This window comes from Vipera berus (assembly GCF_964194415.1).
Source record: "Vipera berus genome assembly, chromosome: 4".
NCBI lineage: Eukaryota > Metazoa > Chordata > Lepidosauria > Squamata > Viperidae > Vipera > Vipera berus.
In genome coordinates, this window is record NC_138206.1 from 52,666,894 (window position 1) to 52,955,251 (window position 288,358).

General features: G+C 38.4%; 8 protein-coding genes across 17 annotated transcripts; 2 read left to right on the forward strand and 6 right to left on the reverse strand.

Moving 5' to 3' along the window:
• Nucleotides 1-13,194: 13,194 nt before the first annotated feature.
• Nucleotides 13,195-19,192, reverse strand: MIS18A (MIS18 kinetochore protein A). The gene is made up of 5 exons (XM_081326267.1): nucleotides 18,964-19,192; nucleotides 17,892-17,958; nucleotides 17,364-17,486; nucleotides 14,660-14,753; nucleotides 13,195-14,232 (listed from the first exon to the last, which is right to left on the reverse strand). The coding sequence occupies exons 1-5, from the start codon at nucleotides 19,157-19,159 to the stop codon at nucleotides 14,152-14,154; spliced, it is 561 nt and encodes a 186-aa protein (XP_081182393.1). The 5' UTR covers nucleotides 19,160-19,192; the 3' UTR covers nucleotides 13,195-14,151.
• A 1,168-nt stretch (nucleotides 19,193-20,360) lies between these two features.
• MRAP (melanocortin 2 receptor accessory protein) lies at nucleotides 20,361-22,800 on the forward strand (the record flags this gene model as incomplete). Its single annotated transcript, XM_081326324.1, has 3 exons — nucleotides 20,361-20,497; nucleotides 21,196-21,295; nucleotides 22,635-22,800. Exons 1-3 carry the CDS (start codon nucleotides 20,401-20,403, stop codon nucleotides 22,798-22,800), a joined length of 363 nt encoding a protein of 120 aa, XP_081182450.1. The 5' UTR covers nucleotides 20,361-20,400.
• A 2,460-nt stretch (nucleotides 22,801-25,260) lies between these two features.
• On the reverse strand, nucleotides 25,261-81,905 carry URB1 (URB1 ribosome biogenesis homolog; the record flags this gene model as incomplete). Its single annotated transcript, XM_081326323.1, has 39 exons — nucleotides 81,709-81,905; nucleotides 80,840-80,979; nucleotides 79,256-79,407; nucleotides 77,433-77,565; nucleotides 75,679-75,775; nucleotides 75,073-75,158; nucleotides 74,641-74,766; nucleotides 74,081-74,211; nucleotides 72,747-72,942; nucleotides 68,850-68,987; nucleotides 67,221-67,394; nucleotides 65,591-65,729; nucleotides 64,237-64,359; nucleotides 63,713-63,825; nucleotides 61,657-61,767; nucleotides 56,169-56,285; nucleotides 54,651-54,789; nucleotides 53,606-53,770; nucleotides 53,057-53,241; nucleotides 49,587-49,811; nucleotides 49,030-49,206; nucleotides 47,484-48,330; nucleotides 46,886-47,078; nucleotides 45,978-46,161; nucleotides 45,125-45,183; nucleotides 43,002-43,195; nucleotides 42,124-42,234; nucleotides 41,389-41,452; nucleotides 39,769-39,940; nucleotides 38,428-38,530; nucleotides 34,920-35,080; nucleotides 34,280-34,391; nucleotides 33,789-33,895; nucleotides 32,367-32,510; nucleotides 30,581-30,690; nucleotides 29,851-30,042; nucleotides 28,571-28,812; nucleotides 27,173-27,745; nucleotides 25,261-25,517 (listed from the first exon to the last, which is right to left on the reverse strand). Exons 1-39 carry the CDS (start codon nucleotides 81,848-81,850, stop codon nucleotides 25,261-25,263), a joined length of 6,834 nt encoding a protein of 2,277 aa, XP_081182449.1. The 5' UTR covers nucleotides 81,851-81,905.
• A 20,462-nt stretch (nucleotides 81,906-102,367) lies between these two features.
• Nucleotides 102,368-137,316, forward strand: EVA1C (eva-1 homolog C). 2 transcript variants are annotated; one of them, XM_081327426.1, is made up of 8 exons: nucleotides 102,368-103,204; nucleotides 120,103-120,299; nucleotides 126,260-126,383; nucleotides 128,935-129,087; nucleotides 132,507-132,650; nucleotides 135,117-135,197; nucleotides 136,024-136,113; nucleotides 136,804-137,316. In XM_081327426.1, the coding sequence occupies exons 1-8, from the start codon at nucleotides 103,075-103,077 to the stop codon at nucleotides 137,223-137,225; spliced, it is 1,341 nt and encodes a 446-aa protein (XP_081183552.1). In that variant the 5' UTR covers nucleotides 102,368-103,074; the 3' UTR covers nucleotides 137,226-137,316. The 2 variants fall into 2 exon arrangements, with proteins under 2 accessions (XP_081183552.1, XP_081183553.1); XM_081327427.1 differs by lacking the exon at nucleotides 102,368-103,204 and adding an exon at nucleotides 115,756-115,836.
• Nucleotides 137,317-151,873: 14,557 nt separating this feature from the next.
• On the reverse strand, nucleotides 151,874-165,576 carry LOC308667411 (cilia- and flagella-associated protein 298-like). 3 transcript variants are annotated; one of them, XR_014026279.1, is made up of 8 exons: nucleotides 165,416-165,576; nucleotides 160,640-160,780; nucleotides 159,818-159,985; nucleotides 157,627-157,694; nucleotides 153,938-154,096; nucleotides 152,867-152,998; nucleotides 152,235-152,743; nucleotides 151,874-152,139 (listed from the first exon to the last, which is right to left on the reverse strand). XR_014026279.1 is itself a non-coding variant. In XM_081326621.1 (8 exons), exons 2-8 carry the CDS (start codon nucleotides 160,776-160,778, stop codon nucleotides 152,029-152,031), a joined length of 873 nt encoding a protein of 290 aa, XP_081182747.1. In that variant the 5' UTR covers nucleotides 160,779-160,780; nucleotides 165,416-165,576; the 3' UTR covers nucleotides 151,874-152,028. The 3 variants fall into 3 exon arrangements, 2 of the variants coding, with proteins under 2 accessions (XP_081182747.1, XP_081182748.1); XM_081326621.1 differs by having other exon boundaries at nucleotides 152,235-152,330; XM_081326622.1 differs by having other exon boundaries at nucleotides 152,235-152,330; nucleotides 165,430-165,541.
• Nucleotides 165,577-169,066: 3,490 nt separating this feature from the next.
• SYNJ1 (synaptojanin 1) lies at nucleotides 169,067-225,403 on the reverse strand. 7 transcript variants are annotated; one of them, XM_081326440.1, is made up of 31 exons: nucleotides 225,355-225,382; nucleotides 222,138-222,191; nucleotides 221,857-222,002; nucleotides 215,331-215,417; nucleotides 214,771-215,038; nucleotides 213,772-213,997; nucleotides 212,324-212,407; nucleotides 211,172-211,233; nucleotides 210,631-210,727; nucleotides 209,764-209,933; nucleotides 209,434-209,515; nucleotides 206,205-206,357; nucleotides 202,304-202,469; nucleotides 201,238-201,261; nucleotides 199,884-200,075; nucleotides 199,699-199,783; nucleotides 197,679-197,819; nucleotides 195,583-195,775; nucleotides 194,144-194,302; nucleotides 190,947-191,103; nucleotides 190,408-190,525; nucleotides 187,749-187,964; nucleotides 186,002-186,080; nucleotides 184,694-184,856; nucleotides 183,701-183,913; nucleotides 181,449-181,586; nucleotides 177,509-177,553; nucleotides 176,740-176,807; nucleotides 175,952-176,069; nucleotides 175,114-175,322; nucleotides 169,067-171,857 (listed from the first exon to the last, which is right to left on the reverse strand). In XM_081326440.1, the coding sequence occupies exons 3-31, from the start codon at nucleotides 221,978-221,980 to the stop codon at nucleotides 171,033-171,035; spliced, it is 4,662 nt and encodes a 1,553-aa protein (XP_081182566.1). In that variant the 5' UTR covers nucleotides 221,981-222,002; nucleotides 222,138-222,191; nucleotides 225,355-225,382; the 3' UTR covers nucleotides 169,067-171,032. The 7 variants fall into 7 exon arrangements, with proteins under 7 accessions (XP_081182566.1, XP_081182568.1, XP_081182565.1 ...); XM_081326445.1 differs by lacking the exon at nucleotides 222,138-222,191 and adding an exon at nucleotides 173,877-173,897 and having other exon boundaries at nucleotides 171,624-171,857; nucleotides 225,355-225,403; XM_081326442.1 differs by lacking the exon at nucleotides 222,138-222,191 and having other exon boundaries at nucleotides 202,304-202,460; nucleotides 225,355-225,403.
• A 9,620-nt stretch (nucleotides 225,404-235,023) lies between these two features.
• PAXBP1 (PAX3 and PAX7 binding protein 1) lies at nucleotides 235,024-269,437 on the reverse strand. Its single transcript, XM_081326932.1, has 18 exons — nucleotides 268,716-269,437; nucleotides 262,837-262,962; nucleotides 260,809-260,985; nucleotides 259,016-259,237; nucleotides 256,637-256,740; nucleotides 255,291-255,508; nucleotides 253,693-253,882; nucleotides 248,658-248,781; nucleotides 247,506-247,605; nucleotides 246,494-246,609; nucleotides 245,389-245,588; nucleotides 244,417-244,561; nucleotides 244,210-244,331; nucleotides 243,191-243,267; nucleotides 243,013-243,079; nucleotides 241,820-241,966; nucleotides 240,107-240,261; nucleotides 235,024-236,037 (listed from the first exon to the last, which is right to left on the reverse strand). The coding sequence occupies exons 1-18, from the start codon at nucleotides 269,224-269,226 to the stop codon at nucleotides 235,935-235,937; spliced, it is 2,904 nt and encodes a 967-aa protein (XP_081183058.1). The 5' UTR covers nucleotides 269,227-269,437; the 3' UTR covers nucleotides 235,024-235,934.
• A 6,860-nt stretch (nucleotides 269,438-276,297) lies between these two features.
• EPCIP (exosomal polycystin 1 interacting protein) lies at nucleotides 276,298-277,473 on the reverse strand (the record flags this gene model as incomplete). Its single annotated transcript, XM_081326493.1, has 1 exon — nucleotides 276,298-277,473. One exon carries the CDS (start codon nucleotides 277,471-277,473, stop codon nucleotides 276,823-276,825), a length of 651 nt encoding a protein of 216 aa, XP_081182619.1. The 3' UTR covers nucleotides 276,298-276,822.
• Between the last annotated feature and the right edge of the window lie 10,885 nt (nucleotides 277,474-288,358).

The window sequence follows — 288,358 nt, forward strand, 5'->3', positions numbered from 1 at the left end:
ATACCAACCACCAGCAATGACTTAGAATGGGGGAAATGGGATCACTAAAATACATGGAATGGTTTGCAAGCCTTTCATTAAGAGGAATTTACCACCTGTCAAATTCTTATCTTAGCTCAGGTCAGTTGATCAGTTTTGCACAATACATGGCATGAATGAGATACAGAAAATAGCATGGGAATGTCCTTAAATAATCTTATACCAAAACATTATACAGCATTATATTGCTCATATAATAGCATACAAGTCATATTATCAATCACCAAGCCACATTTAATCAATTGGAACATTGAGATACTTGTGAATTCCAAGCATCTGATTTTCCATCTCTTACAAAAATTTTCACTGAAATCTATACAGTTGTCCATTCACAGTGGCAGATACAAAGATGAAAACTGGAATTTTGTTTTCTTTGTAGCAAGGCTACTTATACCACTTCTATTTACAAATACTCATAAGATAGAATTTCTTTCTATTCATTTCTGTTCTATTTCAACTCATGAAAACTTCATGGAAAGACTGATGTAGCTCTCTTGGCAAAAGTATAGAAATGATTGCCATTGCTTTCTTTTCTTTTCTTTTAAAAAATCCCAGCTTATCCTACAGCATTGACATTCTCTGAAGATTCCCACCAAGTTCTAACCAGGTCTTGACCCTGTGTAGTTTAAGAGCTAAGACAAAATTTGTTAAGGTCTCCCAACTTGCCAAGACACAGACATCCATACTTCTATAAAATATATTGGAATTGTATGTAGCTTTCATTTTGATTTGTATGCTTTCATTCCAATTTATGGAGACATTTACACATTGTTAATTAGGATAAGAATGAAAATATACATTCACATTTTCCTATTTGCCTAACATAAAAGTATGTTTTTCGATATACAATCATACACATTAAAAATGACCTCAGTTTGCAAAGTGATTATCCTGGTCAAAAAATGACATCACACAAAAGAAGCACTATTTAAGAGAACTAATTGCAAAAATCATGTACATTAGACAAGCTTCACCCAAAACTCATTTTTAGAGAACTGTGCTTCAAACTATACACAACTGATTTAAACATTCTCATTAAGCAGACTTCTCAAAAAAGAGAAACAGAACGAAACCTCCTTCCTCTCCCCAATTTGATAGATTAATGAAAAACAGAAAAGCCAAAATGGTCATTTTCTTTCATTTCTAATGGGGAGTAAGATTAGCAGAGTTTCATTGTTGTATCAAATATGTAAGTAAAAACTGGGAGGTGTGTCCTGTGGTACGAGAGACAAACAAATGAAAGCATGCTTTATTTTCAGCATTTTGACACTATGTGAAGTAAGAAAAACAGGAGTCACTTATCCAAACTCAACTAACTGAGCTTTCATCGGATCAGCCCTCCACAAATCATTTGGTTTACAATCATCACCAAATGCATATTCCTTCATCTCCCTCTGCTTGGCAGGGATTTCTAACTTTTTCCATATGAGTGCTATTTATTTAGCTTATTGGTTCACCCAGCTGCTTCAGTATGTGTATACACACATAGTATGTATATATATATTAAGGTAAAGGTTCCCCCGCACATGCATGCTAGTCGTTTCCGACTCTAGCTGAAGAGCCAGCGCTTGTCCAAGGACGACTCCGTGGTCATGTGGCTGGCATGACTAGACGCCAAAGGTGCATGGAACGCTGCTACCTTCCCACTGTAGTGGTCCCTATTTTTCTACTTGCATTTTTACGTGCTTTCGAACTGCTAGGTTGGCAGAAGCTGGGATGAGTAACAGGCGCTCACTCTGTTACGCGGCACTCGGGATTCGACCCACCAAACTGCCGACCATCTGATCAACAAGCTCAGCGTCCTAACCCACTGATCCACTGCGTCCCTGATATATATACTGTATGTATATATATATATATATATATATATATATATATATATATATATATATATATATATATATATATATATATATATATATATATATATATGTGTGTGTGTGTGTGTGTGTGTGTGTGTGTGTGTGTGTGTGTGTGTGTGTATACTGTGTGTGTATATATATATATATATATATATACTGTATATATATATACTGTATATATACATACATACATACATACATACACACACACACACATATGGAATTATTACCTATTGTGGGGGGGAAATAACAGATAGGCTATTATTGGTTCACTAGCCATATTTGTTTGGGGAAAATATAAAATTTGTAGAAAGAAGTGCAAATTATATACTATATTGATGGCTGACCATCCTTTGTAACAATTTTGGAAGAATATATCTTCCCAAAGAACTTCACATTTATAATTTTTAAAAAATTGCATAAGAATTCCAATTGTATGCATAGATAATACGCAGAGATAGAGGCAGCCCTTACCCCCCCCCAAAAAAAAACCAGACCAAGCAATGGATGCTCTTTATCAGCTCAATACAGATCAACCTGGATACCATCAGCAGGCATCAAGATGAGGAGTCTGTGATGGAAACCGATTCAGAAATAACTTTAGATGACTCAAGTAATAACCCAAACCACACAGTAGAAAAAAAATAATTGTAAATCACAGGGCAAATGTTACCATATTGATCAGAACACTTAAATACAGTCTAATGAGAGAGACAATGCCTTCAGAGATGGTTATGATTATAAAATTCACCAAAGTGAAGGGTTCCCATGCTCAAAAGAGACAGAACTGCATCTCCACAGGGTAAAAGACAGTTGAGAAATTTATGATAGGACATTATTCTGATTCTTAGATGTGTTTTTAAAGCAGAGCAAATGTAACTTTGGTCAGAATGGAAATCGGCGTTGGAGAAATGATGTAAAGAAAATAAGGTCAAAGCCTCCTCTTTCAATTAGCAATGTACAGTACTCTCAGGAGTTGGATATCTTTTATGTTATGTAGTTTGAGCCTAACCCTGTAGGTTTTCTTTTATAATTTGCTATTTTGAATATTCTATTTACGAACCGAGGATCCCTTGCCAGGATCTTTCCTGAATTATCACATTTAAATTTGATTTGACACCCATGTTCCTTATTATCTATTTGATACGGATGTGAGGGCGATCTGGCTGCGACATCTGTCACCCCGTTAATCGCCAGGATTGATTCGGCTGATCTGGCTGGCTAGGTGGGTGTCCCTTTCCTCCCTCACCGCTCCATGTGTGTCCCTCCCGAAGCTGCGAGCTCGGTGGAAGAGGACGACCATCCCAGATAGAAGGAGTGTACCGATCTTCGGTCAAGGGTATTTGATTTGTATTTGGTATTAATAATTTATTTATTCCTTCACCTAAGCTTTTCAATTGTTTGTATAAACAATGGATTTGAAATGTTTAGGTCAGGAATTCCTTTCTAGCACTGTTCACTCCTACTAGCAATAGCACTTAGACTTATATACCACTTCATAGTGCTTTACAGCCCCTGGCTTGCATCACGGAGACTTGGTTGGGCCCAGAGGGCGGTATTCCTCTGGTTGATCTTTGCCCACCAGGTTTCCGGGTGCTACACCGGCCTCGGGCTCAGGGTAGGGGTGGGGGAGTGGCTGTTGTTATGAGGGAGACCTTGTGCCTGCGGGAGGCCACCGTTCCTCAGATAGTCGGGTGTGAGTCTCTCTTTTTGAGATGCGGCCCTGGTGCGCAGTTGGGCTTGCTGCTGGTGTACCTTTCGCCTAGTCACGCAGCAGCAGCCCTGCCCGAGCTTCTCGATGTCCTCTCTGGGTTGGTGATTGAGTTCCCGAAACTTATAGTTTTGGGGGACTTCAATCTACCATCTCTGGGAGGATCATCTGAGTTGGCTCGGGAGTTCATGGCTTCCATGACGGCCATGGACCTGACGCAAGTAATTTCAGGACCGACTCATGAGGGAGGCCACACCCTTGACCTAGTTTTCTTATCTGGACGGTGGTTAGATGATCTTGGTGGGGGCTCTCCAATTATTATGCCCCTGTCATGGACCGATCATCATCTCCTGCGGCTGGTCTTCCGTTTTGCTACCCCCCGCCGTGGGTGTGTGGAACCAGTTAGATGGTACCGCCCCAGACGCTTAATGGATTCCGAGAGGTTCCAGGCAGCGCTGGGGTCCCCACCTGCCTCCCCCACTCACAGCTCGGCAGATGCCTTAGTGGAAGCCTGGGAAAGGGCGGCCACTGAGGCTCTTGACCGAGTTGTACCCTTGCGGCCCCTGACCCGATGCAGATCCCGTCGAGCTCCATGGTTCTCCGCGGAGCTCCGGGAGATGAAGCGTCGGAGACGGGGCCTAGAGAGCGGTTGGAGGTCCAGCCGATCCGAATCCGACCGATTGCGACTAAGAACCTACATTAGGTCTTATCTCGCTGCGATAAGGGTGGCGAGGTCTAATCACTTCGCTACCCTTATCGCGTCCGCAGATAATCGCCCGGCCGCTCTGTTTAGGGTGACTCGCTCCCTCCTTAATCAGGAGGTGAGGGAGGAACCCTTGCAGGGTCGTGCCGAGGAGTTTAACAATTATCTGTCGGACAAAATCGCTCGGATTCGGATCGGTCTGGACTCTGACTGGGCAGAGTCTGGCGATCAGGACACGGGCGGTCTTGTCGATATCACCTGGGAGGAGTTTGATTCTGTGACTCCGGAGGAAGTGGACAGGATTATGGGGAGACTGAGCTCCACCACATGTTTATTGGACCCGTGCCCTTCCTGGCTGGTTTATGCAGCCCGGGAGAGGACACGCAGCTGGTTCCAAGCAGTTATATCAGCTTCTTTGAGTGAGGGTAGCTTCCCTGCCGTCTTGAAAGAGGCGGTGGTGAGGCCTCTCCTCAAGAAGCCTGCCTTGGACCCAGCTGTATTGAACAACTTTCGTCCGGTCTCCAACCTTCGCTTTCTTGCGAAGGTTGTTGAGAGTGTGGTGGCGCATCAGCTCCCTTTGGTCCTGGATGAAGCGGATTATCTAGACCCGTACCAATCGGGTTTCAGGCCCGGGCACAGCACGGAGACGGCATTGGTCGCGCTGGTGAATGATCTCTGGAGGGCTCGGGACAGGGGTCATTCCTCTGTTCTAGTCCTATTAGACCTATCAGCGGCTTTCGATACCATCGACCATGGTATCCTGCTGCGGCGTCTCAGGGGATTGGGAGTGGGAGGCACGGTCTTACAGTGGTTCTCCTCCTATCTCCAGGGACGCTCGCAGTCGGTGTTGACAGGAGGGCAGAGGTCGACCGCGAGGTCTCTCATTTGTGGAGTTCCTCAGGGGTCGGTCCTCTCGCCTCTCCTGTTCAACATCTACATGAAACCGCTGGGTGAGATCATTCGTGGCTTTGGAGTTGGGTATCATCAGTATGCTGATGATACCCAGCTTTTTCTTTCGACCCCAAACCACCCCAGTGATGCCCTCAACGTGATGTCCCGTTGCCTGGAGGCGGTTCGGGTCTGGATGGGGAGGAACAGACTTCAACTCAACCCCGACAAGACCGAGTGGCTTTGCATACCTTCATCCCGGGTTTATTCGGATATTCCATCTCTTTCTATGGGGGGTGAATTATTACCCCCCGTAGATAGGGCTCGCAACTTGGGAGTCCTCCTAGATTCACGGCTCACCTTGGAAGATCACATGGTGGCTGTGACTAGGGGGGCTTTTGCCCAGGTTCGCCTGGTGCGCCAGTTGCGGCCCTATCTAACCCGGGATGATTTATGCACGGTCACTCATGCGCTCGTGACCTCTCGTCTGGACTACTGCAACGCTCTCTACATGGGGCTTCCCTTGAGGACCACCCGGAGGCTCCAACTGGTACAGAATGCAGCCGCGAGAGTTGTGTTGGGAGTCTCCCGATGCTCCCACGTTACACCTCTGCTCCGTGAGCTGCATTGGTTGCCAGTAGTCTTCCGGGTGAGATTCAAGGTACTAGTAATGGTGTTTAAAGCCCTACATGGCAGGGGTCCGGAGTACCTTAGGGAACACCTGCTGCCGGCATCAACTTCCCTCCGCCCTGTGCGTTCCCACAGAGAGGGCCTCCTCAGGGTGCCACCAGTCAGAGAATGTAGATTGGTGGCCCCCAGGGGGAGATCTTTCTCTGTGGGCGCCCCAGAATTATGGAACCAGCTACCAGTTGAGCTCCGGACGGCGCCCGATCTCCGCTCCTTCCGCCGCGACCTAAAAACATACTTGTTCGAACAAGCCGGCCTGGCCTGAGGGGGGATTGGGGTGGGTTATTATTATTTTATTGGGGTTATTTATTATGTATTAATTGTTCTTTTAACGGGCATATATTTAATTACTTTTAACTTTTGTAATTTTGTATTTTACTCTTGCCCTGTACACCGCCCTGAGTCCTTCGGGAGAAGGGCGGTATAGAAATATTAATAAATTAAATTAAATTTAAGCAGTTTATTGAGTCAGCATATTGCCCCCAATAATCTGGGTCCTCATTTTACCGACCTTGGAAGGATGGACGGCTGAATCCTCTATTTTGTTTTTGAATCTAGATTCCACCTTTGAACAATAAAAAAATATAATACCACTTTTCCTAAGCTTCTGAATGTGAAGTAAATATGTTTCTTTTACTCGGCACCAGAAAACAGTTTTCTGAGCTACTAACCACTAGGCAGATACATATGAAAGCTAACTCTCATTTAACAGGACAAAATTAAATTGTAACTTTTCTCATTTTTAAAAAACTGGAAAATTCATTCAGTGATAGATTAAGCTGTAAAGCTTGTAACACACTGGATTACCCAATAACTGATAACAGAGGTTTACTCTTAGAAATAATGGATCAATTTTTTTTCTCAATCAGAGCATCTGGTAGTTCTAAAATAAATGTGGCCTGTATCTAACCCTTTTGAAAGAAGGTTGGTTTCTTTCCTAACTTTGAAGTCAAGATCACAATGAATTGTCTGGAATGTTGATTGAAGTTCTTACTTTAGCAGTCATTTGGGGTACCCAGCCTTTATCTGGGTAGATAAAGAACAGTTGAATAGTGAAACTAATTAGAATTCAGCAGGATATTTTTAAAATGTATACCAATGCCATCAAATATAGCACCTTCATTATTAAAAGGAATGTACCGAGGCAGAAGACCAAAACTGTATATATATGCCAGGGATTGCTACCACTCCTCTTTATAATGTAGCATCTTTTAAAAGTGACATAATACAAGTTTTAATTGTTTTTAACATATATTTTAATAAACGTGCATGGTTAATTTCTGCTTGCAGAAAAGTTATTTACACTTTGATTTAGAACCTATGGAAAGTTTACAAAATTTCAAAATTAAAAAAGTACATATTGAAAAGAATGGTTAGTTTGGGAGGATTAATCTACAGCCATAAATACACATATATTATTCACACCTATAAGTAGTTTTGCATCTGAACTAAAGATAGAGGTCATAAGAGCAATGCTTATAATCAACTTGTTACACTGCTCTCTACGTTGAGAGTGGTAAGCAGAAATAGATACAAAGCTTCAAAAATTTATTCAGTTATTTTTACATGATACAAACAGAATATTTTTCTAAGGCAAATATATACTTCTGTAACATTAGTTATCTTGTAGGGGTTGATGTGGATTTTCAATTTCATTGTTCTGTATGGGACAATGACAATAAAGATTATTGTATCGTATCGTATCGTATCATAAGATGGGTGGGCAACAAATTTAATAAAGAAAAAATGAATGAATGAATGAATGAATGAATGAATGAATGAATGAATATTACATTAGGGTTACATTTTGTAACTTGGTATCATCTGGAGGCATTGAATGATAGCTGCAGCCCATTTTGTCAGCAGCTTTGCTGATCAGGAATTCAACATATCTACAGAGCACTAGTTTGCATTAGATCAAGGGTGTCAAACTCGCAACGTCACGTGACGTGTCGCGCCATATCATGACTTTTTTTCCATTGCTGGCAATGGGGTGGGTGGTACGATGCATCCAGCCCGCGGGCCAGCAGTCTGACACCCCTGCATTTGATGGACTTGGTTAAGCTAAATGGAATACTTTATCAAGCTGTACAATTTCTGATCATTTTAATATAAGGGCTTCCAAGTGAAACATGTGTCACATGAGGGTGGATTTGTTGTAGGAATCAACATGAACTTCCAGTTGTAAACTGAAGTTGAGAGTGTGCAGATTTACTGATTCAGCTGCTATTTTTAAGAACTAGCCCACAATCCTGGTTAGTAGTGTTTGTACTATATGTCTTTAGTAACCAGCAATATATTAACCAGCATTCTTCCCCAAATAAACTGGCATAATATCATTAAAATCTAAAAAGGGGAATATAGAAAATAAATTGACTAGTAAAACACATTTTTATTGTGTGGAAAAAAAATGAATACAACTGAATTGAACAGAAATGACTCGCACAACATTTCCAGTTAAGTAATGGGTTGTTAGAAAGACCCAATGCTTCCTATTTTGATTTGTAAATTTGAGGAACTAATGATAAATTAATGGACCATGTAACAGACCTGAAATAATGAAGCAATAACAAAATTGAAAGGCCAAAAAGAACAGCTAGAGGGCAAACATGCCATCTTGTGGTAGAATAGAATACACAATAAACAAATATGAAATTGCTGTTTTAGTGACCATATCAATGAAGATAAATCTAATATTTTATTTATTATTATTTATTAATGGGACTTATATCCCGCCCTATCTCCCGAAGGACTCAGGGCGGCTAACAACAATAGCATCTAACAGAAATTAAGATAAAATTAAAATTAAAGTCATCTGTGCAATAAATTAAAATTAAAAATTAAAAATAAATTAAAAATTGTAAACATAATTAAAATGCCTGTCAGTCCAGGTCAGCCAGGTGGAAAAGGAGTGTTTTGAGGCCGCGGTGAAAGGACCGGAGATCTTGGGCCATCCTAAGCTCAGGGGGGAGCTGATTCCCAATCAGTCACACTAAAATCATTACCTTCTTTCCTGTTCCAGAATATGAATCTATATGTCCTCCAGACAGTGAGGACAATTAACCAGTGGAACAGCTTGCCCCCAGAAATCGTGGCCGCTCCAGCACTGGAGATTTTTAAAAAGAGGCTAGACAGTCACTTGTCTGAGATGGTATAGGTTCTCCTGCTTGAGCAGGAGGCTGGACTAGAAGACCTCCAAGGTCCCTTCCAGATTCTATTCTATTCTATTCTATTCTATTCTATTCTATTCTATTCTATTCTATTCTATTCTATTCTATTCTATTCTATTCTATTCTCTCGATATTTTTCTTTTTAAAAGCTAAGACATGGAGTAGTCTTCTCCAGCCTGGGTGTCTTTAGATATGTTAGAATTATATTCTGCATAAATCCATGTGTACAGAGAGACACTTTAATTATGCTACCATATTTGGGCTGCAATCCCATTAGCATGTACCTTGAAGACAGTTCTGCTAAACCTAAAAGGTTTGAAATGTTAAGGACATGGACAATATTGACCAAAAAATAATACATACAGTATCTATAGGCTAACTACAATAATTCTGAGAATCCATAAATTGGATTTGACAGCCAATGTGTTCTTTACCATACAGGGATGGTAAAGTTCATCTCATACTATTATTCATAGGGGAACCTAAATTTGTAGAACCAATGTTGCTTTCAGGCATTACATTTGTGTATTATTACTGTAGCTTATTGGTTAGTTTTGAGATAGCATCGCTGAAATGAAGTCTATATTGAAATCCTATGCATCCATTGTTGTTGTTAGTTGCGAAATTTGGGAATAAAATCCTTAGTGTACAGAGCTTCCTTTGAACACAAGATTGGGTAGCAAAGCATCTAACAGGATACCTGCGTCCAGTACAGTTCCTCTCTCTCCTTAGATCTGCTATGATATTGGCCGATCATCCCGTAGTATTCAACGTAAGGTATTCTGCTCCTGAACCAACATTTCCTCTTGCAAATTCACAACCTTGGCTCTTTTATGACTCGTGGACTTCAACTCCCAGAATTCCTGAGCCAGGAGTTGAAGTCCACGAGTCATAAACGAGCCAAGGTTGCCTACCTCTGAGCTACACCTTTGAACCAAGTAATGACTGGATATCTCCTTAGTCTATATTTCCTTGATTTTTGTATAACATTTTGCAATAAGCTAAATATTAGTAGTTTTAGGAACAGTTCTCTTACAGCATTGTTTTCATCTCATTATTTGACTAATTCTATTTTTCTTTTAAATCAGCTTTTCTCTAACTAGTGTTTCATTAGAAGTACAGGTAATCCCCGAGTTACGACAGTTCATTTAGTGACCGTTCAAAGTTATGACCTAACACCCCTCCCCCAAGTCCCAAAATTACGAATGTTGCAGCACCACAGCAGTCACTCACACTTACGAATGACTGCAGAGGCTCTGCAAAATTCGCCCTGCCTATTGCCACTCATCTTGCCTGATCTCACAGTACTTTAGGCCTCTGTTCTCTGCAAATGGAGGCCTGGACAAGAACTGCAGCAAAAAGCTTTGCAAGCAGAGGGAAGGCCTGAAGCACTGAGTGTATCTGGTATTTTTAATGCCTAAGTATGGTACAGAAGCTGAAGCATAGCCTTGGCCACTAATACCTTATATTGGTCATCCAACTCCAGTGGACACTGGGCAGCATACAAAATAAGGAGAAACATAAAACACAGCTAAAAACATTGAATAGTTCTGAAACTAGCCTTAACACCATTAGCCTAGTAGAAAAGATGTGCATTCCAAGATAAGATTGCTGTCCGGCAGCACTCCAAGCTATTGATGCTCAATTGGGAGTCCCGTTAATTGTCACCTGTGCCATTTTATGGTGGTGCCAAGCAAATGCTAGAACTCTTTGTTTTTTGTTCCTTAATAATCTTCTAGGCAGAAAAAAAAGTGTCCTTATTCCTATCTGAGAAATGGACACGAGAACCATATAATCTGCATATAAAAGTGCCAAAACTCACTGGTTCCGTCAAAACAGGAAAATGATGAGCAGGGACCATGAGCAGCTGCAGGGCTTTTTTTGTCATAGAACGCTCAGAACGGAGTTCCGGCACCTTTTTTGGATGGAACCTTGTAGGGTACGCAGGGAGGGTTGTATGACATGTGTGAGTTCCGGCACCTTTCTCTTTTACAAAAAAAGCACTGAGCAGCTGTATTATTGGATTAATGTAGAAAGTGAAAAGGGGGATAGTATACCGCCTTGCCTTTCCCCTCTTTTGGTTGGAATAGCTTCAGAGAGATGACCTTGAGGAAAGATCTAATTCTCAGGTAAAAACTAGTAACTTTAAAGAGACCAAAGTTTGAACATGCTATCTTGCTTGGATATTAAGGAAAGCATGCAGCAAAATGGACTTCCTAATAAAATGTCAATCTAATTCTATCAGAACAAATACTGCAGCTATTTTGTTATCTGTGCAGGACATCTGAATGCACTCTTATGTCTTCCTAAGAAACCTTTTACAATGATTGCTGTTTATGGTGGGAACAAATAGCAAATCATTTACCACCTTTCAAAACTTGGCTGTTATCATCTCACATTAGGGATAAAAATATTATCACTCCTGTGTACATTTTAAAAAGCTTCCAGCAGTCAGTACAAGTATATCCTAACACAGGGGTCTTCAAACTTGGCACTTTTATGGCTTGTGGACTTCAACTCCCAGAATTCCTCAGCCAGGCATGCTAGCTGAGGAATTCTGGGAGTTGAAGTCCACAAGTCATAAAAGGGCCAAGTTTGAAGACCCCTGTCCTAACATTTGGCACAGATTTAGTTAATCTCTGGGATGAAAAGGGGGAACAAAAACTAACACGAACCACCCTCTAAAACAGGGCTTTTCAACAAGTGGTACGGGTAACCCCTGTGGTACATTGGCACCTGGCAGGTGGTACGTAACCATCCTAGAAAAGTGGTAGCGGGGGAGGGGAATGAGCTGAAACAGTGGCAGCATCGCACAAGCCTGAGCGAGAGACGGCTGGAGCTGCAGGGCTATCAGGGCTCAGCGGAAGTGCCAGGATCAGTGCTTTTTCGGGGCTGTCAGGGCTCAGGGGAAGCGCCAGGATCAGCGCCAGGCTCCAGCTGGAGCTCAGTGCTGATCCCGGCGCTTCTGAGCCCAGAAGTGCCGATCAGCTGGAATGTTGCAGCATCTCCAGGGTCTTGTGATTTACATTCAGATGCTTGGCAACTGATTCATATTTATGATGGTCAGTGTCCCAGGGTCATGGGAAATGACCAAAACCTGCTGCAACCACCCAGCAGACGGGGCGAATAAAAACCAAACACCCCCACTGCCAATCCTCAACAGAAATGCTCACAACAATGAAAACCTCGGACAGGAGGAAGAATGCTGCCAGGCGGGCAGGCGTCTTGCTTGGCTGTGGCTTGGGGGGCACTTTTTTCAGTGCCATTGTAACTTCGAACAGTCACTAAGCAAACTGTTGTAAGTCGAGGACTACTTGTTCTTCATCACTTTTTTCTTTTTTGGGTTTTTTTGGGTGGTACTTGGATGTTGCCATATCCTAAAAGTGGTACAATGGGTGAAAAAGATGAAAACAATCCATGAAAACAATTAAAATTCATGCATGGTTACCCTTGACGATTTCTGCCCACACATCTTGGAATTTATATTAACATATTTAAAAATGCATGTCTCTCTATATCTATTTTTAAGCTGAACTGATATATTCCAATCATTAGATTTATGATTCAGTGCATGCTAATTATTACAATTTACTCAGTGCAATCAGGGTCATTCCAATGGAGCAGTAAGAATGCACTTCTAATTTAACAGGTAGAAGAGTAACAATAGGAAACATGGTTAAAATTTCAAACTCCTGCTATTAACAGGCTTATAAGGTACCAAGCTTTTGCTGCCTTTAAAAAAAATGTAATTGATTTTATAGGTTATCCCTTTGTATTGTTCCCAGACGCTGTTAGACTCTCTCTAATAACAAAAAAGATCAGGAATGTTAGCCTAGTTATAAATTTCATGTTTCTAAATAAAGACACCAGCATAATGCATTTTTGTAACTGATTCGGATCCGAAACAAAATGCTTGTACAAAGAGCTTCATCTCTGCCAACATTTCAAACAGCAGTTAAATCTTAGCTTTTCTATAGATTTTGGAAATAGAATTTATGTAAATTTACCTGTTCTGGAAGTATTAGATGGTTTGTTATTCCTGTACGATATTCTACAGTTTTAAACCTAATTGGCAATGGTTAGCCATTTTTTTTTGTATTGAAGCAGCAAAGCGGTGTAAAACATCATGTCAATACAGATTTTGTTTTATTCAACATACCCTATTCTATCCATACATAATATACAAGCACATGTACATACTTTATGTATCAAATTATAGCTTGATGAATAGTAGCTGCTTTTTCCATTTCTAAAGAAGAAAAATAAAGACAAACCAGCATGATGTGTTCTATTTAGATGAACAAAATGTGCTACAACATAATGAGAAATCTGTGATGACTAATCCCTAGATTTATTTGGAACATAAAAGGCATTTCAGTGTGGCAAACTACATGTAGCTTCTATTCTATTCTTCATTACAGAATAAAGTAATAAATAAGCACAAAGACTTACAATAAAACTTAACTGAATTTTAAATTCCAGTTCAACTATATTTTTTTTTACTGAAACATTTACATCACTGCATTCACGTATTTTGATTTTTAAAGAACATTCCTGATATTAAAAAACAATTCTAAACAATTAAAAAACACTGTATTAAAATACAATGACAAACCTTTAAATTATATAACTTTTGACACTTTATTTTGTAAAGTATCTAATACAGCCAATTTATTTCTATGTTTTCTTTTTAGTTAAGAATTTCTTGCCATGTTAGTTTGAATTTTCTGGAAGAGTTTTTTATTCTTGAATATTTCAAAGTATGTACATTCAATCTAAGCCGCCAACCAAAGTAAGAAAGTGAATGTTGTATACAAAACAGAAAGGTCAAAAATACAGACAAGATTATTGGTATTTCAATTATTTAGAATATCTGAGATTAAAAATATTGTAAATGACCAACGTGGGCGTATTTACAAGATTTCCTAGAAATTTCTTCAACTTCTCAAAGATTTTCTTTTTGGTTCTCAAGTGTCTATATTCTTAACTAGAAGACTGAGTAGTTTTATAATTTGTGACTAGACTCTTGCAGTAATCCAACAATTTTACAAGAGTTTACAATTTTACGAATGTGTCAGCAAGTCATATTTTTCAGCCAATATTGTGAAGCACTGCAAAACTTGATTCCACTGCAGATAACCGTTGTTCTAATGCTTTCAGTATTGTTTCTGCCTGTTAAAAATACAATTTTAAAAATCAATTTAATATATCACTTTTCTCCTACTTCATCAGTACAATCTGAGGACACTCAGAGTGGACACTACCTTTCATTCCCATATCTTGTAATTGATATAACAGGGATTTGGAACTGCATGATACATTGGTCTAAAACGAGCATTGTGCAAAAAGTTTAAACAGTTGCATGAACATATAAAACTAGTGCTAATATATGTTTAATCAGAAAAACAATTATATTTTCATTCAAAGTACACAGGAAAGAATAAAGAAATGTATTTCTTTTTCACCCAAATTTTCCCTTAGCTGCTATTGACAGAATGATTTTACTTATGTATGAATAAAAGATTTTAAGAATCCATCATAATACATCTAAATAAATAAGGATACAAGGCAAAATATAAATACAGAATAATTATCTTACCCTTCCTAACGATTCTTCTAAACTAGCTCGACTTTCAAGCGTGAGAGGTTCCTCATCAATGTCAGCTTTTTGTTCTGATGACCCTAAGGTATAACTTAGACATTTATAGTTATAAGTAGCATAACAATCATTTATGGGAACAATCATGACTATAGTACTTACTGCAATAAAATCCGTCAATGACAGTGATTAAGGAAAAAAAACAGTTCTCATTTTTCTGTAGTAGTAATAATTAATACTAATATACTAATGAATCTTATGAATTCAAAACATAAGTAAATGATCAATCAATTCAATGTCATTTTTAAAAGAATGTTCAGAAGACCCTTGTAACATTGTTTTAACCTGTTCACTAAGAATATTTATTGGCCAAGTGTTTCTGAAAATACAGAGGACTGATTCCCACCCAAGTATGGAGATTTGCAGGACAGTTGTGTTAATCTATGGTAGCAAAAAATCACAAAGAATGTAGAAGCATCTTTCCAACATATTTTGATTAACATTTATTACATTTTTATTAAAAGGCATAAGATTCTGTGAGCTGTGTTTTAATGACATTAGTGGAAAAATGTACTATTAAACTTATTTTTTTTTCATTTGAAGATGACTCTTATTTTAGTCCCACACTGAGATTTAGAACCAACAACTTTAAAAAGGAAAAACTATTGTGATTAGAATGATGCAAACACCAGAATTCTAAGTAAATAATATATACACAGTGTCAACAATGTTGAAGAACTAATATAAAAATTAACTCCTTATCTCTGGAACTTATATAGACATATTTTTTCATAAAGAGATGGATATATTTGAGGGAGAAAGAAGAAATGAAAGAATCTCAACACTTGAAATCAAACAAAAATGAGGGCCATTTCTGATGTACAGGTGAAACTCGAAAAATTAGAATATTGTGCAAAAGTTCATTTATTTCAGTAATGCAACTTAAAAGGGGAAACTAATATATGAGATAGACTCATTACATGCAAAGCAAGATAGTTCAAGCCGTAATTTGTCATAATTGTGATGATTATGGCGTACAGCTCATGAAAACCCCAAATCCACAATCTCAGAAAATTAGAATATTACATGCAATCAATAAAACAAGGAGTGTACATAGAACAATATCGGACCTCTGAAAAGTATAAGCATGCATATGTACTCAATACTTGGCTTGGGCCCCTTTTGCAGCAATTACTGCCTCAATGCGGTGTGGCATGGAAGCTATTAGCCTGTGGCACTGCTGAGGTGTTATGGAAGACCAGGATGCTTCAATAGCGGCCTTCAGCTCTTCTGCATTGTTCGGTCTCATGTCTCTCATCTTTCTCTTGGCAATGCCCCATAGATTCTCTATGGGGTTCAGGTCAGGCGAGTTTGCTGGCCAATCAAGCACAGTAATCCCACGGTCATGGAACCAGGTTTTGGTGCTTTTGGCAGTGTGGGCAGGTACCAAGTCCCGCTGGAAAATGAAGTCAGCATCCCCATAAAGCTCGTCTGCGGAAGGAAGCATGAAGTGCTCCAAAATCTCCTGGTAGACAGCTGCGTTGACCCTGGACTTAATGAAGCATAGTGGACCAACACCAGCAGATGACATGGCTCCCCAAATCAACACAGACTGTGGAAACTTCACACTGGACTTCAAGCATCTTGCAGTGTGTGCCTCTCCATTCTTCCTCCAGACTCTGGGTCCTTGGCTTCCAAATGAGATGCAAAAGTTGCTCTCATCAGAAAAGAGGACTTTGGACCACTGAGCAACAGACCAGGTCTGTTTTTCTTTAGCCCAGGTAAGACGCTTCTGACGTTGTTTGTTGTTCAGGAGCGGCTTGACAAGAGGAATGCAACATTTGAAGCCCATGTCCAGGGTCCGTCTGTGTGTGGTGGCTCTTGATGCACTGACTCCAGCCTCAGTCCACTCCTTGTGAAAGTCCCCAACACTTTTGAATGGCCTTTTCCTGACCATCCTCTCCAGGCTGCGGTCATCCCTGCTGCTTGTGCACCTTTTTCTTCCACATTTTCCCTTCCACATAACTTTCTATTAATGTGCTTTGATACAGCACTTCGGGAACATCCAACTTCTTTTGCAATTACCTTTTGAGGCTTTCCCTCCTAATGGAAGGTGTGAATGATGGTTTTCTGCACAACTGTCAGGTCAGCAGTCTTCCCCATGATTGTGATTCCTACTGAACCAGACTGGCAGACCATTTAAAGGCTCAGGAACCCTTTGCAGGTGTTACGGCTTAATTAACCGATTAGAGTGGGACACTTTGAGCCTAGAATATTGCACCTTTTCACAATATTCTAATTTTCTGAGATTGTGGATTTGGGGTTTTCATGAGCTGTAAGCCATAATCATCACAATTATGACAAATCACAGCTTGAACTACCTTGCTTTGCATGTAATGAGTCTATCTCATATATTAGTTTCCCCTTTTAAGTTGCATTACTGAAATAAATGAACTTTTGCATGAAATTTTTTGAGTTTTACCTGTACTTTTCTTCTTCCACAAGGCAGTAGCACAAAAAAATGATGCTTCATAAATTTAAAGCAATAGGTAATAAATATTCCATTAGACCTAAAACATTCCATTTGCCTTTGAAGCAAAATAAAAATCTGTAATTGAAGAAGTTAAATTTCCAAAGTAACCAAGTCTACTTAAGAGAATATAAGGAAAATGTGATTAGCAAGTTTCACTGTAGGTTCACTTACCTTTCTAGAGAGTCTATGTTTAAGCAAAACAAATCTCGTTTATAGTCAAGATGTCTTGGGGTACATCTATAAATGTTTCCAAGGTTCATCTTGCAGCCAGAGCAAAACAACGTTTCAAGAATACTGTAAAGCAAAACATCAGATTTTTAATAATGTGCTCTAATTTAGATTTCCTGCAAATGAAGCAAATAATACTGAAAGTTCCTGAAGAAACAGACATAATCTTACAGATTTTATCCTCACATTCAGGGTCTGATCTCCCATTTTCCTTCCTCTTGCCTCATTTCAAAAAAAATGAAAAAAATGTACTATGTTGTGATACTGAATTGGTCTAACACAAATATTACTATTAGTTTGCTGGATTCAGATAAATTAAACAGTAGCGCATCTAAATATGGTTACTATTAAACTACATGGGCATGTCAAACAAAAAAACCCACTTTGATCAAAAGTAATCAGCTACACCAACATGAAGTTTTGCTGTAGGTCAATTATAACTTTCATTCTGAAGTTCTAATCATAACTTACCAGCCAGTTTCACCTGCCTGGCTTGAAAGTTTTTGCTCTTTGTGTACTGAGACATTGAGCGTAACACCTGAAATGTGAAAGGTACACATCAAAGCAGCAGAAACAAAATGTTCTCTTAAAAAGGCAGGCCACTTTAATAAACCAAAGAATACAGAAAGCAATGTCAAGATTGTATGATAGTCTTCGAGCCAAGAAAGACAATAAAGCTTTTGTTTTAACAATTAAAGCATTTATATTCCATTCAAATGAATATGTAACATAGAAAACTAAAGGTGAGTAAAAAAAAAAACAATACAATGCAGTGAAACAGCATATGCAACCTAAGCAACAGATAAACCAGCTCTGTTGAACATGAAATTTGTGGCAGATCACAAATTCAATAGCAGCAACAAACTGCAACTTAACTTGGTTTTGGGATTCCGCAACTGAAGTTCAACAATCAACAAACATTATCAAGTTCTTAGAAAAAAAAGAAACCTAAATAATCTGAGGGAGAGGAGTTTAGCCTAGAAGAGACTGTTGCTGACTACAGGTAGTCCTCAACTTACAACCACAACTGAGCTCAAAAACATGTTGTTAACTGAGACATTTGTTAAGTGAATTTTGCCCCATTTTACGACCTTTCTTGCCAGGGTTGTTGAATGAATCACTGCAGTTGACAAGTTGGTAACTGTGGCTGTTAAGTGAATCTGGCTTCCCCATTGATTTGGCTTGTCCAAACAAAGGTTTGCAAAAGGCAACCCACCAGATGACCTTGGGCAACAGCAACCGTCGTAAGTACGAACCAGTTGCGAAGCGTCTGGATTTTGATCAGACAACGATCACGGGGAGGCTACAAAGGTTGTAAGGGTGATAATGGACGTAAGTCACTTTTTTTTTCCAGAACGGTCACTCAGTGAACTGCTGTAAGTCGACGACTACCTGTACTACGTTGTTAACACAGAAACGCAACCCGAGAAAGACGTTAATGGCGGGAAGCCTTTGGCCGCTGCGCGCGGGAAAAGCATTTCCACCAACGGCGCGCGGCGTTGCTAGGTAGCCGCGCGCGTTTCTCCCCCCCGCCCCCACTGACTCTTAAGCAGGATGCAATTGGTGTCTTCGTCGTTAGTCTCCCAGCTGAGCGTGTCTCCTACAGGCCGTTTGCACCCGGCGCAGAGGAATACCATAGGCAGGTCCTCTGCACCCGGCCCTTCCTGGTTTTCGGGCCCTACTTTGTCACAGAACGTTTCCACCGGCAGAGAGCTTTCTTCAAATGGGAAGGCCGCCATTTTTTCCCCCAAGCCGCTCGCGCCGAACTCCGCCTCCTCTCTTGCCTCAATACCGGAAAATAATGGGCGGCCCCTCGCCACGAGGTTGTTTCGTTTTCTTTCCCAAGGAGAGGAGGCAGAAACAGTCGTGGGGCGAGAGAAGGGCGGGAGGATTTGCGCGCGTGCGCACTAACTCACGCACGCACACACACCCCCCCACACACCTAGAAAGGCCTCCGTTGATGGATTCGCGGTGGAAGCTCTTTGAACGCGAACGGCTTAAGCGCTGAGCTTGGTGGTTTGCGAGCGTGTTTCGCCTGAAGAACGGGAAATACGGACGCCAGTTTCATTTAGTTCTGAATCGCGGCTAGCATTTAGACTGTACTGTTCTATAAATAAATAAATAAATAAACCTTTATTGTCAAAGTACAACATGTGTACATTGAGATTAGCTGAGCCTTCCCCCGTGCTCTCTCCCCCCAACACACAGTGACAACAAACCCTCCATCCTACCACACCATGTGAACCAACTACACCACACACCGGCCTCCCAAGTCAATTCTGCATAAGATTATGTCCCATTTAAAAGCCTAACAGCCCACGGATAAAAGCTATTTTTCAGCCTGTTGGTACGGCTGGCTATATTCCTATATCTCCTACCAGATGGTAGGAGAGTAAAGAGGTACCCTACTGTACTCTTAAAAAACCCCACGTAAATGTATAAAAAAACAAAAGAAAAGAAACCTGTGATAAAGCCTAAACGTGTGTTACAGGTAGTCGTGGGGACCCTGCTGGGCCTCTCAGACGTTTATACTTACTGGGATTCGGGTAGCAGAATCGCCCAAACCCTACCCCCAAAATGGAAGATTTTAACTAAAATCTATTATGTAACCCTTGTCCTTTCCTGTCAAATTTCTATCAAGAGACTTGACAAGCAGCATCTGATACTCTAAAATGAGTTGAAACAGTTGTTTTAACAATCTGGATGCAAAAAGTTTTGTACTGTTGGCATTAGATTCTAGCACAAACAATAACAGTGGGCCATGGCTCATACTTAAAAGCAAGAGGCATTCAGTGTCATTCTAGCATTTGGCAGCTGTTACAGCAGAAATGAAGGTCAGCCTGAATAGTTCTGCTATCTCAAGGTAATTAAGGATGTCAGATGAAAAATTATTCACACATTTACAGCGTGACATTATGGAAACACTAGTTTTGTGCTGGATCTATTAAGAGTCCAAAGCTACCTTGGTTGTACTGCTGAAATGACTAATGCAACAAATTATACTGTGCCTTATGAATATTACCTGGATTACTTTGATTTACCTCCAGTTGATGCAAGTAATCTGAAAGCCAACAGATGTAAGTACTGCTGTTCTTTCCACTATGTAGGAATAAATGTTTTATCCAGTGCTTTTTTTGTAAAAGAAAAGGTGCCGGAACTCACACGTCATACAACCCGCCTTGCCTACCCAAAAAAGGTGCCGGACCTCCGTTCTGAGCGTTCTATGAGAAAAAAAGCCCTGGTTTTATCTCCCCTTAAATGAAAGGGTGATCATTCAGATAGAAATATCTTAGACAGGGTAGGAGAAATCTAGTTCAGGGATCCTTGAATTCTAGGGATGGAGATAAATGTAATGGTCCCTGCCTTCATGGAAGCAGATTTTTGATGGCCAGCGTTACACCTGGAATACAAAGGAAATAGATCCTAAGCATGTTTTATTTAAATAAAAATGTATTTAATTTTAATGGGTTGAACTAGAAAAATATCTCTTGAATGTAGCTGGGCATGCACCTGCAACTTTAGTTATATTTAAGACTATCAAAATCAACATTTCACTTTCACTACTACTGCACCTTAATACTTACTGATCTCAGTAAATCTCAGCCAAACTGCGGATGATAGTTTCCATTTGTAGTGGAAATGTTGCATACATTTTAAATATAGCACTGAAGACAACCTCTTGAATAATTAAACAATAAAGGCCATGTATATTACATGTATATAAATATGCTGATATTTATATTTATTTGAAGAGTTCTAATTTATTTTTCAACAGATTCAATTGTCATAGGCTTTTGGATTGGACTTGTTTCTTTTGTGGCATTTCTCTTCTTTATTTTGTTCTACATGTCTCGATCTGGTACAACATCCATGAAGTGAGTGAAATATCTTTTATTCTACAAATGGTTTTGTAGTTATAAAGTTTGTACAGCTTTAGAAAAAATGGTATACACTGAAAATAGAAGCTGGAAGGGACCTTGGAGGTCTTCTAGTCCAGCCCCCTGCTCAAACAGAATACCATCTCAGACAAAGTGACTGTCTAGCCTCTTCTTAAAAATCTTGTGATGGAGCGCCCATGATTTTTGGAGGCAAGCTGTTCCACTGGTTAATTGTCCTCACAGGAAGTTTCTCCTTAATTCCAGGTTGCTTCTCTCTTTTGATCAGTTTCGAACCATTGTTTCTTGTCCTGCCCTCTGGAGCTTTGGTGAATAACGTGACCCCCTCTTCTTGGTAGCAGCCCCTCAAGTACTGGAATATTGCTATGTCTCCCCAACTTACATATGATTTAATAAACCACTGGTTTTAAACGGTGGTGGGATTCAGCCAGTTCGCACCAGTCCGGCAGAACTGGTAGCTAATTTTTTGTTGCCCAAGCCCAGAATGGACTTCCAGAAACGTATCTGCACAGATCCGGTTGTTCACATATTTGAATCCCACCACTGGATTTCAGTTTTTCTGAAAAGACTTTTTCAGCACCTCTTAATGATGGTAAAATCCTTGCGATGCTTAAGAGTATTTCAAGATGCAAACAAATAAACCCAAGCAATTTGTATATTTATCACATGCATTTGGTATCGGAAATGTGGCCAATAACCAAAGAAATTTGTTTGAACCTCAAGAAAAGATATTGAAGGGTATCTACTGAATACTGCAGACCTATCAGATGCCTATAAGCTTCCTCACTTCCTACCTTCTACAAAATTGGCAGGTTAGATCCAAATTTATTCATGTCAATTTACTTCAGTTAGAAGATTAGTTTTAACTAAAGTAAACTGAAATAAATTTGGATCTAATCTGCCAAATTTAGTGCTGTTGTTTTAAAGATTATGTTTTACAAAACTTCTAAAAATGAGTTTTTACATCATTTTTTGTGGGAAGAATGCATATGTACTTGCAATTTATACATCTTTGAGGTAGTGTTTTATAATTTACAGAATACATTGATTTTATAACCTATCTCACATAGACAACCTCTCAGAAAATGAGCAATAGTTCCATACAGATAAATATTGTATTGCTGGGCACTGACCAAAGAAATATTATTGGGACTAAACATTATAGAGACATTGTTATTAAAAACTTGCAGTTGAAATCCCCAGTTTGAGCCAATAAATTTATTACATGAAATTTGATTATCGGTTATTATTGATCTCCCATATGACCTGACAATACTTTAAAGACAGTCAAATTTAATTTAGCCAATTTTGTTCCCAGGTCTGGAGGATCCAAGAAGTTTCCATGGAGTTATTCAGAAACTATTCATCAAAATCTTGTTAATAATGACACTGTACGAACATCTATTGATAACCAAGGAGAAGAAATTGAAGGGCTATGTTCAAATAATAGGTTACCATGTCACCATATGGACAATTCAGTGTAAAACCTTCTCACAAGTGAAATATGAAACCTGCTACATATTAAAATAATACAATGTGCTAGGAGGAATACCTTTGTAAAAAAACATTTAATCATTCTTTTTTAAAAAAATACTTTGGCTTTTTTGTTATATAACAATCATTGTAGTATCTAATACAAAAGAGTAGATTTAACAGAAAATAAATATGAAATCCACAATTTAATTTCAAAAAAAATATCAAATGATTTATATACATAGATGAGACAAACTTTTGTTAACTTTACGTATACAGTTTAGTACCTCAAAATCATGCTTCAAATAATTTAGGAAATTGAACAAAACCAAAATCAGGTGCTCTACTCTACTGAATTACTACTAGAAATATTACATTACTTGTATTTTTACACGATACACAATGATTGTTGTAAAAAAACCCTGGCTGAATCTGCAGATTGACTTTTGTCCTAATTGAAAATAAATCGTGATTGAACAATATTTAAGACTAATTAAAAAGTAGTTATGTCTGAGATTCAGTGAAACAAAATATAGTGGTTCTATATTATAAATTACTCACTTTCTAAAATACAAACATGGAACATTAAAGTTGCACAGCCTTTTATCTGCATAGAATATATCATCTATTAGAAGCAGCATTATTATAAAAATTTAAAAACATTTTTTCTGTTTCTGTAATGCAATGTATACAATAGTGTTGGGCAAAATTTTCCAATGACAGGTATAGTTCATTTTCTAAGAATTACTGGAAATATAATAATCAGGTTGAATCATTTTTCCATATTTGGTAGCAATGCTGCAAAACTCAACAACACTGAAAAACAATCTCTAATGGATTGAAACAATTTATAAAAGGTTAGTTTCCTTTCCAACCAATTTAATTAAATATTATCGAGGTTTATATCCCCACAAAATACACTGGAGCAGCTTTGTACATGTTAATTGCTGCAAGGACTCTTTACACTTCTGATAGAAAAGTACACAGAATTCATTCTCAGAATAATGGCTAATTAAGCTGTAGGAGTATACCTCTATGTCCAAAATAACTTTCATATTTCTAAAGTAAATCTGACGCAGAATGTACTTCAACTTGGAAATCATATGTGAGTTTGTACCACATCCAAAATTTCAGTTCTTTTAGCAGTGATAATATTCCAAATTTTAGTGATTTGTTTCAACAGAAATTGCTATTATTCATTATATTTTCTGATTTATAATATGCTCATTTTACTGTGTATATATTACTTGGATTTTAAATATAACCATGTAGGATACTCAATTATATAAAACGAATATTGAAAATGTTTATCTTAATAAATTTAATATTAGTCAATTTGATTTGTTTGTAAATTTCTTATGATTCACTTCATTTTTTCCCTTTTTTGGCCCCCCTTTTTTTCTTCTGTTTTTTTCTCAAAAATCCTAATATATATTAATAAATATAACAATAAATTAATTCATAACATAAGTCAGACTTCATTACACCCTTATGGAAAATAGCTAAGCAATTTTGTAAAACGATGTGGCAGATAATTCCTTGTAAATAGATATGACAGACTAGCCTGGTAACATGACAAAGCCAACATAAAACAAAGTATAATCTTGACACTACTATGGTTTTGTCTTCTTTCAGCCTTTTCTGGATCCAGATATGGGATTGTACGAAGCTTGTGCATTGTGTATTTTTGAATTAAAGGAATGGCTTCTGTTAGTGCAGCTGAGAAATCATATTTAGCCGAAGCAATTTCTGTAAAACCTCAATTATTTTAGGGTTTTATGGACACAGTTATAAGCTTTCTAAAACAGGACAGATTTCTGACAAGAAATGAATACTCAACAGTAGTTACAGTATTTACACATGAAATTATGTAGTGATATGATTAAAGAAAACTATTTCAACATTGGTTACTGTTCTTATGGACATTTTAGAAGCTTCAGAGAAGGAAAAATTCCTTTGGAGTATAGAAGTACACATACTAGGGCTGTATATGCTTCAAAAATAATTCAGAATGTTTTTTCTCAGAATTCTACATGATGAACCTGATACTTAGTGCTCTTAAAAGATCACCCCATTAAAACACTGTCACCTTTTAATGTGATTAAAACAGAACCTTGAAAAGAAATGCAGTTGATTTAAAATGAGGTTGTTTCTCTATTCTTGCATATAACAAAACACTATTTCTAAAACCATTTTCAAAGCATATGCAGTTCTAATGGACATCTTTATTTCATACAGCAGTAAATATTACTCTGTTTACTGCAAAATTATTAACTTCAATGTTTTGTTCATTATTTTTCCAGCAGTGTAAAACATACAAAAATAGCATCTGATACCAGCTTTGCCAAATTCTGAAAAAAATATGAGTTTATTTGAAATCATGCCTATTATAACATACAATTGTAGTACTATTAGTAGGAAAATAGACATTGTTTTTAAAACAATTTCTGTAGGATTTTACACAATGGTTTTTATTTTTTTAATTTCAAGATAGGAAAGTTGACAAATGTTTGAGTTGAAGACTGAAAGTGAGGATGAAGATTTAGAGATGAGTATATGTCTTTGCAGAGAGAAACCATCGAGTCTTCAAATTCCAACCTTTTTTTGTCATTTCCTTCGGCATCAGTTGCTCCACATATTAGTTTAATGTGTCTCATAAACATGTCTGGTTGCCTTGCTCCTAGCCAAATGTCTCCAATATAAATTGAAGTAAGGAAAAGGCTTGCAGCTAGGAAAAAGAAAATGAAAAGTTACAAAAGGGGTATGCATAATGTGGGAAAACAACTTTGTTTCAAACTTGAAAGAACCTATCCTACTGCAGAGATTCTGTCAGGGTATGTCAGGCCAAAACCCATAAAACTTTGATTCTTCCAAGTTTCATGCAAAGCAAAATTTAGATGAGTGAGACAAGGCTTATATATGCTATCTCCCATCCTCTCACTTCTTAGAAAATCCCAACAGCTTATCTCTCTGGTCTGCTCCTCAATTTTCTCAGTGCCTTCCCTCACGAATTGTCCCCATCAGTTTCCCTCCCCTCAGCTACTGATGTCTTGGCTTTTCATGTGCTTCTCCCAGCATACTTCTGCCTTGATTGAAATTGACCCTTTTTATTTTGTACTGAGAATGGCTTGCACTGAGAATGATTTAGATCCTGGATATCCAACATTTTGGCTTACCTGGGCCACACTGTGTGAAGAGGAATTGTCTTGGGCCACATATAAAATATATAATATAGTTAATTTTATTTTTTATTTTATTTTAATTCCATTTATATCCCACCCTTCTCCGAAGACTCAGGGCGGCTTACAAGCTTAGCAGTAGCCTTCATTCTATGTATATGCCTGCTTATTAGGGCTTTCACACACACCCCAAGCGGCATTATTACAAAGTCAGCTTATTGCCCCCAACAATCTGGGTCCTCATTTTACCTACCTCGGAAGGATGGAAGGCTGAGTCAACCTTGAGCCTGGTGGGATGCGAACCTGCACTTAATTGCAGGCAGCTGGTGTTACTTAAGGAGGCATTAGCCCACTGCTCCACCAAGGCTCTTATTTAATATTAAATGTGTATAAACCACACGAAGTTTATGGTCTTGTGGGCCTGCGTTACTAGCTGTCCAGGGCTACATGTGGTTTGCATCTGGCAGGTTGGACATGCCTAATTTAGATATTCCTAGTTATTAGTATTTGAGCATCTCTCTTGTAGATTCAATTTAGTCTGCAAAAGATCTGACATGGAATATCTCATCTTCCAGTAGAATCCACCCACTCCAGTTATAACTTCAACCACCCAATTAATATTTGAATAGCTACTAGTATTGCCTTGACTTTAAAGTAGCAGAAAAACTAGTACCTGAAGACTCAAACTTTTATATATTACTGTACATTGTAGTTTTAAAGATATTAAAGATATCTATGGAGATTCTTAGTCATCCAGGTCACAGTTGTCCCAAAGATGCATTTTTAAAAGACAGCTGGACTTTCTTGTTTTTCCTTGAAGATGTTTCACTTCTCATCCAAGAAGCTTCTTTATTTTTGAAGTTCTTGGATGAGAAGCGAAGTGTCTTCAAGGAAAAACAAAGTCCAGTTGCCTTTTGAAAAAGCACCTTTGGGATACTAAACCATATAATTTAGCATATAATTATGCTAAAACCCAATGTTCTGAACTGTTATTTGCCCTTGACTGTAACTCATCTTCTAGAAATGTTAACTTGTACTATGATATATAGCAAATTCCAAGGTTTCATAAGCAGAACAGCCTTTTTCAGTTTGATGATTTCTATTCATAGCTATAAGTTAATAGACCTGAAGTTTAGCATATGTCAAAGATAACATGTAGGGAAAGGAGAGAGTATTTTTGTGGGGGGGGGGGGAAACAAATTACCTTTGTTCACTTCTGTCATTTCAGTGAGGCAGAATTTTTTCACTGTCCCATGAAAATTATTTTCTGTCAGGCCCTGAGATTCTAGTAGATGGAGCATGATTCCATTAAGCACAGAGAGATCACTCAGATTCACAACTTCAGAGGCATTACAGATACTGCTATAAAGCTTAAATATAGCCCTTTTCAGTGATCCATCTTTAAGAATATAATCCAATGTAAAGTTGTTTTCAAAAGCACATTTTTTAAACCACCAGAAAGTCAGGAGTACATTCTGAATGTTCAAGTTGCCATCAAGGAGGGATGTCACAAGCCATCTAAATACTAAATAAGCAATCTTGCATGTAAGCTCTGGATTACTATATCCTTTCTGCTCTGTTGGAGATTTTGTGGATATTTTCAGTAAAATGGGTTCCCAGTGGATAAAAACAGATCTCAGAAGAGTTTTGCATTCATTTAAATAGACTTCTTTCCATACAGAGATTGAAGGTGCCTCTATTTCAGTTCTGTTCTTTCTCTGAGCTAGTCGGATTGATGCTTGCGAATGTAACCGTGGTTTGTTCCTGTCTGTATTTTCTGAATTAGATAAAAGCAAAGAGCCTTTTATAAGCAATGGCATAAGGGTAATCAATAAGTAATTGATTATGAGTACTAAGGCAGAGATGAATCGACAGATATTGTCGTGCAGAATAACTTTCTACTGAGTATGCTAATTACCTCAAAAAGTAGCAGATTTCATATTAAATAAATACCAGCAAGTTAAGTATTGCCCCTTAATTATTAAAAAAGCAAATGTTAATTAATATCTAACAAGATCTCTGGAACAGCACCTGTTTTGTGCAGCAAAAATATTTGTATCAAATGCATCAAAGGTTTATACGCTTTGCCTTTAAAATCAACGGTAGTAATTTAGCTAAATAGAATCAGATACATGTTCACATTACACAATATGAAGTTGTTTACACACAGTATCCCTACCTATTCTCAAAGTATTTTAACTCCCTCACAGTTCTTCCTCAATCATTCCTCCCTCATCAGAGAATGTGCTTACATAGGTATTTCATTTCCTAAATTAATCTTTGGCAAACCGAAACACTGATGATGTCCCTATTTTCAATGCCTTTATGTTATATAAAAAGCTTTTGACACTGACTTTCAGTAAGCCGAACATGAAGCTATTCAAATTAATTCCCCATCATGAATCAAGGAGATATTTTTTTCAAATATATGCCTGCTGAATTCAGTGTTCTAGAGTAACTCATCTGGCAAACATATTGATTTGTGAGTTATTACAAATGCAGGAATCTATTTTAATCTCAGAATAAGTGGCTGTTTTTGTAGCATTTGCTGAATCTAGACATTGATATAACAGCAACTCTGAAGTACTTTGAGAATACTTACTAAGCAATTCTTTGATTTGGTATTGTTGTGCAATAACATGCAGGTCATTCTGAAGCTCCATATCTTTACTAATTATACTCCACTTGTACAAAAGTAGCAAAACATCATTGTTTGAAAGGATATGTTCATTTATAATGAATCTGCCCATTTCTCTGAAGGCTTCAATAACCAGAGTACGGTATTCCAATACAGAACTTAATACATTGAAAAACTGAATAAACTCAACAGGATCCAAGTTGGTTCTATTTAGCAGAAGACAGGAGACAAAAATTAGGACAAAATATTTATGATTTCAACAAATAATGACTAAACTCACTGTTGATTTTATTAGACACCAAATAGTTAATCTCATTCCTGAATGAAGCAAAAGAAGAAACTTGATGGATAATTTATACATTATTGGAAAACATTACCAATATGGCATAAACACTGTATCTATATATTAATCTTATAGAAGATTAAGTATTAATATGTGACTTGGAGCTAATGACTTATCAGTTGTTACGGCTTCTGAATCTGTTGTTCCCTGGATGGGGAGGGACCAACTTTGACTCAATCCTACCAAGACCAAGCCATGGATTATTAAGGCCCGCTGCATCTGGGAATGATCAATCTTTAAACAATGCAATTTAGGGCTCATGCTCTGTAAGCAGGTGGCAGCTGTGGTCATAAAGGCAATTGTGCAACTCCAATTGGTGCACCAGTTGCATCCTTTCCTGAATCAGAAAGCCTTTCATGTCCTAGGCACCTTGTGGCTTAACTATTGCAAAGCTGATAATCTCAACTTCCATTTTTCCCCCTAGGAATGTGTACACATTGGGGGGAGGACCATAAAAGATACATTTATTTGATTGTTCAATAAGAAGTAAAATTAGATGTAACATCTCAGTTAGATAAGAATATCTGTTGGGGGGGGCTGGTCAAGATAGGTCAAAAGCCCACCTAAAACAAAGGCTCAAAAGAACACCTGTGCCTATTCAGTTTTGCTAACAGGATCCAAACTAATGTGACACAGCCTTCAGAAAAGCCTCCTAAGTCAGTAGTCATTGCCCAGAAAAAAACATTTTAGCAACGTGAGGCAGAAATTTCAAATGATACAAAGCATGAATTATGGAAGACAGGCCTGACTTCAGCAGAAAAAATTAATGGCTAGATTGGGGTAGATTATGACGACAAATATTACTCTTTGTTTACAATGAAAAAGTAATTCTTTTTGTAAAGGAAAAGTATATGCCAAAAGAGTATAACTATACAACACCTTAAAAATAGATAATAATTACCGGATGTGGTTAAGAAGTGTGAGCAGAACATGGAGAAATTCATTAATAAGCTGGATGGGAAGGAATTTCTGATTCTCTTTTAATTCCAATTGACTAGATGAATTGAGTGAAGTTTGCTTATTTCCTAAATTAGTTTTCCAGAGAGTGTGGATTAAGGAGATTACACGTATTAACAACTTGTTTTCTAGAAACCTAGAAATAAAAAAGACAAGTATTTCAGGAAAACATTTAATTTTATTACTATATGTTTTTTATATTATAAAAACTCACATTTTTAGGAACTAACAAAGTAGTTAGAACATCTGAATTCAATTTCTTTTATATAAATTTAATATTAGTTCTTACAATTTGGGTTAAAAAATATGATTCAGGGTAATACAAGATTAGTTACCAGAGTTACTTTTATACTAATTTCAATTATACAATATTACATTCTTCAAAATCTCTTAACAAATAAAATTTTGAACACATCACTTGCTTTAAGTGACGTCTGATATTTCTAAAAGAGGCAACATATTTTGAAATGAGGTTTTATTTGACCCTGAAGTACTTCTTAAGCTTTTAATAAATGTACCAAGTCATTTTTCTGACCATTATTCAGTTATATAAAAAAGTCTATGAAGAAGAAAACATGCATCTATGAAAGGAAATGTAACCTGAACCATTGTGTAAATTAATTGCACAGTCACATCCCTGCTTAGCTCAGAGACCTAAAGAGATTTCTGTGTACCTTTTCTCAACAACAGACAACAGCCAGGTTAAAAGGCTATGGTCCCTTATTAGTTCATAAGCAGCTTTAGTGATGTATGCAGCATTTTGAAGTATTTCCAGAATCTGATACTGAAAGGCAAAACAAAACAAAAAGACACTATTAATAAAAGATGATGATAAAAGGGAGTTTTCTAGCACCATGCTATAGATCAGAATAGCATCTAACGCTTTAATAATACCGTAGTGGCTCGAATACAACCCTAGTTATAAGGGTTGGAGTATTTGGAGAAATACTAATTATCATATTATCTGTGTTCATATACTATCAAACTTCCTAGGGAAAAAGAAAATAAAGTGATGTTGCTGCAGTTGTCACAGTGTTCATTAAATTTTCTACGTTGAACTTCACTTACGGAAGCAACCATACCAATTACCGTATTTTCCGGCGTATAAGACAACTGGGCGTATAAGACGACCCCCTACATTTCCTGTTAAATTATAGGGTTTGGGCTATGCTCGCCGTATAAGACTACCCCTCTTTCAACGCACACCAAATAAAAATTAAAAAACATCAGATTTGATTTTAATATGGTAATTTTAATTCAAATGCTTATGACATGCAGGTACTTAGTAGGAAAACTGTCACTTATAAACATAAGGGTGTTTATCATCAAACATGTAAACATAAAACAGTGCAAGTGGATTAAACTTTTCCTAATTCACTCTAAAGCTTTCCCAAATGGGAGATCCGCTCCAGGTTTTCCAGCCAGCCCGCCCAGTTCCTGAGTCAAATGTGTCCTTAGAGCTAAGCAGCTGCTCTGGCTGTTGCATTCCCCACCTGCCTTTCAAGTTGGGATAGACTGCAGCTGCTCTTCAACTTTAGAAGGAAAGACGCCCAGACCCAGCCTGTAAAAAATCACAGACTGTAGCTTCTTCTCCAATTGGTCCCGCTTTCCCTGCGCAGACCAAATGGGAGATCCGCTCAGGTTTTCCAGCCAGCCCTGTCCCTAAAGTTTCAGCACCCGGCGTATAAGACGACCCCTGACTTTTGAGAAAGATTTTCATGGGTTAAAAAGTCGTCTTATACGCCAGAAAATACGGTAAGAGAGAAGCCAATATAGTGCAACTAGATAGATATGTAAGAGTCTTGGATAATGAATGCTCAGGCAGACTACAATTGAAGTGTGTGTGTGTGTGTGTGTGTGTGTGTGTGTGCATGTACACACATGTGTGCCCAAACATATTGGTAAATCCATCTCAGATTAGGCTTTCTGGAAGTTTTTGTTTCCTGGACTATTTTTATGTTGTGCAGATTCTATACCTGAATACACAGTTTGCACATCATATATCAAAAAATGCAAAGGGCAATAAATGTCAGCATGTAGACTCCATATTTTCATCCAAACTAATTTTGAAGTTTCATTTAATTATATCCTTCTGCTTAAGGCAGGTTTTTGCTCCAAAGGGGCCTCCTCCAAACAGGAGTGGAAAGGAGGCAACCTTACAAATTTGCTTTTTTTCTCCCGCTGGCTTCTCTTCACTATCTTCCACAGCATTTCACAGAATGACAGCCCTCTGCAGCAGCAGAGTTTAAAATCTATACCAGACTTAAAAATCTAACTAACTGCAACAACATTTGGTAAGTCTCTATATTTTTTCCTTCAAATGTTACATTTATTACAGAATGTATAGGAGAGCTTCCAATTTACAGTGACAGACTCAGATTGACATCTTGGCATAAGAGTGTAAATGGCATTCCTGCTCTAAATGAAATGAAAACCATTTTATTTTTAGAAGAGTTTTACCTGTGTTGCTTCATCACACAAGGGGCTCTGGAAGAAGGACAGAATGACATGGAAAATTCTTTGATAATCATACAGCTGATAGCAGTTTTTATCTCTGAGACCTTCTCCAATAATAGCTAGAACCCATTCACGTTCCATTTTGTGCTAGAAAACAAAGAAAACACATAAAGCATCAAGGAATCAAGCAAAATTACATTATTATTCTTTCAGTCCAGATAACAGATGTGCTTCAAAAAGGAGACTAAAAAAAATAGAAATCCTTAAACCATATAACCTAAATTCCAGATCTACTACCGTGTTTCCTTGAAAATAAGACCTATTCCGAAAATAAACCCTAGCTTGATTTTTACGTCTGCGCCTAATATAAGCCTTATCCCCCAAATAAGCCCTGGTTAAGAGTCTGTACAGTTGGCCGCCCGCCCATTCCGTCTAGTTGTTCATGGTGCCACCAAGAGGTGAGACAAGGTAGACTGGGGAGGGGGTGGAGCTGCCCCACGCGCCCTGCACCCGCTTACCTCAGGGCCCACATAGCCTGGCCTCCCATGCCCCAACACCTGCCTCACCTCGCAGCAGCGGCACTAACAGCGCATCCAGCAGGAGCCTGCATGGCTGCTGCTGGCCCACTTCTTCTGCGGCTGCTTGCTGCCGCTTGCGTGCGCTGCCCCCAGACTCTGTTTTGCCAGCAGACACCTTCAGGAAAGGGCTCTGAGGCCAGAATGGAGCCCCAAGTTGACACGCATGTCATCCCCCCTGGCCTTTGTTTCGCCAGTAGAGGCCTTCAGGAGGAAAGGGCTCTGGAGCCCAGAACAGAGCCCTGGGTTGGCTCCTTTGTTGCCCCCCTGGCCTCCATTTTGATAGCAGAGGCGGCGAGCAGCCACAGAAGAAATGGCTGGCAGCGGCCACACAGGTGCCTGCTGGACAGGAATGTTGGTGCTGTGAGGCAAGACAGTGGAAAAAACATTCCCTGAAAATAAGACCTAATGCCTCTTTCGGAGGCAAAGAAAATATAAGACCAGGTCTTATTTTTGGGGAAACATGGTACCAGGTATTTTTTCACTTACAATTTAATGATTTTATCTAATTTTAACTCTTTCTTTGAATCAGCACATTCAACTAAATAAATATTAGCAACCCATAATGCCTAAAGTCTTTCATAAAAATTCTGCCTCTGTGGTGAAATAAACCTATTTTCTCTCAGAAGGTTTACCTTTGGTTGCATGTGGATATAAAACAATATTACACATTTTTCTTATCTCAAATAAACATGCACAAGTTGCAAAGGTTTTCAGGTTGAGACTTTCTGGAGAACATGTTTAAAATGGCAATAGAACAGCAAGAAAGTAGTTGAATGATAACATCTAAGCAACGTAGCAGAAGAAGATGAAAAAAGATAGCTGGACATCTCCACATGAGTCTCTTTACCTCTGAATCAAAACTATAGAAAAGTTGAAAAAATCCTGGCACTTTTCTCAAATCCAAATACTGGTGGGATAGAAGAAATCTGTTCAACTTTGTGTACATATGTTCCTCTGTAAAAACAACACAAAATTGAATATTACAGCAAGAAAAAACTGCCCAGTTTCACATTAATTACAAAGCACATTATAGAATTTTATGTTGTATTATCTTAACAATGAAAATTTCTTCATGCATAAAAAAATCTGAAACATCACAGGTATCAACTGTAATTTTCATTTTCTTAATTTGATTTGATGTATATATACTTTACATAGAATTAACTTCCTTGTATTTTCCTTTCCACTACTATCCTTTCTCCAATGCAGCCATTATCACAGATATCTCAAATAGAGAACGGCCATTTGTTCCACATTTGTCTGTGAATTTTAAACATTTCCATTATTTTTATGGAATGGGAAAATTACAGACAAAAACTCTATCAAGTTCCATCATACCTGGCTTCAGTATTTGCTGGGCAACTCTAGATATATAGAGTGTTAAAGGGAAAGTAAATTTGAGGTTTGGTTGTTTTATTCCATTTTGTACAACGTCCATAAGATACAGCAACTACAAAAAAGAGGAAAAAGAAAAACAACTGGAAAAAGATATTTAAAAATTCCATTTAGGAACATTTAATTGCACCCACAAAACTATTTTTCATAGAATATTTATTTTTCTTTAGAGCTGCTGCAAATAAATTGTTATTCATCATAACCCCTAACATACTCCTTGAAATCAGAGCATCTGAAGATCGACACGGATGCATAACAAAATAGAAATACTATTATAAAAAACTTATTTAAAAATTGCATAAAGAATATTCATCCCAATTTGGATTCGGTCATCTGTTGATTCATACACAACCTCAAATTTCAAGAAGACAGATAAACTACAAAGTACTCTAAAACATTTACCTATTTGACAGAGGGAAAAATAAGCATTCTAAGTCATGATTCGAGATTTGATTTAATTTAAAAAATTAACAACCCAGGTAGTCTATTGACCCCATATAAATGACTGGAATAGACTGGATTTCATTTCAATCCACAAAATTTGTCTTACTGTTAAGTGGTACAAAGGTCAACTCATCTCTACCTGTTTCTGCTCTCGAAACCGAGCTGCTTCCAGATGTGTGCGAAAAGAACTCAGGACATGGTAGGCCGCTGCACGCATGTTACTGTCATAGCTGCTAAGGGCAGCCACTGTCAAGCCCAATGCATTGACTTCAACAAACTTATGACATGCCACAACACACTCTACACAGCAAGGAGAAAAGAAATTGCATTTTTAACGGGAAGGTCTTTCGAAATAATTCAAGAAAATAACATCTGAACGCTCAGATTAAAATCACAGCAAGCACCAACAGAATTAATAACAGTCTCATTAGAAAAACAGTCTTCTCTGTTGCCCTCTTCCTGTATAAAGTTGAACCCACTGAACTGCCTGAATATCCTCTTCACACAAAAGAATCCCTACTGCATCCTATCTAATGGATTCTATATTCTGGTGTGTGTGTGTGTGTGTGTGTGTGTGTATGTGTATGTGTATATATATATATATATATATATATATATATATATATATATATACCATTTTTTTCTCCCTTTTATCAAAATGCATATTCATAGCCACTAAAACAGATTTGTTATCTCTTACTACACTTTTCTGTGTATCCTGTGGTAATTACCGTAGTTTCCGGCGTATAAGACGACTTTTTAACCTATGAAAATCTTCTCAAAAGTCAGGGGTCGTCTTATACGCCGGGTGCTGAAACTTTAGGGACAGGGCTGGCTGGAAAACCTGGAGCGGATCTCCCATTTAGTCTGTGCAGGGAAAGCGGGACCAATTGGAGAAGAAGCTGCAGTCTGTGATTTTTTACAGGCTGGGGTCTGGGCGTCTTTCCTTCTAAAGTTGAAGAGCAGCTGTAGTCTATCCCAACTTGAAAGGCAGGTGGGGAATGCCGCAGCCATAGCAGCTGCTTAGCTCTAAGGACACATTTGACTCAGGAACTGGGCGGGCTGGCTGGAAAACCTGGAGCGGATCTCCCATTTGGTCTTTTTTTTTAATCCCATTTATATCCCGCCCTTCTCCAAAGACTCAGGGAGGCTTACAATTTAAAGCACAAATCAATGTGCTTAGCAATAGCCTTCATTCTATATATATGCCTGCTTATTAGAGCTTTCACCCCCCCCCCACAAGCAGCATTATTACAAAGTCAGCTTATTGCTCCCAACAATCTGAGTCCTCATTTTACCTACCTCGGAAGCATGGAAGGCTGAGTCAACCTTGAGCCTGGTGGGATGCGAACCTGCACTAATTGCAGGCAGCTGGTGTTACTTAAGGCTCTGCGCAGCGAAAACTTTAGAGTGAATTAGGAAAAGTGAAAAAGTGAATTAGGAAAATATGAAACCGTTGCTGGAATTGGGTATGTGTAGTTTAACGAAGAGAAGGGTGAGGGGTGACATGATAGCAGTGATCCAATATCTCAGGGGCTGCCACAAAGAAGAGGGAGCCAAGCTATTCTCCAAAGCACCTGAAAGCAGGACAAGAAGCAATGGATGGAAACTAGTCAAGGAGAGAAGCAACCTAGAACTAAGGAGAAACTTCCTGACAGTTAGAACAATTAACCAGTGGAACAACCTGCCTCCAGAAGTGGTGAATGCTCCAACACTGGAAGTTTTTAAGAAGAGACTGGACAGCCATTTGTCTGAAATGGTATAGGGTTTCCTGCCTTAGCAGGGGGTTGGACTAGATGACCTCCAAGGTCCCTTCCAACTTCTTCTTCTTCTTCTTCTTCTTGTTATTGTTATTATTAAGTTTAATCCACTTGCACTGTTTTATGTTTACATGTTTGATGACAAACAGCCTTATGTTTATAAGTGACAGTTTTCCTACTAAGTACCTGCATGTCATAAGCATTTGAATTAAAATTACCATATTAAAATCAAATCTGATGTTTTTTAAATTTTATTTGGTGTGCGTTGGAAGAGGGGTAGTCTTATACGGCGAGTATAGCCCAAACCCTATAATTTAACAGGAAATGTAGGGGGTCGTCTTATACGCCCAGTCGTCTTATACGCCGGAAAATACGGTAGCATTTTGGGGGGAAAGGGTTTGTATTTTTATTCGATCAGTTCACATATGTTTGTGGAGCAGTGAGTCCAATGAAAACACTACAATGCTGAGGACAGAGCCAGAATGAAAAGTGGCTCTAGTTAATTCCCCCATCCAGTTCCATTTTATGAAAAGTCACATTCTATCAAGGATAAAAGACCTTGCTTTTTATGCGCAAGGCCAAGGTGAATTTTCTGAAGATTAATCTGAAAATAGGTCTAGGACATACAAAGAAACGTGTACAAAACCCCTGACCTTGCCAACTAGACTCAGTTGCTAACGTAGCTTTAATTTATGTTGGACACACAGCTTATTTACCAAACCTTGGAAAGAGGGCTGCTACGCAAACAATTGCTGATAACAATAATCAGTACTAGAAACTGCCATGTCTTTCTTTTTTAAATAATATGGGTTAAAATAGTGAGAATTATTAAAACATTTGCCTCACAGTGCTCTTATAACACCACGCAAAAAGAAACATATGTCCTTTAGCCCACATGTATATGCAGGATAAGAGGTGGTATTAAGGCATGTGGGACAATGGGATCTTCAGTCTGAACAGCATAGAGAAGAGGCAAAAAAAGAAAAATAGAGAATGTAAATAAGGAAATAGTAAGTCACCAAAGAAAACAAAATATCATTCTATTTAAGGAAAAGGTAGCCTCGTATGTATTTCTCCATACATCTAATGAACTTTTTTCCCCAGATTGAGAGCTACCCTTCATACACACAGAATTATTCTCCAAAAGGCAGCTTGGGACTGGAACAACAACAACAACAAAAGATAAAACTGAAAGGCAAATGAAATTATATTTGAATTGTTAAGTATAATTATAATGCTGATGCTCCCTAAATTTCTTATCTCTTAAATCTCATTTCTTTATCTCTTTTCTATGATCACAAAACAATTGTCCTTTTAGGGCTTTCGGGATGAAATACAGGTTCAGCACCCAATATCACCGTCCTCTTCTGCCCCACTTGCTCTCTGCTGAAAATCAGCTAGTGGCTCTGAACGGATGCTTTTTAAAAAAAAAAAAAAGTTAAGGTAGCTCCATTCATTCTGCGTTACATTATTTAAAAAATATTGTTGAAAACCCCAAAGTGCCATTTTTCTTAAAGCATTAAGAAACATAACCACCCCCCTTAGAGAATAAATCTGAAAGAGGCATTTCAAAAAAAAAGTCCAAATCAAGCTACAAAATCAAATTCACACTGACCAAGAAGAGGGTTGTTTAATTCACCAGGTTTTCTGGTAGATGTCCCTAAGATCTTGTGAAAGATCCCCTGTCTTAAGACCTCACACATTTAGAACTGATTTTTCTGTGTGTGAAAAACAGCGTTTATAGTATCTTCCCCAACATACAAGCTCTCTCAACTCTTGGAACAGCCAGTCAGACAGTTGCTGGCCCAGACTGGGAAAGAAGACGGGTCCAAAGGTTCGGATTGTATCGAATGCTTCCAGACAATGCAAGACAATCACTTCATATACCTGGTCTTAATAATTCACTGAACAGCTGGAGAAGAAAACAAGGATCGTAGAGATCTTCAAAACCCAAATCACTTTTGTTTTCGCTCTGGAAGATATGTTCTTTCTAAAATGAAAAACATTAAAAGAATGCATGCCTGCATTTCAACTTGCTTCTTGGTTGCTTTTTTCCAGAATGTATTATACAAACACTGAAACACACACACACACTCAGAATTGGGCCCAAAATTTCAGTTGCTGAGCGAAGCGATACTATGCTATACATTCACTCAACAACTGCAATTCTTGATATCCCAGTGGAAGTTGTTAGGCAACCATGTGGGTCATTATGCAGAGCGCCAGGGAGAGACCTCAGGCCTCCTGGATGGGGTGGGGCAAGGAAAGGGCTTGGGCCTCCCACCACACCTAGGAGGCTAGGGCCCTCTGCCTGCCCCACCAGGGAGAATAATGATGAGAATGATGGGGTTTGTTAACTTTTTCACCAGATTTGAAGTCCGTTTCTCCAGCGCACCAAGGAATTTCCTCTCTGGGGAAAGAAAGCATTGTGAAAGGCAAAAAACGCTGGTATTTTTTGCCATGTCTGAGGTCCATTTCTCTCCCTGCACAGAAGGGAGGGGGAATTCCTCAGTGCTCATAGGCAGAGATGGTGAACCTTTTAGAGACCAAGTGCCCCAACTGCAAGCCAAAACCCACTTACGTATCGTCCGGTGCTGGGTGGGCGTGGCCCATTGGGTGGGCGTGGCTGCGGTGGTAATGGCAGACTGGGTGGGACTAAAAAGTTCAATCCATCACTTCCAACTTTGCAAGATCTTTTGTTTCCCGCGAGAAGTTGAAATTGATTGAACTTTTTTTTTTTTGCACACAGCGGCGGAGGCCTAAACTGAAAAGGCTTTATAAAACCCAGCTGAAGACCTAGGACTGGGGTGACGGCGCGCATGCCCACAGAGAGGGCTTTGTGTGCCACCTGTGGCATGCGTGCCATAGGTTCACCACCACAGCTCATAGGGAATCCAATGCCTCTCCTCCCACCTGCAACCTTCCTTGCTGGCTTCCCCATTAAGTTTCTGGGGAAGCTGGGAGAGAGGAGTGCAAATTGTGATCACATGATCACAGGGCACTTAGCAACTGGTTGTAAATGATAACAGGTTGCTAAGTGCCTGAAATGTGGTCATGTGATTGAGTGGAGCCCTACACAATGTTTTATGACAGTAGAAGTGCTTTACGGGTCACAGAGCACCCATTTCAAGGATATCATGACTGTAAATGGTTGTTAAATGACCAATTGTAAGTTGAGGACTATCTGTAAACTTAGAAATTACTACTACATGTTGGCTTGACTTTCACCTCCGGGGAAAGAAGACATCGATGCTGGGGGAAGTGGAGTATGGTCCTCATCATTAGTTCTCGATCCAGCAGGCACATAATTTCTTGCATGCTTGGTTGTTGCCATAGTGACTTCCCCAAACTTTTGCATGTTTTATGATGCTCCACAGCAGCCGGACCCCAAAGCAATATTCTAGAATTATACCAGGAGAAAAGCATGTATTTTTAGGTTGTACTTGAAGAGAAGATAGCAATCAAAAAATTAATCTGACTTATTAACGGTAAAATAAGGTTAGACTTTGATTTCGCTTCTTACAAGAATGTGTTTCCTTTCCCTTCCTAAGTCATTTCAAACAAAATTGCACCATTATGAAATGACATTTAACTCCATTCTGTTTGTTTTGGTAAACTGCAGAGATGGTCACAGTGAATCATCTTTATAAAGTATTGACTTCTGCAAAGTGTGTCAAAGCAGGCGGCTTCTTTTCATAGCCACAATGTTATTTTTAATTAATCAAATAAAAATAAAAAATGGAACCCAAACTGTTGCCTTCAAGATGTGCTTCTTCAATGATTCAGAATAAATATGTCCAAGACAGGTGAGATATTCTAACGGTATTTCTAGCTATCACTAATATTGCTTGTCCAGGTGCAAGATGATCCAGATATTTAAGTGCTACCGTTATATTCTTGACCACCTTGTAGGAAGGAGAGATGACAAGCATCTGTCCTAGAACTCTATCCCTTGTGAGAAGAATATTTCATAACAGCGTTTCTTGATCATTGAAGTAAATGGGAGAATGCTCAGAATGATCAGAATAAAAGATGGTCCCGGAATTTACCAGTTCACTAAGTTTATACTGAAACCCACAGCCAAATACCAATATCTAAAGGCCTGCAAAGCAAAGAAAAAGCAAACTGCCACTTTCCTAACAAATAAAACAACTTATTATCTTATCTGTCCTTGCACATATATGGTAGGTAAGGGAGGTCCCATTCTGCATTTCTGCTGCTTCTAGTTGTAAGAAGATGGCAGCACTTAGATAATTCATACTACTTATTATACTTGGAGTTAGTGGCCACAGCCAGTTATGGCAGCAGCAAATAATTTAAGGGGAGTTTGTAGACATAGGGACTCCATTCTGGTGTCACACTATTCAAAGATTGTATAAATATTTCTTGATTTTTGAATAGTGTAGTAGGGAAGACTTCATTCCAAAAACTAACAGGTGAAGCCAGGCATTAAATAAAATTACTGAATTAAGATCAGACTCATTACGTATTTAAATAATTTTCCTATTTTGCCACACTAAAATTATTGTTTGATAACAATGTTTTGAAGGCTTCTGAGAGACATAATTTTTTGAGGGCCTCTTGTGGCCTATAGTTTTAGGCTATATATCATGTTGCTTGCTTGATTTTGGCTTATTATGCACTGTAAACCCAAGCTTTGCACTTTGTGTATAGTTTATATTTATATAAACTATTTCCTATGAATAATTTATATCTTAATCTATTTTATGAACCCAAAATATGTGGTTTATTCAACCAATTCCAGTTAAGCAAACCATAGCAAAATAAGGCTGACAAGATGTGTGCATTTTTCACCTATTACAATGACCAAGATGAATATAAACAAACCTGAAGTCAAGAAGGCTTAGACCATTATTTTCATATATTTTAAGCAGAAACAATATCTTCTGATCTAAAAACATGAAAGACAATGTAAAAATGACATATACCTAGAGGAAACCAACATTCCTAAGAACATCATCATATAACATTTGCATCTCTATCGCTAGACATAGATGTGTGCACATCCCATTCTCTCCATTTCAGGCACTCCGTACATGCAGGTATCTCACTGAAGGCTTAAGTGAAAACTAGCATCTTTGACTCAATATTGTCATTCTCAGCTTTCAGCTTTTATATCCTATCATCATCTTGAATGCTAGTATTTTATGGAAACATCCATCATCTAGTAACAGTGAAAGTGGCTTTAATATCGTTGTGAGTCCACCTGAAGTCCCTGAACACCTATCACAAGGTGTATTCAATATCCTCCAGGCTCAGTCCACCCCATCCAATCATCAAGCCCCCATCCAGTCATCACTACTGCTACGTCTTGAGCAGCATGGCCTTCTTTTCTCAAAGTTTTGCTCAGTGTTAGTTTAAAAATGCAGAACAAAAAAAATGAAAGTTTCATTCAACCCTCTAAAGACAAAAAATCTTTTAAAATTAATTTCTGACTGTTTTCTTGATTAAGAACTACAATTAAATGGTTTCAGTCAAATATGGCACAATCAATACCCCCCCTTCTCTTCTACATTGTTTTTTTTGTTAATAAACATCACTCTTAACAGAAAGTTTGCTCACCTGAAACACTCAGTGTTGCACCATATGCTCCAAGCAGCGCAGCAAAATGGTTACTTTCACAAATTGCAGGGCAGAGTTTCACGAGAGTCAACAGGAGGCTCACTAACGCCTCTGAAAACAAAAAGGAAAGATATTTTGCTCTTTCCCTTCCACCATGCTATTTGAATTTATTTATTTTTTGCAAGACTTAATGTAATCATGCTGCACAATAAGCTGACCAGCCAAGATCTTCTGGGATAAATAAAGCATCACAATAGCACCACACTAATTTTCTGCAGAGTTCCCATTCATATGAGTTAAGCTACATACAGAACTTTCTAGTGTCTTAAAACCGGAAACCTATAGATGCATTTCCAACTAGATGCTGGCAGGATGACCTGGGAATTGTAGCCCAAGACATCTGAAGGGCAACAGGTTGGTGAGGTCTACACTAGAATAGTGTTTGTTGGTACAAACACTATAGACCAATAATTATTTACAATAATCCCACATGCATACCTTTTTTTTAAAGTTCAACATAAATTTAATTTATTCAGGACCCTCTGGGAAAATGATCTTGAAACAATGGTGAAAATAATTTGCTAGGAAATCAACTGCTTTTATGAAGAAAAAGTATTTCTCACATACAGGGCAAAAGGCACTATATAACCATATATAATTCTTCCTTTTTTTGAAGTTCACTGACAAGTTGAGCATTATCATAATTTATTAAACTTGTATGCCGCCTGTATGAGTCTATAAATTATCTCGAAAGAAAGTGAGAGTACTTGATAGATGCCAAAATATGTCAGTGGGCAGTGAACAGGATATACAGAAAAATGGTTTGCAGGTATATAAATCATACACAGACACCAAAGAAAATGGAGAGGGAGAGAGACCTCTTAGATGAGCATTCGTGTCACTGCCTTCTTGTGGTCTCAGCATTGTGGACAAAAACAGGGAATGCTGCGTGATCATCATGTAAAGCACTTCAGGTTTGGTTAATCTCTGTCTAAACGAGATTTCTTTCTGGTATAATATATTTATAGCTGTATTCAGAGTTTTCAGGAAAGTTTGGTCTTTATAACGATACCTGCATGACAATTAAAAAGACATGACGTCAAACATCAGACTGTTCTGCTAACAAGCTTGTTCAAGAAAAAAAAAGAGTTATATACAGAACCAGGAGTTGATCTGCTTGCTGACACTATTTTAGAGTCTGTAGTAAACAATGACTGCAATTTTAGAAAGAATAGATTGTATCTCCCTGCCCATGCTAACCAGTGGATAATCAGAGCTGCCTTCACCTCCTCCTGTAAGCAATTTTTCCTGAACTTGGATTTTTAGTTGCATACTGGACTTCCTAGTAGGTTGGATCAGAAAAAAATCAAAACTATTTAAATTATCTTTACATTTAATTAAAATTAAATATACTTAATATAATCAGAAGTTGTCATTTAGTGATCACAATTGAGAGTTATGTGAGTTCACTCAAGTTGTTGAGTGAAAAGGTCACTAAGTAAATTTGCAATTGTGCTTAAAACCGTTGTTCTTTCTTTACAGACTTCCGAAGGTCATAAATGCAAGGACTGGTCATAGTTTCTTCTTCATCACTGTTTTAACTGTGCACATTTGCTAAATAAACAAGGACTATCCATTGAATCATTTCATGATTATGCTTGTCTGTCACATTAACAATGACAATTTAGTAGTATTTTTGTAGATCTGTAGAGCAGGGCTTTTCAACCTTTTCACCCATTGTACCATTTTTAGGATATGGCAACATCCGAGTGCCACCTGTCGCCTAGCAAGGTGTCAAAAACTTGATGACAAAAAAAAGGAAAAAAGTGATGAAGTACAGGTAGTCCTCGACTTATAACAGTTTGCTTAGTGACTGTTCAGTTACAATGGCACTGAAAAAAGTGCCCCCCAAGCCACAGCCGAGCAAGACAACTGACTGCCCGCCCGGCAGCGCTCTTCCTCCTGTCTGAGGTTTTCATTGATATGAGCATTTTTGTTGAGGATTGGCAGCGGGGGTGGGGTGGGGTGGGGTGGGTGTTTGGTTTTTATTCCCCCTGTCTGCTGGGTGGTTGCAGCAGGTTTTGGTCACTTTACATGACCCTGGGACACTGTGACGGTCATAAATATGAATCAGTTGCCAAGCATCTGAATGTAAATCACAAGACCCTGGAGATGCTGCAACATTCCAGCTGATCGGCGCTTCTTCTGGGCTCAGCAGATGTGCCGGGATCAGCGCCGAACTCCAGCTGGAGCCTGGCGCTGATCCTGGCGCTTTCGCTGAGCCCTGACAGCCCTGCAGCTCCAGCTATCTCTTGCTCAGGCTTGTGCGGTGCTGCCACCGGTTCAGCTCATTCCCCTCCCCCGCTACCACTTTTTCTAGGATGGTCGCGTACCACCTGCCAGGTGCCAATGTACCACAGGTGGTACCCGTACCACTGGTTGAAAAGCCCTGCTGTAGAGGCTGTATCCAAGGGTTTCTGGGGCTCCGATTATTCCAGATTGTCTGTTTCAGCTTTAAAGGATAATAACGTGGTATATTAGGTTTTGTTTCTTACATTAAAAAAAAATCCATAAACAGGAAGCAATTTTGCATTCAGGCAGTTGCGATACTTCATAGAAATCAATACCAATACATCCCAATGGCCATTTCTACAAATATTTAATCTCATATTCACATTACTACAAAGTGACGAATTTTAGTGGAACCTGTACTTTTTTCAGGTTGATTGAATTAGTGCAATCTAGTTCTTCATCCTATGGCTGAAGAATTAGGAAACAGTAGAATTCTCTACATGCATATAATCTGTGCGGTAATTATTCTAAATACCCAGAGAGGGAGAGAGAATTCAGTAAAATAGCTTGCATAATCAAAAACACTTCATTTGTGTGGAAGTAGGGAGCATTTAGTACATTAAAGCACTGCGCTCTCAGAATTTTTCCAGCTTGGCTATCTGAAAAAAAAAGGCATCATTGCTATAAACATAAATACCGGTATGCTTACTTTAGGCCCAGCTTCACAAAACTATTCCAACTGTCTGGAACCACTTCAGTTACTGAATTCTGGATAAACAAGAAATAGTAATATATCACACACTGCAATATAATAAAGCTTTCAGGACTTGTTTTCTGATTGGCCTGAACTAGAGAGATCATTCAAAAGGAGGCCTCTGCACACTATGTACAGAGTAGCCCCATTCCTTTCTTCATAAATTCAACGCAGCAAACTGACCAACAGTAAAGATTTTGGCACCATACTTTTTTTTAAAAAAAGGTGTGGATTGGCTCCTATGAGCCAATGTGTCATTTAAAATAAAGTTTCGTGTGAATTGAATCTCCTTCCATGATTACAAATTTTAATATGGAAAGTACTGCTATAGAGAATTTTAATGTTGTATGAAGGAGTTTGTAAACAATGTTAACTATAATAGCAAATTTCTATTTGCTATTTATTTCTATCTTTTTCAAATCTCACATTTTCATAATGCTATCAAATCAAACTTCTGAACAGTTGCTTCTTAACAGAAACGTATGAAAGGTTAGAAGGTTAGTGAATACTAAAAGTATAGTACTTTTTCCTTGAAACAGAATGCACAGCTATAGAGGAAATTAGTAACATTTAGAAACCTGGTCTGGAGTAACCATTGGGTGGGTCCATGCTCTTCAAAATTCTAGCAAAATTGAAAAACTAGCATTTACAATTATTTGTATACCTATGGCCCTATCAATGGATATACACTCCCTAATGAAAAAAAGCCCCTGGAATATATTGCCTCTTTCAGCATCTTTTTATGTCTGATACTCCACCATTTTTTAATCAACTAATGTACAAATGAGTGGAAAAACCCAGTCCTCACCAATAAGGTTTCTAGCTTCAAAAGCATGGTATTCTCCACTTCTGAATGTGTTTCTTGCTCTTGGCTACCACTGAAGGACAGGATTAACCACTTCATACAGGTAAGTAGTAGATGTTTCCTCCATGAATGCAGTTTTTCTGCAGAGGTCTCCAGAGCTCTTGATACAGCGTCAGCAATTATCCACCTGGAGAGGGTTGAAAAGAATAACAGAGCAGAGGCAATGTCTTAATTTCAATTTTCCGCATATTCTCAACCTTCCCTCGTTATACAAGCTCAACATAACTACAGGTAGTCCTCAACTTACAACCACAATTGAGTCCAAAATTTCCATTGCTAAGCGAGTAGAAGGCTGCAACGTAGATTGGGCCACGTGAGGGGGAAAAGTGGGCTTAGTTTCTCTAACTATTACATATCTACGTTAAACTTTATGGTTTTCATCCACACTTCACTTCAAAATGTTGTTGTTAGCTGCAAAGCCGTGTCCGACCCATCGCGAGCCCATGGACAACGTTCCTCCAGGCCTTCCTGCCCTCTACCATCTTCTGGAGTCCATTTAAGCTCACGCCTCCTGCTTCAGTGACTCCATCCAGCCACCTCATTCTCTGTCGTCCCCTTCTTCTCTTGCCCTCAATCTTTCCCAGCATTAGGCTCTTCTCCAGTGAGTCCTTCCTTCTCATTAGGTGGCCAAAGTATTTGAGTTTCAACTTCAGGATCTGGCCTTCTAAAGAGCAGTCAGGGTTGATCTCCTCTAGGACCGACCGGTTTGATCACCTTGCAGTCCAAAATACTTCAAAATACCAGACTACAAAAAGAGGACTCTGAAAGTCTACTCTTGTTTTAAAATCAAAATAAATACTAAATGGCTCACATGTACAATTCTTTCACAGGTAAAATTAATGTACGCTTACTGTTCGTGATTTCCAAGTCTCTGAAGAGTTAGAGTTAATTTTTCAGTTAGATCAGTGAAGGCCTCCGTATCAGCTGGTGGCAATAACTTGGAAAGAACGTGATATTCCACAGCAGGTGGTTGTGATGAATCCACTTTCAAAAGATTATTCAGCAGTTCTGGCCATAAAGCTTCTCTCAAGACAGACTTAACAGCTGAAAACAATGTACAAAGTCAAAGTATAAAGGAACAAGTCAACATTTCCAAAATTCAGGGGATTACGTATGCACCAGGGCCCACAGTAACAAACTTAAATCCTCGGAAGAGCTTCTTAAATATAGACTCGACCGAAGAATAGGATTTCCAGCCAAGACAGAACTGTTTCTGGAGAAATGCTTATCTGCTTGGAAAGAAGGTCCACACGCCACCACACAAAAAAGCCAACAGAGTAAGTAAGATCTAGATAAATGCTTCTTGCATCATTTATCCTAGGCAATATTATAGAAGCACAAATCTGCCTGGCAGACGGTTTCAAAGCAAGAAATGCAGAATAAAACGTTCAAAAAAAAATAAAGGCATTCATAACATGGTTAGTGTTAACAATCAGCTGGCACGATTACCTTTTGACAAGGGTTGGAAATGTTGCTTCTCTTGACAGTCCAAATACACATTGGCAAGGGGCATAAAAAGGGCTGCATTCGTTTTTAGAAATTTGCTGGTACTACTCTTCAGGCACCAAAGCTCAAAATGTAGCCGATGAGTGTGAGAGTGCTGAATCAATAAAGCCACAATAGAAAGGGAAATTTCTGTTGAACGCTTAAGGCACAAAAGCTGCACCTCAGTGTCAACTGCCTGGGCAAAGACAGGTTCTTTCTGCATCACACACATAAAGGCCTTTTCCAACTCTCCAGTGATAGATGCAGACAACAGAATACTCATTCCTTGAACGTGCTCTCTTGAAAAAAATGAGTCTCCGTTCAGGGAACCTCTCTGGTGCCCATCTGTGAGCAGCTGCACCAAAGTTTGTCCATAAACGTTCAGACAAATTTCTTTTCCAGATGAAACGTCCGATTTTGAAGTAGCCAGGTTGGCCTTGCAAAGCTGCAGCATGATTTCTTTCAGTTGGTCCATATTCATATAAATATGCAGTTCTTGTAAAGCCTCCACCTGCAGAGATTTGGGGGGAGATGTTCTGCATCCTCCTTTTGTACCAGCATGCAGCTCTTCCAAAACAGTTTTTGTGATGGCTTCAAAATACTTGCAAAGTATATTTAGCTGACCCCTAGGCTGTAATAATGGGCAACTCATTTTCAACAAGTCAAGAATGCTGCAATTTAGATGACTTGAAAGCAGTTTTACTTTAACTGGATTAAGACTGTGCGGAGGAAGGGAATGTTGTTCTATAGCCAGGAACCAATTTTCCAGTATAGGGTGTTTGAAGACCAAAGAAAGCATCTCTTCCATGATCTACAATAGAAACGACTGCAATAAGAGACTTTGTCTAATAATAAGATCTGTACTGCATTAGATGCCCTTCAACATTGTTCTTGCTAACTAGTTCTCTGAGAAAATTCACTTACTCAGTAAGAAAGCGACAACATTCTCTAATATAATCAAGAATGGGATCTGAAAGTTTACACCCGATAGTACATTCAACCTGAGTAATATAGATCAAACTGAAAAAGAATATTTCTCGAAAGATTTTCAATGAAAAATGGAGGAAAAATAGTTCCACAAAAGAAGAACTACTTTTAAACAGTAATTGTTTTACAACAAAACCCACTTCCAAGGGAGGTGCTCTTCGCTGGATATGTTGAAATGGAAACTAAACAGTTGTCAAGGATAATTTAATCTGGATTTCTGGACTGAGATGGGGGTTGACACAATGGCTTATATGTCCCCTATCATTCTATGATTATAAAAAACTACTTCTGGTATCTCACCATATATTGACCAACAATAAGCAGTGTATATAAACAGTTTCATTCTTACTGGAATTCATTATAATCAACTTAGATCTTATATGGCAGATTTTTTTTTCCTCACTGTACTCAGGATATAGTTACCGTACTCATGACTCATTTTAAGCAAAAAAACAACAACCCAAAAACCTCTCATGGATTTTGTCCGTGTAAATGCACAGTGTCCACACAGAAAAATTAGCACCTTTTCATTCTCAGAGTCTTGAATCAAAATTTCTTCTTCCATAAAAAGTTCAGGTTCAATCTGGGTATTTTTCTGTTCAGGCTGACCACGCAACTCTGTGTCATCGCCTTTGCGCAACAAGCTCTTCAACAAATCCATGTAGAGAGTAACAAGGGAAAGGCCACAATTTTTGCCCAACTGTTGGAAAAATGATAGACATTTTTAAGTGAAGAAAAAAAAGGGGGGGGGGGATTGAGAACAAAACACCCCGATTGTATATTTTATCGAAGGGACATTATCATATATAGGCTTCATTTATTTGTTTTGCAAATCCATGCAACGTACTTTATACCTCTATACAACACTGTAATCAATGCTTAGAAGTGGACACTACTATAAGTATGCATCTTGGAAGCCTGAATCAAGAGATTATATGTATTTTTTAGCTACATACAGTACACCTGTTTCAGAAAATGCATGGTTGCTGCCATCTAAAGTTGAGATGGTCTTTAATGAAAGGGACTGTAAATAACTATTAAAGTTGCTTTCAAAGAAACAGGAAAAAAATAATAGCTCACACTGCCGAAGTTCTCCACGCTAGTTTTTAGGTACAGAAGAACGTGTTTTAAAGCCAATGAGAACTGCTGAGGCTGGAGTTGGGAAATAGCTTCATTTAGCTTTGTTTGAATATCCTCTTCCAGTAAAGCAGCACCACCCTTCTGATAGCTATTCTTTAACAAGGTGAAAAAGGAGGAATCTGATGACCACACCTCATCCACACTCTTGTTCCTGTCTTGCTGGAACTGAGAAAGAACAGAAGAAGACACAATTACATATATGTAAAGGAAACAGTGTGCACTCCAACACCTTTCGCCTAAACAGAAGAAGCTTGGAAGAGCTAAACTGCCTGCAGGAGGCTTTTGAAATTAGGCAAAGAAATCCACAAAATGGAAGGCTTTTATCAAATGACAAAAGCGCCATTGAAATACAAACTCACCTGTCTGGGGTTCCCCCCCCGCCCCCTTCAGTCATGTCCAATGTCTGGAGACTGCCAGAAGAAGTCCATGCAGTTTTCTTGGCAAAGTTTTTTTTAGAACTGGTTTGCCATTGCCTCATTTCTAGGGTTGAGAGAATGTGACTGGCTCAAGGTCACCAACCTGGGCAGGACTAGAATTCTAGCCTGATGCCTTCACCACTATACCAAACTGGTTCTTTAAAACTTGTGTACACACATGCAGTATCACAAACCATACACCAAAGGAATGGAGGTGATAAATTGCCTCATCTTTTACCACTCCCTCTAAATCGCCCTGAAATTAAGGTCAAGGTTATGTGCCAGACTCTGTTTTGGATTAACTTTTCAGAAATATTTGTTTTCCAATTACCGTATATACTTGAGTATAAGCCGAATTTTTCAGCCCACTTTTTGGGCTGAAAAATTCCACTTCGGCTTATACTCCAGTCAACAAAAAAACTTACCGAGGACTTGTGCGCGGCCGAGGTTTTGGTGCTTCCGGGATCGCGCGCACCTCTCCCAAGCCACCGCCGTCCGAGACCTGCCGAAGTTTGGGGAGGTTTGGGGAGGTGCGCGCGCACCTCCCCAAACCTCCCCAAACGTCGGCAGGTCTCCGTTCCTCCGCGCCCTGCCTGCCTGCTTCTTTCCGCAGCGGAAAGAAGCAGGCAGGCAGGGCGCGGAGGAACGGAGACCTGCCGACGTTTGGGGAGGTTTGGGCGCCTCCCCAAACCTCCCCAAACGTTGGCAGGTCTCCGTTCCTCCTGCCGACGTTTGGGGAGGTTTGGGCGCCTCCCCAAACCTCCCCAAACGTCGGCAGGTCTCCGTTCCTCCTGCCGACGTTTGGGGAGGTTTGGGCAGGAGAAACGGAGACCTGCCGACGTTTGGGGAGGTTTGGGGAGGCGCCCAAACCTCCCCAAACGTCGGCAGGTCTGCGCGGAGGAACGGAGACCTGGGGAGGTTTGGGGAGGCGCCCAAACCTCCCCAAACGTCGGCAGGTCTGCGCGGAGGAACGGAGACCTGGGGAGGTTTGGGGAGGCGCCCAAACCTCCCCAAACGTCGGCAGGAGGAACGGAGACCTGGGGAGGTTTGGGGAGGCGCCCAAACCTCCCCAAACGTCGGCAGGTCTCCGCGGAGGAACGGAGACCTGGGGAGGTTTGGGGAGGCGCCCAAACCTCCCCAAACGTCGGCAGGAGGAACGGAGACCTGCCGTTTGGGGAGGTTTGGGGAGGCGCCCAAACCTCCCCAAACGTCGGCAGGTCTGCGCGGAGGAACGGAGACCTGGGGAGGTTTGGGGAGGCGCCCAAACCTCCCCAAACGTCGGCAGGAGGAACGGAGACCTGGGGAGGTTTGGGGAGGTGCCCAAACCTCCCCAAACGTCGGCAGGAGGAACGGAGACCTGGGGAGGTTTGGGGAGGCGCCCAAACCTCCCCAAACGTCGGCAGGAGGAACGGAGACCTGGGGAGGTTTGGGGAGGCGCCCAAACCTCCCCAAACGTCGGCAGGTCTGCGCAGAGGAACGGAGACCTGGGGAGGTTTGGGGAGGTGCCCAAACCTCCCCAAACGTCGGCAGGAGGAACGGAGACCTGCCGACGTTTGGGGAGGTTTGGGGAGGCGCCCAAACCTCCCCAAACGTCGGCAGGTCTGCGCGGAGGAACGGAGACCTGGGGAGGTTTGGGGAGGCGCCCAAACCTCCCCAAACATCGGCAGGAGGAACGGAGACCTGCCGACGTTTGGGGAGGTTTGGGGAGGCGCCCAAACCTCCCCAAACGTCGGCAGGTCTGCGCGGAGGAACGGAGACCTGCCGACGTTTGGGGAGGTTTGGGGAGGCGCCCAAACCTCCCCAAACGTCGGCAGGTCTGCGCGGAGGAACGGAGACCTGCCGACGTTTGGGGAGGTTTGGGGAGGTGCGCGCGCACCTCCCCAAACCTCCCCAAACTTCGGCAGGTCTCCGGACGGCGGCGGCTTGGGAGAGGTGCGCGCGATCCTGGAAGCACCGAAGCCTCGGCCGCGCGCAAGTCCTCGGTAAGCTCCGGGCGGTCACTTGCTTCGCGTCTCCTGAGGGAAGGGGGGGCGACTGGAGCGGGCGTGTTTCCTCGCCTGCTGGGCGCCGCGATTTGCCCGGGGAACGCGTGGGCCCCGAATGGCAGCGTGGAGCGAGGAAGCGGACAGCCAGGGCTTCCCCGAGAGCCGCGGCCACACAGGGTATTCCTGTGTATTCAGGCTTGCAAAATGGCGGATCGAGCCTCTGCTGGCGGCAGAGGCTTGCAGAGCGCGGATCCAGCCTCCGCCGGCGGCGGAGGCTTGCAGAGCGCGGATCGGCTTATACTCGAGTCAACAACTTTTCCCAGTTTTTGGGGGTGAAATTGGGGGTCTCGGCTTATACTCGAGTCGGCTTATACTCAAGTATATATGGTAGCTTTTAAAGGAATTGTGTGCTCTTACATCAACATCTGTAACAAAACACATTTTGTTGTACCAATAGAGGAGAATATTGTAGCTCTGGATTGAAATGTGAAGTGCTTGGTGCTCTCTTATTTTAATGATGTGCATTGATGATGTTACCTAGTTTGGTAATGAAACGTCTGAAAGAAAACAACCACGCTCAGAGAGCACCAAGTACCTCACATTTTTGTTTTATACTACACAAGTTTGAGTATTATTTTGCTAGGAAAATCAGGTATGAAAAACAAATCAAAATAATCTAAAAGCAATTCCATGGATAGGAAGAATTGTTTACTGAAAAAAACAGGGCTGATTTAGCCTGTTTTTCCTGCTACCAGAGTTAAATGAGCTCAGCTATAATAATAATTTTGAAAAAAAAATATCGGACATCCATCCACTTTTCATCATGCAGTTCCACTGTGCCATTGCTTGGTGATTAAAAAAAATGCATCAAAAAAGAGCCAGCTAACAAATGCCTGGATTTCAAATTGTATAACTAAATGAATGAAGAGCATGCTTTCCTATGTATAATTCCTCTATGTGTTATAATCTTAACTAACACTAAATTACGTATACATTTTGGCTTGCTTACCAAAGCTTCCTTAGCTTGTTGTGGTATCCAAAGATTATAGTAATAGATGAACTGACAAAGCTGAACACTGACAGACTGGAGTTCTTTATCATAGTGTTGAAACGTCAGGCAAAGGGCTAAAGGATCTCGTTGAGAATGCAGGAGGTCAGTAAACACAGCAATGAGATATTCCACAATGCTTTCTTCTATAAAGACAAAACAACAACTGTAACAAAACTAAGATTAAACTCTTGTGGTTTCTGGAATTGAAGTCTTCAAAGCCTCATTCAGAAAGCACCTTCAGCAAACCTCTATCAGGAAGGTTAAAAATTGCATGATTATCTATAGAAAAAAGCATAACGTTTAGTTTTCACAATAAAAATCAAACACCTTCTTGATTTTGATTGTGCAAATTGAACATTGTTTTTTTTGCTACTTATACAAGTTTCCCGATTAAGTGTGCTACTACAAGAATTTTTAATATGTTAAAACTGCATTTCATGAGAAAGCTGATTACCACTATTTTTGTGGGAAAAGCAGGATAGAAATTACAGAAAGAAGCAAAAATACCTCTTGCATTTTCATCAAGTAACTTATTTCTTGCTTCTAAAGAAGCTGGGACGATTGCACTGAACGGAAACGTGTTCACAACCATGTCTTCACTTAAAGTACATCCAATTTCTTCATTTAAACTTCCACCATCTTCCACAAGGACATCCATCATATCCAGAACATCTAGTTTAGTAAGGAAAATATTTACATAAAAATATATTTGTACGAGGTAAGCAGCAAAGGAGGAAACCATCTAAGGAATGAGATTCCAATCATTAATTTTATAGAAAAAAAGTAACATGTAGTATTAGAATATTCTATAGGAATATGGAATCTACATAGTTATCTTACCATTTTTAAAATTAAAATTATAAATTATGTTTATATTTTAATCGAATATGGCAAGCAGTGACTAACAATTAACATTTCAAATTTTATTTAACAATTACATATTTTATAGTAGCATACAATATTTATTTTATTATTTATGAAGAAAATTAAGAATATATATTTTAAAATTTCTATTGTAAAACAAAGCAGTTGGTATTGACTGAAACTTCAGGGAAACTCACATTTGAAATCAAGTTTATTGAGATCCATCTGATCCACTAATTTAAATGAAAATGTATTCTAATTTATCCTACTTTGCTTTGGCCAAATCCAATGCATGTTAGCTCCCATTGGTGCAAAAACAATGCAACAGGAAAAAGAGCATTTTATGATTCTTCATTAAGTGTCATGTGGAAACCTGATTATGGTTGCTTACCAAAGTTTGGAAGAAGCCTTGTAAAAATAAATGCCTGGGATCTATGTTGCCAAAGGCTAGCTAATGCACAAATATCCTTTTTTAATCCAGAAAATCCTACAAATCTGGATCAGTAATTGCTCAGAAGCATGAAAATGAAACTAAAACAATCTTTAGTTCCTAATACATATGCAGTGTATTAGTTAATGGCTTTAATTTTATGCAAGACTGGTCTCTTTTTAAAATCTTGCTTTTTTGTAAATTTCCAAGAATATTAGTGCTAGATTAATAGAATGACTTTGAAAAAATCAGGTATACCATCAATATGAGAAATAGGTACGCTGATATTATCAACATCTTGTTTAAATAAGTTGATCTGAAGAATGCTTGCTTCTTGAACAAAGTCAGCCGCTTTATCCGTATATGGATAAGGGTTGGTTACCACTTTGAGCAAGACCTAGAAAAGGGAACAAGTATGTATTAAAAGTGCTTAAACACAGGATTAATAGAAAATAATGCATTTGAAGTCAGAGTATTATAGAGAATAAATTCTTTAATCCTGTAAAGGAGAAATAGGATGTTTTTTCTGTAACAAAAAAATAAAATCTCCCATTTTTTAAAGATATTGCAGTAGCATTATGTGTTGGATGTAAAACCAACTGATGCATGTAACTCAGTTGAATGAAAATACAAGGAAAGCAGTCAGCTTTCAGAAACCCATATCTATATGAACTTTATTCTTCAAGTAGATTCTGCAATGCATAGTGCAGATTTTTTTTGGCAGAAGTTTATATCAACCAAAACAATTCCCTGAAAATCTTTTGAAAGATTCTACAGCCCAATATATTTTTATTATCAGAACACAATTTAATCCAGAAAGGCAACACTGATAAACCAAATTGTATTGTGGCACTTTAATGTCTAAATGCCCATATATCACTTCATGAGGTTTTGATTCTTTTTTCACTGCAGTTACTAAACTATAATTAGATATGTTCATACATTATACTAACTATAAGTAAGTAGCTTGGTTATAGTTTACTGGACTGAACCAATTTAAATCAAATCACATTGAATATATTTAATAAGCCATGGTAAAAACAAAGTGGGGTTAAGTGTGATTTGTGAACTAAGCTGTAATAGTCCTACATATGCAAACTCATTTCATGTTCTGATAATTCTAAGTCTTAATTAAATATATTACAGCAATAAAAACTAAGAGTATATTATTACTGCTATTATTATTTCCCACTCTTACATATATTATTCTTGAATATTTGGGGTATCTTGGAAGATGGCAATTTATTTTTAGTCATCTTTTGTCATTAATCATTAATTAGGACTAGAAGAAAAAATTAGCAGTTTATTATTCCTTAGTAAAAGGCAAAAGATTTATAAGATCTGAAAAGAAGTCAGAGTACTATTATTCTTAATCAGTGAGCTGTTTGAGAAGTAATCGTTCAGGGCTGTATTATGTCTTTCCTGCATGTCAAATTTAATGACTGCTTTCACAAGAGGGAGGAAGTAATACGTATATCAAATATGTCATTGGGAGAATGAAGGCAAGGTTTACATAACAAGCCATTCTTTCCAATGTCCTTTTGCTAACTTTACCACATAAAGCAACATCATATGGATAGCAAAAGAGAGCTCACGCTTCTGTCCCTTAATATGTAAATCTCTAATAAAACCTTTGTTTATCTCACTTTCTTTGTACTATTTTCCCCAACTATAAAATGTCAGGTTCCTATAATTCATTCAAAATTTTTGAAAGGTTTTGCTATTACTAATAATATCCTTGGCATTGTTAAAATGATTAATTAGCATATTGTTTACCCTTTCCAAAAACTGAATCACGATTTCCTTTTTGGCTTCAATTGTATTATCCAAATGACTGAGCCACAGTTCAAGTTCCTTCCCAGTGTACTCAAATACTCCACTGTCATGCAAAACCTATTAAGAAAACAAGTATTATACATACATTTTAACTGCTATTTCTGTAGAGCAACTTTTTACAGACTGCTAACAAAAGCTGATGGCAGATTAGTCATTTACCATGACCTTTTCCATAAAAGTCTGCTATGCTTTGCTAAAAACAAGTTTATTGTACTGTAATACAGATTCTATTAAAGAAGTGTCAAAGCCTTCTGCTTCTCTTCTTTCACCATTTTACATTACCTATATCAGGGCTTTTCAACCTTTTCACCCATTGTACCACTTTTAGGATATGGCAACATCCGAGTACCACCAGTCGCCTAGCAAGGTGTCAAAAACTTGATGACAAAAAAAAGACTGTTCGAAGTTACAATGGCACTGAAAAAAGTGCCCCCCAAGCCACAGCCAAGGAAGACACCTGCCTGCCCACCCAGAGGCGCTCTTCCTCCTGTCTGAGGTTTTCATTGTTGTGAGCATTTCCGTTGAGGACTGGCAGCAGGGGTGGGGTGGGGGTGTTTGCTTTTTATTCCCCCCCCATCTGCTGGGTGGTTGCAGCACGTTTTGGTCACTTCACATAACCCTGGGACACTGTGACCATCATAAATATGAGTCAGTTGCCAAACATCTGAATGTAAATCACAAGACCCTGGGGATGCTGCAACATTCTAGCTGATCGGTGCTTCTTCAGGGCTCAGAAGTGCCAGGATCAGCGCCAAGCTCAAGCTGACAGTCCCGAAGAAGCGCTGATCAGCTGGAAAGCGGCACTGATCCTGGCGCTTCCGCTGAGCCCTGACAGCCCTGCAGCTCCAGCCATCTCTGGCTCAGGCTTGTGCAGTGCTGCCCCCAGTTCAGCTCATTCCCCTCCCTCACTACTTTTCTTGGATGGTCGCGTACCACCTGCTAGGTGCCACTGTACCACAGGTGGTACCTGTACCACTGGTTGAAAAGCCCTGACCTATATCATTTCAGAAAATTAATTTTTTAAACAGTTTCTACAATGTTTGTACCAGTAATTAATGCAAACTGCAACTGCAATCTCTAAAGCAGAGGCAAAAGCAATGTTAGTCGCCAACAATCTGTCTAAACATATATAGCTTTCACACATGCATCTCTACTAGAGGACTGTATGTGCGATCAGGTTCTGCCCAAGCATTTCTTCAACCCAGTTCAATAGTCAAGAGTTGTGCTACATGCAGACTGTTATTTGTTTATAGCAAAGCAGCTGTTGAATGTTAAGCAAGCAATGTTTACTTGCTTCATTTATAATAGATAACAAAATGAGTCATCTCATGTTTACAAGGACTTAGCTCCTATCTTTAGCATCTAGCTATCAGATGGCAGACAGTGGAAAATAATTACTATCTTCCCTCCACATCCAGAGACTGCTGAAAAGAAAACCTCAAATTCGCAAAGGTTCACCACAAATGCATCTTCCAGTTTTAGTTCAGTCCTACAGAACATTCTGTATATTACTCCATGCTCTTATCCAACAGCTGTGCAAATGTTAAATGCAGGTTTGCTAATCAGTCTCACTGCCACTATACAATTGAAACAACTCTTGGCAAGCTAAAGAAGGCATTCATAGTTTGCCATTTTCAGACTATGCAAACAATGGCTCCTGAAAGATGGCATGCCAGCATTGTACAGGAAACAAAAGTTGGCATCCGTGGAGCCAGCAGGGTGGAAGCTTCCCACATTATTATTTTTTTTTACTCATTTGCTGAAAGAAACCCATTAAGAAATAAACTTGTCCCTATTATGTATAGAACAGTTGATAGGAGAGCCTATTGCAAAATGGAGGATGCTCACTAAAATGTAAATGTAAGGGTTGCATGTGCCGATAGGTGCTCAAGAGAGGTATAGTTTATAAAAGCAAGTATCTTGTGTTAAATGGATATGATGAATGAAGAATAAAGAAACTTGAAGACGTCCTTGTTGAAGTTATTCTGAAAATTTTTTACTTTTTTAGATGCATAAATAACTGGTTTCACATATCAAACTAAGTTATCATCTAATTTATATGTTTTTTGTAACATGCAAACCTAGCTACTGTGACGATAAATAAGATTTAGTATAAGATGTACATCTAGCCACTACTGATCATTCAGCAAACCACAGTTAAAATAAGCTATAGATTTGCCTGATATATGAACCCAGTCAGTAACTATATCCTGCTCCAACGGTTATGGACTCTGGTTGGGAACAATAAAAATAACGAACTAATTCTTTGCCAAAAATAGTTGAATTAAAAGTCTTAATTGAAAAAGTCAAGGCAAAGCCTTTTCTTTTAAACAGTCCCAACAATATGTCATTTTTGTTATACTGAGACTGCAAACATCTATCAATTTAATTAGGAAGTTAACAGCCCAAAATATCCCAGTAAGTTCCATGGAGTTCACTGGAATTTAGTTGGGTACAGGGCCACAATATCGCAGCTGAATTTTTAAAAGACTTTGACTTGTCGTGTTTGCGATATTTATTTATTTATTTTTCATACTTTTTAATTGCCCATCTCCCTCAGATGGTTTTTAGCTCTACTGCTTCCTTTCTTAAAGCTGCAATCCTAAGCATATATTAAAAAAGGGCTACCATTTAATTAAGTGAAGTTTATTTCTGAATAAACATGCAAGACACTAAAAAAATAAAATATAGCCTTCATATTCAAATAAATAGTAGCTTCTATTAAGAACTTATCTCATATTTCTTTCAATATAATCAAGAAGCCCTATACTGCAAAGTTATTTAAAATGTCTTCTAAACTATTAAAATTAAGAAATGAACAAATCAAGCTAACATTTAAAAACTATTCCTTTTGGGCGGGGGGGGGGAAATTAAAAGCCAACTGTGAGACTAGAAAGGGAGAAGAAATACAACATGCTTCATAACTGAACTTGCAATAAAAAGTGTTTTCAAATTAGTGAGCAGTATCACAAGGACTCAGTGTTCTGGACCAGAAGATGAGAACTTGCAGAAACGAAGTCTGCTTTTACACTCAACTTATTAAGAAGATAGGGATGCGGTGGCTCAGTTGGTTAGGACGCTGAGCTTGTCGATCAGAAGGTCGGCAGTTTGGCGGGTCGAATCCTGGGTGCCGCGTAACAGAGTGAGCGCCTGTTACTCGTCCCAGCTTCTGCCAACCTAGCAGTTCGAAAGCACGTAAAAATGCAAGTAGAAAAATAGGGACCACTACGGTGGGAAGGTAACACCTCCATTCCTTTGGTATATGGTTTGTGATATTGCTTGTGTGTACACAAGTGGGAAGGTAACAGCGCTCCATGCGCCTCTGGCATCTAGTCATGCCGGCCACATGACCACGGAGACGTCCTCGGATAAGCGCTGGCTCTTCGGCTTTGAAATGGAGATGAGCACTAGCCCCTAGAGTTGGAAACGACTAGCACGCATGTGCGGGGGAACCTTTACCTTTACCTATTAAGAAGATACGCTAAAAGCAGCAATAATTACAACAGGTAAGATATGAAAAGGTTTTTGAGGGGCACTTTTTTAAAAAGAAGTTTCCCTCAAAAACCTTTTTATGTCTTATCTGTTATAATTATTGCTGCTTTTAGCATATCTTCGTGATAAGCTGACTGGAAAATCAGACCTGCTGAACTGAAAAATCAAGTTTCCCTCAAAGACCTTTTCATGTCTTATCTGTTTCTTTAAATGTTTCTTTAAAACTCGTTTATTTGTTAATGGTCTTGTGATTTCAGTTCTAATAAAAGTTCAGTTCACAATAAGTAAAAGCATCTAGCAAACCATGGCTTATCGTGACTAAACTGAGTGGCTGATCCTGAAATGGAAGACCATCAATAAAATCCATTTCTATGGGTAAGAGTTGGAAACAGAAAAAGAAATCCTGGAAAAAAGGTAGCGGCAAACCACTTGTATATTACTGTCAGGGCAAATATATTGGTAGTCTTCAGCTTAGGATGTTAGGCAAGCTGCACCCAATTTTATGACTTTTTTGCTATGGTTCAGCAAACCATGCAGTTGTTAAATGAATCATGTGTTCCGAGGGGACTTCTGACAAGCAAAGTCAATGTGGGGGGAAGCTGAATTTGCCTAATAAATAATAATAATAATAATAATAATAATAATAATAATAATAATAATAATAATAATAATAATAATAATAATAATAATAAAGTTGGAAGGGACCTTGGAGGTCATCTAATCCAACCCTCTGCTCAGGCAGGAAACCCTATTACATTTCAGATAAATGGCTGTCCAGTCTCTTCTTAAAAACTTCCCATGTTGGAGCATTCACAGCTTCTGGAGGCAGGTTGTTCCACTGATTAATTGTTCTGTCATAAAAATTTTCCTTAGTTCTAGGTTGCTTCTGTCTTTGGTTAGTTTCCATCCGTTGCTTCTTGTCTTGCCTTCAAGTGCTTTGGAGAACAGCTTGACTCCCTCTTCTTTGTGGCAGCCCCTGAGATATTGGAACACTGCTATCATGTCACCCCTCACCCTTCTCTTCATTAAGCTACACATACCCAATTCCAGCAACCGTTCCCTATATGTTTTAGCCTCCAGTCCCCCAATCATCTTTGTTGCTCTTCTCTGTACTCTTTCTAGAGTCTCAACATCTTTTTTACATCTTGGTGACCAAAACTGGATGCAATATTCCAAGTGTGGCCTTACCGAGGCATTGTAAAGTGGTATTAAAACTTCAGGTGATCTTGATTCTATCCCTCTGTTAATACAGCCAAGCACTGTGTTGGCTTTTTTGGCAGCTGCAGCACACTGCTGGCTCATATTTAAGTGATCATGTGATTCACTTAATGACCACAAGGACTACCTGTACATACTTTATTTTTTATATAAAAGCTATTTTAATATTGAACACTGCCTGGAAATGTTTGACATGACAGGCAGAACATTGTATTTTAATCTCATAAGCCAGTCTGGTACAATGGTTAAAGAGACCAGACTATAAATTTGGAGACTGAGTTCTAGTCCCACCTTAGCAGAAAAAAGCTGGTGACCTTGGGCTAGTCACTTCTCTCTTAGCCCTACGAAGAAGGCAGTAGGGAACCACTTCCAAAAATGTTGCCAAAATAAACATACGGAATTGTCCAGTTGTTGTCCAAGACTGACTCAAAAGCAAGGGGGAAAAGGTAATTTTTAAAAGTGCTGGGACTATCTTCTGGGAACAGTAGATTAAAATAGCAAGTGGTATGTTCTTCAGAAAATAAAGAAGGGAGTTGCTTCTATTGCTAACTTCTAAATTCAAGCTTCTAAAGCAGCATTTCACAATCCAGGGCTTTACAAACACTTCTAAAAGATGATGCCAGTTATACTCCAATGTATGTGGAAGGTACCTAGTCAAGAAAGACTTATCAGGTTCTGTGGCATGACCTCTGCTTTCACTAGGCAAATAATAACTCACCTTAAAAATCAATTTCTTGGTTGCTGTTTTGAGCTGTGAATGGGAGCTGGTTACAAACATTTTCATCAGTAGGTAAAATACAGATCTTTCACCAAAAACCTCAGCTGCATCCTAAAAGAACACATTTGCATTGGTTATAGTCGAATTATTCTAGGTCTCACCTCAAAAGCATAAAGCCCAGTAACTAATATTTTACATTAAATAAACACAATAAATACATAAAGTGTATAGCACAGACATGTCAAACACAAGGCCCGGGGGCCAGATCCGGCCCGCGAAGTGGTTTTTTGTGGCCCGCGAAGCCATCCTGGAAACAGGGAGGGAACGGCTCCCACTGCCTTGGCCCTGGCCCAGAGACCCTCCTCCTGCCAGAGACCCTCAGATCTGTCCCACTCCTGCCCAGGCCCCCATAGGCACCCTTGATGCGAACAATGTAGAGCTGGCCATGCCCACCCAGTAGGGCATACGTACTCTAGCCACGCCCACCCAGCAGGCCACGCCCACCCTGGCCCTACCCACCCGGCCCCTTGAGGGCAACTGCAATGCTGATGCAGCCCTCAATGAAATTGAGTTTGACACCCCTGGTATAGCAGGACCAGATAAACACAGGTAGAATTCAACTTATGACCACAATTGGTCATTCAGTGACCATTCAGAGCTACAACGGCACTGAAAAAAGTGTTGGGGAACTGATCATCTTGTAGGAAATATGTCTGTATGATCACTAAAAATTGATGTCAACTTGACTGCACAGAGTCAAGGGTTGCCAAGACTTGCAGGTTTCATTACTGTTTTGTGACATTTTGATTGGTTTTATAAAGATACATTTGTACATATTGTATTTTGCTGTTAGAAAGCAGTACAATTGCTTCTCCAATTAAAAATATGGAATATGAAAATACTGATTCATGCTATGCTTCATTATAAGAAGTCCTATATCTAATTTCATCAAATTTCTTCTTCATCTTTGTAGCAGTCTCTTCATATTTATTCCTTATTTCTTTGATTGCATTTCACATTCTGGTTCCCTGTCAATAATGTTCAGGACTCCACAGGAATTTCTAACATTCTTGAAAACGGTGAGTATATGTTCAAAATTATGTAGGCTGGTCAACTTTATTCTTCTTTTTAGGTTGACCAGCACATGAGCAGTTTTCTACAACACCCCTGGCCGTATCTTTACTGTTATAACTGACCTCTTCCACTTATTTGTAATAACATAGTCAGTTTGATTCCTGTTTACTTCCATCTGGTGAGGTCCACATATAGACATCAATTTGGTTGTTGAAACCAAAGAAATCATTAGATTGGCAAAAATTGGTAAGTCATTCTCCTGCTTCCTGTTTCACAGGCCAAACAGTCCAACTACATTCTCTCATTATTTCCAACTTCCAATTCCAATCTCCAACCGCAAGCAGCATATTTTCCTTGCTTGTCCTCAATGTTGTTGATTTCAAATTCAACTCATCAACCTCCCCTTCTTGCATCAGTGGTTAGAGCATAAACTTGGATAAAGGTTACTCACAAAATTTAATTCATATTATACACTCACTGATTGCACTGTACTCAAGTACTGTTTTTGAAATAATCTTCCAACAATGAAATCAACACCCCTTTGTTTTATATCCTGAGTAGTAAATATAGTATGTTCTTCTGAGTGAAAAATGCTCACCAATCCATTTCAATTTGTTGATGCCTAAGTTGTCAATGTGTAGTTTGTTCATTTCATCTTTTACTATGTTGAGTTTTCCCGTGTTCATGCTTTTTATGTTCCATGTTCCCAGGAACGTGTAGGGTTTTTTTCCCTGCATAGCAATCACTGCTGCCCTATATAGATTCCTGCCTGCTTTAGATTTTACTAAGGAGCAAATCTTCCTGTTATATAGTGTAAACAGAACCTTAAACAACACACAAATCTCTTTTCAAAATGATGTTTATGCAGCATTACAGAGATGGCAGAGACATAGAAAGTCAGCACAGCAAAAGGGGACAGCTAACAGCTGGTGATGAAAACAGAAACAGACATAAATCTAAACATCTTATATATCACTCTTACCTGTATTCTGAACCAGGAAAACTTATTTGCAGGCAGTTCAAGAGCCAGTTTGAGAATATGATAATGTAGAACAGGAGGAATTTTCTGTTGCACTCCTTTTTCAGTAAAAATACCTATGATTTGAAAAGTGTACTGTTGCTGATTGAAGTTAAGACAAAGATAAAATAACCAAACCAAATAAAAAAACCAAATAGGATTACACATTAAGATATTTCGGTAGCAAGATGGGCAGCATATATATTTAATAATAAATAAAATATTTTAACATCACAACACTGTTATCTCTCTCTCTCTCTCTCTCTCTCTCTCTCTCTCTCTCTATCTATCTATCTATCTATCTATCTATCTATCCATCCATCCATCCATCCATCCGTCCATCCTTATATAGTGGCCCATCCAATGCAGTAGCGTAAGTATACTCATCTTGCAGGTTGCTAGATAAAGTGCTAGACAAGACCCTCTTTTATAAATATTATTTTCTGTGTATTCTTTAGCCCATTTAGCCCATTTAGCTAAAACGTTACCTTTTATTAATTTGCTAAAGTCAAAGTTGCTCTGTGCTACTAAGTGAGGAACAACTTGTTGATAAAGGCATATAACTTGAAGTAAAACAGCTTTCAGAAGAGTGATTTCTACATCATCCAAGCCTAGAAAAATCAGATTGACAGATATTAAAAAAAAGAGAAAGAGATGCTATAAAACAAAACCCCACTTTATGATTTCAGTGATTTTTTTTTCTCTAAACATAGTACAATCTGAAAAATAGTGGCCACCAATATATGCAATTTAAAAAAGAATCAACTAACAGCACAGCTAGGAAATTAAAATGATAATTCTAACAGTTTTGCCAGCATTGTTATAGCAGTGTTTGGTGGGGGGAAAAATTACAAATTAATTTGTAATTTTGATGCATAAGACTTTTATGTCTAAATAAGAAGAAAAACAACACTAGCAGCACTGTTTCTCTGCCAAGTCAGAATATGCAAAATGAAGACCTGTTAAGGAATATATTTCTTAAGAAACAAATGATACTTAAAGGTAAAGGTAAAGGTAAAGGTTCCCCCGCACATGCGTGCTAGTCGTTTCCGACTCTAGGGGCCGGTGCTCATCTCCGTTTCAAAGCCGAAGAGCCAGCACTTGTCCGAGGACGTCTCCGTGGTCATGTGGCCGGCATGACTAGACGCCAAAGGCGCACGGAACGCTGTTACCTTCCCACCGGAGTGGTCCCTATTTTTCTACTTGCATTTTTTACGTGCTTTCGAACTGCTAGGTTGGCAGAAGCTGGGACGAGTAACAGGCGCTCACTCTGTTACGCGGCACTCGGGATTTGACCCGCCAAACTGCCGACCTTCTGATCGGCAAGCTCAGTGTCCTAACCCACTGAGCCACCGCGTCCCTTACAAATGATACTTGCTTTGTACTAAATAATATGGTTTCCTAGTTATCGACTTTGCATGGTTTATCAACAGAGCCCCTGTGGGGTTATAAACCATGGTTTATTAAATAGTCAATTCTATGAATCCAGAAAATAGTAATTCAATAGTGCTTTACATTATCCAGGAATTAGTGTGAAGTGTAAAGTAGGACATTAAGTTGCCTTCTGCTTGCCTTTTATAGAAAACTTCCTTAGTTGCTTTGCTGCAAGAATCTCTCCATTCAGAATTATGCACAGACCGGTCTGTTAACAGTCTGTAAAACAAGGGCTTCAGAAAGGGTATCTAATAATTTTAGCCGATACTGTTAAAATATAGCTTTCACATTAACTGGAGCTTGTCAAAGATCAACTAAGGGCCATCATGAATTATGAGGGTTTTTTTTCAGCCGCTGGGTTAACAAAACCAAATCTGTAAGTACATAAAATGACCAAAGTTTCCTTACCGTGGTCTTGGTTTGTTTCATTTGTTTCCCTCGTATAAGAAGCAGCCTCTGTTCCTCTCTCTTTCTGTCCTTCCTGAGCCTTATCTTGCTTTAGAAAGGACTGCCAGACGGCGATTATGTTAGTCATATCTGGTAAAAGCTAGATTTTAAAGAAGATTACGTTGTACAAAGCCGAAGTAGAGGAGAAAAATCAGAAATCTGCATTTATGCAAAAATTTGCAAGTTACTATCTGTTTTGAATGTATTAACAAAGATTACTTTTTCCTATAAATTACTTTAAACTGTTATGATTGTTCTCCTATTCAAATATGATTTCTTCTATTTAATTTCTTACTTGCCTGCTCTTATATTCATTCCACTGTAGCTCCCAAACAACATCTAAAGCTTGAAGAATGGACATTTGTAGCCAGGGGATATAATGGATTCATATGTGACAATTATCATACATACTTATGACAGATTTGGGACACAAGGACATTTCACGGGTGTTTGTATGTGGATCTTTGGTCATTCGGGTTTTTCCCCGCGTAGAATTGAAGATGTAGGAGCAACGTTTCTACGGAATCCCATCCGTCATCCTCAGGCTGGTGGCTTCAGGAAGCTGAAGCCACCAGCCTGAGGATGACGGATGGGATTCCGTCGAAACGTTGCTCCTACACCTTCAATTCTACGCGGGAAAAAAACCGAATGACCAAAGATCCATATATATATATATATATATATATATATATATATATATATATATATATGGTAAAGGTAAAGGTTCCCTGCACATGCGTGCTAGTCGTTTCCAACTCTAGGGGCCGGTGCTCATCTCCGTTTCAAAGCCGAAGAGCCAGCGCTTGTCCGAGGACATCTCCGTGGTCATGTGGCTGGCATGACTAGACGCCAAAGGCGCACGGAACGCTGTTACCTTCCCACCGTAGTGGTCCCTATTTTTCTACTTGCATTTTTACGTGCTTTCGAACTGCTAGGTTGGCAGAAGCTGGGACGAGTAACAGGCGCTCACTCTGTTACGCAGCACTCGGGATTCGACCCGCCAAACTGCCGACCTTCTGATCGACAAGCTCAGCGTCCTAACCCACTGAGCCACTGCGTCCCATATATATATATATATATATGTGTGTGTGTGTGTGTGTGTGTGTGTGTGTGTGTGCGCGCGCGCGCGTGTGCGTGCGTGTGTGGGTGTGATTAGTGTGGCAATCATCAAGGACTATTAGAGATGCCACTAGGATAAGGGAGTAATAAAAAGGGAAACTGTAAATGTGTACTGTTTCCATTAGATCTATCTGTTGCCCCATATTTCAGATGGCTAATTAAGAAAATGTTACTTTGCCTTGTTTACATTATTTGAAGAACTATACTTTAAGACTCGGCACTAACATAAACACGGAATTAAATTTGTGAAAAGTGTTTAAATATTGATAAAACAAAAGAATGTTTACAGCTTCTTCCAAATCAATAAGTTAATATATAGGCCAATATACTGAAAAAAACACCTAATGAGTTACCTCTAGATATTTATATCCACAGCTGCCAGAAAAAAAGGAGAAAGAATCAAGATAGAAGCATTTCTTGTTCATCAAACTGCAGGTCAAGCCTCTTTTTCATTTTTTTTTAAAGACTGTACCTTACTAAGCACTTCCCGGTACTGCTGAACAAATTCCTTCATGATTAGTGGGGTATAGATTTCTGACTTCTCCCATATCTTCTCATTTTGACAATAGTCTATATTTTTCAGTACTCTTTTCAAAATAGTTGTTATAAGTGAAAATATAGTATGCTTCACTGTTTTACTGGCTATCTAAAATTAAAACATGGAAACAATTACTTAACTTTACCTTCATCTTGCACAGTTTAACAATGTTCTCTAAAGTTAACTAGTAACAATCTACAGAAACGAAGGGGAAGCAAGTCAACTATAAGTATAAGGTGAGAGGAAAGAGAAAAAAAAGGATGCATCAAATGAATCTGAATCAGAAAAAGAGACATAAACAAAATGTCTCTTTAAATAAAAAGACTTTTAAAAGTAGCATGCTCACGTAGTGCCTCTCTTAGGGAAATCAGTTATTATGATCTACCACCAATATGATCCAATGAAATGTTGCAATAAATTGCTGTTTAAAATGAACAGAAGTTGCAAAGCAAGGAACTGGAGCTATTGGCTAGATTGGTACACTGTGCTCTACCATAATGTAGTTTGTTTACGGCATTACTGCAATATTTGAGCCAGATGGCTTATTCAATAAATCAGGTTTAAAAAGTCCTGATGCAATATATTTGTAAAAATAATAACGGTGGGATATAAATAAATAAATAAAAACCCAAGCATGATAGTGAAAATACTGAATGAAAAATTTCATACTAACCTAAAAGCATCCATGTTCTTACACCCACAATTCTTAAGTTATAAAGTGAAAATAGACTTGGGGGGAAAATGGATACTATGTTGTGGACACAGATACCAAGCTAATAAAAATTTACAAAATAACGAAGCTGCGGGAGAGTATATATTTAATTACAAACAGAAATTGAAATGATTTACCTGTTAAATGTACCAGTAGTTCTCTGGCAATAAATGTATTTTTAAAAAACCATGTCTCTTTTCACCTTGTTTCAAGAATTTCAGATACCACACTAGCCCATTTTATCTTGCATGTAGATTAGGCAAACAATGTGGTCTCAAGCTGCCCAAAGATCTGTATGAATCAGGATGCCCTTATTATACACAGCACTTACTGCTTTTCAGTAATATAGCAGTATACGGTGCAGGCTTCAAAAATTATTCAGAAGCCTGGAAGAATGTAAAATGATGCAATGCTTTAATGAGTCAACTTATTAAATCAGTAGTATCTTTTCAGGCTCCTTTACAAACTTGCAAAAATATACAACAAACAAACAGGGGAAAAACACACCTCCATATGCCTTCTCAGACCACCCTGAAGGAGAAAGGGGGAGAATATCAGCCTGAGAACTGCATGGATTGGTTTTCATGATGCTTTTTTTTTCTTTTGTTTTTCAAAATACACTGTTAGTACAGTAAGAGAGGGAAAGTAGGAAAGAAGAGAATGATCACACTTAGGAGTGTAGCATCATCAAAGCTGACACCAGCCAGAGCACAGAACAACTCACAAGAAGTAGTGCAAGATCAATAGATATGGATACACTTGAACCACGGAATCGCCAAGAGGAGAACACAACTGAATGGAAAACATCATCATCATCATCACCATCATCATCATGTGGACTAAGTACTTACATTTAAACCTTGGGTGAACATGGCTTTGTTGCACACTGCAGGTACTGTAGTCACTTTCACCATAGAAAGCAATTTAGGAAGTGGAATAAACTCAGTGGTTTTAAAAGCATTGGAAATGTCTGGCTGAGCCTCATAGATCTGAAATTAAAAACACAAAGCATGAATATACAAATAAATGTACAATATAGATATACAAACCCAAGTGATGCAATAATGGCTGTAGTCAATTCAGCTGGATTCACGATGGACTAAATGCAATAATGGCTGTAGTCAATTCAGCTGGATTCATGATGGACTAAATGCAATAATGGCTGTAGTCAATTCAGCTGGATTCATGATGGACTAAATGCCCAATTGCAGATAAAAAGTTAAAAAAAAATGTAGAACTGGCAGAAGAGGAAAACGCTTACTAGTTTTAAGCTAATTAGGGAAGCACACTGCTTCAAGTATAGCATTTGAATCCCACGTTTGCAGATCTTGCTGGAAAAAAAACAATATTCAGCAAGATCTGAAAACACGGAATTCAAATGCTATACTTCCCTTGCACTACAAACCAACCTAGGCCTACATGCCAGAGCTAAAGTAATCATCAGCAAAAATAGCCCTCAGCATTGTAGAAGGCACAAGGGTTTTCTTGTCGTTATAATATGCCAAAACAGTACTGTATATTGCTGTTTTTGCTATTTGGTATGTTGGAAGTTTATAGCAATAGCATTGATGCTTATAAACTGCCCCATAGTGCTTTACAGCACTCTCTGGGCAGTTTACAATGTCAGTATATTGCCTCCCCTGCCCCCCAAAAAAACAAAAAAAAACCCTGGGACCTCCTTTTAGCCAGGTATGGAAGGATGGAAGGCTGAGTCTAACCTTTACGGAAGGCTTTTACTGTGGTGTTTTAGTGATTTTTGTCATAAGGCACTTTTGTCTGGGCCATACAAATTTGAGATTTGATTAAAAAAACTCTCAATATACTGCATATATATGTACTGCACCTTCAGATGATCAGCAGTGAGCAGCAGCATAAAAGGCAAGATAAAAAGAACAAAATCCTACAACACCCTCAATGCTTTTTAGGCATACTATAAATAAATTGGGGGGGAGGGGGCAGGGGAGAGGGGTTACAGATATGAATCCTTTTCTATTAACTATACTCTCAGTTGATTTTTAAGATTTTAGTTAAATCATTGTCACCTTTTGAAGTAAGAGAGACCTCTGTTAATGATCTTTCCCAAACTTCCTCCATCACCTTTTATTACACTTTCCTATGTCTGTCCCACACAAACCACATTCCCACAAAATTATAGCAACCAAAATCCACCAAGCTGGTAGGATCCACAAGGGAAGGCTGACCTAATAACTTTCAGGCTGACTACATTTTCCACAAATAACTAGTGATATCTAGCACCAAATAACATACCAGCTAACTTATCTTTAGTTCAAAGGCTTGCCAGTAATTCAACCTATAGAGGGGATCTGGTACAGTAATATTCAATAAACACAGGGAAAGATAATCATACATTGGCCCCTACTATATTTAATCATCTCTCCTAAGTTAATAGTGCACTCCTAAAGGACTGTGAGCAGATTACAGCAATTAAGCACTGAAAACATGCAAGAGTACATTTTGCTGCCCACATATTGCAACCCCACTTCCTGTTTATTGCTCTGGTTCTTTTCATTTCAAACTTCTGAAATGAATGAACTTCAATGCAAACCTCTCTATAGGACTGCGTTCTTAGTTCTCATTCAGTTTGATGAAAACAGCGTGCTCTTGAAATGTATTCAAAGAAGAGAGAATCTGCATGGATTAAACAAGGCATTTTTGTAATTAAGCCCAAAGGCTGCCAAAACGGGTTTTGTCTGTCACTATAAATGTCATCTTTCCAGCTGTTGTATCTCGCTTCCCATACTTCGATTAAATCCCAAGAGAAAATATCATGAGGGAATCATTTCACTGGGAAGTTTCAGCAGTCAGGGAAGCATCTGCAAGATGGGAAACAAGAGTGATGGTCCCTACTTTCTTCAACAATTAAAGTTTAAAAACACCAGAGAAAGAAATTATGCAACTGTTGACATAGCGTGGCTTATCCATGCGTTACGGGTAGCTAGGCAGTATTATTATAATAGACAGTACAAGGACTCGCTTTTAAAGTTAATTTGTAAAACTCAGCAGATGCCGTACTATATTTGAGGGGGCTCACTTATTAAATCACATGAAGCCTATATTACATGAAATGCATCGGTACTTCCAAGCCTAACTGATATTTTAATAGGCTGAATACATGATTACTAGATACGACCAGGGCTTTTTTTGTCATAGAACGCTCAGAACGGAGTTCCGGCACATTTTTTGGATGGAACATGGTAGGGTAGGCAAGGCGGGTTGTATGATGTATGACAGGGGTGTCAAACTCAATTTCATTGAGGGCCGCATCAGTATTGCGGTTGCCCTCAGGGGGCCAGGTGGGTATGGCCAGGGTGGGTGTGGCCTACTGGGTGGGCGTGGCTAGAGTGCATATGGTCTACTGGGTGGGCGTGGCCAGCTCTACAACGTTCGCATGAAGGATCCCTGTGGGGGCCTGGGCAGGAGTGTGACAGATCTGAGGGTCTCTGGCAGAAGGAGGGTCTCTGGGCCAGGGCCAAGGCAGTGGGGGCTGTTCCCTCACTGTTTCCAGGATGGCTTCACGGGCCATATGAAATCACTTCGTGGGCCAGATCTGGCCGCCGGGCCTTGTGTTTGACATGTCTGATGTATGAGTTCCGGCACCTTTTTCTTTTACAAAAAAAGCACTGGATACGACTATGCTGATTTGATCAGAGGTATGAATGGCACTGAGTTGGAGACCCCTCTTCTTTCCTCTTCAAAAAGAAACAAAAGCTAAATAAGTATGTTTGCAATCTATTGGATTTACTGGGATTTACTCTGGGGGAGAGGAGAAACATCACTGAATTCACTGATAATTTTTTCCAGGCAGAACTTTCAACAACTAGATTATAAATAATCCCCAAAAGTTAGGAAACACAGATCTTTTACATTTGCATTGTGATCACAATATTAATTTGCATATTTGAAACCAATACAAGCTTACAATCCACCTCTACACTGTTTCTTTTATTAGATTTTTATCCCACCTTTATTACTTTTATAAGTAACTCCAGGTGGTTAAACATACCTAATTGCTTCTTCCTCCTCCTATTTTCCCTCAACAACAACCCTGTGAGGTTAGACTGAGAGAGAGTGATTCAAAGCTGATTTGAAGTGATTCAAATTAAGGTACATTTACTTCACTGTAGCCTTTCTCTCTGACCCTGTCCGCATAAATACTACAATATTTTTTTATAATTCTCACCTGTGAGAGCTGCAGTCATACAAAATCTGAAGGTCAGATAAAAACTGCAGATATTATTTGGAATAGGGGTGAGAAAAAGAAATTTTACAGGTTGAGATTTTGTCATAATAAATTATACTGTATCAAAGTAATCTGATATTTCTGAATTACATTGCCCTCAATTATTTGATGTAATGTATGCAGGATAAGAGAGCCAGTTTGGTCTAGTGGCTAAGGCACTGGCCTAGAAACCAGTCCTGCCTTGGCCATTAAAGCTGGCGAGGTGATTTTGGCCTAGTCACTGTCTCTCATCCCGTTATTTACTCATAGTGTGCAAAATCTTGAGAGACGCACAAGAAAGCCTTCAGGTCTGATTACTTTGCCATTTATCCATCCTTCCACAACCCCTTAATTAAAATGAATTTCTTTCTGACTTTCCATCAAATGTAACAGGGCAAATATAGTCATGTTGACACAGAGACATTTCAATAACTGTCATTATAACAAGAGAAATGTTGATAAGGGTCATTTTCATGTACTAAATACATACTTTTCAGGTAGTTCTTACCTTTCTCAGCAATTTCATGTTGTCTAGCCATGCAGATTTTAGTCTCGGAACAAAAGAGTACTGGGATTCCTTAAAGTATCTGTTCAGTAAATCTGGGCATACTTTGAAAATGTTCACCATAAGATCAGCAACCATCTCATCTTCTGCAGCAGTCTTTAGACTCACAAGAAAGCGCAGCAGAACCAAATTACCCCCTCTAACAAAACAACAGTTTGAAAGAAGCATCACTTCGATGGAATATAATAGTATGCAACCAACAACCAGTGATCAGAATCTATGCTGCAAGATCTATCAGTGGGCAGGAGTTATTTTAACTTAGCCTTTCTCATCCACTTTGGAGGATGGCAAGATGGAGAACATCGGGGCTTTTTTTCTCATAGAACGCTCAAAATGGAGTTCCGGCACCTTTTTTGGGATGTAACCTTGTAGGGTAGGCAAGGCGAGTTGTATGACATGTGTGAGTTCCGGCACCTTTTTCTTTTACAAAAAAGCACTGGAGAACATTATAAAATATATATATGAGGGGGGGGGGCTGAACTTATTCCATGAAATATTTTATTTTTATTTCCTTTTGGAGTCAGGTTCACCCATTTCACGTACTGCTTTTCAAACTTTTGCCTAACAAGAAATTAAAAAAAAATTAACCTGCAGTGTTTAAAAATGACTATGCAATATTTCAGCAGGTCAGCTACATAGAACAGCAGCTGATCAATCGTGCCAAACCAGAAGGAACCCTAGGTAACTAAAATTCCATTGTCAAGCGCTGTGAAAGGCATTCAACAAAACTCTATACTCACAAAACATTATGAACTTTGGAATGAAAACTGAATATATTTAGAACATAATTTTGTTAGCCCTTTATACCCCTTATAAAACTCTCTTACTAATACTGCATGGAACCTTCAATTATTTATGCTATCATGTGACAGTTCCAATTTACATGAAGACATGCAGATTAATTAACTAAACGCTATTGGTTTAATATGCAGACTTCAGACCCTGCCCACTGTAGAATAAGAAGCTGCCGGAAAGATGCAGGAAAGGAAAAGGAAAAAGGGTCTAGCCAGATTTAAGGCTTCAAAGCTGCAGATTGCTGAAGGCTATATGACCAAAACCAGTTGAAGTTTTGCTTCTAGACTAGGCCAAGAATAAAAGTCTTGCTCTTTTTCCCTCCTGGCTCAGTTAAAATTACCACAAGATAGGATAGTCAACACTCTACCATTCACAAAAGATGAGGCAACACTGAAGAAAATACTTCCAACGATTCAGCTCCAGCCTAAATAAAACTGCAAAACATAATCAGACTTTTAACACTGAACAACCGAATGCTTTACCTGCCAGACGTGCCAAGACTTGGATCATAAAAGTTAATGCCATGTTTCAGAGAACAACAAAGGTTCATTAAAAATTTATGAACCAGTTCTCTCACTAAAAGCTTTCCTGGTTCTCCACACTCTTGGGAAGCCTGCATAAAATTAACAAATTGAAGAAAAACAGTCGGCTTACCATGTTTGCTTATTCAGTATTTTCAGAGCACAAAGTAGAAGATCTCAGGTTCTACTCTTACGTGTTTCTTATGCTTCCCCAATCTGGCTGGGTGATTCTGGGTGTGGAATTTCAACCTACCTGAAGGCAGCCATACTATGCCAGTTTAGTGTAGATTCGGCCTAGGTGTATAAGGCTGGCTGCTCACACTGGAGCATTGAAACCGGATACCATTTCCTCAAAAATAGCCCAGATTGCTATTCGTAATATGGCAAAATATTTTCACCTTAGTGGCCAGACTATGGGCTTTTCATTTTTCTCCCTGAGTGGTGGCATGTAAAAACGTGTTATCTGTACATTTTGAACAGTACTTAGATGTAAGAAAAAGATGGAGAGAAGATTATTATACCTTGACATCTACTGTGCTGACATCAGTAATTCCATTCCAGCGATAGAGTGAAGCAATGTGGTTCAGTATTTCTGAGGTAAAAAAGTGTACTTTCTGGGTCTTACTGATATCTTTGTTGAGAACCACCTACAAATAACACGACCTATTAACACAATCACTCAAAAATTCTTAAGTCAGGTCATAAGTGTGCTGTTAAGGATCATAAGCAATTCTAATGCCACTGTTGCATTCATTTGCAACTTTATTTTTTTGTTTACTTATAAAGATAAGTTACTTTAAAGCATAAGCAAACCTAGCAAAAAGCTCTACCCCAGAAATGCTGATAAGTTTTTAAGTACAGCAAAATAAAATGGTAATCAGAGATTGTCTGAAAAACCACAATGAAGATATTTCAACAATCATATAAAGAACAAAGCTGTTTGCAGAGTATACCTTAGTTTCCAACGTTGAAAGCAGAAGGTTAATTGTGGAAATTCTATCTTCTTTTAACCCTGTTCTAATAATATCTGGAATGAAATCTAAAAAAACATTTAAAAAGGATAACATTATGGCTGAAATACAGAAAATATTTTAATTAAATCAATTCCACAGTTATATAATACATTATGTTGACAACATAAACCAAACTTAGAAGATTCAAAAACAGTGAGCCTATAACACAGCAAAAAAAAAGTTAATATTGTGAAATAATTCCGTAGTGTCTTACAGAAATATTTGTGATTCTTGGGCAAGTGCTTGCTTAGCCCTTAGCACAGTCTCTGGTGAAAGAAACTCTTTATTATTATTTTTTATTAAACGGCATCAGTGCTTGACCCTGAATCTCAAGCTTATCACTTTAATAACAACAGAGGCTTTCCAAAGTTTTTCTGTTACATGCCTCAAAAACTAAATGGTTTTTGTTTTGGCTGGAAAACAAAACAAGAACGTATGGAAACAAGCAATGATTGTTCAAAACCTTGGTCTAGACCTCATGAAATCCATTATGATCCTTCCCACATCATTCATACAACAAATAATTTAGGAATACTTGTAAAATACCTTTTAACTCCAGAACCTGCACAAGGATTGAGTGGTCGCCAGCAATTAAAAAGGAAACGGCGTATTGGATGTATGCTGTACGGATATCAGGCTTACCCTAAACAAATATTAAAAGATGTTCAGTATATATGAGAAACCTAACATCCATTGGATTACAAATGGATCCTACATAAATATCCGTTTGCAGACCTAAGCATATCTACTGCACATTTCATAAAGTAAAAGTACCTTAACTTTCTTGTTTTGTACTTATCAGGATCTTACATCTGTATGATCTAAAGTCATGGTCTTGGCAGTGAGCCATAATAGTTTAGATAGGTAAAAGTTTCTACTATGTTGGTTGCCTATTATGCTTATTTGACTATTATGCTTGCATAAAACTCAAATAACAGAACTCCCAAAAATCACATGTATTAAATCAACCTTCTCTAGTTACTTGTCATTCAAATACGTTAGACTGCAATACTCATAACCTTCAATCAAGATGGCCAAACTTTGGGAACAACCAATTTAGAACAAAATTTTCCCTGCATATAGAAAACTAGCATTTCAGGTTGGGTTGAAACTAAACATTAAGAAAACCAAGATCATGGCATCCAGCCCTCTCAATTCCTGGCAAATAGATGGGGAAGAAATGGAGGTAGTGACAGATTTTATTTTCCTGGGCTCCAGGATCACCGCAGACGGGGACTGCAGCCAAGAAATTAAAAGACACTTGCTCCTGGGGAGGAAAGCCATGGCAAATCTAGACAGCACACTAAAAAGCAGAGACATCACCCTGCCAAGAAAAGTGCGTATAGTCAAGGCTATGGTCTTCCTAGTTGCAGTGTATGGCTGTGAAAGTTGGACCATAAGAAAGGCTGAGCGCCAAAGAATTGAGGCCTTTGAACTATGGTGCTGGAGAAGACTCCTGCGAGTCCCTTGGACTGCAAGGCGATCAAACCGGTCAGTCTTAGAGGAGATCAACCCTGACTGCTCTTTAGAAGGCCAGATCCTGAAGTTGAAACTCAGATACTTTGGCTACCTAATGAGAAGGAAAGACTCACTGGAGAAGAACCTAATGCTAGGAAAGGTTGAGGGCAATAGAGGAATGGGACGACAGAGAATGAGGTGGCTGGATGGAGTCACTGAAGCAGTAAGCGTGAGCTTAAATGGACTCAAGAAGATGGTAGAGGACAGGAAGGCCTGGAGGAACGTTATCCATGGGGTCGCGATGGGTCAGACACGACTTCGCAACTAACAAGAAGCTTTTTTTCTAAAAGTGATAGCTTTTTCCAGCAGTATTTACTTCAAATGTGTGATTCTCCAGACAAGCACTGCATCTTTGCGAAATCTGTTGTGTACTTTCTCTGAAAATCTGAATGTACAGGCTGAATTTATAATTGTCCATTGATTTGCTGTGAAAATCTCATTAGGACTTTGCTTCATTATCTTTTTATTTTAAAAGGCTTTTATATGAAATAGGGTCCCTCCATTAAAAAAAAGAAATTAAATTGTAGCTGCCAATTTTTTTAAAACAAGGAGGCTATTTTGTACAAATGCCATATGAATGTACTAAATTATGTGGAGGACGACAAGTGCCTTTTATATCAGCTGCATATGGTTTACTATGATTTTTTTTAAAATAAACAAACAGTATTAGTCTCATCAATAAAAATAAGAGCTTTTCTTTTAACCCCAGTTTTACTTTGAAAGTAAAAGGAAAAAGCATAAGCCATCAGTTAACCCTCATGGCCGACTTTTTGCTTTCTTACCTTATAGTCTCTCTTCCTCACTAAATTAGGTAAAAATTTATTATTGAAATCGAAGTGGCTATAGACATCTCTTGCAGCATCTGGTCCCTGTGTCACCATTGCTGATAGCAAAGTTAGACACAGACGAGACAGTCTGTAAAGAGAGACAGTCAGAACAGGGAGCAATGTTTAAGCAAAGTATAGGCAAACAAACTAATGGATGAAAAATTAAAAAGTGAGGACGCCTTTGAAATGAAAGTGTTTGTTCATTTTAGTTAGCAAAGGAAGCAGATGTCTAGTATCACGTAGTCAATCTAAACACAAGTACTTTAATTTATTGTGCAATAAAGTTTTAATCTTCTCATGCTGCTAATAAGACTATAAGTTGAAATAAGCATTACAATTCAAAATTCAAAATTTTCCAGAGCCATAAAAAAAAATTCTACATCATTTTTGGCCAAGAAAATTTCAAGGGAGCTTAATTACAGCAAAGTGGATCTGGGAGGAGGCTTCATGGTATCCAAAGCAGAACATCCAGATTCAGCCATAGTTTCATTCCAGACAGCATTAACCTTTTGAACTCTCAAGCTTCCTCCTGCCGTTATACATTCAAGATGGGCAGTATTTAATATTTATTTGTTATGTAATGTTGTATATAGTATGGTTAGGTGTGTGTCATGTATGTGTTTCACTTTGAGAGCGGGCAACTAAATTTCATTTTTGATGTGTGCCGTTGTGCCCACAGTAAAAAAATGACAATAAAGGTTATCTTATCTTATGTAACTTTAGTTTACATGTATAAATGTAGGCATATACTAACTACAAAAAGCAATAAGAAGTATTGCCTTATACAGAGTTCATGCTGTATATGATGGAAACACATTGGCCAGTTATGTGCCCAGATTAAATAATAACACAGGAGAGTGATCTCTCTCCACAACTTTGCTGAAGTTAATATTCATTTACTAGGTAAATGAACTTGTATATTTATCTTCTATATTTCAAATATGCCCCAAATGTTTTAACAGGAGGAAGTATGGATGGATGGATGGATGGAATGAAGGTATCTTAACTTTTCCTAAAGCTTTCATAGTAGATCGAACAGATTTGACAAAAGCTCTTCAGTTTGAAAAAGCCCAGTACTTTATGGAACAGGACCCATATTGCCACATTCAACAACCCTGTCAGACTTTTTTTTACTTTATTTCATGAATATAGTGCTGCCTTGCAAATGTGTGTGTGGGGTGTGTGCATGCATGTATTTGTGTGTGTGTGTGTGAGAGAGAGAGAGAGAGAGAAATTGTAAAAAAGTAAGTAAAGGTTTATGAGTGAACATTGTAGTCTAAATATTTTTCTGATTAAAACTCATTAAATTTTGATTTCAAGACAGACCCTACCATATGAAAATGACAAGGGAGAACACAGCAGATTTTTGGAGTTCTACAAATGCTGCACCATCTGGGTTTTATAATTTCAGGAAAAATAATTTGAGACCAGATAAACATTGGAAATATGAAACTATATATTTAAATGTATTCTTTAATCTAGATTTTTTTTAATTTATGGAGAATAAAGCAATTATCAATGTACCACAGAGCAAAATAAAGGAGTTACAAATAAAAATGTGATAGAGACACAAGGAAGTTAAATATTATTCTAGTCTCCAAGTTCAACACAGGATTACAATGTAGAATGTAACCACAGTTTTTCTGTAAGGTAGTTTTAAATCAGTATTAGAGTGCTTTGTTATTCCTGGTGACAGAACATAAACACAGTACTGAGCAATGAAAATTTTATTCCACTTGTGGTTCTAAATAAAGGTTTGTTTTAAACAAGGAACTTACCTATGAGTTTCAGAATACAAGGCAGCATAAATTAATTTCATATAACTGTTAATTAACTTCTTTACTATATTCATCCCCACGACACGAAAATGAGACAGATCACTTGCTGTCCGCAGCAAAATGTTTTCTAGAGCTTGAAAAATTAGCAGCATCTGCAAAATTTCAAACATCCCAACATATTGTCTTTTTAAAATACAAATGGAACTGAGCACTCTAAACAAAGTTTATTCCAACAGGAAAGAAAGCTTTGCAATGTTCTTGCAAAGCCCTTTGCTGCTAAATTAAATTATACCCAGACAAGGCTTTGGATTGCAACAAGATGATCCTAATGAACATTTCTGCATGGTCAAAGCTTTAGTTACTAATTACTATTATGTTTTTGTTTAAAAGACATATGGGAAACCTATGGCCTGTGAAACACATCTGCCTATTTTGTTTAATTCTATCAACACTTTAAATATCTGATCAAACAGGGATAGTGTAAAATCTCCAATTGAAGTGAACTTGAGGACAGCCTGATGAACAGTAAACCTAATCCTCATTTTGAAAGGGAATCCTCCGAAGATGGTTTTCTAGTATTAGAAAAAAGTATGGAAAGTGTTTGTCCAGTCAGTGGACAGGATGACCACTTGTTCTATACTTGTACCACTTCAGCATCAGATCAAGCTGTTTACTATCCTTTACTTTATGTGTGACTATGACTATTTTTTCCCCTCTTATGCAAAGGTGTCAAACTCGCCGAGTCATGTGACGTGTCACGACATATCGTGACTTTTTTCGCATTGCTGGAGCTGAGGTAGGCATAGCCTCTGCATGATGCAACTGACCCATGGGCTGGCAGTTGGACACCTCTGCTCTTATGGATCAATGACCCAGTAGAAAAAAAGTTTTGTGTTCCTGGTCTAGAACATAAAGGATAGTCATATCTTTTATATTACAAAAAGTATGTTGCTGACAGCTTTAACATAGTACAAATAAATTCTTGAAACCTTTCCACCGATAGAACAAATGCTCACTCATAGGACAAATACTCATCCTTGGCAACTTATTTGCCATACATGAAGAACTATGCTACCTCATTTAGAACACACATTTATATTTAGTCCATATCTACTTTAGGTCCAGTCCAGTACCAAAAGTATAATATCTCATCTCTAATCCCAAAGGTATACTGCTATTTGCAACACTTTATTGCAGGGACAGGAATATGGGACAAGCCTAACCAACATGGCCAATGGGAATTACAGTCCAACAAGACTTGGCTTCATTACCCATCTCTGAATTAAAGTATCTCTGCATGAGCATCCCAGCATTGTAGGAAACAGCTAGGAAATTCATTATTCATAAGAAGAAAAATGTTTCTACAATATTGCCTGAGAGTTTTAATAAGAATTGCAACGAGTAAATTACTACAATCTTATTCAGAAATAAGATTCATTAAGGGTTTACTCCCTAGCACGTTTAAGAGTGCCAAGACAGTTTCAAATAATCACAAATGGCATACAGCAGAATTAAGTGTTCATTCTTAATAGCATAAATACCTAAGAGGAGCCTATGACAGCTCTCATTAATTGAAACACTGACCTCACTTTCAGGACGCCTTTCACCATCCAGAAGTTTAAAAATTTCTACACATTCAATAGAAACTTTTATGTATCCTTCCACTACATCATACTGCTCATTTGACGGTAGTAATTTAGCTTTGGCTATGAACATTTCCAAACCTGGAACAAAACATACATTTGATTCTTTCAAATCATGCCGGACATGTTACTTCACACAAACTCTAATTGGCATGCCTAACAGGCATTTCGATTTTATTTGAATAGCAATTTGCATTTCAAGCTCCCAATGTATTAACTGCCTCATTTTTCCATAGCAGAGCTGGAAAGTGAATTTACTTTCTTTCTTTCTTGCTATCAATATTTTACCAATATAGCTTTTAGGAAACAAGTTGTGAAAAAGAGACCCTCAAATGGAGAGAGGTTGACAAAATAAAGGCAACAGTAGGAACAAAAAAAAAGTTGGCAATTTGTATTATAACAATGTAGGAACGTGCCATGATACCAATGATGGCATCTGAAAAATCTCTCACAGCTATAAATTAACTATTATCTATTGAAGACTGCCTGCCTGCCTTCCAATAAATGTATTGTAACTCGCATTGACAGCTGCCTACACGAAGAATTCATTCATCCTTTTCCTCGGGACGGAAGGAGACAGAATCCATTTTAAGTTTGCCTCTTCCTCCTGGACACCACGTTGTTGTCCGCGACGCATTTGTTACAGACAACTTAATCTGCATTAAATATTAAACTACTGATCGCATGTTAGCAGCATGCAACTGTGGCGACTGCGCAGCTCTTTGCCGCCGAGGAGAGATCCACTCGACTGAATCCGGCCCGCGCGCGAGTCCCACGAGAGCGGCGTGGCTGGCTGGCTGGCTGACCGACCTTTCATCGCAGTGCTGGAGTCGCGGAGGAGGAATTTGAACTGGGCGCCGGTAAATTCCGCGACCTCGGTGCTGCGAACCCGCTTGGCCGGGGGCGGGTCCTGCCGCTTGGCCGAGGTCGAGCTTTTGCGCTTGGTGCCCATATCCAGAAGCAATCGCGGTTTGCACACCCGGCGAAACGAGGAGAAGCCGGGCTCACTTTGGCGAGGGTTGCCCGTCTCGGCCGGAAGTGGTCCGCTTCACTTATTCTCCCCCCACATCCGCGAAATTACAATAAAGGGTTCCTCAAGCAGGCAGGCAGTCTGAGCTCTGTGGGGCAGTGGCGGAGGCCAAGAGCCACATCGTTGCCCAGAGGAGCAAAAGATGACGTGATTCAGTGCGGTTTCAATATGTAAGATTAAACCAGGGGTCTTCAAACTTGGCCCTTTTATGACTTGTGGACTTCAACTCCCAGAATTCCTCAGCCAGCTTTGCTGGCTGAGGTATTCTGGGAGTTGAAGTCCACAAGTCGTAAAAGGGCCAAGTTTGAAGACCCCTGGATTAAACGTTCGCAAGCTGAATTTTTTCTACTTCTGCACCCATTAAGTCAAACCTGCATGTCAAAAAAAAGTACTTTTGGTTCCGTTAGACTTTTAAATGAACAAACAAGTTATATGCTAGTTAAATGGCGAGGGAATCAAATATCTTCATTTAAAACAATATTCTCAACGGATAGGGATGGCTGGTTGGGAATTCTGGGAATTGAAGTCCACACATCTTAAAGTTGACGAACTGAAAATAACGCTAATCTAAAGTGTAATCAAGTACAGACAATTTCAGAGTTGAGAATTATCTATTTGTAATGGCTATCTGAAAACCTAAAAAGTAAGTTACCCCAGATACTTAACCCATTGTGCTGAAGTAACTATATACTGTATAATAATAGCACACATTCACATATTGACAGGTTTCATGTGATGTGCATTCTAACATAAGGCAATGGTCAAACCTAATTGTTAACTCTCACTGTACAGATTAATGGTTTTATCACATTTATTTTATGAAACAATATGTAACTGAAATATTTCTATCAGAATAATATTCCAAGCTTATTTATCTCAGTAAATGGATTCACTTTTATTAGAATAATTCAGTCTTAAGTTTAAGGTCTCAGTGATTTAAGTGGCACTACTATTGTTTGTTTGGCAACATATTGTGAGACGTACAGGTAGTCCTCAACTTATGAACATAATTGAGCCCAAAATTTCTGTTGCTAAGCAAAACAGTTGTTAAGCGAATTTTGCCCCATTTTATGATCTTTCTTGCCATTCTTAAATGAATTACTGCAGTTAAATTAGTAACACAGTTGTTAAGTGAATCTGGCTATTGACTGCTTGGCAAAAGGTCACAAAAAATGATCACATGACCCTGGGACACTGCAACTGTCATAAATATGAACTAATTGCCAAGCATCTGAATTTTGATCATGTGACCACAGGGATTTGGCAATGGTCATAAGTGTCAAAAATGGTCATAAGTCATTTTTCTATTGTGGGATTATACATCCCACACCAAGAAAAAGCTACCTTTTTTAAACATCTGTCTGAACACTTACTCTCCTTTTCAGTATTGGTGTGTAATTGGAGACTACAATGGAGTAGTAACTCCACAACTGGACAGATTGGCTGATAAACGACTTAAATACAAGGGAAACTGCCCCAAACTTTTTTTGAGCTGACCGATACTTTAGATTTGATCAATGTGTGAAGGTGTGAAAGTGGACTAATGAAATACTTTACTTTCTTTTCAAAGGGGCACAAATCTTTTTCGAGAATTGATATGATTTGGATTACAAAAAGTCTGCTTCACAAAGCAACTAAAGTTTCTTCCAAAACCTTTTTCCAGTGTCTTTACAACTTAAATTTAATCCTCAGTCTTTTAAATGGAGATTAAATGTTTTGAAGAGACCACAGATGGTTAAAGAAGGTAGTTCAAGACTTTTAATAATAATTTAGGTAAGGGAACCCATCTGACAAGAGTTTGGGATGCTTGTAAGGCTGTGATATGGGGACATTTTATACAATACAGTATAGCAATTAAGAGAAAGATGGATGAAAAAATCCAAAATGTGTTACAAGATATTAAACTGAAGGAAAGGAACTCCAGAATTCTTGAGAAGATTCTAACATACTTAATCAACTAAAATTATTGCAACAACATATTTCTTTGTTGACTGTTTCACATATTAAAAAGAAACATAAGTATACAAAGCAACACTTTTTTGAAAATGCAAATAAACCAAGGAGATGGTTGGCATACAAACTGACAGAAAAGAAGATGAAAACCAAGCTTCAAAAGGGGAATAAGACTTACATGGATAACAAAAACCTTTAAACACTTTTTGGAATTATTATACTAATTTATATAAAGAACAAAAAATCTCTTTAGATACCATGGAGGAATATATAACAACTAAAAATCTTCCTAAACTATCGTAAAACTGCAAACATTTTGAACAGTATAAATTTTGAATAATACATTTTGAAATAATAGAAGCAATTAAAAGTGCTAAAACGGGGAAAGCCCCAGGACCAGATGGCCTACCGAGTGCATTCTATAAAATTTTCAAAGATGAAGGACTTAATGAATTTTATTTTACAGGGGACCCCCATTCCAGACTCTTGGAAAGATGCCTACATTTCTTTAATACCCAAGATGGACTGGATTTATCTTCTCTGAAGAACTACAGGCCAATCTCTTTATTAAGGACTACAAACTCTTTACATCTATCTTAGCTGAAAGACTTAAACAGGTTTTACAGGATTATATACATGAAGACCAATGTGGCTTCTTACCAAAAAGACAACTAAAATATAATGTAAGAGTAATTTGGAATATAATTGAATTTTTACAACAACATAGCAACAAACTGGTTGCATTAATCTTTCTGGATGCAAAAAAAGCTTTTGACAATTTGACCTGGGTCTTTATGTTTAAAGTAGTAGAAAAGATGGATTTTGGATTGAACTTTATACAAGGTCTGAAGTCCATCTACACCAGAGGTGTTAAATTGCCAACCTGCGGGCCGGTTTTATCATATCGAAGCCACGCCCACCCCATTGCCAGCAATGCAAAAAGAGTCGCGATATGTTGTGACATGTCATGTGATGTGGCGAGTTTGTCACCCATGATCTATACACTACATAAAGCTCAAATCATGCTGAATGGAGACTTTACAAAACCATGTGATATCCAGAAGGGAACAAGATGGGAGTCCTTTATAGTCTATTTATTCTTGTGTTGGAACTGTTAAATAGAGATATTAGACATAATAACAGAGCAAAAGGACCATGTTAAAGTGCATAATTCCAAAATTACATCCATTTACTGACGATTTGGTATTGATTGTGCAACAACCGTTGGAGAACATTGAACATGTTATGAGGAAGATTAAAATGTTTGGAGAAATGGCAGGTTGAAGAATAAATAAAGACAACAATACTAAGAACATAAGGTGGAAGATCAGAAGAAATTGGAATTTAAAATTGTTTTTAAAGTTGTGAAAAAGGTACAGTACAAGTGGCAGTGACTCTTACTGGAGAAAATCCTAAGCTTTAGAAAAATAATTACGGTAAAATATGGAGCAGGTTCATTTTATCATATGTGGTGGCCTTGCAAATATGTGAAAACATACTGGATAAACAATGACAATGCAAAAAATATTTAAGATACAAATATTAATGAAAAATGATGCTTTTCTGTTAGGTATTATGGACAAGTCAATTGAAAAACAATTTGGGGTGCTATTCCTTACATGGTGACAGCTGCGAGGATTGTACTGCTGAACACTGGAAAGAAAAAGAAGTGCTGACTTGAATGGATTTTGAAATTGACCGAATTGGCAGAGATGGCAAAATTAACTGCTTTGATTAGAGATAACGGAGTAGACAGCTTTATAAGAGACTGGAAACCGAAGACTTCAGGTGGCGGCGCGGCGCCGAAGATAGCCGTTTCGGGCTGTCCGCTTCACAGCTGAGTTTTTCCACCTAAAACAGCGCCGATCAGCTGTTTAGGTGGATTTGAAGCCCCCTCCTCAGGAGAAGAGGAGGGGGTGAGGCCCCAGGTAGGGGTTGAGTTCTCCGGGGCCGCCTGAGCTGAAAGCTTGGGCGGCTGAAGGATTGAACTCCCCCGTAGCCTGGGTTGCTCCCAGCTGTTTAGCGTCTCTGCTCCGGGATTTTTGGAGCGGAGCCAGGCGTTTGCGACCACCCCTGCCAGAAGGAAAGACTTTGGAGTAAAAGGAGCAGGCAGAGCAGTACAGGAGGTTAAGGTGAAGAGGACTTTTATTCTTACTCTCTAGCTTAATGGACTTTATAAACTTAAAGTGAAAGTGCGCAACAAGTGAAAGTGAAGAAAGATGGCGGCTAAATCTTCCTCTAAAGTTCTTCGGAGTGCGGGAACTTCCCCGGTGCAACAGACATCGTTGCAAGCTCTGCTTCCTCCTGCACCTCCTGTGGCATTGACGCTTAAGGATTTACAAGATGCCTTTGCAAGGCAATCCCAGGTAATGTCAGAAATGCTGGATGATAAGATGGTAAAGTTGGAGGAGAAAATGGACAAATTGGAGGAGAAGATGGAAGAGAAGCTTAACGAGAAGTTTAGTGCAATGAGGGTAGACATCTTGTCTACAGTGGAAAGTGTGGCTGAATGTGTGCAATGTTTGGAAGAAAAAATGGAGGATCTTAGTCAAAAGAACACTATATTAGAAGTAAAGGTACTGGAGAATGAAAATTTAAGGGATAAAATGGACGGAGAATTGAGTCTTGTCCAGTATCATCAGATGCAGTATGCTATTAGAATCAGGGGCTTAAAAGAGAATCCTAAAGAAGACTTAAAGCAGCTGATTTCTGAGGCTTTGGAAGCAGTATTGGGCCAGCCAGCATCTGAAATAGAGGGATGTATGGATAAAGTTTTTCGTGTAAATTCATGGATTGCAAGGCAGAGGAAGTTACCTAGAGATGTGGTGGTCTATTTTACAAAGAGAGCAACTAGAGATGAAGTTATTCAAGCTGCTTATGATACTAAAGTTGTGGTTGCTGAGCAAGAAGTGCTGGTTCTAAAAGAAATTCCTCCAAAGATTTTAAGGAGAAGGAAGGATTTTGCATTTCTCGTACAGGAACTTAAGCAACGTGATATTAAGTTTAGATGGGAGATTCCAGTTGGATTGGTGGTGATGCACGAAGGTAAAAGATATCGTCTGGTTACTGTGACTCAGGCGCGTGATTTCTACAACAATGTTTTAAAAGCAACCCCTCTATCACTCCTGGAAGCTGCAAAGGGATCTGGAGAGGGAAAACCTCAAGAGGCTGAAGGTGGACAGACAGAGGAGAATGGTGCTGGAGGGGATCAAATTACAGCTTCATTGGCGGCTTCTGGAGAGCAGAGGTTGACGCACGCCGCTGTAAAACAAGCAAGACAAGTACAAGAGCAAGACCAGCAGAAGTTTATGGAACTCTCAAAGCGTACTTATAGTGAAGCTGTGGGAGGAGCGCGGCCCAAAGAAAATATAGGGGCTATTAAAGATGTGCTCCAAAAGCTTCGGGATGCCACGCATGGCGACTAAATTCCTAACCTGGAATGTCAATGGATTAAATTCACCACAGAAGAGAAAGAAAGTTTTTCAATATTTAAAACAATTTAAGATTGATGTTATATGTTTGCAAGAAACGCATATTAGGGTTATGGACCAAAAGTATTTATCGAACTCAAGGTTGGGCACGCAATTTGTTGCTTCTGCGATGAATAAGAAAAATGGACTGGTTGTCTACGTTAAAAGTACTCTAACAGCGGAATTAATTGAAGTAGATAAGCAAGGAAGATATGTCATGATAGATTTGTTGTTAGAAGGTAAAAAAACGCTTTTAGTTGGACTGAATGCTCCTAATCAACAACAAGCTGATTTTTTTAGTTCACTTCATACAAAGCTTACTCAATTGGATTACAAATCGTTTATTTTTATGGGGGACTGGAATGGTGTTTTGGATGTACAGATGGACAAGGCTGGTTCTTTTAAGCGTGCTCCGAGTCATGCCAGATTGCCTAAATCTTTTTTTGAAATGAAGGACGACTTGGAATTGAGAGATATTTGGCGTGACATACACCTACATGAAAAGGATTATACTTTTTTTTCTGACAGACATCAATCTTTTTCTAGGATTGATTTTATTTTGCTGACTAATGATTTTTTTTCTAGGATTAAGAAGGTAAAGATTTGTGCAAGAACTATTTCGGACCATAGTCCAGTTTGGTTAGAGATCAATAAGGACAATAGGGATAGGCGCTCGTGGCGCGTAAATGAGAATTTGTTTAGAAATCAGAGAAATGTGGAAGAATGTAAACAGCGGATGAAGGATTTTTTTGAAATTAATATGAATAAGGATACTTCTATGGACATGGTTTGGAATGCTAGCAAGGCCTACATGAGAGGGGTGTTGATATATATGAATAATAAATACAGACGTACTTTGGAAGCCAGAAGGAAAGAACTGGAGAATGAAATTAGGGAAAAAGAAAAGGTCTTAATTTTGAACCCATCGGATGTGAAGACTAAGGAGGTTATTAAGCTATTAAGAGGGCAATTCGATAAATTGATGGCTGATCAAGTGGCAACCAACTTGCGGTTTGCTAGGCATAATACTTTTTGCAATGCTAATAAGCCAGGTAGATGGCTAGCTTATAGACTAAGGAAAAAGCAAAGGGCTTCTAATATAGATAAAATTGAACATAAGGGAAAGGTTGTGTTTCAACAGGATCTTATTAAGGAAGCCTTTGTGGATTTTTATTCTAAATTATATGCTAAGGAAAAGATTAATGAAAAAGACATTGACGTATATTTGGAGAATGCTAGCATCCCGGTTCTTACGCAAGCACAAAAAGAGGAGATTAACCAGTTGATAACAGAAGAAGAAATTCTTATAGCAATTGAGGAATTGAAGTTGGATAAAGCGCCAGGTACGGATGGTTTGACTGCGGTTTACTATAAAAATTTACAAATGGAGTTGATAAAGCTGTTAAAGGAACTGTTTCAGACAATTCAGAGAGGGGGTAAGGTGCCTCCGTCTTGGAGAACTGCTTTTATATCTTTGATTCCGAAGGAAGATCAAGATGCTACTCAAGTTAAAAACTATAGACCGATATCACTTTTAAATACAGATTATAAAATATTTGCTAAGGTGTTGGCTAACAGATTGATGAGGGTTTTGCAACAGGTGATTCATGGGGATCAAACTGGGTTTATTAGTGGTAGGCAAATGAAAAATAATGTGAGGCATATAGTTGATGTGTTAGAGTTTTTGGAAAGGAACAACCAGATCCCTGCGGCGCTAATTTTTTTAGATGCTGAAAAAGCTTTTGATCAATTGAATTGGCAATTTTTGATGAAAGTTTTAGATAAAATGAATTTTGGGGATAAATTTTTGCAACCAATTAGGGCATTATATCAAAAACAAACTGCCCGAATAATAGTTAACAATAGTTTGACTGAAGCATGTAATATTGAGAAGGGCACAAGGCAAGGGTGTCCGTTATCGCCTTTACTATTTGTGTTAACATTGGAGATATTACTAGTAAAAATACGGAGTTCGGAAAGAATTAAGGGTATACAAATTAGAGATCAGGATTATAGATTGAGGGCGTTCGCAGACGATCTGGTTGTTACAGTGACCCAGCCAGAAAATTCTGTTGTGGACCTGATGGAGATAATAATGCAATATGGGAGGGTTTCTGGATTTAAAGTTAATGCACAAAAAACTAAAATTCTGGCCAAAAATATGACAGTATCGCAAAAGGCTCTTTTAGAAGGATTAACTGGATTTGAGATTGCTAAAAGGGTCAAATATTTGGGGGTGTTTTTGTCACCCTCTAATACAAAGTTATATAAAAATAACTATGAAAAACTATGGGGAAAAATTCAAAAAGAAATGGAGAGTTGGGAAAAATGGCAATTGTCTTTGTTGGGAAGAATCGCAGCAGTGAAAATGAATGTCCTGCCTAAATTTGTATTCTTATTTCAAATGATACCGGTTCTTAAGAAAGATTCTAATTTGGAAGAATGGCAACGGGGTATCAATAAATTTGTTTGGGCAGGGAAAAGGCCACGAGTTAAACTTAAGATTATGCAGGATACTCGTGAAAGAGGTGGTCTTAAAATGCCCAATCTTAAATTATATTATGAAGCTGCTGCGTTAGCAGGGATAAGTGATTGGATTAATTTGACACAAGAGAGATTATTAAATCTTGAGGGCCATGACTTGTTATTTGGCTGGCATGCATATTTGTTGTATGATAAGAAGGTAGATAATGTGTTTAAAGTGCATATTTTAAGACAGGCATTGTTGAGAGTTTGGAAGAAGTATAGATACAAGTTAGACCGTAAGATACCATTGTGGGCAATTCCAAAACACGCAATAGAAAACATAAATGTTGGTTTCAAACATGACGTGACCACGTATAAGGAGATTTTAAGCTTGGAAAGAAGTGTATGGTGTTTAAAATCGTATAATTTCTTGCGAGATGAGAAGATTGTTCAAACCTGGTTTCAATATACTCAACTACGGGCCAGGTGGAAAGAAGATCAGAAAACTGGTTTTGCAATGACTGATGAAAATTTGATAAAGCAAATTAGAAATTAGGGTCCAGCACATATCAAACGGATATATCTTGCATTGATAGAAATTGATTCAGAAACAGAACTGGTTAAAGACTGTTTGATAAAATGGGCCCAGAACATCCAAGAAGTTATTACAATGGATACGTGGGAAAAGATCTGGGTGAGGAACGTAAAATTTACACAAGCTCAAAACTTAAGAGAGAACTTTTATAAAATGTTTTATAGATGGCATTTAGATCCTAAAAAGCTTGCAAGTATGTATCCGAACTATCAGCCAAAATGCTGGAGGTGTGGTGGTGAAGATGCAACATATTTTCACATATGGTGGACTTGTAAAAAGGTCAAGGCTTTTTGGATAAAAATTTGGTGGAATATGCAGAAGATCTTCAAGCAAAAGATAAAGTTTTGTCCGCAATTCTTTTTGTTGGGTATAATTACAGATGCTACTGTAGTGGACACTAAGTTGATGTTAAATTTAGTTACAGCAGCAAGACTTTTAATAGGTCAGTATTGGAAGAAGGAGGAACTGCCGACTATAGAAGAATGGACTTTAAAGGTTTCTGACCTGGCAGAAATGGCAAAGATTTCGGCTTATTTGAAAGATCATTCGCAAGAACGTTATATTATGGAGTGGAAAAAATGGATTGAATATATCCAGAAGAAATACGGGACTAAAAAGTTTCATTTAGCATTTGAATAAGTCTTCCTTTCTATTTTCTTTTTTTTCTCTCTATATGAAATATTAGTATTGTTTGTAGTTATCTTATATGAGCTAGAGAGTGATAGATTTAAGAATTTATTGTTGGTAGCATATGGATGTTTATGATTGTTCTTTGTTTTTATACCCTGTACTTAGCTCTGGGAAGTCAGGGGGGGAGGGGGGAAAGGGGGGGGAGGGGTAGGGAGGGATAGGTAGGGGAGGGGGAGGGGGGATTGTTAAAGATAAAATGTATTTTAAAACTTTTCAATAAAAAAAAAGAGACTGGAAACCATTTGTGGACTTTCTATGTGCTAAATATAATAACAGATGGTTAACAGAGGGATCCTACATGTTTAATTGACCACTTTTTCCTGTTTTTTTGTACACTATTTTTTCTTTTTTGTTGTTGTTAGGGTTGAATCCATGCTTTTGTTTCATTTTGTTTGTTTTACTGTTTTGTATTTCATTTTCTATGATAAAACAATATTTTTTTTAAAAAAAATAAGCCATTTTTAGTGCCATTATAATTTCAAATGGTCACTAAATGAATTGTTGTAAGTCGAGGACCTGTAGTCATGTTTGCAAGCCATTGTTATAGGCTAGTGGGAACCTAATAGTATTCTGTTCGATTATGATGTAGCAATTTTTTTTTCCTTAGAATGATACTTCTACAAGAACTTGGTTACTGATCAAACACTGAAAGCAGTTGAGATATCTGGCCTTATTGTATTGGGTGGAAAATTTAAATTTGATTTTTATTTTCACGGAAAATGATGTTCTTAATTCTTATTTGAAAATAGCTGGTAATTTTCTGAAAAACATGGGCTCATAATGGAATCATTATTATCTATGAGTTATTGTACTGTTCAGAGAATATACAGTATTAAAAAGGTTGGCTCGCACTTTTATGCTGCAAATGTAATAAATTTAATTATGGCACATATGGACTTGTCTACTTGTAATTCCATATTGGTTAGAATGATATTATATTAGATTCTTCCGTTAAGGATTAAATATGTCAATATTTTGTTCAATTATATCTCCAAAATCTAAAATCTTTCTATCTGTGAAGAACTTTGGTTATATCATGCTTGGATTGTAGCAAAACCTTGAGTGTATACTCATGGAAGAAAGTCTGTATTCCTGATTTGAAATGATGGCTTAATTAAATGTATCAACTCTCATATTTTGAATTAGCTTTGTATTGATGGAGAAGCAAAACAGGACAATATGATATTGTATGGACTAGAATCAATTTATTGTTTACAAAAATTGTAGCACAACTACAAAAAGTATTGAAGAAAGGCAGATATTCTTAGATTGATAGCTACGTATCTACACATACATAGGCATTTATCTTTAAATGTATGTGGGTGTGGGTATGTGAATATATAGAGATAAATTAAATATTTGGATGTTTGTCATCTTTACCTTTCAGTGTAGTGTACAATTTTCTATTTTCTTTGTTTAGGTATTTTAATGTAGAATTTCTATTTTTTCTTCATTTTTTTCTTCATACTCGGTAATGTATTATAAAATAATATATTTAATTACATTTAATTTAAGCTTTCAATAACCCAAGCCAGCATGATTTCCATGGAAATCCTGAAACTTAGAAAAATTTATATAATGGAAGAAACAGTTTGTCTCTAATAGCTTTTTCTATTTTTAACATATTATCTAACTTTCCCTGAGTCATCACAAAATAATATTAGCAGTTTGCTGTTCTTATTGCCAGTTCCTATTAATTAATTCATTTTATGCAGTAATTTGTCTCTTTGGCTTGTAGGTCTTTTCCCGTGGCCTCTAGGTAGCTTAATAAAAGCATAATAAGAAGAGAAGTACAACCTCAGAAAATAGTTGTACTACTATTTGGTTAATTGAGGTTCTCCCAATAGTCCTGTGGAAGAACAGTCTAAATGTTAACACGCTAAATCCTGGTCTTTCTGGATAACCTTTTCCAGAATGAGAAGACTATATAGAGAAAGTCTTCCTCCTGGCTCCCATTCCCTTGATATCTGGGATGGAACTTCAGAGTTCCCTCCCACCTCAGCACCTATTAGATGGCAAACTCCATCTAGAGCAATGGCATATTGTTGGCTCAAAGTAGAACTAGCTTTAAAGAAAATAAAAAGTATCATGAATTACACATCATAACTCTATTCACCACCAGGGAAGTTCCTACAGCACAGGCGTTGCCCCCGTAGCCAGTTCACACTAGTTAACCCATGGGTAGCTTTCAAGGGAAGTGGAACGAAATCAACTCGAGCTAGAATACCGTATTTTCTGGCGTATAAGACGACTGGGCGTATAAGACGACCCCCTACTTTTCCTGTTAAATTATAGGGTTTGGGCTATACTCGCCGTATAAGACTACCCCACTGCATACAAAGTCTGCTAGGATTGGGTGGGTCAGCTCTCCCTCCCTCCGTGCCTGCCCAGCCTTCCCTGTCTCCAAGACGCAATTTTTTTTAAAAAAAATCCCATTTATATCCCGCCCTTCTCCAAAGACTCAGGGCAGCTTACAATCTAAAGCACAAATCAATGTGCTTAGCAACGTACAAAGTACACCTCCGGCATCCAGAGCCTGCCTGCGTTTCTTTAACCTCCACATGCTTCTGACTCTCGACAACTTCAGCATTGTAAACCTTGCTGCTGTTAGTATCCTGGGTGACTCTTCTCCAAACCCCCTCTACCCCAACCCGGGTGAAAACGCTAACGTGCTCCCAGTGTGTGCCTATCCCTCTCCAACCAACTGCCCCCCCTCATCCGTATCTGGCTCCAGCGGGCTCCTCCACACGTCCCAGGGCCGCCCTCCAGCAGTCCCCGGCTCCGGTCCATCTGACACCGACGGAAAACAGCCGTCCCTTGCCTCCAGTGCGCAGGCTATAGTATGCAGTCCCGGCACAGGTCCGTCGGCAGGCAAGGAACAGCTAGCATGTTTTGTAGTGCCCAGGCTCCCTGTACGGCAAGACAGACTGGGCTGTCCTCCTGAGTGCCTGCGGGGTCCTCAGCAAAGCCCTGTGATGCAGGCACGTGCCAATGCCGTGAAGCAGCTGGTCGTCGGGTTTGCAGAGCCAGGAACCGGCGATCAGCTGATAGTCGGGCTTGCTGATTACGGGCGACCTCCTTCCTTTGTTTGCCGGAGCGCCGGGTCATGGAGCGAGCTGTGTGCAGTGGGGGGGTGAGTAGGGGTGAGTAGGTGAGTAGGTGAAGCAGGGCTTGTTTTTGGAATGAGACCCCCTGCGTAGTGTCGGGCCCGCAGGGCTTGACAACAGACAGCAATTTTGTGATTCTCTCCCCCTTCCTCCCCCCCTATCAATGAGCTGCCGAGGTTGCCTGCGTGTGTGTATGTGTGGAGGGGTGTTGCCTCTGGTTTTTCCTGTAACATCGGACAATAAAACTGCCCCTAACCCTAACACCCGGCGTATAAGACGACCCCCGACTTTTGAGAAGGTTTTCATGGGTTAAAAAGTCGTCTTATACGCCGGAAAATACGGTACCTTGATTCTTGAAATCTTTGCACCAGCAGTACTTCCATCTTGCTGGGATTCAGTCTTCGTCTGTTCCACCCGTTTTATTCCTTTACATCCTCTAAAACACTGATTCGAGAGTTCCACTGCATTTCCTGTTCAGCTTTGTGCAGAGAGATTTAATGGATGACCTGTTCTAAGGGCTTCCTCTAGTCTAGATGTTAAAAAGAAATGAGCTAATTCTTTCCACTGAACTATCTAGGATTTAACTTCTCCTCCTCCCACTTCTGATTGGAATCACCTGCTCAGAAAGTAGCAAAACCACTGCATGATAATACCTCTGATTTCCAGCTGTTACAGGGACTCCCCCAAAATACGATGGTTAATAGCATCCGACGCTGCTGAAAGATCTAATAGGATCAGGGGGAGATATACCACAGTCATTCAAGTCATGCTGAAAATCATCCATAAAAGTGATTAATGCAGCTTTCCCCCCCATGTCTAGGCATAAATTCAAATTGGATATTTCATCCAAAACCTTCTGTACTTGTTACCCCATCTTCTCTACAATTTTCCATAAAAAGGGAAGGATTGGCACAATAACAATTACTCAACGCAGTTGAGTCAGGTGGTGGCTTGTCCAAAAGAGGGCACATTATTACCTCTTTCAAGCCAGGCAGCATCACCATATAGAATCTGGTCATGAACTTGCAAGAGGTTCCGACTGTTTTTGCATGAGACAAAAAAACCCTCCAGTAATTCTGAGTGATTTTTGACTATAAGATATATAAAGAACTGGTCTTACAAACTTTCCATCCTTCCGTCCATCCATCATTCATTCATTCATTCATTCATTCATTCATTTATTTATTTCTTCAATTTCTATAGCCACCTATCTCACCTCAGTGACTCTGGGTGGCTCACAATTAAAACAATGCCAAAAACCATTAACCAAAAAAAATTATAAACAAAGAAATCATCAAGAAAAATACCATTAAAAACAGAAATACCTGTAACTATAAGCAGCAAGAACCTATCAGTACCTCACAGTCAATGCAATAATTGAAGAGGCTCTTTGCTGCTGCCCCCATATCATCATGTTTTCAGGGCCTTCCTAAAGCCAGTAGGATCAGGACTAATCTAAGCTCTGTGTGCTAGCCCGTCAGACGCCAGCTTGGAGGAGGAGGAGGAGTTGGAACCGGGACCATCTGGTGGGGATGGCACAGTTCCCCTGGAACAGACATGTCAAACACAAGGCCCGCGTTTGACATGTCTGTTCCCCTGGAACAGACATGTCAAACACAAGGATCCGGCCCGCGAAGTGGTTTCATGCGGCCCGCGAAGCCATCCTGGAAACAGTGAGGGAACGGCCCCCACTGCCTTGGCCCTGGCCCAGAGACCCTCCTTCTGCCAGAGACCCTCAGATCTGTCCCACTCCTGCCCAGGCCCCCATAGGCACCCTTGATGCAAACGATGTAGAGCTGGCCACACCCACCCAGTAGGCCATACGCACTCTAGCCATGCCCACCCAGTAGGCCACACCCACCCAGGCCATACCCACCCGGCCCCCTGAGGGCAACCGCAATGCTGATGTGGCCCTCAGTGAAATTGAGTTTGACACCCCTGCCCTGGAACAACCAGAAAGCCTGGGGGCCGAGGACAATGCATTCCCAGGCCCATTCAGCATGGGAAGGGGCAGTCAACCAGATGATGAGTCACCTACACGAGACGATGAAAGCTACAGACCACCCCCAGTGAGGAAAAACTGCCCCTCCTGGTGTCACAAGTGCTTTAGACTTTGCATAAAAGTAAGAAAAATTTCTTGAGATGAAGGTCAGAGAGTGTAGGCTACAGGAACCAGATACCGTATATACTTGAGTATAAGCCGACTCGAGTATAAGCCGAGACCCCCAATTTCACCCCCAAAAACTGGAAAAAGTTGTTGACTCGAGTATAAGCCGATCCGCCGTTCTGCAAGCCTCTGCCGCCAGCAGAGGCTCGATCCGCCATTTTGCAAGCCTGAATACACAGGAATACCCTGTGTGGCCGCGGCTCTCGGGGAAGCCCTGGCTGTCCGCTTCCTCGCTCCACGCTGCCATTCGGGGCCCGCGCGTTCCCCGGGCAAATCGCGGCGCCCAGCAGGCGAGGAAACACGCCCGCTCCAGTCACCCCCCCTTCCCTCAGGAGACGTGAAGCAAGTGACCGCCCGGAGCTTACCGAGGACTTGCTTCGGTGCTTCCAGGATCGCGCGCACCTCTCCCAAGCCGCCGCCGTCCGGAGACCTGCCGAAGTTTGGGGAGGTTTGGGGAGGTGCGCGCGCACCTCCCCAAACCTCCCCAAACGTCGGCAGGTCTCCGGACCTCTGCGCCCTGCCTGCCTGCTTCTTTCCGCAGCGGAAAGAAGCAGGCAGGCAGGGCGCGGAGGAACGGAGACCCGGCGACGTTTGGGGAGGTTTGGGCGCCTCCCCAAACCTCCCCAAACGTCGCCGGGTCTCCGTTCCTCCGCGCCCTGCCTGCCTGCTTCTTTCCGCTGCGGAAAGAAGCAGGCAGGCAGGGCGCGGAGGAACGGAGACCTGCCGACGTTTGGGGAGGTTTGGGCGCCTCCCCAAACCTCCCCAAACGTCGCCGGGTCTCCGTTCCTCTGCGCCCTGCCTGCCTGCTTCTTTCCACAGCGGAAAGAAGCAGGCAGGCAGGGCGCGGAGGAACGGAGACCTGCCGACGTTTGGGGAGGTTTGGGCGTCTCCCCAAACGTCGCCGGGTCTCCGTTCCTCCGCGCCCTGCCTGCCTGCTTCTTTCCCTGCTTCTTTCCGCACGCACCTCCCCAAACCTCCCCAAACTTCGGCAGGTCTCCGGACGGCGGTGGCTTGGGAGAGGTGCGCGCGATCCCAGAAGCACCAAAGCCTCGGCCGCGCACAAGTCCTCGGTAAGTTTTTTTGTTGACTGGAGTATAAGCCGAAGTGGAATTTTTCAGCCCAAAAAGTGGGCTGAAAAATTCGGCTTATAGTCAAGTATATACGGTAGTTAACCTGCTAAATAATAATAAATATAATAATCCTGCTAATAACAATAAGTAGAATAATCATGCTCAATAAGATGCTAATGCCAATAATATCTACATTGCTATCCTGGCTATTCCAGTAATACAGTTGAAGTCCCAATGTCTGACAGCTCTGGATAAGAAGACGCTGCAGCTGAATACAAATAAGATGAAACTGCTGTTTGTCCATCAAGCCCTTCTGTCAGTTTTAGCATTATTTCTTAAAAGGGTAGGTCAATGGACTTTGGGTCTTCCCAGACTTATTGTATGACTATTATTGGATAGGCAGATGAAGGCAGTGGCAAGTGAAAAGCTCTTGCAACATGGGGCTGACGGGTAAGACCGCTCACATACTGGAGCGTAGTTCCTGCGCTAACTTGTCTTGAACATGTCACATCGGTGCAATAGGCCCATACATTGGCTATCACTAGATTTCTACTTAATCGTTAATAGATTAGTTAATTTGGTACAATGGAATCTGATAGTGTTAACTTATAAAACCTTATATGGCTTGGTGCTAATATTTCCAGAACTGTCAATTCTGTTCACCTTTCAGAAGCAGGATAAAGCAAAACTGTTCCAGGATTCTTAGACAATGCTCTGGGAATTCCATATGTTCTTTGATTTAGGAGTTTTAGTTTGCTGGTTTTATTGTTATTTATACACTGCCAAAAGTTATAATTGCAGCAGAATGAATGGATGGGTGTGTGTATGTATGTGTGTATTTATGTTTTACTTCAGTTAGCCCAACATTTATTTCTAGAGTTAATACCTCTGGGAGATTTCCTTTAATGTCTGAGTTCAGAAAATAAAGTGCCTTAAAATGTGCCAAGAACAACTTTTTTTTGTCTTTAAGAAGATACAGACCAACAAATGTATCTGGGAAAGAGGCAGCAGAGATGTTTAGAAACTTGGTAGTAGCTTATTGGCAGTCTTAGAGTCAGGGACCACTGCAATTTAAAGTACTGTATTGCTATTGCCATGATTTAAATGCTCAGTTATAAACTTTTTGTGTAAGGAAAAAAATGCTGTTTTTATTTTTAAATAAAAAGTTTCAAGATGATTCAACATGAAAAAGGGACGTGGTGGCTCTGTGGGTTAGGACGCTGAGCTTGTCGATCAGAAGGTCGGCGGTTTGGCGGGTCGAATCCCAAGTGCCGCGTAACAGAGTGAGCGCCTGTTACTCGTCCCAGCTTCTGCCAACCTAGCAGTTCGAAAGCACGTAAAAATGCAAGTAGAAAAATAGGGACCACTACGGTGGGAAGGTAACAGTGTTCCATGCGCCTTTGACGTCTAGTCATGCCGGCCACATGACCACGGAGACGTCCTCGGACAAGCGCTGGCTCTTCGGCTTTGAAACGGAGATGAGCACCGGCCCCTAGAGTCAGAAATGACTAGCACACATGTGCGGGGGAACCTTTACCTTTACCTTTACCTTTTACAACATGAAAAATAAAGCAATGTTAATCATTAATAAAAATAATAACACCATGCTTTAACAAAGTAAAGTTACAGGAAATTTTTAAAAAACCATCAGTTCTTTAGACTGCTATTGGCATAGTCAGTATATTGAGCCTTTTGTTTCTGGTCTTTCAGAAAAAAGAGTGATTGCATGCAAATGAAGCATTCTGGATTCTTGACAAGACTCCAATATCATGTCCCTTTCAGAGTGAAACTGAGATAGATGATCACTTTCCTTTTAAATCTGGCTTCGTCACAGGCTGGGTTGGGAAAGCTGAAAACAAAGTTGCTTAAAAAAATCCTACAAACGTTGCACGTGAATGCTTTTAGAAGATATCAGTGAAAAGACGCAATTATAAAACTGACTGGATGACCCAAACCTAAAACGTACTTGAACTGCCACTTAAGCAGTTTGTTTCTTTAATGGCCACAAGTACACAAAATAGAATAAAGAGCTATTGAAAAAGAAAATGTTGGGACCACAGGTTTTCTTCCTATATTGATCACATGGAAATGGAACCATGTCATCTCCTGATGGCCATACTTGATAGGTAAAGGTAAAGGTTCCCCCGCACATGCGTGCTAGTCGTTTCCGACTCTAGGGGCCGGTGCTCATCTCCGTTTCAAAGCCGAAGAGCCAGCGCTTGTCCGAGGACGTCTCCGTGGTCATGTGGCCGGCATGACTGGATGCCAAAGGCGCACGGAACGCTGTTACCTTCCCACCATAGTGGTCCCTATTTTTCTACTTGCATTTTTACGTGCTTTCGAACTGCTAGTTTAGCAGAAGCTGGGATGAGTAACAGGCTGTTACGCAGCACTCGGGATTCGACCCGCCAAACTGCCGACCTTCTGATCGACAGGCTCAGCGTCCTAACCCACTGAGCCACCACGTCCCTTATACTTGATATGTTCACCTATAAATTGATTTCCCAGGGTTCAGGTTTGCAGGTAGCCTAAGGCTGCATTCATACAGCAAACTTAATTTAATTTTGAATTTACGTATTTTTTTAAAATTCACACAATGCAGGCTGAGTTTGTACAAAATGGCAAACAACTAAAAAAAAACCTAACCTACCCAATTTGGCTGGGTTCACACAATGACAGCCTTAATGAGCTTACAAACCTCAAGGTAGAGATTTTTAGATTGCAGTCAGCTTTTATTAAATAAGGTGTCAAAGTTCCAGCTGATGATCCCAACGAAGTAAGCACACCTGAGACATTACGATCTCTAATGCAAAACTTTATTGAGCACAGCATAACCGGCACTAATGATTGCAAAACCAATTCTGGCAATATGGTGCCAGAAAGATAGTTTAAAAAGTAAAACCTTCTCTTCCCTCTCTGATACTTCAAGTCACATTGTCCAATTAATCTTCAGGCCATTGTTATGAGAAGAAAGCCTCTGCTTGCCATAACATATCTTCTGCGACCTTGCTTCCCATACGGATAGAAACCACCTCTACATCCCATACATTCCCCTCCCCCCCTTGGAACTATTCGCAAGCTAGAAGCAGCATGGCTGTCCTAGTGCAAGCAATCTTCATAGCTTGACATAAGGTCCAAATCAGCTTGCTGTTCAAGATGCAATTCAAGAAATAAAATATTAACTCAAATGGTGTGGATTTGCCTTACTAGTGCCACATTTGGTGCTGAAATCAAGAGGATTAATTTGATTCTGGATAGATTGCTTTATATTAACGATGAGTGAGTTCCTTTTAATGCTCCCCAATATCAGAAATCTCGCAAAAACTGTGGAACTATCATCTGGCTAACAGAAATTATGACACAGCACCGAAAGGAGAAATCTACCCCAATATGCAAGAATAGATTACTGCTATGTGTTCTTTGTCAGTGTTTGTCAGAATTAGGCTATTAAATTCAACTTCATCACTAATTTTGAGATTCTGTCATATTGCCATAGTGATGTGCATATATTACTTTGATATAATAAAACTTATAAATGCAGAGTCAAAAGCAAACAACATTAAGATTCAGCCTTTCCTTCATATGTTGGGGATTGAGACTGAGGGGCATTCTGCATTACCCACAACTATTTGAAGCTCCTTCAAATATTAAAACATGAAGGCTGAAATAAAAAGAGTATTATAAAGACACACTATTATTAACATAACACAAAAAAGGTATAAAATTATGGACAAAAACTACTACTTTTTATTGGATTTGGCAAAAAAATCTATCATAAATTCCTCCACCTATTTTATAATCTCTTCCAAAATTTGTATTATTAACGTAGATAGAAATTATTGGAATTACTACATAAGAAGGAGGAATTAACACTATACACATAGGATGTAAGCATGAGAAGTTGCAATCTATAAGAATCTTATAGAATTTTATGAAATAAAGGTGCATTAGCAGCTGATACTCACTATATCACTACATCATAGGCAAATAGTACACACTATTTCATTTTGGTTTCTGAGTTTCCTGACATGTTAAAGTCCATAAAGTATATTCATTTAAGTATTTCAGGAACAGAAGGCAAGTGTATTGAAATTTATATTTCTTCTCAAGAAAAAAGTTATTTTTTATTTTCTTCCTCATATCCTGCCTTTATTATTTTTATAAATAACTCAAGTGGTAAACATACCTAATACTTCTTCCTCTTCCTATTTTCTCCATAACAACAACCACCCTCTGTAAGGTGAGTTGGGCCGAGAAAGAGTGACTAGCCCAAAAGCTTTCTTGCCAAGGTGGTTTCTGAACGGTGAATGCCTTTGCAATCTGTCCAAGAAATGCATTTTTAACTAATTATTAAACATTAACAGTAGACGCATCCAAATGCATTTGGCTACCAAGTACCTCCTCAGAAAGCATAACTATCCTAGTTGAGGTCAGTGGGAAATCTTCATCATTTTTGGAAGGCAACAGATGGAAGAGGCTGTGGCAATAGCAGCTTTGAAAGGATTGTGTTCACTTAACACTCCTTAAATTTTTGCTGTAAGAGGCTAATATCACCGTTACCTCTCCACTACTTAAAGAGTGCAGAGAATTTGGACCTCACGCCATTCATCGTGGTCGAAAATAAGGTTTGGGAGAAGGGAGAGACGGTCTTTTTTTTCCTTTTCATTGTTCATACGTTCACTTTCAGAATGATCATATCCACGTCTGTTCAGACGCCTTAGCCCCGTCGATGCCCTACTACAGGATGGCAGCCCTATGGTCTCTACCCCCACCCCAGCACTTACATGCGGCGGTAGCACCAGCAATAACCAGGCAGGGCGTCAAGTGGGCTGGGGTGGGCTCTCGGTGGGATGCGTTAGCTGGGGCATGGCCAAAAACCAGCTCGGAGCTCATCCAGCCCCAGAGCAGCATCGAGGAGGAGGAGGAGGAGGAGGAGGAGGAGAAGGAGAAGAAGAAGGAGAAGAAGAAGAAGAAGAAGAAGAAGAAGAAGAAGAAGAAGAAGAAGAAGAAGAAGAAGAAGAAGAAGAAGAAGAAGAAGAAGAAGAAGAAGAAGAAGAAGAAGAAGAAGAAGAAGAAGAAGAAGAAGAAGAAGAAGAAGAAAAAAGTTGTCGGCGACGACCCCAAAAGGGGTCAAGGTGACAAGAACAGTCTTCGAAGGAGACTAGCCAGAAAGGGGTGAAGGGAGCCTATCGGGCAGCAGAAGCGGAGAGTCACTGCGTGGCAATCAATACCGAGCTAACTAGCCGGCCGGTCAAGGCTGCGCCGGCTCCTCCGTACTACGCGCCCGCCGCCGTCCTGCCGGGCTTTGGGAAGGGTTTCCCGGCTTCCCCGCTGCCCTCCGCCAACGCGCAAAGAGCCCGCGCCGCGCCCTTCGCTTTTCCCCAGCGCGCGGCGGGCTGCGTCTGCCTGGGATTTCCTCTTCGGGGAAAGTGCGTGGAAACTGGGCGAAGGCTCCGCGCCGCGCCGCGTTGCTGTGCCCGCCGGTTCCCGCCCCTTTCCTTCGCCTGCCTCTCTCCCTCGCGCGGAGTTGGGTCTCCCTCGGCCGCTCCGGTCCTGGGAAAGGACAGGGACTCTCTGGGCTGGAGCCGTCATGTGACCCGATTGGGCTGCCTGGATCGGCGCCGCACCATGCGTGAAGTGGGGGCTGGGCAGAGCGCGAGCCGGCGCCAGGTAGCGCCCGGGGGGCTGCTGCTCCCTCGCCTCTTCTGCCTGCTCCTGTTTTGGACCAAAGAGAGCGCCGGGCTGGCTGACTTCTCAGGTAAAGGGACGCCACCCTTGGCCGCCGCCGCCGTCCCTCCTCCTCCTCTGTCAGTCCCCGCAAGGCAAGACGGGCGAGCCCCGGTGAGGGAAGGCGAGGAACCCCTTTGGTATATAGATAGAAGGGGACGTCTGAGCGCTTTTCGGGATGGAAGTCCCATAAGGATGAGATCAGGGAAGAAAGCTTTACCTGTTAAGTTTCTACCCACCCTGGAACTTTTAAATCAGGGGTCTTCAAACTTGGCCCTTTTATGACTTGTGGACTTCAACTCCCAGAATTCCTCAGCCAGCTTTGCTGGCTGAGGAATTCTGGGAGTTGAAGTCCACAAGTCATAAAAGGGCCAAGTTTGAAGACCCCTGTTTTAAATGGTCGACATCAGCCTTCCCTGACTTAACCAGGAGAGTACTTGCTTACCACCGTTAGACAGTACAGGCCTTTTAACTGGGAGCGATGGTACCGGTAGTTAGGATCCAATACCTCTAGCAGAGAACATCAGGGTTGGAAACTTGCTGGTTATGGCAAAATTAAATACTAGTATGTGGACTCAAACTGCAAAGATGTGTACTCATTGGCAGCATATCCAGGTTCTCTTTCCTGAATTTCGTTATACTTTTTAGCTAAGAAATGGTTTGTCTTGGGATATTGACAGTACCTTCCTATCTACTAAAGGCTTCTAGGTAAATGAGAACCAAACTCATTTTAAAAATGGAAGCCTCGGTGTACTTTGTCAATGAAATATGTGTCAGGAACTAAGAATGAACCCATTATTATTACAAAACTGATATGCCACAAATGCCCCTTTGATATTGCTTCCTCGTTTATTTTAATAGCTGAGCCCTTATCCGTTCTGATTGTATCCTGACCTTCCACCAGAGACAGTTGAATAATTATTATCAGCTCTGTTCAGTCAGGACATACTGTACAGCTCCTGGATGCTTTGAAAGAAGCACTGGACATTAGCAAGGAATCTAGTGCCGAAGTATGCATATGTATAATGCATATGTATAATGCAGAAACTGTTTGATGCATATGCTTGTGAAGCTTACTCATGTTGGGGACACGGGTGGAGAGGAAGGAAAAGTCAATCTAGAAGACAGGTTTAGAAAAGATAACATTTGTTCTTAAGTATTCTAGAAAAAAATGCACATGTTAATTCATTCTTTGTTGTTTTTTACATCACAGTCAGAATAGCTAAAAGGCTTTTTAAAAGTTTAAGACCACAACAACTCTGTAATATTTTTAAAAAATTATTTCTATACCTGTGCATAGGTAGTAAGAATTTTAAGTAGCATTAGAGATTTTATTTTTTTAAAAAAGAGAAAGTTATAGTTATGCATTAATTTAAAATCAAAAAGTCGGTAGTTTTTTTTTTAAAAAAAAGAACAGTTATGAGCTTCAGGGAACACTCGATGTTCAGAGATTCTGGGAGTTGTAATCCAAAAATCTGAAGGGCAGCTGATTGCCTATAAAACTTTAATCATAAAGATAGCAAATTGTTTAGCATAGACGTTTGAAATGTATGATACAGTTTATACCAAGATGATTACCAAATATTATGTTTGAGTGATATTTAATTGAGCTACAGGTTGGTAAGAAAATATTGGATAAATAGCTACGCTAAAGTAGTCAGTCTGTGAATCTGTTCAAAATATATATTGACAGAATGTCAAAACCCCAAAATAGGAAGCTATCATTGCTCAGACATGTTGATAGATGCTCAGGGGTTCTGGAGAAAACTTGAGCAAGTATACAAAAAAGTAAATCTAATGCTATGACAACATAAGGCAAACATGAGTCAACAAGAATTCACATATTTCCTCACCCACACATGCAAGTGATATAAGGGATAGTACAATTGAATGGAAAAAGTGCTGCAAGTTTAATCATTCAATATCCATTGTTTTTGGATGGGAAAAGTTATATAGCTTAGGTGCTTAAAAGGACACAGAACATTTACCAGAATTTCCCCTACCTAGACAGTTAATTCTGAGGACAGTTGCTTTCATGCATTATTAGTTGTGCTTGTGCAACTAAATTGTATGAATTGTAAGTGCAATTTAGTTGCACAAGCACAACTAATAAAGCATGAAAGCAACTGTACAATACATCCATCCATTTTAGAATATGTGAAAAGATTTACAGGCATAGGACAGGAAGTTGACTCTTGACCATGAGACTGCAACCCAACATGAGATATAGTGCATCTTAAAAACTCATCTTGAATGCATTTAGAGTTTAACAGTTCTAAACTTTACAATTGGTTAATGAAAACCAAATCCTGGCCAGTTCATTTTGTGTGTTTTTTTAAAGCTGAAATAGTTTACTTTTAAATATATTTATTTTAATTTATGGTTTTTTGCAGTCTCTTGCAAGTTAATGGTAATATCCAAACAACAGCAAGAGTTATGTGTACAGGTTTTTTGAACCCAGTGAAATAAATCCAGTTGTTAGATACAAGTTGTCATCGATTTATGACAGTAATGGAGCCTGCTCATTTTGGTCATAGGCTGTAATGGATATAAAACAAGATGGTCATGTGACCAACACAATTTTAAGAGACATTTTATGACAGTTGCTAAGCAAATACCATAGTAATTGTATGAATCCATTGTTCTCTAAGGTATGGTTTTGCCAAAACACAGAAGTACCAGTTTTCTGCAAAACCATTGTAAAATGCGGTCTCATGAACATGGGGTACTGCAAATGACTGTAAGTCCATCCATGTTGCCCAGCGCCCAAACCTCAGAATTTCTGATTTGGATGGTAAGTCCCCTTTTCAGGTAGGTTGCAACTTTGAACAGTCACTAAGCAACTGGCTGTAAATTGAGGACTGCCTATATAAAGTTTTCAGTTTATTCATGAGCTTTCAGTCTACATCAATTTAAATGCTACCGTAGTATTAGATGATCTGTTTATGGAGTAGAACCAGGGGGTCTGTTTCTTGCAACTGGATGCTATGGATGCTACACCGCCCTGAGTCCTTCGGGAGAAGGGCGGTATAGAAATATTAATAAACTTAAACTTAAACTTAAATAAGACACAAAAATTTGTACAGTTCATGCAAGATAGTGAGCCTCTGATTGCTAATACTTTCCTACAGTAAGTTTCTGCATTTCCTCTGCTCTAGACTTCCAGTTGATTTGATCTGTATTTTTATCTGGATTAGTTTGTTTGACTGAGTGATTGCCATCATTAACTAATGTCTGCATATTGTACAAATAGTATGCGTTGATAAAGGGCATAGCCTGATAAGGATCTGTTGGTGCTCTATTGGGCTGTTTTGATAGTCCCTATTAAACTTTGGGGGAGAGTATCTTTTGTTGCACACTTCACTACAGTTCTGGGATGGGGGGGATTGGCTTCTTTGCACTGATGGCAAAGATTCTGCAGCATGCTGGCTGGAGAATTCTGGGAGTTGAAGTCCACACATTTTAATGTTGCCAGGTTTGAAAAACACTGTTATACAGGCATATTTTCCATTTGTGATGTTCCAAACATCTGCTAGTAGGTTTGACAACCAGAAGGGTGGCTGGCACAGCACAGAATTTTGATCCAGGTCTAGTATTGTAAAACTTAAAGAAAGTTTTAGCCAATGTATTCTTGCCTTTTTTTTAAGGAGTACTGACACTCCTTATCCTTTCTTCCAATATTGCTTTGAGCTGCTGATTTTTTTCAGGGCTACTTTTAAGTGTAAATAGCTTTTTTGAACTCTTGCAAATTATTGGATGCTTTTCCATGTTAGTATATAACTAGTGTTCTCTCATCAGACTAGCCAAATACCTGTTTATGACATGACACTAAATGACAGTCTTTACTTTGCTAATACACAGAATTTAGGGCTAAATTTATTTTCCATACATATGATTCCAAGGAAGAGAGTAGTGACCACTGTTGCAGCATGTGATCATAAAACTTAATTTCTGTGTTGGCAAACACTGCAAGATTATTTCTCTGGCACTTCATTTAGATCTTTCAGAAATAACTATTCAGAAACAGTGCCAGGTTACCTTAGTTTCACAGGTTCCTAATGGGACTTAAGTTTGAAATAACTAAACTGCAACTGTGAATCTGGTTGCATGGCATAGTTTCTAGTTGGATGTATCTTTTCAAAGGGATTGTCCTAAAGTTCCAATATTCTTAATAGCCGCACAATGGAGCTAACACCAATATAACTTAATCATGATCTTATGCTCAAGGAGTAATTTGACTAATGATATCGCAATAGCTCAAGAAATAAATAACATTGACCAATGTTCCACAGCATCCCTTTGCAAGTCAAGAATCAGCTTGCAAGTGTTGTGATTCAGGGTCAGCCTGTGGGTTCGGCAGTTGGGTCGGATGACTCAGAGGAGGAGGGGGGTGTTGAAGACCTTGCTGAGGGGGTTGAAGATCTTGCTGATGATAGCCCTCAGGCAGGCCCCTCCCACTTGGTCACCATGGAGACCCAGCTGTGTGAGCCTGACAGTGTGGATGAAGATGACCCACAGCTGGCCCTGTTCAAGGACGCCCGACGCAGGAGGCAGTCAAGTAGGAGTAAACAGAGGAAGGCTGTGGGGCTTCTCGGAAGGAGGCAGAGAGAGGCCACGCCCTGAACTCTTTATAAAGGGAATGTGTGGGGAGGGCTGGTTTGCTGAAAGCAACCGCTCAGATAGTGTTTCAAAGCTCCTGTATCTTGGTTCGCGTCTTGTTTGTTTTTTGTAGTAATAAATTTGGCAGACGTAATTCCAGCCTGTTGCCGTTTGTAAAGGGGTTGCCTTTTCTGCAGGGCCGGTAGCAGGCTGGTACAGAACAGCAAGTCACAATACCGCAGACTGAAAACCATCATGGATAAAAGACATTCAAGATCATGTAGGGTATCATCCTATTCAGATGTGCTGCAAGCAAAATAATAGATACTGTAACATTACTTCCCATGGTAAATAGTCAGAGGAGTCCTGTCCGTAGATTTTCAGAGCTCCCAGAAAAAGAATTATAGTTTTGGAGTGTTAGTAAAGTCATGCACAACTGAATGGTATTGATGTTACACATAGCATGTATAGACACTGAGCTGCGGACAACCGTTGGAAAAACAGCAGAAACAAATTCAGTCCAAACTGTAAACGTTTAATAAACTTTTATACTCTCCCTTTAACTATCGTGTGTATTTTTGTTTTTAAGATACTTATTATGATGACTTTCTATATTTATATTTGTTTTTATATCTTCAGTATTTATCTATTGTTATGTATCACCCAGAGTCGCCTTAGGTAAGATAGGCAGCTATTATTATTTATTTATTAAATATTAATTTATTAAATAAATAAATAAAGTCTCCTATGGAAGCTAGAGTGAGTAGAACTGATGACTGTAATTGTTTTTTCTCTGTGTGAGATCTTTTGAGGTCTCTATTGATTTCAATGAGAGTATCTAGCAATTCCAGTTAGCAATAGTAATAGCACTTAGATTTATATATCGCTTCATAGTGCTTTACAGCCCTCTCTAAGCGATTTACAGAGTCAGCATATTGCCCCCAACAATCTGGGTCCTTAATAATTAGCCATTATTAATTGAGAGATTATTTTCTGCTATGATCTCATATGATATTCTATGACAGTATTGTTTACATATGGGTCTGTTTTTCATCATACATTTTAAATAGTTTTGAGTAGTTTAATTACTTTTTCTTTGATTTGCTTAAAAATGTATTGTTTTAATAAGAATGAAATATGATCTAAGTTTTAATTTGTTGGCATTTTATAAAATCATGTCAATATGTGATTATCTGCAAGGATCAATGACCATAATTACTTGAAACAAAAGGCAAAATAAGGATCCCCAGTGGGGACAGGAAATATCAGAGTTGTGAAATAATGTTGAATAATATTTCAACTCGGCAGTGGGAAAGACTTACCAAAAAAAGGCCAGCATTTGCCTTCTAACTCTGGTTGCATGTATGGTGGTGTAAATCTTAAAGAACCACAAGCTGTCACAGTTTAGTAAATACCAGGCATCTAAAGTTGTTGATCTGGGTTCAACTTTCTCTTCCTTGTTAGTAGCCACAGAATAGATTTCTTTAAACTTGGCTGAGTTTGTGAAAACAAATCCTTTTAAAGAGACAGATCACTCTTCTGCCTTGTGTAAACACAAAAGTTTATTATAGAGAAAGCAGTGAGGTACATTTGATTAATAACTCGCTGTGTTTCATATGAACTTTTTTCCGATAAAGTAAAACTTTACATTTTGTTTGACAGCAAATGTTTTCCTTGCCAAAAAGGAAAAAAAGAAAAGGCAATAAATATGAGATCCAAAATGCCAAGAATTTCCGCACTCAATAATGAGATGATTAATGAGGCAAGTTAAAAAAAATACTCCTGCTTAAACCCTTTCTCATTCCACATGAATCTTGAGCTCTGATATTAAGATTATTCATTGGTATATTTTCCAAGGTCAGTGATTATTTTGAAAATGTGGGGTTTTATATTAAGAATGTTGGAATTTTTGTCCTACCCACACTTGCCAATAATCAACATCACTAGTCTGAAGGACTACAGTAATTTCCCTGCCTCCTCTGGATAAAATGTATTTACTTTCATTTCCATTGACGTATGCATTATATTCAGCTGTGATCCTGAAATGAAAGTTGTTTGTTTATTAAAGACAGAAGGCATCCCATTTTTTCAGCAGTCTAGAAATAGATGTAGGTTGCGTCATCACTGTTGAAGATTTATAAAACAGCACATATGCTTCCAATTGTAATGGATTTTAACTGTCAAAAAGTCTAAAAGTTGATACAATAATGGTATCAGATCTTTTCTTTCAAAGCTGTAATCCTCAGCAGTTTAACTGAAAAGTAGATTTTATTGAAATCAATATTGCTGACTTAATTGGGCACATTAAGTATTTTGAAGTAGATCCTGAAGGTTATAACTGATTTTGCTTTCAGTGTGCAGTGAAATTTAGAAACACTAATTTGTGATTCTATTATCATATATCTGATATATATATTTGTAGATTTTATTTTCAAGAAGAATATCGTATATCAAAGACTCATATGATCAGAATTATTACATAATTACATAAAGCAGCTGTCTTAATTGTGGTATCTGTGATACATAGGTATGTTCATTTTATTTTGCATACTCTTTATTCCTACAAAGAGATTTTATTTCCATTTATGTAAAAGGATCTACATAGGGAGAAATGTTTACTGTATGTATATTTCAGGCTTTCTGTATTATAACAGTGAATTTCTAGAAACTTTATCACTATTCCTCCTGATTCTCCTGTACCCATATGACCAGTACACATGTACAGTATTTTATAATGGTTTATTATTCTTGAAAATTTAAGAATTTGAAAATCTTTGTATTTTTGACAGCAGAAAAATTGGATTTACAACAAAAAAGGGTGATATCATATAAACATTGACTGTGAGAAGAAATACTGCTTTTCATTATTTTAAATTCCAAGGAAACAACATTCCATATTATTCCATACATCCTCATTGTTTGCTACCATTACAATAATATACCCCATATGCAGAATGATTGGCAAATATTGAATTGTTTAAAATATTTAATTCTTCAGTCTCATTTCCCGATTGGTTACAATGACTAATTTTAGTATCTTAAAAGAGATTTAGAATAAAATAGTAAAATGACAAAGAAATAGTAAGGCCATAATTCTATATATTATCTCAATAGTGAGTCTAATTGAAGTTAGCAAGACTGGTTTCTACGTAATCATGTATCGGACAAAAATATTTCAGAAAAAAGTTCCTTATTTTGGTCCAGTTTAATAGAACACCTCCAAATGCAAAACAACTCTGAAATCTCACTGGGTTTATTATGTAATAATTTCCCCAATGTTGTCTATGAGGTGGTAGGAGATTTCAGAATAACCCATTCTTTCAAATATTTCAGAATTCTTTATACAGTAAACAGTAGGCAGTTGACAGAAGTAATAATTGGTCATTTAACAGTTGGATTGGCACAAATATTGGATTACAACTCCCAGTGTCCTAGAGTAGCAGTCCCCAACCTTTTTGGCAGCAGGGACTGGTTCTGTGAAAGACAATTTTTCTACGGATGGGGGGGGTTGATATGGTTTCAGTTTCATTCGCTTGCCCGCTGCTCACCTCCAGCTGTGTGACCCAGTTTCTAACAGGCCACGGGGTCGGCACCAGTATGTGGCCCAGTGGTTGGGGACCTCTGTCCTGGAGTATCTCATGCTGGTCATGGTAGTTGGACCTCTTAAGAGGTAGAATTCAACACTCTAGGACAGGGGTAGGCAACCTCGGCTCTTTTATGACTCGTGGACTTCAACTCCCAGATTTCCTAAGCCAGCTGGCTCAGGAATTCTGGGAGTTGAAGTCCACGAGTCATAAAAGTGCCGAGGTTGCCTACCCCTTCTCTAGGAGAACTAGAGTTTTCTTATTTTTAACCTATATTGACTAATGGTAATCATATGATTTCAATGATTTTCCATATTGAATTGTATATAGTGCAATACGGAAAACTATGTTTTTTTACATATTGTCTAATTAGTATAAATGATTTCCCTATATCAGAGTTTGCCTACTATAAGGAAACTGCCCTGTAGGCTAAATCCAAACTTGGTCTTACTTAAAGAAGACTCCTTGAAATCAATGACATAAATTGTTTTCAGTCTATTTACTCTAAGGGTCTTTCCCCACTATTGATTTACAGACCCATTCCTGAGTCAGCAGAAAATTACAGTGGCCAGTGGTATTTGTGGGGGAGCCAGGGAAGCAAATCTGGCAAGATGGTGGTCACAGCACTCTGACCCATTCCCCATTCTGTTTATATGTCCATCACCAACCTCTACACATATAAAGAGGTGGGAATTTGATTATGATGCCATCCCTGATATCTTGCCTAGTTTGATCTCTCTCCCTTGGAAGCTGCTGATACTGTTACATAATTGGCAGTCCCTCTTGTTAATCCCTATCCTGCATCTATTTTTCTCTGTTTCAAGTCACTGCAGTCATCTAATTCCCCTTCAAGGTAAAGGATGACCAAGCCTAAGAAAGGTTAAAGGCCATGAGGTTATCCTTAGCATGAATTAGAACAAGGGGCGAAATATTACATTACGGATTCAAGATAAGGACACCAAGTTTGTCTCATTCATGGGCTAGGAAGGAGGTCAAGGCAACATTATGGTGCAGAAAAATGATGGGGAAGAAGAAAATGGGCATATTTGTGCCGCCATAATTAGGTAGACGTGGAGAAAGTCACAAGTGAGATTAAACCTGTATATAACTGAATGTTCTCAATACGAACAAAGTCTTTTGTTCTTGGTTGCAATAGTGGCATAATACAATGTTATCTTTGCTTCAGCAGTACAAAAAGGTTCTGTGCCACTTGACCTTGAGAGCTTTCAAGTGTAATCCAGAGAGAAGTTACATGTAAAAATTGAATGGCAATCTGTAGTCCCAAGAAAGATATACCGTCTTCCGTATGTTGAAGACAGGTGTTAGTTGTACACGAAAACCAAGCAAATATTATTCTCTTTCTTAATAGAAACTGCTATGCAGCGCTCTCTCTCTCTCTCTCTCTCTCTCTCTCTCTCTCTCTCTCTCTCTCTCTCTCTCTCTCTCTCTCTCTCTCTCACACACACACACACACACACACACACACACACACACACACACTAATATAGGGTTTCTTGCATGAATGTTATTTTTTTTCTCAGCTAAACACTGAGCCAAGAAATAAAACTTCTTCTCTGCATTATTTCTTATCCTAAAAGACAAGTTTGAGAACGTGAGTGTTTTGCTGACTGCAGTTGATAGCTAAATTTTCAGTGTAAACGTGTATCACCTTATCACAAAGGGTTAATACAATGCTAAGAATTGTCAACTTGCCAATAACTGAAAGAAAGACTATTGTGTATGAATGTTTTCCTCCTATTGCCACTGTGAGAATGTGCATTGCCAACCCACATTGCAAAAATTTGAGTAATGTTTACAATCTGCAATGGAAACAGAAAAAAAGGAAAAAGATAAGAGTTAGCTTTGTGTAGCTGTTCTTGGCTGGCTGGATTTTGAGACAGCATGACTAGTGAATATTGGAACATTTATTTAAGAAATGGGAGAAAAAAAAACACAAAGGCAAATCAGATACTGAAAGAACTGGTACGGGCAAAAATTAAACTCTTCAGCAATGGAAAACCAACTGCCCTCCAAATGTTGTTGGGGTTCAATTCCTATTAGCCCAGCCTATGAAGTTATTAAAGAATAACAGATTATGGTAATCATGTTTTTTTTTCTGGATCAGACTTCATTTCATCAGATGTATACAGTCTTGTCCTGAAAGAGGAGTCTGTTGGGAACAGACACAGTCTCACAAACATACAGACAGATCAGTTTTGGGGGATGGCAACTAACAAAAGAACGCAAGAATTATTGGATCAACACAAGCATTCTTGCATTGTTGAGGTGATTGTTTTGTCATGCTCCCAAAACCAAGGAAGACACACTGAGTTTCTTCTAAGCAGTTTCTTTTATTGTTCCTCACCTATAGACAGAAATCTTGCAAATTAAAGCAATTTGCTTGCAGCATTAAAGATACTGTATTCTTTGAGGACTCTTAGGGAGGACTCTTCCTCCCAACCAAAGTTTGCTTTCTCTTGCTCCTCTGGAATGCATCCTTTCCCTCCTGGGAAGTTGGACTACATTCCACCACCACATGTCTATAGTGTAAGAAGAAAACTTGACCTCTTATTATTTTGGGAGAAACTGTGGCATGATGGTGCTCAGATCTGCCCACTAGTTCCTCTTATATGCGGGCAGTTAATGAATGCTAGTTAATAAATGAAATAAATCTCATTTATTTTTTAAAAAAGAATATGAGAATGGATGCATATCAGAATATATTTTATGATTATTATTTCATGGCCATAGCAAGTTTATGCTTTTAATCCAAAGCCCATTTTTTTGGATTCATTGCTCTACAAGGGGAGTAGGAAAGATTGCTCCGTGAAACCTTAAGAATGGCTACCATTAAGGGCTTCTCAGTCTTCTTCAAAACTAACATTGGCTCAGAGTAGAGCTAAAATTGCCCAAAGACATCCTGAGAAATAGCTGCAGACCAAGGAGAATTATATCATGAAGCAAGGGGAGGTGGGCTGGCTGACTGATAGTCAGGGTTCCTTTGGATAGACCCACATAAAAATGTAAATCCAGAGTGAATTTTTAATTCTAGCTAAACTCATTGGTCACACTATCTTGTCAAAGCTAGCCTCCTTTCTTCCTATAGAGTGAATGGGGAATGTTGACAGGGAGAAAAACAAAACCGGGAAAACCATCAGTCTCTGTCCTTAACATGCTCTGTACATCATAAGGACAGTCCCAATGATGAATTATGTACGGGAGGCAGGATTGGGATCATCGCAAGTGGGAAGCAAATTTTATACCGATAGGCATAAGGACTGGTAGATACACTTTTTCAGATTTGATGAATAGCCCTAAATAGCATCCTAGGAATCTTTTCAACTGTTACTGCATGATTGGAAGAAACCAAAATTTTTGCGACATTGAAATATTACGTGAGATTTCTTTCTGAATGAGTGGTGGTTGTGGTCAACACCATCTAAAGCAGGGGTGTCAAACTCAATTTCATTGGGGGGTGGCATCAGCATTGTGGTTGCCCACAGGGGGGCAGGTGGGTATGGCCAGGGTGGGCGTGGCCTACTGGGTGGGTGTGGCTAGAGTGTGTATGGCCTACTGGGTGGGCGTGGCCAGCTCTACATCGTTCGCATCAAGGGTGCCTATGGGGGCCTGGGCAGGAGTGGGACAGATCTGAGGGTCTCTGGCAGAAGGAGGGTCTCTGGGTCAGGGCCAAGGCAGTGGGGGCCGTTCCCTCACTGTTTCCAGGATGGCTTCGTGGGCCACATGAAACCACTTCGTGGGCCGGATCTGGCCCCCGGGCCTTGTGTTTGACATGTCTGATCTAAAGATATTGCAAATACTGTGATGTCTATACCCAGATTAGATGGACAGGGACGACAGAGAATGAGGTGGCTGGATGGAGTCACTGAAGCAGTAGGAGTGAGCTTAAATGGACTCCAGAAGATGGTAGAGGACAGGAAGGCCTGGAGGAATGTTGTCCATAGAGTCACGATGGGTCGGACACGACTTTGCAGCTAACAACAAAATGATTCAATTCAATATATTTTCCTCTATTCCTAGGACCTGAAGAAGCATTAACAATTCAACAGTGCCCTTTGATATCCACTGAAGGAGTTTTAAGTGGAATGAAATAATCTTGCCAATATGATAGCTTGCACTGGTAGTTGTTGTTCTATAGCAGGCATGTCAAACTCGTGACGTCACATGATGTCGCGCGACGTATTGCAACTTTTTCCCCATTGCCGGCAATGCGATGGGCACAGTTTCAGTATGATGCATCCGGCCCACGGGCCAGCAGTTTGACATGCCTGTTCTATAGGTTTCTGGCTTCATTCTTGTTGAGTTGGTCGTTTGCTGATGTTGTCATGAATTTTTCAATTGCATTTGGTACATTCTTGTGAGGACTTGATGGATGAGACTTTTAGGAACCTGGCCAACCATTTTTGTGGTATTTCACTCTATTTTGATCTGAAATAAATTGGCCTGTAATGAAAAATAGATGGTACATTGACAGTTCTTATTACAAAATATAGATTGAACTATTCCAGCCGGTATAATTAATATTTATGTTAATTGTCGTAGCTTGATGATACTTATGTTAGCTTCTGAAATAAAAGCCTGAGTAATATCTGTTTACCTAGCATCCTGCCACTGTTGTGATTTTTTGCTGGAGGGGCAGACAGATATCTGGTTTATGAAGGGTTTAGTTATTTTTCTTTGATTACTAAGATCAGCCACTTAAAGCCTGACGCAACAGATAAGCACTTAGAATTAAACAATTCTAAGGTCAGGGAATTATTCTGAGTAGCAAGACTAATTGAAGATAATAGCACTTCCACACAGAAAAATTGAGTCTTGGTTATTACCACAATTTTCATTTTTGCTTCAGTGGTATAATTTAGGTTGAAGAATATAAAAGATTGGGTCTGTGGGCCTTTTGTGACCTCTTGAGTCACAAAGCACCTATTTCACCCCTTAATTCTGTCCAAGACTCTCCAAGAAATTGGGCCTGTTCCCCCCACGTTTGGAAAGTGGCCTTCAATGTACCATATCAAGGGGAATCATTGTTGGTTGAGCAGTTAAAACCAGAGCTCTCCATTCTATCAATAGATTCAGGTCTACTGCTTATGCTTATTGTTCACTGCATTTGTAGTGGTAGAGGATATCCATGATATTATCAGGAGCTTTCAAAAGGCATCCTTCTGATTAATCACTCAGTACATGCTTTGTGGGGGGAAAAACTTGTTCTCAGAATATAATCCTTTAATTAATTCCTTACTGAGTTGCTGAAGGCAAAGATCATTTTGGTCTAAAAATCCTTAATTAAAAACAAACATTACTGTGTTCAACATCTTTATTTAGAAACATTTTCTAGTGGTATCAAGTATCGTTAATGCAGTAATCAAAATCTTGAACCCAAAATTGGTCATGTTCATTCTTAAAAAATCATACATATATTATTTCATGTGCTATGCCTGCTTCAATAATGATTCAATAATTTCTGAGCTCATGGATAACCAGCATCTCTCCGCTTTCATTAAAGCATCCTGGCTTTTTTCAGGCTTCTGCACAAGTCTGAAAAAAAGAAGCTGCTGCTTTAAGAAATCATTAATTAAGAGTAATACGGCTGTTAAAGTAGAAACAGCCATATTCGACTTTGCTTTTCACGAATAACAGTGAGGTGTTGGGCTCAGGATAACAGGCAAAAGAGTTATCTGGCATTGATCTGAAGCTGAAATCAGAGTTAAATTTAGACATTTGTTATTTTTGATTTGTCTCTGTCTACGTGGATTATTGCTAAGAGCGTCAAGAGTTGCAAATGGGCTAGATCTCCAAGAAGCCTGCATTTGACCTGCTCTGTTGAGCCATTAAAACTGCCATTGATTGGCACAAAATACAGAGGGGTTGGGCCTGGGGAATGAGCAACCCTACTTCCATTGATTTCATGAGAGAAAAGAGGCTATGTAAATCCATTGCTGTCCATCGTGACAGATCTAACCCAATACCAAGAGTTCTCTACTTTTGAATTTTTCTGGTAATAAAGTACCCAGTAAGCCTGCCTAAATGGACTGAATCTTGATAAACTGTGTGTGATTTTTCTATTGAATAAAGGGATTTTTGCAAGTAGCAAAAAACTGAGAATGTCTCGCAACCTAACATGCCTGCCCAAGGAAGAGTAAATCTGCCTAAGGAAGATCTTCTGAATGAGCCGCTTGTCCTTTCTCTCTTGATCTGGCCAAAAGCTGGGGGCGGCGGGGGGGGGAAGAGAGCAGTTGTTAACATGTTCATTCATGGACTCCATGAGTAGTGTCAAGAAACTGGCTTTGCCAAATAACTGTTACGAGAACGGTACTAGAATAATGGTGATCTATAAAGCAACATGAAAAAGACCAAAGTTGCTGCCTGTTTTTGATGCATTTTTCTTTTGGTTGGATGCTCTCTTCCTTGCCAAAACATGAAGCTTGCAGAGGGTGTGTATGAAGCTGATAATTCTCTGGCAATATTTACAGAAAATTTCTCACAGCCCCTGCAGGTATGGATCCAGGAAACAGGACCTGACTGGACCAACCAGTACTAAGAGTTATTGAACCTCAGAAGTCAGTGTAAATCCAAGATTTCAGTTTAAGTGAATTCCTGTTGGGGCTTGTTTTTATTCTGATTAAATATAGCTATAAGCCATAACTAAGAGAGGACTCCAGGATAAGATTTTTTGTTTCTCCTTAACCCGAAGTGAACACCTATAGATTCTATTGGCTTCATATTAGAAATTTAACTTCAAGATGGAGAAAGCAGAAAGCAAAAATAAAGAAGAGATGGGTGTCATGTAAGTTATTAGCATCTCTGGAGACAGTATAGCCTGAAAGGAAGCAATCTACATAACAGTACAACAAGTTTCCTTATCAATTTGAAACAATAAAACCCCATAACTATTTTCATCCTTCAGGGTGCACATATTGCAATAATATCACTTACATTTTAAACTACAGTTCAAGGGGTAAAATTTCTATTGAACTCCTGGCATTTTTTCATTTTTATCTGACAAATTAAATGCTATTGTACCATCCATGGAACCACGGAATAATGCAACTGATGGCAAAGAATACTTAGGTCCAGTGATAGGAATTTGCAGGATCAAAATAGTAGCTAAAATGTTCAGAGAAACTCATTCAAAAGTCTACATAGCTAATATCCTCAAGAGAATACTGGGCTGATTTGTGCATGGGAACATTTTGTTCCAAACAGATAAGAAACCAAATTAACGTAGATGTAGGCCCACATTCTTCAGTGTCCTGTGGAGATGCTACTTGCAGTCCCTCAAAGGCTGTGATTGCACATAAGCGTAACACATCTTTGGAGAAGAAGAGCACAAGCTTTTGCAAGAAAAGCAGCGTGAAGCAACAAATAGTCGTTTGTTATCTTTTCCTCTTCACTACAGTAGCTGCTAGAAAATAAGCAAGGGGCAGGCAATCTTCCAGCCAAGAAACCCCTGAAATCTTTGCCCCTCTTTTAGTCTCATTTCTTCCTTTTCTGAACTCCACTCCTCTATAACTTTCCCTGTTTCCTCCTTGAAGTGGAATTTAGAAAAGAAGGCTCTGTCTACAGTACTCCTACCTCCTACCTTTTGCTCACTCTGAGTAGCAGACAGAACTGGTTTCACCTGTTCTGTTCTGTTCTGTTCCGTTCCAATATAGGCAACTCTATACTGAGCTTAAGCACTTACCTCTGCCTCTTTATCCTTCATCTTTTAGCTAATAAAAGGGACAAGTGAGCAAATAATATTGTGGTTGCTTTGTGATCGTGATAAGATTTGAGTGTGTGAGAAGATTTGGGCATGCTATCTCTTCTCTTCACTAGCCAATCTCCATCTCAGCTGTTTGCCTTTTCCATTAGAATTTTCCTTCTTGAGGTCCTGATTAAAACATTATATTTCCTCCCCCTTTCTGTTTTTGGCACAATCTCCCCAGGTTTCCAGCAAGTTAGAGGAAAGACAGCAGATGAGATGTATTTGTGTTTATCAGTTTCCTCTGATTTGTGGCTTTCAATCACTTCCACTTTTGTGGAATAGTAGCCGGGCAGATAATGAGTTCATTTCTCCCACTGTTAGTGACCTAGTCATATAGGTAAAGGTAAAGGTTCCCCTGCACATGCATGCTAGTCGTTTCCGACTCTAGGGGCCGGTGCTCATCTCCGTTTCAAAGCCAAAGAGCCAGCGCTTGTCCAAGGATGTCTCCATGGTCATGTGGCCGGCATGACTAGACGCCAAAGGTGCACGGAATGCTGTTACCTTCCCACCGTAGTGGTCCCTATTTTTCTACTTGCATTTTTATGTGCTTTCGAACTGCTAGGTTGGCAGAAGCTGGGACGAGTAACAGGCGCTCACTCTGTTACACGGCACTCGGGATTCGACCCGCCAAACTGCCGACCATTTGATCGACAAGCTCAGCGTCCTAACCCACTGAGCCACCGCATCCCCTTGACCTGGTCCTATAGATAATCATAAAAAGGACAACTTCTCTCCTCTTGAGTACTATGCAGCAACATTGTTTATAAGGATTTGAAAATGACATAGTTGAAGATAACAGGGATTAAGCAACAGGAGCAGCAAATTTTCTTCTGGCATTGATTTGTTTCAATTTAAAGATAAGTGGACCTTTCCTAGCATCCCAAACCATTAATCAAACTAAAAGCTATTGATCATTTTTAATTCAAATTTAGAGGAGAAAGGAATATTGCTTCACTAAATGTAACACAGTTAAATATTTTTTAGGTTACCTAACCAAACTCCTGCGAAACCATACTGTGTATGCCTGTGACGGTGATCATTTGAGTCTCCGGTGTCCTCGGCATTCAACAATAAGTGTCCAATCTGCATATTATGGGCAAGCTTACCACTTGTGTAGTGCACAGCAACCTGAAGTCATGGTGAAAGAGGCACTAAACTGTGTGGCATCTACTACCTTGCAGGTATAAAATACTATATTGTAGCATTTTAAACAAATCAGAAGTCTTTTAGATTATTTACAGTAGATTAAAAATGAAATGAATAAAGTTTCAGTATGCTATATCTGAAACATGCTGGAGGATTTGTATTATTCATCATGAGACTTTATCGGATAACATTTCTTCACAATTTTATCCCTTCAGAATAAACACTTTTTCCATATTAATACAGAGAGTAAATCTGAGCAGTTGTAAAGCTGATATTTGATTGTTCAAAAATTATAAAATGAGATTCGCATTTTAAATTACATAACTTTTTAAATGAAACTGGTTGAAGTTTGACTGTATTTAAGCACACGGTATTCAAGAACGCATTGGAGCAGGATCTCAACATCCTAAGAGTAATCCAGTTGAGGGGGTGGAGTTGTCACAGATCTAAAGTTGCTGAATGAGCTGTCTGAGTTCGTCTCTTGCCAAGCAGATTGGGACAAAAGACCACCCAACAATGTGAATGTCTATTAAGATTCATGGCCAATGGTCCAGTGTTAATTTGTGCCAATCCACCAAGTTTTGTCAGAATTGTCTTGGCATTAGTTTAGGTCAGTGAAGTTTCCTGAAAGACTTAAATCTATATTGCCAACTGAAAAATTCTGGCTCGAAATTTTCAACCAGCCACAAAATGTATAGTATAGTATTGATAAGATAAAGGAATACTACCAATAATAAGGACATTGAAATATCTACCAGTCAATTTCATAGCAAGACTATGTAGTACTAACTAGGCTAACAGTTCAGAGGATCTAATATAGAGAATTTCTGATTTCTCATTTTTGGCATTTTTGACTGCCTTCTTGGAGACATGAAAATATAATTGTAGAGCATTTTTATGTTTTAGCCATAATAGTGCTACAGCCCAGTCACTTAATCATATATAGGCTAATTATACTTAAGGTTTTTGGGAATATTGCTAATACTGCCCCCTTTTAAAGCAAGAATTATTTCCTTAATAGAACAACTTAGAAATAGCAATACAAAGAATAGGAAAGTCTTTTCCTGAATAGAAATCATGTCAAAAAAGTGCTCAGACATGAATGTACCCTGCATGGTAGGATCTTTAATCCTCCTAATTGGCATGATATTTACACATGGGCTCCCATTGTATTCATTCAGTGCCCGTAAATACATTTCGTTGAACTGTAAGAAGGCAAAGCAAATGGGATTGTAGGCTGAGGCTTCATATTCCAGACTGAGTTTAGAAGCAAAGTCATTGATTTTGGTTCTGCTTTTTATCCTGCATTTTATCCTGCTACAACAATGGAAAAATAATAAGATATTTGAGCATTATTCTAGTTTAGTATTTTTTGTTTAAAAAAGTTGGGAGGTACAATATGAAAGGATATAACCACATCTAGGATTCATACAGCAAAAGGGAATAAAATGGTATACTCTTTTGTTGGGGAGTCTTGTTCTACTATAGGCAGATAAACCACCCTTCCTGTAGTCTGTATTTGTGTTAGTACTATTTTGATGGTTTTCAAAAGAAAAGAAGTATAACACCTTAGTTGCAAACTAGATTTGAGTATACAAGTTGAAGAACATGAACACAAAGTCCTGATGATTTATATAGGATTACTATTATAGTTAATTGCATTTATTTTGCTTTAGTAATAATGAGCACTCTGAATTCAGTATGCAGTACTTGAATCATCATAAAGATATTCTGTTCTTACTGCTAAGCAGAAATCTCCAGCATTTTTTGTGTGGTAGATGGTTTATATGTCACTGCTTTATGTCCTTTTCCGGGCTAGGTAAAAACACATCCAAACAAATCACTGCAACCACCCACAATCTTTTCCCCAAGAAGCCATTTTTAGCCCAATGTATATTACAATATTTCTTCAATATAAAGGGGATTCTTAAGGGTTATAATTTGCTTTGAAGTATGCCATCTTTCCATTTTTAATGTGTTTCATATTTTTACTTTTACATTGAATGGGATTATGGAGTATACGGAGGTCAGTGTGGTATAGTTCTTTATCCTGTGGTAGATTGTTTTGGGCAGATTTTATTACAAATATATGTGTATGTTCATTTTTACCCTGACTTATCCAGTTCTTTCTTCTGGTCTTCCCTATTTTGTAAAATGCAGCATTTAGCCAATCTACTGTAGTCCTGCCCACACATATTTACAAGTAAAAGGCATCATAGTCAATACAGCATTTGTCCAAATATGTTTGCATAGAATATTCCTATAAATATGATCCATGTGACTGTTCTTAATCAAAGAACATTGCAGCCACAAAAGATATGGTTGAAACCACCATGATTTTACATTTAATAAAAATTCATCATTATCAGGGGAGAATCATAATGCCATGTGCTAGAAGTTTCATAAACATGATTTATAAGTGCTGCTTTGCAGCAGTGGAAAAGTACCCTGTGTAAGTCCAGCTTTTTTTTTAAAGAAAATGTGAATTCACATCGGTACTTGGTGTTCTGACTGGACTGAAATAAAAATATTTGTCTGGTTTTATTTTAATTTAAAAGATCTCCAATTGTTCCAAAATACACCAGGATATTTTTAGAAACAGATCTGATTATTTCTATTTAAGCTGTCTGAAATAGAAAAATAAACCAATTAGAGTATTCTTTTCCAGAATAAAAAACTTTATATAAAGGATGTTTTTTTTTGCTGAAATCTGAAGGGAAATTTTTAATCTATAAGCTTTCAGACCATTTCCATGTTTGAGCATGTGAGTAGCAAGAGTTTACTGCATTCTCAATTAAACCTTACTAGTCCTATCTAAAGGGACGCATTACTGAATTTAACAGCCTTAGGGCACTTCAAAACTACTTTTTTGCCCCAACTCAGAATCAGTTCTGGACCTGATTAATATCACAATATTGTTTATTTTGGGAGCTCAATTTATTTATTTTTCCACTCTTTACCGATTTATTGATAACTAACTTACTTACTTACTTACTTACTTACTTACTTATTTATTTATTTATTTATTTATTTATTTATTTATTTATTTATTTATTTATTTATTTATTTATTTATGGGACTTATATGCCGCCCTATCTCCCGAAGGACTCAGGGCGGCTAACAACAATAAAATACAACGATACAAAAGTTAAAAAGAATTAAATTAACAGCCCCAATAAAATAAATTAAAATTGAAGTTACAAATTAAAAAACATTTTAAAAACCCTATCGTCAGTCCAGGTCAGCCTGATGGAAAAGAAGTGTTTTAAGGCCGCGGCGAAAGGACCGGAGATCCGGGGCCATCCGGAGCTCAAGGGGAAGTTGGTTCCATAGGGTTGGCACTCCCACAGAGAAGGCCCTCCCCCTGGGGGTTGCCAGCCGACATTGTCTAGCCGACGGCACCCTGAGGAGGCCCTCTCTGTGTGAGCGTACTGGGCGATGGGAGATTGTTCCCGGCAGCAGACGGTCCTGCAAATATCCCGGGCCTAAGGCATGTAGGGCTTTAAGGTAAGTACCAGCACCTTAAATCTCACCCGGAGGACAACCGGTAACCAATGCAGCTCACGCAGGAGGGGTGTAATATGGGAGTATCGGGATGCTCCCATCACTACCTGTGTGGCCGCATTCTGCACCAGCTGGAGCTTCCGGGTGGTCTTCAAGGGCAGCCCCATGTAGAGAGCATTGCAGTAATCTATACGGGAGGTAACGAGTGCGTGAGTGACCGTACGTAGGGCATCTCGGTCCAGATAGGGGCGCAACTGATGCACCAGGCGAACCTGGGCAAATGCCCCCCTGGCCACGACTCCAATATGATCTTCAAAACTGAGTCATGAATCCAGGAGAACGCCTAAATTGCGTGCCCTATCAACTGCTCCAAAATTGTTATGGCTCTGCAGACTTAAGAATGTTTCACTTTCCAACTGGTGGGAACTCCTTTTGCTCATTTGGTGGGTCATGTGATCTCCTTTTGCAGCCTTCTGACAAGCAAAGTCAATGGGGAAGAAAAAAAGGTGAATACTGACTGGTTTTTGTCATTTGCTGGTTCTCCTATTTCAGGATTGAAATAGATCGAGATAATTGTGGCTTGGTTTCTTTCACATTGCTTTTTGAGGAACTAATTGTGGATGGAGAAGTTGGTGGTGTGGAAGGATCCTTAGGTCCAATAAGGAAGGATAGGAATTGCATCCTCATTTATAAAATGCAACAAACAATATTTTTTGGCTATTATAATCACAGGCTGAGCCACATGACAGATAGAACCACATAATCCATGGAGAGAGATTAACGGCTTCAGTTGCCAAAGCCAGGATTTCTTTCTTTCTTTCTTTCTTCTTTCTTCTTTCTTTCTTTCTTTCTTTCTTTCTTTCTTTCTTTCTTTCTTTCTTTCTTTCTTTCTTTCTTTCTTTCTTTCTTTCTTTCTAGATTGGGGGGAATTTTGAAGAGTTTGAATTTTAACTACAGTATGTTAAATGCAGGTAGTCCTCGACTTACAACAGTTCATTACCATTCGACATTGCAACGGCATTGAAAAAAAAGTGACGTGACCATTTTTCACACTTATGACTGTTGCATCCCCCCCATGGTCACGTGATTTACATGCGGATGCTTGACAACTGGCTCATATTTATGATGGTTGCAGTGTCCCAGGCAGTAGTGGGATTAAAATATGTGAACAACCAGTTCTCTGTGTGGATGCCGCTTCCAGAAGTCCACTCTGGGCTTGGGCAACAAAAAATTAGCTACCGGTTCTGCCGAAGTGGTGCGAACTGGCTGAATCCCACCACTGGTCCCAGGGTCATGTGAGCATCTTTTGCGACCTTCTGACAAGCAAAGCCAGTGGGGAAGCCAGATTCACTTAACAACCTTGTGACAAGGAAAGTGGTAAAATGGGGCAAAACTCACTTAACAAATTTCTCACTTAGCAACATAAATTCTCGGCTCAATTGTGGTTGTAAGTCGAGGACTACCTGTATAAGCTATTCCTGGATTGGTTGGTTGTCAGGACTTTCATTACAATTTCAATATATTTTTCTCTTAAAAATTAGTTGCTTTCTGCAACAAGAGCTCCAGGGAGCTTTTAAACAGTTTTTCCTTACTTAAATTCCAGTAGATAGAATTGTATTGAAATTATATTGAATTGATAGAATTATGAGATTATTAGCTAGACCAGGGGTAAGGTGAGCTAGACTATGAGAGCATTAGATAGAATATGAGATTATTAGATAGTAATTTTCACTATAATGTCGTCCTGTGGACCTTTCTTTTAATTCTCTTCTATGTGTTTTGTTTTCTCAGTTCTCTTTTATTTGTTTGCATGAAAATTATAATCTCTTGCCCATTTTAAATATATTGGCTCCAGGTATTTACTTCCAGAAATTTGAGGAAAGTGGTTAAAAGCACTTTCCTTCTTAGTGCTAGTAATGGCAGTAAAGCCACAGTATATAAATATTTGAAGCCTTAAACAGCCCTTCATTAGAAGTTAATTTGGGATAGCCAAGTATGACAGAAATGCATTATGCTTTGTATACATTTCATTTACTGGCAGCTGAACTTGTCTTCATTTAGTGGGGTTGGGGAGAATTAAAAATGGTAATTTCAAAAGTGATTTACCATCATAATGTTAATTATGTATTTCAAGTTCATTGAATTGTAGATCTTCAGATTGCTTTTCTCATGGCAGTTTCTGAAATGGAACTCTGACATTACTACAACTTCTTGTTTTTCCAGTGTTCAAGAAACAACCTGTGGTAGAGATTTGAATCTAGGCTTCTTATATTTAAGTTTACTCCTTAGAACAGAAACATCTCTGGTAATGTGTTAATATTATTTCACATAATTTGCTTTGGAAATCTTATTTCAGTACTCTAATAGATAAATTTATTACTGTTAATCAGTGGGTAATGTTTGTCACGATAGATCTTAAATTGTCAGGATTTGCATTGTTGTATAGTTATTTAAACTGTTTTTTAAGACTTATTTTTGGTCATTATTTTAGAAAGTACTCGACGAATGCCAGGACCTGAGAGACTGCCAACTCCTTGTTAATAGTCGACTTTTTGGATCTGAGTTATGTCCAGGAGTCACTAAATACCTCCTAGTCTCCTTTAAGTGCCGACCTAGTAAGTGATTTGCAGAATGGTCAAACACAATTTTTTATGTATGTTTCAGTTTAAATTGTAATAACAGCACAAAAATCCTTGCATGGAATTCTGCAAAGCCCTGACCTGGCTAAATTCAAACACTGCAATCACATGTAAAAATGTGTTTGTTGTGCTTACCCTTCCCAATGTGGGCATCTTGTAAATTAGTGAATTTCCCTAACCAGGATGAACTTTGATGAGAATTCTTGATAGTGGAGTCCATATAATAGGAAGGTGCCCAGAGCAGGAAGCAATGGCTGTCTGTAAAAATAGTAGCTGATAATGTAAAAATTAGTTAATGGCTTTGCATGTTACGTGGATTGTAGTTTATTAAGTAAACTATGTTTATAGAAAGTCTAGCTTAGCACGGTGTGCAAGCCCAATCAAATTACTGTGTAAAATCTTGTGGATATTCTTGAGTGCATTATTCTTCCCTATTCATGTACACACATGTACATGTGTTAATGCTAGATAATATATATAAAGTTTCTACAGAGCCCCAAAGCTCCCTGTAGCTGCTTTTCAAATATATTCACATATATACAAGAGTATTATCAGAAATGCCTGGAAAATATTTTTTTTATTAAAGAGTTTTACAGATACATTTTAAACATAAAACCCATCCCTCCCCCACCCCCACCCAATTTTCCCTCCCTCCCCCTCCCCCCGACTTCCCAGAGCATAATACAGGGTATTGACCCTAACAATCTTAAACTATAATATGCTAACTAACTATAATAACACTTTAAATCGTATCACACTTTAACTCTCCTTAAAAATAACAAAATAATAATAAATCTTATAAATCTAATACTTATTCAAATGCTAAATGAAACTTTTTAGTCCCATATTTATTCTGAATGTAATCAATCCATCTTCTCCATTCCAAGATATATGTTTGTTGCAAATGGACTTTCAAATATGCTGAAATTTTTGCCATTTCTGCCAGGTTCGAAACTTTTAAAGTCCATTCTTCTATAGTAGGCAAATCCTCCTTCCAATATTGCGCTACCAAAAGTCTTGCTGCCGTTATTAAATTCAACATCAATTTAGTTTCTATAGCAGTACAGTCTATAGTAATACCCAGCAAAAATAATTGTGGAGAAAACTTTATCTTTTTCTTAAATATCTTCTGCATATTCCACCAAATTTTAATCCAAAAAGCTTTAACTTTTTTACAAGTCCACCATATATGATAATACGTTGCATCATCACAACCACACCTCCAGCATTTAGGCTGATAATTTGGATACATACATACCAATTTCTTAGGATCTAAATGCCATCTATAAAACATCCTTAAAATATTTTTCGATATTATCCAGAAACAACCAGCAGTCTTTGGCCAGAAACTATTCCAAAGTAAAAATTATAGAATTATCACAGATGTCTGTGGATTCATCTGAGCCTGAGCTGTGTTAACTACATTTCTCCTGGGTTTGTTTGAGTGGATAGTGTTGTGTAGCGGGTTCTTTGGCGCAGGAATGAAGACGAGGCAAATGAGTACAGGAAAACTCATAGTTTATTTCTTTGCAGAACCTGTACTGAGGAAATGGCTGCAACTAGCCGCAATATATAGATTAGCCCCTAGGCGGCAGCCAATAGGTTTGAAGCAACCATTGCCATCTAGGGATAGCCAATAGTAGCACTGGAGACTTGTAGTCTGGGTTGCTGGAGAGCCGTTAGCTGCTCCAGTAACCCACGTGGTATTACTAATGAGCCCAGTACATAACAGATAGTATAAGAAAAAAACAAAAGAAGAAATAGAAAAGTGATGGTGTATCCAACCACCATTACCATACAGGATCATTGGCTGAATGCGATAATTTATGGAGCTGGGAAGACCTGTTAGAGCTGTTGTTGACATCCCTTTAAATTTTAACTCTTTTTTTTCTTTTTAAGTATCTGGTGAGAAATGCTGGGTAAAGTCTCTGTAGTTCTTGTTTTTGTTGTTGTTCCCCAATAGATGCTGGGGAACAAAAAAGGACTTAGTGGTACATGCAGCCCAGAGACAACAATTTGCCTGTCAGCGTCACTGGGAGTGGATCCTCTCTCTCTCTTAAGGTCCCTATTCTGTATGCTAAGGGATTGGTTTGGAATATGGCCAAAGAAAACTCTTGCCTTATTTTGTCTAGCCCAATGGGGTACAACTGGTTTTAAAAAAAATACACAGGGTATATAACACATGGTGAAGAGTATAAATAATTATGAGTGTTTAAATCATCTGCCATAATTCTCCAACAGGATAGGGATTGTTCTTAATCTTATTTTATTTCCATTCTGCCTTTTTACCTGAGAAAAGTAGTATGGCACTCAGTATTGCTCAGTGGTACAGAATGGAGTTAACAGACCCCCTGTTTAGAACTATTATTGTCTTAGCTGGATCTCTCAGTAAGTGTGTGATTCTTTCACCATTTATCTCCACTGCATACACAAGTGGCAATAGAACCTGCACAGAATGTTCTTTTCGCTTATCCAAGAGCCCAGTTATCTCTCAATGTTGTTGTTTTTTTGTCCCTTTCTTTTTCAGGTGAATATAAAACTAGATCAGTGTGTGAAAATGAAGAGTTGAAACTACACTGTCATGAATCAAAATTTCTTAACATCTACTCAGCCTCTTATGGCAGGTCTGCCCATGAGATGCACTTCTGTTCAACAAAAATGAATCACCTTCCCCAATATGGTAGGCTGACAAAGTTTAAGTGAGAACTCTTTATTCCAGAATTTAAGTATTACAACTTTTGTTTTTATCCCATAGGAAAAAAAATGATTTGCCTTTCCTGACTCCCATTAGCATGGGAGTTGAATGCTTGTAATTGTTTCCCAATTGAAAATTCTTGAAACTGAGCAACTGTGAGGGTATGGCGTGAAATTTACCTGGGAAAGACAATTATGGCTTCCTTATAATTGTGTTTCTTCCATGTTGCTTTTTCGTGCATTTCTCTCTGGTTCTACTTCTATGTTACCGAATAGCATAAATGCTTAAAAATGATTAAAGGGAAATAATTCTAAATTAATAGTAGATGTCAAGTAGGTATTGGTTACTGTGGACTGGAGATTGTTAATTTATGCATATATTTATTGTATCAAGGGATGACTTCCAAGTAGGTCAAGATCTCCAAATGAAGCTTCAAATCCATCATATGTAAAAGTCAGATTGGTCTCTACATTGCAAAAAAAAAAAATCTTTCTCACTGCAGCTTACATGCTTTGAACTGTCCTTTTCTTGCTGGTTTTTAAAATGTTGCTTACCCAAGGATTTTTTTTACCTTTGTTTTTTATATAAAATATTAGTATTTTTAAATGCCTTGCTTAGGTTTCTCTTGTTCTTAATCAAGTAATTGACAGACAAAATACCAAATATGGAACATTGTATCTTTATTGAGGAAAAAGAAAAGAATTAGGGGTGGGGAAGACAAAGAATTGTAAAGACTAGCCAACTAAAATATTAAAACCTTTGTGCCAAACTCTGAGTAGGAATCTCGCTGTAAAGAAGTCCAGGATGCAACTCAATTAAGCGCTCATCCATAAAGAAATAACTTGAGGAAAGCTTTGGAGTTCCAGAAATAAGCATGGTTGCCTTGGTGAGATTTCAGCTGAACCAAATATCAAAATCTAAATGAAGCCTCTTTGACATCCCCCTTTGCTCTAAAAACCACAGCACTCCAGAGAGAACCACAACTAGCTTTTCTTTTTCTTTACGTTTTAATTAAAATCCAGCAGGAAAATTTTGTTTCTGTAGAAAAAAATTTCTGGGAGTCCAGAAAGATCTGCACCTTATAAACAGGTTCCACCTGGGATGGCACAACCCCATCAAAAACTAACATTGAAAAATCCCTGGAAACAGCAAATCCTTAAGTTACTGAAGAAAAAGGTGGAATCTAAAGAGAACCAACAAATAAACAACAGACTTGGAATTATATTGTAAAGAATAACAATACTCACTTTCTTACTGATTCTTCCTTCAAATCCCCTTCTAAATTGGAAGGATTTGACTGACAAGAGTGGAAACGATGTTTGGCTGCACATGGTTGTCATAAGTTCAGCATAAACTCCTGCATAAGGAGAAAAGCAAACACACCATGTCTCTTTGCTTATCAGGGAGATCCTTTTTTGCCAAAGAGAGCCAGATGTTATTGGGGTGGGGGTTTTTTTTGGTTAAAACTATGATGATCACATCAAACTCAAAAAAGGAATACAAGACTTGAGTGTACTCAATGTACTGATGGATCGAACAAATTGACACAAGTAATACAAACATATCTCTTTAAACATGATTGAAACTAATAATGGAATTCCATGTTAGCACAAATCATAAATTGATTTATTTAACTTAATGATCTATATAAGTAACTGATCTGCTACACCTGTCAGTCTGCCCAGTTTAGCCCTGAGTATAATTTCAAACCGATTGTTTGCCTTCAGATTCCTAATAATTAATTAATAGGCAATATAGCAGTTGAAAGACAATATATTGCTCAATGTAAATTTACCTGAAAGAGTCTGGCTAAAATTTTAAGATAACGTATGCTCATAAACCATACTGTAGTTAGCATGCTTGGAAAAAAGTTACACAATACTGTACATATTTTAATGAAAGGGTCACATTCATAGTGAAATGATATATTAAATATGTGCTTTATTTCATTGTTTCTAATATAGCTTTTATACACAATATATCTAATGGAACAGAATAATCTCTATTAGCATGCAGAGGGTGGTGTTACTTCTTCCCACTGTTGTGATTCCAATTAAAAATAATTTCCCTGAAGCCATTGCTAGACCTATAAATTAACTCCCAGAGCAAATTGCTCTGAATCAAAGCAGAAGGTAATTTGCACCAGAATCTGCATACCACATTCCTACTCTTCCTGTTCCCATCCCACAGTATTTAGAACTTTGATTAATACTCTGCTATTTACCAAACATAATTGAGATCATATTTCTTTCTGACACATATCCTTCCAGTATTATATGGTCACTAATATACACATTGGAGTACTAAGGAGCCTCAATTTCACTATAATTGGCTGTAGTTATTTCCATTGAATAGCTAGCTTTTGTATACTAGAGATGAGACACCAGAACTTGAAAATAGAAGAGGCTTTCAATAGAGAAAAAAAGACTTGCCAGTTTTATTAAACTTTGTGCAATTTATGGCTTCAACAACTCTGGATAATTTGCATGTCAAAACCCATCTAAAACCCAACTAATTGGTGACTTAAAGGATCTTTTCCTTGAAAACAACAGATACTGGACTATTAAATAACAGCTCAGACCAGGACTGGTGTTTTACCACTAGTTTCAGAACTGCTTTGATGGTTGCTTCTTTTCATTACCAGCTGAATAAATGTGGACCAAATAAAATCCATCAGCATTATTTGGCATCTGTCTGGTTGCTAACCACTAACCGGAAAATATGGGCAAGGATTGCAAGGGTTTAGAATGAACACAGTTTTTTGTTTTTGTTTTTAATTCCCGTCCTTTAAATTCCTCTTCTGACCCTAAGATTGACCTTGGAGTGCTAGGGCTTGTTTTGGCTTTATTTTTTTTATTTTTTTTTGCCACATTTCAGTCAGTTCGCTACATTGGGGCTGTAGTTGTATTTAATAATTAAGTTTAGCCAGTGCTTTTTTTGTAAAAGAAAAAGGTGCCGGAACTCACACGTCATACAACCCACCTTGCCTACCCTACAAGGTTCCATTCAAAAAAGGTGCCGGAACTCCGTTCTGAAGGTTCTATGACAAAAAAGCCCTGAGTTTAGCTGCTCTGAATTGGTTTACCCTAATTCAGTCTGTGCATTCAATCCGCAGCAAAACCTCTTCTTATTTGTCTCTCCAGTGTATTGGGTGGTAACTGGCATGATCATATATTCTTATACCATCTCTGCATAATTCTTGGGAATTCCCATAATTCTTGGGAATTATGCAAATGATCACTTCTTCCTTGCCATCATTGGGCTTTATCAGAAGCAATTTCTTTATAGCTTTCTGAATTAATGTTATTCGTGCACCAACAGATTTATATCTCTGCAAGCACGTACCAATAATCTCTTCAAATAAATCATTTTTGTTCATATTTATATATTCTTTCTCCTTTTAGATTGTTTTTCCTATTCAGCTTTAGAAGTCTTGTCGAAGAAGTGCTATGGGAAACAAAGGTGTAAAATTATTGCTAACAGTCATAACTTTGGAAGACCATGTATGCCTGGGGTGAAAAAATATCTCAATGTCAGCTATGCATGTGGTAAGAAAAGTATGAAAATCATAAAATTTACAAGCTGCAACATTTCAAAACCTGGGCATCTTGCATATATATGTAAAAATCATATTATTCCCGTATTTTAATATCTAAGATAAGTACGATAATTGAAATGCATTTTTTTACAATTAATATAATTTGACTTGAAAACACATTGGCAAAAATCTAATTATGTTTCTTGGATGGATCCGGTTGAGGAGATTCTTCTTGGATGATCATCAACCTTGAACGTAGTCAGGTAATAATCAAAAGGCCTTGTGGAATTTGGCATGTTGATTATTGAACTTGCTACCGTACAAAATTACACTTCTGCAGTACCTGTGCTAGGGATGGGTGAGGGATTAGATTCAGTCTGTGCAAATCCTGAGTTATTTTTGGCAGGTCATGAAGCAGGTGTGATGCAGGCAACATCATTAACAAGGCAGAGTACAGATTAAATTTAGGCTGGCACATTGTGCCATCTCATGGACTGGAAAAAAAGCAGATTAAGCATGTCCTTAATTTGGTGAACTGTGCCTGTGGAATATATTTTTATAATTTTTTTACTTTACTTGTTATTTCTTAATCTGTTTAATATTTTGAATTGAATATTAGTGCATATGTACTATTATTTATGTACTAAATTATTGAATGAAGGCAAATATACATGTTCCAGGACAATGTTGTAGGATCCAATCTGGGTCAGTCACCAGGACCAGAGGTTTAGTCTTCCGAGCTTTCGCATTTGTGTTGGAAACCATTTTCACCATCCATTTAGTCAGATTATACATAGGGGTGTTGTAGTGCTACAATAAGTCTGAGGGGGACTCCCTATCTTGGGGAGTCCACAGAATCTTGCTGGGGGCAGCATCCATTCCTCTCATTTTCCACCAATCCTTCTCCATTATACAGTTGTTTTGTTTGAGTTGGCCGAGATAAGCAGTTGAGTGACCATTGTTCTCATCTCTGATGTCTTTGCTCATCTGTGTGCTGAGGAATCATTGAGCAGTGTGAATGCCTTCATTTCATAGTCTGTGTGGTTCGTCACCACCATTGAGTGACCTTTGTCTGCCAATAAAATAACAATGTCCTGATCTTGTTTTAGGTCTTTCAAGGTGTGTCGCTCCGTTGTGTTGAGCGTATTGTTTGGTTATGTATTTTATAAATAGCTAATTGTGATAGTTTAATCTGGAAAAATGGCTTAATAAATTTTATAAACTACTGTACCAATAGAAATGACATTTATAAATAAATATTAATGGGAAACCTAAAAATTGGGAAAAATTAGTCAGGACATTGATTGTCTAAAAAGATTGAATGTTAATACAACTAGAATATGCATAAATTAAAAATTATTGATAAATGTAAGATTGTTAACTTTTATTTAATCGATATAATAAGAATTGTATTAATTTAAAGATGAGACAGTAAATACTAAGGGGAAAAGAGAGGAAACATTTAATGTAATAGTTTGAGATCTGTACTAAAGATATTTGTATGTTATTGAATTATTGAACAACTCAGCCGCCACGTTGCTTTTCAAATATTCAAATGTAAAACTAGAAAACCAATAAAACTTTTCTAAAAAAAAGAAAGAAATGACATTTAATTTTGACTTGATGGTAGTGCTTAGTTTCCAGAATCTTTTTTTAAAGTATCTGTGTAAGACTTGATTCCATGATGATGACGATGATTTTAGCAAAAATTAAGATCCACCAAAAGTTCCTGTGATGAATTTTTTTCTGAATCACTTAGTTTTGCCTCTGGGCTAATCTGTATAACCAGCATTTCTAATCCATGTTTGGCCACTGACCATTTCTTAAGGGCAAGAATACATATGTCATTCTTTACCTACAAGCTATTCATTTCTTCTCCTGCAGTGGTGGCTCTTTCGTTTTAACAAAGTGAAGTTGACAAGAACTGTACTGCTTATCTTTAGCTAAAGTGAGAGGAAAAATGTAATTTGTTTCTTTCACTGTCCATTAATGGGCACAATGAAAACATGTCCAGTAAGATGGGAATCAAAAGAAGAAGGGTCAAATGAGAGGCCTATCACATGTTCTCAAAGACCCACCCACATAGAAGAACCATTGGTGCTCGTTTCCCCAAAATAGGTGAATCAAGGGAATCCATCAGTTAGGAGGCATAATAGATGGTCTGGCCATCATGATGGCTGAAGCAAAAGAAGGGCTCATATTCCAGGAAGCTATTTCATAAGATGTCTATATTTTCAGTTAGTCTACGATTGGCAGTGAAGCCGCAATGCAATGCATAAAAGCCCCCAATTCAGCAAGTGACATATTTGTATAGAAGTTGACTTCTCTTTATAAAGCTTTTTGATTGACCGACCTCTAAAATGTAAAGTGTGAAGGGAAAAAGCTGCTAGCAAACTTTCCAGTATTGTCTGTAGGAGGAGCAGGACATATGTTTTAAAATCACCACAGATAACATTTTTAATTTTCAACTTTACAGTTCCCAGATTCATATTGGCAGCAGTTGATCCAATGGTTACCATACTCCCTCCCTCTTGGAAGCCAAAAGAAGTTGAATATGGTAAATTTAACTGTTTGTAATAGACATTTGCCTTTAAACAATTGAGTGGTTTAATGATATACTGTAAAAGAGGAGGGGTCTCTCTTCATGATACTTGAAGGATCAATGTTCAATTCATTTTGAATTCTGTAGCAGAGGCAACACTAAAAAAAGTGATGACAAAGAAATGGACAGAGCTGAGAAGTTGAATCTCACTAAAGACTCAATTGACTTCATTGACTTTGTTATTTGTCACATAAACAAACTTTATTGCAGAACTTGTAAATAAAATAATCATCATTTTATTATTAGGAGTTGACTAAAGATATAATTCTTCGCATATCTAGTTGGTGGGAATCATAGCTTAGAGCAGGGATGTCAAACTGCTGGCCCGCAGGCCAGTTTCATCATACCGAAGCCACGCCCACCCCATTGCTGGCAATGCAAAAAGAGTCACAATACATCACGACACCTCATGTGATGTGGCAAGTTTGACACCCATGGCTTAGAGCATGTTTAGTGTGAAGAAACCTCTTACTAATTTCCTGGTATCAGCAGTGTTAAAAATTCCTAGGGAAAACAGGCAACAAACATCTTTTCTTAAAAAACATTCTCTTGTATTTATAAGTTGTGTTATATAATAAAGTAAAATAGAAAATTAATATAAATTTTGCTTTAAAGCTTCATAAAATGTGTTATTAGACAACATGGAAACATGGAGATGTTAAAGAAGGTAATTGCTTGCGATAGGATATTTAAATTATTCGTTTAACACTTTCATTTTCAATTTGGAAAGTTAGTTCAAATTACAATCTAATTTAGGAACCTTTTTTTTTCTTTCATACAGATATAAATTTTGATCCAAAAGAATCAAGAATTCCAAAGAAGGAAGGAATTATAATTAGCAGCAGTTTGGCTACATTTGCATACATTAGAGGTAGAACACTTGTACTTTATATTCTTGTATTCTGATAAGAAGTCCTATTACTGCTAGCAATTACATTTTTCCAGAATTAGTATAAAATATTAAATACACATAATATTTATGGCATTTAAAGCTTCATTGAATTATTATGTTATATTCTTTTGTGAACAATATTCTAGTTAACAAGGTGCTTAAAGTATTATTTTGCTTTACTAAACTCCATAGAGGAAAAATCCTTGAAGAGATAATTCACATTTTTTCTGGTACTGGTGGCTATTGGCTGAGTTAAATAATTGCATCTTTCTGATCTTGAAAAATGGGGAAAAATGGATCTGTTTAGAACATGGGTGAAAATCTACTGGGAAATACCAGAGTTGCAGGCAACAAAATTGGGGAAAAAAATCTTGGAAGAAGATAATAGTAAACTATTTGCATATCGTTGCAAAAACTACATAGATCCATCTCTTACATCACCTAAAATCATATTTGACTTAAGAGTTTTCTTAATGTTGCTATTGCACTTTATTTTCATTCCCATATTGCTGGCCAGAAACAAGCTAGCAAGGTCTGATGGATTATGTAGATTTAAATATTAAAAGATTATCTCAGAGGTCTAGGCTTTTCGGAAATGACAGCAAATTATTATTACTCCCATCCATCCCTACATAAGACTCTAGTCTGGGATTTTGTTTCTAATTTCAGATCACCTTGAAAGAGCTGCTCTCTTGTTTGTGTCTAGTGTTTGTGTTGGCCTAATGCTCACACTTTGTGCTCTGGTAATGCACACTTCTTGCTGCGATGATGTGATAAAGCTACGGAGGATGAAAAAGCATCTGGTGCTAGAAAATCAGAAGGCTGATGGAAACAATGAAGACGAGGAAGAAGAGGAAGAGGAAGAGAGAGCGGGATCTTCTGTTTCAGATTTTACTGATGAACTAACAGGGCTATGCAGGACTTCATATACAGCTTATTGTGCCCTGGACGCAGCCGAATTGGCTGAGAGGATAGAGCGGCGAGAACAGATCATGCAAGAAATCTGGATGAACAGTGGCTTGGAAGCGTCTCCTACCAGAAGCTTCAGCCCATTCTATGTCAATGAACAGCAGTGCATTTGTTTTGGATAAAATGCAACTCTTTTCTAGAACTACCTTCTGTGAAGGATCATCTGCAATGCAATGTAATAATTATTACAAAGCTATATAAATAAGTATTTAAAATACCTTAAATACAGTTTTTAATATGGCATATTTTGAACGCTGGCCTCCAACTTATCCTATTTATTTTACCTCTGAACTGTTTATAATTGTTTGAAAATTAGAACCTATATTAAAAAACCAGCACTACATATATTTGCACTAAGAAGAAGCTGTTTGGGAGCATAAAAGGCAAGGTTGATACAGCTAAGATCACTATGCAGATTTTTTTTCATAATAGCTTGCAGACATATTCCATTAGTTCAAGCCAATCAAATCTAAATGTATTCCTGTCTTGAAAATGTCCTATATTTTATTGCAGTTTGCAGGAAACTTGAAGAACAAAGGGAGGAAAAATGTCACTTCCTACTTATGAAATTTAGAAGTGTCTGAACTTTCCCTATATGTTCATATAGTGGCATGAAATGTAACAAGGGTGGGGCACCTTCTGATTTTTTTTAAAAAAAAATTCTGATGGGTTTAAAGTCAAAATTGGCTAATAGCTAATTAGTGAGTTAATACTGAAGTGGGAAACCTTCAACTGATTCATTTCCTAGTAACGCAGGAAGTCAACAATTGCCAAAAGAGGTTCTTAAAAAACAAGAATTGATTGTGGTGTTGAAAAGAACTACAATGTGGTCTTATTCATTCAAGGTCAGAAAATAGTCTGATTTAGACTGATTGACTATGCCATAGGCAAAGAGCAGAAACACATACTGTCCTCTGCGGCATGTGTTCATATAATATCCATACCCATAATGCTCTTTCTTTTGCGGAAAACAACACCATGCAAACTGCAAAATAATAATAATAATAATTGTTAAGCAAAATAACTCAAGGGGAGAATATACAAGAAAATACAACCAATCGGAATTTACACCAACACCTTCATATAGGCTTCCACACTTTTCAGTCTTTCAAACCAGATTTGATTTCACCATGTACATACATTTGTTTGTTTTTCTTTAAGTTTGTACCATGTTTTCAAGGAGGTTCTCAACTTTCCTTACCCCAATCACTCTTATATTTGTTTTGCAATTTTATCCCATTCATCTCTGTGAAACCAAACCACTTCAGTTAACTTTGTCATTTGAGTCGTTCACATTTGTATTTTATCACACATCTTACTACTTAACACTTGTTGCAGAACCATTTGGGTTCTCAGTCACAAACATAGCACATCCTTTGCTTACAAAATTGTACAGTAAACCTTGTCATGGCCCAATCAGTACATCTATACTATAATGTAATACAAGCATGTATTACATATTTCTTTGTAAACAACCAAAGGAATATTATACACCTTTGTCTTACTCTCTGCTTGTACCATTTACTAAGCATTCCATTTATTTCCAAGCATGTTTTACTTTGATTGTATACAGCTTTAGTGTAATTGCATTCATCACTCAGTCTTTAATTCAATATCCCTGCAAAATGTTACATAATTATAGGATTTTAAATCTTTTAGAGTAAACCTCTGTAATATCAGGAAACCAAAAGAAAAAAAAACATACAAAAGTACAGTTTTATACAGTTTTAAGGTTGCAAGAACTTTAACACAATGCTAGAAAAATATATGAATCAAAAGGATAATTTATTATCACTAAGACTGGACAAAGTCCTTCCTCATAACCAGGGGTAGGCAACCTTGGCTCTTTTATGACTTGTGGACTTCAACTCCCAGAATTCCTGAGCCAACATGGCTCAGCATGGAAACCTTTCCCTTTTTCCTCAGCATGGCTGGCTCAGGAATTCTGGGAGTTGAAGTCCACAAGTCATAAAAGAGCCAAGGTTGCCTACCCCTGCTCCTAACTAACACACATATCAACTATTTTTTTTCTCAGTTTCAACCTGTATTGGAGTTCCAAGAAATAAACCATATATGTGGATATTTTGAAAATGGGGGGGGGGGGAACGGAGTACAGGTACGACCACAATTGAGCCTAAAATTTCTGTTGCTAAGTGAAACATTTGTTCAGTAAGTTTGCCTCATTTTACAATCTTCCTTTCACAGTTGTGAAAGTAAATCCTTGTAGTTGTTGAGTTAGTCAAGCTGTTGTTGAGTGAATCTGGCTTCTCCATGGACCTTGCTTGTCAGAAGGTCGCAAAAGGGGATCACGTGACCCCGGGACACTGAAGCTGTTGTAAATAGGGGTGCTACGGTGGCTGTAAGTGTGAAAAATGATCATGTCACTGTTTGTAACTTTGAACAATCACTAAATGTAAATCGAGGACTACCTGTACCAAGAACAGGGGTAGGCAACCTCGGCTCTTTTATGACTCATGGACTTCAACTCCCAGAATTCCTGAGAGGAAGGAAACCCAGCTTTTATAAAATGCCCTGAAAAATTCCTGACCGGTGGGAAACACTAAATCTGCTTGGAAGGTCCCATTTCAGGTTTAGCTGAGTACTATTTTAGCTTGGAGGAGAGAAGCGGCAGCACTAGGTGTAAATGCTGGAACACAAGAAAAAAATAACAGTTGCTAGTACAATTTAAAAACAAGTATCCTCAATTAAAAGGCAAAGGTTCAGCAGTCTCTAAAGGGAAGATACACATATAACAATAATAAGTCTAAGATGGCGGCGCCAGGATTGACTGCGGCTGCATTGCCTCTCAAAGGTGAAAAGTTTTTGGAGGGATATAAGGGATATGATCGGGAAGGTTTTAATGAGTTTGAGCAACGTGGCGGGACTAAGCTAACATACGGCTGACAATCTTTAGCTGTTTCGGAACTGTTGGTGAGACCGTTAAAAGTTGTTTGCGCTGTTTGAAATTGTTCTGCCGGCAGCAAGATCTGACTGCTGGCACAGCGACGGATTCTATTGCAAATCAGGGCTGATTCCGAAGGAGGCAGATGAGGAGAGGTCCCAGGGCTTATGGAGCGAAGGAACTGGATGAGGGTGTCGGCAGGCCCAGAGGAAGAGAGAGAGGCTTTTGGAGGAGTTGGAGGCTGCAGCAGCATGCTCCAGGGGCGAAAATGAGTAAGGCCCCTTTGAGGAAAAGGTGGAAGAGACAGGATCAGAAAAAGAAAAGGTGGCGAGGTTGTCGTGCAGGAATGCAAGCTAATTTGAGGGCTAATCCACATGGAGCTCCATTTCCATCTGTCCTGTTTGCCATTGTTCGCTCCCTAGAGCAGGGTTTTTCAACCTTTTCGCCCATTGTACCACTTTTAGGATATGGCAACATCTGAGTACCACCAGTCGCCTAGCAAGGTGTCGAAAACTTGATGACCAAAAAAAAAAGAGAAAAAAGTGATGAAGTACAGGTAGTCCTCAACTTACAACAGTTCACTTAGTGACTGTTCAAAGTTACAATGGCACTGAAAAAAGTGCCCCCCCCCAAGCCACAGCCAAGCAAGACACCTGCCTGCCCGCCCGGCGGTGCTCTTCCTCCTGTCCGAGGTTTTCATTGTTGTGAGCATTTTTGTTGAGAATTGGGGTGTGGGGGGGTGTTTGATTTTTATTCCCCGTCGGGTGGTTGCAGCAGGTTTTGGTCACTTCCCATGACCCTGGGACATTGTGACCATCATAAATATGAATCAGTTGCCAAGCATCTGAATGTAAATCACAAGACCCTGGAGATGCTGCAACATTCCAACTGATCGGCGCTTCTTCTGGGCTCAGAAGCGCCAGGATCAGCACCGAGCTCCAGCTGGAGCCTGGCGCTGATTCTGGTGCTTCCGCTGAGCCCTGACAGCCCTGCAGCTCCAGTCATTTCTCACTCAGGCTTGTGCGGTGCTACCACCAGTTCAGCTCATTTTCCTCCCCCGCTACCACTTTTCTAGGATGGTCGCGTACCACCTGCCAGGTGCCAATGTATCACAGGTGACACCCGTACCACTGGTTGAAAAGCCCTGCCCTAGAGATTAAAATGGTTGATCTGAAACTTGAGCTGGCCCTGAACAAGGAGTGAATATCAGAGGTGGTGACCCTTTGAGAGCTGTATGCAATGAAATTTCATTTTGATGTATGCTGATTGGTGTACATTCAAAGTGACAATAAAGTTGTTGTTTTTGTTGTTGTTGTTATAGGATGTATAGCAGTTTGGTGTACTCAAGGGAATAACAAAAGGTTATAAGTTATTTGATTGAGTGCATGCATATGCATCTGAATACACACATCACTCCAGCAAATAATTTTTGTACTTAAATTTTGATATCAAGCTTTTCTGGGTATTTGCTTTTTTGTTTATTTTAATTCTGTGTGTTCCCTTGAAATAGGCCACACCTAAGAAGCAAATGTTCATCAAGACTACCCATACTAAAGTAGAAAAAAAAATTGAAAATTATTCCTGTTTGAAAATGAAGCCATTTAGGCAAACTCATTCAGCTGTTGCATGTACATTTGTTTTGATTTCCTGGCACGCAGCTGTGTTTGAATTTTCAGGAAGTTATTTTGAATAGCCAGCTAGGGCTTCACTGCTGAAGAGGTGTGGAGGAGGTGACAATGAAAATAGGTGTGGCACTGCCCTAAAGAAATGTTTAGATTTCCTTCTACATGAGAATGTGAAACAATTGGGAAAATGAAAGAACTACTGTAACGGGCATGTCAAGAATGGAGAACTGGAAAGGCTTGGCTTAAGTACTGTGAGATGCCTAGGTGTTTTATAAGCTGATCTATTTCACTGTAACATGGGTGTACACCATAGGCAGACTTTTCATTGCAAGTCTCACAGTGATAGTCATTTGAGAGCTAAAAGCACTTATTTCAAAACTAGTTGATGTGGGAAGCATGAAATGGCTTTGATGGTTGTGCGTGATGAAAAATTAGATTTCCTTTATGACTCAGGAATTTCTTGTGTTTTTTTTATATTTTACTAGTCATTTCGGGTCCAAAAAATGGTTTTTAAACTTATTTTTAATACTGTAAGTTTTAAAATAATCTCTTTTTGGACGAGAAAAGATTAAAATCTAAAGAAAGTAAATTTTCTGTGGGAATACTGAATTGGGCTACATCGAGGGAATATGTAGTAAGTTCAGGAGAGGTAGCTTAGTTCAACAGTGGACGCTGGCACATTTAACGGGGAATTATCAGATCAAGCCACTATATCTGGAAGCTACCATATTGGAAAGCTTTATGGTGTTAGTGATATATGACTGAGCACTGGCTCTATGAAGGAAGCATCTTAGAGGTTTTTGGAACTATCACCCAAAGTACAATCTCATTGTCATAGAACAGACATGTCAAACACAAGGCCCGGGGGCCGGATCCGGCCCGCGAAGTGGTTTCATGTGGCCCACAAAGCCATCCTGGAAACAGTGAGGGAAAGGGCCCCGCTGCCTTGGCCCTGGCCCAGAGACCCTCCTTCTGCCAGAGACCCTCAGATCTGTCCCACTCCTGCCCAGGCCCCCATAGGCACCCTTGATGCGAACGATGTAGAGCTGGCCACACCCACCCAGTAGGCCATACGCACTCTAGCCACGCCCACCCTGGCCATACCCACCTGGCCCCTTGAGGGCAACCGCAATGCTGATGCGGCCCTCAATGAAATTGAGTTTGACACCCCTGTCATAGAATATCACCTAAATATTTAGAAGTGGGTGCAACAAGAGTGTATTACAACATACTGTGTGGCACCTTGCTGCTGAAAGTAACCAGGAGAAAAAAAGGTTAGAAGAAAGCCTGCCTCTTCATATTCCCTTATGTGTTTCTTTTAATTTCTTTTTCCAACTTATCTATCAACATGATTCAACTGTCTGATATTTTGGATAAGACTGATTAAATCTGTACTAATGTACTATAAATAATACATTGCAAAGCTAAATCTTATTCAAAACTGAGATATAAGCATGACTGCAACTCCAAATATATGGGACATAAAGCTGATAGAGACAACAGTGCCTCCATTCCCGGGAAACCTGTTTATACCTTGAAACAGATGCACAAAGCTCTTCTGGGAAGAAAGAAGCAAGTGAGCCAATTGGATGGATGGGCTAGACTAATTCAGACAGTTCAATCTAAACATAGTGTCATATTCTGGCACTTTGTCTCCTTATAGACAGTGCTTCTTTTGTCAAAGAAAAAGGTGCCGGAACTCACACATGTCATACAACCCACCTTGCCTACCCTACAAGGTTCCATCCAAAAAAGGTGCCGGAACTCCGTTCTGAGCGTTCTATGAGAAAAAAAGCCCTGCTTATAGACAATACAATTTAGATTTAGAATGGATCATTTAATACGGAAGGACATCCGAGATACTTTCTGTCATGTTTTATTTCAAACTACACTCTTGATACACGCCTAATACTTTCCAACTTTCTCTTTGATTGGCCCCAGTGAGAGATATTGAATCTAATTGCTCAACTCAAGAGTTGCAAAGCTCCCAGAGAGACCTGATCATTCCAAAATTGAGACCTGAATGATGGATCATTATTTCAGCTTCCTTATTTACTCATATCACTCAACTGTCTACAGCTCCCCCAAAGAATGGGTCGATTCTGTCACAATGTCAATATATAACAAGGGTGATAAGACCAACCCAGCTAACTACCTTCCAAACAATTTACTATATAAAATCAGTAAACTATATGCAAAACATCTCTACCAAAGTTTGCCGACTCAATCCAAGAAAAAAAAATAGCCAAGGAACAACTGGTTTTAGGTCTGGTTTTTCTATTGTAGACCAATGTCTCACTCTGTGTCAATTGTCTACAAAGTATTTCAGTCCATCAAAGGTTCCCTCTAGGCTGCATTTATAAAATTGAAAACATCATTTAATCTTTCACAAATGGTGCAAACTAGAAATCTCCTCCACCAATTACTCCTTCTGTAATTAATTATGATAATGCAATGCAGATGTAATGTTTAAATGTTGAAGAATTGACTGATCCAATCCCAAACACTAAGGGAGTCAAACAAGGGTGCATACTGCCCCCTCCCCCAATTTAATTTATACATCAGTGATATTATCCAGGTCCTTTCAGGATTCTATCCTCTCACTCTAGCTAGCAAAGCAAATTCTATTTTTTTAAAATGCTGTTGATGTATGTTTTATATGCTGCTGATGCTGTTATTCTCTCTGTATACCAAATGGGATCACGATCCAACCTCCATGTATTTGCATTGCATTGTTAACTCTGAACTGCTGGAATTCAATTACACAAAAACCAAGCTGGTGATATTACTAAAGGCATTCAACCTCATTTGGACATTTGATAGTTATCCAACGGAGCATATGGAAGCATTTAAGTATCTAGGCATGTATTTCTATCATCTTCAAATTTTTGCATGCCCAAACTGCTTCTAATGCCATAATTAGATGCATAATTTGAAGGGGCAATGTCTATAATACTGTTCCCCTAGTGTTCAAAGCCATTGAATCCCAAGTGTTGAGATTTTTAATGTGTCGTACCTAGTGCTGTACTTACCCATATAGGTAGTCCTTGACTTACGATCATTCATTGTGCAACTGCACAAAATTACAACATCACTAATCAAAGGGACATATTACCTCTGACTGAAGTTGTTTGACCTTATGACTTGATTGCAGGCTTGTTGTAGCACCTCCCCCCCGCCTACTACCCTACCACCCTGTCCCACTGGCTCCCCACAGGCCTTGGGCTTGCTTCCTACCCCACCTCCATCATGGATCGATCACTTACCTTTTTGGTAAATCTGTGGGAAGTAGTCATCCATTGTGCGGCCTTCCTACATAGATAAGACAACATGCCGCAGTCTTAGAAGCAGGTGCCATTTGGGGAGCAGCTGCAATGAATTGTGGCTGCTCCAAAACAGTGCCCAGTTCTTGGATGGTGCCCTGTGGCCTCCAGGGAGGCTTAGGGGCTGAGCAGCTAGCTTCCCTTCTTGAATATCATCTCTGGCCACCATATTCAAGGAGAAACAGCAGCTCCGCCCCACAGCCTCCTTAGACAATGAAGGGCATGTCATGCCATCCCAGAAATGTGCACCATTTTGGAGCAGCTGCAATTGTGTCTGCTCTGAAATGGTGCACACTTCTGAGACAGCACCACATAGCGTCCATTGTATGGCGAAGCCGAGGGATGGAGTGGCTGGCTCTTCTTAAACACAATCTCCAGAGCCCCTTGGCCACCCTATGTAATCTTAGATTCCCTTCTTGTAGTGAACACAGCTAGGACAGGCCAAAAGCAGCAACATGTGATTTATACATTCAGATTTTGTATCCCCCAAGTGAACTATTTGGAAAGAAAAGAAAGGTTAGTACCACTCAGCTTATTACATGCTTTTAGTGAAATGCTTTCCTGCTGCAAGAAGTTATTTTCTTCATTAAGTTAAAAATGTTAACCCAAAAATATGCAAGCTATTATAGTCAGTAAACACCCATACAGATATCCTCAACTAAACTCTAAAACCTAAAGTCATCGCTTCAATTAAAGCTTAATCCTACTTTGGCTGATAATTTATATTTCCTTTAAATTCCCCCCAACCCCCTTGTAACTCATAATCTTGGGACAAGAAAGCAATTGGAAGGGTTTTGCTCTTTTTTTAAAAAAAAACTTCTATAGGAAGTGCCAAGTTTCCTAATTTTCTATAAACTTCCTCATTCCACCACCCCCCTCCCAAATTTACTGCAGTACACGCTGTACTTATTGGTGTACAAAGAATGAGCAAGCGTGTCTTTGAAAAACAGGGACAGATTCTGTTGTCTCTATGTGCGTGCATGACATGTGTTTTCATGATTTCATTTTTAATACCGTACACATAAAAACTATTGCTTTAAAAAAAAAATTACCTAGCCATTGACTACAAGATGAGTCTGGCTCTCGGTACGTGGCAGCAGGAAGCAAAACATTTTCTTCTTACAGGACTAAAATGTAACAGAATAGTGGTGGTGAGAAGAATAAAGAACCTGATTTCGTTGTTTAGGGACTTGTTATCAATATTTCAAATTGCCTGATAAAACAGGCTGATTTACAACAAATCAGTACACAATACTTTCGTATTTGAGTTAGCCAAATGCATGGTTTATTATGGGATGAAGGAGGAAAGTGCTTTTTCCTCCAAGACCCCTTTGGTTTCTGCATTGCCTTCTCGCTATCATTTTACCCTTGCTTCTGCAGATGGATTTCAGATTCTAATAAACAAGGTAAGTTTGAAATCAGCACATCCTTGAAGTCAGCAGCAGTGAAAATCATACCAGTGAATTACGAGAGATTCGATTGATGCATTTGCAATGGGAAAGGCAAGGGAAGGTTCAGTCTGGCGCTTGCAGTGGGCTGAGCAGGGGCTTAAGGGGAAAGTGACAAATGTGTCTTGATTTTCCTGTTGTTGGTTTTAATCGGTTCCCCTTTCAACGGGGACCAGAAAAGCCACCAAAGGGTCCCATTTGGGGAATGTGAGAGGAGAACCCTTCGGCGGAGAAATGGAACCACTTATCACGGAATGAAGCAAAACCTAGTATCAACTACACTATAGCTGGGCTGTCATAAATAATCTCGTATTTCTCACATCACCGATATTGTGAGAATACAGACTATCAGAGCTAATTTAGTTGCCACAAAATCCTCAGATGGATCTATTCTTGACAACAGAAAGCACTCAGAAGTCTGGATCAATAGCACACTCTCACTATAGCTACTTATCCCTACGTAGCAGTAATTCAACACACATTCAGTATGCAAAAGATAAAGAGTACATCAAGGGGAACGAGAATTCTTTATGTGGGATTTTTTAAAAAAATATATTTTTCCTAAGAATGGGGAGCTAAAGTTTGCACTATTGCGTGCAATAATTAGAATTTTAGTTTGATTGTACGCTTATATGCACAATACATGATGTGCATGTACAAAGCAATCATACAATATTATTTTGAATATATTTTTGAAATTCGGTGATTTACCTAAGGCAATAAAATAGATTATGATGCATGTCACTTCGTTTCTTATCAGGCTGATATCAGTACTGTAAGGAAGTGATCTAGTATCTGGATCTGAAGTTGCTTAGATTTTGAGATCCAGGCCAACTGGCCCACCAGTTACCCTCCTGGTTTGCTTTTAAATTAATTCCAGCAGGCATGCCCATTGTAACAGTTGGTACACCAATACTTTTATTTTCAATTAGATAGGAGGCAACTTTGATTGTGACTGTTATGCAATAAAGATGTTGTTGGGTATATAATAATAATCTGCTGTAGGTGGTACCGTGTTTCTCCCGAAAATAAGACCCACCCAGAAAATATGCCCTAGACTAATTTTTTACATTGCTCCTAATATAAGCCCTACCCCAAAAATAAGCCCGGGGGGGGCATGGCCAGCATAAGACACGGGGGCCGAAGATATCCCATAGCAGCTGTAGCCCACGCAGCTGTTGTGATTCAGGGTCAGCCTGTGGGTTCGGCAGTTGGGTCGGACGACTCAGAGGAGGAGGAGGGGGGGTGTTGAAGACCTTGCTGAGGGGGTTGAAGATCTTGCTGATGAGAGCCCTCAGCCAGGCCCCTCCCACTTGGTCACCACGGAGACCCAGCTGTGTGAGCCTGACAGCGGGGATGAAGATGACCCACAGCTGGCCCTGTTCAAGGACGCCCGACGCAGGAGGCAGTCAATTAGGAGTAAACAGAGGAAGGCAATGGGGCTTCTCAGAAGGAGGCAGAGAGAAGCCACGCCCTGAACTCTATATAAGGGGAATGTGTGGGGAGGGCTGGTTTGCTGAAGGCAACTGCTTGGATAGTTCGTTTCTTAAAGCTCCTGTTTCTTGGTTCGTGTCGTTTGTTTTTGTAGCTATAAATTTGGCAGGCGTCATTCCAGCCTCTTGCCGTTTGTAAAGGGGTTGTCCCTGCCTTTTCTGCAGGGCCGGTAGCAGGCTGGTACAGAACAGCAGCACAGGAAAGTCTGAGTGCAGAGGCAGAGGCACGGCAGGGAGGCAAGCCATCCGGATGCGCTGTGTGGCTCCTGGCTTGCAGAAGGTTTGCGCGGCCGCACCAGCAGCAGGCAGAGGCATTGGCACAGGGAGGAGGCAGGCGATCCCAATGCACCACCCATTTCATCCCACCATCTTTTCGCTTGCCCATAGTTGTGCTGGGGCAGGCGGCCACACGGTGCAGTGGGATTGCCTGCCTCCCATGCTTCTGGCTCCGCCTGCTGCCGGTACCGCTCCCACAAGCCTCCTACGAGCCAGGTGGCCATGCAGTACATCAGGTTTGCCTGCCTTCCCCCATCTCTGCCTCCACCTTTTGCTGGTGCCATTCCGTGAGCCTCTCGCAAGCCAGCCGGCTGCACAGCACGTCTGGATTGCCTGCTTCACCCCTGTGCCTCTGCCTCCCAACTACTGCCGGGGGTGTCACAAGAGTCTCCCGCGAGCCAGGCAGCCGCACATCACATCTGAATCACCTGCCTCCCCCCCGCCCCTGACTCTGCATTCGGACTTACCTGTGTTGTGCCAAAGAGCTGGCGGGCTGCAGCTGCTGTCAGACTCCATTGGCCCGTGTGCTTGCTGCCTCTTGTGTCCGTGCCGGGGGGGGGGGGAGTGAGGCACCAGGCCAGGCTGATCACCCTGATACTGTGTTTCTCTGAAAATAAGCCCTAATGCATCTTTTGGTGCAAAAAAACCAATATAGGACCGGGTCTTAATTTTTGGGGAAACACAGTAGCAATCTAATGGCTACCAATATATCTCCAAGAAGCATAATTCACTTCTTAAATGTGAAAAGGGATTTAGAGATACCCTTAACTTCCTTTTATTTAATAAACATTGTTTGTGAATGTTTGAAATGTTACTTCACAATCTCACATAATCTGGTTTCTTCAGAAATAAAAGTGGTAAAAAGAGACACAATCATTTTTTCCTGAATTATATGTAACAGTAGATACACGATTTGAAAGATTTCTGGGAACTATAACTTGCTGATAGTATTTTTTTGTCCCTTTGGTTCTCCAAGTGATAAATGGAGGTCCCCATTTTTAGAAACATTGCAAAAGCTAACACCCATTTCCTTTAGTTACTTCATCTCTGGATCAGCCACTCTGGCATCCCCTATTGCTCCTTGTTCTCTCACTTTGATAGAGACCTCCTTGTCTTAATTCAGTTATATTTTCTTCGGAGTTTCCTTTTAAATTAGTTATCTTCACGCACTTTTCAAAATATTTTTGTCTTTGTTCTCTACTTATCCTTCTTCCTTATTCTCCATTGTCTTTTCTCCCCTATTTGCATGTCTGGGCTTTTTTCCACTCCTCAAACTTGCCTGAGGCTTGATTCCCTGAAACACTGAAATCCTCTTCATCATAACTCAGTATTTACAGAACTATGAACTGTGTTGTGGCTCACAACATAAACATTTCTACACAGATCAGTGGAGAGTACTTTAAAAGTGGATACAGTATTTAACAAGTGATTGCAATGCATCCAAATATATCTGGCCGTTTTGTCTGTGTCTTAATTAAGAAAAACATAAATGTCCACTTGAACAAGTACACGAGTAGGCAGACCTGCATAGATACCGTAGGTATTTTCTCATACATACAGGATGATAAAAGGAATGTTCTTCATCCATAACTAGTAGAGCTGACCAATGCCACTATTATTCACTTAATTCAAGAAAATAATGCAAGAGGACAAGCAAAATATTCCGCTGCTTAACATACCTTTTAAGGGGATTGAATCATTAGTGAAAAAAATTGTATGTACAATGAAATTAGTGCAGGTTCGAGTCCCACCAGGCTCAAGTTTGACTCAGCCTTCCATCCTTCCGAGGTAGGTAAAATGAGGACCCAGATTGTTGGGGCAATAAGCTGACTTTGTAATAATGCCGCTTGGAGGGGGGGCGAAAGCCCTAATAAGCAGGCATATACATAGAATGAAGGCTATTGCTAAGCACATTTGATTTGTGCTTTAAATTGTAAGCCGCCCTGAGTCTTCGGAGAAGGGCGGGATATAAATGGGATTAAAATAAAAATAAAATAAAAATAAATAAAAAAGCTTCGACAATGGAAGAATGAATGGTGAATTTGGCTGAAATGGCTTTCATTAGAGAAAAGACATTAAATTAATGCTGACTGGAAAACCCTTTTGGACTTTTTGTGTGAAACAGAATATGAGTTTAATATAAATTTATACTTCTATCTCTTGTAAATGAAAACAGGAAGTCATTTTTTGTATTTCTTTATCTTTCTGCAATTTTGGCATTGTTCTTTCATTCTTTACTTTTTTCTATCTTTAGATGTTTTTCTTAGTTTTTCTCTCTACTAAAAAATCTAATAAAGATATCTTTTAAAAATACATCTTTAAGGATTTAAAGCACTGTGAAAAATATGAAAAGTTACTGAAGGAAAGTTAATAGTCAAACTGTTTTCCTTCAGTGACTCTTCATAAATATTACAATTTCAAGAAATTAGTTGTGTGCTAGATGTTATATTCTTGGGGAGAATAAAAACCATTGCTTTCATAAACAGGGGACGAAATACAATGTATTTAAAAGTTTTCAAACAAGATGGTGTAATGCAGGGGTGTCAAACTGCCGGCCTGCAGGCCGGACACGTCATGAGGAAACTGCGCCCATCCCATTGCCGGTGATGGGGGAAAAGCTCCGATACATCACGCGACGTCACGGGACATCATGAGTTTGACATGTCTGGTGTAATGGATTGCTGTACTGAGCAGGAAGTTGAACTAGATTAACTAATTGGTCACTTCCAACCATTATGCAGTATTCACTTATTAGATTTTGGGCTTCATTTGATTCAAAAAATCTTGTATTTATAAATAGGCAATAAAATATTTCAATAGGACTGCTATTAAAAGTGAACATTGGAAATGAAAAAAAAATCCCCTTTCAAATTCTACTATTGCCTCTAGAACAGGGGTGTCAAACTCAATTTCACTGAGGGCCGCATCAGCATTGTGGTTGCCCTCAGGGGGCCGGGTGGGCGTGGCTAGAGTGCGTATGGCCTACTGGGTGGGCATGGCCAGCTCTACATCATTCGCATCAAGGGTGCCTATGGGGGCCTGGGCAGGAGTGGGTCTCTGGCAGAAGGAGGGTCTCTGGGCCAGGGTCAAGGCAGTGGAGGCCGTTCCCTCACTGTTTCCAGGATGGCTTTGCGGGCCACATGAAACCACTTCGCGGGCCAGATCCGGCCCCCGGGCCTTGTGTTTGACATGTCTGCTCTAGAAGATAAATTCCCTTATGTGATTTTTTTGGATATTTCAGTGCCATTTCTGCTCAGTTATCTAATCAGAAAATTAATTTGTATCATCTGCTCTAAACACATCTTGTATACTTAGAACAGATTGCAGGCTGAACATGAGCAGAAACTGTATCATTCAAACATGGCATAGTGTAGTCAGATTCTTCTACTTGCACTATTAAAGGATTGTATCTTCCCAACTGGATTGTCCGATATTCCTTATAGTTTACACTAATATATTTTAAACCAGTATTGGTAAGGCATAATGTTTTCTGGAAACTTACCTAGTATACAATATTTTTTCCTACACAAAGTTTGAGTTTCCCTTAAAAATAAATTCAGTTCCTTCTAAGCTAAGCTAATTAGAATAATTTTATTTAGAATGCAAAAATGCTGAGGGACAATTTTATTGTTTTTAATAATAGTTTTTAGTAATAATACGATAGCATGTCAGTATTTTTTTTAAAAAAAAATGTGATCAACAATCCTAATAATATAGATTTATTGACTACAAGGCAATCAACAGTATAAATAAATAAAAATCTAATATTTAGTTTTAATGAGTAAATGTGCATTGATGTTACCAATGTAACTTGCTGTGTCAGCTTATCTTAAAACTATTTTTTCTTGCCAAAATAACTTATCTTGGTCTCCACTTAATATCCTTGACACCGTGAAAATGTCTTTTCAAGGCATGACTATCAGCCCATTCAGAATCTAAAAATGAATCATCATCATTTTCTTCTAATTTCTGAAAAACACGAAAAGGAAATGAATTACATATATTGCAAACACAATGTAAGTATCTTCTTTTCAATAGAGTAACACAGCAACAACACCTGATACCTTGAGTTCTTCTTGTCTTCTGTGATAAAAAAGAATCATCTGTTTATGTTCTTCGCTACTTATGATAGGTTCACGTGCCGGAGCTCCTTGCCCTTTCTTGAAACATAACAGAAATTAATATATTTCAACCTGCCTTGATCTGACAATGGAATACCTATTGATATGATGAATAAAATGTCAGGAGGGGCAGACATCAGTCCCTCTACAGCACAAATAGACAGCACATAACTCCAGATATTGAATTGCAATGTCTTTGTGATGAATGATGAAGAATGTTAGAGGCTGTAATTCAGCCACACGGGGAATGAATCATGTTCCCTACTTCTGCTTTACAAAGGCAAGTTTCTCTGTACTGTGAGACACTCAGCAGCTAAATTTGGCTACCTTCAAACTGGAGCCGAGGGACAGCTTGCCATAATATTGTTTTTAGTGCAGGAGTATGACTATCCAACACTCATTTTTTTACACCAGTAAATGGGGTCTGCCTTGCTTTTGAACAGCATGCTTACCTGTATGAAGATAAATTATATAAAATAAAATCTAAAACATAATAAATCTGGCAAAATATTGCTTCGGTGGAGTGCAAACCTATATAAAGACTCTCACTTTACTCGGAAGTCATAAATACTTACTTTTTGTATTTTGATAATAATTTTTGTTTTCTCATTTTTGCCAACATAGTCAGAAAGCTGGTTTGTTCTTTTCAGTTCCTTTGCTGCCCACCACAGCTGGGCCTCTGGTTCTTCAATAACCTCAAGAGCTGCCTGTAACAAACTGAGCTTTACAACAGGCAGAATCCAACGGCACACAAGCAGAAATCTACTCACACCCTCGACCTTCTTCATTCCCTTCCTTGTACTACTCTCCGAAGCCTTTAAATCTGCTCTGAATGGTTAAAAGATTCCTTAGAACATTGTTGAGATCTATATAAGACAGACACGTCAAACACAAGGCCCGGGGGCCAGATCCAGCCCGTGAAGTGGTTTCATGTGGCCCGCAAAGCCATCCTGGAAACAGTGAGGGAACGGCCCCCACTGCCTTGGCCCTGGCCCAGAGACCCTCCTCCTGCCAGAGACCCTCAGATCTGTCCAACTCCTGCCCAGGCCCCCATAGGCACCCTCGATGCGAACGATGTAGAGCTGGCCACGCCCACCCAGTAGGCCACACCCACCCAGTAGGCCACACCCACCCGGCCCCCTGAGGGCAACCGCAATGCTGATGCGGCCCTCAATGAAATTGAGTTTGACACCCCTGATATAAGAGATGAAGCAGTGAAGTGATTTTGGCTGATCAGCTAGCTAACACTTCATGAAGGAAATATAAGGACTTAAAAATGCTTAGATTTAATACTCCATCATCAGTTTTTTCCCCAATAAAATCGTTAGCACTATCGTTGATTTCTAAGTCGAAAACATAACATTTTTTAAGATGTATTTGTTTTTTTCAACAGTTCCAGTTACCAAGCGGAGGTAAACAGAAGGGGAATTTATTTTCTTGCACTGAAGAGATAACAAGGGGAAAATGACTTTTTTTTAGTATAAACATATAACACTATGTAAATATATATATATATACTGCACAGCAGTCTAGAAACCAAATAAACATGTAGATAATGAATCAGTTACATTTTCCAAATATCTCTCCAGGATGAACAATATTTTTTTTTAAAAAATAAAAATCATTAAATCAAAACTAATGCTTACTTGAGTTCCTGACAGATCTTCTTTATTTTCAAACTCCATTCTAATTGGGTCATATGGAGGGAGCCCCATTGGATAAACAATCATTACAGCTCCTCGGAGCTGGTCAAGTGCATCTTTCACCATACTGGTAGTAACACATACATTGGCTTCCACTTGTCCCTACATTACAGAGAGAAGCAACTTAAATGAATAAACTAATACACTACGGAAGAAAGAATTCTTCCTCTGAAATCTACAATTTTTTTTTAATTCCATTTATATCCCGCCCTTCTCTGAAGACTCAGGGCGGCTTACAAGCTTAGCAGTAGCCATTCTATGTATATGCCTGCTTATTAGGGCTTTCATACACCCCCCAAGCGGCATTATTACAAAGTCAGCTTAATTGCCCCCAACAATCTGGGTCCTCATTTTACCTACCTCGGAAGGATGGAAGGCTGAGTCAACCTTGAGCCTGGTGGGACTTGAACCTGCACTAATTGCTGGCAGCTGGTGTTACTTAAGGAGGCATTAGCCCACTGCTCCACCAAGGCATGACAGCACAGTATGAGATAAAGTCAAAGAACAAAAAATATTTTCCCCATTTTTAGAATAACATTTCTCTGTCCATTAGCATTATCTACTACCAATTTATCATCTATTCAGAATTACCAATATTAAACATTTTGAAATGTCTGTTAAAAATGACATCTGCTTGTTTTTTTTTCTAATGAAATGAATGGTTATTGATTTACTGAAATAATTATTTCAAATATGAATAGGAAGCAAGAAGGAGGATTCCTTGCAGACATGAAACGTTATTTCATCTCTTGATGTTTAGATATTTTTTGAAAAAAATTATGGGGATTAAACATTTCTCCCATTGCTCTACACAGCTAATCTACTTCAAAAAAAAAAAAAATTCTGCCCTTACTCTGCCCTTTTATATTTGTAGTAATACAATTTCAATTAAAACACATCTGTCCAAATGGACTTCATATGCATTGTGCAAAGTATATAAATATTTATATACTTATAAATGTGTAGTTACTAATTATTCTACTTGGGCAATAACAAAAAGCCAAATTAAATGGAGGGCTATTGTAAACTATAATAATTGCAGGCATATTTTCTTTTGCAGTTATTCCAAAATAATTTCCAAGTCTTAAGTATGCAGGAATTAATAAGCTTTGTTTGGACAGTAGACCAACCATTATTCACAACTAAACTTAGTTATGAACTAAATTACATTTAACCTTTCGCATATTACAATATTCAGTATGGAATGAGTTGTTGGAGCTTCAGGTAAAGGAAATCCTAGGATGAAATAGATTACTGGAATCCTATAGTCAGGATTCAAAACTGGGCATGGGACCAAGTCTACATTGGTCACTGATAAATGAACTGCATCAAGACTTGGATAGTAAGTACATCCCTGCTTGTCCTACTAAATCACTTGACAATGTTTGATCACAGGTATCCTTTGGGACTGTCTGCAGGGATTGGAAATTGGGGATATTATTTTCCTCCATTTCCTAAGTAGGTCGTTCCTTCTGATAGACATTAAGAATGGTCCACTTGGACGATTGGTTCTGTTAGTGTAGCACAGGATGGAGCTCTCTCTCCTCCATGATATTTAACACCTAAGCTCATTTGTCATCATGACTTGAGGTATAAATCACTGGCCGGGCCAAGCTGGAGGTCCCAGAAGAGGTCACAACTACCGTTTTAGCACTAGGTAGAGATGGTGGCAAGATGAATCTTTTCCTAGCTTCAACTAGTGTGTCAGCTGCAATCCTTTTTCGAGTGGGAAGCCTTATGAGATAGCGATTCATGTTATTATCACCAGTTAGACTACAGACTTAACAGGGGACCACCTTTAAGATGATTTGGACATTGCAATTGGTTAATGTAGCAGCCTGGCCACCTTCAGGAATAGCAGCATGATACTTGTGCTACAATGGTTGTATTATTTGCCAATACCTTTAAGTATTGTTTCTTTGGAGAGCTAAAGCACACTGCTGGGTCATGCTTAATTTGTAATCTACCAGAACTCTCAGATCTTCCCTGAGTACTACTGTCAAAGCAGGGACTACCTATCTTGTACCTATGCATCTGATTTTTCCTATCTAAGTGTTGAAATTTACATTTATCACTGCATAATATTTGTTGGATAGCATCCAATGTTCAAATCTATCAGGTTTCTTTTGAATTATCTATGGCATCTACGTATTTGTTGGCGCTATCTAACAAAATGAAATTCAATGGTGAAAAAAGTAAGATTCTACATTTAGGCAAGAAAAAACAAATGCACAGGTACAGTATAGGTGGTACCTTGCTCAACAGTAGTAACTGTGAGAGGGATCTTGGAGTCCTAGTGGACAATCACTTAAATATGAGCCAGCAGTGTGCTGCAGCTGCCAAAAAAGCCAACACAGTGCTAGGCTGCCTTAACAGAGGGATAGAATCAAGATGACGTGAAGTGTTAATACCACTTTAGAATCCCTTGGTAAGACCACACCTGGAATACTGCATCCAGTTTTGGTCACCACGATGTAAAAAAGATGTTGACACTCTAGAAAAAGTGCAGAGAAGAGCAACAAAGGTGATCAGGGGACTGGAGGCTAAAACATAAAAGGAATGGCTGCTGGAATTGGGTATGTGTAGTTTAATGAAGAGAAGGATGAGGGGGAACACGATAGCAGTGTTCCAATATCTCAGGCGCTGTCACAAAGACAAGGGAGTCAAGCTATTCTCCAAAGCACCTGAAGGCAGGACAAGAAGCAACGGATGGAAACTAATCAAGGAGAAAAGCAACCTAGAACTAAGGAGAAACTTCCCGACAGTTAGAACAATTAACCAGTGGAACAACCTGCCTCCAGAAGCGGTGAATGCTCCAACACTGGAAGTTTTTAATAAGAGAGTGGAACAGCCATTTGTCTGAAATGGTACAGGGTTTCCTGCCTGAGCAGGGGGTTGGACTAGATGACCTCCAAGGTACCTTCCAAGTTTATTTTTATTATTGTTGTTGTTCTCATTATTATTATTAATCATCGCACAGTCAGCCAGATGTTCAGACTGGATTTGGCATTTTTGTCTACCTATCGAGTCCTTACCAAGGACCTGGGATTTTATTATTATTATTATTATTATTATTATTATTATTATTATTATTATTATTATTATTATTAAAGAGCCTGTCTTTCAAGTATTAGCTCCATGAAACAGCATTCCCAAGTTGCTGGCACATCAGAAAAACTGAAAAAAACAGGCCTCTTGTGGTAGGTATTCAGGTGCAAATGGCAGAACTGGACTGGCTTTTTGTTTTGGGTGGATTTTAATTCTGGTTAATTTTTAAGTTTGGAGTGACAAATTTTAATGGGGGTTTGGTTTTTTTATTATAATGGGTTTTATTATAGTAAACTATTTAGAGTTTATGTGATTAAACAGTATCTACGTTACGAGATAGTTAAATAAATATATAAGAAATCTGATCCTTTAGAGTTTTTTTTTATAATATGTTAGGTGTGAGCCCAGAGATGTGGTTATTTAATCAAAAAACTGCCAATAAATAAATACAACCTTATTTTAATTAGCGGTTTGTTTTAGAATCAGACTTCCTGCTATTCTCTGAACAGCCTAAGAATAGTTGTCTCTGATAACACAGAGCTGCTGGCTCATAAATATTTCACACCAACAATATTGTATCTTACCTTAGAAATGAGTGCCTTAGCTTCTTCTATGGTTGCTTTTAAAACTTGTTTCATTTTCTCATTTGGAGCTTTAAAAAGAAATATGCAGATGATAGTATACAGTATTATATAACTATGGAAATGATATAAATAATAATGTTTTGCATTGAAAGGGCCTCTAAATTAAAAATCAGCTATTGTGATTAAAAATCAGCTATTATCTTAAACTCTATCCAATTTTAAAAGATCAGAAATTTCAGTGATTTATAGACTCGGGGTTTTTAGCTTATTCCCGTTAGAAAACTTAAGTGTGTGGAATTGGCCCAAGTGAGCCAACAACAAAGCTTCTGAGCAAGAGTGTTAAACAGAAAAAATCATGTCTATTCAGGAATAAATCTCAGTGGGGATTAGTCCTAATTTACAACAACAACAACAACAAAAAAGCACAGCATGATATTGGAGCCAGAAGTAACAAAGAATAAGGGTTAAACAAAGGAAAGAGAGCTTACACACCAATGAAAAAATGCAGACAGTAGCTAACTCTGTTGAGTAATTTAGCCCCATATAACCATTGCATTTGTCAATATAGCATGTTGATGAAATACAAGGGCAGTGGGATATATCAAATAGAAAAAGCAATGCTGATGCCATCTTACCTACCACAGCACAGATCTTGGAAGCTTTGTAGGATGGTATCAAAATAACACATAAATAAGCCCCAGATGGCAAGAGGGATGGAAAAGGGGAGTAATGAACAGACCAGTAGTAAGCATGCCAAGCAGCTTAATATCATCTCTTGTTATTAACAAGAATGCTAATGAAGTGCCACATTCCTCCTTTTTCCACAGAGAAGCACCAACATGAAAGCAATGAGCCACTGACTCTTTGCAAAGGAGAGCAGGGCTATCCCTTTTCAATGAAGGGAGTCAACTGGTTATTATCACCTTCTCTGAACTGCCAGGATGGGAGAAAAAGGAGAAAGATGGCAAATGACTGGTGAGGGATGAGAGGGACATATGCAACACCCATTGTATCTTAGTATCTTATGGCTCATCTTCTTCTTGTTGTTGTTAGTTGCAAAGTCGTGTCCCACCCATTGCGACCCTATGGACAACGTTCCTCCAGGCCTTCCTGTCCTCTACCATCTTCTGGAGTCCATTTGGGCTCACGCCTACCGCTTCAGTGACTCCATCCAGCCACCTCATTCTCTGTCGTCCCCTTCTTCTCTTGCCCTCAACCTTTCCCAGCATTAGGCTCTTCTCCAGTGAGTCCTTCCTTCTCATTAGATGGCCAAAGTATTTCAGTTTCAACTTCAGGATCTGGCCTTCTAAAGAGCAGTCAAGGTTGATCTCCTTTAGGACTGACCGGTTTGAACGCCTTGCAGTCCAAGGGACTTGCAGGAGTCTTCTCCAGCACCACAGTTCAAAGGCCTCAGCTCTTTGGCGCTCAGCCTTTCTTATGGTCCAACTTTCACAGCCACACATTGCAAATGGCTCGTCTACCTCTCACTAAAACATAGGCTCCAGGATTAGTGGAAATGGGAAAAAGACTATTGAAATATCTTTGTGGAATACTGACATGGCAATAAATAAAAGAATGGAATAGAATGGTGCAATATATTAAGTGAGTAAAATCATGAAAATGCCCTCTAGAATAATTGGGCTTTTCATTATTTTACAGTTTCTAAAAGGCCAGGAGGTAGGAGGCGCGTCTGATCTCTAAGGGGAGGCCAGTCCAAAACAACCCCATTGCTAGAGAGAAGCAGTGCCGCCCAGTTCGAGCTCCTCTAGTGCTTAGAAGTATGGAATCATTAGCAGCTGTTGCCTGTAAGATCTAAAAGGTGCTTGGGAGAAGATTGCCCTGAAGATACTCAGGTGCCAAGGCATGAAGGGATTTAATGTTTAATACCAGAATCTTAAATTGCACTCACAAATACAGTGTCAAAAGTCTAAAGAGCATTTTCCTTTCTTTTTAATACTGAATTTTAGAAACATGTTTTAAGTTGTGTTGCTGACTGAACATTTTTGCATAAAGGGCACACAATGTGGTATCTACAGTATTATTGATATTTATTAATCAAAATTTGAAAGTGTACAATATGCCAATATATGTTTCATAAAACTTGGCAAGCTATTTTTATATACAAAAAGATATGTATGTATGTATATATGTATGTATGTATGTATGTACGTAGGTATGTATATTTATTTACCATGACCATTTCTTCGTCCAATGTCATCTTTTTTAAATGTGCTTCCACCACTGGGAATACATTTTTTTGCCCATTCATCTATCAGCCGCAGCTCTTCAATTTGTTCATCTGTCAGACCTTGCATGTTAGGAGGTAAGAAAATACCATGTTCTGCCAGCGATTCCATTTCTTTCAAAAGAACAAAGAGTGGGACATGGAGATGTTACATAAAATGTCCTTTAACCATCTATTTTTGAGAAATTGTTAAAAGAAAGGTCCACTGTAGCAGTATAACAAATTCTGCAATTTATTTAATATTATTAGAATATATTACAAATTTCTCAGAGTACAGTTATACTTAAAAGCTTATAATTCTTTCATATTTGAATATATTGTAAATATTGCTAAAAGGTATATTTAGAATAACAGACTGAAAGCACAAAATGTACCACGATAGTAATCCATGTAGAAAAACTTTAGAAAAATGTACAACCAGCAGAATTGGTTGAATAGTTTCCAATATTCAGAGAATTCACTTGTGACATGAATTTAGTATATGGGCTATAAAGAGTAAGCAAAAAGAAGATTCAGAACGGCCCAGAGTTGGGAATGGGACAGATAAATACATTTAATAATTATTAAATTATAATAAACATAATGATAATAAATAATTATATATTACATTTATTGTTACATTTATTACTGTTATTATTTATGTTTATATAATAATTATTATATATTGTAGTAATTATTTATATAACTATTGGTATTAAATTATTTGTTATATTTTTACCCAGGAGGTTTAGGTAAAAGGACAAAATAATAGATTGACATATTTAATACCTGCGCAAAGACGTTGAATTTTGAGTCTTCCATTGTAGATCCTGGTCACTTCCTGAGTTAAGTCTTCAATGGAAACCTTACCTGTTGTTTCCAGGAGAAACTGGCTCTCATCTCCATGCTTTACATGAAGCAGAACCATTTCTGTTAAAGCAGAAACACAAAGAAAGTGCATGGTAAGTATTAATTATGAATTTCTTCTAGCCTAGGGGCAGGGTCTGAAATTTTGATCCGTACAGACAACGATCATGTTTCCCCTGAGGGTGGTGTGGTTCCACTTGGTTAAAAGAAAAAACAATAAGTAAACCGTTGAAACCGTACACCTTCTATTATGTAAAATGTAGTATAATTATTCTTAATTATAAAAAAAATCAAGATCCCAAAACACTAACACAGGAAAGCAAAAAGCAATATCTAAACAACACAGAATCGAGGCTGGTGGCAATGATGCACATCAATATCCCAAAATAGGCTCATATCCCATTCTGGCTCAATATGTGGGGGAAGGGAGCTTAATCCAAAAGGCAAGTGCAGCAAGAGAGAGGTCACATCTCCTAGATCCCATTAGATGGCACTGCTTTAGAAATGGGACCTTAAGCATGCCCACCTTTGGTGATGGGAACAAACAACTGAGAAAAGGCAGTTCTGCAAATAACCCTGTCCTTTTGTCACTGCACTCCGAAGCCAAAAGACTTTGCCCAAGGTACAATCTGATCCAAGTCTGCCATCCTGCACCCAGGTCAGGCAACACCTAAGATCTCAGTGGAACTTTGTACCAGAACTTCAGAAATAAGTCCAAGTTCCTATCAGGTCCATCAGACCAGGGCTTTTTTTTCTCACAGAACGCTCAGAATGGAGTTCCGGCACCTTTTTTGGATGGAACCTTGTAGGGTAGGCAAAGTGGGTTGTATGACATGTGTGAGTTCCGGCACCTTTTTCTTTTACAAAAAAAGCACTGTATCAGACCCATCAGGTCCAACAGGTTCTGTTCCAACAAGTTCTTTCTCCATGGAAGGGAACAGCAGGGAATGATCTGTCCATGAAAAGGGAGTAAAAACATCATCTCCCAGCTCTAGATCATGTTACCGTTGCACCTAGAGAAAAAAAATATAACTTTCAATAACCTCGGTCAGGTCTGTTGCTGCCATGGTAGCCATGGAAGTCCCAAGCTGTTTCTGACTCTCTGCCTGGTGAAGAAAGATTGAAGACCCACAGAACTATAAGCCTTGGAAACTACACTGCCAACCTGGAAACGTCGTCCAGCAGCTTGGATAGAAAAGCAGTTACGTAGCAAGGTGGCAACAGCATCTAATCCTAGAACACGCATTTCACCAACAGAACCACACGTCTAAATATCTGTGGAATATCAAATGTCAAAAAGTCTCCTGACCTGGATGACAAAATCTACCTCCTGCCTCTGTGCTGGGGTTGTAGCTGATGCCAGATACAAAATCCAGTTGGACACTAATGTACAATTTGGGGCCAATTTCTACAGAAACCACAATTTTATTTATTAAAGAGTCTTTAGAGTAAAATTAATAATTCTGTTCTTTACCATCCCAGTATTGCCGAGAAAAGTGAAGCGGAACCTGGAATTCCTAGCTGTGCTTAAAGTAACAAGGTGCCAACAAGATAAGTGAAAGTGTTAACTGCAAGAATATGAGTTAGTTTTGGGAAGTATACTAACATGTCTGATAATTCTTAGCAGCTAGTGCTGGTAAGCACTATATCAGGGGTGTCAAACTGCCGGTCCACAGGCCGGCTGTATCATACGGAGGCCGCGCCCACCCCAGCTCTGGCAATGCAAAAAAAAAAGTTGTGATACATTGCGACACGTCATGTGACATGGCGAGTTCGACACCCGTGTTCTAGATAATGGCTAGGGCATCTAACTAATTTAAGATATACGATGAAGGCTTATTGCTTATTAAAGGTTGCCATTATGCAGGAAAAGGTGATCTCATTGATCTTCCCCTCTCATTATTAAAATACACATTAACCACCAGACCAATCAACAGGGGTAATTTTGTCAAAGTATAACGATAATAACCAATAATGTAAGTAACATACTATAATTAGAAAACAGCCAATCCAATAGAGAGATTCATTTGCCTACACTTTTATTTTATTTTATTTTTTATTTTATTTAGATTTATATACCGCCCTTTCCCGAAGGACTCAGGGCGGTTTACAGGGCATTTAAAAAACAGTCAATACAAACGTTAAAATAAATTAAAAGAGATTAAATAGGTTTAAGAGGTTCTGCAACCCCCATCCCATCTGTGCTTTGTTGGATAAAATCATTCTGCTTTAATGTAATGGTATCCTGGCCTCAGCTTTAAAGAGACACTTTTTTGGTTGGGGTGTGTGTGTGGATTTTCTACTAGAACATTTCTGAGAGGGTTACCACTCACCCTGATTCTGTTCCAAACCAGATCTTGGCCATGCATACCAGGCAGGCCTGTTCATCCAAGCTTAAATCACAGATGACTAAGGTTTTATTACAGAGAACTTGACACTGAGAAGCAACAGTTGGGTATCAGGGCCTCCTTGGCTATGATGACTGGTCAATGGGACAAAGACCAAGAAACTGTAATATGATATTGGCACTAAAAACAGATGCCATATTCTCTGAGAAAGGCAGCCCCAGCTCCCTACTATATCTCTTCTTTCCTATCGCCACCAAGATGTCACAGCACAATCCCCGTCCTACCAGAATACAACTTTGAAAGCCCTGAACCTTGCAGCAGCTTTTGATATATCAACAATTGGTGCAATGGTCTGGATCAAGGTTAGAAGGTATAGCGTAACAGTCCTCCTTGGCATTGTCTTAGAAGATTAACTATTTTCCATCCCATGGCGACTTCTATGTGGTACTATAAAATTCTGCATTATTCTCCAGAGTTCCCAAGATCTACATAAAGGCACAGAATTATCTAGAACTTGTATCAAGACATATCATTTCACAGATTATAATAAATAAAGGAGAATATTTATAGCTCAGGGTTAAAATAAGGGGTCCTTGGTGCTCTCTGAGCTGGGTTGTTTTCTTGCAGAGGTTTCATTACCCAAACTAGGTAACATCATCGGTGCTGATGATGTTACTTAGTTTCTGCAATTATAATTATAATCTACTCACCCTCTAATTACCATTGCCTGATCTCAGACAGGCCTTTGAAGGCTTGAATTGTTATTGAACATAATTTTGGTTGAATTCAGTATCAACAGTCCCAGGGTCAATTACAGATATTCCCCAGGGTAGATCAAGTGATAATAAGGAGTAAGAGTGCTTTTTAAATAGGTGCAGTTGATGCAATACTTAGGTAAAAACTTACTTTCAGTTTTCAGTACCGATACTGAGGATTGAGTACAGTATATGATACTACGGTATGATTAAAGATAGTACAGAAATTAAAGAGGTGTAGAACGTAGGCATAAAGGTACTTTTATGCCACTTTTACCATTAAAGTTCATGGGATACTTATTTTATAATAGCTACATTGGCATTTGGTGCATTTTTAAGCCATTTTAAAGCACTAACTTTAACTTTTAAACTTTAAGCAGGTTAAGATGGACAAATTAACTTTATAGTGCAATAAAGAGCTCATTTTTGTCCTGCAAAAACTGTACTTGAAGAAAGCTCACAAAATGCACTTATATCTTTGGTGACTTCCCATTGAGAATTATTGAAACGTCAGATGTAAATCGGACACTATTTGTGATTTGGTGGAGCCTTGGTGGAGCAGTGGGCTAATGCCTCCTTAAGTAACACCAGCTGCCTGCAATTAGTGCAGGTTCGCATCCCACCAGGCTCAAGGTTGACTCAGCCTTCCATCCTTCAGAGGTAGGTAAAATGAGGACCCAGATTGTTGGGGGCAATTAAGCTGACTTTGTAATAATGCCGCTTGGGGTGTGTATGAAAGCCCTAATAAGCAGGCATATACATAGAATGAAGGCTACTGCTAAGCTTGTAAGCCGCCCTGAGTCTTCGGAGAAGGGCGGGATATAAATGGAATTAAAATAAATAAAATAAAATAAAATTTGCAAATCGTCATGAGAGATCTACAACATAAAACTATATTAAATAAATATATATATATAAATTAATTATATAACTAGAAACTGTACAAAGGACTTTAAAAAAAATAAAGCTGAAGTGGAATGTTTTAATGTTTCAGTGTTAACCCTGAATCTAGCTCACAGATGTATGAATTCTTTCCTCCTCAGCACCTTAGGGCAGAGGTAGGCAAGCTTGGCTCTTTTATGACTCGTGGACTTCAACTCCCAGAATTCCTGAGCCAGCATAGCTGGCTCAGGAATTCTGGGAGTTGAAGTCCACGAGTCATAAAAGAGCCAAGCTTGCCTGCCCCTGCCCTAGTGCTTCCCACACAAAAGCAGTACAAATTTTAGCAAATGAATATTGCTGCAGAATTCCTCGACAGCACAGAGTTGTAAAATCTATTTCCAAACAGATTCTGCCGAGGTAGTAAATTCAGTGCCTCGTTCATCTGCCTTAATCACACTGGAATTTCAACTCCCACCCCCACCTTGCCCCTGGTCTCAAACCCGCTGCCAGTTTCTGCCTCTTAAATAAATCAAACTCATCTGCCCACAACCGTTGAGGACGTTAAGTGAAAACGAAAGCAAGCGCGCGCCTGAGAAAGGGCGAAGGACGGACTGGAGCCGGTATCCATGGCAACCACGCAACAGACGTGGTCGCCGAGCCAACAACCGATTCTTCTCTGTCACCCCAACAGCCAAGCTCAGAACGCCCCTCACCTGGATCGGCCCACCTATCGCTAAGCCTGGGAAAACTTCCCCTTTCGCCCGGCAGACGCGCGGCAACAGCGGGGCTCGGAGATCCCCGGCCGGTGGACGAAAAGCCACGCGGTGACCCAGGAAGCCTTCGTCCTTGACAGCCAATCCCAGCCAGGAGCTCGGCGACGACTTCGTCGGAGAAGCGCAACTTCCCCGTCACTCAAAGATCCGTCTTACACCGCAGAGCGCTTTTCATTGGCCGCTTAGGGTTGCTATAGAAACACGCTGTGCTGAAGGGAGGTCCAAACGCGGGAGCGGCCGGAAGCTGTTTGGCCTGCGAATTGTAGTCGCTGTTGGTGACAGTCTCTGATCCGGGGCCTCTCCGTTTGCCTTCCTAGCTTCTGTGCAAGCTTTTGCGTGAGGCTGAAGGCAACCGAACCGTGTAGCCTCCAAACGGACCGCAACTGCTGTCTGTTTTCTTCTTTCCCACTATCTTCGTGGGAGACCTAAATTATTATTATTGCCCTGTGGTAAGATGGACGGCCAATAAAATAGATAGATAGATAGATAGATAGATAGATAGATAGATAGATAGATAGATAGATAGATAGACAGATAGACAGACTGATAGACAGACAGATGATAGATATTTATTTATTATTTTTATTTATTAAATTTATATACCGCCCTTCTCCCGGAGGACTCAGGGCGGTGAACAGGGCATATAAATAGAAATACAAAAGTTAAACAAGGATTAAATAATTGCCCAATTAAAACAATCACAATATAAAACCCATTAAAACCCTAACGTTCCCCCATCAGGCCAGGCCAGCTTGTTCAAATAAATGGGTCTTTAGCCTGCGCCGGAAGGAGCAAAGATCCGGTGCCGTCCGGAGCTCAACCGGCAGTTGGTTCCATAAAGCCGGGGCGCCCACAGAGAAGGCCTTCCCCCTGGGGGCCACCAGCCGGCATTCTCTGACTGGAGGCACCCTGAGGAGGCCCTCTCTGTGGGAACGCACAGGGCGGAGGGAAGTCGACGCCGGCAGCAGGTGGTCCCCGAGGTATTCCGGACCCATGCCATGTAAGGACTTAAAGACCATCACCAAGACCTTGACCCTCACCCGGAAGACAATTGGTAACCAATGCAGCTCGCGGAGCAAAGGTGTAACATGGGAGTACCGGGAAACTCCCAAGACAACTCTCGCGGCCGCATTCTGTACCAGTTGGAGCCTCCGAGTGGTCTTCAAGGGAAGCCCCATGTAAAGAGCATTGCAGTAGTCCAGACGAGAGGTCACGAGCGCATGAGTGACCGTACACAGGGCATCCTGGTCCAGATAGGGCCGCAACTGACGCACCAGATAGATCCACCTATCTCATCCCTGGCTAACCTAGGCAGCTCACAGCCATAAATAACGAAGAAATAAAAAGTTTAAACAAAGCGAAAGTAAAGATATAATAAACTTGGAAAAAGAAAACACGTCTCAATCAGAATAGAGCTGGAAGGGACCTTGGAGGTCTTCTAATCCAGCCCCTTGCTTAAGCAAGAGACCCGGTATACCAGGGTTAGGCAACCTTGGCTCTTTTTATGACTCGTGGACTTCAACTCCCAGAATTCCTGAGCCAGCCATGCTGAGGGGAAAGGGAGAGGTTTCCCAGCTGAGCCATGCTGCCTCAGGAATTCTGGGAGTTGAAGTCCACGAGTCATAAAACAGCCAAGGTTGCCTACCCCTGCCCTATACCATTTCAGACGAGTGGCTGTCCAGCCTCTTCTTAAAAACCTCGAATGAGGAGGCACCCACAACATCTGGAGGCAAATTGTCCTCACTGTTAGGATGTTTCTCCCAAATTCCTGGTTGCTTCTCTCCTTGGTGAGTTTCCATCCATTGTTTCTTGTCTTGCCTTCTGTAAAAAAGATGGGCATGCGGGGAGCAGAGAGGCGAGGGGGAGTCTGCCGCCAATCTAGCAGCCACCTCGTGTTGGAACTTCCCCATCGGGGAGGCCAATTTATAAAGCCAGGTCTTTAGACTCTTACTGAAGGATAAGATGCTAGGGGCAGATGTTACCCTAGAGGGCAGTGACATGCAGCGTAATACCAGTTTTATATATGTTACTTGCCATTCTGCGTGATTTGGAAGTCTTGTTTACACTACTTTACAACATTAAGTTTGCCTGTAGGTATTTTTTCGTATCATTGATGTGTTTTTTTTAATAGCCAACAGGGCTACCTTGGCATTTTTGGCCTGCTGTATTAAACTGTGGTAGTAACAGCCTTCCTCTTCCCCCAGGTCCTGATGTGTTGCTTCCTCATAATGGGGAGACATTCCTGGGAGGGAATCCCAACAGGGTCACTTAAGGCACAGAAGTCATCCCAGCTGCCAAGCAAAAGCAAGCAAACTCTTACATTCGCAGTCACAATAGAGAAAGATGCTGTAAATGGACAGTCACTTTAGTGGTGATGGCAAAGGCATCATTTCATACTATGCAGGGAAAGGTGATGGTAAACTACTCCTGTATTTTACCAAGAAAACCACATGGAAAGATGTGCTGTAAAGTGATTGGCAATGTAGTACCACATGATGGGCTCCTCAGGTCAGATGGACTCAACACCTTGAGGAAGAGCTGAGGATCACATGTTGTTTATGATATGGGTAGATTAAAGCTTTTGAGGTGACTAGTTGCTGATGTTGCCATGTAGGACAAGATAACTAGAAGCTGGAATCACAGATCTGGACCCATTAGGCAAAGACCTAGCTCTTTGGAGAAGTCCATAATGCTAGGAAAGGTATTGGGATGGAAAAAAAGAGGACAATTGGTAGCAAGCTCTATGGTCTAAATTACAGTAGCAATGTATATATTATACACCAGGGGTCTTCAAACCTGGCCCTTTTATGACTTGTGGACTTCAACTCCCAGAATTCCTCAACCAGTGTGTCTGGCTGAGGAATTCTGGGAGCTGAAGTCCACAAGTCATAAAAGGGCCAAGTTTGAAGACCCCTGTTATACACTATTGGAAGACTTGAAGGATCACGGTGGGATGTCTTGGAGAAAATCCATGTGTTTTTAAGAGTTGACACCACTTTTAGTTATGTTTATGGAGAGTTAAAGTGCGATAGAATTTAATGTTTTATTTTTGTTGTTAGCATATTGTAGCTTAAGTTTGTAAGTTTATACCCTGTATTCAGCTCTGGGAAGTCGGGGAGGGGAGGGGAGGGTTGGGGGGAGGGTAGTGGGAGGGAGGGAGTTTTTTCTATTTAAAAATGTACTGTAAAACTTTTCAATAAAAAAAGACACCACTTTGATGGCAATTGCAAAATTATATAGCCTCATCTCTCTGGGTGGCTCAATAACCAACAGTAGAATGAGGATTATCATAAAAAGATTATTGCAGCCATTCCATGTCTTTCACTTTTTCCCAGGTCTGTTTTTACAGGTTAAAACTGTTAGGAATAGAAACTGAAGCAGAATTATTTGAGATGGAAGTAAGAACCAAGCAGAACAATCAGACCAGATATTCTGCAAAAGCTTTCATCAATCTTATTGCTTCAAGATGTTTGTTGCTTCCTGATATCCCTGGTAATCTTTTTATATAAAGATTATCTGATGATCTTAGATCAGAAAGATATCTGAAAATTTTAAGTCCACAAGGATAAAGCCAAATTCTGACAGCATCAATAATGGAGATATATCCCTAAAGATGGGAAAATTTATTTCATAAAGTAACATGTTCCACAGTATATGAATATGCAGTATTGTAAACCATCAATATTAATATTGTAATGGAGATAGTCAAATATGGTGTACCACAAGCAATAACTTGTTATACATTAACAAAGCAATTTGCACAGGAAAACACTTAATGAAAATATATAGGATTTTAGACTATTGTAACTTTGACTCTAATGATGTCCTTTTGCAGTACGCATTATAATAGTTAACTATTCATCCTATGCTCATACATGCTTTGTTGCAATTTTTGTGGTACTTTTCTGCCAGATTTTATAATTCATTGAAGATGCTGAGGCCTGTATTTGAAATTTAATAGGAAAACTATACTAACTGAAAATTAAATATTCATACAAGGACCACTTATAAAAGAACTCTAATTGCACTATCGAGAATACAGTTGTGTTGCTAACATTATACCAATGCATGATCACACAGATGTTAATACATTATGGAACCAGAAAATTATAGTTCTACTGCTGTTTCAAAATTTACAATTTTAAAAGCACAATATAGACGTCACTGTATTTTAATGACTACTTTAATGAGTAAGTGTTATATGAGATGATTTATATAAATACATTGGAATAGTATTAGAGAAATTGAAATGATGGTTTATTTTTACTGCTCCATGGAATGAGGTGCTTCGCTCAGATACCACAAAAGGAAAATATTTTGTAAACAGAGCATACTATAACAGTCTGCAAATACAGCAAAAGGAACAGACGTATTTAGCACGGCCCTTTTCAAAAAAGATTTTCATAAATTTAAAAAAGCAAGCAATATAAATAAGTGTGACAATATGACTAAGAAAAGGCTGTATCTTGCTTAACAGTAGTATGAAACAGACATATATTTCCTTCATGACATGAAAATACTACATTTAAGTGCCATCTGTTGCAAAAATTTTGGAGGCAAACTATAGTTTACAAAGCATTATGTATGGGATTATAGAATCTGCCTCAAGAAGCATCACCTATAATACTGATGTTTGTCTGTGGAATGTGATACATTTAACTTGTCAGAATAGTACATTAATCATTGTTTTGTTTGTTGATAACCATATTTGAGACACATTATTTCTATACGTTGTAAAGGAAAAAGGCGGGAGAGTTGAAATATATGGACCATCTATCCAATTGCTTCTTTACAGATCTTCCTATCAAAATGAATATAAAATTTCCTTCAACTTAGAAAGCAACATTCATAATAGAATAGGAAGCTATATAATGAGAATAAGATCAGGAGGAGAGTAACAATAATGCTACAACAAATTTTCTCATGTCTGCAAAACAAAGCATGTGCAATGATAGGAAAAATATATTACTATATATTGTTTAAAATTATTTCAATTGTTGGGGGAAGTCACTTCTACAAATCTTCATAAATCTCTATTATAATTTATTTCCCAACATTAACATTAAACAATTGGCATCTTAATTAAACTCTGACAGTTCTTTGGTGAATACTTATAAATATATCAGTTTATCAGATACTGGAAGTGGTTCTACATTCTAACCGAAGGGCATTTAAAATGGTATTTAAATTCTTATATAAGAATGTTCAAGAAACAATTGTTTAAAACTCTTGTGCGTTAGTCAGAGAAACCAATGCATGCTTGTTGGTCTTCAAAAACAAACTTAATTTTATACTTTCCTATGAACTAGAGTGGAATTGAAACAAGCATAACTTTTCCTTGCATTGTATCCATTAAAGGAACAGAATCAGATCATTATTTAGATTAATTCTGTGCATCATTTGACACCCTGCCACCTTTGTGTAGTAACCTAAGAATTAATGTTCAGTGCATCCGATTAAAGTATTGCACATATAGAATTAAATCAATGCCCAGTTCTATTAGTTAATTTTTAACTAATCATTTCTACCCAGTTTAAATAATTATATCTTAAATAATTTATCTTTCCATAAAATCTTGTGTCGGTAATACTTTAGGTGCTAAACAAATTAAAGGATCTGTGACTGAACTGTCGTTGGTAGATCTGGATGGTATAGGAGGTGCAGGAGGGGGTCTTGCTGGCAATAGATGAAAAGAGCCAGAACTTTTGTTATCACCGTTGTAAACAGTAAAGTTGGAGTCAGTGATATTTTGTTCAGTGCCCAGTGAAAAATAAGTTGCTTGCAGGGAAGAAGCTCTTTTTAAATCAGTGGTATTGGCCAATGGTTTCAGGGTTAAGACTAAATCGTCCTCTTCAAATGTTACCCAACCTTTTTGTTTTCCATTGTTAGATATAGAAGATGTACTCTGCAAACTAAAGTCATCTTCAGATGTATCAACATAAAATGTAGCTTTACCTTTCTGGTGAATAGGAAGCTTTAGAGATGGAAAAGGATTAGAAGTGGGTCCTTCTCCTATGCAATGTGAAGTTGCTCCATATTCTTGAGATTCAGTTCTAAATGGATTTCCAGTTGTAATATTTTTTTCAGTAAAAGGGTTTGTGCTGTTTAATCTGTTAGCAAATGGATTCAGAGAATTGCACGTGTACACCTCAGATTTACTGTGTGCTAGAGTACTGGTATGTGGCATACTTATGTTACCGAAATTAAAATTGTCTTTTGAAGAAGGCAAGCTTGTCAGCTTCTTTTGATTTAAAGATACAATTGGTGACATTTGAACTGACTGAATTTTAGATTCAGAAAACAGCTGAAAGGACAAATCTTCAAAAGGATCATTGTTTAGTTGTGTTTCAAGCTGAACAGCGTGAACTCCATTTGTTCTAATCTGAAAAATAAATATAGCGTTCAAATATGTAACTGGTTTGATAAAAGATCTTTTGTTCATGAAAGAAGCAGTGGTTTGAACATCTGTCTTTTGTGATTTGCTGTATACTTGAAAAATATTACTAAGTTTGTTTCTATACAATTTTTTCATTATTTTCACTATATGATCCCTGTCAGAATATACACACAAATGGATAATTATATATATATTACACACACACACATACATACATACACACACACACACACATACTATATATTTACAGTATGAAAGAAAAATTACAGGAAGTTTTAAGATCAGAACAGAATGTTTGGGTTAAAAGCACTGTATGGTATAAAGAATTGGAGCATTAAGCTAATAAAAATTCACATGCAGGAAAAAAAATATGAAATATTTTTCATAATGAAATCTTAGTAATTAAGTACCAAGCCTTCTCATTCTTAAGTATAGGCTATGTTAATTTGAAAAGAGTAATGAGAAAGTTCCACTCATACTCGATAAACGGGCCAAAATAGAAAATATTTTCTCTATCATTTATCTAAATATGCTTAGAAATATGTCCCATGAATTAAAGCTCAATGAGAATGGAAACCAAACACAAGCTCCCATCCCTATCAAACACTCTCGCCCATCCAATGCCTTTCTCTAGTGAGCTCAAACAATTGCCCTAAGGCAGAGGTCCCCAACCTTTGGGGCACCAGGGACTGGTTCCGTGGAGAGAAGTTTTTCCACGGACCGGAGGGGGCGTGGTTTTGTGTGCTGCCTGCATCCCGCGGATGGGGCTTTGGTTGTTTGTGCAAACCAGTTGCTGGCCTGCCGCGGTCCCTGCCCTAAGATGACTCAAGCCAATGGCCTGGTTCACCCTCCCACCAAAGGGAATGCAAGATGCCCTGCCCAAGTACAGGAAATGAGTTTAAGCTTAAAGATAAGTTTTTTTTAATCATTTAAACATATTCTACATATTTATTTCTTCTAATATTAATATATCTATTATATAAGATTAAATTCCAATAAATATAATAAGGGGATACATAATGTGAAACTATCAAAGGTTATGATTTGCAATATTGCGCTCTAATACCAAGATTACATTTAGCAAAATGTAAAATTCACTGTACTTAAAAATCAATGATCAGTATATAACACTGAAGCTTAACTGCAGAATAAATAGAAATAAAAGTTTAGCAGCAATTAACGTATTCTGTTTATGGACTAGTTTATTACCAAAACTGAAAATAGCTGATTATTATGTTTTAAATTATGTTCATTGCATTGATCTCATATGCAAAGCTTTTTTTTAAAAAATATCTAAGATTAACTTCATTTCAAAATTAAACTAGATTATATGTTAAAAGTAACTTTTAAAAAATATATATGACAAAGTTGGCTTAACTGAAAAGAAAATTTGGAAAAAAAATGAAACCAATATTTTCCCTGTAATGTCTCAGGCTACTTGAGTTGATCAGTGTTAAATAGTTTCAGACAGTGAGAGAGAATCAAGCACCCTCAGCTGCAAGAGTTCTCAAAATGTGAGTAAGGTCCAGTTGAAGAATTGTAAATAAGACTTCAACTTTTCATTTTATTAAATAAGCTGCTAAACTGTTTTACTCCCTTTTACCATGGCAATAGCAAGAAGCTGTACATCCCCATCTCCCTTGTCAATTAATGTGTCAGGGACAAAAATAAGGCAATTTTTCGTAAGTCTCTCTAGTATGCTGTCATACTACTTCCATTCTCTCTACTTCCAGAGTAATTAGTACAAATGGATATATTGAAACATCTTTCGATAGAAGGTAACATAACACAATTTGAAAACTCTTACCCTATAGGGCATAGCATGTCATGTAAGTTGCCTTTTATGTCAATAACGTGATGCATATCTGCCTATTCATACTGGCAGGTGATTTCAGTGCAAGCACAGATGTATGAACGTAACTGTTCATACATCTTTTATGCTAGAATTTATGGAGAACATAGAATGGATGAAAAAAAATATAAGACCAGTAAAGAGTCAGGTACCTTTTACCCTGAAGGTTGATCCTGCTTGTGAAAAAGAGACAGATATCAAAAGAAAACATTAGGAAGAAATCCAAGGTAACATGCTTCCAAGAGACTCAGTATTACGTTGGCCACATTAAGGGGAACTATAATTCAGGTACAATGTACATCAGACATCTTTTTCCTGCACTAACCTGAGTACCTGAGAACAAACAGCATTTCTCCGTGGCCCTGGTTTACAAAGAAGGTTGCAAGAAGTGGGTTTTTTGTGTGTATGGAAATTGGGGGTTTTTTATGGCTTTGCCTTAACGAAACGGGTATATTCTTGTCCTTGCTCAAACTTTTTTTACATTCCTATGAAAAGTTGGACAGGGTTTGGGTGAGGGATGCATTCTCTTGAAATATATCTGGATATAGGGCAAAAATTACTTAGATCAAATACCAATTATATTGTAGGTTATGGAATTGTCAAATTATGGACATTCTAAAGGTCCACATTTTTTCTCTTGTTGTTCTATTTTCTGAAGACAAATTAATAAAGGTATTGCTCATTTGCTTCATAAATCACAATAGTATACTGCATGTACAATTGCTAACATCAACATTAGGACAGTTTAAAATCTGTCAAATTAAGAGATTCTTAAAAATAGATTTTAAATTATAAGCTACATTTTTGAAAGTTATTTTACTTGTAAAACAACAAAGGCAAATGAGCACATACAATTTTGAGATTACTTTGAGGTTACTTTATTATAGCAGATGAAAAACTATTTTTCCATCTGGCTGATCTTTAATTGTAATAAATTGAAATTGAATGTATTTGCCCACGTTTTTAAGTCTTTAATTAAAAAAATGTTCCTCTTTATTTTGTATTCTGTTGTTGCAAATTTTATTCTGTATTAAATTTCAATATTTGCATTTTTCTGCCTTTTGGAAGTTACAATATTTTTCTGCAAACTTTTGACTATGATGAAGATAAACCTAACTAATGTCCAATGTACTGAATCCAACATAATTCTAAACCTAATTTGTTAATCCCCTCACTTGAAGTATGCCTATGTGTCCTAGTGACAGAGATTAGGAAGTGATAGAACAGCTCAGCCTTAATTTTTGATGTGAATAGATTTAAGTCTATATTGGCAATGTATGTGATGTTCAGCTTTATACACTGAATACAGCAGTATTTTTGATTGGAGCAGTACAGAAGCCGCAGTAGATACACCCAAAAGAAAATGTTTAAACAATATTCCGTACATACCTGCTTCTGTGATGGAATGTTGTCAGAAGGCAAACTCTGGGATGATTTGCTGCGAGGGGGAGGCTGTGGTGGTGCCTCCAGGTTTGATGGAGCAGCTGTTTGAGACGTTGCTGTCATAGGTATAAGTGGCTCTTGCATCTTTACAACAGAGGTGGGATGAATAGGAACTGCACCTTGTGGTTTAAGTGGTTCAGGAAGTAGAGGTGACCCTATAAATACATTCAATTATTATCTTACTTCCAACACCAAAAATGTTTTTAATAATAATAGTGGTGGTGATGATGATGATAATGCCAAATCCAGTCTGAAAACTGGCTGACTATGCAACAGATCATAATGGTTAGTGGGAGACAGATGCACTTGATCAGCCTAAGAACAAAAAACTGCTCACAGTGAATCTTGCCTTCTCCTTGGGCTAAGTACTAACTCACTTTAAAAATAAGAAGTGGGTATTTAGGAATTAAGGGACGCAGTGGCTCAGTGGGATAGGACACTGAGCTTGTCGATCAGAAGGTCGGCAGTTTGGCGGGTTGAATCCCGAGTGCCGTGTAACAGAGTGAGCGCCTGTTACTCGTCCCAGCTTCTGCCAACCTAGCAGGTAACAGCGTTCCATGCGCCTTTGGTGTCTAGTCATGCCGGCCACATGAAACGGAGATGAGCACCGGCCCCTAGAGTTGGAAATGACTAGCACGCATGTGCGGGGGAACCTTTACCTTTACCTATTTAGGAATTATGTTCCATCTAAGGGATAGCACCCGGATTCCCTTGAATGCACTTATAGCACTCCTATGTAGAAGAATTCCATTAAAAAAAAGAAAAAAATACGTAATATACTCACCACTTTTACCTGTTGCTAATTCTGGTGGCTTAGGGTGGAGTTCAGGCATATGCTTTCCTATAGAAGGACGCATGTGACTTTGTGGTGCACTAATAACTCCAGCTCGGGGAGGAACAATCTGAAATGGAAGTATAGACCTTTAATCGTGAGTAAAATTTGAATTGGTTTGTGTCAAAGTAGGCTGGCAACTTAAGCCAGTTGCTCCTAGCCTCGAATATCCTGCAGATCCACTGGGCTTCAGTCCTGTCATCTTCCAGACTGATAGTCTCTAGATCAGGGGAAGGCAACCTTGGCTCTTTTATGACTTGTGGACTTCAACTCCCAGAATTCCTGAGCCAGCCCTGCTCAGGAATTCTTCATTAACACACAAGGGACCTTTTGGCTAGCATCACAAGAAAAATATTTTTTTAATGTTACATAAGGCATTCAAACCCGTCAGTCCTAGAGGAGATCAACCCTGATGGCTCTTTAGAAGGGCAAATCCTGAAGTTGAAACTCAAATACTTTGGCCGCCTAATGAGAAGGAAGAACTCACTGGAGAAGAGCCTAATGCTGGGAAAGATTGAGGGCAAGAGAAGAAGGGGACAACAGAGAATGAGGTGGCTGGATGGAGTCACTGAAGTAGGAGGCGTGAGCTTAAATGGACTCCAGAAGATGGTAGAGGACAGGAAGGCCTGGAAGAACGTCGTCCATGGGGTCGCGATGGGTCGGACAAGACTTCGCAACTAACAACAAAAAAACTAAATGTAATTCTATTCTTAGTTTTACCAGAAGATATATATCCTTACCGGTCTACATGTACTGGGTCCGGATGCTCCTGTGTTTATTTGTCCAGTGGGAGGCAGAGACTGATATGCTAAAGAAATTGGATGTATAATTAGAATATATTTCTAAATTCAGATTATCTATAATTAGTAAATATTTATATTGATATATAGTATCTATTATCTTTGTGGAGTAAGGGTTTTCTGAACTTTCAGATATGAAAGAATGCCCCTCCCTTCCAACTTTGTCATGCATATTGGTCACTGAAACTATACAGTGAATACTAATGATTCATGCGGTACTCGAAAATCACAAGTGTATACTGTAATCTTTATAACATCATTCCCATAATCAGTTATTGATGTAACATCCATATCCTTTATTCTTAGTATTTGAAACTGGTTCAGCATACCCACACATGTATGGTCCTAATTGAGGAATCTGGGAGACTTTATGAAAAAAGCATTAAGTCTCACCTTTGTCATTCATAACATTTACAGAATTATTTATCTAGGGAGAATTTTTGTCTATGGTCAAACCACTTCCTCACTGAACTAGCTGGCTGATGGCACAGATAAGAATATGAACAATGAATTATTATTGACACAGATAAGCTTCTCAGTTTCAAAAGTCTCAACATGATTCCATTTGGTAAGAGTCTTTCAAGCGTGAACATTAAATTTATGAAATACAAAGAGAAGTCTAAATGTTCACTACGTACATGAAATTTAAAGATTAAATATTTACATATTCAGTTTAAAAATTCAGTGCGACATTAAGAGTAAGAGTTACCTTCTTCTCTCCTAGCTACAACAGGGCTGGGAGGAGCACCAAAACCTTATCAGAGGAAAGCAGAAAAGTACTATATAACATGTAAGCAACATACTAGATTCAGAAAAGGCAAAAATAAAGAGAATTGCAAGGCTTTTTAAGAAGATGATTAATAGATGTTTTTAATACGACAGTTGCATTGCATATTGCTGTAATGCTCAGTAAGAAAAATAAAAGCTGACGTATCACTCTTAGATAGCACACAAATAGCTGCAAACACCAATTTACCACTGCCATAGTACCACCGCCATAGCCCTTCGGAGGGAATGGTCATATCCCCACTACTACGGGTATCAAATGTGTGTTTTCCCCCTAAAAGGGCTCAGCTCCCTGGGGCCACCAAGTGCTTGGGCACGTGTGGAGAGGAGTAGTTGCGTCCCTTGAGAGGTGGGATAGATTGTAGTATCGATTTATGAATGTGCGAGGGTGCGAAGATCAGGTGGATCGAGCTGAGTGGGCAGGCAGGAACATCAGGATGGTGATGGGGATACAGGATCCAGCGTTCGCAAGTGGTCTTGCTGTTTGACCCCCACACACACAAACTCAAACTTTAGTCCCCGGCTATCGGAACCCTGAGCTCTGCTGTTGTTTTTGAAAGTCAAGTTGGTTTGTAATAAGGCTACCCTCATCTGTGATCTTCACAGATGAGAGCGCCAACCTGACAAGGCTGACCAAACTCTGGGTGGGCCTGGAAGGGAGTGACCCTCTATCAGAATTGTGCCACCTGGATTTTGGTTTAGGGTTCTGCACCAGCTGAGATTCTGGTGGAGGCAGGTGAAGAGGCAGTTGTTCCCTCTGGTGCCCTGCTTTGCAGATGTCAGGTTCTCTGGCTGAAATTGGGCACTAGGGAACAGTTGGGATTGTTTCTGGTACTGTCCTCCCTAGTGCCCAGCACTCTCCTTGTCAAAGCTGTTGGATTCCATTGCCTGACTGGCTACAGAATCTCTGAGGTTGCTGGTACTTGGATATTTCAATTCGCCAGATCAGATAGAGTAGGTATACTCCAGGTCCTTCCCTTAAATGTTGCTATCTAGTGGGACCTAGGAAGCATGCCCTTTGTATGGCAGCCCCCGACCTGTGCCACACCCTTCCTCTTTAGTCTCCACCATTTCAACCTTCTGGAAATCTGTAAATTGCTTTTAAAAAGTTGGCTATTCTCCAAACACTGGGGTTGGGTGAAGGTGGAAGATTTATCATAGACGGTTCACTCTCATTGCCTTCAGGCTTACTGGTGCTACCCAACCCCTCCCCCCACAGGAAGGTGGCCCCTATTCGATCACCTGGCCCAGGCAACTGATGGACCCTTTGGGATTCCAGACAGAGCTTGGAGTTTCTCCTGAGGATCTGGTGGGGGAGCTCAACTTGAAGCTTTGTTTATCACCTGGAACAGGGTGGTGGTGATGTTGGTGGGATTTATTGGGGAACTCTGGGAAATGAAATGCCAGAAGAGATGCCTGGAGTGCCACTGGAGGAAGATCCAGAGGAGAAATGATTAATAAGCTATGTTAGTGATTATCTCATGGTGGTAAGAGCGATGTCAATAATTCTTCACCCTTATTGTGTCTGTAAACAGCTTCCTATTTTTAGAATAACTTGCCCGCCTACTAGGCAAGGATAAGCTACATCAGAACATCCAATTATACCTTTCAACCCCAAATGAGCCCTGTCTCAGTGCCTGGAGGCTATGTGAACTTGGCTAGAGAAAAACAAACTCTGGCTTAATCCCACCAAGACAAAGGGGCCACGGTCACTGATACCATCAGGGTTGAGGATTTTCCATAAAAATTTTCCATTTTACTCCTGGCTGGAATTACGCTACTACAACATGACTTACACGGGGCTTACCTTGAAGGTCATTTGGAAGCTTCAACTAGTCCAAACTGTAGCAATGTGAGCAATGAGGTTTGCCTCACCGTACACTTCTAATACATGAGCAGTGTGGTTACCAATGTGTTTTTCATGAGTAATTCAAGGTGTTGGCCATTTCCTCTAAAGCCGTGCATGTCACCGAGACCAATTAGGTCTCATGGTTTTTCCTGGGCAGCACAGTCTGATAGAATGGGCACGTTCCAGATCCCATCCAGTTTAGTGTAATGATTAATGATCAAGGTGGTATCCTAAAAAACAGGAGATTGTGACTCTCATGTTAAGACATCCCCATCCAGTTCTTTCAGGACCTAGAAAACATACCCTCACTATAAAGGAACCTGCGATCTAGATTGAGCAGGGCAGGTGTGAATGAACTTGGGAGGCAGAAGGAAGAGCCACAGACTAGACAACCATTGTGCAAAAGAGACGGCAGTCCATAGAAGCAAAAAGAACATGGGAAACGTTCTCAGAAGGGACTCTCCCTAGTTTTCTGGATAGTAAAAGAGGGGAGAAATGCTTTCAGACTTGCAAAATTCTATTAAAGTAACTTTACCCTAAGGTAGTGTTAGTACTCATGGTTGGTGCTTCTTGTCTGGACTACATTGAAGAGTTGACATATATCCCCCCCCAAACCCCCCCTCCCAAGTTCTGGATAGTTCCCATCCCAATTTCTGGAAAGCTTTGAAAACATACTATTCTCTTAGGCTTTGGGACAGGCAGGACAGGCTGTCCTGTTTAAAACTGGTATGTTGTCTGGATTATCATTTTTTAAAAATACTCTTTTATAATCCTATTACTTTGCAAGTAACTCAAGGTGGTGAATATACATAATACTCCTTTCTCCTATTTTCCCCACAGTAACAATTGTGTGAAGGGGGCTAGGCTGGAAGAGAGAGCGTGATTGGCCCAAGGTACCCAGCCGGCTTTCATGCCTTAACATGCGAGTCACAATCTCCTGTTTTTTAGGATACCACCTTAATCATTATACTAAACTGGCTTTTAATTTTGCAACTATTTCGTAAAAAAAATTTGGATTAATTTTATTGTATCCTTATTTATCAATTATTTTTATGTTATTCTTTACTTCGTGAGCTACCCAGCCAGCCGAAGTCAGTTAGCACCAAAATCAAATAAATAAATAAATAAATAAATAAATAAATAAATAAACAAAACATCTGCATTTGTTAAGCCAAAGTTAAATAATCATTACCTCCAAGTTCTTTTCTAGTAAGTGCGGGACTCTTACTCCCTTAGGAGTAAGAGATAAAGGCAGCAGTAAAAAAAAATATCAATTGGAAAAAAAGGGATTAGAAAAAAATTAAGAATCACAGTGAATGAATTTATTATCGTACATTATAAGGGAGTTTCAGGCTCATATCATGTAATGACAATAATTATAATAGAGCACTCTTGTATATACATAATCCAAAGCAGCTGCACCACAGAAAGCTAAGAAGTCTTGCTAAAACTTCTATTATGTTAAAATAATACAGTAATGTGGTTACAAAGAGAATTTAGGATGGAGCAAAATGTGGAGATCCAATCTGAGTTGGTCACCGGGAAATGTGGAGAATATTAATTATAATTGGGTTTGAATCAATAGAAACCATGGTTGTAACTGTTTCAAACAAAGCACGATTACCACTATATCATCTGAACTGATAAGATATGTGCAAACCATTAAGTAATAACAGAAGTCTTTCTGAACCTGCATTAGAAGGGCAGAGGGTAAATGTTTATAAGCCCGAGAGTCATCCAAGCTGTTTTTCCCATGTTAAACCAAAATAAAAATAAAAACTATAGCCTTCTAGCTGTTACTGAGCATTAACTATCATGACCCCAAGCCAACACATCCAATAATCGGTCATGAATGGAACACCAACAGCTGGGTGACTACCTATTTCCAAGCTCTGTGCTGAATTATGATTCAGCATTATCTAAATGTGATGGATAATAAACTTATTAAACATATGTTATCTAAAAATAACAGAAAAATCTTAGGACCATACCATTTTCTGTTTCATTCCCTTACCTGATGGAGGAGGGGGCCTTTGCGGGGGAGCAGGGCGACCAGGAGGCACTCCTGGTCGAGGTGGAGGTGGGCGTTTTGGTTCCAAGCCTTGAGTAGACTCTTTTAGTTGAGTTATAGGTTGAAAATCTGCTGGTGAACCTGAAAATAATATCAAGGGACAGTTCAAACAGCATGATGTCAGTATGTGTATGTTACCAAAGACAGTTCAAGGATTGTATCTTAATATAATCCCACAATTTTGAGATGTTTGGAGAGCAGAAACCAGAAGAGGCTAATAATATACATACACACACACACACTCTAATCATCCTAATCACAGAACTAAACCGGTACCAATAAAGGTAACTATGTTAAGGTGCTTTGGAAGAGTTTCTCAATAAAGATCAGGCTGTCTCCTTCCTTGCTGGTTTTCTGGAAAACTGAATTCGTTTGGGGGGAGCGTCTTTTCTTATACCTGAGGCCATCTTGTTTCCTAGTTGCTTTGTGTATTTTTCTTTTCCTTTCACATTTTGTTCTTTGTGTTTTTGCATTGGCTTTGGATATAAAAAGCCTACATACCCATGTTAAAATACCAGGTTTCTGAGATGTAAAAAAATAAAATAAAAAATTAGACCAAGATAACTTCAGAATTTCCCCCACAATTAACGTAACATTTAAGTTATACAATTCAATTGAAAAACAGAATGAAATCTTTTAGAGGGGAAAAACAATAAAAAAGTACAATAACATGGTGGCGTAAGTGTGCACACCCTTAAACTAATATTTATTGAAACACCTTTTGACTTTATGACAGCATTCAGTCTTTTGGGGTAGGAGCCTATTACCAGTAGCATGGTAAATCTTGCCTTGGGGATCGTTGCCCACCGTTCCTAGCAAAAGCACTACAAATCTGTCAGATCGCGAGGGCATTTCCTGTGCACAGCCCTCTTCAGGTCTCCCCACAGATTTTCATGTGGGTTCAGGTATGGCTCTGGCTGGGCCATTCCAAAAACTTTGATCTGGTGGAGCCATTCTTTTTTTATTTGGAAGTATGCTTTGGATTGTGCTGAAAGGTGAAATTCCTCTTCATCTTCAGCATTTTAGTGGAGACCTAAGATTTTGGGCCAAAATTGACTAATATTTGGAACTGTTCATAATTCCCTCCACTTTGACTGAAGTCCCAGTTTTAGCTGAACAAAAGCAGCCCCAATGAACAATGCTGCTAGCATTAGGTTTCACTGTGGTTATGGTGTACCACCACATAGTATGTGCAGAGTGTTGTTTTTACACCAAAGATGCTTTTTGAAATTATGGCCAAAAAAGTTCAACCTTGGTCTCATCAGACCATAACATGTTTTCCCACGTGCTTTTTGTCAGACTTGAGGTAGGTTTTTGCAAAATGTAACTGAGCTTACGTGTTTTCTTTGTAAGAAAAGGCTTCCGTCTTGCCATTCTACCCCGCAGCCCAGACAAATGAAGAATACGGGAGACTGTTGTCACTTGTAGTACACAACCAGTACTTGCCCAGAAATTCCTGAAGCTCCTTTAATGTTGTTGTAGGCCTCTTGCAGCCTCTTGAATCACCACCACCACCACCACCACCTCCTCCTCCTCCATCAATTTTGAAGAAGCATTCATCTCTTGGTAATGTCACTGTTGTGCCATAGTTTCTCCACTTGTTGATAACTGTCTTCACTGTGTCCCATGCTATATCCAATGCCTTGGGAATTTTTTTGCGCCCTTCTCCTGACTGATGCCTTCCAATAATGAGATCCCTTTGATGCTTTGTAAGCTGTTTGAAGACCATGGCTTATGCTCTAAGAGGCAACTTGTGTAAACGTCGGAAAAATCTACTAGAACAGCTGAACTTTATATGGGCTTGATCAGAGTCACTTTAATTGATGGGCATGTACATACAGACTATTTTAACACCAGTTTGTATGTGATTTGTTAATTCTGAAAACAGCCACATCCTTACTCATAAGAGGGCGTGCACACTTACGCAACCGTATTATTATACATTTTTTAAATTTTATTTCTCCCCCTAAAAATGCAGGTTTTTTCCTCATTTGAAATGTACAGCTTCTATGTATTATATTAAAGCTGGAAAAGTTTTTGAAGTTGGTCTGATCTGGTCTGATTTATTTTTTTTTACATCTCAAAAAACTGGCATTTTAAGAGGAGAGTGTCGACTTTCTATATATCCATTGTAGGTACGGAAAGTTTCTTTGACTGCGACAGAACAGAAGTTGGATTAATAAATAAGTATCTACCTTGAGAAGACACAGGAGGTCCGGGAGTCTTATTAGGTGTCCTGCTTGGCCTTGACGGAAGAGTTGGAGGCGGACCTTCCGATGGAGTCGGGGACTGGCAGGGGCTTGAACGAGGGGAAGAGGCAGGTGAGGCTCCAAAACTAGAGCCTGAAGCGAGCTGTAGATGTTGTGGGAGGATCTCTTCTACTTCAGTGCTATAATCATCAACATCACCTTGAAATGAAGAAAAACATCCCTATCAATTGTATCGCAATTAATATCTAATGAAAATTGATATGCAGAAACATTCCACTTTGATATTACACAGTCTCAAGCAAAGTTTAATATGTGGATGTATTCAGAATTCATTTATTTTAATGTCAGTGTAATTTATTTTAATTTATTCGTTTAGGCACCTCTCAACTCCAAACTGACAAAATATATAAGAGTCATGCAAAAATAGAAATAAACAAACAAGAACTGGTGGTGCATCCAGCTAAGCAAAACCTCATACAATTTGGCAGGGACCCCAACCACCCTAATACAAGGCCTGGGACAATAGCCACGTCTTTTAAGGTTTTTTTTGGTATGCTAGCATGGTGGGAACCCTGTAGCTATTAGCAAACTAATCGCTAATTGAATTATTTGAACCCTGGCATCTTAACCATAAACAGGAGCTTAATTATTTTATACTCCTTAGTATTCTATTTGAAATTTAGGTACACTTTGGCATCTCATTCTGATAAATATATGCCAAAGAAAAGGTAATAATTTCATATAAATTGTTGTTGCTAACTTGGCCCCATAAAGAATCAGTAAGGTAAATTTAGAAAAAAGATTTTGTTGACGGACAAATTTATGAACTAAGCACAGGAATTTAATATTAGCAGATGTGAAAAATAGTTTTATTCTTATCCTAAAATTCAATAGATTCAACTGCGATATGTTGTATATTAGTAATACGTGCTGTAAGACAGCATCCACCGAACAGAATCAATCCTGAATCTGTCAAACCTTCCATATCGTAGTCTGCAGTAACTTCTACATCTTCACAAAGCAAAGTAGAACTTGTTGATGAAGGCAGCCCAATATTAACTCTCTCCAAACTTATTTCATCTTCTAAACTCTTAATCCAATCAGGGCTTTTCAAAGAAATGTTAGCAGTTTTCCCAAGTACCTGAATTTCAACCAGAAAGAACAATTCACATAATTTCTTAAAAAAATCAAATCAAAACAACCTCTCCCCCCAAAAAATGTTCTTTATACTGTAATTAAGAATAAACATGATCATTGGAAAAATTAACCTAGAAATAAGAGCATTTGCAAGTGTGCTAAATGATGATATTGTAATCCAAATTCTGTCCCTTTTTATTTGTATCGTGACATCCCTCGCAAGCAGTGGAGTTTAATATGACATAACACAGGTAGTCCTCAACTTACAACCCAAAATTGAGCTCAAAATTTCTGTTGCTAAGTAAGACCATTATTGAGTTTTCTCCCATTCTACGACCTTTCTTGCCACAGTTGTTAAGTGAATCACTGCAGTTATTAAGTTAGTAGCACAGCTGTAAAGTGAATCTGGCTTCTCCATTGATTTTGCTCGTCAGACAGTCACAAAAGATGATCACATGACCCTGGCACACTGCAGCTGTCATAAATAAGAGCCAGGTGCCAAGTGTCCAAATTCTGATCACATGTCCATGGGGATGCCAAGATGGTTCTAAGTGTGAAAAATGGTCATAAGCTACTTTTTTCACTGCCGTTGTAACTTCAAACGGTCACTAAACAAAAGGCTGTAAGTGGAGGACTACCGCTACACATTTTACTGAGGTTGAGATCATTGCGGCTAGCTGCAAAACAAAGTGGCTATACATGCAAACACATGTGGAAACCATTAGGGTAAATCCTAGAACAGGGGTAGGCAACCTCGGCTCCTTTATGACTCATGGACTTCAACTCCCAGAATTCCTGAGTCAGCAAAGCAAAGCTGAGTCAGGAATTCTGGGAGTTGAAGTCCATGAGTCATAAAAGAGCCGAGGTTGCCTACCCCTGTCCTAGAAACAACCACTCCAAACCTTCCAGTTTATGATGCTTCTTCATTCCCCTGTGTCCTAATTTACCACTGACTCAACAAGAAATATATAAATGTAAATACAGTCCATTTCAAAATTAAGTTGCAAATTTCACAAATTGTGCAAGAATGGTTTATCAAACATCTATACCTAATGAACAGAGAATGCTTAACCAAAATATAATATCACACACTCTGCTTGCACCACTATTATTTACATATGTACAAATAGGATTAGAAATGATGGTTACCTCAATACCATTCAGATCCAGAACACTCAAAGCAGAGCTGCCTTCCAAAAATGTCACCCACATTTTATCTTCTACAAATCTGTAAAGTATACCAAATTTTAAACCTGAATGGCAAAACATACTGAAGAATACTACTCATCTATGTGCTGTCTCTGCAGTTTCATTGTTTTTTTTCAACATTTCCATTGTCCAAACTGACTAGTATGATATGGCTACCGGGAACAAAACGTAGATGCAATAATATGTACAAAACGTACTACAAAGTAACAAAAATATTTATAAAAGAGAATAAAGAGAACTCTTTTGGCATTCCAATTTGGTTTGTCTAAGACCAGAACACTGAATACATAGCGACAGTTCTTAAGACATATATTGAACACAGAGTGGTAGCCTGGCTGACATACAAGACCAAGCCATAAAACTGCTTCAAAATGTTTTGGCAGGGGAAGTGGTATCTAAATATGTTAAAAATATTATTTACACATTTTGATAAGTTAAAGCAGGGGTGTCAAACTCAATGTCATTGAGGGCTGCATCAGCACTGCGGTTGCCCTCAGGGGGCTGGGTGGGTATGGCCAGGGTGGGCGTGGTCTACTGGGTGGGCGTGGCTAGAGTGTGTATGGCCCACTGGGTGAGCGTGGCCAGCTCTACATCATTCTCATCAAGGGTGCCTATGGGGGCCTGGGCAAGAGTGGAACAGATCTGAGGGTCTCTGGCAGAAGGAGGGTCTCTGGGCCAGGGCCAAGGAAGTGGGGGCCATTCCCTCACTGTTTCCAGGATGGCTTTGCGGGCCACATGAAACCACTTCACAGGCTGGTTCTGGCCCCCGGGCCTTGTGTTTGACATGTCTGAGTTAAAGTAAAACATTGCCAAGCAAAAGTGCCAACATTGTTCGGTCTACTATTCCCATACCATTGGGATTGTTTCAATACTTCTTATCATACAATATTATACTACATCACTTCTGATAAATATCCAAGGTACACTGGGGATCCTCGTATTTAAAAGCAATGCATTTTTATAGCAATACAAAGGTGTTTTCTGCTGCAGGCACGGGCAGTATAAAAGGCCTGAAACAAATGAACACATATAAGGAACTCTAAAACGCATACCTTCCATTTGTATTTTATATGTCTGCTGAAGAAAATATACAGGTAGTCCTCAACTTGCAACCATAATTGAGCCCAAAATTTATGTTGCTAAGTGAAACACTTGGCAAGGTGAATTTTGTCCCATTTTATGACCTTTCTTGCCACGGTTGTTAAAGTGAATCAGCGCAACTGTTACGTTAGTCACACGGCTGTTCAGTGAATCTGGCTTCCCCAATGACTTTGTCAGAAGTCATAAAAGGAAATCGTGTGACGCCAGGACCTTGCAGCTGTCATAAATATGAACCACTTTCCAAGTAGCTGAATTCTGACCAAATGACCCTGGGAATGCGGCAACGGTCATAAGTGTGAAAAGTGGTCCTAAGTCACTTTTTCCAGTGATGTTGTAACTTTGAATGGTCACTATATAAACTGTTGTAAGTTAAGGACCACCTGTAACTGTCTTATCATTAGTCTTATAGAAAAGGCTACTTTGGGAAGCTACTCTGAAAATTGGAATGATTTTTCCTTCTCTCCTACCCTAATCTCCACAAAATATTGCAAACATCCCAGATTTATCATTTTAACTTTACTCTAAACAAAAGATTTTGAACGTTTTTAAGAAAAGTTGCAGTATTTACAACTGAATTTGTTCTAACCTTATAAGTATAACTTCCCCATAAGTGGCAAATTTTTGAAGAAGTTCATCAATCAAATTGTCGTCAAAATAGTTATCTTCTAATGACGATCCTTTAATGGAAATCATAATAGTGCCATCAGGAGGTCCCTGAACAGCAATTACTTCCTTGTAAACTTTGTGCCGCTCTTCTGCATCAACTTCAAAAATATCTATATCAATCAGGGCAACAACAGGCCTGAAAAAATATCAATAAAAGTCATAAATTAATCCAAAGCTAGGGATCATACTGGAATGGTTTTTCAAAGAATGAGAAGCTATTATGAAAGGGTAAGTTCAGGGCTTCCGGTGGCGACACGACGCCGAAGACAGCCGTTTTTGGGCTGTCTGCTCCGCAGCTGTGTTTTTCCATCGTAAACAGCACCGATCAGCTGTTTAGATGGATTTGAAGCCCCCTCCTCGGGAGAAGAGGAGGGGGTGAGGCCCCAGGTAGGGGTTGAGCTCTCCGGGGCCGCCTGAGCTGAGAGTTCGGGCGGCTGAAGGATTGAGCCCCCCCGAAGCCTGGGTTGCTCCGAGCTGCGCAGCGCCCCTGCTCCGGGATTTATGGAGCAGAGCCAGGCGTTAGCAACCACCCCTGCCAAAAGGAAATACTTTTGATTATCAAGATGCAGGCAGAGCGGTACAGGAGGTCAAGGTGATGTGGACTCTTATCTTTACTCTCTAGCTCAATGGATTTTATAGCTTTAAAGTGAAAGTGCGCAATAAGTGAAAGTGGGGGAAGATGGCGGCTAAAACTTCTAAAGCTCTTCGGAGTGTGGGGTCTTCCCTGGTGCAACAGACCTCATTGCAAGCTTTGCTTCCTCCTGCACCTCCTCCGGCATTGACGCTTAAGGATTTACAAGATGCTCTTGGAAAGCATTCACAATTGATGTCTGACATGATGGATGAAAAGCTGAAAAAGTTGGAGGAGAAACTGGAGAAGAAGATGGAAGAGAAGTTTAGAGCAATGAGGGTGGACATGTTGTCTATGATTGAATCTGTAGCTGAATGTGTGCAACAGCTGGATGAAAAAGTGAAGGATCTCAGTCAAAAGAACTCTATATTAGAAGCAAAGGTATCAGAAAATGAAAATATAAGGGATAAAATGGACGGAGAATTGAGCCTTGCTCAGTATCATCAGATGCAGTATGCTATTAGAATCAGGGGTTTAAAGGAGAACTGTAAAGAAGATTTAAAGCAGCTGATTTCTGAGGCTCTGGAAGGGGTATTGGGCCAGCCAGCATCTGAAATTGAGGGAAATATGGACAAAATTTTTCGTGTAAATTCATGGATTGCAAGACAAAGGAAGTTACCCAGAGATGTGGTGGTCTATTTTACAAAGAGAGTAATTAGAGATGAAGTTATTCAAGCTGCCTATGATACTAAACTGGTAGTGGCTGAGCAAGAAGTCTTGGTTTTAAAAGAGATTCCTCCGAAGATTTTAAGGAGAAGGAAAGATTTTGCATTTTTAGTACAGGAACTTAAGAAATGTGATATTAAGTTTAGATGGGAGATTCCAGTTGGACTGGTGGTGACGCATGAAGGTAAAAGACATCGTCTGGTTACTGTGGCCCAGGCACGTGATTTTTATAGCAATGTGTTAAAAGCAACCCCCCTATCATTTTTGGAAGCTGTTAAGGGATACGGCGAGGGAAAGCTTCAAGATGTTGCAGACAGACAGATAGAGGACAATGGTGTTGGAGGGGATCAAGATACAGTTTCATTGGATGTTGCAGGAGGCCAGAGGAAGACGCGTGCCGCCTTAAGAAGAGCGAGACGAGAGCAAGAGCAAGACCAGCAGATAGTTATGGAATCTCCAAAGTGTATTTACAGTGAAGATGTGGGAGGGGCGCGGTCCAAAGAAGTTTTGGGGGTCATGACAGATGTGCTCCAAAAGTTTTGGGGCGTTAAGATTGCTGATTAAATTTTTAAATTAGTATCTTAATGGAGTAAATTTATCATAGAGGAGAAAGAAAGTTTTTTTTAATATTTAACACAATTTAAGATCGATGTTATTTGCTTGTTAGAAAAGTATATTAGGGTTATGGACTAAAAGTGTGTGTTGAACTAAGAATGGGTATGCAAGCTCCTAATTAACAACAAGTTGTCTTACAGACTGCTTAACCCTTTTTTTTTACTCTTTTTATTTGAACTCAAGGATGACTTGGAACTGCGAGACATTTGGTGTGATACATGCAAGAATTATTTTTGATTATGGTTTAGTTTGGTTGGAGATTATTAAGGTTAATAGATAGGCGCTTTTGGCACGTAACTGAGAATTTGTTTATTTTTTTTTCTTTGAAATTAATATGAATAAGGACTGGGATTAAGAAAATCTATTTTGAGTAAAGCTCTTTTCTGTTTTTCTGTTTTACTTTATTTGTAATATTAATATTGTTTGTATTCATTTTACATGAGCTAGAGGGAGATAGAACTAATAGTTTATTGCTGATAACATAGGGGTGCTTATGTTTGTTTTTTGATTTTATACCCTGTATTTAGCTCTGGGAAGTGGGGGGGGGAGGAGGGAATGGGGGGAAGGGATAGGGAGGGTTGGGTGGGGGTGGGGGAGGGGGGGATTAAAGTCAAAATGTATTGTAAAACTTTTTAAATTAAAAAAAAAAGAAAGGGTAAGTTCAAACCTATGGTCAGATGTTTTTAATTCTGCTCGTCCATAATATAGAAGACTTCCTGGATTCCATGTGTAAAGAAGTTTATTTTCATCGTCAAAATTGGAGTTCAAAAGATCCATGTCTTCCGCTAAAATAAAAAATAAAAAATGAGATGTGTTCTACAGACAGATTATAGGACTATAAAGGGAAACGTAAATCAGTGTGAAGGGAAATTCTCCCTTCAGTTTTGTACTGAAACATACTTTCTAAATATAATCTACAAGCACATCTTATAAATTAAAATACCAGAAGCAGTGAATTGGAGTTTCATTTCAGAGGTTTTTCACAATAACCTATGATTAGAAAGACTCTTTTAGAATATATTTAATGCATTTCTGGAATTAAAATGTTTGTATGTTCCCACATGAAAGTAAAACCAAAAATAACCATGAGTCAGATATAATTATTTCTTATAATTCCAATGCTTCGCATTTTTTGTACAGAATATTTACAGAACCAATCCTTATCAGACTACTTTGTATTGGCAATATTAAATTTCGTTATCTGACCTGATCGGTCAAAAGGCCATTTTCGTCTTCTCCACAATATCCGATCTGTCCAAGCTGGTGTACGACATTTTTCACTGGTATCATAGTCATCCGAAAATAAATCATATTTGTATGTAGGAGCAAAAGCTACTTTTCCCTCAACAAAGCCTCTAAATATCTGTAGGAAGGAAACTAGAGCATTAGGAAAACTTTAATATTATAACAATATCTTACAAAGCTACAAAGCAAAATTTTTCCTTGCCATATAAAATTTATTTATGAAATTCTGAATATTATAAGTGGTATTAAGACTAGGTAGAACAAAACATCTCTTTACAACAGAAAAGAAAAAAAATCCAAACATAAATGCTGTAGTCTTTATAAACGGCACATACATTTGAAAAAGTGACAAAAATATAATTATTAAAAACAGTCATGATATGTTTTATAAACGTTGATGTTGAGGATTTTTTATTCTTATGATCTCCATGTGTCTTCAAAGATGGAAAAATTGTGGCATTTTACAATACTCAATTGTACTCTATAATAAACTAGATTCCACATTATCAGATGCCAGTATACTGAAATGCATTTAACTGGTCTTTATTAAGTTAAAATACTGGTCTCCGTCAGTGTTAAGGTTGGCAGGATCTTAAAATAGGCTGTCCTTACCAAAGAATATGTTTTCAGGATCAGCTGAAGTTTCCAACCAGATAGTCTGAAGAAGATATACGTACATATAATTCATGTGCATGATGAGTGATCCCATAGCAACTTTCTCTTCACATCATAAAGGTTAGTCTGACTGAATTTATACATTGCTCGTCTCTACTATACCACTTGAAAGAAAGCCATCAAAAAGAGGTGTGTCTCTTTTTTTGCATAAAGAATTTGCAGACTGAAAACTAAAGGGAAATTAGAATATTTAACTTATTTATCTGGCTGTTACCTATAAAGGCCTACACAGCATAGGACCTGGTTGCTTGAGGGTCCGCCTTTCTCACACAGTATCTACTCTGCTTGATTTTATCTTTCAGAGTTGGTGCATCTGAGGTTCCTTCAATTAACCATCTATTAGAACCCTTGGAAAAATACATTCTCTGTAGCACTGTCTACCCATTGGAAATGAGGTTCCTCCTGAGATCTGGATGGTCCACATTCTGCTGTTGTTCAGAATAACCAAGACAACCTGACCCTTCACCAAGGCCTTCGAGAAGCAAGAGTGAGACCCACCCACCCCCTTGCCAAATTTCCTCTGGCTTCTTGTGCCTATTATCTTTATCTGTATTAATTTTATTGCATTTTTGATTGTTGTGAACTCCCCAGAATTATTGGAAACTGTATTAGCATACAATTTTAATAAATTATTATCCCCTAAGATATCCTATTTGCATATCAAGCAGAGTGGTGATAGTAGAGATTGATGTTTCTTTTAAAAGAATACAAGCAATGGAAATGATAATTTTTCCTTTCATCATCATCATCATCATCATCATTATTTTATGTAGACAATTTATTTGCTTCGCTTTATTATTCTTATTATCTCTGAATCAACCACTAAAAATGAAATGGAATTAAAGTTAAAGAGAAACGTATTTCATGGGACGTATTAGGGAACGTGGTTTGAATTTTTTATTTCTATGCTTTTGTTCTCTTCAGCCAAAAGAGAAATCCACAAATGTTCCAATGGCTCTTCTCTCTCAGTGGCTTCCGTAATTTTACGCTTCATTTTATTCCATAACTTTACGCTTTATTATGTACAATATATCTCCATTTGTACTGCACATTTGGGCTGAATAATCGTAATAGTCATTTTTGACCATCTTAGAATCAGAACACAGCTGGAAGGGACCTTGGAGATCTTCTAGTCCAACCCTCTGCTCAGGCAGGAAACCCTATACCATTTCAGACATGTGACTGTCTAGTCTCTTCTTAAAAACCTCCAGTGATCAAGCACCCACAACATCTGAAGGCAAGCTGTTCCACTGGTTGTCCTCACTGTTAGGAGATTTCTCCTTAGTTCCCGGTTGCTTCTCTCCTTGGTTAGTTTCCATCCATCGTTTTTTGTCTTGCCCTCTGGTGCTTTGGAAAATAAAATGACTCCCTCCTCTTTGTGGCAGCCTCTCAAATATTGGAATACTGCTATCATGTCTCTCCCCACCCCCCACCCCCAGTCCATCTTTTCTCTCGACTAGCCAAACCCAAATCCTGCAACCAATCACCAAATGTCTTAAGTCTCCAAGCCTTTAATCATCTTAGTTGCTCTTCTTTGTACTTTTTACTAAGTCTTATTTGTATTCAGCTTCCATTGGCTGAATCCAATGGATACACTAAGCATCAAGAAAGCAAGTTTTAAGCAGAACAAATACATTCAAGTGATACTTAATTTACCAATGCCACATATACAATAAATGCAATTTGGTTATGACCGGAGCTTACAGGATGTCTTGCAGATAAGATAAGAAATATCAAAAGGTTCGTTAATATATATATAAAAAAGAGGTTCCTAATGGCCCAACAGCAATGAAAAATAAAAGCCTTTATGGTAAAAAAACAACAAAAAACCCTAATATTTTCAGGTTGTGCAAAATGAAAGGAGACTAGGCTAAGGTTTTCTCTGTTTGTGCAATAAAAGGAGGTTCTAGACCAGGGGTGTCAAACTCAATTTCATTGAGGGCCGCATCAGCATTGCGGTTGCCCTCAAGGGGCCGGGTGGGTGTGGCCAGGGTGGGTGTGGCCTACTGGATGGGCATGGCTAGAGTGTGTATGGCCTACTGGGTGGGCGTGGCCAGCTCTACATTGTTCGCATCAAGGGTGCCTATGGGGGCCTGGGCAGGAGTGGGACAGATCTGGGGGTCTCTGGCAGGAGGAGGGTTTCTGGGCCAGGGCCAAGGCAGTGGGGGCCGTTCCCTCACTGTTTCCAGGATGGCTTCGCAGGCCGCATGAAACCACTTCGTGGGCCGGATCCGGCCCCCGGGCCTTGTGTTTGACATGTCTGTTCTAGACACTCAAATACAAACTGAAAACCTCCTATTTACAACACATACATATTACTCTGGGACAGAAAATAACTGATACAACCCATCGGACTAGTAATACTTATAAAAAGCCAGATAACTAACCAGCCTCTGATACTGAAGATTTTAACTTATGCATCACTCAACAGTTAGCAGCAAAGAGGAAAACCATATATCTTTAAAGGAAACGTGCAATGTTACCTGCCCTGCATTTTTCTGACTAACAAGTTGATCTCCTGCAATAAGAGCATCCCAATTCTGCTGCCGAATTAGTTCTTTTACTTCCTCATTAGGAAGATCGATACGATAATTAAAATCACCACACCAAAATACATAGTCATGTGAAAACAGCATCCTCCCCTGAAACACAAGAAGAAATCAGTGCAGCCACTTTGAATTTGGGTACAATAAATATTTGTTATTAAATTACAGTACAGGTTGTCCTCGACTTACAACAGTTCATTTATCATTCATCATTTCAAAGTTACAAGGGAATTGAAAAAAGTGACTTATGATTTATGATTTGTTTTTCACACTTACGACCATTGCAGCATCCCATGGTGATATGATCAAAATTCAGACGCTTGGCAACTGACTCCTATTTCTGACGGTTGCAGTGTCCTGGGGGCATGTGATCACCTTTTATGACCTTCTGACAAGCAATGTCAACGGGGAAGCCAGATTCACTTAAGAACTGTGTTACTAACTTAACAACTGCAGTCATTCACTTCACAAGCGTGACCAAAAAGGTTACAAAATGGGGCAAATTTTACTTAACAAGTGTCTCGCTGAGCAACAGAAATGTTGGGCTCAGATCGTAAGTTGAGGACTACCTGTGTATGCAATACTTGCATTCAAAATCTTTTGTCAATCTCCATCTGAAAGAAGAAATACTTAGCTAAATTTCACTTTTGCACCTTCTTGTTACCGCCCCACCCATTTCAGTACATATTTCAGAGGCTTTTTTTGTTTCTCTGCAACTGACAGCAGCCAGAATACAGGTAGAGTGTTGTTTCTGCCTCTACAATCCTTTATCAACCAAAGTTTATCACAGCATATCACTACAAGACTTCAGAAAAAAATCGTAATTATTTTCAACGAACTGATTTAGATATTTATTCTATTTACCTTACTTAGCCTGGCCCTGTAAGTCCAATTACAAGGCTAATTTATATTCACTTGTTAGATTGGCACATGCATATCACAACTATTCTTCTAAATGTTGGAGAGGTAGTCAAAAAGGAATATATTGTGAGCATTCCCTTCAGGGTACCCAACCCAACTGCCAAAACCAGGTTTTGATCTTTTTTGCTATTGAGATAAATCATAAAACTCATCCAAATTCAATAAAATTGTGGTTCCTGTCTTTGATGTCTCACTAATTTTATATGTGATTTTTCCCAATATAATACATCTTATTAATCTGTAACTCAATGGTTATGTTACCTAGAGTTTTCCAATGTTGCATTAAGCTTTTTTTATTTTTAAGCTTATGATTTGGTCCCATAAATAAAAGCAGTAAACCTATTTTGTGGGAAGTCCATGAATCACAAAAGAGCCAAGGTTGCCTACCCCTGGTCTAAGAGGTCCCCAATAAATGTTAGACAAAATCTGAATTAGGGGATTTAATTTCACCTTACCATTGGGAAGCTCAATTTGCGACATATTTCCACAAAATCTTCATTTCTCTCTTTGACTTGTGACTGCCCTGCAGCAAAGTGACTGCATACAAAGCAAAGACTGGATGTATGAAACAACATTCGGATAGCTACTGCACCCTTATTACCAGTAGCTCCTCCCATACCAGTCTTCACAGTATCTACTGCGACGTCCCTAGAATGAAAATAAAAACAAGTTCAATAAGCTAGTCAAAATATGTAACTTTCATTTTTTGTTCATGTTTTCAAAGCATGTAAGTCTTATCCCTGGCAAGTAATTGTAACTGTCATAGGTGATCATATTCTATCATCATGAGTATGTTCAATTGTCCTGCACCATGATATTCATATAATAGTATAGTATTTTATCAAGACAAATATTCATTCTTACATCAGTTTCAACCTGGATTGGGAACATTTTGAAACCAAATATCAGAGAGTATTTGAAGAGTTTAATTTATGAGAAATAAATTTTTCCACTTTCTAAGTGAGCTTCTCCCCGCCCCGCCTGAAAATATATTGCTACAATATATCAATGGATAGCACCTTAGAACAATTGTAACTATAGCCAACTTGACATTAAAGCAAAATAACTTTTTTTCCTTCAAAAAAGGGAGCTTGCTATTATAACATAAAAAACATTCTAAGAATTAATTCATTATAGCAGTGGTCCCCAACCTTTTTGGCATGAGGGACTAGTTCAGTGGAAGACTATTTTTCCTCAGATGGGAGGGGGAACGCGCAACCTAGATCCCTCGCATGCTCAGTTTACAGTAGGGTTTGTGTTTCTGTGAGAATCTAATGCCTGATGATCTGAAGTGGAGCTGAGGTGATGACGGTAGCACTGGCGAGCAGCTGCAAATACAGATGAAGTTTCGCTTGGTCGCTTGTCCGCTGCTTACCTCCAGCTGTGTGGCCCAGTTCCTAACAAGTCATGGTCCGGGACCGACCCTTGGCCCAGGGGTTGGGGATCCCTGCATTATCCGGTAGTATTTAAACCAAAACAGGATATATTAGAGAGCTTTCCCTTCAATTATGAAGGTTTTGAACCTTCTGTATCAAGTTGTTAGAAGACCTTCTGCCTGGATTTCTGAGGCTAAAAACCCACCTTTGTACTCTACAGATATTCCAATCTTCCTTGCTGCTTTCTATGAATAAATGTTTGCTTTGCTGAATTCTATTATTTACTAACTTGTTACTCCCATTTCTTTCTCACAGTAAATGTTTTATCTTTCTGTTCCTATTTGGGATTCTGAGAACACGCCAAAGGCTAAGCAGGCATGATCAGTCACAAACACTGTTTTGTCAAAATGCTAAACCAATGAAGTTCTTCACTGCCATCCAATTTAGTCACTCTGGACATTCTCTACCACCTTAATTCTATACTGTGTTTTTATGGACAGAGAGATACATTTTCTAGGGATTGCTAAAGAGCTAATGGAGGGTAAAAGGTGACGCAAAATGCTATGAATTTACTGTGATGCTGTGACTTTACTTGGCACACACCAGCTCCTTTTAAACGACAAATTTAAGAAATGTAAAAGGATTCTGAAATTAATCAGGAAACTGAAACTATCAGACCGCAATAAGCTTTTCCCACCAATAGAAAAGCAGTGAGGACAAGGAAATCAAGTTAAATCAAATCCAATTTGATGTCACAGCAAGGATTCTATGAGAGACATATAGTAATAATCTATTTGATACTAGCAGATTCCTAACTGCTCTGACACACTCTAAAATGCCCTACTGAGTGTCTCCTGCCTCTCTATGTCTCTTTCTCTCTAGAGAGCTTATTACAGTGCATTTTATACAGGAAAAAAATATTTCCAAGCACATACGAAATAAATTGCACATAACCACTTTTTTCTCTTATAAGTTGCTTTTGTAAGTATAAAGACATAAAAATTTGATTGTTGTCACAAAAAATGACAATAGGATAGGAATATTCATTATCTGTGGTTATAGTTATAAGCTGTCTCATGAAGGTTTTAATACGTAACTGAAATACACACACACACATCAATCAAGAGGGATAAAATGATCTAAATCAGTGGGTTTTAACATGTCAGGGCATTTACCTGATAAAAGGGGCATGCTGAGGTCTGATGAATACAAAGAGGCACACACCCACCAGTTGTTCCGAAGCCAAGAGAACATATTTGTAATCTCTTGAGATCGTCTTCTGCAGTTCAACAGCCCATAACTTCTGATTAGTTGTACTGCCAGTGTAGACAAGATAACATTTTAGTTTTTATAGAACCTGTACATTTATTTTTTCTGAAAATAGTTAAGTTCTTTAAAAAACACCCTAAAATTGAAAAGTAGGAACTTGTAGCAATACAGGTAGTCTGCCAATTTCAACAGTTCATTTATTGAACAGTTCAAAGTTACAAGGACACTGAAAATGGGTGAGATCATCTGATAATTTTAAGTGAAGTGTCACCAGTATGCTGAGGATACCCAGCTATACATCTCAATCCCAGGCTGCTTGAATGATGGCCAGGGACATCCTGTCCCAGGGCCCGGAGGCTGTTGGGGCCTGGAAGAAATGTAACACTCTTCAGTTCAACCCAAGCAAAACGGACTAGCTTTGGGTGTTTGGATCTTTGATTGCTAGGAATGTTTTACCTTTGGTTCTGGATGAGGTGGCAGTACCTCAGACAGACTTGTTACAAAATCTGGGAGTACCTTTGGAATCACAGGTCTTGCTCAAGGAGCAGGTTGCAGCCATGGCTAGGAGGGCCTTTGCATACCTTTGAGTTTTGCACCAGTTATTTACTCTTTCCTGGACTGGAAGCCCTGCCCGAGGTCACTCATGTCCTTGTTACCTCCTGTTTGGACTACTACAATGTGTTCCACATGAATTTTCCCCTGAAGAGCATTTAAAAACTTCAACTGGTGCACAATGCAGGAGCATGTGTGGTTAATGGTACCAGTTATTTGGTGCATATAATATCACTGCTTCATGCGCTGCTTTGGTTGTCAGCATGTTACCTGCTGCAATGCAAGCTGGTAATTGTCACTGTTAAAGATCTCTATGACTTGGGACCAAGTTACTTGAGGCACTGCCTTTCCTCAGTTGCTTGTACCTGTCCAATCTGGTCCATCAGGATAGGTATGCTTTGGCTCTTGCTAGCTAAAGAATGCTTGTTGGTAGGGCCAAATATTTTTTCCTTTTTTCTTCCATAGTGATCACCCTATGGGACATTTTCTACCCGGAGGGGCTAGGATGGTCCCAACACTGCTGACCTTTTGTAAGGCACTCAAGATCTGGTTTTATTCTTGGGCCTGGAGCCCCGAGTGTGTAAAAGGTGTGTAATCTCCTGCCTCTGTGACCTCTGTTGACCATGTTGTTTTCCCTCTGCTGCTATATATTTTAACCTTTGTATTTCATTTTTGTATATTTATTATGTTATTGCTTTTATTATACTTAATTCCTGTTCACCGCTCAGAGTAATTTGTTGAAACAGGTAGCTTTACAAATCGGATAGATAGATAGATAGATAGATAGGTAGGTAGGTAGGTAGGTAGGTAGGTAGGTAAGTAAGTAAGAAAGAAGAAAGGGGGAGTGCTGTCTTTCAATCCACCTTGACTTTTGGCAATGCTTGGACAAGTCTGCAGTTTTCTCAGCAAGATTTCAGAAGTGACTTGCTATTGCTTTCTTCCCAGGGCTGAGACAGAGTGACTGACCCAAGGTCACCCCGCAGGCTTTGTGCCTAAGATAGGACTAGATCTCTCAGTCTCCCAGTTTCTAGCCTGGTGGCTTAATTGCTACCCCAAACTGCATTTCGATAAGAAAGCATACTCATGGTGAATTCCTATTTGCTCCTTGTGAAGTAGCTATGTACATTCCATTTGTTTAAAAAGCAAGTTGTGATAGTTTTCAGGTAAGCATCCATAGCAACTGTCCGGACTTTTTATAGGAAAAAAGCTGCAGAATATTGACAGCAAGGATTCAGAATAGGCAAGTTCTGTATCAGGGACAAGTATTGGCATTTGATTTTAGGTTCTGAATTATTCAAAATCGTTCTTTCATTTTTGAAAATATCTTAACAGTTTGGCAGTTTAACTGAATATTTATAAAGCAGTGGCACCTACCTTGCACTCACAATGTTTCCTGCATTTAGCTCTACCATTTCTTCAAACCCGATGGCGAAGATGTCGATAGGTTTGCTCTTTCGGTCTGAAATTCAAGAGTGAAAATTATGGCAATTGCTTTAAAGAATGAAGATTCAAAGTGAATAAAAATAAAGTAATAGTAATAATAATACAACTAGGATTACCCTGGAATTCACTGATGCAAGCTATCTTCGGTGCATCCAAAACCCAGTCAGTCAGAGTTTGGTTTCTAAAGGCAATGCTTCGAAATTGCTTTCCACCATTGACATTCCACGTTCCAACACAAATTCGAATTTTTTTGGGTTTTGAATATTTATAAAAGTTCTCACACATGCTCTTCAGTATTTTTGCCGATGCTATAAAACATAGGTTTACAGAGAAATATTTTATTTTGTAAGTAAATTTTCAAATTTCCAAGTCAGCAAGCCAGAAGTATTAAGCTTTAAAAATAAATGAACAACAACAACAAAAAAGCATTCAAAAAAGCAAGTACACTTCTCAATTAAGGCTTTATCAATTTTTCAAGTGATAGTTTTACATAGACACAGTAATAGCTCAAAGAACTGACTTCTGAAGCATGTTTTAAACTAGAAATTCTTAAATCACACTTAGTGATGTTTAAAAATCTCCATTATATTAAATATCTGTGGTATGTTGCTTAAGATTTTTTGAAATTAGCAGATTCACCATTTATTTTATACAAACACAAAATAAGTTTATTTGTTGTGACTGTATCTGACCATGTGTTTGGGTTCTCCCCACAGTACTTTCTAAGAGCCACCACCAGATGGTTTAGTATTTGTTTCTTGAATTGTCTGACTGCTGCTAAGATGAGAAACTAAACCTTTGATTCTCTTCGTCGTAACAGACAGAATGTTAAAACAAATTCTAAGTAAGACAGTGATGGCCATTTGAGATGTAAAGCTCAACAGTTACTTATTTATCTTGCTTACAGCAAGTAGCACAATGTCAGCTGCTTTCAGTAACTAATGATTCAGCAGTATTTTTCTCATATCTTGCACTTTCTTGGTCTTAATGATGACCAAGGATGTCCATCACTTCAGTTCAGTTCATAAGATGTTTTTACCATTTTGGTTGGATAAGCATGATGGAAACGCCATAGAATCCAAATTTATGTATTTCAAAATCTGACGTTTAGCAGCAAAAAAATTCTCTATCTTGTCCTTAAAAGTGTTAATTGTAAAATATTCCCCAAGACAACCAGGTCTCATGACATTATTGCTAAGAATGAAGTGTCATTCTTTAAACTGAGGATTATTAATTCCATTTTTTTCATAACAGTAAAACCAAAGTTTATACTCTACCAACTCTACTTCCGTTTTACTAGTGACAATGTTAAAATTAAGACTGAATATATCTGAAACTAATGGACCAGAAATAGTTCCAGTTATAAGAGTGCATAAAATACTCTGCATGCATTTCAAGAAAACAAAAATATCCCAAAATTATTTAACATTATCATTCCATATATTGATAATTATGGGTGCTATACTCTACCTGATTGCAAAGTTTGCTCTGAAACTATGGATGCAATGAGAAAGGAAAGAAAATGAATTAAATGAACATAGATGTTACCAAATTTTATTGGAAGATTTCCAGGATACCTTACACAATGTTTAAAAGTTAGAAAAAATTATTATACAAACACAATTTCCTAATCTTTTAGAGTTTTGCACATAATATAGTTATCTATATGTCATGTAACTCTAAAATAGCTGCAAATTTAATTAACTAATTAATTAAATTAGTTAATTATAGCTGCAAGTTTAATTAACTAAACTTATTATTGACTTCCAGAAAATGTAGACATTTATACTTTAAAGTACAAGTATAAATAGTTGTTATGCACAGGGAGTTGCAAACAGTAGATTTGCTGAAGAAAAGGGATTTTTATATAGTCTATTCATGCATACACTTGATATATAATTTATTTATTTATTTATTTATTATTTATTATTGGGACTTATATGCCACCCTATCTCCCGAAGGACTCAGGGCGGCTAACAACAAAACACAATAATACAAATGTTTTAAAAAAAAGATTAAACTAACAAGCCCCAGTGATAAAATATTAAAAACATTTAATAATAATAAATGTGGGGTTCCTTTATTTTCTGAGGTTCTCAAAAATAATCTAACCTAACCTAACCTAATCTAACTGCTAAGCTTGTAAACCGCCCTGAGTCTTCGGAGAAGGGCGGGATATAAATGGAATTAAAATAAAAAAATAAAAAATAAAAATAACCAAAGAACAGGAAATTACTTAAAAAATAATTTCTACAATAGTATGAATCTGTGTACTGAAATAATACTGTGCATGGATTATAAAGCAATTCTCATACTTGTACAAAATGTTTGCAAGAAGAACGTATTTTGGTTTTGTCTTTTTTCCCCCCCACACAATGCTCTTGCAAAAAGGATATTTTATTTCTTTAGATTTTGGTGCTGCCCAACTCTAAATTGACTTTGGGCAGCTTATCTTCCACATGAAAAAGTGAAACTTTGGAAGCAATCAGTTTTATTAGCAGCCATACATATTAAGAATCTAGAAATACATACATACCACGTAAACTGCTGGTGGTTAAGAGAGCCCGTGCTTTGTCTGCTAAATCACTATTTAGGGTATTGCCCAACAGCAACACATCAATAGCTTCCTGCTTTGAGCTATCAAAAAAGTTATTTTGAATTGTTCTAGTCACAGAACGGGCACCATCCTTCAGCTTCCCAGCCTGGTATGGTAGAGAGGAAAATGTATAAATATTTTATAAGCTATTTATACAAATTTGGCAAATGCACATAATGTGGTTCTAAATCAATTTACAGTCTTCTATTAAATAAATTAGTTTTAATGGAGTATTAAATTCAGTTATTACAGGAATTTGCAAATCCATACATTTTTATGCTGGGATAAGATCAAAGACAAATATAAAATACTTAAGAAATACAAACCAAAAACTTGTCTAAATGGGTGTGACAAAAATTACACACGAGTAGTCATGCACATCTTGCATTTATGAAAAGTAAAATACCCTTCTATTACTAAGCTATTTATTTAGCATATGCTGTAGAAACTATTCTTAAGTTTCTACAGCAACTAGTTATTTTCAGACTTTTTCTTAGTAGGATTCTGCTTGTACTGGAGAAGAGAGGAAGGCAATGGTATTCCACTTTTTCCCCTCACGGTGATGTTATATCTTTATGTATTTCATCTCCTTTTTTACATTTACCACACTTGTGTGAATTTGCTCCCCTCACTCCTGAGAGAATGCTGCATGTTCTCTCAAACTATCTTTCATTTCACTCTTGCCCTTTTGCTTAGCTGAATAAAGATGGTTTATTTCATTTCACTCTTGCCCTTTTGCTTAGCTGAATAAAGATGGTTGCCTAAAGCTAAAGTGTGTTAGAAGCTACATATTGTCAGAGGTGGTTTTGTTTGAATATATGGGCTCTCTGAAGAAGAAATAAATGCGTTCAATCCGAATGGACAACTTTAGTCTCACTATGGCACTGGTATTACAAAGTAATACTGCAGGAAATTAGAAGAAGCAGGAAAAGAAATTTAGGATATATTTAACTGCAAGACGAGGAAGATACAACAAAAATTTAATGAACATTACATAGCTTAAAAGAAAACCCATGTGCCATTTATAATACTTTGGTTTTCTTGGGAGGGGAAAAGTGCTACAGTTAAAGAAAGTCCTGAAGTGATTTCCCCATCCCATATAAAAAACATTGTTTCTGAACAGTCCTTTAATAGCAAATAGGTAAATAATATGTTTCAGTTTGAGGCTCTAAAATTATCACTGAACTACAGTCGAAAGTGAAGGGTGAGTTTTGAACTATCATGGTGCCTTATTAGGGTTATAACTAAATTTACAGGACACAGAATTGATTTTTTTAAAAAATGAAAATCTGTAGGACTCCTTTGGTTATGGCTCTGGCAGCAGTGTTTGGTTGAACTGAGCACAGTGAATGTAAGATGATATGAAAATTAACATTTATATGGAAAAGAATGAGGAACTGAACTGAAAGTCCCAAAAAAGGAAACTGAGATGGGCTACTTCCTCCTTGGAGATAAAACACATTTGAAAGACAATTGCAATAAATAAAGAATACCCTGCGAGGGCATCTACAATACATATTGTCACAGGCAGCACAGAACATCGACATTGTAAACTGCATCGGATAAGCGTGGATAATTTATTTATTCATGGATGTGTTTAATTCTGTTCTCAAAGTTTGATGGCTTGGTTTAGTGGCTATTGAATAATAGAATCTCAATTAGACACAAGCACAATAGGAAACATTCTGAAAATTACTGAGTGAAAAATTATTGTTAGGAACTCAAAACAAATTTAATGGTGTTTGGGGTAATCTGTATAGTTAGTATCATTAGTAGTTAATTTATAATGTGTTAAATTATTGAGAAAGTACCGTATAAGATAAAACAATATTTGAGGAATAGGGAATAGCTTATCTAATGGATATCTCTGTAGCGTCTCAGGTAATACTATTTTTAAAGATTAAATTAATATCCAGATGTTTTTGAAAGTTTGGGTGAATTTTAGGAGATATCATATTGCACTCGGAGCCCTACTCTGTCCCAAGAAAAAAAGGGGGGTGGCACGCAACTATGGAAAACAAATAGTGGCTCTGATTTCATAAATGGACAGAACCCTTGCTTTTCTGAAGATCTATTTCATCTAATCAAATATTAATTTTGTGTAAACATATTAAAAATAGAGTTGATCACACAAAACTGCAGTATTATAGAGCAAGACGCTGATTATCCACTTCTGCTCAGATGGTCACCTAGTTACTGACAATATACTGCTGATACATTCAACTGTTTAGAACTCAAAAACAAATATGTATTTCCAGTACATTTGCAATGCATGTGCATCTATCTACATGTCTGTATATATTGTGTTGAAATCGTAATTTAAAATTTAGAAAGAGGAAAATAGAGGAAAAATTCTTTTTTAAACAAATGATTTGCTCCATGGGGAGCATAACAAGCTGCAGTTTTTTAATTTTAAATGTCACTGTTCCTAGCCATCATGGCTAATGGAAAAAGACTGTGACAATTGCAATTCAACAAAAATATATTTATTTTAGAAATGGAAGGCGTCAGGTTGCCTACCCTGTATACAGGATAAAATAACATCTTCCAATTCCCAACGTTTATTTTTCAAAATATTCTATACTTCACAACTGAACACTTCCTGAAATGGATGCAAAAATATCTTCTAGATATTTTGGCATGTTTCAGGGTCACTGTTAAATTAAATAAAGTGTAAGTTATGAAAGCATAGGCATTGTAACATTTCAGCCTAATGTATTACTAAGAGAAATCTCAGCTGTGAGTTATTTGCCCATGCACAGCTCTGCCAATATAAAATGTCCTACAGAGCGTTGTATTGCTTCATTTATCTCAACTTTTTTCCCCTAATAAGTTTTAAATTGCTTCATTTTTATGTTTTTTAATATAGCATACTAACACTTGTAACAAATCCTTGGGCGGGGGCAGAAATTGTTGGAAGCTAGTTTTTAAACTAAAAGTATTTATATTGCATTAATTCTATGCTAACTTTTGAGGTCTGAACTAACAATCCAACACTGGCTTTTAAACAATAAAATGTATCCTAAAGGGAAAGTTACCCTTGAAAAAAGTAAACAAGAGTTTGTATCAAATCTTACCATTTTCTTTCCTTAAGTTTGGTGTACATAAGCATTTCTAAACATAATACAGAATATTTGACAATATTCAAGAATTACACTCACCAATTACATACCAGGCAATAGAAATGAACCAAGAGAAAAGCAAAAGAAAGATTAGTCAAGATGTTAAAGATTACAGTAGAAAAAAATTGACAGAATATTTCAAGTTTTAACTTGAAAGTTAATCTTCATTCATGCAATGAAAATGTAACACAATATGCTGTTTTCCTTAATGGCTACGTAAATTTCTGAAAAGTCAAGAGACAAAATATATAGAAATCTATAAGTAAAAATATATCTACTAATTTAGTCTTCATATACAACATACAGGTAACTCAGGCAAAGACAAGCTATATGAAACTTTTAGCTTGACTATTCTAATTATATAGTACCATTTGCAGCTCTCTGACAGCTATTTAATAAAACATATATCTAATGTGGTTACTCATGGACATTAAAGAGTTAAATATATAAGATTATCTGCAAAATATACCAAAAAACATGGGAAAACAAGACAAATATTAGTTTTTATAACAGTCATTTATATGATTTCTAAATAATAAAGATTAAAAAACTACAGAAAAAAAGGACTAAAAGAAGTTGAAATTGTCAAATATCCTAACTCGAGGATTAATGCAAGACTTCACTGGGATTACAATATATAGTAGTCCAAAATGCAGGAAAGATCCAGAGAGTTAAGATGCCAATAAATAACAATAGCAAATTTACTATTAAAATATTACCTTTGCTTTTCCTTCAAGAGCTCCAGTTCCAGCATATATTTTACTGACCGAGTCACCATTAACAGACCACATTGACCGAAAAACTTCCTGGAATCGAGTAACCAGCTGAGGTTTTTCAGCTAAGCCTAAAACTTCTAATTGTTTTGTTAGCATCTATAACAAAGTAACGAAAAAGTTAATTTAAACAATATCGACCAATTTAATTTTAAAAAAGCTTTTGGGCAATCTTATAAAACTGTTATTTAATCCGTTTCTAAAATTTATAGAAAACAGTATATTCTAATTATAGATCATATAATTATAATTGTAATTATAATTACAATTAGCAATGACAGGAAGATCTACAGAGTAAGATGAGCAAAAGCTTATGTTCCTGTCCTACAAAACTTATATTCTTCTTCTTTCCCGCCTTATTTATTTTAGACAGAATGAACACAGGTCAGCCTAGGTAGTGGTTAAGGCTCCAGACCTATAGGTGGAAGCTCATCGGAGGGAGGTTCAATCTGGAAATAAGGAGGAATTTCCTGATAGTAAGAATGATTAATCAATGGGAAAATTTGCCTCCAGGAGTTGCGGGTGCTCCATCACTGGAGATCTTTTAAGAAAAGACTGGACAACCATTTGTCTGGGATGGTATAGGGACACCTGCCTTGGGCAGGGCTCTGGACTAGAAGACCTCCAAGGTTCCTTCCAACCCTATGATTCTATGACTAGAAACCAGGGAACTGAGTTCTACTCCTGCCTTAAACACAAAGCCAGATGGATGACTTTGGGCCAGTGCCTCACTCTTAGCCCTACGAAGTAGGCTATATGCCTCCTATTTTCCTCACAAGAACTCTGTGAAGTGAGTTGGGCTGAGGGATAATGTCTGGCTCAAAGTCACCCAGTTATTTTTCATGACTAAGGAAGACCTAGAAATCACAGTATCCTGATTGCCAGGCCAGCACCTTAACCACTAGATGAGATCCGCTCTAAAAAAACAATTCAAATGCACAGTGAGGACGGGAAACACGATGCAGATTCTATTATGTTACATATTTTTCAACTGATTTCTTGTTTACCACAAACTATAATCTGGAAACTGAAAATTATTTCAGAACACTGTCAGAATCAGAAAGCAGGTTTGATATGGATTTCAAAATCTCATTTACAAATGCCAATTAGGAATTTGCCACTTGGGACATAAGAAACAACTCTGGACACCAAGAGATGGATAAAATAGAGAATAGTTTGCAAAGCAGCCATGTGTCTGCTTAATAAATCAAAAAGAATGTATTCCCATGAATCCAAATCAAGTTTTGAGATTAAGATTGTCGTAAAGAATTGGGACCTTCTGCAAATAGAAACTTGGCTACAGTACTCCAACACTGGAAGTTTTTAAGAAGAGACTGGCCAGCCATTTGTCTGAAATGGTATAGGGCAGACATGTCAAACACAAGGCCCGGGGGCCGGATCCAGCCCGCGAAGTAGTTTCATGCGGCCCGCAAAGCCATCCTGGAAACAGTGAGGGAACGGCCCCCACTGCCTTGGCCCTGGCCCAGAGACCCTCCTCCTGCCAGAGACCCTCAGATCTGTTGCACTCCTGCCCAGGCCCCCATAGGCACCCTTGATGCGAACGATGTAGAGCTGGCCACGCCCACCCAGGCCACACCCACCCGGCCCCCTGAGGGCAACCGCAATGCTAATGCGGCCCTCAATGAAATTGAGTTTGACACCCCTGGTATAGGGTTTCCTGCCTGAGCAGGGGGTTGGACTAGATGACCTCCAAGGTCCCTTCCAACTTCTTCTTCTTCTTCTTCTTCTTATTATTATTATTTAGTATAATTAAAAAAAATGCTGAGACAATGATGAACATGCCAGTAGATGTGTTTGATAGTATGCATATGGATGTAGAAGGGAGACAAATAAATAAGTGGAAGTTAACCTCCATATATATTTAATTAAAATATGTGCTATTACATCTGGTTGTCCACTGAAAACCTAATCCTATCTTTTACCGCTCAAACTTATCAGGACTCTCCATGATATGCCCCCCCTCCCATGATATTGCAAATACTTTCATACTCCAAAAGTTTTAATATTTCAATCAATGTTTTAATATTGCTATATTGCATTGGCAAATTCTTCTCTACTGAGACTTTCACAGGATGCTTTTTTTAAAGCATGTTCAAAATATTTTTCATGGACATACTTCTTTCTCTAATCACAATTCCTTCAATAGATGGCTGTTAAAAGAAGAGGTTAACAAAAAATAAACTTGTGAAAAATGTATTCAGGGAGATTTTTATATTGTGTATTATTTGTTGATATTTTCAGACTCTGACTGTAGGTGTTTGGTTCCTAAAATGTCAGTATTAGGAATGTTTATAGCAGGAACTTTTTTTAGTTAACCGTTGCTTCCAATAAAGTAATTGTATACATTTGTATAGATCTATTAACTCTGAAATGAAAACTTAACTCTACAAGGAAAATAAAGGACCGGAAACCTGTATTGTTATGATTTGCTCAACAATAAGACTAATTTATTAAACTTGTACGCCATGATTTATTGTCTTACAAAAATGAAAAATAAAATGGAAAAAAATAATTCATTCTCTTATAAGATGATTTAATAGTTAAGATATATTATTCAATTAATATTAATTTCAAATGGCTTGGGTCTGGGATATCTGAGGGAACACCTGCTGCCAGCATCAAGTTCCCTTCGTCCAGTGCGCTCCCACAGGGAGGGTCTTCTCAGGGTGCCGCCAGTAAAAGATTGCCGGCGGATAACACCCAGGGGGAGGGCCTTCTCAGTGGGTGTGCCTGCCCTCTGGAACCAGCTGCCGTGGAGCTTAGGACTGCCCCCGACCTCCGTTCATTTCGCCGGGACCTGAAGACCTGGCTCTTCGAGCTCTCTGACCGAGGCTGAGAATTTTAATTTTAATTGGGGTTTTTATTTTTTTCAGGGATTGATTTAATCTTTTTAATTGTTTTTAACTTTTGTATTGATTTTTGTTTTAAATACCCTGTAAACCGCCCTGAGTCCTTCGGGAAAGGGCGGCATATAAATCCAATAAAATAAATAAATAAATAAATGATTTATTGTCTTACAAAAATAAAAAATAAAATGGAAAAAATAATTCATTCTCTTATAAGATGATTTAATAGTTAAGATATATTATTCAATTAATATTAATTTCAATGTTTCCCCCCAAACTATAATTGTGGAATACTATTAGGTTCTTACCTCTAAGCCAATAAATGCTTGCACACTATTTGTTCTATCTAGACAATCCAAGCAGTTTGTTCTTATAGTACCACTCTGTGAACTGCACCAAACACAAGAAGAATATTAAATAATCTGCATATAAACTAGAATCTCTCACAAAATGTTAGTCTGGACACCACAGGTAAAGTGTTACTTTACACACATTTGTGCAAAAGTGATAGGTCACAATGACTTTCACCATTTATACTGCAGTAGTGGAAAAAGACAGCTCAGGATAAACTGCATTATTATGGCAAGAGCAAAATATAATTTTCTATCTGCAAATTAACAGAAGTCAAATAACCAAACCTTTTAACTTCTTTTCCATCAAAATAAAAAAATCCACATTCAAAGAATTTCTGGATCTGCGGCTTAAGAACACTATGCAGCTTTTCTGCTTTTCCACCTTTCACCATTTGATGATAGTCAAAATTTACCATTTTGATGTCATTAGCATGTTCAGATGCCTTCAAGTGGCTCTGTTGAGATGGCAGAAGAAAAGACAAACAAGTCAGTAGATAGATGCCAGTGAAATCTTGTAAAAATACAATGCTGCCAGCAACTATTATTTTAATTGTTTGGCTTTATTACTAACAGTTGTAAATGAACATTTTAATAAGTTCTAGATAAAATACCATGCTTCTATTAAAATTAATGTAAGATACTTTTTGAAAATCAAGATGCTTTAGTGCAGGGGTGTCAAACTGCTGGCCCGCGGGCCAGAGCGTCACAGAGAAACCGCGCCCATCACATTGCGGCAATGGGAAAAAGTTCTGTGACGTCGCGAGTTTGACATGTCTGCTTTAGTGGGACTACTGACATATTACTACTGATACTTCATCTGTCATTTATTAAGACCTGATTTTTTTCCCTATAAAATCAGTGTTAATTCATCGCCATGATTTTAAAAATAATTTTAGATTATTAATATATTGTTTTACTAAATTAATAGGGGACTAATTTTAATTGGTTTATACTTTCAAGTTTCACTTATTTTTTTAAAATACAAAAGACAATCTTATTGGTATCAAAGAGAAAAAATTATTCAACTGTTACACAGAAATGAGTTGCAAGATAATCCAATTGTTCTATCTTTATGAATGTAAGAGTTTGATAACTGCAGAACTTGTTCAATATTGCCAGAATGGCCAATTTAGTAAATTACAATATTCTTACCTGAAAAGCTTTGCTAAGCATATGTTCTCCTTCTTTTGAACCAAGAAGATTCACAATTATCTGATTACCATATATATTTTTAAGCGTATGAAAATGCCTGCAAAGTGAAAAAGGTCTGTTATCTCTGAGAGTGGTAAAAATCTAGCAACTTTAAACATCTGAGTGGAAGATGGTCTTAATCTTTAGTTACTACCAAACAGACATCTGAAGCTTTTTTCCATTTCCAACTGTGTAGTGTGGGTGAAAATAAATGGAAACTGTACAAAAGAATTGTAATCTTTAAGGCAAAGCTTATAATAGCTTATAGCAAAGCTTACTTTTGACATGGATTCATTACTCAGCAGAAAACAAAATATGATTGCATTTAAACAATTAAGATCCTAATATAAATTATATGTTACAAAATGTTTAATCAGAGTTCAACAATGCATGGGTTAATCTTTAGGTTTGCTTTAGTTCCACTGAGATTAATCACTTATTGTGAAGATACAAGATGTTAAAATTACAAATAAATCCATTCTTCTAGAAAAAAGATTTTTACCTGTCAAAGGCTGGTGCATTTGCTTCAAATCCTCTTGACATTCTGACACGATGAGATCCAACCTGAAAGAGAAAAGTGATTTAATTATTTTGAATTCGGATTCATGTCTTGTTTCAGAAAAACATTTAGATTCAGCAAATTTTATTTCTAAACTACTGAAATTTCTACCCATTTCCACTGGAATCAAGTCCATCCATCTTCCTGTAGTTGAACTGCATGAACTGCCCAAAATATGATAATCTGAAGCTAGATACAGTAACTTGTGTCTTCAATGAGAATTCCGAATTTGTTCTATGACTTATTTTCTTGGTTTTCCATGGAATTCTTAGCAGTTTTCTCCAACACCAAATCTCAATTGGGGAAGTGGTAGCCCACCCAAGTCCAAAGGTGAAAAACCTTCAAGGTGTGTGTATGTGTGTGTGTGTGGGGGGGAAACAGGGTGAGCAACTATAGCCACTCAGTCTTGTCAGGACTGAGCGTTCTAATCTTGTATTTTCCAATATTTGAGATTTTTGTAAGAAGTTCCCCAACTCAGTGCTCTCTAAATCCTGGCTGGATATTATAGGTGTTAAAATACAAAACATTCAAAGAGGAAAGCCCTTTTAAAATCACTTGAGGTACAAATAAGCAAGGCAGAAGCAAGTCTGATGTCTTCCTAAACAATAAATCTGCCAATTTAAACAACTGCGTTTTCCACAGTCTCCAAACAGAGATGATTTCTTCTAGAATGTATTAGCTAAAGGTAAAGGTTCCCCCGCACATGCGTGCTAGTCATTTCTGACTCTAGGGGCCGGTGCTCATCTCTGTTTCAAAGCCAAAGAGTCAGCGCTTGTCCGAGGACGTCTCCGTGGTCATGTGGCCAGCATGACTAGACACCAAAGGCGCACGGAACGCTGTTACCTTCCCAGCGTAGTGGTCCCTATTTTTCTACTTGCATTTTTACGTGCTTTCGAACTGCTAGGTTGGCAGAAGCTGGGACGAGTAACAGGTGCGGCACTCGGGATTCGACCTGCCAAACTGCTGACCTTCTGATCGGCAAGCTCAGCGCCCTAACCCACTGAGCCACCGTGTCCCTTGAACGTATTAGCTACCCGCCCTCTAGTTTATTCAATTATTACAGGAAATGCAATGGAAAAATGATACCCTTCATACCTGTAAGCCAGGTTGCTCCCAAAATAATGGAACAGATCCACGAATTTGTATAAAAGAAGACACACATTCATCCAGAAATATCACCTGTTGGACATATATTTATTGTATTAATTTGTCTTAAAACAAATAACAAGGCAGGGTTTTTCTTTTGGTTTTTACATATTCTTCCACAGTTCTGCATATTTAAATTTTAACACTGAGAAAGTGCATTCTATGGATTAAAATGAAATTAGCATTGAACAGTTAATTAAAATGCAGATAATCATTATTCTTCAGGCTCCTCCGTTAGGTTATGGCAATTTCTCCCTTGTGCAGTCCTTGGTGCTCTATGAGGTTGGTTGTTTTCAAGGTTTCATTACCCAAAGCTAAAAAGGAAACAAAAATACCAGAACACCTCCTTGCCACTAATAAACACCCAGATAATAATAATAATAATAATAATAATAATAATAATAATAATAATAATAATAACAACAACAACAAAAACAACAACAACAACAATAAGAAGAAGAAGAAGAAGAAGAAGAAAAAGAAGAAGAAGAAGTTGGAAGGGACCTGATTAACACTAGACAAACAAACAGTATTTTTTTTATTTTAATTCCATTTATATCCCGCCCTTCTCCGAAGACTCAGGGCGGCTTACAAACTTAGCAGTAGCCTTCATTCTATGTATATATATTTTTTAATTTTTTTTTAAATTCCATTTATATCCCACCCTTCTCCGAAGACTCAGGGCGGCTTACAAGCTTAGCAGTAGCCTTCATTCTATGTATATGCCTGCTTATTAGGGCTTTCACACACATACCCCAAGCGGCATTATTACAAAGTCAGCTTAATTGCCCCCAACAATCTGGGTCCTCATTTTACTTACCTCGGAAGGATGGAAGGTTGAGTACCCTAATAAAGTAACTACTAACTCAAGAACTACCAAGGAGAAAACAACATCCCCACCAATAGTGACAGGGCAAGCTGCTGTGTATTAGAGAAAATTCCATTCCCTTCTAGGTCTGAAGACATTACCTAGTTGGATAATAAAATGCCTGCAAAAAAACAACCAAGCTCAGGGAGTACCAAGTAAGTTTAAGTTTATTATATTTGTATACCGCCCTTCTCCCGAAGGATTCAATCCTGAGCTGCAACTCTTGGCTTGTTTACTTATTCGAAAAATTGCTATAGTGCCAAATCTTGTGCAACGTATATTCATTAATGTTCCTTTCCTAGTATATGTATTGAGAATTATTGCTTTAAAGGGCAAATTTATACAGAAATCTAAAAATAATAATAAGGCTGATTTTGTTTCTATGCCCTGTGATTTCAAATCCATACTATTATGACAAAAAACCATGCCGTGTTTCTTTTGCAGGTATAGTTTGGTTGCTCTCACCCACAAAAAATTCCCAATTTATATACTCTAATTAAATTAATGAATAGTTAAACCCTTATCATACCTGCTCTGTTTCAACAAAATTGGCCACATGGCCATCATCATTTGTTCCTCGAACATTAAATCTGGTCCCAGCTCGCTCACAGCTTAGTCGAGAAATAATGCAAGCCTTTGCTTGTTTGTGAGCTGCATAAATAGTTCTAATCTCCACTCCTCCACACATGAGTCGTAATAACCAGTCATCACACTTCACTCCATAATGTTTCAGATGCAAATGCAATGATTGATTCCTATCAGAAAATTAAGGAACGTAATTTAATTCCAAAATTAAATTTAAATCAATATATAAACCATATATGTATAAAAATAATTCCAATATGTGAATTTAGGAAAATAGGAGGAAAGTATAAAAATCATTCAGACTTAAAAATGTACATTTGAATGAAATTTCAAACATTTCAGATATTTCTACATCAAACAATATTTTATAAATTACATTCAACAAATTTCAGAGTTTATGAAAATTTCATTAGGCATTTCAAATGAAAACTTACAGAGAAAGCTTAAATGAAAATAGCAGATGGAATTTCCCATTTTAACACATTATTTGAGAATATTTTTTCCAACCATTTACAGCCTATTAGTATGCTTGTTTCTCCAGATTAATACTGACTATATTGAATAAGGTTTATTTTCATGTGAATATACAAAGAACTGGAGAATATTTGAACAACAAAGTGATAACAAAAGACTACACATTTAAATCAGAGAAGTCTTAAAGACTTCTGTGGAGTGCTTTAAACTGTGTCTGTAATTTTTTTGGTAAATGTTTAAAACCCATTTCTAAACTCAGATTTGTGTTTCTCCCCATACATAGAGACTAAATGATCAAGAAAATTTGCTTCAACTATCATTGCAAGATCTGATTTTTTAAAAATAATATATTGCTTTAAGAAAAAAGAGATGGGCAATTTTTAAAAAGGATGTGTAAAAATCACGAGACATTTCATAATGCAGCTACGTAACCTAACGTAACGAATAGACCTTTTAAAACAAAACTCACCAGAAAAACCTATTATCGGTGCTTTCTTCTTGCATATTACGATGAGCATTTAGACTAAGATCTAAACTGACTCCAGTAGAAGACCAAGCAAAATAAAAGTTTCCTGAATTCAAGACTTTGCGCACTTCAGAGACACGTTCCTCATCTGAAGGATCAGTTCTTAGTGATATCAAATCAGTGGAAGTAACACGGAAAACTTCAGAATCTTGAATTTTTCCAACGGACATGCATCCTGTGACAAGTACTAAATAATGCAGTAATGTATCTCCTGTAATAAATAAAGTACCGGTAACTGCTTACTATACTTCAAGAAAAAATAATTTGTTGTTTTACTGTTTCACTACGGAACTGAATTATTTTAAAATAATTAGTATATACATTTTTAGTAATTGATTTTCAACTCATTCAATAATATCTTGGTGTACAAACAAAATTTTCTCTGAAATGTGAAAATACAAAAAAACATCAAGAGCAATCTCAAAGAAATTCTAACAACCACTATTTTTTCTGAAGTGAAAAAAATAGACAATTTCCCAAATAAAAAAACAGGAGGGACTTACCAAGATTTAATCGTAATACTCCTAGGAGTCCATATGCATCCATTACCTTAGAGTACATATTCTTGATTGCCTCTTTCTCAGCAGATGCTGTTTAAATAAATGATCAAAGTTTACACGTCTGCCAAAAAGTTTGTTTAGAGATTCATTCTAAAGTTCTTCATTTTACTTCAAAGTACTTACAATGCAAAATAAGCAACTGAATTTGCATAATTGACGTGATTGAATACTTAGGAAAATAGATGAATGTATATGCTTTAGAACAGAGCTATCAAACTGTTTTGCAGAACTCTTGCAATATTTTGCAAGAACCTGAGAGGTTACAGATAGTTCTCAACTTACGACCCTTAGTCAGCTTATTGCCCCCAACAATCTGGGTCCTCATTTTACCTACCTTGGAAGGATGGAAGGCTGAGTCAACCTTGAGCCTGGTGGGATGCGAACCTGCACTAATTGCAGGCAGCTGGTGTTACTTAAGGAGGCATTAGCCCACTGCTCCACCAAGGCTCCACCAAGTTTTTGTCGTTCACATTTCATTTTGTCCCTCCTTTGGCATCCTTTCTTTAATGATTCTATTCCACTATTTGTTCAATATTAATGTAACTCTTGTCCTGCGGCAAGTTGGTCGTGGTGAGTTGTCCCGCGGCGAGTTGGCCACAGCAAATTGGCTGCAACAAGTTGGCTATGGCGAGTTGGCAGCGGAGAGTTGTCACAGACCCTCCCAGGATGTTTCACCTTCACCCCAGGCTGTTGGGAGCTTCCCGAGAGGCTGTGGTTGGACTGGAGCAGCTGCAGCTTCACACTGTGCTGCAGCTCAGGGGTCTTTCACTATGCCTCTTGATCAAGAGTTGTGGGAACTTTTTTAACCCACCGTTAGAATATGCCAACTTCTGATATGCAACAAGCATTCATTATAGCAACTCTTAAGCAAATTTTAATACTTTGGTTGCAGCATGTATCATGGTTGGCATCTAAAGAGGGGTGTTGGGTTTTTTTTTTTTTGGATAAGCAAGGATAAAAACCTGGATTGAGCCAGGAGGAATTCTGAATGTTATAACTGCTGTATTTCCAAGTTATTTTTTAAAAACAACGTATAGATTAAGCAATTCAAATCACTTTACAATGTGCCAATCATTTGCATAATGTTTTGCATACTAAACCCAAGAATTGGGAGGAAGAGGCCTATACTACGATAATAATGGGTTTGCTAACAGCTTTGATAACCATTTATTTCATCAAGTCCAAATATGTTCTATTTCATGGCAGCAGTAAAACATATTTCTTAATACAAAAGACAGTATGTATTGAAGCAAATTCTAATTGCTGAATGTCAAAAAAAGAAAACCTTTCTTTCACACTACTACATACTACAACATTTTACAAGCAATGATGCTACGACACGATTTAATGTATTTTCCCTTATTTTAAATGGCTGAAGTCTCATGAGATCTCACGTAATAATCAGTAGATAACATCTCTGGATATCATGGTATTCGTGTATGATTCTACATTGCTTGATCCTGCATTAATTTATAAACTCTAATATTCATTTCTGAACAGCTTCAAGTGAAATGAAACTGTTCTTAGAAGCTCTTTTTCACTTAGCTATATCCTTTAATTTACATCTCTTGACTAAAAATATTAAATATCTGCTAACAGACATAATGATCTTATCTGTTCAATTGTGTCAATTCTCAGCAATTCTATGGACTAGTTTTCTCCACATTTTCCAGTCTTGTATGGCTTCTTTCAGTTGTTTTATGCTTTTGTTGATGTCAGCCTTGATGGTGTTTAGCCCCATGATTTTTTTTTTGTTGAATAGTTCAAGCATAATTTTGCCTTTTCTAGTGAGATGGCTGGCTGCATGATATGGTCAAAATAAGGTGCAATTTTGAGATTTTATCTTTCAAAGATATGTCTGATTTTATATGGCCAGCTTGTCACTTTTGCCATTCAAGGAATGAGCAGGAGCCATTTAAAACACCACAGCTTGAATTATTCAATATTCTTCCTATCCATTTTTTTTCATGGTTCAGTTTTCACAACTGCAGATAGCTGTGGGAAACAGAAGAGTGCAGACTAATCTGCATTGCTAGGCTGATGTTCTACCATTTCTGAATTCGATTCATGCTCATCACTGCTGTGTGACTCAGTGTGATTTGACGCTTTATTTCTGGACTGTATTCATTGCTTTAATCAATCTGTGATCAAAGGAAAACGAATTCATGCATGCGTTTGATCTCTTCACTGTTGTCTGTTACTTTGACATTTCCATTCTTTGAGGTGGTCATATCAGAGTTAAGTCCAGAGACAAAACAGTGAGATCCAATCCAATCTAATTCTTTATTTGCTTACAACCAATACTCAGACGGAGTTTCCCATTTAACACATTACTTTAGAATATTCTTTCCAACCATTTACAGCCTACTACTATGCTTGCTTCTCCGGATTAATGCTGACTATATCAAATAAGGTTTATTTTCATGTGAATATACAAAGATTTGGAGAATATTTGAACAATGAAGTGATAACAAAACACTACACATTTAAAACAGAGAAGTCTTAAAAGACCTCTATGGAGTGCTTTAAACTGTGTCTTGCCAAATTATAGCTGTAACTTTCTAAACTATTAGATAGAATCCTGAGAGATTCTACGGTGTGGTTACCCAAACCTCTTCCACTCCCCCAGCTTGGGACTACACTGTCTCTTGATCCAGGTCTTTTTCTGAGAAAGTTCTGATTTGGCAAAATCCTCCCCTTTTGCTGCTGCAAGTGCACATTCCATCACATGTCATGAGCTTGGTCTTTTTGACATTTAGGAAGAGGTCAAATTTCTTGTCTTCTGCAATCCTATTGATCAGATTTTTCAGGCCTCTTTAATTTCTGAGAGCTGTGTCATCGGCACATGGAATATTGTTGATGAACCTTCCTTCAACCTTGACACTGATTTTTGATTCATCAAGTTCCAACCATGATCACTTCAGCACGTAGGTAGAACAAGAAAGGTGAAAGAATGCAACCTTGACATACTCCTTTTTCTATTTTGAAGAGTTACCTTGTGGCAAGATTGGCAGCTAATATATTTTACAAAAAAATAAAATATTGAACTAATCTGTGTCTCCATGTAGTGTTTGCACACTGACCTCCTGATTTGTGCATACTGTAGTGATTGCACCAAAATGATGAAAGGGTTGGCACGCTCCGATCTTCTAGGTCAGGGGTAGGCAACCTTGGCTCTTTTATGACTCGTGGACTTCAACTCCCAGAATTCCTGAGCCAGATATGCTGGCTTAGGAATTCTGGGAGTTGAAGTCCACGAGTCATAAAAGAGCCAAGGTTGCCTACCCCTGTTCTAGGTTTATGCACAGCTTATGGTGATTTAACACAATCCAAAGCTTTCTTGTACTCAATAAAGCCTATGTAGATGTACTTTTGATATTATTGAGATTTTTCCATGATCCAGCATGGATTTGCAATATGTCATGAGTGCCATAATCCCTACTGAATCCAGTATGAACATCTGATAATTCACTGTCAATAGTTAGCACTAGACTTGTTCTATGATCTTAAGGAGAATCTTGTTAGCATGAGGGATGAGGGCAATTATCTGCTAATTGGAGCAATCCTTCGAGTTGCCCTTTTCTGGCAGTGGAATGAAAACAAATTGTTTTCGATTCTGTAGTTATGTGTTTGTTTGCAAAATTTTCTGGCACAAGGCTCTGATGGTGGTGGATGATATAGACCTCAGTAATTCTGTGGAGATGGTATCAACACATGGGGGCTTGTTGTTTTGACAGTTGGCTCACTGCCCACACTTATTCCTGAAGGATGATTAGTTCCATTTCTGCTTCCTTTTCCTCATCACCTTGAGGAGTCTGGGCCACTTTGTTGCTACCATAAAACTCTTCTGTATTATCTCATCATCTGTCTCCCTATTAGTTAGACCAGACATGTCAAACACAAGGCCCGGGGGCCGGATCCGGCCCGCGAAGTGGTTTCATGTGGCCCGCAAAGCCATCCTGGAAACAGTGAGGGAACGGCCCCCTCTGCCTTGGCTTTGGCCCAGAGACCCTCCTTCTGCCAGAGACCCTCAGATCTGTCCCACTCCTGCCCAGGCCCCCATAGGCACCCTTGATGCCAACGATGTAGAGCTGGCCATGCCCACCCAGTAGGCCATACGCACTCACCACGCCCACCCAGTAGGCCACGCCCACCCTGGCCATACCCACCCGGCCCCCTGAGGATAACCGCAATGCTGATGCGGCCCTCAATGAAATTTGAGTTTGACATCCCTGAGTTAGACAGTTGCTTTTGATGATGCTTTTATGAGCAGTAAATGGTGCCCAAATCCTTTTGACTTGCACAACTACTTTCCTGATGTGGACCTTCATACATTCCTCTTCTAGCTGCTTGTAACAGTTGTCCTGGTATGTTGTCTTCCCTTGCTACTCCTTAGAAATCCACATTCAATCTCCTTGCTTCTTCCTGTTTGACCACTGCTTTGGCTGCTTTTCTTCACTTGGCCATTCTGGTTTATCTGAGAGCCACCTACACTTTTTCTCTGGCTTCTTGGATGGTTATGTGTTGGACTGCTGTTTTAAGGATAGTCAATTAATTTTTTTGCTACAATTTGTTGGGCATCTTCTCAGCAACATCCAGCAGTTCAAACTTATTTTTTACCTCAATTGCACATGTAGAAGATGGTGTTATACCTCTTCAGGGACCTTGTATTTTTGATGTTGCATAACTGGACTCTGATCTTAGCTACCAACAATTCATGATTTGAACTGCAATCAGCACCTGGGTATATCTTGACAGGGAGGACTGAACGGGACGAATGATAGTCCAGATAGGACACAGTTGATCTTATCACTGTGCAGTTTATTTGGTGAGGTCCAAGTGTATAAGCACACTTGTGCTGTTTGAACCAGGTATTCATAACTCAAAATCAGTTTCCATGGAAAAATTGAACCCATGAATTCCACCAGTTTTTTTCAATCCTGGCGCAGAAACGCTCTATTTTAGGCTCCATTGCATCAATCGTTGGGGCATAGACTGGACAACTATGATTTTGAGGAGTTTGGCACAGATTTGGATGATAAAAAATGTGAGGATTAACTGTTGGGAAGTTTTACACTGCTTGGGTAAGTTTCTTGCTTGTGATAATGCCACTTCATTCATTTTTCTGATGTCATATCCCAAGTAATATATAGTGAAGTCCCCAGACTGGAAATAGATATTGTCTATCCAATGTAGTTCACTAATGCTTAGGAGATAAAGGTTATCTTCTGTTTAATGATTTACCCTGACTCATTCCACAGACATTCCACGATACCATCAAATATGCCATTGTACAGCACAGATCCTTGCTTTCATCAATGCCTGCCTCAATAGCTGGGATTCCTACTGGATTTACCACAGAGACATTATTAATGCTTTGACTACTCACTGCAGATCCTTGCTCTTCCCTCCTAGCTTGTTGTATACTGTATGGCCTAGGGATCCTTCCATTTGGCACCATTTCTGATTAATTTGAAAGCCTTTCCATATTTTTTTCTTGGCAAAGTTTTTACAAGGCAAGTCGCCAGCTTTTATCTCAACCATCCCCATTTATCTAGGGTTGAGACTGGCATGCAAATATTAGATAAGTTTATCTAGTAAGTTTAAAACAAAAATTCATATTTAGAGTTGCTAACCATTTTAGCAGCTATTGAAGAAGCAGAAGTTGATGTTGCAACAGCTAACAATGCATCAGCGTCATATCCCAGACAAGTTAAAAACAGCTTTATATCACTTTATATCACATCAACAGAAATAAACCCTATATCTTTCTTTTCAAAAAGAAAAAAAACATTTTTTTTATTAAAGGGAGATTCATTAATATAAAAACCAGAGTAATTTGAATTTGAATGGGGCCAGTGTAACCGCTAAGTATGGAAATTAGAATTTAAGCAATATTTGTTTTTGTTTGTAGATTCAAGCCTTTCAGAAAATCATCAGCACAACTGGTAAGTTGGATGAGGCAGACTAGCAGAGAGAATGACTTGGATTTTACTTCTCTAGCATTCTCAACTGCATTAATTTTGTTGGTTGTGAGAAGTCGTGGTAGGTTGGGTATGGTGTATGTGTTCAATTTGATCCCCAACTGCAAGCCAATTGAACATGCCACCTGTAAGCTATTTTCTCTCTCCAAAATAATAAAAATATTAATTCATAGCATTATTACTAGCCATACTGGCTGGTCTATTGGGAATTTATGTTTCAGTCATATCTGGCAGACTACATTTAGCACAATGTCCAAAAATTCATTCATTCATTCATTCTTCTGTCTTTCGATCTATCTATTCTAATAAAATATGCTAATCAGAAAACTGCAATGTGAAAGAATAAAAAGATTAGAAATCATTAGACAGATGAAGTTACTAGCCCAACACATATGGTGACTCAAGAACATTTGTTCTGTTTTAATTTTTTATCTTTGTACATATTATCAGCAATCTGCTTATATCTGCAGTGATTTTCAACTTACAGAGAACAGCCACAGCTCCAGATTCAAACATGAGACATTCTTCCTTGTTTCTGGCTTCTACAATTACACTGAATGGTGGTGGGTCCAGTTTATGATAGATACGATAGCCTTTACTGAATGCCATTTTTCCTTTATCAAAGGCAGAACTGTACAGCAAAGTCAAAAAAGAAAACACAAAATTTTTCTAAATATTTAGAGATATCCCTAATCAAACTATCTTAATGTCATTTCAATAGAACATATTCTGAATTTATACGCACTTAACGTGTCATTATACTCACCTGATTAATGAAAGTTATCACATCACAATAAGATTCAATTCAGAAACTGATAATCTAAAGTAATTAATATAACCATTGTTACTTAATATTATGTTATTAAAACATGTATCTATCCTAATTATTACTTTCAGCTCAGATTACTATTACATGTTTTTATGCCTTCTTTAAAAACAACACAGGAACTTTGAAATGACTGTTACAACACAATGGAAATTTTTCTGAAGATAGGCTGTTTGCCTCTACTGCTACTCATCCTTTAAGCATCCAAAACAAACTTTTATTTAGCTCCTTCAAATGTTGTTGTTTTCATGCTAATATTAGTTTTATATATTTCTATAGTTAGAATTTTAAAAGCTATCAGCACTTGAAAAAAATGATATTTTTCATAATATTGTTTCCAGGGTGGATTTGATTTAAATCAAGTTGATTTAAATCATGATTTAAATCACTAGTAAAAAGGCTTGATTTAAATCAACTTGATTTAAATCATAATTTTTAAAGAGCAATGGTCATCTCTGTCCCGCAGCGGCTCCTCCTCTGACCCGCTGTCCTATTCACTTTAATGGGAAGGCTGGTGATGTGGCAGTGACAAAACAAGGTGAGGGACGTGGCGGGCAGCAGGTGAGTGGATGCCCGCTAACAGGCTCTGCCATGATGGATCTGAAATGACAGGTGCTCTTTAAATGTAAGGACTCATTCTTGCTGGTAGTTAGAATCTTTAGTATTATTTGCAAACAAAATGAAGGTTTCCTATTTAGAATAATAAGCTGTCAGGTTAGTAAAACAGCAATATCAGAACCAATTTTAGGTTAATAGGTTAATCACACATAGTTGGAAATCTACTCAAATTCTTTTATTTAACTAAAACACTCAGAGCCTGGTACATATCCACTTCTCTTCAAACAATCATACAGTTTGTAACATACATAGATTTGAAAAACAATGGGATAAAGAAATATTCCTGAACTTTGTTTTATGATTTATCTCATGGTTACTGTGAAACTGTGTGAATGCATCAATGCAGTGCGTGTTATCTCAGCTTGCAGAGTTTGGATTCATTGAATGAGTTTACCAAAAATGTAAATATTGCAGAATATACAGCCTCATGCTACATAACTAAGCTCCATTTCATGCTGAATAAGCTAAATTATCTTAAATGGAAAACTATAGATTTTTACTCCAAAAGCATTTTATTAAAATAAATTTGATAAAAAAATCCAATTTAAATTAAAAAATCCAATTTTTTTTTATTTTTTTTTATAAAAAATCACCAACTCTGATTGTTTCACAAGAAGAGTCACATATATGCACATTGAAATACCAAAACATTTTAAAGCAAATTAATTGTTTCAGTATGGGTGAAAATATATATCTGCCAAAGCACAAAATACATCCTGATGCATCTAAGCAAAATAGGGAGAGCATACATTTTATTCTGCAATGCATTCCAGGTTAAGGCTCACATCCAAATTTGTAGGGAACTAAGAGATCACAAGATGCAAAAAAATTATTCCTTTTCGTATAAAATTAAAATATCTGTATAGATGTAGAAAAACATTATATTAGACACGCTAAATAAATGAAAAGCTGTTTATAGTTTGGTCTACTAATGATAGCCATTCCAACTCTCACTGGCATATTAGTATTACAAGTGCTAAAACCCGTTAATGCAGTTAGCAAGTTGGCTAACTTCTTTACATGTTCTACTTCCATAATATCCCAAATAGGGAAGCCAGAGAAAGCATATTAGTAAATGTACCAGCAAGCTTCTCTATTATTTTATTCATATTTTAAATATATAATAGATTCCTCTCTATAGTAAATGTCATTTTTTCAATTTTTAGTTACAAGGACACACATGATAGATCTATAAATAGATCTTTATCCAAAAGTAAAGATGAGGTTGGCTATTTTCAAAGGTGATGCACTTACATCATTCTAATTACTACTGAGTATTCCACGTTCATTTAGGACTTAGCTTGAGCTGGGATAATCTGACTCAGCTTCACAACACAGAAAATTAATTTGCTTTTACTGTCATCTGCTAGAGGAGAGTAACCAAATTCCAAGAAGCAAATATGTAGACCAGAATATAAATCAGATCAGCACCAGCAACGTAGCAGGCAATTTCTACGTAGTGATAATATCACTGTTACAGACAACTAGAAATAAAATTTTATATCGTATATCTTATGAAAGAGCCTGAAACTATTCTCTGGTTTATGTCTATTCCTCTTCCTGCTTATATAGAAAAATGTATATTTTGCTTTTAACTCCATAAAAACATTTAGGAAAAGATACAGCAGAATAAAAAGCAATGGTTCTGTTATGAAGTAGCATTTCAGTATCCCATTTATCCCTTCTTATTGGAAGGTGCAGTATTTTTCCAAAGCAAAACTAATTTCTTAGGGTAGCACGAACAAGAGAAAACTGACTACTAATGGTAGAAGCAAGCAAGGGATGTAAAAGGTTTTTTAAAAACCCGCAATACTTCCAGGAACAAAAACTGCACCTTTTATGATATTAAAAGAGGCAGCAGAGAAATGTTTTTTTTTCTCAAGCAATATGCACAGACAGTTCCCTTTCCATTTCTACTACCCACCCCTTCTCTATGTTGGGTAGCCGGTTAGGTCACCAAATATCCACCACCACCACCACCACCCCTACCCCTGGCACTTCTATCTTTCTATTTCCGCATCAAAGACTCAGGAAAGGAGCAGAAAAGCTATTTGGTCAGTTGGGGGTAAAGCAAAGCAAAGCAAGTGCAAGGGGTCTCCGGGGTTCATCTTAGAACCGGCTCTCCTGCAACCACCAGACTTCTTCCCTCGTTGCGATTGTTAGTTAGGTTGGTGGTTGTGAGAGAGGCTGCAGGAAGGTACCAGCCTTGCCAAAGCAATACCAATTAAAAGGCAAAAGGCAAAAGAAAAGAATAAAAACAAAGAAGAAGCCGAGCCAACCCTCCTTCTCTCCCCCCCCCCACCTCGATAGGCTGACACCTGGGGGTGTCACCGCGGTTCATAAAGCCTCCATCTTGTGCGAGGACACCACTTCCCTTCCACACCTCCAGAAATCTTGTCCCTCCGGAAAAGACGGATCCGGTTCTTTAGGACCGTTGAGGCACGGCCAGAGAATGAGAGCGAGGAGGAGGAGGAAGAAGAAAGGGAACCACCCCCGCCCCAAACAGGTCAAACCAACCTCTTCGTGCAATGTGCCTTACCGCCTCCGACGGAGCCTCTTGGTGCCGCCGCCTGAAGCACCTGCCTCACTTCCTCTGTGATTGAGCCATCACTTCCGCATTATACCGCCTCTCGCCGGAAGCGGTGGGCGGGACTCTAGCGAGAGCGGGGCAACAAAATGCTGGCTTCCGCAAGCGGGGGTGGGGGGGCGTTTTTGTGTCTCGCTTGTCTTGCTTCTGACCCATAGGCGTCTTCTCCCCCATCCCACTTCAGCTCTTAGTACAGGGGTCTTCAAACTTGGCCCTTTTATGACTTGAGGACTTCTACTCCCAGAATTCCTCAGCCAGGCACGCTGGCTGAGGAATTCTGGGAGTAGAAGTCCACAGGTCATAAAAGGGCCAAGTTTGAAGACCCCTGTCTTAGTACTTCAGAAGGCGGTAATTGGCACCGCTAGTGGACAGTGAGTCCCCCCCCCCTGAAGTCTGTGGGCTTTTTTTTCTTCCTGACTCATAAGCGATAAGCTTAACAAACCGTGCAAGTAATTAAGGCGACCATTTCATTCCTCAAACCTTCACCGTCCTCCATCCATTTTTGAGTGCGGGTTTACGCATATTGCTCACAGCCCGTCTCGCCTGCGAAGTGACCCGGTCTGCTGGCTTTGGCGACTAAAAAAAAAACATTTTTTTTAAAAAAAGATGCTGATCAGTCAGTACCGATAAAGGAGGATGTTGGTAGCTCAGGGTCGCTTCTCCGAGCTTGCTTGTTTGCTTGCAGACGTTTCATTACGCAAACCAGGTAACACCAGGTTTGATGGTTTGATGGGTTTAGGGTTGGATCTAATTTTAACATAGTTTTAAGCATTGTATTATATTGAGCATGATTATTTAATTCTTTTAACTTTTTTAACTTTTGTATTTATATTTTGATATTTATTGCCCTGTACACCGCCCTTCGGGAGAAGGGCGGTATAAAAATTTAATAAATAAATAAATAAATAAATAAATAAGTCTATTGAGTCTTAGAAGTTTGTTGTGCAGTTTGGTTTTTCTTTTCCCAGCATATCTCTGGGACGCATTCGTGATGGCAATGGCCAGTCTCCATGTGTTCTGATGTGATGGTCTGTTCAAACTGTTCTTTGAGATTTGCTTTGGTGTGCAGATATTTACGTATTTAATCTGAGGTGTGCGTCTGGTGATCGGGAGCCGTATCATTTTTTGCCCACTTTCTTGGGCTATTTTCCTAGCTAGCACTGATGATGTTGCAGAAACGTCTGCAAGAAAATAAGCCAGCTCGTTGAGCACCAAAGACCCTCTGATCAGTTAATTTTGCTATTGCAATTTCTTTTTTTGTACAGTTAAACTTAACTTCGGTTTTCAAATGCGCTTTCATTGTAGGATATTGCTTCGTCATTTTGAATGGTAAAGTAAAAAACGCTTACCAATTTGTTTTTTTTTAAGATTGATATACTTTAAAAAAGATTTTAAGCATGTTTATCTCCAGGCCAAGCTACATTTCCAACAAATTTGCACTTTAGACATCGACAGATTTATAGTATTAACTTCATCCTATTTCTTCCTTTTTTATCGTAACAGAATTTGGTATATAATTGCATAATAAGATAGACTTGTACTCAGATGACTTCTGATAGCACTGTACAATGGAAATGGGACAGAAATATTATATACAGTTGCAAGAAAAAGTATGTGAACCCTTTGGGATTACGTAGTTTTGCATGAATTGGCCATAAAATGCGCTCTAAATGTCATGTAAGTCACAATAGAAAAACACAGTCTGCTTAAAATAATACTACACAAACATTAGCTGTTGTCATGTTTTAATTGAACATAAGATGGAAACATTCACAGTGCAGGGTGGAAAAAGTATGTGAACCCCTAGCCCAGGGATAGGCAACCTTGGGTCTTTTATGACTCGTGGACTTCAACTCCCAGAATTCCTGAGTCAGCATAGCATAGCTTAGCTGACTCAGGAATTCTGGGAGTTGAAGTCCACGAGTCATAAAAGACCCAAGGTTGCCTACCCCTGCCCTAGCCTAATGACTTCTCCAAGAGCTAATTGGAGCCAGGAGTGAGCCAACCTTGACTCCAATCAGTGTGATGATATTGGATGTGTTGCTGACAGCTGTCCTGCCCTTTAAAAACACACACCTGTTTTGGGTTTACTGGTCTCAAGAAGCACTGTCTGATGTGAACCATGCCTCGCAGAAAAGAGCTCTCAGACCTACGATCAAGAATTGTTGACTTGCATGAAGCTGGAAAGGGTTACAAAAGTATCTCCAAAAGCCTTGATGTTCATGTGTCCACGGTAAGACAGACTGTCTACAAATGGAGAAAGTTTAGCACTGTTGCTACTCTCCCTAGGCGTGGTTGTCCTGTAAAAATGACTGCAAGAGCACAGCGCATAATGCTTAATGAGGTAAAGAAGAATCCTAGTGTGTCAGCTAAAGACCTACAGAAATCTCTGGCACATGCTAACATTTTTGTTGACACATCTACAATAAGGAAAACATTAAACAAGAATGGAGTACATGGGAGGACACCACGGAGGAAGCCATTGCTGTCCAAAAAAAATATTGCAGCACGTTTGAAGTTTGCAAAAGAGCACCTGGATGTTCCACAGCACTACTGGCAAAATATACTGTGGACAGATGAAACCAAAATTGAGTTGTTTGGGAAAAACACACAACACTGTGGAGAAAAAAAAGGCACAGCACACCAACATCAAAACCTCATCCCCACTGTAAAACATGGCAGAGGGAACATCATGGTTTGGGGATGCTTTGCTGCCTCAGGGCTTGGACGGATTGTTGTCATTGATGGGAAAATGAATTCGAGTTTATCAGGACATTTTGCACGAAAACGTACGACCATCTGTCCACCAACTGAAGCTCCGCAGAGGATGGGTGATGCAACAGGACAATGACCCAAAGCATACAAGTAATTCAACAAAACACTGGCTTCAACAGAATAGAATACGCCTTCTAGAGTGGCCCAGTCAGAGTCCTGACCTCAACCCGATTGAAATGCTGTGGCATGACCTTAAGAGAGTGATTCACACCAGACATCCCAAGAATATTTCTACACTGAAAGTTTTGTGAAGAGGAGTGGTCCAAAATTACTCCAGATCGTTGTGCAGGTCTGATCTGCAACTACAGGAAACGTTTGGTTGAGGTTATTGCTGCCAAAGGAGGGTCAACCAGTTATTAAGTCCAAAGGTTCACATACTTTTTCCACCCTGCACTGTGAATGTTTCCATCTTATGTTCAATTAAAACATGACAACAGCTAATGTTTGTGTAGTATTATTTTAAGCAAACTGTGTTTTTCTATTGTTGTGACTTACATGACGTTTAAAGCGCATTTTATGGCCAATTCATGTAAAACTCCACGTAATCCCAAAGGGTTCACATACCGTATATACTTGAGTATAAGCCGAATTTTTCAGCCCACTTTTTGGGCTGAAAAATTCCACTTCGGCTTATACTCCAGTCAACAAAAAAACTTACCGAGGACTTGTGCGCGGCCGAGGCTTTGGTGCTTCCGGGATCGCGCGCACCTCTCCCAAGCTGTTATGGAATTTATTGTGCAGGGTCTCCTTGTGCTACCAAAGAGTTGCACAGACAAGGAAGGGTACTGAGAGCAGTAAAAGTCACACACAGAAATACACTGAGTTCTAAAAGCAAAAAGTATTTTACTTTGAGGTGGTGTAAAAACAAAAATGCACAGTCAAAAATAAACAGTCCAAGTCACAAAGTCTTCTTACCGGTCCAGAGGTCAATACACAGTTTAGGTTACAACAGTAGTAAACCAACAGCAGAGCAAAAACAGTAATAGTAGAGATCAGTGAATTCAGAGAGAGAGAGAAGCTACGTTCCTAGCTTCCTCTTATGGCCATGAGAACACTTACACACCCATTGGCCAATTAACAACTTAAAGACATAGCATTATGGTTAATATATTTTCAACCCAACATTGTAGGCTAGCACCATATGCCTAACATTCTCCCCTTTGGGTAGAATAATATATAACTCTTACAATCTTATGCACATTCTTTCACAATTAGCATTGTGTTTCACAGCAGTTTGTACCTTCGTAAAATGGTTTGCAATATTTACATCAGATGAACAATACTCTAGCTGTATTAATTTATCTTTGACACATTGTCTGACATTTAAATAACGAAGATCAGTATGTTTAGATCTTGTTCTTACTGTAGCATTATTAGCCATCTTTGTCGCAGCTTGATTGTCCTCATACACAATGAATGGATCATTTACATTTAAACCCATATCTAACAATAATTGTTTGTACACTAGCAGTTCTGTACATAACACTGATAGACATGAAAATTCAGCCTCCATTGTAGATAAGCTTATGTGTTTTTGTCTAATAGACTTCCATCCAATCAAAGAATCACCCAACATTACAGCCAACCCTGAAGTAGATTTACGAGTGCTTGTATCAGAGGCAAAACTCGCATCTGCATATGCAGTAAGGATTAACTCACGATTTGGCTCTAGATATAACGAGTAGTGAATAGTCTGCTTCAAATACCTTAATACTCGTTTAGCTGATTGCCAGTGTCTAACAGTTGGATTATTGTTGTACCTAGCTAATTGATTTACACAGTAAGAAATATCAGGTCTAGTCCAATTACTCAGATACATAAGACTTCCTATCAAAGATTGGTACATAGTCTTATCAAATACAGGACTCTCAACATTAGTGTCCTTAAAATCCATAGCCATCGGAGTTTTAGCTGGTTTACACATTTCCATATTGTATCTCTTTAATAACTGAGATATTTTACTGGCTTGTGACACCTTAAAACCCCTATTCGTTTTCACAATATCTAACCCCAAATAGTGGCTTATTTCCCCAAGATTTCTAATTGTGAATTTAGTTTGCAATCTTGAAATGATAGTTTGTGCTTCTAACTCAGTTTTTGTTATTATTGCAATATCATCTGTGAATAATAAAATAAAAGATAATGCTCCGTTGTGTTCTCTTCTAAACAAACAAGGATCAGCATTACTGGCTACAAAACCTATTGCACTTAACTCATTAACTAAACATGTATTACACTCATAGCCTGATTGTTTCAATCCATAGAGGCTTTTCTTTAATTCCCAACAATCATGGTCTCTATCACTGGTCAATCCTGGTGGTATTCTTAAATAAATAGTATGTTGCAATGGAGCATGTAGATATGCAGTTTCAACATCTACATGATTAACCATATATTGGTTTTTAGCCGCCCATACTAAAGCTGCTCTTAAAGTAGTCGCCCTTAGACTGGGTGCAAACACTTCGTCATAATCCTCAGTAGTTTGGGCAAAACCTTGTGCAACCAAACGTGCCTTATGGGTTACAGTCCCGTCTACACCTTTCTTTAACTTATATATCCATTTACAACCTATAGCTTGCTCACCAGGTGGCAGTTTTGCTTTCTGATAAACCTTAAGATTCTGCAAAGACTTCAACTCCCTGTTCATTGCAGCTTTCCATGATGCTTGTTCTTTTTCAGGATACATCCTGATCTCATCATAGTTAGATGGCTCTACACTAACTTGACATATTATACTAGCTTCATAGCGATCAGGTGGATGTCTGATACGCATTGAACGCCAAGGAATTACAGGGTTTTGAGTTTCTGACTCCTTTCCTTCCTCTGATTCCTCTTTTATCTCCCCTATCTCCTCTTCATCTTTTATATTTACAGGAGATGCATTATCATTACTAGTTACGTTATCAGAGGAGTCCTCAAACACTAGAGGATCAGTATTAACAGTTACTTGCTCTAACCTATCCCAACCAACGTGCTCAAGGAATTTTGCACTAGCACTGTTATATACATTAGTTGTGCCTCGTTCCCAGAAACGATAGGATCTGTGGTTAGCTTCGTAACCTACGAAGTATAATTGCCTAGCCCTATGTTGGCCTTTACTCCTGAGTTGTGCAGGAATGTGGACCCAAGCTGGGGTGCCAAATGTGTGCAGGTAATCAAGGTTTGGTCTTCTACCATGCCATATAGTATATGGTATTTTACCAGTAGAAGTATTAACAACTATATTCAGAACATGGTTTGCACATTTTGCTGCCTCCCCCCACAGTCTATCTGTTAAGCCAGAATCTCTTAACATGGTTCTCATCATGGCTTGTAACGTTTGCCCACGTCTCTCAACAAATGCATTATGTTGAGGTCTATAAGGGGCTGAATGTTTATGCTCAATGCCAGCTGATTGTAGCATATCAACAAAGCGCTTATTTGTAAATTCAGTACCATTATCAGTAATTATGCACTGAACCTTTCTCTTTGTTTTTCTCTCCACGAACTTCAGCCAGTTTGCAAATTGTTGGAAAGTATCTGCCTTTGACTTAAGCAGATAACAAAAACCATAACGAGAGTAGTGGTCCAATATACTTAAAATATAACATGACCCTCCTAAACTTGGTTTCATGGGTCCAATTAAATCAGCAAACACAACTTCCAAAGGTACAGTTGTTTTGAAGCTGTTTATCCTGTTTGCCGGACTTGCCTTACTCTTTTCCTGATTACAGGCATTGCAATTCAAATACTTACTACATGGCTTCAGTTTAACTCCCTCTACTAATTCCACTGTTTTACGTAGTGAGTTAAAGTTTACATGCCCTAACCGCCTATGCAATAAATGTATACATTCATCATGTGGCTTCTTGTTCTCACATATTGAGTTAGCTTTAACTGTACTAACCTGGTTACTTGTGAGAACGAATAAACCATTTTTCAAATTAGCAGTTACACAGGTTCCATTCCTCTCAATAGTGCATTGCTCCCCTCTGAATGTTACCACAAACCCAACTTTAACCAATTCCCTTACAGATAACAAGTTGAATCTTAGTTTAGGTATATATAACATAGGTAACTGTTCATCAATGCATGGACAATAGGAATTACCTTCACCAGAGGCCTTCATCCTCCAACCGTTTGCTAGTGAAACATATTGGTTGCTGTTTTTCATAGTAATAAACCTCTTTTTCACTTTAGTAATGCATTGTGAAGCCCCACTATCAACAACCCACAATTCATTATTTCTGGATGTTGGTTCACCAGAAATAGCCAAACCAATGCTCTTTTTAGCCTTCCCACTGCTATTTGCATTCTGTTTTTTACCCTTTCTACAGAATTTGGCTATATGCCCTCTAGCCCCACAAGAATAACATTTCTTGACGTTGTAAGCAGTGGTGAATGGCTGCTCCTCTTGTAGCTGTGTCTCTCTCAGCTGGTCTCTGTCACGCCTCCTTCTGGACTCTTCCAGCAGTCTCCCAGTAATGTTGGTCAATGTCAGTTCCTCTCTGGTCAGGACTTCCAAAGAAGAAACATACTCATCATAACTCTCATCCAAAGATGACAGAATAATGTAGACCTGATGCAACTCTGAAAAAATCAGCTCCTTTTCATGAAGCTCTTGAAAAATTGCTTTCATGTAATTTAAATGGGTCAGCATATCTCCATTCTTCTGCAGACGAGCCCTAAACAGCTTACGTGTAAGGTGTATATGTGCACCCACACTGTCACGAACATAAAGCCTTCGCAAAACATCCCACCACCTAGCAGCAGACTCCTCACCACGAATATGGACAAGCTGCTGGTCATTCAGTGTTAGTCCAATAATGCAAAGAGCTTTCTCGTTGCTACGTTTAAAGTTGTCTAGCTTCTTTGCATCCTCTTCGTCATCTGGATCCCAAGCAGTAGTATCTGGTGGGTTATTTACAACAGCCCATAGTCCTTCCTTGCGCAAAAGCAAGCAGCATTTCGTGGACCAGGAAACATAGTTTGTCCCATCCAACCGGGTTATCCAGGAGATGCCTGACAACAGTTCTTGTGCCATTTTACACCAAATACAAACTCAGCTAGGAATACTGTGTGTACTTACTCTCAGTACAGGCCTGGGCCCATAACCAGTGTTATGGAATTTATTGTGCAGGGTCTCCTTGTGCTACCAAAGAGTTGCACAGACAAGGAAGGGTACTGAGAGCAGTAAAAGTCACACACAGAAATACACTGAGTTCTAAAAGCAAAAAGTATTTTACTTTGAGGTGGTGTAAAAACAAAAATGCACAGTCAAAAATAAACAGTCCAAGTCACAAAGTCTTCTTACCGGTCCAGAGGTCAATACACAGTTTAGGTTACAACAGTAGTAAACCAACAGCAGAGCAAAAACAGTAATAGTAGAGATCAGTGAATTCAGAGAGAGAGAGAAGCTACGTTCCTAGCTTCCTCTTATGGCCATGAGAACACTTACACACCCATTGGCCAATTAACAACTTAAAGACATAGCATTATGGTTAATATATTTTCAACCCAACATTGTAGGCTAGCACCATATGCCTAACACAAGCCACCGCCGTCCGGAGACCTGCCGAAGTTTGGGGAGGTGCGCGCGCACCTCCCCAAACCTCCCCAAACGTCGGCAGGTCTCCGGACCTCCGCGCCCTGCCTGCCTGCTTCTTTCCGAGACCTGCCGACGTTTGGGGAGGTTTGGGGAGGTGCGCGCCTCCCCAAACGTCGGCAGGTCTCCGGACCTCCGAGCCCTGCCTGCCTGCTTCTTTCCGCAGCGGAAAGAAGCAGGCAGGCAGGGCGCGGAGGTCCGGATACCTGCCGACGTTTGGGGAGGTTTGGGGAGGTGCGCGCAAACCTCCCCAAACTTCGGCAGGTCTCCGGACGGCGGCGGCTTGGGAGAGGTGCGCGCGATCCTGGAAGCACCGAAGCCTCGGCCGCGCGCAAGTCCTCGGTAAGCTCCGGGCGGTCACTTGCTTCGCGTCTCCTGAGGGAAGGGGGGGGCGACTGGAGCGGGCGTGTTTCCTCGCCTGCTGGGCGCCGCGATTTGCCCGGGGAACGCGCGGGCCCCGAATGGCAGCGTGGAGCGAGGAAGCGGACAGCCAGGGCTTCCCCGAGAGCCGCGGCCACACAGGGTATTCCTGTGTATTCAGGCTTGCAAAATGGCGGATCGAGCCTCTGCTGGCGGCAGAGGCTTGCAGAGCGCGGATCCAGCCTCCGCCGGTGGCGGAGGCTTGCAGAACGGCGGATCGGCTTATACTCGAGTCAATAACTTTTTCCAGTTTTTGGGGGTGAAATTGGGGGTCTCGGCTTATACTCGAGTCGGCTTATACTCAAGTATATACAGTACTTTTTCTTGCAACTGTATCAGCCTTCATGATATGTTTGCCTGCCAGTGGCAAAACTCTGCTGCTGAATAACATTGGATACATTGCAGGCATTGCAAAGAAAATTTAATTGCTGATGATGTTACCTAGTTTGGATAATGAAATGTCTGCAAGAAAACAAACAAGCTCAGAGTACACCAAGGACCTTTCAAATTGCTGTAAGTTTTCCTTCCCTTTCAATGTTCTACGAGAGGCTTAGTAAACAGATATTGTTAATATGTATGACATCCCAACATAAATAATGCCAATAATTTATCGATATAGATTGTATTTTCATATTCTCAGGTATATTAATTCTATTCACATAAAAAATATGGAAACAGACTTCTTCCTTACCTTTCCTCTCTGAGAGAGGAAAATCATTGCAAATTGTCCACATTGCATTTTATTGATGTCTGCTGCCACTATGGTGATATTAACTGCAATTGGCTTGATGCCATTTGGGGATAATGATCGAAAATAATCATGGTAAGGAATTCAGAAATAATTTAGTGTCCAAAAGGCAAACTGTACATTTAATATTTTCTTTCCATCACATGACAAGACCATGATAAAGTACGATAATTTGGTAGCCCATTTCTTTTTTCAGGTACAAAGGACTACATATCAAGATAAAATCAAGGATATCTACAATGACAACATTCTTCTCAATTCAAACTAAACTTAGGAGCAAGCCATGACAACCAAAAAGTTAGTCTTAAACAATCCAAGTAACTTTGGAAAATTTAATGATCACAGGATATAAAATCCTATGGACATTGTGGGGTTTAAAATCATGTTATGAGAAAACACATTCCAAAGAGTTAATTTGGAAAAAAAATACAATTTAGTTGCTCCCAAAATAAAAATCTAACTTGTATGGCACAAATAATTTCACCTGAAATATAATTTATCGGGTAACTGGAACTGTGACTGCAGGTTTTTTATCTAAATTTTAAGAATATTACTTTATGATCAATATGTGTATTTTTAACAACAAAGAATTATTTGGGAAGTTTGTTTACTGACACAAGGCCATACACATTATGTAGTTGTGACCAATTCCAGCAAACAAAGTTTACTTTAAAAGGTAGCATTTCAAATACATAACTATGGAGGTATAAATATCTGAAATCATCAATTCATTTTATCATACAGAATTTCTTTCCTATTGTGAAATTAACTGAATAGATGGTCATCATGGGATACAAAAGTGTTTGTAAACAAAATGTATGTGAAAAATCCTGGCTTTCACTTTTTCACAAAATCAACACTAATAACATACGATGTATTTAAGAATGCACTTTGTCTTAAAAACAATCTTTTACAATTTAAGAAAACTTTACATATATACAAAATTACAGTTCAGGAATGATTTTATATTATAGTATTAATTGACACAATTTTATTTCCCATCACCTAAGTTTTTAACTCTTTCACATTATGATCATTTGCTACTGTAAAAGCATGGTCCAGTGCTCGAATACTTGATAGAAGTTTTATTATCTGTTTTATATGTTCCCTACAAAATAAAAGAAAAAAAAATCAGATTGTTAAAAAAAAACCCAGGCAAAGTACAGATGTATCTACCGTATTTGGCAAATGTGCAATACAAGTATACCAAATAAATCATATAACAGTAGTTAAGACATTCACAAAGCCTCATACCTACAATGACCATGGAGAGCACAATTCAGAATAGATTCAGCATTATACCTCCAGCAACAATTTGTTCCAAAAGGTTTAGAATTTTAAACATGCTTGTTTGCCCTAATTTATTTTAAATGTGTGCCCACAAAACAATTACCTAATGTAGAAAAAGGACACCGCTCTGCTGACATGTGATGAATCAGCAATATGACCTATCAAACAAATGTCAACCAAATGAAGAATCTTTGACACTGTCTTTTTTATGTTCTACATGAAATTGGTTTGAAGACCACCTAGAAATCATACTTGGTCAAAAATAAGCATTCAGCTTGTTGACTGCTGCATGGCACTATGACCACATTATACCCATCTTGCAAGCAAGGGTCTATGTTGATTATCAGTAGCTTTTTGGGTGCAGTTCAAAGTAAAAGTGGTTGTCTTATAAATTCCTGTATTGCTTGGTGTTCATGTACCTGCAGGCCACCTACTGTATCCTGAGTCTACTGTCAGGATAGCCCTCCAACCAAAATTACCAGTGGTGCCACGCTTCCATTAGATGGCAGGACTGAGGCTAGAAATTACTGCCCCTTCTTCATGGCACCAATACTCTGGAACAATCTTCAAATGTAAACTAGATTGGTTTCCCTGGTAACAGTTTTCAGAAGTAAAAATCAAGCCTTTCTGGAGGGCTTTGGGGAAGGATTGTTTGATGATCTGGGAGGGGGCTCACCAACTATTGTCCCCCTCATGGTCCGATCATCACCTCCTGCGGTTGGTCTTCTGCTATACCACCCCCCGCTGCTGGGCTGCGGAACTGACCAGGTGATTCCGCCCCAGGCGCCTAATGGATCTGGAACGGTTCCAGACGGCGCTTGGGTCTATACCTATCACCCTCGCTTACAGCCCAACCGACGCCTTGGTGGATGCCTGGGAAAGGGCTGCCACCAAGGCGCTCGACCGTGTTGTACCCTTGCGACCCCTGACCCGGTGCAGATCCCGGTGGGGTCCATGGTTTTCTGTGGAGCTCCGGGAGATGAAGCGTCGGAGACGAGGTCTAGAGAGCTGTTGGAGAGCCAGCCGGTCTGAGTCTGATCGATTGCGGTTAAGAACCTTTACGGGATCTTATCTCACGGTGATGAGGACAGAGAAGTTACTTCGCTGCCCTCATCACGTCCGCAGATAATCGCCCGGCCACCCTGTTTAGGGTGACTCGCTCCCTCCTTAATCAGGAGGTGAGGGAGGAGCCCTTGCAGGGGCGGGCCGAGGAGTTTAGCTATCATCTGATGGACAAAATCGCTCAGATTCGAGCTGGTTTGGATTCTCACTGGGCAGAGACTGACGGGGAAGAATCGAGCGGTCTAGAGAATGTTACCTGGAGTGAATTCGATCCTGTGACCCCAGATGAGGTGGAAAGGATCATGAGGAGACTGAGTTCCGCCACGTGTTTATTGGACCCGTGCCCCTCCTGGCTGGTATATGCAGCCCGGGAGGAGACACGAGGCTGGTTCCAGGCAGTAATAACTGCTTCTTTGAGGGAGGGTACCTTCCCTGCCGCCTTGAAGGAGGCGGTGGTGAGGCCCCTCCTCAAGAAGCCTGCCCTGGACCCGGCTATTTAATCAACTATCGTCCGGTCTCCAACCTTAGCTTTCTTGCGAAGGTGGTTGAGAGCGTGGTGGCACTTCAGCTCCCTCTGTTCCTGGAGGAAGCTGATTATCTGGACCCGTACCAATCGGGTTTCAGGCCCGGGTACAGCACGGAGACAGCATTGGTCGCGCTGGTGAATGATCTCTGCCGGGCTCGGGACTGGGGTTGTTCCTCTGTCCTAGTCCTATTAGGCCTCTCAGCGGCTTTTGATACCATCGACCATGGTATCCTACTGCGGCATCTCAGGGGGTTGGGAGTGGGGGGCACTGTTTTACAGTGGTTCTCCTCCTACCTCCTGGGCCGCTCGCAGTCGGTGTTGACGGGAGGGCAGAGGTCCACCCTGAGGCCTCTCGTTTGTGGAGTTCCTCGGGTCGGTCCTCACTCCCCTCTTGTTCAACATCTATATGAAGCCACTGGGTGAGCTCATTCATGGTTTCGGGGTGGGGTATCATCAGTATGCTGATGATACCCAGCTTTTTCTTTCCACCCTGAACCAACCCAGTGATGCCCTTGACGTGATGTCCCGTTGCCTGGAGGCGGTCCAGGTCTGGATGGGGAGAAACAGGCTTCATCTCAATCCTGCCAAAACTGAGTGGCTGTGCATACCGGCATCTCAGACTAACCAATCTTTTCCATCGTTAACTATGGGGGGTGAGGTGTTACCCCCGGTTGATAGGGCCCCCAACTTGGGCGTCCTCCTGGATTCACGGCTTAGTTTGGAAGATCATATAGGAGCTGTGGCCAGGGGGGCTTTTGCCCAGGTTCGCCTGGTGCGCCAGTTACGGCCCTATCTGGACTGAAATGCCCTACGCACAGTCACCCATGTGCTCGTGACCTCCCGGCTATACTACTGCAATGCTGTCTACATGGGGCTGCCCCTGAGGACCACTCGGAGGCTTCAGCTGGTGCAGAATGCAGCCGCGCGAGTTGTGATGGGAGTCTCCTGATACTCCCACGTAACACCTCTTCTCCGCGAGCTGCATTGGCTTCTAGTTGCCCTCCGGGTGAGATTCAAGGTGCTGGTAATGACCTATAAAGCCCTAAATGGCACGGGCCCGGATTATCTGAGGGAGCACCTGCTGCCAGCGTCAATTTCCCATCATCCTGTGTGCTCCCACAGTTAGGGCCTCCTCAGGGTACTGCCAGTCAAGGATTGCCGACGGGCGATCCCCAGGGGGAGGGTGTTCTCTGTGGGCGCGCCTGCCCTATGGAATCAACTGCCAACGGAACTCCGGACTGCCCCCGACCTTCGTTCATTTCGCCGGGACCTAAAAACCTGGCTCTTTGAGCTATCTGGTCTGGACTGAGTGGTTTTAATGTTTTTAAATTGTGATTTTAATTTTTTGGGGGGGCTAGACTTAATTTAATTTTATTTTAATTTTATATTGTATTGCTTTTAAATTTTGCCTTGTAAACCGCCCGAGTCCTTCGGGAGTAGGGCGGTATATAAACCAAATAAATAAAATAAATAAATATTGATACTGGTACTTTGATTTTGCTGAATCCTTTAGTATGTTCTTGGAATGATGTGTGTTCTGGTTTTACTACACAATGTTATACTGTACTGTAAATTTATTAAATCTGATAAGAATCGGTGATACAAGAATAAATGATCATTATAAAAATGGCTCGAGGATTTTATATATTTTCTTTGACCATTTTGGATCATATAACAATGAAACAGGAGAAGCGCAACCCTACTGCCTATGTTTCTGCTAGCTGCAAGATTCATCGATCATGCTACCTTTTTAGGAAATGGGACTTGGGAGGTGTTGCACTTGATTGTATGTGGCAGTGTTCCTAGAAGTATAGAAGAAGTAAGTACTGGAGTTTTAGGTTTGAATCAATTTCTTATGATGCCCCGCTTTCTCTCCACTGACACCAAGATGTTCTTAAAAACCCTGCACCATTGTCTGGATGGTATGAGCGCCTGGAATTATGCCTACTTGGCCATAGTTGCTGCCTTAATTAACATGAGTTAGAAGCTGCAAACTATAGAACTTCCAACGTAACTTGCTTCAATGTAATTAACCATTTTTTAATGTTTATGCCCTGACCAGTGTACACTTGAGGACCTCATGGCAGTGCAACAGAATGCAATTAATGTTGTAGTTTCTGGGCAACATATTTAATCTGTACATATTTTAATCTTGTATTTTATTTTTTAAATTTTATGTCATATAGTATGCCTTATTTTAATTGTGATGTTTCTGACATGAATAAACAAACATTTTAAATACTGTTGTTGCTTACATCGAATGATTCCAATCAACAAAACATTATTTAAAGTAGAGTACCTTGCATTTCTTTTTTCTACATCAGAGCTTCCAATGCTGTTTCGGTATATTTTATCAGCAAGGTGAACAAGGTATCTACAGAGATTTTCTAGATGAGATACTGTCTTATTTCCTTTAAGATTAGTGAACCATTGTTTAGGGAAGCAGTTAATTACCTAGAAAAAGATTATATGAAAAATAAAATTAATACAAAACAATCCTGTATAGAAAATAATACTATAAACTTAAAATAATACCTGGTGGTTTGTACAGTACACAAGGCAAGATTTTGAAAAAGTATGGCTAACTATAAAGTTTGATACTAGTCTGTGGCAATACCTGCCATCTTATTTTAACCTGAAATTGTTTCTTTAATATCAACTTCAGTGTTCACCTCAATTAATTAAATCTTTGATATATACAGAACAGGAAAAAAAATACTAATTGTAAGCTGATTTCCATATAGCTAGCAGTATAATAAAGCATTACATTAGAGGATTTGGAGAAGAAAAACTGACAATTTAATTTCAAGTGGTATGTAACACTTTATTTACAGCAATGCCAATTTCCAGTTACAAAATTTTTGAAGCAAAACATTCCACTTTCCACTCTTAAATACCCCTGCCTCCCACTCAGCACTTCTAAAATCAGGGAGCTGAAATTTGACTATTTTGATACTGAATTTTGTCAATATCATCTTGGGTCATTTGGGGAGGTTTTTCAAAGAAAAAAAGGATTTTCTTTTGGCTCCTGAGACTTCCTTCTACTCATTATATCCCTCCAAACCATGCAAAAGATAAAGGGAGAGGGGGAGAAACGGACTCCATCTTTTTCTCTGATGTCACATGTGACCTTCCAGCTGCTTTGGAGAACAAATTACTGTTACTGCTTAAAATTGTCCACCCATGGTCCCAGCAGTTTAGCAATAGCTGACCCCTTTTATATGCATGTGGTAACAATTCCATAAACTTAGCAGGAAAATATGGACTAGATTATCAACTGCCAGAGATCAGACATCTGCCATGGATAGTTCTTTTTATTGCTAGTGTACTGAAATTTTTAGTGGATCTTATTGTAAGCCATTTGGGAACTAATCTTGGATAAATAGCAGAGAATGGATGTAAAGTTGTAATACGTTAATTTTAGTTTTTGTACTTTTAACAGTAGTAAAAAAAAGATAAAGGAGTCTCTACGGATTTTACTCTGCTAGTTGTTGCTGACTATAGGAGGTGGTGCTCATCTTTGTTTCAAGGCCTTTGAACCTGTGCTGTCTGAAGACATTTCTGTGGTCATGTGACCAGCATGATGCTATGGAGAACTGGGGAAAGTAATGGGAGCTCATCCCATCATGTGGTACTTAGGTCTCAAATCTTGTGTGCTGGTTTTCCACCAACAAGCCCAGCAGCCACCATGCTGCCCATTAACAATAGTGCTAGAACAGAAATGGAAATTCAAGAAATTTTCTTGTAAAACAGTTTACTTTTTTTTGGTTTTGTTTTGCTCCTTTTGCAGCAACAGAAAATAGGATCCACTGGGCTCACTGTTGAATTTTAAGCTGAACATCAAGATCTGGGCTAATTGATGAACTTTATTGTTACATGTATATCTGAATACACTGATATTCAAATCCCTGCTACTGTCGCTACTATAATACACTGCCTCTGAGTATATAGGCAAGACTAAAAAGGATTTTTTTTAAAAAAATCAAGTGAAATTTAAAACATATTTACTTACACTTTGAGCTTTCTTAATGCTATCATCTCCATACTCAGAATTCTGGAAAGCCATAAGAATGTATCTATTTAGCAAACCATCTATCGATAATTCTTGTAATGTTCTGTTGGAGAATATTCCATACCATTGCAAAAAGTTTCCCAATAGCTATAGAAATAGAAAAAAAAATAACATAAATAACAAAGCAACAGAGCTGTATCAATATTTGCTGCTATTATTTGTAGTTAACACAGACATTTTAAATGAAATATTTATTGTAGAACCTATAAAAGCTAACAGCCGAAACTAAAATTTTCTCAGAGCTGTCTGAAAGAGCAATGTGCTACAATTTAATTGACAATGTCCCAGCAACAACCTGTTTGTGTAAAATGGTCAGCTATTAAACATGAAATATTATCAGTATCTGCTAGCAAAACAAAGTAGTAAATTAATTTGAATTATTTGTGATTCTATAATGGTCAATTTTAAAATCACATAGGCTGGTTAAATCAATAATTTATTCCTACTAGGAAATACCAACCTAAGTTCTGATTTCCAGAATTAAAAGGTAAAAAAAGTATAATCTACAATTAAAAATTAAAAATCTACAATTTTACTTATGCAGGGACGAATATAATTTTTAAATCTGTTTTTAACTTTTGTATTTTTGTTTTTAATCACCCTGTAAACCGCCCTGAGTCCTTCAGGAAAGGTCGGTATATAAATGTAATAAAATAAAATAAATAATAAAATAAATTGATAAATAAGGAGCTGCTGTGTTCCAGGTAAATTCATTGTGTAATAGTAGTTACAAATATCCTCTACTTTGTTAAAGTGACTTTTTGGTTATATTTGATATATTTTGAATGTAAATACTTTTATATTTAGTTTTTCATGTTTCAGGTATAGAATGTCATTTCCAAATCCATCTATTTTGCCTATGCAATATTCTCAATCAAACTGTATGTAATATTGATTCATTGCTCTTTTCACTGCGTGATGGGAAACTGCAACTCAGAAAGCTTTAGTTGTGTGCATAGCTTTACAGAATCACAGCCTTTTGGTATAATTCATACTAAAGATTAGCTAAATTTCATAGTGATACAAGATCTCAAAGGTAATGGGGTTCCAATCCACTTCACTTCACTCCAACACCAAGCAAATCAACTCATCCAAAAATCAGTTGGATTAGTTTTATTTCTTTGTTACTTTACCTTAACTGAAGACCAAAACTGGCGCTGGAAAAACAAGTAAGGACCAGAGTTCTTGTTCTCTAAAACACTGAAATAGAAGAGATGTTTCAATAAGCATAGAAGAGTTGTCAACATGTTACATTATTACAAGGGTAAATGATTCCGAAATGGAATAAACAAACTAGACTAGAAACTTTACCTTTTGGGATAAAGTGGCATGAACACATCATCATCTAGTGTCCGCCTCATTCTAAGTAAGAGGGCTTTGAGTAATGTCTGAAAGTTAATATAAATTATGTTAAAACAATATTTCATAATGCATTTTAGCACAAACTAGACCAAGTATTCTTCTGTTCATTAGCTGTACATTATTCTCATTAAGAAGCCACTTTAACAGTATTTTCCATTAAGGTTTTTCATAGAAATTAGTAGAGATTTCATCTAAGATGGGCACTTTGTTCTCACTACAGGTAATCCTCAGCATATGACCATTTGTTTAACAACTGTTCAAAGTTACAACAGTGCTGAAAAAAATGTCTTATAATCAGTCCCAGTCATGATTAAAATTTGGTTGCTTGGCAACTCGCACATATTTACAACAGTTGCAATGTCCCAGGGTCATGTGATCACAATTTGGGACCTTCCCAGGAGGCTTCCAAGAAGCAAAGTAAATGAGGCAAGCCAGATTCACTTAATGACAATGTAAGTCCCTTAACGACTACAGCAAAAGGTTGTACATTTAATAATAATAATAATAATAATAATAATAATAATAATAATAATAATAATAATAATAATAATAATAATTTATTTATTCACATCCCACTTTTCATAGCACTTCCTCTTTCTAATTTCCCAACAAATACCCTGTGCAGGTTTTATTAAGAGGGACTGGCCCAAATCACCCAGCACATTTTCATGTGTGGGTGTCCAGTATCTTAGCACCACATCACACATATCTCACTTTTTTGTTCTGGAACTCAAGGGGGCATATAGAGAAATCACAATCTATTTCCTTTGCATGGATGTTAAGATTCAAATCACTAAGTTACTCTTCTATTCCCCACACCCAAATTACTCATATGTGAAGCAAGAATATATCCTATCTGAATTTAGGTCTTTGAAGATACAGAAGCTTCATGAAAATCCTAATTCAATAATAGTAATTGAAGCAATATAGAGGAAATCATGAATCCAAAGAAGCAATTTTTTTGTCACCTGTGTATTTTTGTTTTCTGCATGTACTACTGTAGGATATCCATTAATTAGTTTCTGGGTAATAGCAACCATCCTGGATGTTTGGGTTGTAGAAAAGGGGTCCCATACATTTTCAGCCAGCACTAACAAAGAAGAAAATGAGTACTTCTCAAAATTCAATTCAATTGTACTTTGAAAAATAAAAAATAACTAAATAATATAGAGTACCTGTTAATTTTGGTAAAACCACTCTTTCAACAATAGTAGGCAACAGTGAAACATCAGCATCATCTTTCTCCTGGTCATATTCTTCACATCCATAAAATAGCAGGGATTCAAACCACAGCATACTTTCAAAATCTTGACATTTGTCCTATTAAAAAAATAAATGCTGTTTACGTCAAGCGTGTTTAAACTTAAGATGTATAAACACTCCCCTCTATTCACAAGGCAAATCTTTTGGCTGTGGGCTTCACTCTCAGGATGTCTTGAATGTCAGCACATCAAATTCTATTGGTAGACTTTATTACTTGTTCATAAAAATAAAACACCTGTGTTTTTTTATGATGCCACAATCTTACATTCCTCATCACTGGGCTTCCTGGCTGAGCTACTGATGTTGTAATTCAGCATTATCTGGAAGGCCAGAAGTCTTCTACAACACACCCTTTCCTTGAACTATTTTGTTAATATATCTAATCAGAAACTGCAGAAGCTCCCAATTTGTCCTGATGCACATCTCCTTCACTGCTATACTATGACTATTTTCAAAGTTCACTGATGAAGCTGTTAAGATAGTACACCTCATACCATTTTGACATTTATCAAATAATTTAATTTAATTTAATAATTTGATTTCTATACCGCCCTTCTCCCGAAGGACTCAGGGCGGTGAACAGGGCAATACACAATAAAAATCAAATACAAAAATTAAAAAACCATTAAACATCATGCCCATAAAATCAATACATATTAAGTTAAAAACTAATTTTAAAAACCCAACCCCATCCCGTCAGATCAAACTACTAAAATGATACTTTATGCACATCAACATTAAGGCGGCAATATCCACTACAGGGCCAATCTAATGCTCAAGAGAAACAACTTGTCAATTAAGAATCATTTCAAATGATTATATTAATTTCTACATAACATTCTTCCTTGTTAAACAGACTGCATACACTTTTAACTTGCTCTTACCTCCAAAGGATTCCAGGTAAGTAACTGAAGTCTTATTAAAGGATTTAACAGCTTGGGTAAGCAAAGGCCAATATAAGCATCCTTATATGAAGACAAATACTTAGAATGCCAGGCTTCAAACTGTGACTTAATACAGTCAATGGAGGAAAAGTTTTCTAATACATCCTCAAAAATTTTGCTGGACTCCTTCAAAATGCGATCTAGGATAGAAATTTTTAAAGATTATTTTTAAAAGAACTTATCTCCTGTTTTTCTGGTTTATTGTAGGATGTATTTCTGTAGTCTAATATACTAAACATATCAAATTCATGAAACATTCCCTATTTTTATTTTGTATTATTTGCATGGTTGCTGTTGTTTTGGCAGTTGTTTTAATTGGAAGTTGCCCACACGGACAGCTCTATAAATTGAACTAATCCTTATCATCAATCAAGTAAGGAAAATGTAACAAAAGATTTTTTATCAACTTGAATGCTTTATTCTAGCTTTCCTATATATTTAATTATATTTTGGGAGGTTTTTTCCAGCTGGTTTTAAACAAATATTTAACCTGCCTGCCTAAATTTGTGAATAGGTCTTGTGATTTATTTTGTATGGATGATTACTTGTCAAACAGTTATGATAATGATCTGAAAGACCACCTCATGGAAGCAAGGTTCTAACTAAGTTTCCTCTCTAAGCAAATATATTTTTAACAAACCACATATCCTATTTTTAATATGTAAAGAATTCCAAAGAAGGCCTATAGGTATCCTGTCATTACTTTCCTTACAATCATTCACAAAAAGTTGCACTCAGTTAAGAGCACGAAGAAAAGAAAGGTATTCTTCAATAAGTGATTTTAGCTACTGCCAAGTGGAACGAGTACTTTTAGCTCCCTACAATGATCACTTATGAAAGAGAATAAAAGCATATCCTGCACCATCCTATATTTCATCAAGGACAGCTATTACCTCAAGCCAAAACTAAAGTAATAATAGTAACCTAGAATAATTTTTTCCCTTCAGACATTATATTAAACCGTGCCATTAATCTGCTCAAAAGTTTTTCTACAAAACACTGTTTCAGAAATGACAATTTCTATCATTAAGATGAATTGGCTGACCTTGTTCCATGTTGAAGTTTGTTGTGTCTGTTGAGGTTTCTTCATCATCACTAGAAAGACCCTCAAGGTGATCAGCCATTTTCCCAGACTGCTCTCTGGCAAGTCTACGACGAGCTCTGTTACAAAGAATAAATGAGTGGGGACTGAGTTGAAGTAACTTCTTAATAAAAGGACGTGTAATGTTGTATGAGCAAATATGACTTACTTTTTTGATTTGAAGCAGAAATATACTTAACCCACCCACTGTAAAGTGAAATGGGATATACAACCTTCAGCCATTCAAAGCCTTTGTAGCCACCAAATCAGATTTTGAAAAGCTATCCCCAAAAGAAATTTAATTAAAAATAAATTTTGACATTCCGTCTAATTTTTTATTCTAGCCCCAATGTATTCTGAAGTGTGGCTCACAAAAAGATTTGTGTTCCCTTTTACGCAATGATAAAACTTTGAATATTTCATTATTTCCCCCTTTTCTTTTAGTCTGAGACACTTCATACACTAACTTGTAATTTTCCATGCCTAGCAATTGTTTCAATACTACTCTGTGCATGATCCAAACAGTACTCCAAGTTAAAGAGGCTCCTGACATACAATTTTGATTGTGCATTTCTCTCTCATTTTGCAAATTCAAAAGGGAAAAAATACTCTTTTTGACGAAAGTTACCATTTGGAATAGAGCAAAATGTATTGTATACTGCAATGGGGAAGAACTGGCAGCCCTTCCTATCTTTTAAAACTTCGATGCTGTCTGAAGCTGATGGGAGTTGGTCAACGATCAAGGACAATGGGGAGTATCACTCTCCAGATAACACTAGACCAGGGGTAGGCAACCTCGGCTCTTTTATGACTCATGGACTTCAACTCCCAGAAGTCAGCACAGCTGACTCAGCACAGCCGACTCAGGAATTCTGGGAGTTGAAGTCCATGAGTCATAAAAGAGCCGAGGTTGCCTACCCCTTGCACTACTAGACCATAAGAATCACCCTTTAAAACCCCTGTAATGCTTTACTACCTTCTAGCTTCCCTTTCTGCAGTCCGCCTTTTTACATGTTCTTGGTAGAGGTTTCTATCTCGCCCGAAAGAATCAAGGTTTGGTGCCATCAGTGCTTTATCTGTAAGCGTACAAACACTGAAATTAGGACTGCATCTTTTGTAAGGAAAAGTAATAGTATTGTGTGTGTGTGTGTGTTGCATTTTCATAGATGTTCAACGAAGGTCAACATATCTGATAAGTTTGATTATACTACTTCTTACCCGCTCACATATAGGAAAAATGGTGTCAAGTGAATTTCATTTTTGGATGGATACCAGAAATATTGGACCCTCTTCAATATCATCAGCAAAGCTTTAAATGTTTTCTCACACCATTTAGAACTTCTAAATGGTAAACAGGAATATTAAATGGCAACAGAATACTTTTAAGTCTGTGTCTGCATTTTTTTTAATATGGTTTTTCCATATGCTGCTGAATGACATTAATGAGCAACAGGAATTAATACATTTTCAGCTGAAGTTAAGGCAATTAGTATTGAAATAGTATACAACTTGATATCTGATGTTTGCCACATGTGAAAGCAATGAAATGTCTGAAATGTGGGAGGATTCTTGGATGAATGTAGTTTACTCAACTTAGTCTTCTACCAATGAAAGCAGGAGATTTCATAGGAGAGGTTACATTCATTTTTAATGGAAATTTTGCAGCATTTATTTTACAAATTGGTCCAAGCAAAATTGTGTAGTATAAATGTATTTAAAACAAAACAGGTTAGCTCTAATGTTTAAAAATAGGAAGATATGACAAACTGTACCTTTTGTGTTTTTGTTTTAAAGCATCAGAAACCAGTATTACTGAAACGAAAACTGCTAGCAGAATAGCCTTAACCATTTTCAGGTTCAGATAACTTTCTGTGAAATACTTTCAGGAAGTGAATAAGATGGTATATTGTCACATCAGTTACTAACTGGTAAATAATTTTTCCTATTTTTAGCCTCGGCAAGAAAGTCTGTGAAAAGTACTTTGAAAGCATGAGCTAGATTTCTTAAATCTGATTTTCTTTTATCAGATTTAAACCAAGACATACTTTGAAATTTCACTTTATATTATAACTGAACTATGTAAACAAGGTTGTTTAATGAATAATAAAAACCTTCAAGATGGACTGACTTGAATGGCTTGAAAACTCCGAAGATTCATCTTTAATATCATCTTGTCGTCTTTGGACAAGGCGGGAGGCGCGCTGTTTGTACAGCTGGTGCATTGCTGTTTCAAGTTCGTTAATCAGGAGCACCTGTAAAAATATAATACTTCGTAATAAAAATATTTTCAAGTGTTTAATTGTATGGGATGCCACACTATTCCAAAGTGTACTGCTGCACTTTCAGTTTACTATTAACTGTTTAATGACTGAATATTTAATAGCAAAAAACAATACTAAAGTTCCCTAACTAGAAGCAAACTATCAAGCCTGTACAAAAAAATACAGAAAAGTTATAAAGCTACCACACATTTTCATTAGCTTGCCCTCAATATCTGCCACATTGGAACAATGGTTAATTTGGAATAGTCTGAAAGAAAAAACACTGTTTCCAAAACTTTTTTATATAAACACTGACAGATTATTTTTAGATGACTAAGCAGATTGCAAACCATAATAAAATTTAAGTCTCTTGGAAGCTTTTTCTTGATTGTGAACAAACAAACAAAAACCGTTATAGAAGCCTGTTGGGATTTTCAAATACTCTGAAATGTCTCCTATCGATTTCCTACCCGGTTTTAGGCTTCCAATCAGGTTTCACTACCTCAAATCGAGCAATGGGATCTGTCAATTCGGCAACTTCCCTGGCCTTCTCTCATAATACATCACCCCTGGAAACATATCTGCTCATAGCTGATCTTCAAAAGGCTAAGCAGTGATGGGTCTAGTTAGTACTTGGATGGGAGACCAACATGATATCCTAAGGGTTGTAGATAACACTGGGAAATAAAAAAAGGAATTCCCAGGAGAAAGAAAAGGCAAATTGCATCTCTGCTGTTACCCAAAAATGCATGGATGTTTATCAGCAGCTTACTTAAAGTTGACATGACTACAATCTAATACCTGGATTTGAATATACTTATTTGAAAGTTATTTCTTTTAGTGAAATTTATTTGGAAGCAGATATTCCTATGTGGGTCACTACTGGTGTGGAGAAAAAAAATTTTCTAGTATTGAAATGAAGTTTCAATAATAGAATTTAAAAATAAAAGGAGAGATGGGGAAAATGTGAGAAAAATCAGTACGATTCTTAGTTTGTTGAAAATTGCTGAAAAAATTAGAATTTATTTCTGTAAGCTTTTATAGGGAAACAATACTCTCTTCAATTTTCAGACACTACGTTTAAAATTTTATAAGCACATCTATTTTCTTCTCTTCTACCAATTTAACCTAATCAATATTTCCAAATGTTACAAACATGTTATTATAGCATGGAATTTGATATCAGAATTCAGAAAGTTAGTTAAGCTATTAACACACAAGGATTTTGTTATAAGAGGAAGTAGCAAAGACAACATTTTACCCAAAGAAAATGGGTAAAACCTGAATTTGAATAGAAAAAAATTCTCACTCTGACAAGGAACTTTTTTTATTAGTGCACTTTAAAAAAACCAGTGAAAATATTTTTAAGAAGCCAGAAACCTGATTAAATGCAAAACCCCGAAAGAACACTTGCAATTACCATCAATCAAAAAGTAACTATTATATCTAGTGTTCACATTAGATCACAGGATTTCATTGTTGCTTTAATACTATTTTAGTATTAGTAGTCTATTCTTATCTATGTTGACAACAGAAACTGAAATATGATCTGCTAAAACAGGTTATCAAATAATCCAAATCACATGGATAAACTTTATATTTTCACAAATGTTACTCTTGCTGATTTGGTGTGAATAAGACTTAAAATTCAGAAATAATTTAAGATTTCTTTCCTTGCCTCTCAATTTGAATTTTGTCAATCCAAGTAAGAAAATGAAAGAAACATGCGAAGAGGGCACAAAGAAGAGAGCAGCACAACTCACTATTGTTCCATACATAGAAACACTTTTTGTGAGAAAACTCTGTCCCACATGCACCTCACAATCCATAATGCACAATAGTGGTGTGATGTATAAAGAACTTATCTGAAAAAGGTATCATGAAACAGTCTAAATCACACTGATAACTACAATAAGCTTGTTAAGCAGATGTTTCTATAGAAGATAAGTTTAATTATGTGCATGTTCTCCTTTTTCCCCATTTCTTATTTTCTGGAAAGATTTGAAAGTTAAATTACAGCAAAAGAATTCTTTCAAAATCTATAAGCTACAGACTAATAATTGTAAAATTAATTAATATAATATAAATCTGGATGTGGAGGGCAAAATAAAATCCTGCTGATTCTTCCTTTGGGAAAAAATACACCATAATCATATCCATGTTCAAACAGAAACATCTAAGTAGCCAATACTGAGTATTGTTTATATTTTGGCTCCTGCTGTATGAATGGTTTTACTTTCTAAACCAATCTTATAAATTACATTACACATGCATCTATTTTTCATTAACACAGCATTTGTCTCCTTTCTCTCTCAATTTCCCAAAAGTCTTCTTGAAAGGTTTTAAAAATGTTTTCTAACAGCAAAATATGTGAGGCTCGGAATTGAGGTAAGAAAAATCACGGAAAATTGGAGGGAGGGGGTCCCCCCCATTTGTAGACTAAAGAGAATGACTTAGAAATTGTATTATGTCCAAAGTCTTTGTTATAGTGGTATTTACTCTCTAATGTTACTGTTAAGTCTGTTGTGATTTAAATATTTCATTGATATATTTTCCCCCTAACAACAAATGTTAGACTGGACTGCCCATGCACATAACGAAGATAATAAATCCAACAGAAAAAAAAAACAAATTTAATACAGAGATAAAAATTGAAAAATTCTTACTCATTTTGATTGTGTGTTATTGAAATAAGAAATGTTTATATTTGGAGTAACACATAATCAAATTGCAGTAAATAGTATGATTTAAAATTAATTATAAAGAAATGTTCCAGTAGCAATTACATGTTCAGCTAGCAATTGCACAAGCACTAAGTAGTGCAAGCACTCCCAGTAGGGAACTGTGCAAATATCTATGAGGTAATTTACACAAAGAAAATCAAAGTATCAGATTTGATACACAAAGATGAAAAGTGATTTTTCCTTTTGTACTAGCAGAAAAGAACTGAGACAATATATACTGAAGTAAAATATATACTTTTTGTGTAATAAAAAAAGATGAGAGCAAGTCCTCGATTCATGAGGAATATAACAGAACCTGCCCACTACATACTGATGTCATGACAGCTGTTAAATGAATGTGATTGCCTCACTATACAACCCCATCCATGCTCTCCCTAATGGAATTGTTAAAATGAATGCATGGGCCATTAAACAGATCATGGGGGCCTCAGAGGCCACAAGGAGGCCTTGGAAGACCTAATACAAGCCCTGTCCTGGGCTTCTAAGGCCTCCCCTACACCGAGGCACCCTGTGTTCTGCTTCCTGCCCTTGGGGTCTCCGTAGGCTTGGACTTACTTCCCGCCCCCCCGGGCCTCACTCCCCCCTTCTCCCTCTGTTACCCCTCACACATTTACCTTTTGAAGATCTCTGGATCTTGGGTTAGGGAAGAAGGACAGGCCATTCCATTACTAGTCCATAAGACGCAATCCCAGAAGCGGCCATTTTCTGAGCAGCCACAATTCAATGCAGATGCTCAGAAAATGATGTCTGCTTCCAGGATTGCACTGCATGGCTCAGCAAAAGAGCCACTTGCTATGTTTCCTAACACGAGCTCTGCAGTGTTCCAGCAACAGAGCAGCCTGTCCTCCTTCCCTAACCTAGGCTCGGGAACCCTTTGAAAGGTGAACAAGAGAGTGTGAGGCCCAGTTGGGTGGGAAGCAGGTCCAAGGTCTGTGGCACCCAGTGTGAGAGATGGAGGGGAGATAAGACAGGGGAGCACTACAACATCCCTGCAATAGGTTATAAAGGTGAACAACTGTGGGGATACTTCAGTGGCCATAATTTGGGACCGGGTCATAACTAGCTTTTGGAGGGTCCGCCATAACTTTGACCAGTTGTAAGTCAAGGACTACCTATATAACTACTTATTCCATCGTGTGTGTGTGTGTGTGCATGTACATGTACGTGTGTGTATACATACACACACAATTACATATTATACACTTTATAGAGCACATATTAGGTAGGACTCTGCATAAGCAGTTTAAAGTCTTAACCAGGTTCCTATTTTCTTCATAGGACGACTTCTTTAAAAATAATTTTAATTTAATTTTTGTTTTTTAAAGCTTTAAGAAAACTATCCTATACTTACAGTGCAAACCTGTGCCTATTTATTCAGAAGTAAATATGTAATAGGATTTACACAGTTCTGCAAATACTTGCGAACTTTGACAAATAGACATCCTTGAACAACCGCAACATCAAGTAATCAGTATAGATATATACTGACAGGGCTTTTTTTCTCATAGAACGCTCAGAATGGAGTTCCGGCACCTTTTTTGGATGGAACCTTGTTGGGTAGGCAAGGTGGATTGTATGACATGTGTGAGTTCCGGCACCTTTTTCTTTTACAAAAAAAGCACTGTATACTGAACTGGGTAAAATCAGGTTTTGGAAAAGTCGGATGGTATTTGACACAAAGCTTCAGATTTTAGAACAAGAGGCACAGGATAATTTTTTATTTTACAATCTATAACTCTCCTTGGAAACCAACATGAGAACTCAACATGAAAACAGTCGGGCTGATTTCAATGTTCTTAATTAATTTTAATTGGAAATACTTGGTGCATACACCATTTATCTGGATCCAATGTTTTCCTGCAATTACCTCGCGATGCCTCAAAAACCGCAAAATGTAACTAAAAAAAGGACTGGAGCACAATTGTGACTCATAATGGTTTTCTGGAAGAAGGCATCTTCTAAGAGTTATAAAGCTGGGATCAAAAGCTTATTTTTTATTTCAAGAACTATTCCAAAAGTTAACTTACTATGCTTTTTTTACGACCTTTAAAGCCAAATCTTCAAACACGTGCTTTCACTGGCATGTATAAGATAACATGTTTGAGCACAGAGTAAACTTCGTTACTGAAAAAAGATGGGATATATTTTGCATTCTTACCTTTTCACTGAAACACTCAAGCAAGTCTTGGACATACCCTCGCATTTCTTGCAGAAATTTATACCGTTCACCAATACCCCCAGAAGACCCTTCTAATCTTTCAATTGTCTTAGTAGAATCATCACGGTTTTGCTGATGCCTCTCGTGTTGTTGTTCATTCGCTTTGTGAAATTCTTTCATTGACTCCAACCTAAAGGTCAAGAACACATGTTTACATCCAAAAGCACAGTATAAGTTACAGTATATACAACACTGGGGGGAGGGGGGGTTGTACAGTGAGAAACAATCCTAACAATGACAAGGTTAAGTTGCTTTCAGGCGGCAAACCACATTCCTTATTTCTATTACAAATTTGTTTTATTTACTTGTCATGTAGGTTGCTTGAATCACACCTTTTATATGAAGAATCTTGTAGGATCTTCAAGATTAAATTTTTATAACCTATCTTGCTGTAATTGCATTTTTCTTTTTAATTTAACTGTTATGGTTTATTCTGTTTTATTAAATAAATAAAACAAGACCCCACAAAAGACTAATTGTGTGAAGAGCTTTCTGACCCAGGAAAACTATAGTTTCATGGTAGAATATCACATAGCTGCTATTTTAAGGCTATTTGTCCAAAGGTGCTTTTTCAAGACAACAGCTTCTTGGATGAGAAGTGAAAAACAAGGAAGTCTAGTTGCCTTTTGAAAAAGCACCTTTGGAACAACCATGACCTGGATGACTGAGAATCTCCATAGACAATTAAGGCTATTTGTGTTCCTATAAAACATTGACTAACCAGAAAGCTATATACTCAAATACATGTTTCTGTTATTTCTATCTCCATTCAGCAAATATCCTTCATATTTACTACTTTGCTCTCACCTATTCTCAGTTATGATGGATACAACCCAGTGATTTTTGGCGTGCAGTGATTTTCTCTCAGCTCATGGTTTAACTGCTTAGATAAAACTACATGATTTAAAGACAGAAATAATTTTGGCTACTTCTGCTACTACTTTCTCATATGGTGTCTTACCTACAGGAGTATCACTTTCGCACAGTACTCAGGACCCTTAATTCCTGATGGTTTCAGTAGAAATCAGAGAAGCGTACAAAAATCATGAAAGGCAATTTGTGGGAGGTTAACATTAAGTTTGCAAATAGTTAACCTTTAGTTTATCATTTTTTTACTAATTTTGTTCACTTTCAAACTATAACAAGGAACGTTATAATATATTCATAAGCATGAGCAAATATTTAGTGTACTGTACAGTATTTTTAATTTCCAATTAAAATATAGAATTTAAAACTGTTACCTTTTTAGAGTTTGAATTGCTTAAATTCTTATACAATCATTATATAGCAAGTTGAAAACATCATTCTTTCATTTTTCTTAGTTACAAAACTATTTTTCCAAGAAGACGTACCAATCTTCAAGATGGTTCAAGCTTCATTTCCAGAAAAGTAATGTGAATAGCCTATTGAACAGTTTTTTCTTACGTTTTACAACGCAGGATCCAGTCTGTGGGCTTCCGTTGATGAAATTCTGAGCTGCCCCCCAGACTGAAACCTAGAGGACAGGTCTTACATTTTAATAAGTTGATCTGCCCTACCTGTCTTTAAGCTGTTTCTTTACCAAATCAATAGTAACAGGAGCCATCTCATTACTGGGGGCTTTGAAAGGTATTATGTTATCTGTTTTTTGAGACTTTATCTCTGATCCATATGCAGCATATGTGTAGGGCATGCCATAAGATGAACCATAAGGCATTGTCTGGTAAGCATTCTGGTAGTAGAGGTTATTCACTTCAGCAGGTTGACTTGCTTGAACCTACAGGAGTGAAACATATATGTACAGACATAAAAACTGGGTTTCTGTAAACGCTATTATAAACCAAGAATTTTTTTGTTGAAAAACTAAATTACCAATTTAATTACATTCCTTGTGCAAAGCAGTATATATCAAAGAAAGCAACACTTGAAAACAATCACTAGGAAGCAGAAAGCATCAAAATAGCAGCAACAACAAACTTCAAAATTACAGTTATATGTCTATTCTTTGGGACACTTAGTTTATGGGGAATCACTTTGATGGGGGTGAAGAATACTGTACTACCTAAAGTGAACTGCTATCATATGCACCATTTATGTTTCTTGCCAGTGTACTGACTGGTAAATGAGCAGGAGATGGCATTCACCAGTAGACCAGGGATTACCAATTGCTGAATCTTATGCTAAAGTATTAGTATTGAATAGTAAACAATTAGCACAAAATACTAGAGTAAAAATGCCTTAAAACTAATGATCAGTTAATTTGAAGACATTAAAGCAACTTGTTAGCATGGGATTTAGCTCATTATATCTGACTGTTATGAAAAAAAATGAATGTTTATATTTCAAAATTCCATTCTAACAAGATTAGTGGGAACATCTTCATGTAGTGATTTTTCGCATCATCAAGTAACACACTGTTTCAGCATACACAATATTGAATACATGCACCCACACAATATTGAATGGATGGGTGGGTGGATGGATAGATATCATTTAAACTAGAATGATAAGTTACAACATATTGTATACATTTATTCCTTTGTGTGGTCTTAATATACTGAGACTGGTTGAGCCTACAGCATACTTATTAATTGTGCTGTATGGAAATCTGACATAATACAATTTAGCAGAATCCGAGTTAATTTCTTTTAGTGAATTACACATCACTGAACTTTTTGATTTCAATGACATCTATGTTCAGGTAAGCCTAATTCTAACCAGAGGAGACAGGGTGAAATGAATTGGTCTATCCTAAGTTTTCACAGGCAAAAACCCTCTGCTACATATGTTCCTTCACAACTTTCTCTTTCGTTTTGGCAACTAGGATTATGTGGCAATAGCTTGGATCAGCTGTTGCTAAAACTACCATCTGTTGCTCTGAATCTTAAAATATTTGAATACGTGCCTGAGGTATATTAATGCCTTTCCGTATCTGTTCTTGCTCCCACCGGCTTAATTCTTCATCCTGTTCTCCAGCAATCAGAGCTTCATCATCACTTCCCTCAATACCTATACAAAGGTAAGTGTAAGAATATAGACTAGTAAAACCAGTGCTTTTTTTGTAAAAGAAAAAGGTGCCGGAACTCACACATGTCATACAACCCGCCTTGCCTACCCTACAAAGTTCCATCCCAAAAAGGTGCCGGAACTCCGTTCTGGGCGTTCTATGAGAAAAAAAGCCCTGAGTAAAACTATTAAAATTAAATATTGAAAGCTTTATTGTCTCTCTGATTCTTTTTCAGGGCGAAATATCAAGAATGTCCTGGTTTCTAGAGAAGAGCTGCTATTCAGGGCATATCTGGCTTCTGGCTTCATCTGAATTATTTTTTTTTAATTAGTCCCATAAACTTATTTGGAATAAAAATGGTAGACAGTTGCAATTCATTTCAAAGTATGCATAATTATCTAAGAAGGGGAAGAGTAAACAGGGATGGAAAAGAACACCAGGGAAGGTGACACGTTGCATTTTGGTCAATCTGTCCTTTATTACTAGTTCTCTCTCGAGTAACTATTACATGAACAAGTAGCCACATTCTAAAAAGTCCAAAGATACTTATCAAAAGCTTGAGGATTCCTGCTCTAGAACTGCTACTCGTATTCTACACTGTGCAGAGCACTGACTTAAGTACCTTTCTGAATTCTGTATGATGAAATGGAATTCAGCTAACCACCAGAATTCTAATTTTTCCAATGACATAATGCGTGTTTTTAATATTTAAATAGATAAAAACAAGCAATTTTATAGAAGTTTTAAATCACAATTTAATGCACAACCATAAAGAAATTATAGCTGTTTTTAAAATTGGTCATAGAAACCACTGTTTCACTATTAGCCTACCATCATCATTAATATACATCCCATACTTCAATTCAATCACTGATTTTCTGATCTGCCTTGCTCAGGATGCCCCAGTAGCTACTGCAGGATATATAGTGTGTTATTTTACAACCAGCAAGTTTATAGCAAGTTATTGGGTTATTAATCGTAGTTTCCTGTCATAAATTCACTGATGGCAGGATCCAGAGGTGTGTGTGTGTATACATATATATATATATATACAGCTATGGAATCGGTTACCGGTTGAGCTCTGGATGGCGCCCGACCTTCGCTCCTTCCGTCGCGATCTAAAGACATTCTTATTTGAACAAGCCGGCCTGGCCTGATGGGGGATGGGTGGGGTTTTTTATTGTTATTTTAATATTTGTATTCACTGTTTTTAGTTGGGCATATGTTTAATTCCTTTTAACTTTTGTATTTTTGATATATTTGCCCTGTTCACCGCCCTGAGTCCTCCGGGAGAAGGGCGGTATATAAATAAAATTAATAAATAAAAATAATATGTATGTATGTATGTAGATGTATACAATCACCAAAATAATTCTGCAAACCAATATGATGCTTGTCTTTTAGTCTACTGAACACCTGGGGTTCCATATAAACTATAATCAGTAGCGTCTTCTAAGATTTACCACACAAATTCATGGAGGAGTAACTGTTCAAGGAAAAGTTTAAAACTTCCCTAACTGGTTGGTTCTTTGAGAGTGGTCTACAGATAATCCAATTCTCTTCTAGTTACTGGAAGAAATTCTTCTCATGTCTGGATCTAACTCAGGCTGACAGATAAAAAGTGCAGAGGGAAGCCATGTAACAAACTATGATTAGAAAACAGAAGACCGAAAACTAGATTTCCTTGAATTGTTTGATTCAGATGTATTGTCAAATATGGTCTCCTGTAAAGCTGGAAACTTCAATCAAATTTTGGTGACCCAGCCTCATCAAATCGCCAGGTATGAAATAACCCATTCAGAAACAGATGAACTCCAGAAGGCTTTTGGAAGGTATTTGAGAAGGGTAAGAATGGGACTAAAAAGTTCCATTTAGCTTATGAGTAGATTTTAGAGGGATATTGTTATCTTAGTGTTAGTACTTTGTATGTATTTATGTTAAAGGGGAGTTAAAGCACATTATGAATTTGGTTAATTGTATATTATGGATAATTCTTATTTAGAATATGATTATTGTAACCATAATCCTGTATTTAGCTCTGGGAAGTGGGGGGGGGAAGTGGGGTGGTTTGGGTTGGGGGGATTTGGGGATATATTGTAAAATCTTGTTTCTGTAAAACTCTTTAATAAAAAAAAAAGAGAAGGGTAAGAATGTTTCCTCTGCCTACTTGTGTGAGTCAGCACCATATTTGATTTTTGTGTCAAATGCTTTACATATTCATAGCAAGTATTTAAAATGTAATTTCATTTAGCTTTTTTTCTCTTCTTAAAAGTTTACCTATTTCCTCTGCAATCTTTTGTCTCTGGGACTTCTCTTTCACTGAAAAGACTATTCTTCGCTTCTCATCATCATCCTCATCATCACTGGCATCATTTTCATCTTCTCTCACAAGACGCCCTTTACCAGGATCATTGTCAAGGGGAAGAAAGTCACCAAGTTCACGAGCCATTTGGCGCTTTTTCCTAGCAGCGTGAATAAAAGCAGCATCTGGAATTTCTCCTGAGGGGGAAGATTGTTAGGTTTTAAAAGTTAGCAGTTATATCTGATCATAGGGTCTACTTGTTGCACTGCAACTTTAACTGAAAATTTGCATCAGAAAAATAGGCAAGACACTACAACTTTTCTATCAACATGACCGGTCCCCTCCCATTGCTTTCTGCCTTGGCAGCCATTCCCTCATTCTCTTTCAACAGAGAACTAATACACTACTTGCAACTTTGTGGATAGGTAAAGATCTAAAGTTATTTGAATATTTGAATAAAAAGGTAACATATCAGATCAGAAAATATAAAATTTAGTATCAAATGAAAGATTTAAGAAAATAATTTTGAACACATTGAATAGAAACAAAAATTTACAAAATTATATACAACCTTAAAAGATGCTTTTGTCCAGAAAAAAAACCATTTTAGAAGATATATAAGAAGAAATAAGAGACTAGCAGCTAAATAAATTTACAGTGGTACCTTTGAAACTCATCAAATTTGATACTCAACACATTTTGAGATGAAAATTTTGTCCTAGTATTCATCATTTGTTTGGTACTTAACACACAAGCTAGAACTTGATGATGTTGGCTGCTTTGTGACTCACATTATTCCTTATGGCAGGGCTTTTCAACCTTTTCACCCATTGTATCACTTTTAGGATATGGCAACATCCAAGAACCACCAGTCGCCTAGCAAGGTGTCAAAAACTTGATGACCCCCCAAAAAAAGGAAAAAAGTGATGAAGTACGGCAGCGCTCTTCCTCCTGTCTGAGGTTTTCATTGTTGTGAGCATTTCTGTTGAGGATTGGCAGCGGGGGTGGGGTAGGAAGGTGTTTGGTTTTTATTTTCCCCCCCTCTGCTGGGTGGTTGCAGCAGGTTTTAGTCACTTCACATGACCCTGAGACAGTATGACCGTCATAAATATGAATCAGTTGCCAAGCATCTGAATGTAAATCACAAGACCTTGGAATGCCGCAACATTCCAGCTGATCGGCGCTTTTTCTGGGCTCAGCGGATGTGCCAGGATCAGCACCGAGCTCCAGCTGGAGCCTGGTGGTGATCCTGATGCTTCCACTGAGCCCTGACAGTCCTGCAGCTCCAGCCATCTCTCGCTTAGGCTTGTGTGGTGCTGCCACCGGTTCAGCTCATTCCCCTCCCCTGCTACCATTTTTCTAGGATGGCCGCGTACCACCTGCCAGGTGCCAATGTACCACAGGTGGTGCCCGTACCACTGGTTGAAAAGCCCTGCCTTATGGGAATACTTTGTTTGGTACTCTTTATTTTGGAACTCAATGCACCTCCTGGAACCAATTAATGATGAGGTACCACTGTACATTTGAATTACAACTAAATATATCCGAAGTAAGAAATAAAATATGTAGCTTTTTAAAACATAAAAAATTGGCAAAACTACAGAAAAACATACCAACAGAAATAGAAACAGTTCTTTTCTGGAAACAACTGGAAACAAGTATCTCTTCTAACAGTACCTTATTGTCTGCATGGATTTACATTATTTTTACCTATCAAGCAAGGAAGAATAATTCAACCCGTGAAAAATATGAGAGAAAATGTGCTAACCTGGACGAAGAACATTTAGAGATGACAAAGCACTGGAAAATGCTCCTGCAGCTTTTGTTTTTTCTTCTTCCTTCTCACTTTCCACTTCCATTTCTTCTTCTCCTTGTTCACTATTTGTAGCCCCATCTTCCTGAACTGTATCTTTAAATAGTCCTAGTTTGTCTGCAGTTTGTTCATCTGTGAAACAAATCTATTCAGTACTTCAAATCTCCTTATGGAAAAGTTATTTACACATACTACATTTACACATTTCATTTCATTACAGTGAAACATTACATTAATTAAAACAGCATACATTGCATGTGTGTTCATCTAAAATACGTTTTCATAGAAGTGAAATAATTGTCAAACATGAGATATTTCAATTCTCCTGAAAATTTGTTTGGGCCTGCATGCACCAAGGTAACCAAAGATTTAACCTATTCCCCATTGTAGAATCGGTACTTCTGCCCTATTGTCTGTTTCAGAAAGGTTTGGGCAAGAGATCCAGTTAATTTAGACAGAATGTGATGCAACAGGAATTAATTAGGAGAAATATCTTTGACTGGGAAAATGCCTATGCCCAATTATGAGGGAATGCAGTCTGCTTTATAATTTATTCAGTGTTCTCTCCTTTATAATTTATTTCCCCACCTTCCTGGTTGAGGACTGCAAATGGGAGATTTCCAATGCACAACAGAACACGGATCCAATCCATAAGCAATTTTATTTTGTGCATGATAAAAATTCTCAAATTATATACATTAGAGATAGAAAAAATCCCTAGAATCTCTCACTGCAAATATGATACTGCAGCTGATATATTGTTTACCCTATTGTTATCTTCCATAGTAGTATATTATTACTTAAAACAATGCTGTTATAAAGATTACAAAAAAAGATTCTGTTTATCATATTTAGCCTCAAATCTATTCCAATGGCGAAAAAACTGTATAGCTGCTGTTTGCACAGATATCTGAAGGCATGTTACCACATATAAATTAGGCATACCTCCTTGGATGGTATTTTCTCAGTATTCTTAATAAGGGTTTATCAAAGGAACTAACATTTCAAGATGTCATTAAACTGAATAATATTCCTAAAATTTGAAATGTATTAACTGACGAACAAAGGCTCTATTGTGATTGGATTATAATAAAAAGACATGTTCTCAGAAAGGCACCAAATCTCAAAGATTGGTTTAAAGAAATGTGTGCACTTAGTGCTTGAATTGGCTCTTTACTGATGCAATGGGAAAAAACCCAGTCGCTATGGTCCTGTGTGATCAATGCCCAGTTTGTTAAGCAGTTTAAACACTGAAGTGTAATAGTTCTCAGAAAGGCACCAAATGAATACCAAATTACTATTGTGTCCAATGGCCAGAATACCAGAACATTGCGGCAAGTTTGAGTAATTGCTGAGAATACAGTCAACTCAGAAAGTTTCAAGTGCAAAGCAAAAAAAAAAAATTTTTTTTTTGCCTCATGCAACTTTCTAATATGGACAGTTAAAAAGAGGATTTTCTGTGTACTGACTGGTATCTTTGAGAAAATATACTGAAAATATTTAGTAGGTGTATATTTTTTTTGTTGAGGGGAGGACATTCCACAGGGCGGGGGTTGTCTTCCTAGACCAGGGATAGGCAACCTTGGCTCTTTTATGACTCGTGGACTTCAACTCCCAGAATTCCTGAGCCAGTAGCTGGCTCAGGAATTCTGGGAGTTGAAGTCCACGAGTCATAAAAGAGCCAAGGTTGCCTATCCCTGTCCTAGACCATCATTCAGAATTCTTTAACTGACAGGGTCTGCAGCATACCCTCCCTGTCTGACAAGATGGGATGGGTCAACGTAAATCAAATGAAAAGCAACTGTTATGTGCCCCAAGTATTTCGAAAATGCTGCTTATTTCTTATTCAGAACTGTCCAAACGTTACATTTATTAAGTATCATTAAATGCGCACTGAACATGTATTAAATCCAATAGACTGAAATAGCTATAAAACTTTAATGGAGAACTATAACTATTTTTAAAATATATAACTAAGATTACCATCTGCTGAAGAATTTGTTTCTGGTTTTGTCTTTGATTTTTCAAGATCTTCTTTGTATTCTTTTTTAAGTAGCTTTACTATCTTTTTGCTGTAACTTGATTTCTTCACTTTAAAAACTTCAGTTTCTTTGGGGGGAAAAACACAAAAAATAATAAATTAAAATTGTTAAAAATTTGAAGCAAAATAACTCCTCAATAATACTTAATAACAATAATTACTTAATAATACTTAATAACTACTTAATTTTAACAAACAGAAATTCTGACGCCACAACAACTAATGCAAAGATGAAGAAATCCTGATTTGGGCCAAATGTAACCTGTTAGATTTTTCCAGGCAAACTGTGAAGTTTCAAGTGAATTGCCAAACCTTCCACTAGGGATGTGGAAAATTCACTGACTTAGGAACAGAACATTCAGGGAGTTCCAGCACAGACTGGCATTTTTCAGAAGAAATACGCTGAACCACTTAAGGTGTTTCAGACATACTCTACACAAAACAGTCTGTTTCAGGACCAGACCATTCTCAAGACACAATAAACCGCTTTCAATTTGGAAGTTTTATTTCAAAACCTCGAATTATCCCAAAACAAAATGGTCTGGTTAGAGGTTAGGTGTGATTAAGTGGGAAACGAAACTCTCAACACTTTTCCAAAACTGTTCCATTTCCAGAAGAACAAATATCACATATACATACTCTCTGCCTCTCAGTCTGTTGTATGCAGGATGCAATCTTCCCCTATCCCTCTCATGTGCAAAAAGGCAGTGCCTTAATTCTAATATGGAAAAATGCTGGGAGAAATCACATCTTTATTCTTTCAGCCTAGAAAAGACAATGTCGTACAGGGCTTTTCAACCAGTGGTACGGGTACCACCTGTGGTACATTGGCACCTGGCAAGTGGTACGTAACCATCCTAGAAAAGTGATAGCGGGGGAGGGGAATGAGCTGAACAGTGGCAGCACCGCACAAGCCTGAGCGAGACACAGCTGGAGCTGCAGCGGTCAGGGCTCAGCGGAAGCGCCAGGATCAGCGCCAGGTTCCAGCTGGAGCTCGGTGCTGATCCTGGCACTTCTGCGGAGCCCAGAAGCGCCGATCAGCTGGAATGTTGCAGCATCTCCAGGGTCTTGTGATTTACATTCAGATGCTTGGCAACTGATTCATATTTATGACAATCACAGTGACCCAGGGTCATGTGAAGTGACCAAAACCTGCTGCAAACACCCAGCAGACGGGGGGGGGAATAAAAACCAAACACCCCCCATCCCACCCCCACTGCCAATCCTCAACAGAAATGCTCACAACAATGAAAACTTCGGACAGGAGGAAGAGTGCCGCCGGGTGGGCAGGTGTCTTGTTCGGCTGTGGCTTGGGGGGCACTTTTTTCAGTGCCATGGCAACTTCGAACAGTCACTATGTGAACTGTTGTAAGTCAAGGACTACCTGTACTTCATCACTTTTTTCGTTTCTTTTTTTTTGGTCATCAAGTTTTTGACACCTTGCTAGGCGACTGGTGGTACTCGGATGTTGCCATACCCTAAAAGTGGTACAATGGGTGAAAAGGTTGAAAAGCCCTGCATTAGGAGCCTTCCTAGCCATCATATGAGGGAAACACCGGAGGAAAGGCTCCTTTAACAAATTCAGAGATGTGTGAAGCCAAAGAAATTTCTAAACTAATTAAGCCATTTTATGGGAAGGATAAGCTTGCTTATGTAAAACATGGGGGCTCATTATGAAGACAGCTACTCTCATTTGCTAAACTCAGGAAAGAAAGATACTTTTTTTGCCTTAAATCAGTTAAACTGCTCTAGGTTGTAAATTACTACAAACTATAAGCTGCTCTTAAGGGACGCGGTGGCTCAGTGGGTTAGGACGCTGAGCTTGTCGATCAGAAGGTCGGACGTTTGGCGGGTCGAATCCCGAGTGCCGCGTAACAGAGTGAGCACCTGTTACTTGTCCCAGCTTCTGCCAACCTAGCAGTTCGAAAGCACGTAAAAATGCAAGTAGAAAAATAGGGACCACTGCGGTGGGAAGGTAACAGCGTTCCGTGCGCCTTTGGCATCTAGTCATGCAGGCCACATGACCACGGAGACGTCCTCGGACAAGCGTTGGCTCTTCGGCTTTGAAACGGAGATAAGCACTGGCCCCTAGAGTTGGAAACGACTAGCACGCATGTGCGGGGGAACCTTTACCTTTACCTTTTAAAAGCTGCTCTTGGTAGTCTCTCTCCTAGTATAGCTACTGAGATGAGATATCAATATGGGAAAGCATAAGAAGTAAAGGCAAGGAGAATGAAGGTGTTGAGGAAAAAGAATTAATTCTCCTGAGACTGCTAATCAATAGGTGAATAATAAAATTAGGTGGTATTTACAAAGCTATAAAATAATATCTGGAAAATTATCTTCATGACTCTTCACCAGAAACTGTTGAAATTGAAAAATTTACTAAAAATTGTTTTGACTCTTATTGCTTAGTACAAGCTACCAAAAGTTATATAGTTTTTAAAATGTAATATTTAGATGATTATCTTGGACATTCTTTACAATACAGAAACAGTATTCTTAAAATGGATCCTACAACAGTGAGGTATCAAAAAAGGTCAGTTTTTCAGTTCCTACTTGCCTAACCTAAAGAGATTAAGGAATGTAGAGAACACACTTTTCAGGATATATCAGGTTGCTGACAGGTGATACGAAAACATCAGCTCTAACGTAACTTTACTGAGCAAAGCCTAGAAACATGAGAAGTACATAAGCCAGGACAATAATTCCATTGAGGCTTACCAAAAATAACAACATATCTATTTTGAGCTGATAAAATAAGCCAACTTTATATTCCTTTTAACAATCTTGATCTTTAGGCCCTTCAAATAATGGCTTAGTTTAGAACTTGATTTCTCTTCCTTTTTTTCTTTATCCCTTCTCACAAAATTCTTCAAAGCTTTTAACCAGCCTCTTTTATGAATCCAATATAGGAAGATTACCCAGGGCATTCTCTTGGTTTATTTTTGTTTATCTCTTTTAATAATTAAGATATAAGCTGGTTTCTTTTGCATGCTCAATGTAATATCTTTTTCGGTAGCATTCTTGCAGCCCGTTATTTTTAAATCCACTTTCAGACCAGTCCCAATCCTGTCAGTGACAAATTGTTCCTCTTCCATTACATCTTAAACATTCTGTCTATAAAGGCAGGCACTCTTAAAAGTAACTCTTGGGTCCACTGTTCAAAAATATCCTTCAATATGTCCAATGTTAAAATATTTTGCTTCAATCTTTATTTGTCAGGCCTGAGACAATATAGCAAAATCCGATCAAGTTCAATTGTTTATTTGCTTACATCTAATAAGAACTTGCCAAATTCAACTGCCTTGCCAAACTAAACCATCTAACCAAAAGATATATTCTGAGATTCTAGGGTGTGGTTCCCTTGAACCTCTTTCCTCTCCCCATCCAGTTGAGGATTGAAGGACTTTTGATTTAGGTCTCCCTCTGGGAAAGCTGTGTTGCCCAAACTTTCCCACACTGCTCCTACAGGTGCACATTTCATCACTGTGTTAGTAAATCAAATTTAAGCATTTTTCCACCTTAATTGTAATATTCCGTTCCTTCTGGTTGCCTCTAGTGCCCCACCTTCAAAGTCTCATCCTATCATGTTTTTTTTAAAGAAGTCAAAACAAAAACATTTTCCCACAGGAAGGATTTTTGTGATTCCAAAATCTTATTTAAAGTCTATCGTAACTTACTCTGTAACTTTCCAAAATCAAAGTTTTAATCACTCTTTTGCTATTTATTCTCAAAATATATATTTTTAAGACCTTAAACCTGTATTTAAAACTTCTTTTGCAAAGGATTGAAGGAAACACACCATTTTCCAACTTGTGGACACAACAGTTCCTAATAACTAAAAAGCAGTTAATAAGTAATTTCTGAAAGTGAACAGAAAAGGAAGTATATGAAGCCAATGTCCTTTTGAGGGCACCAATTATGACTTGAGCAAGATGGTTATTCCTTTATCTCCCAGACCTTTAAATCCAGCGGAGAATGCTGTCTTGTAGTTTCCTCGCAAGAAACAACTGTATGTAGCACTAGTGAGCGATCTAAGTTCTCTCCTAGTCATGGGAAGAATTACAAAAAGCTGTTCTATTGGCCAGGTCTTTATTCTACTGTAGTTATCAAAGTGGAGCTCTTTTCAATTTCCCTGGAAATCCAAAACATCTCAAATATTTATGCTAACTTTCGGTCTCTTCTTTTGAGAACAAAACATATATTACTTATCTTCCTTCCAGTCCCACAGCTGACCTTTCATTGATAATAGCAATATTTAACCAAGAAATTTTGGGACTCAAGCACCTCTTTTCCACACCTGTAAAACAATTCTCATACATCTGAGGCATAATAAATCCCAAATTTTGCTAAACACGTGCATAATGACAGAATTTTTCCACACACTTTACAATTCCAAATACTTTGAACTGTATCTCCCAGTAGTGGACATATCATTGGGAGTTATATGACCTAGAGCCCAATGTTTTAGAAGGCACTTGCCTGGAGAAGGAAGATCCTATATATTGCAGTTCAGTATTTTTCAAATTTGGCAATTAAGATGTGTGAATCAACTCCCAGAATTCCCTGCTAGCAGGCTGCCTAAGAAATTCTGGGAGCTGAAAGTCTACACAACTTAAAAAGTTTCCAAGTTCAATATAAATTATGCTATTTTCTAATGTTTCCAACTAGAGGAAACTTAGCTTGGGGGGAAAAAAACAAGAGTTTTAAATAAGGAAAAAAATCAGGAGTTGAGGTAGTGTGTTTGGAGAAATCTAATACAGGCAGGGACGCGGTGTGGCTCAGTGGGTTAGGACACTGAGCTTGTCGATCAGATGGTCGGCAGTTTGGCGGGTCGAATCCCAAGTGCCACGTAACAGAGTGAGCACCTGTTACTCGTCCCAGCTTCTGCCAACCTAGCAGTTCGAAAGCACGTAAAAATGCAAGTAGAAAAATAGGGATCACTATGGTGGGAAGGTAACAGCGTTCCGTGCGCCTTTGGCGTCTAGTCATGCCAGCCACATGACCACGGAGACGTACTCGGACAAGCGCTGGCTCTTCGGCTTTGAAACAGAGATGAGCACCGGCCCCTAGAGTCGGAAACGACTAGCACGCATGTGCGGTGGAACCTTTACCTTAATACAGGTAGTCCTTGACTTACGACCACAATTGAGTCCAAAATTTCTGCTGTTAAGCAAGACACTTGTTAAGTGAGTTTTGCTCCATTTCGCGACCTTTCCTGTCACAGTTGTTAAGTGAATCACCGCACTCTTTCATTTAGCGACACGGTTGTTAAAAGTGAATTTGGCTCTCCCATCCACGTTGCTGATCAGAAGGCCAAAAAAATGGGGTGATCACATGGCCCTGGGATGCTGAGACCATCATAAATGTGAGTGAATTGCCAAGTGTCTGAATTTCGATCACGTGACCACGGGAATACCGCAATGGCCGTAAGCGTGACAAGTTGTTTTTGTTTTTTGAGTTGCCGTTGTAACTTTGTGCCGTCATTAAACGAACGGTTGTAAGTCGAGGACTACCTGTGCCTCTGAATAACGAGTCCATCGAGCTTTAACGTGACCAGCACAAGCGCTTGTGTTCGGGGTGGAGGGTGAGAAAGGGGGAAAAAAAATGAAGCACTAGTGCAGGGGTAGGCAACCTCGGCTCTTTTATGACTCATGGACTTCAACTCCCAGAATTCCTGAGCCAGCCAAGCTGGCTCAGGAATTCTGGGAGTTGAAGTCCATGAGTCATAAAAGAGCCGAGGTTGCCTACCCCTGCACTAGGGGAAAAAAGAAAAAGGCCCGGAGCTGCTGCAAAAGCCGGGGTCAAGCGTGCTTACCCTCTTCCTCGTCCTGGAAGCTGAGCAGACTGCGGCTTCCGCGGGGCACCCCAGGCGCGGCCACCGATTCTTTGCCCTTTTTCCGCTCCTTCGGCTTAGAAACGGCAGACACGTGCCCGTTGTTTCCCAGGGGCGGCAGCTGCTGCGAAGGCGGCGGCGGCGGGACAAGCGCAATCGAGGCTGGCGGCGGCGGCGGCGGCTGCTGCTGCAATTCCGGGGCCGGCAAACTGGGGCCTCCCCGGCCCACCACCACCACCTCAGCGCTGCTAAAAGCGAAGGTTCCGCCGGAGGAAGCGGCGGCGGCGGCGGCGGCGGGGGAGACCAGAGGGACGCAGCCTGTCGGCAGAGGCAGCAACGGCGGTTTAGGGGCTGGCAGCTCCGTCTCTGCCGCAGGCCCATCACCACCCGGCGGCGGCGGCGGCTGCGACGGTAACGCTTCATCTCGCTCTTCGTCGTCGTCCTCAGACTCGTTCCGCTTCCGCACGTTCACGCGCCGGGCCTTGCGGAACATTCTTCTTCGACCGAACTGCCGCCGCTGCGGGAAGGTTTGAAGAAGAAGCGGCGGAGAGAGAGAGAGAGAGACGAGCGCGAAAAAAAAGCAACTACCGCAACGGCTCCAAGAGCGCGCACGCCGCGACTCCTTCCTCGCTCCCTCCCCGTTGCCGCAGCAAGAGCAGCGCGTCACAGCCTAGAAGACATCGTAGCGCCCTCTACCGTACGCCGCCGCTTTTGACTATTTTTCTCTGCGCTGTCACGGGCAGAAGAAGAAATAGCCGACGGGGCTCGACCGTCGAGTTCGCCTTGTTGGCTAGAGCGCCTCGTTATACCATAGACTTGAGGCAAGAGTCACGGCCGGGAGGGTAATTGAAGAAGTCGGCCATTTTGGGACGGAGGAGATAAAAAAAAACAACGTAGGTGGGGGGGGGAAGGGGAGGAAGGCCTGTGACGTGAGTGGTCCCTTGGCAACGGATGTGGAAGGGCGGGAAAGTCACCAGTATATAGAAATGTCTGAAAGAAAGGCTTTAGAATTTCTAAAATGGGGCGGGGGGGGAGGGAGTGCCATGTTAACGAAGAGCGAGATCCGAGGGATCGCGAAGTTGCCGTTGTGATCAATCGATTGCCTTATACTAATAAAGAAATGAAAAAGAGAATATTCTTGATTGGACACACGAGGAATTTGTATCCGGTGCATAAGCTCTCAGTATACATACGTATAAGCCACAAAGTGATAACTCATAACTCATAAGATACAATCATATGTCATAAGATACAACCAACAAGTGGTAGCCAACCAATGGTTGTAGGTAATAGGAAAAGGGGGGGGCGGGAAATGACGGAGATTTTTGAAATATTGTTTTGGTTTAATATATTAAATATATATATATACAGGTAGCCCTTCACTTACGACCACAATTGAACTCAACATTTATATTGCTGAACGAGACGTTTGTTAAGTGAGTTTTGCCCCATTTTTACGACCTTTCTTGCCACAGCTGTTAAGTGAATCACTGCAGTTAAATCAATAACTTGGTTGTTAATTGAATCTGGCTTCTTCATTGACTCTGCTTGTCAGAAGGTTGCAAAAGAGGAATGCATGATCCCGGGACATTGCAGCCATCATACATATGAGTCAGTTGCCAACTGTCTGAATTTTGACCACATAACCATGGGAAGTGTGAAAAATGGTCATGTCACTTTTTCAGTGATGTTGTACCTTTGAACGGTCACTAAATGAGCTGCTGTAAGTCGAGGACTACCTGTAGTAAAATTCCAGCAAGGGATTTTACAAATTGTTGGTTACAAAATAGTAAGCTACAACTTAATTACTTCTTATTGGAGTGTGCAATACTAAAATCTTGGCTTAGTGGGCTTCTGTTAGAATGAATAAAATTTGGCTTTCACTTCATTCTCATTTTAGTGAGTAATGTCCATTAAATTGAGGGCATAGCTGCTATATCAAGTTTTTACTGCAAAAGTTGCCATACACATCAATTTTGTAATATAGATGGTGTAATGTCAGTTTTAATTATGTCTCTCTGCAACAAGATGTTATCTTAAAATTTTATATCACACTTTTTGTGTTTCAGGGCTTTTGGTGGGGAGTTACTTTTGAATCAGTCATCCCAACCAGACATCCTAATCAGTCGTCTCAACCCTATGGAGACTGAGAACTGAGAAGATGAAAGAATACAGGAAAAATGATTATGTTGTTTTGATTCCCCAAAGTAAATGAGAATGGTAATTATTTGCTGAATCCTTAAGAAAAAAAAATCCACTTGTTTCTAATGTATGGTTTATGCATACATCATGGCAAACTAACGAATATAAAAGAAGAGTATGCATGAGACAATAAGGAGAAACAAGAAGTGCATTGTTGTTATCTAATTGCATGAATCATTGTTTTAAGTTACACCTGGCATGCTAGCAAAAGAAAACAGAAAAAGGAAGATAAAGAATAATCACAGTCCTATCTGATTAAAGATAAAACTCTGAAGAGAAGAATTTACAAATACATTACAGTATGCTCTAGTCTTTTGCTTTTCTATGAAAAACACTTTGTTTCATTATTGTTTATTGTACTGTGTTACCCAATATTAAATGCTGTGGAGAGTACATTTTTTTACAGTTTAAAAAAATGAATAAATTGCTGTTTCACATTCATATTATAATATTTCCACTGCTTCTTTAATAACATTTGGAACTCTTGTTCTGTTTTTGGTTTTGTTACTAGGGGGCAGCAGAAACTCAGTTGCTGATTATTCTGCTGTTTCTTCTTCATAGAGTAGCATCATGTAGGGAATTTAGCAATCAGACAAGATTTTTGAAAAGTCCCTAACTACAAGACCATATATGTAGAAATAAATATAATTCTATCTAATTATATAGTTAGAAATTGCCTTTGGGAATATTTTTGCATTTTATCTAGCATACTGTAAATACCCCAGCATAAATAAAATTTTGGTCTGAGAAACAATTTCATAGAATGTAGTTAAATCCCACAAGAAACCCCAGGTAAATCAGTAAATAATGGATATTATTAAAACATTTAGAATGGCAATTGAAAAGATACATGAAACTGTATGATAAAATGATTTGTTTTTAAAGAATAGTTACAACACAAGAATGGGAAGAATTATGGACTAAATCTATAAAATGTTACACTGAATTATAACTTAAAGGAAAATTGGTATAAACTGTTCTACCTAGATAAAATACAACTCTGTTGATAATACCTGAGATAGACAAATCATACTATAACAAATGCTTGAAATGCCATGAAATAGAAGAAACTCTTTATTACATGTGGTGGACATGTAAAATAACCCCAAACTACTTGAAAGATACACAGAGTACAATGCAGAACATTGTGGAATTTAAATTGGTAATGAAATCACAACCTTTTTTACTAGATATAATCTCAGAAAAAACCATAATTTACTGAGATACGTGCTTAACATTTTGCTTAACATTGGGGGGAAAAATACGGTAATGACTATAGAATTGGGAATATTTTTATTTTTATCTGATTGGCAGCTTAAACTTTGAGAATATGCTGCAGCCCATTATGCTGCAGTGTCAAAATTAGTATACATACACAATAGAGGTTTAATCAAATTTAAGCAAGACTGGTTCCCGTACATATAATACAGCACACAGGATTGCAAATAGAAACACAGTATGGCTTCTAATTATATTATAAATTCTCATACCTACAAAAAGTGAATAGTTGGAAACCTAATAGTTTTTTTCTATTTTCTTTTTAAAAAAATATTTTTTAGTTTTTTAAATTCCTGTTAAATTTGTATTGCTTATCTACAGTATTTTTTCTTTACTTTTTTTATTCACACACACACACAAACACACACACACACACATACAGACTATGTATATGTAGCAATCATACAATGGAAATTTCAATACTAAGTAATCAGCTCAAAACTGAAAACTTCATTGAACAATAAATACTTCTACGTAATCTCAGCAATTTCTTTTTCTAATATCCTCAGTTTTTTATGAAGACAAAAAATATGTTTATAATACTGATATCAAAGTGTAATTAATAGAATATTTTTTATTTTCAATACTCTTAACTTATCTAAACACGTCAATAATTTTATTAATACTGTACAAATATTGTATCAAAACATTAAAATGTATCAGGATTAACAACAATATAATGGGGGGGAAGAATGATGGATAAAATAATCCATGGGAATAATTGGAAATTTGATCATTCACTTTTTACTGTGTTTAGGATTGTAAAAAATAATATCTCAACAAATATTAAAAGAAAATTCTTAAATCATACAATTGGAAGGAACCTTGATGTTCAGTTTTGTTTTTAAACATTTTCTTAGATACATTCTGCTAGATTGTTTACTGAGCATATTAAAAATAGATCAATAAGATCATTTTTAAATGTCCTCAATCACTGATGTAACATATTAACAAACTCCTTTGTATACAGTTAATAGATCTGTCATATATGGTACACATATACACTTGTCGTAATCATGGAAATACAATTCATGTATTTACAAAAACATTGCATTTTAAATTATGCATATAACTAAAGTAAATATACTATATTACAGTACATAAAGTGAGTTTAAGGCATCCTGTCTTTAAAAGTTTGGCAGGATATGGAATACTTCTTTGGTGTTTATTTATTTTTCAAATTTATGTAGGTGTCTATCTCACAAAACAAATGACTCTGAGGAGTAGGCAACAAAGTTAAAAACATCATCATTCATTGATGATGATGATTAAAAATATTAAACCTTTTTCTAATAACATTGCTCATTTTTATTTGTTTACATCATTTTTGTCTAAAGAATTAGTTATAAAATCTAATTTCTGATGTTCAGATCATCACATGTCTAAATCATAATTCAAAATTTATTCCTACTTTTAAAATGGGATTGTTTTCTCTGTGCTTCTATCTGTAATCAGTACAATAATATTTAAATGTAATGCATTAAGATAGAATAACAGAGTTGGAAGGGATCTTGGAGGTCTTCTAGTTCAACCCACTACTCAAGCAGGAGACCCTATACAATTCCAGACAAATGATTGTCCAGCCTCTTCTTTAAAACTTCCATTGTTGGAGCATTCACAACTTCTGAAGGCAAGCTGTTCCACTGGTTTATTGTTCTTACTGTCAGAAAACTTCTCCTTATTTTTAGGTTGCCTCTCTCCTTGGTTAGTTTCCATCCATTGCTTCATGTCTTGCCTTCTGGTGCCTTGGAAAATAGGTTGACCCCCTTTTTCTTCGTGGCAGACTCTCAAATATTGGATCACTGCTATCATGTCACCCCTAGGTCTTCTTTTCACTAGGTTAGACATACCAAATTCCTGCAACCATTCTTCATATGTTTTAGCTTCCATCCCCTAATCATGTTTGTTGCTCTTCTCTTTCCAGAGCCGCAACATTTTTTTTATATTGAGGTGACCAAAACTGGATGCAATATTCCACGTGTGCTCTTACAAAGCCTTATAAAGCAGTAGTACTAACACTTCACATGATCTTGATTCTATCCCTCTTTTAATCTAATCTAGGATTGCACTGGCTTTTTCAGTGGCTGCAGCATTCTGCTGGCTGTTATTTAAGTGATGATCAACTAGGATTCCAAGATCCGTCTCGCAGTTAACTGCTGTTGAGCCAACAACATAGCTCCTATTCCAGTAGTTGTTGACATTTTTCTGGGAAATATAATTTATGCACATAGCTACAACATCTCTGGGTCATTTTTTCCTTATTATGAGATTTAATTATGCTTTTCTAAAATTTCAGTGCCTTTCAATAATAATTATCACACAACCATCTGCAGTAATTCCTGTCTTCTTTCATTGGAATGCATTAATTAAGCAAACCAGCATTACCTTAATTATTCTAGTTATTACTCCAATATATTTCCTGGCATTAAATATGTATATTTTTTTATCTAATGGGCTGAAGACTACAGGTAACTGAGTTTGCCCACCCTCAACCTACATGTTGATTAGAAAGATTTTTAATGTTGTTGACTGAAAAGTGGGGTTGATATATCAATACAGGAATAAGGAACATATCATTATGGGAATCTTTGCAAACACTGCATCTGTAACATATGATCTGAATATTTTATGTGGGATTAAATATGGTACTTAGATTTTTAATAATTTCTAATGAATTATATTGCAATTAATACTGTGTCTTCCCTGACAGCGGTTTTCATTAGAAAAATGAATGTTTTTAAAAGATAGGATGGGATTGTAGTAGAAGTAACAGGGTTCATTGTATATTTATAAGTCCACTCTTACAACACTAGCTTTTAACCAGATTATTTTAGAAGGTATTAGTCAATTCCAATTTAAGTAATACTAATCTTTAATGCAAACATTTTAATTATGTGCCAATGCAATCCATTATGCAAAAGCAGATTTTCAAATATCTTCTCAAGAATGTTTATAAATTCAGAATTATGTGATTTTAGAATGAAATTTTAATAAACATCTGTGGCCATATGTGTGATACAGTTGGAATAAAAAGAGTCTGGAGTATTTTTCTGTTCTATAAAACAGCAACATTTTTATATCTACATTGTAAAGTGTACAATGAAACCTGCTGAAATGTTGAAATCCAGACTTTTTTAAAAAAAATCATTTTAGGGATATTATTCTCTAATTTAAAGGATTTATTAGATCAGTATACTTATATTTAAATGGTTTCCTTTAAGTTTTGCCTGATATATCAAACGTGTTTTCCAGGACTAGAATATTTTGGGGGGGAGTAGAATATTTGCTAGGAATTACTATCAAATATATTGATTTTGTAAACATATAGTAAATTGAATTGTGCAAATTTGGCAGTGGGAAATTCAGGTTCACAGAAAGACGTTTTTGGCTACACACCAATTTTACCTTTATGAGTTGACAAACAAACATGGTTATCTTTTACTAACTATTTTGTTCAGATTTACAAATATGAATAGTTTTGGAACAAGTACAATATAAAGTCAGTTTCAAATAAGGGAATAAATGGCCTGGCTTGCTCTGTAATTGTATAACCATTCAGACTCAGTGAGGAAACTGCTTAATGGAAGGTTTTCTTTTTCGGCTGGTATAAAATTAGAACGCCAATTTTGTGATTAAAAGTACCAGGCTAGAAACTGGAACACTATGAGTTTTAGTCTGTCAATAGACACAAAGGATCACAAAAGTCATCAAGGCTGGGTGACCTTTGGTCAGCCACTCTCTTTCAGTCCTAGGAGGAAGGCAATGGCAAGCCACTTCCAAAATTTTGCCAAGAAAACTACAAGGACTTGTCCAGAGTACTTGCCAGAAGTCAACATTTTTGCGCTCCCACAGGGAGGGCCTTCTCAGGGTACCGCCGGCAAAAGATTGCCGGCGGGTAACACCCAAGGGAAGGGCCTTCTCTGTGGGCGCACCTGCCCTTTGGAACCAGCTGCCGGTAGAGCTCAGGACTGCCCCTGACCTTCGTTCATTCCGCCGGGACCTGAAGACCTGGCTCTTTGAGCTTTTCGGCCAGGACTGAGAATTTTAATTGTAATTTTATTTTAATTGGGTTTTAATTCGAGTTTAATAGGGGTTTTATTTTATTCAAGGACTAAATTTAATTATTTTAATTGTTCTTAACTTTTGTAATTATATTGTTATTTTAAATTCCTTGTGAACCGCCCTGAGTCCTACGGGAGAAGGGCGGTATATAAGTCCAATAAACATAAACATAGACTCGAAGGGGCATACAGAAAGTATCAGGAAGGCTGTGTGCAACTCAAAAGGTACATTTCCCAGAAGAATTAAATCTTAACCTCCACATGCCTATAATGGAATAAATTAGCCTACATTTTTAATGTATCATGACTTGAACAATCATTGTTTATCAGAGTTAAAGGCTTGATTTTTATAGCATTCTGTAGATGATACTGAAATAGGAGCTATTATGACTAAAGGTAATTTATCTCCCTGTTATTTTATTTTATTTTATTTTATTTTATTTTATTTTATTTGTAATATAAAGAGCAACAGAAGCTTAGCTTCTACAGTATCTCAGGATGACTCATTTTATAATTTCTACATTGTAGAAACGGCCAAGATTTGTGTGTTAATAAATGAACGTTATGATACAACTTTTGTTACTTGGAGTAAAAAAGTTGTCCAAATGTGGAAACTGGTCTGAGATGTGGGAAATATTTTCTACACTGTATGATTTCAGTGGGCCACTGCCATTGAAAAGAGATGTGTCTAAAACAGCAACACGAGTAATCATGTTTTTGTCTTTGTATGACATCTTCAACTTGCCTGGGGCTCCATTGTCGCAGCTAGTAGAGATTGTTAAACTTTGCTGTTTTAATTGGCCATTATTCTCACTTCTTATCTGTAATTTTTGTAATCCCCAAATGGTCAAATATTTTGTCGTCAAGGGAATAGTGCCACAGAGTGAGAGTTTTAGATTGTGCACAGATGTAACATTGAACAGGATTCTCAACATATCACTTTCAGTGAACCAAATTACCAAATTATCGTAGTAGGTTTTGTCTACTGTATAGGGCAAAACAGTCTTACAGTTACAAATTAGATTTGCCAGGATATAATCACAATCATTAATTGCATCAGGGGGACACATGCACTTACGAATTATATTTTCTTTGGTAAAAATAAGTGTGTTGTTTTTTTCACGGCACATAAAACTGTCTACACAGAAGCTTAACAGACCAATCAAAAAGAGATTATTCCTGTGGGCTGAAAAAGCCATACTTTTTGTGGAGCTGATAGCTCTAGGACCCTCACTTACTTAAATCAGTGGAGGGGACATTTCAATCAGAAAACAGGTTTTGCTCCAAAGCGAAACAGCATCCATTTATATGTGGGAGTACAATGAAATGGTTGAGAGTTGGGATCAGCAGTTCTTGGAAATTTATTCTATCCTCTTTACAGCACAGAAATGGATTAAACCCAAGCCGAAATCCTTATTTCTTTATTGGAATTTTCCCATTTTTCACTTTTTGCTTCCATTGGGACTGTAAGTCACTGTCTTCTAGTTTCATCTCTCATTTTGTAAATTTGAGGGAGTGATTTAATTCATAAGATCATTGCAAGGATAAAAAAAAGGCTGGATATGTCCAAATATTAATGCAAAGCTGTATTCCTCTGTAGGTTTCAGTATAACTCTCTTGCAGGCTTAAATATAATAATCAGATGAAAGATGCGCCTGGAACCAATTTTCCAGAACCTTTCTTGAGGTTAAGCTTGACGCATATCTGTTTGCCTGGTAACGGTCAGAGATGTTCAGAGACTTTTATAGTGAAACATGTCTTACATAAGTATCTGTAAGGGCCATATGCAGCCACTTCAGGGGATCTGAAAAACAAATAAGCTTTATTTATTTATTATTACTAAAATCTCTGTGCTACTCCATTCCAGGCTGGCAGGATGTAAGAAAAGATACTGCTTTAAAAACTGGAAAAAAATACAGTAATAAAGATATAATCTACAAGGGGTTTGCGAAATATAACTTCAGACCCAGAGCAAGGGACAATGTACACTAGGTATCAGTTTTGCATCAATAGTATGGTAGTTGCTCTGATTTTCTCACAGGCTGGTGACTAGTAGATTTCTCCAGCCCATTAGAAAATACAGAAACCCAGGAACTACACCCAGTTATCTACACAGCAGGTGTCGTTTTTTTTAAAAAAAATAAAGTACAGTAGTAACCCCATTCAATCATTTTCTAAAACAGTTGCAACGTTCTGTTACCTTATTTTCCATGTATTCTTGGAAAAGTTACATGACTGGAAAATAACTAACTGAATTAAGACAGCAGTGACATCCTTGATTTATAGTTTTTGATTGAAATATTTGGAATTGTGTTTTGCCTCTGCAGGCAAATTTCTAGTAATCCGAACTTATTCCCATTACAATGATGCTTCAAAAAGGGTAGTCTTCTACTTATGGATGAGGGCTGGTCCAAAAGCTTTCATGAGATAGGCAGACTTTTATTGTTTCTGCAGGCAGTTTTTGCAACTCTTTTGTAAACGTTGCATAGAGAATTTAAAAGGGAGTTGAGATTGAAGGTCATCAATCTCAGTCTTATTCCAAACAAGCAGCATCCCATGTATTATTATTCTGTTCTGTCATGCACACCCCATTCACCCACTCTGCTTTGCACTGTCCCCTCGTGCTTTCCCCAACCTATGCAGCACCTCTTGCGCACCTCCTCAATCCACACCTTCCCTCCTCTGCACCTTCCATGACCTACATGGCACCTTTCGCACACCCCCAGGCACCTTTCCTGACGTGCATTCCATACATGCTGTCCCAAGCCAGGCAGCACCTCTCACACACTCCTGCAACCCTCCCCATGCACCCTTCTTAAGTATACTGACCCCTAGCACTCCTCTCTGACCCATATGGGAAGAGTAAAATGTATTTTTGATTCATTTAAAATTATTCTTTTCATTTTCTTTACACTATTGCCCACCTCTGCATCATAGTGACAATGTTTATTATCCTTAAAAACATTTTAAAATAATATTCTTTTTTAAAATTAGATAAGATATATGGGGGGGGGAAAACAGGCCTCATATTTAGTTCCTGGAATTAGTTTTCTTTTAAATAAACTTGCAAATGCCAATGTTGGTTTTAAAGCATGTGGTATCATAGCAGCCCGTCACTCCCACGAAATATTTGTACCAATACTGGAAGACTTTTAAGCTGAGATTGAGCAACTGAGGTATTCAAAATTAAAAGATTTAATATAAAATGCCAGGAAACTGTAATCACTGAATGGCATATTGCAAAAATGGCAACTAACATACTTTATAGTGAAGTGCAACACTTAACAAGGTATCCTTCAATAGGCCTTAAAGGATACTTTTATAGCACGTTTTAAAAATTGCCTGGTGTAGGGTTAATTGCTAATGCCAACAAATATAAACCTTAAATATTTATTTCAGAAGATTACTGAAATAAAATTTAAATTAGTAGGTACAGGGTTTCTGGATGTTGAAAAAAACTGCAACTGGACTGCCTTTTCACAATTTAGTTATATTAAGTACTATTTATCCAATAGTATAGCGTCATCTGCTATCCCCAACAATTTCATACCTTTATCTAGTACCTTAAGTAAACAGCAAGTATATTCAAATTTAATCCTAAATTTCGGTGTATTCCATGAACTCTGGCTAGCATAGCATCTATTCTCATGGGAACTTTCATCAAAGTTTGAAATCCTACATTTGGATTTCTTTGTGTATTTACAGCAAAGGCCAAATTCATCTGGGCAAGGAACAGAGCCTCCTTAGTAATTCTTCAAGACATTTATCTACAGACAAAGAAAACAAACCTCCCTCCCTGTTTCCCCCCCCTTCCTAAATCTGGCAGTTCTAAGTATTTGTAGTTGTGGCTTAAACTGGCATAACTGATTTTCATCAATATACCTTCACTGCAGTATGTAGGGAAAAGTTTTGAAAGGTCAAAATGAGAACTCTGAATTTTGTTGGGAATTCCTTCTGTTCTGCCATCAGTTGGAATATATTTCAACGTTACATTGCTTTTTCTTTCATGTTGTTGGAAGGATTTATTTACCAGTTGGCCAATAATTCAAGAGAAGCCAGATTAAAAATGTTCTAAAACTGGAATATGGTATCAATAATTCTTACAGAATTAATTTTATTTCATTGTGATACTTGTGTCTATTCAACAGACACAAGTATCACAGCATACCATAGAAATCATACCATAGAAAACAATCTATTTATTGCATAATATACTTTCATTTTATCATATATTCAGGGCACACTTAACAGGGCACCAACTTTATTTTGGTCATATTCTTATTATCTTAATCCATTAAGTAGACTGAAAAAATAATAGCACAACCCTACTTAAACCTCATGTTGTTGAAAGCAGTCCAAATTCATCTTATTGACTTCAAAGGGACTTTCTTCCAGAAAAATTACTTATAAAAATCTCTATTCGTTACAATCAATTCTGTAATTTTTCCAAAAAAATTATAAAATATTCATTTTAATTACAGTCATTTCAGAGCCAAATAACTGCATAGAATAGCACCTTTGACTACGTATATTACATAGAGCAGGAAGTTGTACAGGTGAAGCAAACCATAATCCTACTATTTTATTGGGGAGATCCTTTTTCACACCTATGCTTCTACAAGTCGAGATAGGGGTTTTCTAAATAAGGTGAGATAAGAAATGGCATAAAACGAGACACATCAAATCAGGCTTAGAGCCTCAGACAATTGCAGTTTGATACCCGTCAGCCTGTGACTGATCTCAGCTGAACTAAGGAAAGTTCTCTTTGGCTAAATCTGTAGAAGACTGCTAAGGAAGTTAATGGGAAAAATGTTTCCCATTTGCTCTTCTTCCAGCAACCTTTCTCCATATCCCATAGTATTTCAAAAACTGTTTCTGGGGTGGCAGTTGACCACAGGAGAGAGGTGATGGGATACTGGTTTTTGTTCCTATAAATCATCTTAAACAACCATAGATACATACATCCTACAGCAATAATTCTGGATTGACATTCATTTTGTACAAGGCTCTACATACAGATGTGAAAAAAGCCTGTTCTTATTTAGAAGACCTTATAAATCTTTTCATAGTAAAGCAGCACAAAACTCAAGATTCAGAATTACATTTCCACTGACAACAGAAGTTTCTGGTTGACTGTGATGCAATGCTGCTGATGTGGAACTGCTTATTTCTTAACACAAGACATTTCTTTTCTCTCTTTCTGAAATAACCAATGTACACTTTTTTGGGGGAAAATAAAGAGTACTTACATTTGCAGCTTGTGAGCAGTTTCGCTGTACGTTTCTTCTCTTTGTAGATCTTGTCTTCTAACTGTTGATTTCCTTTCTTTTGACAGCCTGGCTAATCAGCAAGACTAAAAGGAATGTGCGGCCTTGCACTTGCTGTTCTTTTATGTTTTCTGGAAGCTAGCAGCAGCCCTAATTGCCATGACAACCAGGACCAATGCTGGAAGCCTTCATTAATAATTAAATAAATCACATACCTGGTTTATTAATCCTTTTTGCATTCCTCCTTGGGTGCTTCACGCTATTAGATTTTTGTCCTGGAAATAAGAGGACATCTCTTAAAAAAAACAACCATGCAGTTTTTGAAATGAACTTTTTGCACTTTCTTAGATGTCTGTGTGTGGTAAGAGCAGCTTTTTCCTACCTGTTCTCTTTCAGATATGTAGGGAGTACGATTCTCAGAATCCCCTATAAATAGCCAGAGTGATTGATGAAAATTGTGGTTTCTTAAACATCTGGAGAGAATTAGTTTAGGAAAGGCTGCTTAAGAGGGCACAGATTCTCCCCCCCAGCCCCATGCTAGCTATTTTTCTGTAGAAGAGAAACAAGTAAAGAGTAGGAAGAGGCAACAGTCAAGGAGTATGTTGAATGAAGATAAAAGGACCTGGATTTTTTAAAAAAATCATCATTGTGAATACATGACAGTTGTACTGTATGGCATACCTTACAGATATGCTGAATACAATGCTGAATTTTTGAAGCTTTGACTAGGCTTTATTTACCTGACTTCAGAATCTTCATTAATGCTGCAAAAAATATTGCTCGAATTTTGGAATGGAGTGTGTGTGTGTACATATATATAATTATACAAATATTTTCAATTATTTTTGTAGCCCACTATATATTATCAATATACATTATTGCAAAATATGCAATTTAGATTTGCTTGCTCAAGTATATGTAGAGTAAATAAAGGACAAAATAGTTCGTTTAATGGCTTATTTGTTTTATTGGAGCTTTTCTTCTGTTATATTACTCTAGGTTCACCCAAGAAAAAATAGTGAGTGAATAGAATCAATTATTCAGGTAAGAATGCAGTATAATAAGAATAAATAAAAGCTGAAAGATAATCCCTGAAGTTTTTAAAGATAATCACCAAGTGCAAAATAATCCCTGGAACTGAGATTTAGTTGTTTCGTATACTCTGAGTATCCATAAAATACTTTGCAATGGATATTTACATCAAATTTAAATCTAGGACTGTGTAGAAAATTAGGAGACTTGAGAAATAGGTGCCTTTAATCAATGGAGTTATTTAAAATTACAGATAGTCCTCAATTTACAACCGTTCATTTAGTGACTGTTCAAAATTACAGCCACATTGAAAAAAGTGATTTACAACCATTGCAGCATCCCCATGGTCACATGATCAAAATTCAGATACTTTGCAATTGGTTCATATTTATGACGGTTGCAGTGTCCGGGGGTCATGATGTCAGCTTTTGTGACCTTCTGACAAGCAAAGTCAATGGGGAATTCAGGTTCACTTCACAACCAATTTTATTACTTTAACGACTGCGGTGATTCACTTAGCAACTGTGGAAAGAAAGGTCATAAAATGGGGCAAAACTCATTTAACAAATGTTTCACTTAGCGACATAAATTTTGGGCTGAGTTGTGGTCATAAGTTGAGGACTACCTGTATTTTCATTTCTTGCCTTATTTTCTCCTTCATTGATTGTCATCTGATTCAACAGGCTAAAGTAAACCTGACTTGCAATTATGGCTGTTGAAATGCATTTAGAGGGCAATAATTTGGAGAAAGTTATTGAGATCATCTTATTTGCAGATGTGTCAGAGTATTGTTATGGGTAAATAGTGAATACTTCAAGCCTGCCATGAATATCTGAATTCAGTACAATTCTATTTATTTTCTCTAATGGCACTCATACATGAACAGTCGTACACAAGAGAAGGCCTTCCTTACAGAATGGTGGATTTCTTAGAGGTCAGCGCTTGGGCAGTACATCTGCATGTTCAATGGTTTCTTATGGTATTGTTAAATTTAGCTCATTTTTTTAGCTCATTCAACTGCCACTTATACATTCTTTATCATTTTTATCTAATTATTCCAACTACCCATCTTCCTAAGAGAACTCATGATACATTTCGCTATCAACATGCCTAGTCTGGAAGTCTAGAGCTGTCGGTTTGGGTATAGACGTAGCAGATCCATTTCTGATTCATCATCATTTTCTTTGCACTTTTATGAAGAGACCTGTCTTCTTCACTTGTAAACTTTCCCCCTCATTTGTCATCCGCATTCAAAAATGCTTACAATGCATCCTATAGTACATTATTGATTATTGTTTCCATAATCAATTATTATAATTGTCATTATAATGATAAATGAATAGAAGGGATTATAAAAATTAGTATATAAGCAACATAAAGGTAAAGGTAAAGGCTCCCCCGCACATGCGTGCTAGTCGTTTCCAACTCTAGGGGCCGGTGCTGATCTCCGTTTCAAAGCCGAAGAGCCAGCGCTTGTCTGAGGACGTCTCCGTGGTCATGTGGCCGGCATGACTAGATGCCAAAGGCGCACGGAACGCTGTTACCTTCCCACCATAGTGGTCTCTGTTTTTCTACTTGCATTTTACGTGCTTTTGAACTGCTAGGTTGGCAGAAGCTGGGGCTAGTAACAGGTACTCACTCTGTTATGTGGCACTCGGGATTCGACCCGCCAAACTGCCGACCTTCTGATCGACAAGCTCAGCGTCCTAACCCACTGAGCCACCGCGTCCCTTCATAAGCAACATAATTAAATGCAATTCTAGTGGGTATTGCATAGCTGTTTCTCAATAAAATGAAATATGAAATTTAATTTAGAGATATGCTGATGGTGTAAAACATGTATTGCTGCTGATAGTGTCATATTGATTTATTCTATTACTATTACTAATATTCCTATATGGGTTGTATAACTTTCATAAACCTGTGTAGAAGATTTTTTGCTAGCAAAACAATACAATCAGTTCAGATTTGTAATGTGCATATGTTTGTGTCAAAAAGTAACTTTTAAATGTGATTATTTGTGTGTATGTGTTTTAGAGAAAATGTTACTATAGTCTTCAATTCTCTGGATCTTATTCTTGGTTTTTAAACTCAGTTGCTTTAAGCCTTACTTGTACTGGGAACTTAAGGTCTGTGCATACCTTTCAATACCAGAGCTCCCCCTGCTGATAAAAATGCTGATGATTTGAGTTGTTTTAGGAACAGATGGGAGGGGGAGCCATTTGCTACTATTACCTCCATAGTGGTATTCTACCTACTTCAAACTAGCCATGTTTGCTTCTAGCAGAGAAGCATTGCTACTTTCAACAAATAGTCCCAGGTCTTTGCACTAGATTTTATGAGACTGGTACAGATGAAGAGTGTGTACCTGTGAAAGGGAAAGGGAAGGAAATTTCCTCACTTACACTATTAAACAAAAGAAATTTCTCTCATGGGTGATGGAACAAGTGGAGCTTAATCAATCAGGCATTTATGAAAAATAAGAAAATATCTATCTGAATCTCAAATGAGTATTGCTTAATGATTGTGTTCACAACACTTAATCAAACCATGCAGACAGTGCAGTCATGTGACATATTAAGTGGCTTAATTTTGATAAGAGGGGTATGCACGTATACGTGGTTTTCTGTGTTGTTCAGACTCTATTAAAAAGGCAAAGGTTCCCCCGCACATGCGTGCTAGTCGTTTCCAACTCTAGGGGCCGGTGCTGATCTCCGTTTCAAAGCTGAAGAGCCAGCGCTTGTCCAAAGACGTCTCCGTGGTCATGTGGCCGGCATGACTAGACGCCAAAGGCACACGAAACGCTGTTACCTTCCCACCGTCGTGGTCCCTATTTTTCTACTTGCATTTTACATGCTTTCAAACTGCTAGGTTGGCAGAAGCTGGGACGAGTAACAGGCGCTCACTCTGTTATGCGGCACTCGGGATTCGACCCGCCAAATTGCCGACCTTCTGATCTGCTCAGCGTCCTAACCCACTGAGCCACCGCGTCCCACCTCAGACTCTATTAATTAATACTAAATGAAGCCAGACAATGGATTATTTCAGTAATGCCAAAGATCTCAGTCACTCTGCACAGTGCAAACTTATTATAATGGGTTATTAAGTACATCCAACTTAAAAGCAAGTTAGAATGGTAACATTGAACATTCATGGCAGTTTTTATTCATGGCAATCTACTGTATGATTATTTCCTCTTATACTGGAAGCAATCCATTAAAAAAAAGTCTCTCCTTTAAAAATTAGTGGAGTTAAATCTAATTGTTATTCTTTATCCTGTTTAATCACTAGACTGGCAACAATTCTTTCAAAATCTGTTTCATTTTTAATAAAGTTATAACGCTTCTCATATAACACAGAAAACTATTCACTCAATGTAATATTAATTGTACTCATTAATGCACATGTTGCACACAAAATATAGTGAAACGTAACAAAGATTAATGCAAAGTCACAGAAAAAAAATGTTATTGCCTTTCCCCCCCTCCTATTTTGTAATATAAATTTTATATATTATAGTAAAGATTGCATCCTGGATCCTTACTTGAGAATATATTTTTAAAAAGCAAAATGGTAATATATTACAAAAGAGGACAAGAGAATTTTTGTAAAAAGATCAGCAAACAGATAAAATGAAGGATAAATTGGACAAAATTGGTAACTACAGAATCCATGGAGGCTTATCTTACAGTGTTTAAGTTTAAGTTTATTGAATTTATATACCGTCCTTTTCCCGTAGGACTCAGGGCGGTTTACAAGGTATTTAAAAACGTCAATACAATACAAAAGTTAAAAGCAATTAAAAATAATTAAATTTAATCCCTGAAAAATATAAAACCCCAATTAAAAACTCTCAGCCTGGGCCGGAAAGCTCAAAGAGCCAGGTCTTCAGGTCCCAGCGGAATGAACGAAGGTCTGTGTTATCAAACAGGAGATTTTTGGAAGGAGGTTATTTTTCCTTTCCTGCTAAATATTCACCAGTTCAAATTCCCTGCTCTAGTCCCTCCCCCACTGAGTTTACTGTGTTATTCCAATGCTTCTTAATGTTTGTCATGGCTAATTATATAATAATACAGTAGTCTCTAAATTCCCACTTGAGATACTTTTACAGCTTGTTGCTCTTTATACTGTATGTACAGAAATAAATTCCTAGGAAGATTAATTTATTGGTCCTAGGACCTAGAATAAGTAATTCTTTCTTTATTCCTTTAATATCTTGGATTTATAGTTCCTTCGATTTATCAGGGGTGTAGGTATTGATTAGGGAAGTATTTATTATTTATCTCTAGAAGTACAGCGTGCAAAAACATTAGACCAACTCTACAGTAGATCACAGGCTACTCCATTCTGTACATAAATATGGTACTGAAATCCCAGTATAATAATTATAAAATGATTGCTCATTGGAAAACTGAATGCATTGTCAAAATAATATCTTTAGAGGGCACTCTGTAGCTTACTTGGTTCCTTCAGAGTTTGGTAAGGCTGTTTAAAGTAGTCTTGTTTTTAACGCTCTCATACTTTCAAGGGAAAATATTGATAAAAATATACATTATTTTGACTTCCGGTGGCTGCGCGGCGCCGGAGACAGCCTTCCCGGGCTGCCCGCGGCTCAGCTGAGTGATTTTCGCCCGAAACAGCGCCGATCAGCTGTTCGGGCGAATTTGAAGCCCCCTCCTCGGGAGAAGAGGAGGGGGTGAGGCCCCAGGTAGGGGTCGAGTTCTCCGGGGCCGCCTGAGCTTGCAGCTTGGGCGGCTGAAGGATCGAACTCCCCCGTAGCCTGGGTCGCTCCCAGCTGGCCAGCGCCTCTGCTCCTGATTTCATGGAGCAGAGCCAGGCGTCTGCGACCACCCCTGCCTGAAGGAAGGACTATGGAATAAAAAGAGCAGGCAGAGCGGTACAAGAGGAAAAGGTGAAGAGGATTATTTTATTTTACTCTCGAGCTTGATGGACTTTTTAAACTTAAAGTGAAAGTGCGTCACAATTGAAAGTAAAAGATGGCGGCTAAACCTCCCCCTAAAACTCTTCGGAGTGCTGGAACTTCTCCGGTGCAACAATCATCATTGCAGGCATTGCATCCTCCTGATGTATTGACATCAAAGGATTTACAAGATGCTCTTGAAAAACATACTCAGGTAATTTTGGAATCAATGGGTGATAAATTTGCGTAGATGGAGGAGAAATTGGAGAAGTTGGAGGAGAGAATGGAGGAGAGGATGGAACAGAAGTTCAGTGTGATGAAGGTAGACATTTTGTCTTCAGTGTATAAAGTGGCTGAATGTGTGGAAGATTTGGAGGAAAAAGTGGAAGATTTGACTCAAAAGAATGCCATATTAGAAGCAAAAGTATTGGAGAATGAAGATTTAAGAGACAAAATGGATAGAGAATTGAGTCTTGCTCAATATTTCCAGATGCAGTTTGCCATTAGAATCAGAGGTTTAAAGGAGAATATTAAGGAAGATCTAAAGCAGCTGGTTTCTGAGGCTCTCGAAGTGGTATTGAATCAGCCAGCATCTGAAATAAAAGGAGGCATGGATAAAGTGTTTCGTGTGAACTCATGGATTGCTAGACAGAGAAAGTTGCCTAGAGATGTGGTGGTTTATTTTGCAAAAAGGGAAATTAGAGATGAAGTTATACAAGCTGCCTATGATACTAAAGTTGTGATTGCTGATCAAGAAGTTCTGGTTCTAAAAGAAATTCCTCCAAAGATTTTAAGGAGAAGGAAGGATTTTACATTTCTTGTGCAAGAGCTCAAGCAACGAGATATAAGGTTCAGATGGGAGAT

What these genes read in the sequence shown, in the direction of transcription:
- MIS18A (XM_081326267.1), bottom strand. Translation starts at nt 19,159, where the DNA reads ATGGCGGCCTTCCCATTTGAAGAAAGCTCTCTGCCGGTGGAAACGTTC. An exon ending in CAGGCAGGTGAAACTGGCTG is followed by an intron (nt 17,487 to 17,891) that starts GTAAGTTATGAT and finishes TTTGCTTTACAG; the next exon opens with TATTCTTGAAACGTTGTTTT. An exon ending in AACATAGACTCTCTAGAAAG is followed by an intron (nt 14,754 to 17,363) that starts GTAAGTGAACCT and finishes TAAATGTCTAAG; the next exon opens with TTATACCTTAGGGTCATCAG.
- EVA1C (XM_081327426.1), top strand. Translation starts at nt 103,075, where the DNA reads ATGCGTGAAGTGGGGGCTGGGCAGAGCGCGAGCCGGCGCCAGGTAGCG. An exon ending in GAATCACCTTCCCCAATATG is followed by an intron (nt 129,088 to 132,506) that starts GTAGGCTGACAA and finishes TTCTCCTTTTAG; the next exon opens with ATTGTTTTTCCTATTCAGCT. An exon ending in TACATTTGCATACATTAGAG is followed by an intron (nt 136,114 to 136,803) that starts GTAGAACACTTG and finishes TTCTAATTTCAG; the next exon opens with ATCACCTTGAAAGAGCTGCT.
- LOC308667411 (XM_081326621.1), bottom strand. Translation starts at nt 160,778, where the DNA reads ATGGTTCTGCTTCATGTAAAGCATGGAGATGAGAGCCAGTTTCTCCTG. An exon ending in TGGACGAAGAAATGGTCATG is followed by an intron (nt 157,695 to 159,817) that starts GTAAATAAATAT and finishes TTCTTTTTAAAG; the next exon opens with CTCCAAATGAGAAAATGAAA. An exon ending in CTAAGGCACTCATTTCTAAG is followed by an intron (nt 154,097 to 157,626) that starts GTAAGATACAAT and finishes TCTGTAATGTAG; the next exon opens with GGACAAGTGGAAGCCAATGT.
- SYNJ1 (XM_081326439.1), bottom strand. Translation starts at nt 221,980, where the DNA reads ATGGCATTCAGTAAAGGCTATCGTATCTATCATAAACTGGACCCACCA. An exon ending in GATGGAAAAGAAGTTAAAAG is followed by an intron (nt 209,516 to 209,763) that starts GTTTGGTTATTT and finishes TGTTTGGTGCAG; the next exon opens with TTCACAGAGTGGTACTATAA. An exon ending in AGAGCAAACTTTGCAATCAG is followed by an intron (nt 200,076 to 201,237) that starts GTAGAGTATAGC and finishes TATGTTTTATAG; the next exon opens with CATCGGCAAAAATACTGAAG.
- PAXBP1 (XM_081326932.1), bottom strand. Translation starts at nt 269,226, where the DNA reads ATGTTCCGCAAGGCCCGGCGCGTGAACGTGCGGAAGCGGAACGAGTCT. An exon ending in TCTAAATGTTCTTCGTCCAG is followed by an intron (nt 259,238 to 260,808) that starts GTTAGCACATTT and finishes CTTCCCCCTCAG; the next exon opens with GAGAAATTCCAGATGCTGCT. An exon ending in CAGAAAACAAAAATACACAG is followed by an intron (nt 243,268 to 244,209) that starts GTGACAAAAAAA and finishes ATTAACTTTCAG; the next exon opens with ACATTACTCAAAGCCCTCTT.